General features: G+C 53.0%; 17 protein-coding genes and 5 long non-coding RNA genes across 47 annotated transcripts; 8 read left to right on the plus strand and 14 right to left on the minus strand.

The window, feature by feature from the left end:
* The first annotated feature begins 5,837 nt into the window (after positions 1–5,837).
* On the plus strand, positions 5,838–75,634 carry LOC105497656 (tenascin-X). Of its 3 annotated transcripts, XM_071097227.1 has the most exons (45): positions 5,838–6,051; positions 17,349–17,759; positions 18,108–19,946; positions 20,355–20,470; positions 26,201–26,357; positions 26,535–26,798; positions 27,588–28,328; positions 29,462–29,830; positions 30,864–31,160; positions 33,254–33,544; positions 33,909–34,214; positions 36,206–36,538; positions 42,164–42,469; positions 43,832–44,140; positions 45,734–46,021; positions 46,287–46,595; positions 47,011–47,325; positions 47,439–47,756; positions 48,170–48,493; positions 50,997–51,293; positions 54,267–54,593; positions 55,010–55,333; positions 58,456–58,788; positions 59,929–60,252; positions 60,670–60,993; positions 63,141–63,464; positions 63,858–64,181; positions 66,529–66,852; positions 67,257–67,580; positions 68,191–68,478; positions 68,830–69,108; positions 70,349–70,630; positions 71,477–71,797; positions 72,087–72,422; positions 72,672–72,794; positions 72,909–73,052; positions 73,245–73,364; positions 73,482–73,625; positions 73,720–73,850; positions 73,969–74,101; positions 74,193–74,344; positions 74,437–74,533; positions 74,625–74,786; positions 74,864–75,027; positions 75,348–75,634. In XM_071097227.1, the coding sequence occupies exons 2-45, from the start codon at positions 17,357–17,359 to the stop codon at positions 75,447–75,449; spliced, it is 13,488 nt and encodes a 4,495-aa protein (XP_070953328.1). In that variant the 5' UTR covers positions 5,838–6,051; positions 17,349–17,356; the 3' UTR covers positions 75,450–75,634. The 3 variants fall into 3 exon arrangements, with proteins under 3 accessions (XP_070953328.1, XP_070953329.1, XP_070953330.1); XM_071097228.1 differs by lacking the exon at positions 73,245–73,364; XM_071097229.1 differs by lacking the exon at positions 27,588–28,328 and having other exon boundaries at positions 5,840–6,051.
* Positions 22,547–25,323, minus strand: LOC139363442 (uncharacterized). The gene is made up of 3 exons (XR_011623834.1): positions 25,026–25,323; positions 22,798–23,015; positions 22,547–22,683 (listed from the first exon to the last, which is right to left on the minus strand). It is a non-coding gene; the product is annotated as an uncharacterized lncRNA (long non-coding RNA).
* On the minus strand, positions 25,395–28,174 carry LOC112429462 (uncharacterized). Of its 3 annotated transcripts, none has more exons than XR_003021718.2 (3): positions 28,032–28,174; positions 26,711–26,992; positions 25,395–26,118 (listed from the first exon to the last, which is right to left on the minus strand). It is a non-coding gene; the product is annotated as an uncharacterized lncRNA (long non-coding RNA). The 3 variants fall into 3 exon arrangements; XR_011623831.1 differs by having other exon boundaries at positions 28,010–28,152; XR_011623832.1 differs by having other exon boundaries at positions 27,983–28,121.
* Positions 75,537–78,416, minus strand: LOC105497657 (cytochrome P450 family 21 subfamily A member 2). The gene is given in 11 exon segments (XM_071097232.1): positions 75,537–75,925; positions 76,023–76,126; positions 76,209–76,387; positions 76,603–76,645; positions 76,647–76,801; positions 76,971–77,057; positions 77,158–77,259; positions 77,347–77,448; positions 77,556–77,710; positions 77,996–78,085; positions 78,183–78,416. Coding segments are annotated over 11 exon segments (1,485 nt in total). The 5' UTR covers positions 78,385–78,416; the 3' UTR covers positions 75,537–75,659.
* A 2,941-nt stretch (positions 78,417–81,357) lies between these two features.
* On the minus strand, positions 81,358–95,548 carry LOC105497592 (complement C4A (Chido/Rodgers blood group)). The gene is made up of 41 exons (XM_071097230.1): positions 95,428–95,548; positions 95,098–95,296; positions 94,690–94,891; positions 94,410–94,480; positions 94,243–94,331; positions 93,942–94,024; positions 93,675–93,771; positions 93,431–93,536; positions 93,207–93,339; positions 92,676–92,791; positions 92,397–92,576; positions 92,069–92,251; positions 91,752–91,937; positions 91,439–91,597; positions 91,059–91,185; positions 90,817–90,891; positions 90,358–90,555; positions 90,155–90,266; positions 89,992–90,062; positions 89,615–89,759; positions 89,297–89,501; positions 89,001–89,052; positions 88,810–88,899; positions 88,466–88,675; positions 88,212–88,287; positions 87,898–88,054; positions 87,684–87,800; positions 87,407–87,578; positions 86,946–87,178; positions 86,703–86,870; positions 86,250–86,309; positions 85,126–85,219; positions 84,842–85,028; positions 84,637–84,727; positions 84,467–84,541; positions 82,869–82,971; positions 82,613–82,702; positions 82,430–82,528; positions 82,164–82,247; positions 81,769–81,901; positions 81,358–81,625 (listed from the first exon to the last, which is right to left on the minus strand). Exons 1-41 carry the CDS (start codon positions 95,490–95,492, stop codon positions 81,484–81,486), a joined length of 5,235 nt encoding a protein of 1,744 aa, XP_070953331.1. The 5' UTR covers positions 95,493–95,548; the 3' UTR covers positions 81,358–81,483.
* Positions 95,549–96,139: 591 nt separating this feature from the next.
* On the minus strand, positions 96,140–97,789 carry LOC139363441 (inactive serine/threonine-protein kinase 19-like). 2 transcript variants are annotated; one of them, XM_071097233.1, is made up of 3 exons: positions 97,305–97,789; positions 96,787–96,934; positions 96,140–96,584 (listed from the first exon to the last, which is right to left on the minus strand). In XM_071097233.1, the coding sequence occupies exons 1-3, from the start codon at positions 97,450–97,452 to the stop codon at positions 96,539–96,541; spliced, it is 342 nt and encodes a 113-aa protein (XP_070953334.1). In that variant the 5' UTR covers positions 97,453–97,789; the 3' UTR covers positions 96,140–96,538. The 2 variants fall into 2 exon arrangements, 1 of the variants encoding a protein (XP_070953334.1); XR_011623830.1 differs by lacking the exon at positions 96,787–96,934.
* Positions 97,790–97,874: 85 nt separating this feature from the next.
* On the plus strand, positions 97,875–102,031 carry LOC139363440 (tenascin-X-like). The gene is made up of 13 exons (XM_071097231.1): positions 97,875–98,192; positions 98,482–98,817; positions 99,059–99,181; positions 99,296–99,439; positions 99,632–99,751; positions 99,869–100,012; positions 100,107–100,237; positions 100,356–100,488; positions 100,581–100,732; positions 100,825–100,921; positions 101,013–101,174; positions 101,252–101,415; positions 101,734–102,031. The coding sequence occupies exons 1-13, from the start codon at positions 97,979–97,981 to the stop codon at positions 101,833–101,835; spliced, it is 2,022 nt and encodes a 673-aa protein (XP_070953332.1). The 5' UTR covers positions 97,875–97,978; the 3' UTR covers positions 101,836–102,031.
* Positions 102,032–102,824: 793 nt separating this feature from the next.
* Positions 102,825–104,040, minus strand: LOC105481471 (steroid 21-hydroxylase-like). The gene is made up of 3 exons (XM_071096123.1): positions 103,559–104,040; positions 103,372–103,461; positions 102,825–103,093 (listed from the first exon to the last, which is right to left on the minus strand). Exons 1-3 carry the CDS (start codon positions 103,758–103,760, stop codon positions 102,825–102,827), a joined length of 561 nt encoding a protein of 186 aa, XP_070952224.1. The 5' UTR covers positions 103,761–104,040.
* A 2,493-nt stretch (positions 104,041–106,533) lies between these two features.
* Positions 106,534–129,376, minus strand: LOC139363443 (complement C4-A-like). Of its 2 annotated transcripts, XR_011623835.1 has the most exons (42): positions 129,243–129,376; positions 128,913–129,111; positions 128,505–128,706; positions 128,226–128,296; positions 128,059–128,147; positions 127,758–127,840; positions 127,491–127,587; positions 127,247–127,352; positions 127,023–127,155; positions 119,464–119,579; positions 119,185–119,364; positions 118,857–119,039; positions 118,540–118,725; positions 118,227–118,385; positions 117,848–117,974; positions 117,606–117,680; positions 117,147–117,344; positions 116,944–117,055; positions 116,781–116,851; positions 116,404–116,548; positions 116,086–116,290; positions 115,790–115,841; positions 115,599–115,688; positions 115,255–115,464; positions 115,001–115,076; positions 114,687–114,843; positions 114,473–114,589; positions 114,196–114,367; positions 113,734–113,966; positions 113,491–113,658; positions 113,038–113,097; positions 111,914–112,007; positions 111,630–111,816; positions 111,425–111,515; positions 111,255–111,329; positions 109,657–109,759; positions 109,401–109,490; positions 109,218–109,316; positions 108,953–109,036; positions 108,558–108,690; positions 107,524–108,414; positions 106,534–106,988 (listed from the first exon to the last, which is right to left on the minus strand). XR_011623835.1 is itself a non-coding variant. In XM_071097234.1 (41 exons), the coding sequence occupies exons 1-41, from the start codon at positions 129,305–129,307 to the stop codon at positions 108,273–108,275; spliced, it is 5,235 nt and encodes a 1,744-aa protein (XP_070953335.1). In that variant the 5' UTR covers positions 129,308–129,376; the 3' UTR covers positions 106,534–108,272. The 2 variants fall into 2 exon arrangements, 1 of the variants encoding a protein (XP_070953335.1); XM_071097234.1 differs by having other exon boundaries at positions 106,534–108,414.
* A 582-nt stretch (positions 129,377–129,958) lies between these two features.
* Positions 129,959–137,667, minus strand: WHR1 (winged helix repair factor 1). Of its 2 annotated transcripts, XM_011768806.3 has the most exons (8): positions 137,421–137,667; positions 137,126–137,335; positions 136,858–136,994; positions 132,367–132,462; positions 131,858–131,997; positions 130,866–130,963; positions 130,603–130,750; positions 129,959–130,400 (listed from the first exon to the last, which is right to left on the minus strand). In XM_011768806.3, the coding sequence occupies exons 1-8, from the start codon at positions 137,665–137,667 to the stop codon at positions 130,355–130,357; spliced, it is 1,122 nt and encodes a 373-aa protein (XP_011767108.1). In that variant the 3' UTR covers positions 129,959–130,354. The 2 variants fall into 2 exon arrangements, with proteins under 2 accessions (XP_011767108.1, XP_070953344.1); XM_071097243.1 differs by having other exon boundaries at positions 137,126–137,543.
* A 295-nt stretch (positions 137,668–137,962) lies between these two features.
* Positions 137,963–139,818, plus strand: LOC105497595 (decapping exoribonuclease). The gene is made up of 6 exons (XM_011768805.3): positions 137,963–138,318; positions 138,489–138,724; positions 138,811–139,030; positions 139,158–139,293; positions 139,431–139,525; positions 139,610–139,818. Exons 1-6 carry the CDS (start codon positions 137,963–137,965, stop codon positions 139,755–139,757), a joined length of 1,191 nt encoding a protein of 396 aa, XP_011767107.1. The 3' UTR covers positions 139,758–139,818.
* Positions 139,819–139,871: 53 nt separating this feature from the next.
* Positions 139,872–150,543, minus strand: SKIC2 (SKI2 subunit of superkiller complex). The gene is made up of 28 exons (XM_011768803.3): positions 150,391–150,543; positions 150,205–150,308; positions 149,503–149,612; positions 149,284–149,401; positions 149,073–149,187; positions 148,879–148,953; positions 148,560–148,613; positions 148,266–148,456; positions 147,977–148,105; positions 147,598–147,743; positions 147,068–147,214; positions 146,855–146,939; positions 146,562–146,668; positions 146,093–146,239; positions 145,919–146,015; positions 145,533–145,745; positions 145,316–145,426; positions 143,654–143,884; positions 142,818–142,955; positions 142,523–142,660; positions 142,275–142,379; positions 141,790–141,937; positions 141,570–141,696; positions 141,106–141,316; positions 140,848–140,958; positions 140,555–140,773; positions 140,225–140,365; positions 139,872–140,114 (listed from the first exon to the last, which is right to left on the minus strand). The coding sequence occupies exons 1-28, from the start codon at positions 150,410–150,412 to the stop codon at positions 139,914–139,916; spliced, it is 3,741 nt and encodes a 1,246-aa protein (XP_011767105.2). The 5' UTR covers positions 150,413–150,543; the 3' UTR covers positions 139,872–139,913.
* Positions 150,544–150,571: 28 nt separating this feature from the next.
* Positions 150,572–161,306, plus strand: LOC105497593 (negative elongation factor complex member E). Of its 7 annotated transcripts, none has more exons than XM_071097239.1 (11): positions 150,572–150,713; positions 151,115–151,233; positions 152,613–152,682; positions 152,785–152,930; positions 154,028–154,102; positions 154,225–154,262; positions 154,429–154,766; positions 154,879–155,023; positions 155,188–155,242; positions 155,487–155,589; positions 156,905–161,306. In XM_071097239.1, exons 2-11 carry the CDS (start codon positions 151,159–151,161, stop codon positions 157,000–157,002), a joined length of 1,143 nt encoding a protein of 380 aa, XP_070953340.1. In that variant the 5' UTR covers positions 150,572–150,713; positions 151,115–151,158; the 3' UTR covers positions 157,003–161,306. The 7 variants fall into 7 exon arrangements, with proteins under 7 accessions (XP_070953340.1, XP_070953341.1, XP_011767102.2 ...); XM_071097240.1 differs by having other exon boundaries at positions 151,124–151,233; XM_011768800.3 differs by having other exon boundaries at positions 151,151–151,233.
* Positions 157,219–163,217, minus strand: LOC105497598 (complement factor B). The gene is made up of 18 exons (XM_011768809.2): positions 163,008–163,217; positions 162,687–162,920; positions 162,100–162,285; positions 161,771–161,944; positions 161,449–161,550; positions 161,208–161,344; positions 160,797–160,935; positions 160,344–160,475; positions 159,964–160,065; positions 159,751–159,888; positions 159,157–159,254; positions 158,901–159,018; positions 158,535–158,685; positions 158,359–158,435; positions 158,060–158,160; positions 157,829–157,961; positions 157,698–157,747; positions 157,219–157,428 (listed from the first exon to the last, which is right to left on the minus strand). The coding sequence occupies exons 1-18, from the start codon at positions 163,069–163,071 to the stop codon at positions 157,273–157,275; spliced, it is 2,292 nt and encodes a 763-aa protein (XP_011767111.2). The 5' UTR covers positions 163,072–163,217; the 3' UTR covers positions 157,219–157,272.
* A 404-nt stretch (positions 163,218–163,621) lies between these two features.
* Positions 163,622–182,497, minus strand: LOC105497597 (complement C2). Its single transcript, XM_011768807.2, has 18 exons — positions 182,210–182,497; positions 181,842–182,051; positions 180,769–180,954; positions 176,903–177,076; positions 176,721–176,819; positions 176,387–176,520; positions 174,350–174,488; positions 172,968–173,108; positions 171,135–171,224; positions 166,193–166,333; positions 165,973–166,067; positions 165,764–165,875; positions 165,482–165,647; positions 165,298–165,374; positions 165,065–165,156; positions 164,440–164,566; positions 164,263–164,312; positions 163,622–164,114 (listed from the first exon to the last, which is right to left on the minus strand). Exons 1-18 carry the CDS (start codon positions 182,253–182,255, stop codon positions 163,935–163,937), a joined length of 2,259 nt encoding a protein of 752 aa, XP_011767109.1. The 5' UTR covers positions 182,256–182,497; the 3' UTR covers positions 163,622–163,934.
* A 27,696-nt stretch (positions 182,498–210,193) lies between these two features.
* On the plus strand, positions 210,194–212,463 carry LOC105497600 (zinc finger and BTB domain containing 12). Its single transcript, XM_011768810.3, has 2 exons — positions 210,194–210,457; positions 210,966–212,463. The coding sequence occupies exon 2, from the start codon at positions 210,986–210,988 to the stop codon at positions 212,363–212,365; it is 1,380 nt and encodes a 459-aa protein (XP_011767112.1). The 5' UTR covers positions 210,194–210,457; positions 210,966–210,985; the 3' UTR covers positions 212,366–212,463.
* An 11-nt stretch (positions 212,464–212,474) lies between these two features.
* LOC105497601 (uncharacterized) lies at positions 212,475–214,592 on the minus strand. 3 transcript variants are annotated; one of them, XR_011623843.1, is made up of 3 exons: positions 214,352–214,590; positions 213,982–214,060; positions 212,475–213,637 (listed from the first exon to the last, which is right to left on the minus strand). It is a non-coding gene; the product is annotated as an uncharacterized lncRNA (long non-coding RNA). The 3 variants fall into 3 exon arrangements; XR_011623842.1 differs by having other exon boundaries at positions 214,027–214,060; positions 214,352–214,586; XR_011623841.1 differs by having other exon boundaries at positions 213,982–214,592.
* A 2-nt stretch (positions 214,593–214,594) lies between these two features.
* Positions 214,595–233,257, plus strand: LOC105497604 (euchromatic histone lysine methyltransferase 2). Of its 10 annotated transcripts, none has more exons than XM_011768817.2 (28): positions 214,595–214,658; positions 215,305–215,371; positions 215,470–215,688; positions 215,777–216,030; positions 219,707–219,791; positions 219,883–219,923; positions 220,054–220,206; positions 223,318–223,452; positions 223,579–223,693; positions 223,853–223,954; positions 224,174–224,322; positions 224,415–224,558; positions 224,645–224,880; positions 224,960–225,142; positions 225,262–225,344; positions 225,819–225,925; positions 226,023–226,145; positions 226,236–226,337; positions 227,982–228,107; positions 228,199–228,353; positions 228,439–228,606; positions 229,045–229,189; positions 229,562–229,639; positions 230,016–230,131; positions 230,240–230,326; positions 231,919–231,997; positions 232,171–232,346; positions 232,754–233,257. In XM_011768817.2, exons 1-28 carry the CDS (start codon positions 214,617–214,619, stop codon positions 232,932–232,934), a joined length of 3,651 nt encoding a protein of 1,216 aa, XP_011767119.2. In that variant the 5' UTR covers positions 214,595–214,616; the 3' UTR covers positions 232,935–233,257. The 10 variants fall into 10 exon arrangements, with proteins under 10 accessions (XP_011767119.2, XP_011767120.2, XP_070953337.1 ...); XM_011768818.2 differs by having other exon boundaries at positions 227,982–228,086; XM_071097236.1 differs by lacking the exon at positions 223,853–223,954.
* LOC139363445 (uncharacterized) lies at positions 227,576–227,982 on the minus strand. The gene is made up of 2 exons (XR_011623845.1): positions 227,861–227,982; positions 227,576–227,738 (listed from the first exon to the last, which is right to left on the minus strand). It is a non-coding gene; the product is annotated as an uncharacterized lncRNA (long non-coding RNA).
* On the minus strand, positions 230,597–235,040 carry LOC105497603 (uncharacterized). The gene is made up of 3 exons (XR_011623844.1): positions 234,934–235,040; positions 231,890–232,543; positions 230,597–231,204 (listed from the first exon to the last, which is right to left on the minus strand). It is a non-coding gene; the product is annotated as an uncharacterized lncRNA (long non-coding RNA).
* On the plus strand, positions 233,990–250,807 carry LOC105497602 (solute carrier family 44 member 4). The gene is made up of 21 exons (XM_011768811.2): positions 233,990–234,078; positions 235,920–235,968; positions 236,897–236,970; positions 237,096–237,174; positions 238,309–238,408; positions 238,491–238,616; positions 238,818–238,878; positions 242,098–242,185; positions 242,262–242,345; positions 242,612–242,847; positions 242,956–243,055; positions 243,716–243,808; positions 244,096–244,198; positions 247,546–247,799; positions 247,888–247,982; positions 248,082–248,185; positions 248,295–248,368; positions 248,603–248,673; positions 248,773–248,867; positions 248,949–249,033; positions 250,252–250,807. The coding sequence occupies exons 1-21, from the start codon at positions 234,039–234,041 to the stop codon at positions 250,371–250,373; spliced, it is 2,133 nt and encodes a 710-aa protein (XP_011767113.1). The 5' UTR covers positions 233,990–234,038; the 3' UTR covers positions 250,374–250,807.
* A 308-nt stretch (positions 250,808–251,115) lies between these two features.
* On the plus strand, positions 251,116–254,758 carry LOC105497605 (neuraminidase 1). 2 transcript variants are annotated; one of them, XM_011768820.2, is made up of 6 exons: positions 251,116–251,351; positions 251,773–251,965; positions 252,514–252,776; positions 253,343–253,525; positions 253,700–253,922; positions 254,019–254,758. In XM_011768820.2, the coding sequence occupies exons 1-6, from the start codon at positions 251,190–251,192 to the stop codon at positions 254,243–254,245; spliced, it is 1,251 nt and encodes a 416-aa protein (XP_011767122.1). In that variant the 5' UTR covers positions 251,116–251,189; the 3' UTR covers positions 254,246–254,758. The 2 variants fall into 2 exon arrangements, with proteins under 2 accessions (XP_011767122.1, XP_011767124.1); XM_011768822.2 differs by lacking the exon at positions 252,514–252,776 and having other exon boundaries at positions 251,124–251,351; positions 251,773–251,898.
* Positions 254,759–271,098: the final 16,340 nt, after the last annotated feature.

The raw sequence follows: 271,098 nt of genomic DNA on the forward strand, positions 1-271,098 counted from the left end.
GTGGCGCGATCTCGGCTCACTGCAAGCTCCGCCTCCCGGGTTCACGCCATTCTCCTGCCTCAGCCTCCCGAGTAGCTGGGACTACAGGCGCCCACAACCGCGCCCGGCTAATTTTTTGTATTTTTAGTAGAGACGGGGTTTCACCGTGGTCTCGATCTCCTGACCTTGTGATCCGCCCGCCTCGGCCTCCCAAAGTGCTGGGATTACAGGCGTGAGCCACCGCGCCCGGCCTTGTTTTTGTTTTTTGAGATGGAGTCTCACTCTCTCGCCCAGGCTGGAGTGCAGTGGCATGATCTCGGCTCACTGCAACCTCCGCCTCCCGGGTTCAAGCAATTCTTCTGCCCCAGCCTCTCAAGTAGCTGGGATTACAGGCGCCCACCACCATGCCCAGCTAATTTTCGTATTTTTAGTAGAGATGGGGTTTCACCATATTGGCCAGGCTGACCTCATGATCTGCCTGCTTCGGCATCGCAAAGTGCCCGGCTAGGCTGTGCATTCTAATTAGGAAGAAGGGGAGCAGGACAAAGTGAGGGGTTGAGTCTGAGGCCAACCTGGGAGAATCCCCCTCCAGCTGCTCCTGTCCAGCAGTGCCTCAGGCCTGACCCTGCAGGAGTGTCCTGGGTCAGCTGGAGGGTGTGAGCTGGGACTGGGCTCAATGCCCAGATGACTGGACAGGGGCTGCCTGGCCCATAGCCCAGGCCTGAAGGAGGGAGGAAGAACCTCATGTGTCCAGCCAGGCAACCCTCACACCCCTCCCGCTGCCGTCACCCATTACTGTGTTTGGGGTGAAAACAGACCAAGTAACTATGGCAACCTGGAACCAGGGCTCCCAGGAACTAGACCTTTCCTCCCTCCAGAGGGCAGCCCAGCTTCTCAGCTGTGCTTTCTATCCCAGAGTCCTTGAGCCTTGTCCACCCTATCTCTGGAGGGCGTGCAGTGAGAACAAGGATTTTGGAAGCACATCACCTGAGCTGGATTCCCTGCCCTGTCTTTCATTAGTAGGTGTCCTTAGACATTCTGAGCCTTAGTTTCCTTTTCTGTAAGATGGGATGTTCCTACCTCCTAATCAGGGTTGATGACAGGATGAAAGATGGCATCCTCAGTGCCTGGTCCATAATAGAGACACCTTTTCCTCATCCCTTGCCCCTTTCTGTCTCCATCTCTGTTGTGCTTCTCTCTTCCACTTTTATCCAATCTGTGTTCCACTGTTTCATTGTCCAGTTGCTCTTCCTCCTTCTTGCCCCCAGTTCGGGAAAGTACTTGAAGTGCTGGCATCTCAGTGGGGGACCCTGGGGTAGGGCATTCTGCTTCTCTGCTAAGTGGCAAGGGACAGCTGGCACTTTGGTGTGGATGAGACATCAGACCTCTCTTGGCTGAGGGAGTGCGGTGGTGGGAGGGATTGAGAAGGATGGTGGGTGGGTACCTGATGTGGGGTGAAAGCTGGGCAGGCTTTGGGCTGCTGCCCTCTAGGCCCATGTGGATCTCTATTCCTCTGGCCACTCAGCATGCCAGGCTGCTGTCACTCCTGCACCTCTTTGGCCCCTCCTGCCCTATGCCTGCTTTGTCTTTCTGCTCTGCTTTCCTTATGCCACCATCTCCTGCTTTTCTTCCTCAGGATCCCGCCTTTTGTTCTCTCTCATCCCTGACCTCATCATCCCTCCCTTCCTCTTTCTAGACTTCTTTCCTGCCTTTCTTTGCTCTCTACCTCATTAGCAGTTATCACGACCTCTTTTTGACCCATTATTCATCGTTGTTTTTTTCTTCTTGTGTATCTTCCCCACCCCATCCACTGCTTCACTGTCTTAATTTTTTTTTTAAAAAATTTAAAAATAGAGGTGGGATCTCACTATGTTGCCCAGACTGGTCTTGAACTCCTGGCCTCAAGCAATCCTCCCATCTCGGCCTCCCAAAGTGCTAGGATTGCAGGCATGAGTCACCGTGCCAGCCTTATAAAAAAAAAATTTTTTTTTGGCCGGGCGCGGTGGCTCAAGCCTGTAATCCCAGCACTTTGGGAGGCCGAGGTGGGCGGATCACAAGGTCAGGAGATCGAGACCATAGTGAAACCCCGTCTCTACTAAAAATACAAAAAATTAGCCGGGCGCGGTGGCGGGCGCCTGTAGTCCCAGCTACTCAGGAGGCTGAGGCAGGAGAATGGCGTGAACCCAGGAGGCGGAGCTTGCAGTGAGCCGAGATCGCGCCACTGCACTCCAGCCTGGGCAACAGCGTGAGACTCCGTCTCAAAAAAAAAAAAAAAAAAAAAAAAAAAAAAATTTTTTTTTAATTCACTGTCTTTTTCCTTTGTTCTTCTTGGTCTTTTCATCTGCTGCTGCCACTGACCCTGTGCTTGTCACCTCCCTTTTTCATACCGCCCCCTTTCTATTTCCCATTCTGCTCCCTTGTCCACATTTCTTGCCCCTTTCCATTATTTCCTCTCTTTTCCCCCACTTTGGTCCTCTCCTCCTCCTTCCTTCCCCCACTCCCTTCACTTCCCACACCAGTTCTCCGTCCTCTTCCCAGCTGTGGGGGCCAGCACTGGGGAGCCTGATGTTTGTCTCATCGTTCTGCTATGGCTTCTGGATACAGCACATCTGGATTCCGGGGCCCAGATGTGTGGTTGCCACAGCGACCTGGGTCCCTGCGGTAAATACAGGCGCCCACCCGCCTCAGAGCAGAGAACAAAACAATTGTGTGACTTTCTTTTGTCACGAGATAGAAATGTCCTTCCTCCTCCCTTCTCCCCACACCCATGTCTCCAGGCAAAGGAAATTTTAAGGGTCCAAACCCTTCTTTCTGAGACTCCCTTGCCCCCTTTTCAGCTGTAGCCTCTTAGTTCTCTCCCATCTTTCATCCTGGGCTCTGTCTTTTCATTCTGTGTTCCCCATCCTCACCCCACCCCCAGTTCTCAATAATGGAGTGTTGACCACCCCCTTCCCCATCTGATGCCATTTCTTCTAACTGAATCTACACAATACCTGGATGCAGAAAGAAGTTTCAGAAATCTGGATTCTCCACCCTTCTTTGTACAAGTGCTTCAAAGAAGCCACTTTGTTTGTTTGTTCCCTAAGTCTTCAATCCTTTCCTTTCCTGGAGTTGTTTGGGGAGGAGAGGGAATACAGGCTTAGGAATCAGAACACCTGGGTGAGGCCCACCTTCACCACTACTAACTTAGTCCCTTGAACAAGACCCTTAATGTCTATGAGCCTCTGTTTCCTCAGCCACAAAGTGGGATTAATGCCCGCACTGTGTAGGAAACTGTTTTGTAAACGGAAGCCCGGCACAAGTGTTTTCTATCTTTCCCCTCTCTGGGACTGCTTTCTTGGACTACCGCCCCTGGCATCTCTTGTTCCCCTGTCTTCATCCTTCAGGTCCTTGCCCTCAATTGCCCTTACTCTTCTGTGTCTGCCTTCTCTCTATCTTTCCTTTCCTTTTCTCTGTCTTTCATCTCTTTTCCTCCTGAGGTCAGGACAGAAACTTGGAGGATCATTCAAGGAAGGAGGCTCAGAGCTGAAGACACAGGGACTGAGGATACAGAGAACAACCGGAGCTTGTGGACGGTTCTCAACAACACTGACCTTTCTACCCACCACCTAGAACACCTCAGTGAAGCCAACCCCAGCTCTGACCACTGGGCTTCCCTGCCTTCACGCCTGGGCTCATTACTCTTTCCCCCTCCTCTCTCCCAGTCCTTTCATATTTCAGTGTTGAGTTGCATTTATTGGTCACCTACACTATGCAAGGCTTGGTGCTTTTCTTACAAAATGTGAACATGTAAGACGTGAGCTTCTCCATGAGCCTGGAAACCAAAGGGTGAACCAAATGGTAAACAATGATAATTCCAGAACCTGAAGCTATATCTGCTAAGCGTCCAGGGGCTTCCCCAGATGCCTTATAAGCTTGTGTACATCTGGAATCCCACATTTCTCTCTGAGACCCCAACAGTGGGCTTCCAGAACATCCCAGCCCCATCCTTCTGGCTGTTGTCTCTGGGGTCCCTGGCCACCCTCTGTGCCAAATGTACTTATGTTGACCATTCTTCCTAAATAATAAAGCCAGGATATAGGGCATAGGCACCAAAAAAAAAAAAAAAAAAAAAAAAAGATACGACCATGAAGCAGAAATCTGAAGGGGTCAGAGGAAATTCATACTCTGTTCTGCCCTGTGTGTGCAATGCTGTCTCCAGACCCTTCCTCATCCTTTCACTGCTGTGCTCCCCACCTCCTGCCAGGAGATCCTTGGGAAGCTGCTACCTACTCCTGGCTCTGGGGGCTTCAGGCCAAGGCAGAGGAAGGAAGCTGAGCCTGGCTCTGTCCAAGATGCTGACTTCATCCTCCCCATCAAAGCCAGGAAAAAAACAGCCACACACACCCAGACACACGGACACACACGGGGACACCCACGCGAAAGCCCATGTGTGCCTTTGCCCTTGGCCACATGGAGCTTACCAGGCATCTGGCCACAGCCACATGCAATGCAGGCACGCCCTGACCCAGGAACACCACACACCTGCCACCGTGGGGATCTGACCTGGTGTGCAGACACCTGGGCTGCCACCCATGTGGCAGAATCAAGCACATATAGGTTCCTTCACGTCCCTTTCACTATCACCTGTGACTTGGCCAAGTTACACCTCAGTGGTGAGGTTTGCAGCGGGATGGAGAGACTCAGTCCTCACCGTGAAGCTGGGGGTAGTGGGTTCCCACTCAGCTGGGATATTTCTCCTCTGTAGCAAAAGTCTCTTTTTCAGCTCCTTGTCAGGGCAGCACATGGGGAGATGAAGCCAGGGAAACACCCAACAGACTTATATTGGGTATGTCTGTCTCCCTGTTCCCCATGTCCTCTGGCTGTCAGTTTTCTGCCTGGGACCGGAGACAGAGTGCCCGTTTCCTCCAGCCCCTACCTCTCCCCGCCTCTGCTGCTGCTCCCCTGCAACACCCAGGCACCAGCCCCCCACCCTGCTTTCCACCACTTCACCCTCTATTCAGGTGACCCAACCTAATATTTGCCTCCTGCCTCTAGCCCTTTCTTCAACCCTAAACCTTCTACCTAACCTTCAGGCTTTCCTTCCTTGTCTCCCCTCAACCCCAGCTTCCTCCCCAAGGCTTCTTTGTCCCAGTGTTCACCCAGGCCCTTGCCCTGCCAGTGCTTAAGCCTCACCTGCTCTTTCTCTAGGGACTTGCTGAGGTAGGAGAATGCAAAGGAGGCAGTGACAGGAGAGGGACTGAGCAGAGCAGACAGGGGTGGCTCAGGGACGGGATAAGCAGAGAAGATAGAAAGAAATGGGACTAGGTCAGGGCGGGGACTTGGGGTCCCAGAGACGGTCCCAGTTGGAGAAAGAGGTTGCCTCCTGCCTCCGGCCCCCTGCCCCTGCTCCCTGCTCCGGACTGCCAAGGGAGAACTGGTGAGAGGATGAGGGCGCCAGCACTGGCTGATAGACTTGGGGTGCGATCCAGAGATCTAAGCTAGAGCAGTAGCTGGGAAGAGATGGGAGGGGAGCATGGGGGAGGGAGGGGAAGGGGGCTGGCCACGAGGAAGGATATAGGCTGAGAGGAAACCACTGGGGTCAGAAGGGGGTGCAGCAGGTGGGGAAATGGTGGGGAAAAAAGAAATGGCAGGAAGGGTGGGGGATGTCAAGTTGGGCAAAAATTAGGGTGAGCGTTAAAAATGGGATAGGGAAAGGACATGGGAGGTAAGACCAGGGCTGGGGGTTGAGATGAGGGTATAGTGAGACAGTGATGCTAGACAGGGAGTGGGGGCTGGGGTGGGGCAGGACAAGAGGAGGGGTGGCATGTGGGAGGGCCTGGGAGGGGTGGGAGGACCTGCCCTATCTCCGCTCCCCTCCCTGACCTCATCCTGGTCCTCCCCTTCTCCTCCCCTGCTCGCTGCAGACTCTCTCCTTCTCACTGTCGCTGCCGAGATCCACAGGCGGTTGTGGCTCAGCCCCTGTTGCAGGGGGCAAGTGAGGGCGACTTCCCTGTCCTGCCCTGAGACGCCGCCCTCCCGGGGTTGGGGACAGAGCAGGTGCAGAGACACTGCAGCTGCCCGGTTGCCCAGGTAAGGAACAGAGTTCTGGGGAGACCCAGAAGGAGAGGCAAAGGATTTCTCGCCTATCCCCACACCCCAGGTGAAGGTGTGGCAGGTGAGCTCTCAGCGGTGCTTCCAGAGCAAGGACTTCTGTTCAGGACAGAGGACATAGGAGCATTCACTGGGAACCAGGCTCCCTGTGAAGGAGTGTCTGGGAGGAGAGGGTTGTATGTGTGTGTTGGGGTGGGCGGTGTATGTCAGGGCTTGGATGGGATGCAGACAACTGAGAGGGGCTGGGAACAAACCGAGGGACTCCGAGAGTCAGATGGTGGAAGCAGGGTAGAGGTGGTTATTGGTGAGGTGAGCCCCTGGGCCCTGGAGGTGCTGGGGCTAGCGGGAAGATAGGACTAGGCTGAACTGGTGACCAGCTGAACCTCGGAAGGAAAGTGTTTGCGGAATCCCAAGTGTCGGGCTGGAGCAACTGAGCCCAGGCTCTGGGCTCCAGGCTCCAGGAGGTGCCAGAGGGTGCTGCTTTGGGCATCCAAATAGGGACTCCCTAGGTGGCAGCATGAGAGTTGCAGGGAGGGAGGTCTGGGAGATCTCTTGAGGAAATACGGAAATGGGACAGTCAGGACTCTCGGGTCTGGGAAGTGCACAGAGCCTGCAGAGAGGATCCTAAAACTTGTTCTTGGCCAGAGCTCTGCACTCATGACTCACGGTTCAGCAGGGCTGGGATGACTGAGAGATGCCTCTGGGGGCACAGGGGCTCCGTCTTCACTCTGTGCCCCTTCCAGGCTCCCATTGCCTCTGTCTGTCTGAACCCGAGCTCTCCCTCACCCCGCCCTCCCCACCAGTACACGTGACACGCCCCGGGTGGGGCGGGCGGGCCCCTTATCTCGCCTGGAAAGAATTTAATGGCATAGAAACAACTGGAAGTGGAACTGAGAGGAACTACTGGGAAGGAACTCGGAAACACCACAGCTGCTGCCTGCCCCGCCCCTGCTTCCCGCATCTCCAGCCCCTCCTCTTTTCCCTGATCCTGCCTCCAAGTCCCTGGGGACCCAACACCTCAATTCTTCAAACTTCCTTCTGCTCACTCCAGACCTGGCCACTAGGTGCAGGACCAGAAACTGCCTTCCTGTCTCTCATTGCACCCCTAACCATTTTCAACTGGAGTCTGGAAATCCTCTCTCTTAATTTTTCCATTCCTAGGCCCATTAGCTCCCCAGAATAAGGGGCATCTGGGTTCCCCAACCCACCCCTCCCTGACACCTCCTTCCCACCTGGTTCCAGCCCAATGTCTGGGACCCCCACATTCCCTTTTAAGTCTCACTCCTGGAATCCTTCTGTCTTCACCTCTCATTGCCAGATTCAACTGGGGGTGTAGCAGGAGGGTCAGAGGGAGACATGGGGGTGGGACCATAACCCCCATCTCTGGAACATCTCTTATGGAAGCCAGCCCCTCTCGCCACCCCTTGGGACCTGTGCAGTCCCTAATGAGCAAAGTGTCAAAGTTGGCTACAACACTGAATACCCAGGAAGCTGAGTCACAGTTTGGGATGATGCCCCCATCCCTGCCAGCCCTCCAACTGTGGGGAGGGTGCCAAGAGGGTGAGGCCATATCTCCCCTCAAACACGCACTGCAGAGAACCACTCCAGACATAGTGGCAGGGGGAGTGGTGAAGGGGAGACACAAGAGACACCCAATTCTTTGCTTGCCCAGTACTGAGAGAAGAGCAGAATTCTTGCAGGAGCTGGAATGGGGAGCTGGAGGGGTGGGTGGTGGCAACAGGGCAGGGAGGGAGATCGGGAAGGAGCCTCTGGGTGTGTGGTCAATGGAGGCTGCTGTGCTCTTCTAGACCAATCTCACCAGCTTTCTGGAAAAGCTGCTGAGCTCTCTTCACTCCTTCCTGCTGCAAAGACCCTCTCTGCTTTCCCCACTGTGCAGGGAAAGGTGAGGAATCCAGTTATTTGGGGAGGGGCACTGGACATCTCACAGAGGCCTCCAGGGGTACAGGGAAGGATGGTGGAGGCCATGTGTCCACTGCTCCCCACTGGGGAAGGGCCTCCTATTCGGTTCTTCTCACACCATCCAGGTTCTTTCACTCACAGAGCTGCCCTCGGAGCCAACAAGAAATCAGCCTTCTTAGGCATCAGCCAATGACTAGGTGTGGAGGAAACCTGAAGGGGAGATTGGGTGTGTGTGCACGTGTGCCTGGGCACCCATATGTGTACCTGCAAGGATGCAGGTTTTGTGGGTGGATTTGTGTGTCTGTGCAGGTATGTTTGTATTTGTATTTGTGGATGAGCACACATTAACATATTTGTAAGTGTACATGTGTACACATATTTGTGCAAGCGCTCCCATGGTGTGGGAGTGATTTGCATGGCCTTAGACACAAAGTGACAGGATTTGAGGGTCAGCCAGAGCCCATCTCTTACCCAAGGGTACACTCCAGGCTGAGAGAAGGGCTGGGGGGACAGGAAAGGGCAGCTCTCTGTATGCCAGGCCTCTTGGCCTGGGCTTTCTTGGGTGGGGAACCTCTTGGTGTGGAAACACTCTGTCCCTGTTCAGCTCCCTTTCCGACTCTTGCTGGCTGGTAGTAGAATGTGATGGCTGGTAGCCCTGAAAACTCCTTTTTCTCTGATCCAGGAGAAAAGTCTAAGAGTTGAAAGCCAGAAGATGTGTGCGTGTTGGGCGGAGGTGTGTGTGTGTCACAGTCACCTCCGCCTACCAGTGACATATCCCCCACTCCTCACTGGTCAGCATTTCCACACCCACCCTACCCTCCTCCTTTCCCCAGCCGCTGGTCTGGAAGAACTGGGCACCTTTCAGCATCTCAACTCTTCACCTGAGCTGAATCCTGCCTGGCCCCTCACACTGCTGTTCGCCATAGCCCTCTCTCCTGTCTCATCCTGGGACCCCCCTACTACCTTTCCTCCCACCTCTTGTCTCTGTGTGCTCCCCAATCCCTGCCTCAGTAAACTCCACAAACACACACAACTGGGTAACCATCATGTAGATCAAGAAATAAGACACCTTTAGCCCCCCAGAAGCCCCCCACCATGCCGCTACTAGTCACTGCCCCCTCAAGAGTATCACACTTCTGACTTGGAGCACTACAGATTAATGTTGCCTCTCCTCAAACTTCACATAAATAGCACTATGCAGCATGCTCTTTCCTGTGTCTGGCTTTTGTTCAACCTCAGTAAGATCCATCACACTACTACATATAACTATAGTTCATTCCTGCTTTATTTTATTCCACGGTGTGAATAAACCACAATTTATTCAATGTATTCTACTAATGTGAAATGGTTTAATCTATTCTACTAATGTGAAATAGTCCCAGTTTGGGACTATTATGAGCGGTCCTGCTACGTTGGGTATATTCCTAGGAGTGGAATTGCCGGGTCATAGGGTTTGCATGTGTTCAGCTTTAGTACATTCAGTAGATTCTGTCAAAGAGTTTTCCAAAGTGCTTGTACCATCTGGTCCTGCCAGGATCTCCCCTGGCCTGGCCTCTGATTCTGCCTCTGCCCTGGTGACTGTGTCTAACCAACTTCCAGTCCCAGACACTGTCCGTGGTCCTAGCCCTGACCTTGGTCCTGCCCTTGGTTCCAGCCTTAATGCTAGTCCTGCGTTTATATTGAACTTTTCATTCATTCATATAGTTGGTAAACATTTATGGAGCACCACTTATGTGCCAGATGCAAGGATACGGCAGCCAAGAAAGAAAAATAGGTGCCATGCCTGCCCTCATGGACTTTATAGTCTAGTGGGCAAGAAAGTAATAAAATAATCTCACAGTATATTTATATATTATTTTGGACTTCAAAAATAAAAAATATTTATTTATATATGATTACAAATTGTTATACATGCTACAAGTGAGAATGGTGTGATGCTGTGATACCACATGGTAGGAGGACCTGACCTAGTCAGGAAAACTTCCCTGTGAAAAAAATGGCGGGCTGAGACCTGAAGGATGAGAAGGCCAAGAGAGAAGGGAACAGTGTTCCACACGGATGGAACAGCGTATACAAAGGTCTGGGGTTGGGGATGGGCACAGAGAATGTGAGGGACTTGAAGGTCAGTGGGGCTGGAATGGAGGGAGGGAGGGAAATGTTATGGGAGGTGAAGTGGGGGCAGGGGACACATGATGGTAGGGCTGTTTGTCAGTGTTCTAAGAGAATTTGGAAGGGAGGCACTGAAGCATTTTGAGGAGAGGGACATCCTGATTGCGTTTGTGAGACTGTAGAGGACAAGGGTGGAAGCAAAGGGAAGAGTCAGGGCTGGACACAGTGGCTCACACCTCTAATCCCAGCACATTGGGAGGCTGGGGTGGGAGGATTGCTTGAGCCCAAGAGTTCAAGGCCAGCCTGGGCAACATAGAAAGATCCTGTCTCTACCAAAAAAAAAAAAAAATTTAAAAATTAGCTGAGTGTGATGGCACACACCTGTAGTCCCAACTACTCAGGAGGCTGAGGTGGGAGGATTGCTTGAGCATAGGTCAATGCTGCAGTGAGCTATGATTGCGCCACTGCACTCCAGCCTAGGTGACAGAGTGAGACCCTGCCTCAAAAAAAAAAAAAAAAAAAAAAGATGCAGCCAGGAAGCAGTTGCAGTTGTCAGGCAAGAGGCGGGTGGAAGTTTGGATTAGAATGAAGGTAAGTGAGAGAGAAGGAAATGAATTAAAGAGATGTTTATGAGAAAATACAGGTAGATACAAGGAAATATGGAGGCACTGAATGGGCTGTTAGGTTTCTGGCTTGTAAAGCTGGATGAATGGCGGGGCCCTGAGTTTCAATGGGGAATTCTGGGAGGGAATGGGATACAGGAAAGTGACCATGAATTCAGTTACAGGCATGGTGAATTTGAGGTGCCCAAGTGGAGATGCCAAGTAGGCAGGTGGATATATTGCTGTGGAGTGAGAGGAAGATGACGGGAGTGTTTTACAAGTTGGTGTATAGTTTGGAAACTGAAGTCATGAATCTGGATGAAGGTACCACGTGGATGACTAGAGCAGCAGGTCTATTAATTTAGTAGAAATTTGTTGCACATTACAATCATCTGGGGAGCTTTTAAAAATACTGAATAAAATTCAGTTACTTGGTCATTCTAGTCACATCTCAAGTGTTGCAGAGCCTCATATCCCTCCTGGCTACCATATTGGTCAGCATGGATACAGAATGTTTTAAAAGAGAAGGCCCAGGCGCAGTGGCTCATGCCTGTAACCCCAGCACTTTGGGAGGCCGAGGCGGGCAGATCATCTGAAGTCAGGAGTTCAAGACCAGCCTGGCCAACATGGTGAAACCCCATCTCTACTAAAAATAAAAAATTAGCCAGGCATGGTGGCGGGCGCCTGTAGTCCCAGCTACTCGGGAGGCTGAGGCAGGAGAATCGCTTGAACTCGGAGGCAGAGGTGGCAGTGAGCAGAGATCGTGTAACTGTACTCTAGCCTGGGCGACAAAGTGAGACTCCATCTCAAAAAAAAAAAAAAAAGAAGAAGAAGAAGAAGAAGAAGAAGAAGATGCGGTGAACTGTGTCCAGTGATTTTGAGAGAAGTCAAAGGTCAAGCAAGATGAAGACAAATGTCTCTTAGATTTTGTAGCACCAAAGTCATTGGGAAGCCTTAGAGGGAGCTGTTTGGTGGGTTGGAGGGAGTAGAGTGGATTGAGGCATGCATGGGCTATAGGGAAATGGAAACACCAAATACAGATAAATCTTGACAACTGTGGCCATGAAGTAGAGGAGAGAAATATGTGGTGGCTGGAGGGGGTGTGAGATTGGGGAAAGGTTTTTTAAGGTTTAATTTTTTTTTGAAATGGAGTCTCGCTCTGTTGCCCAGGCTGGAGTGCAGTGGCACGATCTCAGTCCACTGCAACCTTTGCCTCCCAGGTTCAAGAGATTCTCCTGCCTCAGCCTCCCAAGTAGCTGGGATTACAGGCACCTGCCACCATGCCCAGCTAATTTTTTTTGTATTTTTAGTAGAGACGGGATTTCACCATGTTCGCCAGGCTGGTTTTGAACCCCTGACCTCAAGTGATCCGCCCACCTTGGCCTCCCAAAGTGCTGGGATTACAGGCATGAGCCACCACACCCAGCCATGGTTCAATTTTTATACAGCAAAATTCAAAAGTCTTAAGTGTGCAGCTCAATGAATTTCTGAATATGTATACATCTATGTAACCACCCAGATTAAGATACAAAATATTTCCAGAAATATGACTCCTTCCGGTCAATAATCCCTACAAGTAATGCTATCCTATCTTCTAAAAGTAAAGATTAACTCTGCCTGTTTTTGTTCGTTTGTTTGTTTGTTTTTTGAGATAGAGTCTCGCTTTGTTGCCAGGCTGGAGTGCAGTGGCATGATCTTGGTTCACTGCAACCTCCGCCTCTGGGATTCAAGCAATTCTTCTGCCTCAGCCTCCCAAGTAGCTGGGACTACAGGTGCATGCCACCATGCCCAGCTAATTTTTGTATTTTCAGTAGAGACACGGTTTCACCATGTTGGCCAGGATGGTCTCCATCTCTTGACTTTGTGATCCACCTGCCTCGGCCCAAAGTGCTGGGATTACAGGCTTGAGCCACCGCACCCAGCCTCTGCCTGTTTTTGAACCTCATATAAATGACGTCATTCAGAATGTTTTCTTTTTTCTTTTCTTTCTTTCTTTTTCTTTTCTTTGTTTTTGTTTTTTTTTGTTTTTTTTTTTTTTTTTTTTTTTTAGCTCAGGAATGGTATATAAGAGTATAAGAGTGTTCCGTTTCTGTTTGTGGTATTTTTTGCTCAGCACTATGTATGTGAAATTCACCCGTGTTGCATGTAGCAATAGGGTGTTTTTTTGTTTTTGTTTTTTTTCTGTATAGTATTCCATTGTATGACTCTGGCACAATTTATTTATCCACTTTATGAATGGACACTTGAGTTGCTTTCAGTTTTGGCTAATATAGGAATAAAACTCATGAACATTATTGTCTACATCTTTTGGAAGAACTATGCAGTCATTCCCATTGGATATTTAGTTATAGATATCTGGGTTATAGACTATATGTTTTAGCAGATACTACTAAACAACTTTCCAGTGTTTGCACTAATATATGCTCCCACTTGCAACAGATGAGAATTCCAGTTGCTTCACATTCTTGCCAATATTGAGCAACGACAGCCTCTTTGAAGAGGGACAAGCATTCTGGAGGATATTTAGTGGCATCTCATTGTGGTTTTAATGTACATTTACCCGATGACTACTGATTTTTGTGCATCTTTTAAAATGCTTCTTGGAGCTGGGTGCAGTGGTGCACACCTGTAAGCCCAGCTACTCTGGAGGGTGAGGCAGGAGGATTGCTTGAGGCCAAGAGTTCAAGGCCAGGCTTGGCAACATAGCAAGATCCCATCTCTACAAAAAATTTAAAAATGAGCCACGCATGGTGATGCCCATCTGTAGTTCCAGCTACTCTGGAGGCTGAGGCAGGAGGATCACTTGAGCCCAGGAGTTTGAGGCTGCAGTGAGCTGTGATTGTGCCACTGTGTGCCAGCCTGGGTGACTGAGGTAGAGTTTATCTTAAAATGAAATAGACTGGGTGTGGTGGCCCACTCCTGTAATCCCAGTAACTTTGGGAGGCCCAGGCGGGTGGATCACAAGGTCAGGAGATAGAGACCATCCTGGCCAACATGGTGAAACCTCATCTCTACTAAAAATACAAAAAAGTGAGCCAGGTGTGGTGGCGGGCGCCTGTAGTCCCAGCTACTCAGGAGGCTGAGGCAGGAGAATGGCTTGAACCTGGCAGGTGGAGCTTATAGTGAGCCGAGATTGCGCCACTGCACTGCAGCCTGGGTGAAAGAGCAAGACTCCATCTCCACAAAAATGAGCTGGGCATGTGGTGCATGCCTGTAATCCTAGCTACTCCAGTGGCTGAGACAGGAGACTCACTTGAGCCCAGGTAAAACAAATAAAATGTTTATTGACACTTTGGGTGTATTCTTTTCTGGAGTACCCATTGTCTTTTGCCAATTTAAAAAACTGGGTTTTTGGCCGGGCGTGGTGGCTCAAGCCTATAATCCCAGCACTTTGGGAGGCCGAGACGGGCGGATCACGAGGTCAGGAGATCGAGACCATCTGGCTAACACGGTGAAACCCCGTCTCTACTAAAAATACAAAAAACTAGCCGGGCGAGGTGGCAGGCGCCTGTAGTCCCAGCTACTCGGGAGGCTGAGGCAGGAGAATGGCGTAAACCCGGGAGGCGGAGCTTGCAGTGAGCTGAGATCCTGCTACTGCACTCCAGCCTGGGCGACAGAGCGAGACTCCGTCTCAAAGAACAAAAAAACAAAACAAAAAAAAAAACTGGGTTTCCTGATTTTGGCTTGTTGTTTTGTTTTTCAGAGTTTGTTTTTTGAGACGGAGTTTCACTCTTCTGCTCAGGCTGGAGTGCAGTGTGATGATCTCAGCTCACTGCAACCTCTGCCTCCGGTTTCAAGCGATTCTCCTCCTCAGCCTCCTGAGTAGCTGGGATTATAGGCGCCCACTACCACACCTGGCTAATTTTTGGATTTTTAGTGGAGATGGAGTTTCACCATGTTGGCCAGGCTGGTCTCGAACTCTTGACCTCGTGATCCACCTGCTTTGGCCTCCCAAAGTGCTGGGATTACAGGTGTGAACCACCGCACCCAGCCGCTTTCTTAGTCTCTTAATGATGTAATTTGATGACCTGAAATTTTGTTTTGTTTTGTTTTCTTCTTTTTGTTTTTTATTTTTTGAAACAGGGTGTCAGCTCTGTTGCCCAGACTGGAGTGCAGTGGCATGCTCACAGCTCACCATAGCCTCGACCTCCCAGACTCAAGTGATCCTCCCTCCTCAGCCCCTGAGTAGCTGGGACTACAGATGTACCACCACACCCAGCGAATTCTTTTTGTTTTTTGTAGAGACAGAGTCTCACTGTCTTGCCTAGCCTGGTCTCCAACTCCTGGGGTCATGCAATCCTCCCACTTAAGCCTCCCAAAGTGCTGGGATTACAGATATGAGCCACTGCACCTGGCCTATGGTTAGGTTTTGTGTGTGTTTTACTTAAGAAATCTTGCGGCTGGGTGCAGTGACTCAAGCCTGTAATCCTAGCACTTGGGAAGCCGAGGCAGGCAGATTGCCTGAGTTCAGGAGTTTGAGACCAGCTGGGCCAACATGGTGAAACCCCGTCTCTACTAAAAATACAAAAAATAGCCGGGTGTGGGGGCAGATGCCTGTAATCCCCGCTACTAAGGAGTCTGAGGTAGGAGAATCACTTAAACCTGGGAGACAGAGGTTGCAGCGAGCTGAGATAGCACCAGTGCACTCTACTCTGGGCAACAGAGCGAGACTCAGTCTTAAAAAAAAAAAAGAAAGAAATCTTGCTTACTCCAAGGTCAGAAATTCTTTCTTCTGTAAGATATTGCTATGAAAGATATTGCCTTACTTTTCATATTTAGGTCTTGGGTTCATCTCAAATTATTTCGGTATATCAGACATAAGGTAGAGAATGACTGTTTTTTTTTTTGGTTTTTTTTTTTTTTTTTTTTTTTTTTTTTTTACTTAGGGGTATTGGATTGATCCAGCACCAGTAACTAAAAAGACCATCCTTTCTCCTCTTAACTGCAGGGGCACTTTTGCCATTAATTAGGTGACCACATATGTGTGGGCCTGTTTCTGGGCCCTATTCTGTTTCATCTGTCTGTCCTTGCACCTTTAAAATAAGTCTTGATATTTGATCATGTAAGTCCTGAGGAAGAGGGTTTTTTTGGTTTGTTTGTTTTGTTTTCAATCAGAGATATTTGAGCAAGGATCCAGTTGAGAGTGAGGAGTTGAATAAAAAAGAGAGAGAAGTCAGGCGTGGTGGCTCATGCTTTTAATCCCAGCTACCTGGGAGGCTGAGGTGGGAGGATGCTTGAGCCCAGGAGTTCAAGTCCAGCCTTAACCAGGGGGGTTGAGCAAGATCCTGTCTCAATATTAAAAAGAGAACGAGGTCACGTGGTGGCTTATGCCTGTAATCCCAGCACTTTGGGATGTCGAGGCGGGCAGATCACTTGTGGTCGTGAGTTTGAGACCAGCCTGCCCACATAATGAAACCTCATTTCTACTAAAAATACAAAAATTAGTGGGGCATGGTGGCAGGCACCTATAATCCCAGCTACTTGGGAGGCCGAGGCAGGAAAATCACTTGAGCTAGGAGGCAGAGGTTGCAGTGAGCCAAGATCACACCACTGCATTCCAGCCTAGGCAACAGAGTAAGATTCTGTCTAAAAAAAAAAAAAAAAAAAAAAAAAGTGAGAGAGAGAGAAGATAATCTACATTTTAAGGTTTCTTAGAAGACAGTAGGAGCTGGGATCCAGGTGTTTGGGGAAGGATTGGCCCTAGGTACTCATCCGCTAATTCATTCAACATTAATGTGTCAGAACATTTATGTGCCAGACACAAGTATACAGCAGTTCTGGGATAGATGAGGTCCTTGTTCTCATGGAGCTCCCATTCTAGTATTGAGAGAAAGGTAATAAATAAGTAAACAGATAACTCAGGCAGCAGTAAATGCCATGAAGAGCAGGAACAGGATATTGTGATAGAGAGTAATGGAAGAATGTCCTAATTGGGAGTTAAGATTTGAAGATGGAGCCAGACTTTAAGAGCAGAGTGAAGAGCATCCCAGACATAGGGAACACACGATGCAAAGGCCCTTGGAGTGGTGAGAGCTTGTAGTGCTTGTGGGAAAAACAAAAGACCAGTATAGGGCCAGGCACGGTGGCTCATGCCTGTAATCCCAGCACTTTGGGAGGCTGAGGTGAGCAGATCACCTGAGGTTAGGAGTTCGAGACCAACCTGACCAACATGAAGAAACCCCCTCTCTACTAAAAGTACAAAATTAGCCGGACATGGTGGGGCATCTCTGTAATCCCAGCTACTCAGGAGGCTGAGGCAGGAGAATCACTCAGACCTGGGAGGCGGAGGTTGCGGTGAGCTGAGATTGCACCATTGCACTCCAGCCTGGGCACAAGAGTGAAACTCCATCTCAAAAACAAAACAAAACAAACAAAAAAACAACAAACAACAACAACAAAAAACCAGTGTAGGGGAACACAGTAGAAAAGGGGGTGAGGAGCAGGGTAACTAAATGATATCAGAGAGGTAGAGAACAGACTTGCCCAGGGAGGGTATCCTTTAGGGTTGGGCTGAATGTGAATTTTTACATGCATGTGAGTTGGGTAGATTACTTGTGGGTGGTGGGACTGTGGGTATGTGCTGGAGGATTCATTTTGTCTCCTTCTTTTTGAAGCTGCTCTCATACCTGCCCTTTCTCCCTGCAGCCTCCTGAATGATGCCAGCCCAGTATGCTCTAACCTCCAGCCTGGCTCTCCTGGTGCTACTGGGCACAGCCAGAGCAGGCCCCTTCTCTTCGCGGTCCAATGTGACACTGCCAGCCCCCCGGCCCCCTCCCCAGCCAGGGGGCCGCACGGTGGGGGCAGGAGGGGGAAGGCCCTCTTCTCAGCTTTATGAGCACACAGTGGAAGGAGGGGAGAAGCAGGTGGTATTCACCCACCGCATTAACCTGCCCCCTTCCACTGGCTGTGGTTGTCCCCCAGGCACTGAGCCCCCAGTCCCTGCTTCAGAGGTGCAGGCCCTGAGGGTCCGGCTAGAGATCCTGGAGGAGTTGGTGAAGGGGCTCAAGGAACAGTGCACTGGGGGATGTTGTCCTACTGCTGCCCAGGCTGGCACAGGTGAGCAGGTCATCACAGAAGAGGGTGGAGAGGTGTGTTAGGGTGGGGTGGGCATTGCTAGTCCATAAAGGTCCGTATGAATTAGAAGAAGGCACTCCTGCCGCACCCTTAGGGGTGTGGATGCAGCCCAGAACACAACTTGGAGAGCAGAGCTGGACTACATGTCAACTAAAGCATATGCGAGGGCCCTGAGAGGCTGCATACGTTACACGTATTAGCAACTGGAAGCAGACATGGCCTCATGAGATGAGGCTGGCCTGGCTAGGGGACCTGCACATAGGAGCACTATATAGGTTCAGCCTCTCTCCCAGGAGAGAGACTGAGACCTGCCTCTCCCTCATACTCCAGGTCAGACAGATGTGCGGACCCTCTGCAGTCTCCATGGTGTGTTTGATCTGAGCCGCTGCACCTGTTCCTGTGAGCCAGGCTGGGGTGGGCCCACCTGCTCAGACCCCACAGATGCTGAGATTCCTCCCACCTCCCCACCCTCAACCTCGGGGTCCTGCCCAGATGACTGCAATGATCAGGGTCGCTGTGTCCGCGGTCGTTGCGTGTGCTTTCCCGGCTACACTGGCCCCAGCTGTGGCTGGCCATCCTGTCCCGGGGACTGCCAAGGCCGTGGGCGCTGCGTGCAGGGCGTGTGCGTGTGCCGGGCAGGTTTCTCAGGCCCCGACTGCAGCCAGCGCTCCTGCCCTCGGGGTTGCAGCCAGAGGGGACGATGTGAGGATGGGCGCTGCGTGTGTGATCCAGGCTACACTGGTGAGGACTGTGGCATGAGGAGCTGCCCTCGCGGTTGCAGTCAGAGGGGGCGCTGTGAGAATGGGCGCTGCGTGTGCAACCCTGGCTACACTGGCGAGGACTGTGGGGTGAGGAGCTGCCCTCGGGGCTGCAGCCAGAGGGGACGCTGCGAGGACGGGCGCTGCGTGTGTGACCCCGGCTACACTGGCGAGGACTGTGGTACGCGGAGCTGCCGCTGGGACTGTGGTGAGGGCGGGCGCTGCGTGGACGGCCGCTGCGTGTGCTGGCCCGGGTACACAGGCGAGGACTGCAGCACGCGGACATGTCCGAGGGACTGCCGGGGCCGCGGGCGCTGCGAGGACGGCGAATGCATTTGCGACACGGGCTACAGCGGGGACGATTGCGGCGTGCGCAGCTGCCCTGGCGACTGCAACCAAAGGGGCCGCTGTGAGGACGGCCGCTGCGTGTGCTGGCCAGGGTACACTGGACTCGACTGCGGCTCGCGCGCCTGCCCACGCGACTGTAGAGGTCGCGGGCGCTGCGAGAACGGCGTATGTGTTTGCAACGTGGGCTACAGCGGCGAGGACTGCGGTGTGCGCAGCTGTCCTGGAGACTGTCGTGGCCGGGGCCGCTGTGAGAGTGGCCGCTGCGTGTGTTGGCCAGGCTACACAGGCCGGGACTGTGGCACGCGCGCCTGTCCTGGCGACTGTCGCGGGCGCGGGCGCTGCGTGGATGGCCGCTGCGTGTGTAACCCGGGCTTCACCGGTGAGGACTGTGGGAGCCGTCGCTGTCCCGGGGACTGCCGTGGGCACGGCAGTTGCGAGGATGGCGTGTGCGTGTGTGACGCAGGCTACTCAGGGGAAGACTGCAGCACGCGCAGCTGCCCCGGGGGCTGCCGAGGCCGCGGCCAGTGCATAGATGGGCGCTGTGTGTGCGAGGACGGCTACTCTGGTGAGGATTGCAGTGTGAGGCGGTGCCCGAATGACTGCAACCAGCACGGTGTGTGCCAGGACGGTGTGTGCATCTGTTGGGAAGCCTACGTGGGTGACGACTGCAGCATCCGCACCTGCCCCTCCAACTGCCATGGGCGGGGCCGCTGTGAGGAGGGGCGCTGCCTGTGCGACCCAGGCTACACTGGCCCCACCTGTGCCACCCGCATGTGCCCAGCTGACTGCCGGGGACGTGGGCGCTGTGTGCAGGGAGTGTGCATGTGCCACGTGGGCTATGGCGGTGAGGACTGCGGGCAGGAAGAGCCTCCAGCCAGCGCCTGCCCTGGAGGCTGCGGGCCCCGGGAACTGTGCCAGGCAGGCCAGTGTGTGTGTGTAGAGGGCTTCCGAGGCCCTGACTGTGCCATCCAGACATGCCCAGGGGACTGCCGTGGCCGAGGAGAGTGTCACGATGGCAGCTGTATCTGCAAAGATGGGTATGCTGGCGAAGACTGCGGGGAAGGTGAGCCTTCCCCAGTGTGCTCTGGGACTGTGATTCTGTGAACAGAAGCCATGGGGAAGATCTGAGCCTGAGGAAGAGTGGAGGGAGGGCATGTCATTCCGAGGAGCCAGTGTCCACCAGGGGCAGCAGAACCACAGGGGCGGGGCTCACCAGTGGGCAGGACTGGCCTTCAGATCTCTGAGGAGCAGGTTGGGGCCCATTTAGTTGGATTTAGGGAGATTCTGTGCTCCTGATGAAGAGAAGGTGAAGACGGCCAAGCCCCGTTCAGCCCTCTGTCAGCTATTCTCCACTAGCAGAGAGGAGTGGGAGTTGGGATGGGCCTCTTGGATGTCCCTGAGTAAAAGGGGCTGTGGGTGGGGGTGGTTGCCTTGTGCTAACCAGCTTTTCCTACCCCATTCTCTTGGGCAGAGGTGCCAGCCATTGAGGGCATGAGGATGCATCTCTTGGAGGAGACAACAGTTCGGACAGAGTGGACCCCGGCTCCTGGCCCTGTGGATGCCTATGAAATTCAATTCATCCCCACGGTGAGAAAGATGCCAAGCTCCAGGAGGGGACTGAGTGAGCAGGATGGGCGGGGTGGGGGGCGGGCAGGGCTCACCTCCTGGAGGAAGTTCCAGGTAATCGTTGGTTGAGTCCAGATGGCTGGGTTCCTGAAGCTGCTGTAAAGGCTTTCTCAGCCTGCTTGACACTGGGCACTGAGGCCTCTGCAGCATCTCCAGCAAGCATTGGTTCCACACAGTTGGAACACTTGGTAACAGAGAGCTCGATACTTCCTGAGGCTGCCCAGTCCATTGTTGGTCATCACTCTTAGTTGTTGTGGTTGTTGCGGAATCCGTCTGCCCCCATTCTAGCACCTGTCCGTTGGCCCTAGCTGGGTAGTCATCAGCAGCTGGAATGTTTTTTGCTTTCCCTGTGTCCTACACCACAGGCCTTCAGGTATTTGCAGACACCAGCCTGGTGTCTCCATTCCTCAGGCAAAACCTCCCAGTTTCTTCACCCCTTTTCCCTAAGTCTTTGTTCTCTGAATACTTGACCTTCCTGTGACTCTTGCTTTTTTCATGTGCCCCCAAAATGTGGGGGCAGAGAGGGGCCCACTGGCTTACTCTGGATTTACGGACACTTTTCTCAGAGTTGGCATATATTAACTTGTAGTCACACAAGCGGGTAGCTGTTTTGGTCATATTTGGTTTTTAAAGTAACTTTTAATTATAAAAGTAATACAGGCCCAGTGCAGAAAACTTAGAAAAAACTTAGAAAAAGCAGGGAAAAAAGATGGAAGGAAAGAAGACAACATTCAACTATATACACTTCTTTTTTTTCACCTAAATATAGGCCTTTGCATTTGGCCCTGTTCAATGTTATCTTTTTTGGTTTGGGCCAAGCTGTCTAGGCTGTTGCAACAATTTTGAGTCTGTGAACTTCATCTCCCACCTCCTTGTCATCAGCACATGCAAACCAGTTTTTTCTCTGTCTCCCTCCAACTTGCTCTTTTTTTTTTTTTTTTTTTCCTTGAGACAGAGTCTCGCTCTGTGGCCCAGGCTCGAGTGCAGTGGTGCCATCTCAGCTCACTGCAACCTCTGCATCCCAGGCTTAGGTCATCCTCTTACCTCAGCCTCCCAAGTAGCTGGGACTACATGTGTGCACCACCTTAGCTTACTAATGTTTGTATTTTTAGTAGAGACAGGGTTTCTCCATGTTGCATGCCCAGGCTGGTCCTGAACTCCCGGGCTCAAGTGATCTGCCCGCCTCAGCCTCCCAAAGTGCTGGGATTACAGGCATGAGCCACCACGCCCGGCCATCCAACTTGCTCTTAAAACATTAGAGGGAATACCCTAAGGACAAAGCCTTGTAGTCACTCATTTGGGACCTCTCTTTATGCAGATTGGGCTTTTAAGATATGGTCATTTCCCTAGCTCCAAATCTTCTGACATTTTTACCATCCAACTCATGTTTTCCTGCATCATCCCACAAATGCCATGGGGTGTGGGCCATGTCACCCTCATCTTCATCAGCTTAGCCCGGACTCTGTAAAAATAAACAACTCCCGGGGCCTAAGGCCTCAGAAGGCACTAGGACAGAAGGGGACAGCTCAGAGGAACTGTCATCCTCACTCCACTTTGCTTTGTCTTGTCATTATGCTCCTCGGGCCAGCCCCCTACCACGTTCTGCCTGTCCTCACTCTCCAGCCAAAGCGGAAGCAGAAATCTCAAGTTTGTGGCGCAACCAAGATAGCTTGAATTTTTTCTTCTGTTTAAACATCTTTTTTTTGTTGTTGTTATTATAAAAATACTTTAATCACGAGACAAGAATTTGGCAACTAGAGAAAAGAAAAACAATTCCTGGCTGCTCCTCACTAAAACAAGCACTGCTAACATGTTCAAGTGTTTCTCCCACTCTCTTCTCTGTGTATATTATTTACATAGCTCTAATCTTGAAAGGGTGGGACTTTGAAAAGGAAGTTTCCTAAGAAACTTCAGGGAAAGAAGAATTAAAATAAACACTTGAGATAAGAGGAGCTTTTAGGGCAGCAGTTGTCTCCTGCTCTGAGTAAATAAACACAAACCCATCCTTGATGTTGTCAAGGGTGCCGCTTTCCAGTTGAAGCCCTAGGCTTTCTCCCTCACTCAGAGCCAGGGTGGCGGTGCCAAGTTGGCCTGTGCCAGGCTCGGCCATGTTCTTAGTTCATCCATTCTGCTCTCGGTATGGGCGTCTGTCACATTCTGGGTCTTCTCTGAGCCTGGGTGTAGAAGGCACTCCTGTAAAATTGGTCCCCAGACACTCCTCTTGGGCCTGGGCTACCGGCCCTCAGACCATGCTTTCTGCTCTCTGTAGCTGGCCCCTGGTATCGTACCTTCTGCCTTGGCAAGTGCCATCTGTCTATTTCTTTTCTTTTCTTTTCTTTTTTTGAGATGGAGTTTCGCTCTTATTGCTCAGGCTGGAGTGCTGTGGAGCAATCTCGGCTCACTGCAGCCTCCGCTTCCCAGGTTCAAACGATTCTCCTGCCTCAGCCTCCTGAGTAGCTGGGATTACAGACACCTGCCACAACGCCCAGCTACCCTCTGTCCATTTCTGTGGGCACAGAGTATATTCAGTAGTTGTCTGTCCTCTGGCTGCTGCTGTCATCCTAGAAGCCTATCTCTACCTCTTCCCTTCCCTCTTCCCAGAAGTACTTCTCTCTCAAAGCCCAAACTCTGCTATTCCAGATCAAGGGACACACCTAGTTATTGAAATTATTTTTCAGAATGCAGAAGGAGGAGGTTTCTCCTCTCCCTGCATATGTGGCATTGTTACTGTGACTCAGTGGTTCTCAAAGTGGGTTCCCTGGACCTGCAGCATCAGCATCACCTGGGAGTATGTTAGGCAGGCAGATTGTCAGACTCCCCTCCCCAGATCTACTGAGTCAGAAAGTCTGGGCACAGAGCCCAGTAATCTGTATTGCAACAAGCCCTCCAGGTGATTCTGATGCCCCTCCAGCCTGAGGCCCACTAAGTGAAGGAATGTTGCTATTTCGCAAAGTGCTAGCCCCACTATGAATGTGAGAGAAAGCATGGGGAAACCGAGGGAGATGAGTTCCTGAATGAGAGAAAGGTTCAGATATTCCTTGTCTGGGTGTGTCCTGCAGCCTGGAAACCAAGGCTAGGCTGAGCGTTCACTGGGACTCAAAACCTTGCAGCCTCAGAGAAGTTTTTGCTTGGGTCTAGTCTAAAAACAGCGATGAGGGTGAGATAAGCTCCAAGGACCAGCCAAGGTAGAGTTCTTCATCTGGAGCCACGAGGTTAATATTGGGATAAGGTCTAAGACGTCCCAAGAACAAAATCAGTGAAGCAGGCCAGGTGCAGTGGCTCATGCCTGTAATCCCAGCACTTTGGGAGGCCAAGGTGGGTGGATCACCTGAGGTCAAGAGTTTGAGAACAGCCTGACCAACACAATGAAACCCCATCTCTACTAAAAATACAAAATTAGCCGGGCATGGTGGTACATGCCTGTAATCCAGCTACTTGGGAGGCTGAGGCAAGAGAATCCCTTGAATCTGGGAGGCAGAGGTTGCAGTGAGCTGAGCTCGCGCCATTGCACTCCAGTCTGGGCAACAAGAGCGAAACTCCATCTCAAAAAAAAAAAAAAAAAAAATCAGTGAGGCATCCAAGCTTCACCAAGGGGCAGAGCCAGCTGCCAGCATCTGTTTGATGCTGCTTCAGGGCCAGGTGTGGTGACTCATGCCTATAATCCCAGCACTTTGGGAGGCCAAGGTGGGTGGATTGCCTGAGGTCAGGAGTTCGAGACCAGCCTGACCAACATGGAGAAACCCCATCTCTACTAAAAATACAAAATTAGCTAGATGTGGTGGTGCATGCCTGTAATCCCACTACTCGGGAGGCTGAGGCAAGAGAATCGCTTGAACCCGGGAGGCAGAACTCGCAATGAGCTGAGATCACACCATTGCACCCCAGGCTGGCCAACAGGAGTGAAACTCCCTGTCAAAAAAAAAAAAAAAGAAAAGAAAAAAGAAAAAAGAAAAGAAAAAAGAAAGCCTGCTTCAGACCAGCAAGATGGTGCTAGGAGATGTGGGAGACATGGGTTAGGTTGATGGGCTTTTAGGGGACTGTTCCCAGATGGATCTCAGGAGGAACCAAGAAGTATCTAAAGGAGATATATATATATGTTGCTCTTGTGAGAGAAGAACTCTGGGGATAGGCTTGCCTCACTGAAAGAACCAGATATCATCAGGGAGCATCCAAGGTGTGTGTGTGTTGCAGCGGCAGGGATGGGGTGGGTGTGGATAAAGAGAAAGAGACACACACACAGAGAGAAAATGAACAAATAAATTCTGGGAACGGTAAGGATTTCATGGGTCTTGAGTTGAGGCCAACCCAAGGCTTCCTAGCTGGGGTATTCTAGGGCAGGATGAATAGGAGAGGGCTGGAGGTCCTGTGTGCCCAGGAAACCTTTTCAGCCCAGAAAACTGACAAAGCTTTACTTCATCCTCAACCCAGAAATCTCTACGTGGCCTTCTCATCTGGTTTTATACTTTGGTATTTACTATGTTGATTTCCCCACAGCTCTCTTGGTTTAGGAGAGTACCTTTTGAAATTTCCAATCCTACTTGGCTGAATGGAGGTGTCCCCATCACGGCCAACATAGCTAGGCAGAACAGAGCGTCCTTAGCGGCTGTCCTAGCTGGACAGCACGGCAAAATGTGGGGCTGTTAGAATGCTCACAGATGTCCAGTTCCTCCTGTTTCCCAGCGGTGGGCACTCCAGGAGACCCTGCCTGGAGCAGGGTCCAGTAGATTTCCTTTGGGGCCACCACACATAATCATAATTCCTTAAATGTACCCTTGTAGGAGTGTTGTTTTCTCACAAGCATTTCCTAAGCATAGAGATTGTTTTAGTATTTCATATAGTCAAGATGTGGCCATACGTTTAGCTACTAGAGTCTGAGCTACCTGAGGACAGGGACCATATATTTTATTTTTGTGTCTCCAATGCCCAGCATGATGCCAGGTACAAAATCAACAATCAGGAAACATATTTGTGGAACTTTGAGCGGGTGGGTCTTGTTTTGAGGAGCCTACAACCCGGGTGAAGAGACAAGAAAAGTCCCTCAAGGGAAAGGTGGTGATGTGAGTCCCACTCCTATTACATAGCCATGAGCAGGCATCTGCCGGCAGGTTCAGAGGGTGAGGCAGCCCCCTTAAGGAGAAAGTGCAGCTTGAAGGGCATCCTTGATCGACTGCATTTGTTCTGACAGGACTGAGCTTAGGAGAAGCCTCTCATGCCCAGGTAGTCAGAGTTGCCAGGGCAAAGCCGGAGGGAGAGTCCTAGTGCATGTTGGGTGGAATTCTGGCAGATGAACACGTGGTGCCCATGAGAGGGGACTCTGGCAGATGAGCAGGGGGTGCCCACGAGAGGGGTCTCTGGGATCACACTGCCAGGGCCTAAATCCTTGCCGTTTTCTTGGTGTTGGTGACCTTGGCAAGATACTTGTCCTTCTGTGTCTCAGTTTCCTTATCTGTAAAATGGGACTAATAGGACCTGTTTTGTAGGGTTGTAAGTGAGTTCATGTATGTACATCACCTAGAACAGTGGCTCACAAGGAGTTAGCGCACTCGGCATGTTTGCTCCCCAGCTTGTACAGGGTCAAGTTCCACACAGTCCCATGTTGACACTGAGAACTGGAGAAAGAAGAGATAAGGGGGATTGAGCAGCAGAGGCGAGAGTGCCAGCCCCTAAGCCACCTGGTGCTGTCTCTCACAGACAGAGGGGGCGAGCCCCCCATTCACAGCACGGGTTCCAAGCTCTGCCTCAGCCTATGACCAGAGAGGACTGGCCCCTGGACAGGAGTACCAGGTCACTGTCCGAGCCCTTCGAGGGACCAGCTGGGGCCCTCCTGCCTCCAAGACCATCACCACCAGTGAGCGCTGGGGCTGTGGGGAGGGGTGTCCTGAGTGGAGATCTTGACTGGAGAGGGAATCTGCCCCCTGGGAGGGCAGAGGGAAGGGACTGGATGGGGGCTAGGCTCTTGGAAGGAAAGATGATGACTGAAGAACCAGACACCCGCCTGAGCCCTCCTTCTCTTTAACCTGGCTAGTGATCGATGGGCCCCAGGACCTCCGAGTGGTGGCTGTGACGCCGACAACACTGGAGCTTGGCTGGCTGCGTCCCCAGGCCGAGGTAGACCGATTTGTGGTGTCCTACGTCAGTGCCGGCAACCAGAGGGTGCGGCTGGAAGTGCCCCCTGAAGCAGACGGGACGCTGCTGACTGACCTGATGCCAGGCGTGGAATATGTGGTGACTGTCACAGCGGAGCGGGGCCGGGCAGTCAGCTACCCAGCTTCCGTCAGGGCCAACACAGGTATGGCTGGCCAGAGATTAGGGAAGGGCCCTGGTTTCCCAGCCTTGGATCCTCCTCCTCAGGAGCCCAGGCTCAGGGCTCACAGGCTCCTCTGAATGCATCTGGCAGGTGTGTAGCAGTCTCGAGGCACCTGCTGGGGGCCTTGCTCTGTCCTGAGGCCACTGGAGAGACAGAGCCCTCAGATGCCTGGAGTCCTGTAAGAAGGTTGCAGGTTAGCCTGTGAAAGGAACCGCCCCAGGGAGAGAAGTGAATAGGAGATGCTGCCTGATCCAGTCAGTTAAGGGAGGTTCTTATTTAAATTTAGTTAGTTACAGGCCTTTTGCTGATAGATCTTGTGGGACTGGAATTAGGCAGATTAGAGATCATCAGTCCTGTTGACTTTAGGATTGGAATTGCTGGGAGGTGGGTCTCACAGCAGTGATTTTCCACTAAACCTCGAGGTTTCTTAACAGATACCTGGATATTTTTCTTTTCCTGTGACAGGGGGACACCCACCTCGCTGTAGCTCACGTTCTCTTCCCGGACTCCCCTTTCTCTCCTTCAGCTACCGGGCCCCACCCACGGGCTTCTCTCTTCTTTCTAGGGCACCAACAGTAGTGGGCTTGGAGGGGAATGGGGGGGGCTCCGGGACACTGACCGATTTCCCTCCGTTCTCTTTCCAGGTGGGGCTGGGGCACAGGGAAGAGGCCTCTGGCTCTGGTGGGAGGGATCGAGGGAGGGGCTGCCGGGGAGGAGTGCCGGAGGGAGCTGCCACTGACCTGTTCTCCTCCCCTTTTTCGCCCCTGGCAGCACCAGGCCACTACAGTTACCCGGAGGTGCGCCCCCCAGCCCCGCCCCCCAAGCCCCGGCCCCGGCCAGCCCCAGCCCCGCGGCCCCCACGGCCCCCTCGGCCCTCGAGGCCCGCAGAGGAAGGGGAGGAGGAGTCCTCGCCCAGGCCAAGCCTGTCCCAGCCCCCACGGCGGCCTTGGGGCAACCTGACGGCCGAGCTGAGCCGTTTCCGCGGCACGGTGCAGGACCTGGAGCGCCACCTGCGGGTTCACGGCTACCCACTGCGGGCCAACCAGACTTACACGTCGGTGGCGCGCCACATCCATGAATACTTGCAGCGGCGTCTGTTGGCCGCCGCCCCCGCCGGCTCCCCCGCACCCCTGACCCGCCACCCCCGCCCCACCGCCAGCCCTGACCCCGGCACCAGGAAACGGGACTCCAACCAGGGAATCTACGGCCTCTCGCCTGAAGGTGTCGACCGGGTGGCTGCGCCCCGCCACCCCAAGCCAGAGGTGCTGGGCAGTTCCGCCGACGGCGCGCTTCTCGTGTCTCTCGACGGGCTCCGAGGCCAGTTCGAGCGCGTGGTGCTGCGCTGGCGGCCTCAACCGCCTGCAGAGGGCCCCGGCGGTGAGCTGACCGTGCCGGGCACCACGCGCACCGTCAGCCTGCCCGATCTCAGGCCCGGCACCACCTACCACGTGGAGGTCCACGGGGTGCGGGCGGGGCAGACCTCCAAGTCCTACGCCTTCATCACCACCACAGGTAGCGTGGGCTGGGGCCACGGGACACCCCATGCCTTGTCCAGCCACACCTGCCGTTGGAGCCTGCATTCATGAGTTCCTCCTGCTGCCACTGGCACCCTTCTACCTTCGGGCGCTACCTGGCCGAGGCTCCAGGGGGCCCCAGGACAAAGCACGAGTCTAGTGTCCCTAGAAGACGTCCCCACCCCCAGGGTCCTGGCATCCATCCTGTGGATGCCTAAGGTCAAGGCAGCCCCTTCTTTGGGGTTCCTGGGACACTTCCAGGATTGCTATTTTAGGCAATAGAGGGGGATGTGGTTGGGGCGCCTGCAAAGGTTCACTGGAGCAGTTTGAGTGGGCTGGGAATTGAAAACAGTGATTCCCGTTCTGACTCACTGTGGTGAGAGTGGCTCAAGACTGTGGTCAGTGGTTACTGTTTTCCACAATTGGGCCTTGACCTTGAAGGGAAACATCAGAACTGCGTGGGGGTGGCCTGGGTGCCATCAGGCAGCAACTGTATGTCGGGGAGGTGAAACCACTGCTTCTTGATCTGGCTTTTCAGACCCTCTGGCTCACTTTATGCTGGTCTCTCCCACAGGAACGATGTCTGGGCTTGGGGAAAGGGCACCCTGTGGCTGCTGTGGGGTGGGTGGTGGACCTCTTCTTCCCCCATAGGGCCCAGATGCCACCTGACCTGGATGTCCACCCCCACGCCCTCTTTCTCTTCCCACTGCCCACTCTCCTCTTGCATCCTCCCTCTCTAACACCACTGTCTTTCTTCCAGGCTTCTCACTGCAGCACTAATGGAAGCCACCTGACCACCACCCAGTGGGGGGGATGTATGTGGGGAGGGACATGGAAGTCTCCAGGGGCTGGAGGTCATGGAAGCCTTGTGGGGTGAGGGACAGCAGGCTTTATTTTATTTATCACCTGCCTGAAGCGCAGGCCCAGCTGCTCAGGAATGTGGTAGATGGGGGTGTTTGGAGGACTGGCTGACCTTTGGGAGGAGGGAGTGGCCCAGGTGATGGAACCAGAAGTAGAAGAGGGTAGGGCCCCACGGCTCTTAAAGGCTAGAGGGCAGAACCTGGGGACTGGGGATTCCTTTCTAATTCTCATACTGGACTCTCCTCTTTTTCTCACCCTGCCCCTTCCCAGGGTCCTCACCCTCGGGCCTCTTGGGGACTACCGATGAGCCTCCTCCCTCAGGCCCCTCAACGACCCAAGGGGCCCAGGCTCCTCTCTTGCAGCAGCGCCCCCAGGAGCTGGGAGAGTTGAGGGTGCTGGGCAGAGATGAGACAGGGCGCCTCCGTGTGGTCTGGACCGCCCAGCCCGACACCTTTGCCCACTTCCAACTGCGCCTGCGGGTGCCCGAGGGGCCGGGGGCACATGAGGAAGTGCTGCCAGGGGACGTCCGCCAGGCTCTGGTGCCTCCACCCGCTCCTGGAGCCCCGTACGAGCTGTCACTTCGTGGGGTCCCTCCTGGGGGCAAGCCCTCTGACCCTGTCATCTACCAAGGCATTATGGGTACATATTTGACTCTGCTCAGATCAATATCCTGAGATTGGGGGAGGAACTGGGGCTATTGGGACTTCAGAGGTAGGATGGATATTGAGGGGCCAGTGAAGGGCAGAGCTGGTGTTTGGGGCTGGATAGAGGAGAAAAGGAGAGAAAAGGAATTGCAGGTTCAGCAGGAAGATGGATCGAGGAGGATCTCAGAACAATGATGAGGATAGGTGGGGAGAGGGGAAAGAGGCAGAGATAAAAAGGCCAAGAGTGGGACAGAGATTCCAGAAGAGAGGCTGAAGGTCCCTGGCCCTCCACCTGCAGCTTTCCTTGCCCTTTCCCCTGCCCCTACACTTCGGTTGCTCCTCTGCCCTGCCCTGCCCTGTAGATCTTTCAGGGTGGGCATGGTAAGGCCTCTGGACACTGACTCTTAGCTCCCAACACCTCATCCCTGAGAGCCTGGTTTGCAGTGGACAGCAGTCCGTGGTCCCATCAGCCAGTTTCTGCTGGGGGTGAAGGCTCCTTGGGGCAGAGGGCTCCACAGCCATCAGGACTTCAGACATGGATGAGGTTTGCAGGACCAGCGAAAGACAGGTCCTGGAGTACCTGGCTTTCACACCCCCTCTTTGTTCCTCTCTGTGGGACCAGGGTGGCTGACTCATCCCCCAGCTCCAGGTCAAGCTCAGAGAGGGTGGTAAGAGAGAAAGCAGCGCAGGTGGGCAGAGGAGCCTTCAGAATGCTCTGAAGCTGCAGTGGGGAGGCTTGAAACTCTCCTACAGAACCCAGAGGGGACCTGAAACCCCCCCAAAGATCTTGGGGTGCAGAGGGATCAAGACCCTGTGAGGAATGGATAAACTGTCACAAGGGAAGGAGCAGAGATTGAGAGGGAAATGCCTGTCTTCCAGGAGAGCTGGTCACTGAGGAGTGGGGAGATAGCGTCTTCCAGGGAGGGAGCTATCAAGGATGGAGTGAGGTGGGCAGGGGAGAGGGAAGGAGACACAGAAAAGAGAACAGTTGAGTCCACTATGCTTTGCTTTTGCCTCCCAAACTCCAGACAAGGATGAGGAGAAGCCTGGGAAGTCCTCAGGCCCACCACGCCTGGGTGAGCTGACGGTGACAGACAGGACCTCCGACTCCTTGCTCTTGCGCTGGACAGTCCCCGAGGGCGAGTTTGACTCCTTCGTGATCCAGTACAAAGACAGGGACGGGCAGCCCCAGGTGGTGCCCGTGGAGGGGCCCCAGCGCTCAGCCGTCATCACCTCCCTGGATCCTGGCCGCAAGTACAAATTTGTCCTGTATGGGTTCGTTGGCAAGAAGAGGCATGGTCCCCTGGTGACTGAAGCCAAGATCTGTGAGTGACAGCAGCAACACCCTGCCCTCTGTACTGCCCTGAAGGAGGTTTCCTCAGTGCTTTGGGAACCTGCTTTGGGAGGGAGCTCCAGGAAGGCTTCCTGGAGGCAGTGGTGCATGAGCTGAATTCTGAAGGGAAAGTAGTGGTGGGGCAGGCACAGTGTTTGAGAAGCTCAGTGCAGCCTGAGGGAGTCACGATGATCGAGGTGGGGAGAGCATGGCCAGTAAGAGAATCACTGTCACAGTTTCCTCTGGCTGGAGAACAGGGCATGTGGGGGTGCCAAAGGGCCTGGTCTCAGGGCTTCCTATGCTGTACTGAGGGGCTTGGGCCTCATTTGAAGGCCCCTAGAGGGCCTCTGAGGGTAAAGTGGGAGAGTGACGTAACTAGATATTTATCTTGCAAATAGCACGGTGGCTGCTGAGACTAGCTGGAGAAGTGAGTTAAGAGCTGGTAAGGGCTGGCAGGGTTGATCCTGCCTATAATCCCAGCACCTTGGGAGGTCAAGGCAGGAGGATAGCTTGAGGCTAGGAGTTTGAGACCAACCTGGCAACATAGTGAGACCCCCCATCTCTACTACGACAAAATATATTAGCCAGGTGTGGTGGTGCGTGCCTGTAGTCCCAGCTCCTTGAGAGACTGAGGTGGGAGGATCGCTTGAGCCCAGGAGACTGAGGCTGCAGTGAGCCATGATTGTGCTACTGTACTCCAGCCTGGGTGCTATCCACACTCTGCACAGAGCAACACCCTGTCTCAACAACAACAACAACAAAAAAGACGATGGGTCAGTTGGGATGGTGGCAGTGGGGCTGGATGTGGGAGGCGGAAAGCAAGGCGTACCAGGCAGCCCCCAGGGTTCTGGATGAGACAGTCCCATTCCCTGAGGCAGGGAGCAGCAGAGGTGGGGAATAATGCCTTAGATAAACTTAGATCAACATCTAAGGGACACTTACATAAATACCTTTTGTGCATTTATTGAGAGTTGATTGTGATCAAGATGTTCAAAGTGGATCATCGCACTCCATAAAGCACACCTGGGAGGCATACCTACTTTATAGGTCAGGAGAATTGAGGCGCCAGAGTAGCAGTGTGGGGTTGGGGAAGAGACAGGGCCACTGGAACCCCGGGGACAGTCTATACTCACAGCGGAGGCGGAGGAAGAAGGGCCCACAGGGTAGCTTGAGGAGTGACTTGCAGGGAGGCGCAGAACCAGGGAGGGTGCTGTCCTGGGCTCCAGGAAGGAGGGCGTGGTTGGACTTGTCAGATTCCAGAACAGTGAATCAAGGGCTACGGAGTGTCCACAGGATTTAGCATTGGCAAGGCCACCACTGGCCTCTGTGAGAGCTACTGCCTGGTGGAGGGGTGAAGCTGGATCGTGAGGGTGGTGGAGGTGAGGACGTGGCTACAATCAGTGTAGACATCACTTTCTGGAATCTGGGCTGGGAATGAGAGCAAAGAGGGAAGATGGAGGCTGGAGAGAGATGCACACAGAATGGGGGTGGGGAGGGGTGTGACAGTAGCTTGTTGAAATGCTGATGGCACAGCTGCTGGGGAGTGAAGGGTCAGTGCTGCAGGTGAGGGAGTCCATCCATGGATCAAAGTTCCAAAGGAGGAAGAGGAGAGGCCTGCAGCATAGATGAGGGAGGCTGTCCCACATTAAAATACTTCAAGGATTGTGCTCTCCTGTCTTGGAGAAGAAGCCAGCTAGTAGTTAGGCTTGGAAGCAGTGGAGGTTGTACTGGGAAGATTTCCCTGGCTATGGAGATGTGAAAGGGCCTGGCTGGGCTCCCCTCTTTCTGAAGGTCCCTGCTGCTCCAGTTTGTGGTTGGAGGCAGAGCCACACTAGTCCACGCAGTGCTTCCATGCCGTTTGGAAGAAGGCACCCGTTCCTTTAAGTGGACACCACTCCTCACCAGGGCACACAGCTCAGCAAGCAGAGTGCTGGCTGGATTTCAGTCCCTTTGTACTCCCTCAGCAAATGCACTTTTGTACAGTGAACAACCTGCACAGCCTCACACAGCATTCCCATGTGGGATTTGGCTTCCTCGTTCTCCTTGGACCTAAGCCCCTCCCTTCTCTCTACCCGCTGTTCCTAGTGCCTCAGAGTGACCCACGTCCAGGGACTCCACCCCGTCTGGGAAACCTGTGGGTGACAGACCCTACCCCAGACTCACTGCACCTCTCCTGGACTGTCCCTGAGGGCCAGTTCGACACCTTCATGGTCCAGTACAGGGACAAGGATGGACGGCCCCAGGTGGTACCTGTGGAAGGGCCTGAGCGTTCATTTGTTGTCTCCTCACTGGACCCTGACCACAAGTACAGATTCACTCTGTTTGGAATCGCGAATAAGAAGCGGTATGGCCCCCTCACGGCCGATGGCACCACTGGTGAGTAACAGCCACCTCAGCCCCCATGTGACCCCTTTTTAGCCCTCTGCACACTTGCCTTCAGCCCGAAACCAGCTGGGGTCCCCCAGGAAGACGGCTGACTCCAGCTTCCTGGCCCCACTCCTGGCCTGAGGGGCAGCCAGACTCCCCCGCACTGCTGGGCCCCTTCCATCCCAAGCAGCAGCTCCCCGAGGCCCAGAAGGTGTGTCATACCCTGGCTGTGTCAGGCTTCCCAGAAGTTTAGCACTCAAATTAATGGACTAGTGACCCTCCACCCCCCGTAGGTGTGACAGCCCGTCCAAACCCCAAGCCCCAGTCTCCCAGGCTGCCAGTTCAGCACCTGGCTGGATCTTCTTGTTTACAGCTCCAGAGAGGAAAGAGGAGCCCCCCCGCCCCGAGTCCCTGGAGCAGCCCCTCCTGGGGGAACTGACAGTGACCGGTGTGACCCCAGACTCTTTGCGCCTCTCATGGACGGTGGCCCAGGGCCCCTTCGACTCGTTCATGGTCCAGTACAAAGATGCACAGGGGCAGCCCCAGGCAGTGCCTGTTGCGGGGGATGAGAATGAGGTTACCGTCCCCGGCCTGGATCCCGACCGGAAGTATAAGATGAACCTCTACGGGCTTCGTGGCAGGCAGCGTGTGGGGCCCGAGTCTGTGGTGGCCAAGACTGGTGAGTCATGGCTGCCAGGCCTCCCTCCCCTGCTAGCCCCATCCTGTGAGCAGGACTTGGCTGGGGCTCCTTCCAGCCTCCCTCCACCTTCGCCTTCTCAGCTCATTTTGCCAAAGCCTCCACCCACTTCCTCCCCCACTGCTCTCCTGTCCTCTGCATGCCAGGTCCCTGTCATCCAGCCTCCAGATCCTCATCTCTTTCTCAGCCTCACTTCTTCATCTCCAAGGGCAGGTCCTATTTTCCCCCGTTCCAAGCACCTGGACTCATCCTTCCACCTGGGGCTGTCCTCCCCACAGATGTCCTCACCATTCGGTCACTGTGTTCTCACCCCTCAGTTTTTACTGGGCTCCTTCATGGTCTGGTTTGGGCCATGGTCACTTCTGGGCTTCTGTCACCTGCTGCCCACACCCTCCTGCCATTTCTGCTGTATTCAGAGGTGGCAGATCCAAGTGACAAGAGCACCACATTTCTCTAGCCTTTCTCAGCATGAAGAGGACTCCTCCCAGCTCCCGACTCCTTGACTCCCAACCCGCTTGGAACAGGGCAAAGGGATTGCATTCAGCCCAGCATCCCAGCCTGTTCCTCCATGTCCCAGTCTTTCCCTGTCTGGTGCCATTCCCCTAGCCTGTGAATTATTTGATGAGAGATAGTGTGGATAGTGGTTAGGAGCAAAGACTCCAGAGCCAACTGCCTGAGTCTCACTACCAGCCTTGCAACTTGCTTCCTGGAGGACCTTGTGCAAATTGCTTAACCTCTCTGTGCCTCAGCTTTCCCTTCTGTCAGGTGGGGATAATGGTTACCACTGCACAGAGCTGTTGGAATTACATGAGTTAATATACATATAACACTTAGGCTAGGCACGGGGCACGGTGGCTCATGCCTGTAATCCCAGCACTTTGGGAGGCCGAGGCAGGTGGATCACGAGATCAGGAGATCGAGACCATCCTGGCTAACATGGTGAAACCCTGTCTCCACTAAAAATATAAAAAATTAGCCAAGCATGGTGGCGGGCACCTGTAGTCCCAGCTACTCAGGAGGATGAGGCAGGAGAATGGCGTGAACCCGGGAGGCGGAGCTTGCAGTGAGCCGAGATGGCACCACTGCACTCCAGCCTGGGCAACAGAGCGACTTCATCTCAAAAAACAAAAACAAAAACAAACCACCCTCACACACTTAGAATAGTGCTTGGAGCAGCAAAGCATTTTCAGAGCGAGCTGCAATTTCTCCCTGACTCTCTCACTTCCCAGTCATCTTTTTTCCTCCCCACTTCCCTCCCTTCCTCTGGGTTGTCATTCTTGCCAATTCTTTCCTCAATCTGCTATCCCAAAGTAGTCCCCCATGTAGCGGGTCACAGAAGGGCTGGCTTCCCTTGTGCCACAGTCTCCCCACGCCATGGAGCCTCAGCAGAGACCTAACTGCAGGGGGCGGGTAGGTCCCCACAGGGCTGTGATTCCAGAGCCAGCCAGGGAAGGGCACGGCCCTCCCTGGATCCCACTCACCCAGAATTTTTCTCCCACTCATGCCTGGAGCCCTGCCTTAGCAATTCATTCCTTGGGGTTAAAGGGGAGGGAGGGGCAGGGCTGCCTGGGGAGGCCACAGCAGGAGCACATTCCATAGTCAGATCCTCATATGAGGGGTGGGGCAGCCACAGTGCCCTGGGGAGGGTGCAGGTAGGAAGAGGCCTCACTGCCCTCCTCACTGTCTGAGGTCAGCACTGTCAGTGAACGTGGTTTGGAAGAACCCTCAGTGGCTTCCTCTCTTCCCATCTCAGCTCCTTTCTCAGACACGAAGGGAGACCCCTCACCCCCACAGAACCCACCAGAGCAGGATGGGGCAAGGGCTGCCTCAGCCCTTTCCATCTGTGAGTGACCCAATGGCGAATACAAAGGCTACAGAGCCCCTGAGCCCACAGCGTGAGGGCGTTTCCATGGCTGTCCTCTGTGGGCAGCTGCAAAGCCAGCAGCTCTTCATGCCTCTGCCTCTTCTCTCAGCTCCTCAGGAGGATGTGGACGAGACCCCCAGCCCCACAGAACTGGGCACGGAGGCCCCAGAGTCCTCTGAGGAGCCGCTCCTGGGGGAGCTGACAGTGACAGGATCCTCCCCTGACTCGCTGAGCCTCTCCTGGACCGTCCCCCAGGGCCGCTTCGACTCCTTCACCGTGCAGTACAAAGACAGGGATGGGCGGCCCCAGGCGGTGCGTGTTGGGGGTGAGGAGAGTGAGGTCACCGTGGGGGGCCTGGAGCCCGGGCACAAGTACAAGATGCACCTGTACGGCCTCCACGAGGGACAGCGCGTGGGCCCGGTGTCTGCCGTGGGCGTGACAGGTGAGTAAGGGGCAGGGGCCTGCTTTGGTTCCCTCCCACTGCTGGCTTCCAGCTTCCCTATACCCAGTTGCTCTCCTTGCTCCAGTGGAACCTTGAGGCCACCTGCCAGGGGAAGACCTAGAAAGAGTATATCACTGGGGACTGGGGTACCACCAGCTTTCATGGCCCTGAGCAAGTTTTAAATTTTCTGCGGGCCAGGCGCGGTGGCTCAAGCCTGTAATCCCAGCACTTTGGGAGGCCGAGACGGGCGGATCACGAGGTCAAGAGATCAAGACCATCCTGGCTAACACGGTGAAACCCCGTCTCTACTAAAAAATACAAAAAACTAGCCGGGCGAGGTGGCAGGCGCCTGTAGTCCCAGCTACTCGGGAGGCTGAGGCAGGAGAATGGCGTAAACTCGGGCGGCGGAGCTTGCAGTGAGCTGAGATCTCGCCACTGCACTCCAGCCTGGGCGACAGAGCGAGACTCCGTCTCAAAAAAAAAAAATTTTTTCTGCGCCCCTGTTTTCTTGTCCGTAAAATGGAGACATCTACTTCACAGAGCTATTGTGAGGGTTAAGTGAGTTAACAGATGTAAAGCATCAAGAATGGACCTGGCAAAAGTAAATATGCTGCCAGTGTCTGCTGTGAGAATTGTTATAAATATTCTTACTCTGGGGTCTGCTTTGTCCCCTTTGGCTGGTTCAGTTACTCGGTCAGAATGCACATGACTGTAAGGCCATACCACCCTGAAGGTAGCCCGTCATCTCCTCTGATCTCAGAAGCTAAGCAGGATCAGGTCTGGTTAGTACTTAGATGGGAGAATGTGCATGAGACATTGGCCTCTTCATCAGTGCAGCTTGAAGCAAGCTTTCTCTTCTTTCTAGTCTTTTCCTTTTTTTTTTTTTTTTTTTTTTTGAGACAGAGTCTCACTCTGTTGCCCAGCCTGGAATGCAGTGGCATGATCTCAGCCCACTGCAACCTCTGCATCCCAGGTTCAAGCGTTTCTCCTGCCTCGGCCTCCCAAGTAGCTGGGACTACAGATGCGTGCCACCACACCCCGTTACTTTTTTGTATTTTTAGTAGAGACGGGGTTCACCATGTTGACCAGACTGGTCTCAAACTCCAGATCCTCAAGTGATCCACCCACCTCAGCCTCCTAAAGTTCTGGTATTACAGGGGTGAGCCACCACACCTGACCACAAAGCTTTCTCTTTCTTCTTTCTTTCTTTTTTTTTTTTTTTTTTTTTTTTGAGACTGAGTCTTGCTCTGTTGCCCAGGTTGGAATGCAGTGATGCAGTCTCGGCTCACTGCAACCTCTGCCTCCCAGGTTCAAGTGATTCTCCTGCCTCAGCCTCCCGAGTAGCTGGGATTACAGGCACGCACCACCATGCCTGGTTAATTTTTGTATTTTTAATAGAGATGGGGTTTTACCATGTCAGCCGGGCTCGTCTCAAACTCCTGACCTCAAGTGATCCACCCGCCTTGGCCTCCCGAAGTGTTGGGATTATAGGCGTGAGCCACCGCACCCGGCCACAAGTCTTTCTTTACTACTCATCCAGTGAGTGACTTTACAGCAAAGAAGAACATCCCTTCCACCCTCTCTCTCAGGCCTGGTTACAGGGCCACATCCACCGCCACACGGGACCAGCCTGGGCACCTCCTCTCCAGGGCCTCAGCCCAAGAGGCTGAGTGGGCAGCAGTGCCTCTGGGACCCTCGGGCTGACCTGCCCGGTTTGGTAACAGTGAGGGGAATCTCTTTTTTTTTCCCTTTGCTCACAGAAACAAAGACACACCTTTCTCAAAAATAACTTTTACTATAAGGGGAATGATTAAAAAATTAAAAGTAGAGAAATAGATAGTTTTCCAGAACATGGTTTCTGTAATTCCACCAAGCTCAGCCTCATCATGACTTGGTTGATTTCATTTCCAGAACCTTCCACCCTCAATTTATTTTCTTTACCTCAGTCAGCCCTGAGAAGAGGGAGAGGGCAAAACCACCCTGAGTGACTCTCCTTGGGGCCTGAGGTTGTAGGGTGGAGGCTGGTGCCAGACCCAGACATGCTGCCACGGCTGCTCCTGGAGTGATGCTCCCTCTGCCCCTCTGTCCCAGGGACCCACACTGGGCTCTGTGAGGCCCTGTACCTGGTCCCTGGAGTAAGGATGGGCTCCTCCAGGCACTGACTACTGAGGCAGTGCAGTAGAGATAAATGGAGTTTGGGAATCTGACAAACTGAGTCCTTCCTGTCTTCCTCTGTTCTCAGCTGAATGATTTTTTTTTTTTTTTTTTTTTTTTTTTTTTTTTTTTTGAGACGGAGTCTTGCTCTGTGCCCCAGGCTGGAGTGCAGTGGCGCGATCTCGGCTCACTGCAAGCTCCGCCTCCCGGGTTCACGCCATTCTCCTGCCTCAGCCTCCCAAGTAGCTGGGACTACAGGCGCCCGCCACCTCACCCGGCTAATTTTTTGTATTTTTTAGTAGAGACGGGGTTTCACCGTGTTAGCCAGGATGGTCTCGATCTCCTGACCTCGTGATCCGCCCGTCTCGGCCTCCCAAAGTGCTGGGATTACAGGCTTGAGCCACCGCGCCCGGCCATTTTTTTTTTTTTTTTTTTTTTTTAAAGACAGAGTCTTGCTTTATCACCCAGGCTGGAGTGCAGTGGTGTGATCTCGGCTCACTGCAACCTCTGGTTCCCAGATTCAAGCAGTCCTCCTGCCTCAGCACCCCGAGTAGCTGGGCTTACAGGCATGCGCCACCACACCCGGCTAATTTTTGTATTTTTAGTAGAGACAGGGTTTCACTGTGTTAGCCAGGCTGGTCTCGAACTTCTGACCTCAGGTGATCCACCCACCTCGGCCTCCCAAAGTGCTGGGATTACAGGTGTGAGGCACCGTGCCCGGCCAGCTGTGTGATCTTGAAAAACTTACCTCCTCTCCTGGAACCTCAGCTTACTCATGTTCAGGAGGGAGTAAGCACCGCCCAGCTTGTTGTCACGGTTAGAGGTGGTGATGTAACATGTCTGGCATCTTCTCAGCTCATTCGTCTTTTGCTCAGACCTTCCCGTGAGGGAATCCCTGTATATCCATGTTCTAATGCTGGATATTTTGAAACGTGTATTTTACACATCCTGGATAAAATAGATGAGGCCCTTTAGGAAAGAAATGGGCGTCAATGCACATTATCAGAGCAGCAAAGGGACGAAGCAGCTGGAGTCCGCCAAGCTGGAGGCTGTGCCTGGCAGCACACACAATGCAGTTGTCAGGGGGAGAGGTGCGTGGAGCTCATTAGACACACTTCTAAATTGGAAAAGGACTGTCCCACATGCAGCATGGGGACTGCCAGAGTCATGAATCGTTATAATTGCACCTTTCCAATTAGTCCAAACCACCAGCAATAAAACTTGATGGTGAAGGACATTTTCATTCCCTCATGGAAAGAAGTGCAAAAAGGGCAAAAAGGAGCAGGGAATGGGTGCTGCGGGAACAAGTAAGGTTAGAAGGCAAATGAAATGAGAGAAAATACCCAGCCTGGTACCTGTAAATAGCAGATGTTCAATACATGGTGGTCACTCTGCTCCCTCCCACCACCTCAGCTGCCTCCACACCGGCCCTCCCCTGCCTGACTCTTTTCTGTCTTCCTGAGGCCTGGTCACCAGCCTGTTTCAAGCAGGTGTCACTTGCCTGGAGCCTTGTCTTGTCCTCCCAAGGAAGCCAGAGAAACAAGTTCTTAGGAGCCCCACCCATCCAGTCACCTTCTCTGCCATTTTGCCTCTTGGGACTACCCTCTAGTTCACTGGCTAATGAGTGCTTCCTCATGCGGGAGTGGTGGGGATCTGCAGGTCCTGAGCCCAGACCTGCAGACCACTCATTATTTTACAGACATTTGTGGAGTACCTACTGTGTGCCAGGCACTGGGACACAGCAGTGAATTAAGCAAAGCTCTTGCCTGAGGGGCTCACATTCTAGTGGAGGGGGACAGGCAACAAATTGCACAAATATGTCGGTGGCACCGGATGTGACAGTGATCAGTAGTGGAGAAAAGCAGAGCCTAGTAGGGGGACAACGAGGGCCTCGCAGAGAGGGCAGTGTGTGAGGAAAGCCCTGAAGGAGGTGAGAGGACAGCCACCTAGGTATTTGGGGAAAGAGCGTCCCAGACAGAAGGAAGAGCAAATGCAGAGACTGGCAGGCGGAAAGCAGCCCCAAACGTCTGCAGACAGTGAGGAATGCAGTGTGTTTTGGGGTGGAGTTGGAGGAGGGCAGGCAATAAGAATGATCTAAGAGATGAATACGGGACCTTAGAGGCCACTGCAGGACTTGGATTTCACCCTGAGTGAGATAGAAGCCACTGCAGGAACCAGCTCTGGCTAATGTGTTAACAGGATTCTTCTGGCTGCAGACCCAACAGACCAAAGGGGGGTGAGGGCAGAAGGCGGTGACCTGGGAGAATGTTGTGATAATCCAGGAGGAGACAGTGGTGCTTGGAGGTGGCAAGGAGGGGTCAGACTCTGAAGGTAGTGACAACAGGACGTACCCACAGGGCGGATGTGGAGTGTAAGAGGATTCGGGGATGACTCCGGGGGTTTTGATCTGAACAGCTGGAAGAATGAAGTTGTAATCTTGGCTGGGTGTGGAGGCTCACGCCTGTAACCCCAGCACTTTGGGAGGCCGAGGCAGGCGGATCATCTGAGGTCGGGAGTTCGAGACCAACCTGACTAACATGGAGAAACCCCATCTCTACTGAAAATATAAAACTAGCTGGACATGGTGGCGCATGCCTGTAATCCCAGCTACTCGGGAGGCTGAGGCAGGAGAATCACTTGAGTCCGGGAGGCGGAGGTTATGGTGACCTACAAGCACGCCATTGCACTCCAGCCTGAGCAACAAGAGTGAAACTCCGTCTCAAAAAAAAAAAAAAAAAGGTTGTAATCTTACTGAGGTGGGGAGGCTGTGGCTGGAGCAGGTGTCGGGAAGCTTGGAGGCTCAGTTTTGCACTTGTTGAGTTTGACACACAAGTAGGCCTCCAAGGAAGACACTGCACAAACACTAGTCTGGGATTCAGGGGAGGTCTGGACAGAGAGTATAAATCTGGAGTCACTGGCATATAGATGGAATTTCAGCACTTTCCTAGGGTGTCAATGACAGCTGACACTCTTCTCCCCCAACAAGTGCAGCCTCAGACACCAGGCAGGGACCTAGTGAAGGATTGTTGACCAGACAGGTGTTCAGATCAATACACTTTTACATCAAAACCATCTTGCAGTTTCCACAAATGCAACAGACATCGCTGGGTGTGGTGACTCACACCTGTAATCCCGGCACTTTAGGGGCTGAGGCAGGTGGATCACCTGAGGTCAGGAGTTTGAGACCAGCCTGACCAACATGGCAAAACCCTGTCTCCACTAAAAATACACACACACACACAAAATTAACCAGGCAGGGTCGCGCACACCTGTAGTCCCAGCTACTTGGGAGGCTGAGGCAGGAGGATCGCTTGAACCGGGGAGGCAGAGGCTGCAGTGAGCTGAGGTTTCCCACTGCTCTGGGTGACAGTAAGACTCCATCTCAAAAAAAATAGCAAAAAATAACTAGACATCATTACTATAAGAAAAGGGGGGTTCTTTACTAACAGCCCCCTACCATTTCTGTCCCAGCCCCACAACAAGAAGAGACCCCTCCAGCCACCAAGCCCCCTCTGGAGCCACGCCTAGGAGAGCTGACAGTGACAGACGTGACCCCCAACTCTGTGGGCCTCTCCTGGACAGTCCCTGAGGGCCAGTTTGACTCCTTCATGGTCCAGTACAAAGACAAGGACGGGCAGCCTCAGGCGGTGCCGGTGGCTGCAGACCAGCAGGAGGTCACAATCTACAACCTGGAGCCTGAGAGAAAATACAAGATGAACATGTATGGACTACATGATGGGCAACGCGTGGGCCCCCTGTCTGTGGTCATCATGACGGGTGAGTAATGGGGGGACTCAGTCCCCATCTCTGGTTATCCAGAGCTCCCCACTCCATGGCCCTTCTCCCAGCCCTGCCTTGGTACCACCGCACCCTCACTGAGGGGCTGGATCCCCTCAGGCCCTGACTCGGTGACCCTGCCAGTCTTTCTGTTCCCTGACCCCTTTACTCCTCCCAGGGCTGGAACCTTCTCAGCCCTCCAGCTCCTTCCCCATCTCCACTCTGCCCCCCGCCTAGGGGAATGTCTTCTTCCCATTTGGCCTAAATCCAGCCACAGACTTTCTCTCCCCCTCTCCAACTGCCCATAGCTGTTTCCACCCCTTCTCTTTACAACCCTGCTGCGACTTGGACACAGCTGCCACCTCCCGCTTCTGGCCTTTTTTGTTGAGGCGAAGTGCTGCATATCCTGAGTCCCTTCTCAGGAGTCCTCTGCCACCTGCCTGCACTGCGTTCCATCCTGGCCCACGCGAGTTTTCGTCTCTCCAGGAGGCCGCCCTTGCTCTTGCTCCAGGCTCCTTCCTGCCCCTCATGGTTTCCTGGGCACAGGTTCTCCACAACTTTTGTGCTGTGGCATCTGGTGAAACCCCTACCCCGCCTCAAGGCAATGTTTTTAAATCTGTAAAATAAAATGTATAGGATTACAAAGGAAACAAATTATATTCATAGACAGTTATCAAAATATTTCTTTTTTATTTTTGAGACGGAGTTTCGCTCTTGTCACCCAGGCTGGAGTGCAATGGCGCAATCTCGACTCATTGCAACCTCCACTTCCCGGGTTCAAGCAATTCTCCTGCCTCAGCCTCCAGAGTAACTGGGATTACAGGCACGCACCACCACACCCAGCTAATTTTTTGTGTTTTTAGTAGAGACAGGATTTCACCATGTCGGCCAGGCTGGTCTCAAATTCCTGACCTCAGGTGATCCGCCCACCTCGGCATCCCAAAGTGCCAGGCGTGAGCCACTGCACCTGGCCCAAAATATTTCTTAAAAATCCAAATTTATGATTTAGTAATACTTGAACTTATTGACTAGCTCATTAAATAACAGGACTTGGTGATGTGTTTACTAAACTACAAAATTTAGAAGCAGTGATGGATATAAAAGGTATTTTAAAGTTTCTGCAATAACTCTAAGGTGACGTGAAAACATCCGTGGTTTCTATTGGTAACAAAGTCACAATAATTCTACTCTGGTTGGTTTTCTGTATTAGTTTTTGAAAGAAATGCTGCATTTCAGTTAGAGGTCTGGAAATAAACGTGTAACTATTCCCCATCTCAGTTCACAGCCCCCTTGAGGCCCTCAAAACCCATGGGTTCTCCCCTCAGAGATCTCAACCATGTTCTTTGTCTTCCCAAATCCCAGCTCCCCTCCCACCAGCCCCAGCCACGGAGGCCTCCGAACCTCCCCTGGAGCCACGCCTAGGGGAGCTGACAGTGACGGATGTAACCCCTGACTCTGTGGGCCTCTCGTGGACAGTCCCTGAGGGTGAATTCGACTCCTTTGTGGTTCAGTACAAGGACAGGGACGGGCAGCCGCAGGTGGTGCCTGTGGCTGCAGACCAGCGGGAGGTCACCATCCCTGGCTTGGAACCCTCCCGCAAGTACAAGTTCCTGCTCTTTGGGATCCAAGACGGGAAACGACGCAGCCCAGTCTCTGTGGAGGCAAAGACGGGTGAGAGGGGCCCCCACACAGCTGAGCCTGAGGCCACAGCCTTCCCACCCTTCTCTTCCCTCCCTCTACTGAGTCTTGCCTTTGTCCACCTGCTCTGTCTCATTTGAAAAGCCACATGGTGCTAGTATGGTGACTCACGCCTGTAATCCCAGCACTTTGGGAGGTCGAGGCAGGTGGATCACTTGAGGTCAGGAGTTCGAGACCAGCCTGGCCAACATGGCAAAACCCTGTCTCTACTAAAAAGACAAAAATTAGCTGGGTGTGGTGACGGGTGCTAGTAATTCCAGCTACTCGGGAGTCTGAGACACAAGAATCACTTGAACCCGGGAGATGGAGGCTACAGTGAACCAAGATCGTGCCACTGCACTCCAGCCTAGGTGATAGAGTGAGACTCTGTCTCCAAAAAGATCAAGAAAAAAAAAAAAAGAAAGAAAGAAAAGCCACAAAGCAGATGAGGACCAGGAGACTGGGTCCAGTTCCTGGGTCTGCTCTCCGCTGCTGACTCTGCCTCTCTTCTTGTAATTTCCACTGTTGTTGGATGAGGGAAGCCCCTGCAGGCCTCTTCCTGCAGGGTGGATGTGGGAGCCTGGGGGTGCTGGGAGAAGGGGCGAGGAGAGCCAGGAGCCCTTCCTGCCTTGCGAATCCATCACCTCCTGAGAGTCTTTGCTGTCTCCCCTACGACTCTCACCCAGGTTCTCAACCTCCTAGTTCAGGCCTGTCTGGGCCCATATGTGCCTCCTACAGAGGCTGTCCTTCCTTCTCTGCCCTCCTTCTGGAGCCTCAGAAATTGGGAACCAGAGGAGCCCAGCCCAGTTGTGCCCCTTTCCGAGGGTTCAGTCCAGGCCCTCCCCTGCCCCTGGGGGCTCCCTGTTGCCAGAAAACTTGCAATAACAATGTCGTCAGCATCCTCACCGTCCAGGAAGGCAGCAGGCCAGCTCCTTCTCAAGCCCTGGGATGGCTCCTCGGGCAGACACTAGATCCCTTCCCTGCCTGAGCTCCCCAGCTTCATCCCCCTCAACATTCTCACACGCAGCCCACGCTTCTTCACCAGGTCCCATGGGAGCCTTAGTTCTCCCGGGCCAGCCAGTGAGAATAAGAAAGGGAAAGGAGAAGGAGTGAGAGCTACCTGTGTCATATCATCCTGCCTCCCCCACCTGCTGTCTGCCCCCATCAGGGATCCTGTGCTCCTCGGGGCTGGCCAAATCACTCCTTTCCTCAGGGGCCAGCCAAGTCATGTGCTCCTGGGTAAGAGGAGATAGAGACCCAGTCTGCAAGCAGCTGCACCCTGCTGGGTGCTGGGGAAGCAGTCTGTGAGAGGTGGAAAGAGGCTGGACAGAAAGGGGAGTAAGACGAGGCAGGGAGCTAGGGAATCTCTTTTCCCGGAGGTGACTCAGGACAGGTGACCCTCCCAACTTGGGTCAAGGGGAAAGAGGCGTGGACCAGATGGAGATGGTGGTGAGGATGGGAGGTGATGGAAATATTTTGGGGAAGCACTGAGCATTTGGGCAGTTCTGGGTTTTTCCAGCCCCAGAGGGAGGCAGTCACGGAGTCGTTCTGGAAAAAATAAACACAAGAACCTTTCCTCTCCATCAGCTGCCCGAGGTGACGCCAGCCCAGGGGCCCCACCTCGCCTTGGGGAGCTGTGGGTGACAGACCCCACCCCAGACTCACTGCACCTCTCCTGGACGGTCCCTGAGGGCCAGTTCGACTCTTTTGTGGTCCAGTTCAAAGACAAAGACGGGCCCCAGGTGGTGCCCGTGGAGGGCCACGAGCGCTCTGTCACCATCGCCCCTCTGGACGCCGGCCGCAAGTACAGATTCCTCCTCTATGGCCTCCTGGGCAAGAAGCGCCATGGCCCCCTCACTGCCGACGGCACCACGGGTGAGGGACATTCCCTGCAGGTCCCTGCTCTGCTCCCCTCAGGCCAAGCAGCAGATGATCACTTGTGGTGGCTGCCATTACCATTATTTGGCCCCAGCCACTCGGCTCAGATCCAGCTCCCCACGTCCCTGCACAAGCCCCTAGCACAGCCCAGCAGGACTCAACCACGCAAAGCCCTGTCTCCAGACCTCTCGATCCTGCCCTTCGAGGTCACCCAGGCTTCCAGAAACAGCTCAGCCGTTTCCTCTCCGTGTCTCCATCTCAGAGGCCCGGAGTGCTATGGACGATACTGGAACAAAGCGTCCCCCAAAACCCCGTCTGGGGGAGGAGCTGCAGGTGACCAGCGTGACCCAGAACTCCGTGGGCCTCTCCTGGACAGTCCCTGAGGGCCAATTTGACTCCTTTGTGGTCCAGTACAAGGACAGGGACGGGCAGCCCCAGGTGGTGCCCGTGGAGGGCAGCCTCAGGGAGGTCAGCGTGCTGGGCCTGGACCCCGCCCACAGGTACAAGCTGCTGCTCTACGGCCTGCACAGCGGCAAGCGTGTGGGCCCCATCTCAGCCGTCGTCATAACTGGTGAGTGTGCGGCAGCTGGAACACCTGTGCCTCCTTCCCGCCTGGCTCTCCAAGTCTGACTGAGCCATAAGATCTCTGAACTTCCCATTTTATATCATTTCCATTGATCCAGAAAGTTTCCTTGTGCCGCTTTAGAGTCCACTGCCCCAGCCCCAGCCTCCAGCAACCACTGTCTGCTTTCAGTCATTCTGGAGACAGCATTTTGGCTTTCTGTGTAATGGAATCACAATACGCAGTCTCTTGTGTTTCGTTTATTGCACGTAGCACAATGCTTTTGAAATTCACCCACGTGCAGCAAAAGCTGGTCTTTCGATTGTTGATGCTTGCCCTCGCTCCCTCTCCTCCCTCACTTCTCTTGAGAGTCTGGGTGCAGCAACAGACCGGCCATCTGTCTCTACCTGTCTCTGTGAACCAGCCCGCAGGGAAGACACGGAAACTGAGACCACGGCCCCGACCCCTCCAGCGCCTGAGCCCCGCCTCGGGGAGCTGACAGTGGAGGAGGCCACGCCGCACACCCTGCATCTCTCCTGGATGGTGACTGAGGGAGAATTTGACTCCTTCGAAATCCAGCACACAGATAGAGAAGGGCAACTCCAAACGGTCCGTACAGGAGGTGACCGGAATGACATCACCCTCTCTGGCCTGGAATCCGACCACAGATACCTGGTGACCCTGTATGGTTTCCGCGATGGGAAGCATGTGGGTCCTGTCCATGTCGAGGCCCTGACAGGTGAGAACTCTGCCCACTGTGCCTCCTTTCAGATGGTGGGAGAGTCCAGAGGAGAGCAGAGTCCCGCAGATACCCTGCCCACCTCAGTCCTCTCTTTCCATGTCTCTGTCCAGTCCCGGAGGAGGAGGAGCCTTCGGAACCTCCCACCGCAACCCCCGAGCCCCCCATCACGCCTCACCTGGAGGAGCTGACCGTGACAGACGCCACCCCTGACTCCCTCAGCCTGTCCTGGACAGTTCCTGAGGGCCAGTTTGACCACTTCCTGGTCCAGTACAGGAACGGAGACGGGCGGCCCAAGGCTGTGCGGGTGCCAGGGCATGAGGACGGGGTCACCATCTCGGGCCTGGAGCCAGACCACAAATACAAGATGAACCTGTACGGTTTCCACGGTGGCCAGCGCGTGGGCCCTGTGTCTGCAATCGGGGTGACAGGTGAGTGAACAGTGGGAGCCACAGGGTGGGTGCTGTGGGAGGGCCACCCTCTTGTTCTTTGGTGATGACTGGTGGGGAATGTGACAGGGGTCTGGTCAGCACCACAGACCTGCTTGTGGCTGGGGCTGGGGCTCCCCTTGGACCTTCCTGTGAGGTTGACCCCTGGCTCCTCCTGAGCAGGGAGGGGCCATCGGGAGTTTTGCTGTGCTGGTGGCTGTCCCAGGTCCCCCACAGTTGACCCTGGAACTTGTCATGTGTTAGCTGATCAGGACCACCCAGCCCCAAGAATGGGCTTCTCTGAAATGACCTCAGGTCCCCCAGTCATAACCTTGGGTTCTCCCTCCTTTTCCCCAAGTCCCAAGGACATCCCCCAGGGACCCTGCCTCACTCTCTCTATGTCCTTTTTTTCTCAGCTGCAGAGGAAGAGACCCCCAGCCCCACAGAACCCAGCACGGAGGCCCCGGAGCCCCCCGAGGAGCCGCTCCTGGGGGAGCTGACAGTGACAGGATCCTCCCCTGACTCGCTGAGCCTCTCCTGGACCGTCCCCCAGGGCCGCTTCGACTCCTTCACCGTGCAGTACAAGGACAGGGACGGGCGGCCCCAGGTGGTGCGTGTCGGGGGCGAGGAGAGCGAGGTCACTGTAGGGGGCCTGGAGCCCGGGCACAAGTACAAGATGCACCTGTACGGCCTCCACGAGGGGCGGCGTGTGGGCCCGGTGTCCGCTGTGGGCGTCACGGGTGAGTGTGCGCTGCAGAGCCCTCTGGGTTGGGTCTTAGGAAAGTGCAGCCTCCAGCATCTCTTCCACTAGGGATCCAGGATCCCAAGACCTCAAACCTATAATGCGCCCTGTTCGCTAAAGCCTCAGGATGGGTGTGATCTGGGGACTAAGAGAGCAAATCCAGGAGAAGTGCCAGCCATGTGGGAGAGGCTCCCGGGGACTGAGGCCTCTCAGGAGGTGATTCACTGGCTGGTTTGTGGCTCTGCTTTTCCTTGGAGCTCTATAGAGAACCCTTTTTGTGGGATTGGAACACATTTTTGAAATACAAATTAATTAAATTAAAAGTATTTGTTAAATAAAATTTCAAATGTGTAAATAGAAAGAATAGTACAAAGACCTCAGGTACCCATCACCCTGCCACCCTCCTTCAATCAAATATCAACTTCTGGCCAATCTGACTCATCTCTGCCCCACTCATGTCCTCCACTAGAATCACTAGAATGTTTTTCTTTCTTTCTCTCTCTCTCTCTCTCTCTCTCTCTCTCTCTCTCTCCCCCTCTCCCTCTCCCTCTCTCTCCCTCTCTCCCTCTCCTTCTTTCTTTCTTTCTTCCTTTCTTTTGACAAGGTCTCACTCTGTCACCCAGGCTGGAGTCTACTGGCACAATGACAATTCACTGCACTGCAGCCTCAACCTCCTGGGCTTAAGGGATCCTCCCACTTCAGCCTCCCAAATAGCTGAGACTACAAGCGCACTCCATCATGCCCAGCTAATTTTTTGTGTTTTTTGTAGAGACAGGGTTTAGCCATGTTGCCCAGGCCAGTCTTGAACTCCTGGGCTCAAGTGATCCTCCCACCTCAGCCAAAGTGATGGGATTCCAGGCATGAGCCGCCACACCCGGCCTGAATGTTTTCTTTATTAACACCTTCATTGAGATATAATTCATGTGGCATAAAATACACTTGTTTTAAGTGTACGGCTTACTGATTTTAGTATCTTTACCTACTTGTGCAGCCATCACCACAATCTAATTTTAGAACTTTTCCATCACCCCCAAAAGAAATCTTGGGTCCAGACCCATTCCTATCTCAGCCCTAGTTTATAACCAATCTAATTTTTTCTCTGTAGATTGCTTTTTCAGGACATTTCGTATAAATGGAATCACACAATATGTATCCTTTTGTGTCTGGCTTCTTTCACTGAGCATAATGTTTTTGAGGTTCATCGATGTAGTATGTAGAAGTACTACATTTACTACATTGCTATTGATTGATTGATTGATTGATTTTTTTTTTTAGACAAATTCTCACTCTATTGCCAAGGCTACAGTGCAGTGGCATGATCATAGCTCACTGCAGCCCCAAAATCCTGGGCTCAAGCCATCTCAGCCCCCCAAGTAGCTGGGACCACAGGTGCTTGCCACCACACTCAGCTAATTTTTAAAAATTTTGTAGAGATGAGGTCTCACAGTGTTACCCAGGCTGATACCAAACTCCTGGCTTCAAGGAATCCTCCTGCCTGGGCCTTACAAAGTGCTGGGATAACAGGCATGAACCACCTGCTCTCAGTCACTACATTGCTTTTTATTGCCAAACAGTATTGCATTGTATGGTTATACTACTGCAATATTTTAAAACGAACTACAGACACCCTATCCTTTCATCACTAAATATTTAAAGGTATATCTCTTTTTTGAAAAATTATTTTTAAAAAACCCACAATACAGCCAGGTGAGGTGGTTCACACCTGATCCCAGCACTTTGGGCGGCCAAGGCAGGTGGATCACTTGAGGTAAAGAGTTTGAGACCAGCCTGACCAACATGGTGAAACCCCATCTCTACTAAAAAAGAAAAAAAAAAAAAAGGAGAGCGTGGTGGCATGTGCCTATAGTCCCAGCTACTTGGGGGGGTTGAGGCACAAGAAATTGCTTGAACCCAGGAGGTGGAGGTTGCAGTGAGCCAAGATCGTGCCACTGCACTCCGGCCTGGGTGACAGAGCGAGACTCTTTGTCAATAAATAAATAAATAATAAAATTCCACAATACAATTAGCATACCTTGATAAATGAACAATCATGCCTTGATATCATGTATCCAGGTAGTGCTACAGTCTCCCGAGTGTCTCATAACTATTGTTTTCCAATTCGTTGCTGAAATTAGGTCTATAGAAGGAGGATACATTGCAGTTGAGAAAACTGAAATGTTAAGTAGAGCAGTCAAGGAAGGCCCAGAAGAAGGTGGCTTTTGAACAAAGACTTAAAGGAAGGGTGGGGATGAGCCATGAAGATATCTGGGGAAAGAACATTTAGGTGGAGGGAACAGTCACTGCAAAAGTGCTGAGGTAGGAGGCCGCCTGGCATGTTTGAGGGACCATAAGGAAGCCACAAAAGACTGTAACGATTATAATCAGAAATCGATCTTCAGTTAGGCCCAGACTGGGCCCACCTTCTGACCTGAGTTCGAGCAGCTGGGGCCTCAACAGCTCCTTCCAGCAACAGAAAAGGTTCTGTTTCTATCTCTTCCCAGCCCCCAAAGAGGAGTCCCCTGATGCTCCTCTTGTGAAGCCGCGCCTAGGGGAGATGACGGTGAGAGACGCCACCCCCGACTCCCTCAGCCTGTCCTGGACAGTCCCCGAGGGCCAGTTTGACCATTTCTTGGTCCAGTACAAGAATGGGGACGGGCAGCCCAAGGCGGTGCGGGTGCCGGGACACGAGGACGGGGTCACCATCTCGGGCCTGGAGCCAGACCACAAGTATAAGATGAACCTGTACGGCTTCCATGGTGGCCAGCGCGTGGGCCCTGTGTCTGCTGTTGGTTTAACTGGTGAGTGTGCAGTAGGGCACTGGGCCCTGCCCTGAACTAGACTCAGTTTCCCCTTTATTGTCAGTATCTGGTGGCTTTATTTTACTTTCCCTGAGCCTCCCAAGCTCCTGGGAATGGTTCTGCTAGTGCCTTCACTCCGAGCCTTTGGTATTGCCCCAGGTCTTCTACCCTTTACACATGGGCTTTTTGGGTTCTCAAAGAGGTGGGGGACCAGGAAAATAACACAGACTGAGGTACGCCTGGGGTTGACCATAGCCTCAGCCCATTTGAGCTGTGTGACCTCAAGAGAATCACATAACCTGTCTGGGCACGGTGACTCACGCCTGTAATCCCAGCACTTTGGGAGGCTGAAGGGGGCAGATCACCTGAGGTCAGGAGTTTGAGAGACCAGCCTGGCCAACATCGTGAAACCCCCATCTCTACTAAAAATACAAAAATTAGCTGGGTGTGGTGACACATGCCTGTAGTCCCATCTACTTGGGAGGCTAAGGCAGGAGAATGGCTTGAACCCAGGAGGCAGAGGTTGCAGTGAGCTGAGATCGAGCCACTGCACTCCAGCCTGGGTGACAGAGCGAGACTCTATCTCAAAAACAACAAAACAAACAAACAAACAAAACACACACACACAACCTCTCTGTACCTCCTTTTCCTCATCTGTAAAGAAGGAATAACCATACCTGTCCTGAAGGATGGGTGGGAGTGTGGTTTGGCTCTCACACTCAACGAGAGATAACTGCAGTCTTTCCCTTCTGAGGAAAGTAGGAAGTTCCTGAAAATCCCTTAGGGCAAATTCTCATAATTATCACTGATTTCCGTGGGAAAAATTGTATGTGTTCTCTAAGCCCCCAGATTAATACCCATTTACTTTTAAAACAACACTGAATCCTGTTAACATGGATACTATTACTTTAATTACAAATATTGGCCGTGTGCACAACTTAACAAGGCATTTTCCCTTCATTACCCTATAACTCGGCTCTTTGATGCTTTTGGAAGCTCTTTTATAGCTGTTACCCCCTAGATGCTTAAGATTCAGTTCTTGGCCGGGCGCGGTGGCTCAAGCCTGTAATCCCAGCACTTTGGGAGGCCGAGGCGGGTGGATCACGAGGTCAGGAGATCGAGACTATCCTGGCTAACATGGTGAAACCCCGTCTCTACTAAAAATACAAAAAACTAGCCGGGCGTGGTGGCGGGCGCCTGTAGTCTCAGCTACTTGGGAGGCTGAGGCGGGAGAATGGCGTGAACCCGGGAGGCGGAGCTTGCAGTGAGCCGAGATCACGCCACTGCACTCCAGCCTGGGAGACACAGCGAGACTCCGTCTCAAAAAAAAAAAAAAAAGATTCAGTTCTCAAAAAGAACAGACCAATGAAATGTGATGATTTTGTAATTCCACTATGAAGGCAGAATAAAACCCTATGAAGAGCAGAAAAGATTAAAGAAATCAATGAAAACAAAGCAATTGATTTCATACGGGCCAAAAGAGCTGGCAAAACTGGAGGTGCACTCTCTGCCATAAGTTAGCAGAGCTACTGCCAGGTCCAGAGACAACTCAGCTGCAAAGATGCCCTCATGTGGTCTCATCTCTCTACCCTCAGCTATAAAATCTAAGTTGGTTTCTAAAAATGCTCAGAATTAGGTGGAATATCCAAGCCCAAGTGGATGAACCTCCTGATACAACTTGCCTGTTATGCTTGGTTGGTGTTCTTTGTTTTCTTTCTTTCTTTCTTTCTTTTTCTTTTTTTTTTGAGATGGAGTCTCACTCTCACCCAGGCTCTCAGGCTGGAGTGCAGTGGTGTGATCTCAGCTCATTGCAATCTCTGCCTCCCGGATCCAAGCAATTCTCCTGCCTCAGCCTTCCGAGTAGCTGGGATTACAGGCATGTGCCAGCACACCTGGCTAATTTTTGTATTTTTAGTAGAGACAGGATTTTGCCATGTTGGCCAGGCTGGTCTCTAGCTCCTGACCTCAGGTGATCCGCCCGCCTCGGCCTCCCAAAGTGCTGGGATTATGGGCCTGAGCCACCTCGTCCAGCCCTGGTTGCTGTTATGTTTTCTTTTTTTTTTTTTAATTATTATTTTTTATTTATTCATTTTTTTTTTTTTTGAGACGGAGTCTCGCTCTGTCACCCAGGCTGGAGTGCAGTGGCCGGATCTCAGCTCACTGCAAGCTCCGCCTCCCGGGTTTGCGCCATTCTCCTGCCTCAGCCTCCCGAGTAGCTGGGACTGCAGGCGCCCGCCACCTCGCCCAGCTAGTTTTTTGTATTTTTTAGTAGAGACGGGGTTTCACCGGGTTAGCCAGGATGGTCTCGATCTCCTGACCTCGTGATCCGCCCGTCTCGGCCTCCCAAAGTGCTGGGATTACAGGCTTGAGCCACCGCGCCCGGCCTTAATTATTATTTTTTGAGACGGAGTCTTGCTATCTCCAGGCTGGAGTGCAGTGGCGCGATCTCGGCTCACTGTAAGCTCCGCCTCCCAGGTTCACACCATTCTCCCGCCTCAGCCTCTCAAGTAGCTGAGACTACAGGTGCCCGCCACCACGCCTGGCTAATTTTTTGTATTTTTAGTAGAGACAGGGTTTCACCGTGTTAGCCAGAATGGTCTCGATCTCCTGACCTCGTGATCCGCCCGTCTTGGCCTCCCAAAATGCTGGGATTACAAGCCTGAGCTACCGCGCCCAGCCCTGGTTGGTATTCTTATAAAACATCAATTCTGTCCTGCAAAACAAATTTGCTTGGCAGCTCCTGAGGGTTCCAGGCATCCACACTGAGCGTCACGGGGATGCCACCTGAGCATCATGACTTCACCAGAGGTGTGGTGTTAACTGAGCATTCAAAGCAGAAGAATGATATCCTAAGCTGGGGGCACCAGCATCCAGGCTGTGGGCCCCTGGTGTGTCTAAGAGAATCCCAGAGTCTCTTGGCTAAAAGGAGGCCCACCAGGCATGTCCACCCATTCTCTCTATTTTCTGATGCAGCCCCAGGAAAGGATGAAGAAATGGCCCCAGCCCCGACAGAACTTCCCACCCCCGAACCCCCCATCAAGCCTCGCCTGGGGGAGCTGACCATGACAGATGCCACCCCTGACTCCCTCAGCCTCTCCTGGACGGTTCCTGAGGGACAGTTTGACCACTTCCTGGTCCAGTACAAGAATGGGGATGGGCAGCCCAAGACAACGCGGGTGCCAGGACATGAGGACAGGGTCACCATCTCCGGCCTGGAGCCATACCATAAATACAAAATGAACCTGTATGGGTTCCATGGTGGCCAGCGTGTGGGCCCCGTGTCTGCCATCGGGGTGACGGGTGAGTGAACAATGGGAGCCCCAGGGTGGGAGCCGTGGGAGGGTCACCCTCTTGCTCTTTGGTGATGACTGGTGGGGAATGGTGGCAGGGGTCTGGTCAGTACCACAGACCTGCTTGTCGCTGGGGCTGGGGCTCCCGTTGTACCTTTTTGTGAGGTTGACCCCTGGCTCCTGAGCAGGGAGGAGCCGTCGGGAGTTTTGCTGTGCTGGTGGCTGTGCCAGGTCCCTCACAACTGACCCTGGAATTTGTCATGTGTGTTAGCTGTCAGCTGAGCAGGACCACCAGCCCCAAGAATGGGCCTCCCGGAACTGACCTCATGCCCCCCAGTCATAGCCCTGGCTTCTCCCTCCTTTTCCCCACGATGTGAGCACATCCCCCAGAGACCTTGCCATCCTCTCTGTGTCCCTTTTTCTCAGCTGCAGAGGAAGAGACCCCCAGCCCCACAGAACTGGGCACGGAGGCCCCGGAGCCCTCTGAGGAGCCGCTCCTGGGGGAGCTGACAGTGACAGGATCCTCCCCTGACTCGCTGAGCCTCTCCTGGACCGTCCCCCAGGGCCGCTTCGACTCCTTCACCGTGCAGTACAAGGACAGGGACGGGCGGCCCCAGGTGGTGCGTGTTGGGGGCGAGGAGAGCGAGGTCACCGTGGGGAGCCTGGAGCCCGGGCACAAGTACAAGATGCACCTGTACGGCCTCCACGAGGGGCGGCGCGTGGGCCCAGTGTCCGCCGTCGGCGTGACTGGTGAGTAGTGCTTGGGGTCTCAGGGGAGAACTACCTTTCCCTGATAGGTACCTCATTTACTGCTGTGCCCTTTCACCAAGCCCTGGGGGTCCAGGACTTGTCTCCTGTGTCCTGCCCTCGCTCTGTGCCCCGTGGCTGTGTCCTGCCCTCGCTCTGTGCCCCGTGGCTGTGGCCCATGCTAGTGGTTTGCTTGTTCACTTTGGCGTGGCCTCCCTCTAATGGTCAAACACTGATAACCTCCAAAGGTGAAATATGTCAGGCGCACACCAAGCCTGACTTACAAGAATTTTCCTTTCTTTCCATCTTAATCACAGCATTCTTATAACCACATACACAAATGCACACAAGAGAAACAATCCAATGTCAAACCACGTTGGGATGACTAAATAATTTAGGCAACATCTATAAAAAGAGTTATTATGCCACCACTGAAATGTTTTAACATAAGACCCTTACTTTATAATGTTACATTGAAAAAAGAGAGCCTAGGCTGGGCACGGTGGCTCACGCCTGTTATCCCAGCACTTTGGGAGGCCGAGGCGGGCTGATCGCCTGCGGTCAGGAGTTCCAGACCAGCCTAGCCAACATGGTGAAACCCCATCTCTACTAAAACTACAAAAATCAGCCAAGCATGGTGGCACATGCCTGTAATCCCAGTTGCTTGGGAGTTGGAGGCACGAGAATCACTTGAACCTGGGAGGCAGAGGTTGTAGTGAGCCGAGATCACCACTGCACTCCAGCCTGGCTGATAGAGCCAAACTCAGTCTCAAAAAAGAAGAAAAAGGAGCCCAAATGTTTGTAAGATGCTGATCACAACCATTTGATAGTAACAGGTGTGGCAAGAAGACTGGAAAGAAATACATCCCACCGGTTGCATGATTTGTTAGATAGAATAGAATGTTCCAGCACATTTTTTTCCTGTATTATTCTATTCTGCATAGTCCAACTTTTCTTAAATGGCAAACATTTCTTGTATAATCAGGGGAAGGGAAAAGAGAAAGTATATAATGTCTTCTTCTTTACACTCCATCTGTCCTACTCCCCTATCACTCTCGCGGCTTATTTCATTTCTTTCCTTCGTTTTTTTTCTTTGAGATGAAGTTTCGCTCTTGTCACCCAGGCTGGAGTGCAATGGCTCGATTTCGGCTCACTGCAACCTCTGCCTCCTGGGTTCAAGCGATTCTCCTGTCTCAGCCTCCCGAGTAGCTGGGATTACAGGCATGTGCCCCCACGTCCGTCTAATTTTGGATTTTCAGTAGAGACGGCGTTTCTCCATGTTGTTCAGGCTGGTCTCAAACTCCTAACCTCAGGTGATCTGCCCGTCTTGGTGTCCCAAAGTGCTGGGATTACAGGCGTGAGCCACCACACCTGGCCAGACTTACTTCATTTCTAATTCTGAGAAAGTTCAAAATGTCTAGTCCATAAGAAATTGGAGGGGTGGGGATCATGAAGTGAATTGAATTCCAAAGGTGCAGTCAGGCTGCCTTGTCTAAGTCATCCTCAGCCAGGATGTTACGCCTGGTTTAGAATATTTTTCGAGAATTCCTACTGATGGGGAAGAATCAGCCCTGCTGAGAAGCGGCCTCTTGCAGGGCAGGTCGCCACCTCTGTGATACCAAGTGAGGAGCGAGCTCATCTCCCAAAGACCATCCAGACAAAGGAAGCAGCCTCACTCAGCATCCCCGATTCCCGGGGGAGAAGCCTCATTTCCATATGCGTGTTCAGAGGACCATCTGAGTTTTGGGAAACGGGGAATAGGGAAATTATTGGAAAATGAACGTTAGAAAAATTCACACTCTAGGGGTAAGCCGTTCTGGTCCACGTTCAGTTTTATGTTCCTACCCCCACCGTGGGGAACCACAGAACTGACCGAGGACAGGCTGAGGGACCCACCCCTGCCCCTCCTGCTCCATCTGTATTGCTACCCCACCCCCACCCCACACTCGATTATTAATTGTTGTAGCCCAGAATTTCTTTCTTTCTTTCTTTCTTTCTTTCTTTCTTCCTTCCTTCCTTCCTTCCTTCCTTCCTTCCTTCCTTCCTTCCTTCCTTCCTTCCTTCCTTCCTTCCTTCCTTCCTTTCTTACTTTCTTTTCTAAGACCAAGTCTCACTGTATTGCCCAGGCTGGAGTGCAGTGGTGTGATCTCAGCTCACTGCAACCTCTGCCTCCCGGGTTCAAGCGATTCTCCTGCCTCAGCCTCCTGAGTAGCTGGGACTACAGGTGCATGCCACCACGCCTGGCTAATTTTTGTATGTTTAGTAGAGACAGGGTTTCATGACGTTGGCCAGGCTGGGCTCGAATTCCCGACCTCAGGTGATCCACCCGCCTCGGCCTCCCAAAATGCTAGGATTACAAGCATGAACCACCGCTCCTGGCCCAGAATTTCTTTTTTGGCCCACATTTTTCTAGTGAAAATAATATAGCAACACTATGTGGAAAGCCTGAAAAACAGAAAAACAGAATCTCATAGTCCTGCTTTCTCCCCCAGCTGGCGGCATTAATAACAATGTGTGTAGTGCACATTTCCTTTCTGCATTTTGCATGCAGAGCGTGTTTTAAAGTTGCCATCAGTGTTCATAAAACTCTTGGCTCTTCCTTTTTTGTACACAAGTACATTGTAATCATTCACCTTGCGGCGACACAACCAGCATTAATCATCGTTTCAATGGTTGTTTGATGTGTGGTGGTGAAAACTCTAACAGAATTAATCCTCTTCTATGGGTCATTTGTGTTCCTGACACATTTGCGGTCATGAATAATCCCATCATGAATTCTTCCATGCTATAACTTTTTCCTGCTTTAATAATTTTCTTAGGATAGATGCCCAGAACTGGGATTATTGGGTCAAAGGAAATGAGAATTACTTTGGCTCCTGACACTATGTCTCAGTTGCCTTCTGGAGGTTTGTAACAGTGCAGCTCTGCCAGCAGTACAGGCCCAGGGCTCGGGGATACCTCACCGGCTCTTGTTCCAAGAGTCGCTAAATGACCAACACAAAGCTGCCCCAGCCCTCAGCCTGCTTTGGAGGGGTGCATTTGATGTATGACCTCTGTTGACAGCACTGGCAAAGCAAGTCACCCTTAAACCCTTAAACCCTGTATCCCCCTATATTATCTTTCAGCCCCACGAGAGGATGTGGATGAGACCTCCAGCCCCACAGAACCAGGCACAGAGGCCCCAGAGCCCCCCGAGGAGCCGCTTCTGGGGGAGCTGACAGTGACAGGATCCTCCCCTGACTCGCTGAGCCTCTCCTGGACCGTCCCCCAGGGCCACTTCGACTCCTTCACCGTGCAGTACAAGGACAGGGACGGGCGGCCCCAGGTGGTGCGTGTCGGGGGCAAGGAGAGTGAGGTCACCGTGGGGGGCCTGGAGCCCGGGCGCAAGTACAAGATGCACCTGTACGGCCTCCACGAGGGGCAGCGCCTGGGCCCGGTGTCTGCCGTGGGCGTCACAGGTGAGTGAGTGTGGGTGGGGCAGGGTCGGAAGACAGACCTAGAAAATGTGCCCTTCTCTACTATTTTCCTATACATATTTCTGTCTTGATGGGGCTCACATTGAAAGGAATATATCAACATTATGGAAAGGCATGCCATGGAGAGAGAGGCTGCGATCCAGCAAATGAGCAAAGGCCGGTGAGCATGTGATAGGGAGGTCCAGGGCTCAGGTCAGGACCAGAGAGGGACGCCTAAGCCACCCTGTCCATGGGTACCCAGGGGACAGCCATGACCTGAGGCCAGGCAGGCCTTAGCTTGGTGACAGCTTTAGAGAGGAGGTGAAGCGTGCCAGATCATCACAGCTGGTGCAAAGGCCGGGAGGCTAGAAAGAGCATGGTGTGTGAGAAGCACTGAGGATTGAGTGGGGTGTCCTTTGCGGTGAGTAGATCATCCTGAAGTGTGGGAGCAGAGGAGAGGGCAGCTCACCAGGCTTGGGGTCTCTCAGGGATGAGGTTGCTCAGGTCTGTGCTGAGATGGCCCCAGCAGCTGTGCCTGTGTGAAGCTCATCCATGGGGGCTGAAGACGGGGATGAGGTGACAGGGAGCCTGGAGGCAGGGAGGCCAGTAGGCAGTTGGTGGCCTTGGTGAGAGGTGACAGTGGCCCAAACCAGGACCGGGGACTGGAGGTGGGGGAGGAAGGTATCCAGGGGAATTCAGGGTAAAGATGCCCTGAGGCTGCTGGCAGCTGGTGAGGGGCCAGGTCCAGGAACATGCCCCGAGCTCTGGCCTCGGGAGGGATGTACTGAGTTTGTTGGGGAGCAAAGACAGAAGCCCAGTGAACAAAAGATGGCAAGGAGACCCCAGTGCAGGGAGGCCGAGGGTGCAGAGGCCGAGTGGGGCTGTGCTCAGAAGAGAGGCGGTGCTGGAGGGACAGGGAGAGGTGGCCTGGGTGTTGGGAGGTGGGGATGAGGTGGGGGCTGAGGGCAGGGGTTCAGGGTGAGGGATAGGAAAGGCCACAGGAGAGGAGAGCAAGAAGAGCTTTGCTAGAGGCACTGTGGGCAGCATCGTCCTGCTCTCGGGCACTTTGTGTTTTGTGACACATCCTTTCTATGCTGAACTGAGGACCCAGGGACCTCACTGTCCCCATACCTGTCTGTCCAGCTCCAGAGGATGAAGCCGAGGCCACCCAAGCAGCGCCCACCGTGACCCCTGAGCCCCCCATCAAGCCTCGCCTGGGGGAGCTGACCGTGACTGACGCCACCCCCGATTCCCTCAGCCTGTCCTGGACGGTCCCCGAGGGCCAGTTTGACCACTTCCTGGTCCAGTACAGGAATGGGGACGGGCAGCCCAAGGCGGTGAGGGTGCCGGGGCACGAGGACGGGGTCACCATCTCAGGCCTGGAGCCAGACCACAAGTACAAGATGAACCTGTACGGCTTCCACGGTGGCCAGCGCGTGGGTCCCATGTCTGTCATCGGGGTGACGGGTGAGTGAACAGTGGGAGCCACAGGGTGGGTGCTGTGGGAGGGCCACCCTCTTGCTCTTTGGTGATGACTGGTGGGGAATGTGACAGGGGTCTGGTCAGCACCACAGACCTGCTTGTGGCTGGGGCTGGGGCTCCCCTTGGGCCTTCCTGTGAGGTTGACCCCTGGCTCCTCCTGAGCAGGGAGGAGCCATCGGGAGTTTTGCTGTGCTGGTGGCTGTCCCAGGTCCCCCACAGCTGACCCTGGAACTTGTCATGTGTGTTAGCTGTCAGCTGAGCAGGACCCCCCAGCCCCAAGAATGGGCTGTTCTGAAATGACCTCACGTACCCAGTAGTGGCCGTGGTTTCTCCCTCCTTCCCCTGAAGACCTGAGCACATCACCCAAGGACCTGGCATCCTCTCTATATCTCCTTTTCTCAGCTGCAGAGGAAGAGACCCCCAGCCCCACAGAACCCAGCACAGAGGCCCCAGAGCCCCCTGAGGAGCCGCTCCTGGGGGAGCTGACAGTGACAGGATCCTCCCCTGACTCGCTGAGCCTCTCCTGGACCGTCCCCCAGGGCCACTTCGACTCCTTCACCGTGCAGTACAAGGACAGGGATGGGCGGCCCCAGGTGGTGCGTGTCGGGGGCGAGGAGAGCGAGGTCACCGTGGGGGGCCTGGAGCCGGGGCGCAAGTACAAGATGCACCTGTACGGCCTCCACGAGGGGCGGCGCGTGGGCCCAGTGTCTGCTGTGGGTGTGACAGGTGAGTGTTTGTGAGTGAGGCAGGGTGGGGAATATGGCCTTAGAAGATGTTGCTTTCTCTGCAACTTCATGAAAACAAAAATATTCTCACCAGTCGGGCTTCTTTTGCACGTTTCTATGCTTGGGGATCTTGCTAAGAGGCAGATTGGGATTCAACAGGTTTAGGCTAGGGCCAGAGATTCTGCATTTCCAACAAGAAATGATGCAGATGCTGCTGGCCCGTGATCACGCCCCTTGAGTAGCAAAGTTCCTCACGACCAAGGAATTGGACCCTCTTTTGAAATCTGTTGAAGAGAATTTTTCTGCGTCCCTGATTCCTGGTAGGGTGCTTTCTCTGTGGAGTTGACTGGGGGCCGTGAAGGAAGACAGAAGGCAGTGAGGGGCAGCGTGTTGACTGTGCACTCTGAAAGCCCACCATTGGAAGAGGAATAGGAACAGACCTTTCCCTCCAATGGGCCAATTTGTTCATTCAACAAAGAATTCCATGCCCTGATCCAGGCACTGTAATTTTAGGGTATCAATGTCCTCTGGCCAACGACCTCCAGAAACTCACCAAAAATTGAACGGATGGAGTTATGCTCCATGCAGTGCAGGACGACTGGGGGTGACTCAGGAAGAGGCTTTAGAAAGAGATTGTTAAGGAACTGGGCTTGTGGTGGTATTTTGGGAAAGCGTTTAAGGAAGCAAGGTTTTGCTCTGTATTAGACGCTGTCAGGAAGAAGGGATAGCCCTGTTACCAGGCGTCTCACTAAGTCTTATCTTTGCGGGGGTCAACCTAGAGCAAGGCCAAAGCTGCCATTGGTAAAGAAGCAACTATCACTCAGATTAGCTGGATGGGTGATGTTTGGTTATTTTTGTGCTTTGGAAAGTGTTAGAGTTTGTCTATACTGAGACATGATCACAGACTGGCCTTGTTCTTGCCTTGATCCATCCTACTGACTAATGGCCTAGTCTGATGTTGATGTTCCATGAAATTGTCTGTGTTCAACTGGACCACGCCAAGACCAGACTGTGCCAGGCCAGTCCCAAGCAATCGCGGCCTGGCTGAGGGAAAGGGCAGCTCACGGGTGTCAGGGCTGCTTTTTTCTTTCATAGGCAGAAGCTGGAAAGTGACACACACAAGTTCATGTTTTCATGGGCCTCACAGTTGTGGGCACAAGCGGAAAACCAGAAAGTAAGCAAAGAAGGATGAGCATGTGGAGCCCAGGGGCCAAGCCAGGATTGGGAAGGGACAATGAGGTCACCCTGACCACAAGTACCCGGGGGACAGCCATGACCTGAGGCCAGGCAGGCCTTAGCTTGGTGACAGCTTTAGAGAGGAGGTGAAGCGTGTCAGATCATCACAGCTGGTGCAAAGGCCGGGAGGCTAGAAAGCACGGCACGTGAGAGGCACTGAGGATTGAGTGGGGTGTCCTTTGCAGTGGGTGGATCGTCCTGAAGTGTGGGAGCAGAGGAGGGGACCGCTCACCACGCCTGGGGTCTCTCAGGGATGAGGAGGTGGTTGCTCAGGTCTGTGCTGAGATGGCCCCAGCAGCTGTGCCTGTGTGAAGCTCATCCATGGGGGCTGAAGATGGGGATGAGGTGACAGGGAGCCTGGAGGCAGGGAGGCCAGTAGGCAGTTGGTGGCCTTGGTGAGAGGTGACAGTGGCCCAAACCAGGACCGGGGACTGGAGGTGGGGGAAGAAGGTATCCAGGGGAATTCAGGGTAAAGATGCTCTGAGGCTGCTGGCAGCTGGTGAGGGGCCAGGTCCAGGAACACGCCCCAAGCTCTGGCCTCGGGAGGGATGTACTGAGTTTGTTGGGGAGCAAAGACAGAAGCCCAGTGAACAAAAGATGGCGAGGAGACCCCAGTGCAGGGAGGCCGAGGGTGCAGAGGCCGAGTGGGGCTGTGCTCAGAAGAGAGGCGGTGCTGGAGGGACAGGGAGAGGTGGCCTGGGTGTTGGGAGGTGGGGGTGAGGTGGGGGCTGAGGGCAGGGGTTCAGGGTGAGGGATAGGAAAGGCCACAGGAGAGGAGAGCAAGAAGAGCTTTGCTAGAGGCACTGTGGGCAGCATCGTCCTGCTCTCGGGCACTTTGTGTTTTGTGACACATCCTTTCTGTGCTGAACTGAGGACCCAGGGACCTCACTGTCCCCATACCTGTCTGTCCAGCTCCAGAGGATGAAGCCGAGACCACCCAAGCAGCACCCACCACGACCCCTGAGCCCCCCATCAAGCCTCGCCTGGGGGAGCTGACCGTGACTGACGCCACCCCCGATTCCCTCAGCCTGTCCTGGACGGTCCCTGAGGGCCAGTTTGACCACTTCCTGGTCCAGTACAGGAATGGGGACGGGCAACCCAAGGCGGTGAGGGTGCCGGGGCACGAGGACGGGGTCACCATCTCAGGCCTGGAGCCAGACCACAAGTACAAGATGAACCTGTATGGCTTTCACGGTGGCCAGCGCGTGGGTCCCATGTCTGTCATTGGGGTGACGGGTGAGTGGACGGTGGGAGCTCAGGGTGGGGCCTGTGGGAGGGTCCCCCTTTCTCTGGTGATGGGTGAACTAGCCCAGGAAGCCCCTCTGCTCTTGGCTGAGCCTTGGTACCTTTGTGCTTTTCCCCACTTCCCTGAGGACTGACAGGTCTTCCTGGGTGGAGAAGGGCCCTGTGAGCTCTGTTGGTGGCTGTCCCAAGTTCCCCAGCACTGACCTCAGAGCTTGTCATGTGTGTTGACTGCAAGCTGAGCAAGACCGCCCAGCTCCAAAGATGGGCCTCTCCAAGCTGACCTCCGGACCCCCATTCATGGCCACAACTTCGCTCTCCTTCCCTGCAAGCCTCAAGGACATCCCCCCGGGAAGCTGGCTCACTTTCTCTGTCCCCTCTTCTCAGCTGCAGAGGAAGAAACTCCCGCCCCCACAGAACCCAGCACGGAGGCCCCAGAGCCCCCTGAGGAGCCGCTCCTGGGGGAGCTGACAGTGACAGGATCCTCCCCTGACTCGCTGAGCCTCTCCTGGACCGTGCCCCAGGGCCGCTTCGACTCCTTCACCGTGCAGTACAAGGACAGGGACGGGCGGCCCCAGGTGGTGCGCGTTGGGGGCGAGGAGAGCGAGGTCACCGTGGGGGGTCTGGAGCCCGGACGCAAATACAAGATGCACCTGTACGGCCTCCACGAGGGGCGGCGCGTGGGCCCGGTGTCTGCCGTGGGTGTGACAGGTGAGTGAGTGTGAGTGAGGCAGGCGGGGGAAGATGGCCCTGGAAGACACTGCTGTCTCTCCAGTCTTCGTGAAAACATACTCTCAAGAGTATTCCTTCCTTTGAGTATCCAAATGCCTGCTGATTTTTGTTAAAAGGCAGATTTGGATTCAGCAGGTTTGGCGTAGGGTCAGAGACTCTCCTTTTCTCTTCTTTTCTTTCCCTTTTTTTTTTTTTTTTTGGAGTCTCACTTTGTCACCCAGGCTGGAGTACAGTGTCTCAATCTTTGTTCACTGCAACCTCTGCCTCCCAGGCTCAAGTGATTCTCCTGCCTCAGCCTCCTGAGTAACTGGGACTACCGGCGTGCGCCACCACGCCCAGCTAATTTTTTGTATTTTTAGTAGAGATGGGTTTCAGCAGGTTGGCCAGGATGGTCTCGATCTCCTGACCTCGTGATCTGTCCACCTCGGCCTCCCAAAGTGCTGGGATTACAGGCGTGAGCCACCGTGCCCGGCCGGCCATCCATTTTTAATAAGATTCGCCTTGATCTTGATGCCACTGGTCCAAGGAACACACTTTTTTTGTTGTTTTTTTATTGTAGTAAAGTACTCATGATATAATTCGCCATTCTAATCACTTTCCAGTATACAGTCCAGCATGAAGTCCACTCACATTGCTATGGACCACCACCCTCCACTTCCAGAGCTCCTCTTCCCACACTAGAACTTCCTGCCCACTAGACACGAACCCCATTCTCCCCTTGCCCCAGCCCCTGGCAACACCATTCTATTCCCTGTCTCTATCAATTTGACTTCAGATACCTCATATAAGTGCAATCATAAAATATTTGTCTTTTTCGAATGGTTCATTTTGTTAAATACAATGTCTTTAAGGTTCATCTATGTCGTAGCATCCGTCAGAATTTCTTTTATATTTTATTTTCATTTTTATTTTTTGTGGTGATGGGGTCCTGTTACGTTGCCCAGGCTAGTCTCAAACTCCTGGCCTCAAGCGATTCTCCCATCTCGACCTCCCAAAGTGCTGGGATTACAGGCAAGCGCCACTGCACCTGGCCAGAACTTCCTTCCTTTTCAGGTTGAATAATGTTTCATTTTATACATACTCATCCTTTCATCCCTTGATGGACATCTGGGTTGCCTCCACCTCTTAGCTATCATGAATAATGCTGCCATGAATATTTATGTGCAAATCACAGAACACCTTTGTAGTAAAGCTCCTCCCAATAAGAGATTTGGAAACTCTCCTAGAATTTGTTGAAGCAAATTTTTCTTGCATTCATGAATCCTCACAGAGGTTAGGCTCAGAATTAGGGTTCATATCCTAATGGGATAAGTTCCTGTCCTAATGGGACTGACGTCGTGGGGGACAGGCTGTGGACCAGTAAGAAAGCAAACGTGGGTGAGCATGTGACAGGAAACCCAGGGTCAGGCAGGAATATCTAAGCCGCCCTGCCTGTGGATACTCAGGGGACAGCCAGGACCTGAGGCCAGGCAGGCCTTAGCCTGGTGACAGCTTGAGAGAGGAGGTGAAGCGTGCCAGATCATCACAGCTGGTGCAAAGGCCGGGAGGCTAGAAAGAGCATGGTGTGTGAGAAGCACTGAGGATTGAGTGGGGTGTCCTTTGCGGTGAGTAGATCATCCTGAAGTGTGGGAGCAGAGGAGAGGGCAGCTCACCAGGCCTGGGGTCTCTCAGGGATGAGGTTGCTCAGGTCTGTGCTGAGATGGCCCCAGCAGCTGTGCCTGTGTGAAGCTCATCCATGGGGGCTGAAGATGGGGATGAGGTGACAGGGAGCCTGGAGGCAGGGAGGCCAGTAGGCAGTTGGTGGCCTTGGTGAGAGGTGACAGTGGCCCAAACCAGGACCGGGGACTGGAGGTGGGGGAGGAAGGTATCCAGGGGAATTCAGGGTAAAGATGCTCTGAGGCTGCTGGCAGCTGGTGAGGGGCCAGGTCCAGGAACACGCCCCAAGCTCTGGCCTCAGGAGGGGTGTACTGAGTTTGTTGGGGAGCAAAGACAGAAGCCCAGTGAACAAAAGATGGCGAGGAGACCCCAGTGCAGGGAGGCCGAGGGTGCAGAGGCCGAGTGGGGCTGTGCTCAGAAGAGAGGCGGTGCTGGAGGGACAGGGAGAGGTGGCCTGGGTGTTGGGAGGTGGGGGTGAGGTGGGGGCTGAGGGCAGGGGGTCAGGGTGAGGGATAGGAAAGGCCACAGGAGAGGAGAGCAAGAAGAGCTTTGCTAGAGGCACTGTGGGCAGCATCATCCTGCTCTCGGGCACTTTGTGTTTTGTGACACATCCTTTCTATGCTGAACTGAGGACCCAGGGACCTCACTGTCCCCATACCTGTCTGTCCAGCTCCAGAGGATGAAGCCGAGACCACCCAAGCAGCACCCACCACGACCCCTGAGCCCCCCATCAAGCCTCGCCTGGGGGAGCTGACCGTGACTGACGCCACCCCCGATTCCCTCAGCCTGTCCTGGACGGTCCCTGAGGGCCAGTTTGACCACTTCCTGGTCCAGTACAGGAATGGGGACGGGCAGCCCAAGGCGGTGAGGGTGCCGGGGCACGAGGACGGGGTCACCATCTCAGGCCTGGAGCCAGACCACAAGTACAAGATGAACCTGTACGGCTTCCACGGTGGCCAGCGCATGGGTCCCATGTCTGTCATCGGGGTGACGGGTGAGTGAACAGTGGGAGCCACAGGGTGGGTGCTGTGGGAGGGCCACCCTCTTGCTCTTTGGTGATGACTGGTGGGGAATGTGACAGGGGTCTGGTCAGCACCACAGACCTGCTTGTGGCTGGGGCTGGGGCTCCCCTTGGGCCTTCCTGTGAGGTTGACCCCTGGCTCCTCCTGAGCGGAGAGGCGCCGTCGGGAGCTTTGCTGTGCTGGTGGCTGTCCCAGGTCCCCCACAGCTGACCCTGGAACTTGTCATGGTGTTAGCTGTCAGCTGAGCAGGACCCCCCAGCCCCAAGAATGGGCCTCTCTGAACTGACCTCAGGTCCCCCAGTCATAGCCTTGGCGTCTCCCTCATTTTCCCCAGGACCCAAGGACATCCCCCTCACTCTCTCTCTCCGCTTTTCAGTTGCAGAGGAAGAGACCCCCAGCCCCACAGAACCCAGCACGGAGGCCCCGGAGCCCCCCGAGGAGCCGCTCCTGGGGGAGCTGACAGTGACAGGATCCTCCCCTGACTCGCTGAGCCTCTCTTGGACCGTCCCCCAGGGGCGCTTCGACTCCTTCACCGTGCAGTACAAGGACAGGGACGGGCAACCCCAGGCGGTGCGTGTCGGGGGCGAGGAAAGCGAGGTCACTGTGAGGGGCCTGGAGCCTGGGCGCAAGTACAAGATGCACCTGTACGGCCTCTATGAGGGGAGGCGCGTGGGCCCGGTGTCCGCTGTGGGCGTCACGGGTGAGTTGGGGGACAGGCCCTCGTCCCCAGGTTTACCTCTGTAGCCCCCTTGTGTTTCTCCTTTGGATCTTGGCACCTCTTATGACTGGGCCTCTAGGTTTCTGTCTTTTCTCCCATGTTGCTAATGATCCTGCCTCATCCTTGGATTCATGGAGACTGTGTGGAGTCAGATGGGCAGGTAGTCCATGCCCTCTTTGTTGTAGCTTCCTTCCTCCCATCGTGATCTGGAACCTCCAGGTTGCTCGTGCTCATTTGTTAGTCTTCAGGCTCCCTTAAGGAGTATTTTAGTGGCTCAGAAAGTGCTTCAGATTCAGTTGCCCAGATCTGCATGTGCCTTCGAATGTAGTGATTGTGCGACTTTGCAGGCGTTTCCTGACCTTCAGATCCCTGCAGAGTTGGGGTGATGATAATAATGGCATCTACTTCATATGTTTTGCAAAGGGTTAAGTGCACCGCTGTTTGTGAGCTGCTTACAGCAATGCAGGGCACAGATTCTAAAGCAAGCGCGCTTTAGAGAAGGCCGCTGTGCTCACTCCAGTCCCGGGAGAGCACTGCCTCCCTCGGGCAGGGTCCTGCCTTCTCACCCATGGGCCTGCTCTGCTCTTTTCAGTGCCCCTGCCCACACCGCCGCCCGTGGAGCCCCGCCTGGGGGAGTTGACGGTGGCAGCCGTGACCTCGGACTCAGTGGGCCTCTCGTGGACCGTAGCCCAGGGGCCCTTTGACTCCTTCCTGGTGCAGTACAGGGACACGCAGGGGCAGCCCCAGGCAGTGCCTGTGAGCGGAGACCTCCGAGCAGTCACCGTCTCAGGGCTGGACCCGGCCCGCAAGTACAAGTTCCTGCTCTTTGGACTCCAGAATGGGAAACGCCACGGCCCAGTCCCTGTGGAGGCCAGGACCGGTGAGTGAGGGCTGGAGGCCTCCTGCGGCCAGAGCGTTCGCCCCCTTGTGGCACCAGTTGGAATTTCACGTTTCTGTGCCCCACACTCCAGTCCTCAGCACCCAATGATTTGTTGGGTCGGGGAAAACCCAGGCCCTGAGCTCTCCTCTCCCTCTGACCCTCATCCTTCTCCCTACTTTCCCTGCACCCCAGGGGACACTTGCTTTCTTGTCTGGCTCCTCTTTTATCGCTACTCCTGGCCCAGTCACCCTCCCGTTCCTGGGACCGGCTCACAGAGCCATAGCAGCCCAGGAAGCTCCGTGGCCCCTTTGCCTCCATCCCGCTCTCCATGCACCTCACTGTCTTTTCCAGCCCCAGACACGAAACTGTCTCCCCGCCTGGGGGAGCTGACTGTGACAGATGCGACCCCTGACTCCGTGGGCCTCTCGTGGACGGTCCCTGAGGGGGAATTCGACTCCTTCGTGGTCCAGTACAAAGATAAGGATAGTCGGCTCCAGGTTGTGCCAGTGGCAGCCGACCAGCGGGAGGTCACAGTCCCAGGCCTGGAGCCCAGTAGGAAATACAAGTTCCTGCTGTATGGTCTGGCAGGCAGGAAGCGAATGGGCCCCATCTCTGCTGACGGCACCACAGGTGAGTCCCAGTCCAGCCTCCAGCTTTTCCAGAGCTGCCTCTCCTTCAGGCCCTCAGAGCTGGCCCTACGGCCTTCCCGTGAGATCCCCTCTATCAGCCCTGACACAACCATCTTAACTCCGAAAGTGAGTCTCTGCGTGTGTCAGGCACAGTTCTGAAGAAGATGCATTACTTCCTTCATTCGCTGACTGCCGAGGAAATAAAAGGGACACGGGCTTTGGGGCCAGCAGATCTGTGTTCCAGTTCCAGTCCCAGCCCTTGCCAGGGTGACCATGGACAATCCGCTTCATCCCCGGAACCTCGGTGTCCTCACCTGCATAATGGCCAGGAATGGCGCTGGACTCAGTAGTGGTTCCCATCCTCCTCCCTCCTCCCTAACTCGGAGGCGAGCGGTGGAAAAAAGGGAGAGCTTGGCTACGGAAAGACAATGGAAAAACCTGGTGTCACTGTGCCCGTGACTCAGCCCCCCGAGGAAGGGGTGTGGTGGGTCATTGACCCTCGCCCTACTCCCAGGACCATGAGTCACTATGCCCAGAGGAGGACAGAGCAGCCGGCCAGTCGGGGCCTGGTCCCTGGGACTCCAGAATTCTCTTCCCAAACTCTCACTGTGGGGACGGGGTACAGACTCTCTCCACCCCCACCCATCGGCGCCAGCCCCGCCCCGGGCAAGCCTCTGCTCCACCCTCTGTTCGGCCCCATGGGGGGGTCAGTGTGGGGCTGGGGAAGCAGGAGGCACGGATGTTCAGGCTGATGACCACAAGGGGACAAGGGAGAGGTCACAGCCTGACACTGATGGGAGCCATGCGTTGGCCAGCTGCCCAGACCAGCTCTCGATGTTTGGGATGTTTCCCTGACAACCCAAGACCTCCCGGGAGTCTCTCTCAGCTCTGGCCTCATTCCTGCTCAGGGGCGGGGGTCACGGTAAACACAGGCCCTCTCTGCACCCCCAGCCACCCCTCCCTCGGGAGATGATCTTTAATGTATTTACCGCACCCTCGATCACAGTAGGGAAGGAGCAGGGCAGGATGGAGTTTGGGCAGCGGCCTCCAGAGGAGGAGGGGGCTGTTCTCCCTCATTGCTGTGGGGCATGGCGGGAGCAAGCCTGTGTGTCTCCTCAAGGAGCTGTCCCTGGGGCTACACTGGAGGGACGCTGTCCCAGAACCTCACACATGCAGGAAGTTGCCAGGGCTTAGGCACAGGCAGCATGTGACTAAGAGCTTTCCCTCCTCCCTCTGCACAGCTTCCCTGGAGAAGGAGCCACCTCCCCGCCTGGGGGAACTGACCGTGACCGAGGAGACCTCCAGCTCCCTGCACCTGTCCTGGACGGTAGCCCAGGGCCCCTTTGAATCCTTCGTGGTCCAGTACAGGGACACGGACGGGCAGCCCAGGGCAGTGCCTGTGGCCGCAGACCAGCACACGGTCACCATAGAGGACCTGGAGGCTGGCAAGAAGTACAAGTTTCTGCTCTACGGGCTCGTTGGGGGAAAGCGCCTGGGCCCGGTCTCCGCCCTGGGAATGACAGGTGAGGCTGCTGTGCTTGGCTATAGCAAGCCACCTTGTGTGGGTTTCCTTGTGCATTTGGTCCGAAGACAAAGATGACTGCAGGAGTGGGCAGGTGGGAGTGGGGCACCCTGGCCTGTCCCCAGGAAGGAGGAGGAGTCTGCAGGCTTGTGGGCTTCAATATCCATCAAGGAGTCCAGAGCAGGAGCCAGGCCAGGTGGGAGGGAAAGGCCCTGGCAGGGGCTCCCTCATCTCCCAGCTCCAACTCTGCCCCATCACTGCCACTGGTCCTCGTTACTCACTGGGGCAGCTGTCGCCTCCCCGAAGGTGGCCTTGTCCAGAGAGCGGCAAACCTCCCTGCCATGGATGAGCCAGGAGCATTTTCTTAAGAGGAAAATCACTGGAAAACAAAATGAGCGGGGACACAGAAACCAACAGAAGTGGCTGCATTTGTGCTACAGGCTCCACTTCCAGTGCTCACTGATGCCCACCTCAGACAGGCCTGACAAGGCACGGCTGGCGGGATTTGCCAGTCACTTTTACCAGCCAGTTCCACCCTCAGCTTCTCTCAGAAGGGAGCACCACACTCCCCAAGCTTAGTGAATGTGTCCCGGCGTGGGTGGGGGCGGAGCCTGTGATAGCTCAGGGTGGGCTCGGGAGGACACTGGGGTGTGGAAGGGGGAAGCGAGCACCTGACTCCGACAGCCGGGGAGCTCGCGGGAGTCACGAGGCCACAGCGACTTCATGGTCTGACTGGGCCTGGACCTCTAAACTTCCCACCGCAGCCTTGGGCCAAGCCTGAAAGATAAAAACAGAGGGCCCCACGGCACCCCTCACTCAGATTCTGCCCTGGGCTTTTCCCACGCAGCCCCAGAAGAGGACACGCCAGCCCCAGAGTTAGCCCCAGAGGCCCCTGAGCCTCCTGAAGAGCCCCGCCTAGGGGTGCTGGCCGTGACCGACACAGCCCCAGACTCCATGCGCCTCTCGTGGAGCGTGGCCCAGGGCCCCTTTGATTCCTTCGTGGTCCAGTATGAGGACACGAACGGGCAGCCCCAGGCCTTGCTCGTGGACGGTGACCAGAGCAAGATCCTCATCTCAGGCCTGGAGCCCAGCACCCCCTACAGGTTCCTCCTCTATGGCCTCCATGAAGGGAAGCGCCTGGGGCCCCTCTCAGCTGAGGGCACCACAGGTACCACCAGGCATCTCTGACCTCTAGTCTGGGACTCGGAAGGGGGAAAGAGGGGCTCAGAAGTGGTGGTCGCAGGGAAAGAGCGTGAAGCGGGTACCAGGGAGAGAGGACGGGTGGGCTGGACGCGAGTGGCCTTTAGCTCTGCCCCATAGGGCCCCCCTGTGGCTGCAAGTCCCTGGTTACAGATAGAGAAACAGGAGCAGGGAGGGGGGTGGAAGGGATGTGCTCTGGGTCACCAAGCTGGTGTGCTTCTGTCTCCAATCCCTTCTCTCCCACCCACTCCATGCAGGGCCGGCCCCTGCTGGTCAGACCTCAGGGGAGCCAGGACCCCGCCTGTCCCAGCTGTCTGTGACTGATGTGACCACCAGTTCACTGAGGCTCAACTGGGAGGCCCCACCTGGGGCCTTCGACTCCTTCCTGCTCCGCTTTGGGGTTCCATCACCAAGCACTCTGGAGCCGCATCCCCGTCCTCTGCTGCAGCGCGAGCTGATGGTGCCGGGGACGCGGCACTCAGCCGTGCTTCGGGACCTGCGTCCGGGGACGCTGTACAGCCTGACACTGTATGGGCTGCGAGGACCCCACAAGGCCGATAGCATCCAGGGCACTGCTCGCACCCTCAGCCCAGGTAAGGATCCACACGCACTCTGCCCCAAAGTGGGGGTCTTTGTACTAACGGGGGGGACCTGGTGCCTCAGTCAGCAGTGGGGTGGGCGAGTTGGTGGTGGGCCTGGAGGAATCTGCAGAGCGACTTCCATTCCGGGGACTAGAGGAAAAGGGGTGCTGAGCCTGTGCTGGAACAGAGGCGAGGGGTGGGACTCGTAGGGAGGAGCGTCCCTGCCCCTGCCCGCATCATTGTTCCTTGCCCCCTCTGCAGTTCTGGAGAGCCCCCGTGACCTCCAATTCAGTGAAATCAGGGAGACCTCAGCCAAGGTCAACTGGATGCCCCCGCCGTCCCGGGCGGACAGCTTCAAAGTCTCCTACCAGCTGGCGGACGGAGGTGGTGCCTTTGCCATGGGCTCATTGCCTCGCGTTTCCCCTCCCCCCTGCACTCTGCCCACCCTCCAGCCCTCCTGGGGTTCGCTGGGTAACCCTCGATCCCCAATGTTTTCAGGGGAGCCACAGAGCGTGCAGGTGGACGGCCGGGCCCGGACCCAGAAACTCCAGGGGCTGATCCCAGGCGCTCGCTACGAGGTGACCGTGGTCTCCGTCCGAGGCTTTGAGGAGAGTGAGCCTCTCACAGGCTTCCTCAACACGGGTGAGATGGACTGGGACCTGGGGCAAGAGGCGGGAGCCAAGAAAATGGCGTGGGTGGGAGTTGAGAGAGAAGGAGGTGGGTGAAAGGGAGGTGGTGGAGGCTCTGATTGCGGACAGGAGGCCGGTGGAGTCTGGGGAGGCAGGGACTAGAGAGACCAGCGGGGACCCCTCTGAGCCCCTCCCCTTCCCCCAGTTCCTGACGGCCCCACCCAGTTGCGTGCACTGAACTTGACCGAGGGGTTCGCCGTGCTGCACTGGAAGCCCCCCCAGAATCCCGTGGACACCTATGACGTCCAGGTCACAGCCCCTGGGGGTGAGCAGGGCTGAGGCCTCTGGAGGGGACTTGTTCCGGGTGGGGATTGCAGGGGGGAGACTGGACTCTGGCCGGGGATGGAGGGGGAGGCGTTGACGCCCCTCTTCGCACTCCCAGCCCCGCCTCTGCAGGCCGAGGCCCCGGGCAGCGCGGTGGACTACCCCCTGCATGACCTCGTCCTGCACACCAACTACACCGCCACCGTGCGCGGCCTGCGGGGCCCCAACCTCACTTCCCCAGCCAGCATCACCTTCACCACAGGTAGGGTCTGTGGGGTGTATGGGATGGGGGAGAGGAGGTAGAGGGAGCCAGGATGGGCCTCATCCCCATCTCCTCTTCCTGCTTTCCCTCCTAGGGCTAGAGGCCCCTCGGGACTTGGAGGCCAAGGAAGTGACCCCCCGCACCGCCCTGCTCACTTGGACTGAGCCCCAAGTCCAGCCCACAGGCTACCTGCTCAGCTTCGACACCCCTGGTGGCCGGACCCAGGTGCCCCGGCCCCACTGACCAACTCCCCTCCCTGGGTGATTCCAGGAGGTGCTGCCTCTGTCCCTCCCTGAGGGACTCCACCTCCCTCTCCCCTGACCTCCCCTTGTCTGTTCCACAGGAGATCCTGCTCCCGGGAGGGGTCACATCTCACCAGCTCCTCGGCCTCTTTCCCTCCACCCACTACAATGCACGGCTCCAGGCCATGTGGGGCGAGAGCCTCCTGCCGCCCGTGTCCACCTCTTTCACCACCGGTACCTGGACGCACCGGCCGGGGCCGGGGATGGGTGGGCAGCCACGGTCCAAGGCTTGGAAAAGGACTGGCCCCTGCTCTCCTCTCCCCAGGTGGGCTGCGGATCCCCTTCCCCAGGGACTGCGGGGAGGAGATGCAGAACGGAGCCGGTGCCTCCAGGACCACCACCATCTTCCTCAACGGCAACCGCGAGCGGCCCCTGAACGTGTTTTGTGACATGGAGACTGACGGGGGCGGCTGGCTGGTGGGTGGCATTGGGAAACCCAGGGGTCCGTGCAGGGCAGGGGCTGTTGCCCCGGGAGCCAGAGGCTGATGGTGCCCACACTTGCTTCCCAGGTGTTCCAGCGCCGCATGGATGGACAGACAGACTTCTGGAGGGACTGGGAGGACTATGCCCATGGTTTTGGGAACATCTCTGGGGAGTTCTGGCTGGGTCAGTGCCTCACAGGGGTTGGGGAACTACGGATGGGATGGGGGCCCTGTGGACACCAGGACCCTGATGAGGTCATGTCTCCCACCCCCAGGCAACGAGGCCCTGCACAGCCTGACGCAGGCAGGTGACTACTCCATGCGCGTGGACCTGCGGGCTGGGGACGAGGCTGTGTTCGCCCAGTACGACTCCTTCCGCGTAGACTCGGCTGCGGAGTACTACCGCCTCCACCTGGAGGGCTACCACGGCACCGCAGGTAAGCACAGGCTGCGAGGCTGGGAGGGTGAGGCTGGGAGGGGAGGCCCTCATGGCTCCTTCCTCCACCCTGCCCAGGGGACTCCATGAGCTACCACAGCGGCAGTGTCTTCTCTGCCCGTGATCGGGACCCCAACAACTTGCTCATCTCCTGCGCCGTCTCCTACCGAGGGGCCTGGTGGTACAGGAACTGCCACTACGCCAACCTCAACGGGCTCTACGGGAGCACAGTGGACCATCAGGTGAGGGGTGTGGAGGGGGCACAGAGCCGGGGTGGCTGGGGCTCGGCCTGCCTAGGTTTCAGCCCCACAGTGTAACAGGCAAGGGACTGAGCGGCTGGGTGAAACGGAACAATCGTGCCAGCCTCACAGAGGGAGCTGGAGGTGATTTATTGGGTGGAAAGGGCCAGCTCAGGATTAAGCCTCAGTCCTCTGTGGCGGAGGGTCAGGAGGGGAGCTGTGTGGGGAGGTTGGTTGAGTGCTCGGAGCCACCTCCTTAAGGGAAATGGGAGGAGCAGATGGGACATCCGGCTTTGACTCTATCTTGACAACCGCTTTCCCAGGGAGTGAGCTGGTACTACTGGAAGGGCTTCGAGTTCTCGGTGCCCTTCACGGAAATGAAGCTGAGACCAAGAAACTTTCGCTCCCCAGCCGGGGGAGGCTGAGCTGCTGCCCACCTCTCTTGCACCCCAGTATGACTGCCGAGCACTGAGGGGTCGCCCCGAGAGAAGAGCCAGGGCCTTCACCACCCGGCTGCTGGAGGAAGCCTTCTCCGCCAGCGATCTCGCAGCACTATGTTTACAGTGGGGGGAGGGGTTCGTACGGGAGCAATAAAGGAGAAACTGAGGCACCCGGCTGGCATCCGTCCTGCCCCGTCACTGGCTTTGGCTCGGGCTGTGGACCCCCAACCCCCGGGGCTGCAGCCGCACTTGGAAAGGCTGCATCTTGAGGATGACACTGCAGTGGGGCAGGGGCTGCAGGGAGGGCAGGGCGTCCCCCGGGGGCAGCAGCGTGAAGGCCTGCAGCAGTCGGGTCAGCACCACGAAGAGCTCCAGGCGCGCCAAGGGCTCTCCCAGGCACACACGCGCCCCGCAGCCGAAGGCCAGCGCTCTGGAGTTCTCGCCTGGCTCCAGGAAGCGATCTGCGGGCGGGTGGACAGGTGGGTGGGGAGGCGCCCAGCGGCTGCGGGGACCAGCCTCCGCCACCTTTTCACAGCAGGCCCCTGGCCCCCCACATACCAGGCCAGAACTCATGTGGCCTCTCCCAGACCATCTCATCCAGGTGGGCGCCTTGGAGGTTCGGGATGATGACTGTGCCCTCAGGGATGTCATAGCCGGAGATGCTGAAGGGGGCTGGAGTTAGCGGCTGGCCAGGACCTCGCTGGGATCGGGCTTTCCTCACTTATCCCAACCCTTGGGAGTCACCTGCTGGGCCGTGTGGTGCGGTGGGGCAGGGCCAGGGGCACAACGGGCCGCAGGCGCAGCACCTCGGCGATGGTGGCATTGAACAAGGGCAGCCGTGCACGGTCCTTGTAGGGGACCCGGGAGCTGGAGGCACCGGGGCCCAGTTCGTGGTCTAGCTCCTCCTGCAGTCGCTGCTGAATCTGGGGAATGATCGGGTGGAGTCCTGTCACAGCAGCCCACAGCTGCCCAGCCTCCAGCCATTCCCTCAGCGACCCAGTGAGCCTGAGTGAGGAGACCACGGCCCCTCTGGGCAAGCACAGCCCCAGCCGCACAGTTCTCAGCGGAGCTGAGTGAGGGTGCCCACCACCCTGGCCAGGCTGCTGGGAAGGAGCCTTTTCTTGTCACCAGGGCGCACCTCAGGGTGGTGAAGTAAAAAAACCACGGCCCAGGAGAGAGTGTGCGGTGGTCTCAGTGCCACCGATGAGGAGGTCCACTGCAGCCATGTGCACGTGCCCTTCCAGGAGCTGTCCAGAGCCCTCTTCCATGCTCGGCTGTGCCACCACCTGGAGCATGTAATCCATCATGTCCCTCCACTGGCCTGCCACCAAGCTCTCCTGCAGAGGGTGAAAGGAGCAGGCTGAGCGGCTGGCCTGGGGAGAGGAGTACAGAGTGGCAACAGGCCCATAACTGGGGCATGCAAAAGAACCCTCCTAGTAGCAATGCTGAGTCCAGTAGCATCACTGGCTGTGGGCCGAGGGGAGGCCGTCCACGCACAGTCCCCACCTTGTGCTGCCTCAGCTGCTTCTCCACGATGTGGTCCCTCTTCTCAATGGCCTGCTTCAGTCTCCGGAGACCTGGATTGGGGAAGAACTGTGGCAGGAAGCATGAGAATGCAGCTATGGGAAGAAGCTTCTCCCTCCACCCCAGCCTCTCCCAATGACCCAGGGGTGTCTAGGCTCCAGGTCCTTACCCTGAGAAAGGGAATCACGTCCACAATTTGGATGGACCAGTGGCTCCAGGTTTTTAACACCTCCTGGATACATTTGTAATAGGCAGGCACTAAGTTGTCCTCCTGCCAGAAAAGGAGGGCGTGCTTTCAGTTCAGGACAAGGAGAGGCTCAGGGAGGGGCTGGGGGTGGCCGGAGGGGCTGTGAGCCACCTTGATCTTGTCTCCGAAGGTGAGGTGACAGATGATGCTGCAGGTGAGGAGAGAGAATTCCTCCTCAATGGCCACAGGGGTGCCGGCCTGGGCTCTCATGCGCTGTGGAGAAGGAATGGGAGTTCAGCAGGCCGGTGTGCAGCGGGCAGGGCGGGAGCTACTTCGAGAGGCGAGGTTGACCTGAGGTGGCCTCGGGAGCCAAGCCTTACCTCGCAGAACTCCTGGGTCAGCTGCTCCACCACGGGCTCCATGGAGTCACGCATGCCCAGCAGCAGGGCTGAGCGGGTGAGCTTCTTGTGGGCTTTCCAGAGCAGAGAGTAGTCTCCCAAGGACAGATCCGGGTAGTTCTTAGACACCAGCTTGTCTGCAGGAGGAGTTGGGGGCTGGAGGGTGGGAACAGGCCAAGGAGGCCAAGGGCCTGACCTTCTTCTGCCTCCCCAACCCCTGCTTCCTCCCCCCAAGATATGCCCCCCAACAGCCTCCAGGGACCTGGATTGGGGGAGCCCCCAAAGGTGGCTCCCACTTGAGGCTGAGGTAGGAGGATCACTTGAGACCAGGAATTCAAGACCAGCCTGGGCAACATAGCAAGACCCCATTTCTAAAAAAAAAAAAAAAATTTTTAAGAAAGAAAAATTCCCCCAGCCCTTACAGGTAAGTGGCTCAGGTCTGCCAGCAAAGTCTGCCCACTTTTTGACCATGGCTTCCTCAATGGTCCTCTTGGAGTTCAGCACCACCACATCTGGGGGACAGCCAAAGCAGCGTCAGCGGAGGGAGAGGACCCTCCCCGCCCCCTCCGCCCTCCTATGGTGAGGGCCAGAGCGAGAACAGGCTCTCACCTTGCAGCCCAAGGTGGAGCCTATAGATGGGCCCGAATTTCTGAGTCAGGCCAAGCAGATAGATGGGGAGGTCGGGCTGCAGCAGGTGCAGGAAGCCCGGGACAAGAGGCGGGAGGTGGAGGCTCCTGAGCTTCCAGCGGTTCCACAGCAGGCGGGCGCCAGCCAGCAGGGGCAGCAGCAGCAGCAGCCCCAGGAACAGCATGGCGAGACACCCGTCAGGGCCCCGAGGGGCCACTTATAGCTCTAGAGCCCGGGCCATCCCTCCTGCTGTGTAGGCTGTTTTGGGGCCTCCCTTGACCCCACCTTCGGGTCCCTTCCCACTGTCCCGCCCACAGAGTGGCCCTTTACTGGAATGGCACCAGTCTCACTGGCCTTGGGACATCCGTATTTCAAAAAATGGATCATCCATCAAGAAGCAAGGAAGGGAAATGCAACCCTGACCTTTTTCCTGCAGCCAGAGTCAGCTTTCAGGCTCCACATCAACTGTGCAGGCAACGGTGTCCGCCCCCACCTGGGCCCTCTCCCTCTGCCGCCCCACCGTGGGCCAGTTTACTGGCATGATGTTTGTCTCAGCGAGGAAATGGCAATCCCTGCCTAATATGCCTTCCTGAAGAACGAAATGTGATTTGTGTGGGTTTTTTGTTAGTTTAACCTACAGACAGAGGAATACCGCTAAAGCCTGGTTTGCCTGGGGCATTCCAGTGTATACAGTGTGATCGCTATTAGTGCCTCCTTTCACTCTCAAAAGTGCCCAGAAGACCAAGAAGGAGGTGGTTTCCCGCTGCAGGGTACTCGCATGTACCAAACACTGTTCTAAGCACTTTGCGGGCACTAACTCAATTCTTCACAGACACGCTCTATATGCAACACGGGTGTCGTTCGCATGTTGTGGAGGGCAGGATTCTGGCCTGGAAATCTAGCTGTAGAATATGTACCTTTAGCCACCAGGAGCACCTTTCTTTGGTTGAAAGGAAAACAGACCACCTTGAGCTGGTTTGAGATCAAAAGTAAGGATTGGGGAATTTCACAGAACTTGGGAATAAGAAAGCAGGGGAGGGGACTCCACTGGCCTTAGAAAGCCAAGGAACAGAAAAAGCCCCGGAGACGGGCAGTTTCCTCGCACTGTTTCTCTCTCCTCTTTCTTCTCTCTGCAGTCAAGTTTCTTGTGTTTCCAGGCACAGGCAGAACACGACTGCCCTCGGGACTAGAGTCCACAGGTTCTAGGTCCAGCCAGGGAGAGTGTGGATTCCCAGCACACCTGGGCATGCCCCCCTCAAAGTCCAAAGTCCCCAGGAAGGGGCTGGATAGCCACAGCTGGATCAGGATCAGGGGTCCAGCCCTATTTGGGGAACTGAAGCCATAAGGGGTGGGGGTCACACTGAACTGTGACACTCAGAGACCACTTTTGTGGGCAAGGAGGCAGTTTGGGGGTTTGGGAAGAGGCCATGCCAAAGAGGAGTGGCAGGGTTCAGTGAGAGGCCAGGGCCTCCTGGATGGTACGTGAGCGGTCAGAGGCGACCCAGGCCCATGCCTTCCCCCCCATTTCTGGCTCTGTAGCCAGACCCAGGGAACAGTGGGGATCTCTCTCCCCTCAGAGCTTTTCCAGACTGTGCTGCTGCAGAGCCGGAGTCAAGATCCTGGCTGTGCCACCCACTACATTGGTGAGCTCACTGCTGCTAAATCCACGATCAAGACGGAGACAGGAAACAGGATTGGGATTTCTGGGGTTGGACAATGACAGCCACTGCCTTCTTCATGTTGGCCTCCCGGACAGGGCCATGTCGTGCTGCAACTGAATCCCTGGCTCTGGAAAATGCGCTTATGCCACCACCATGCTGACCAGCTATTGGGAGAAAGATTCAATGGGCAACCATAGGGCCACGTATGCGAGAGCCTCAGGAAACCTCTGCCACAGTGGGAAAGGTCCAAACTTCTCAACGTTCTATGGGATAAGAGAGCGCTCATCGGAAAGGAGCTCACTTGGAAGGCTGGCGTGCTTACTACTTGTCTCACCATCTCCATCTCTTCCACCACTTTCAAATCCAAACTCCAAATGTGGTCAATTACATGCAATGTCCCCAAAGGTACCCTGTCCTGCCCCCGGCCTCCGGGCCTTTGTATATTCTCCTTCTGTGCCACATGCCCTCACCTACCCCTGCTCTTTGCCTGGCTCCTTCTCAGTCTTCAGAGCCCCACTTGGAGGCCACCTGCTCCAGGAAGCCTTCCCTGTCCCTGCCCGGCAATGCCCCTGACTTGGTTAGATGCCGCACAGGCCCGCACTGCTCTCTGACATCACATCTTTCACAGAGGTTGGGGACTGCCCGTCCTCTTATCTGTCTCCCCAGCGACGAGCCCTGCAGTGAGTAAGTAGCTGTCTCTGTGGCACCTGGCACAGGGCGTGAAGTGAAAGTTTCCCAAATTTCTGTTGAATGACTGGATGGCAGGCTGCTGAACTGTTGTGACCTCTACGGAAACTGACTCAGCAATCTTCTTTGGACAGATTTCAGAGTCATCTCTGAAGACCCCAGTGTGCCACTAAATGGGGGAAAGCTAGGCAGGCAGCATGGGGAAGGGAGACCCCAGGAGAACAGCAGCTTCCTCAGAGGATTCACAAACAGCACAGTCAGACTTTTGGCTTGTTTGAAACCAGTAACTGGAAGAAGACACTACCGGACCTGAGGATTGCACAACTCCGGGAACGTCACCTCACGCCACTGATAATAGAACAAAGCATCACGAGGCTTTCAACAGCCCAGAACTCAGCCAAAATCCACAGACCTCTGAACCACCAGCAGCATGAGGACAGAGTCGGGGAGGTGTGGCTGGACAACAGCTCATGAGGCAGAAGAGCTGTGTCAGAGGTGTCAGCTGAGCACAAGCCCTGTCTGAGGCCGTGGTGACTGGCGACAGCCAGGCAGTGGAGGGCCTTGGAAGCTGAAGGGTGGCCTTGGCATGGACTCTGGTCCTTGGGGGGTAGGCTCTTGGGTCCCAGATCTGCTCGGGATGGTCCTGTGAAGCACTAGACTCCTAGCGGGTCATCAGGGAGGGTCTGACAGAGCTGGACAGCCCAAGGGTCATCAGGGCTCAGAGGGTCTGAGGTTATGTCAACCTGGCCTGCCCCAGAACTGCAATGCGGAGGGGCACTGCTCTCAGCCCCAGCGACACACACTGACGCTTTGCTGCCAAAAACCTTTAATATGCCCTGGTCCCAGGCTGTGTTCAGGAAAGCGGAGACAGCAGTGCTTCCAGCTTCATGGTTCCCAGGCTCAGGTTCCTCCCGGGGGAGGCGGGAGGGCAGCCCTCACACCTGGCACCCCTGAGTGCCATACTCCTGGAGGAAGTCGTGGAGCTGTGTGCAGGCGGCCCGCTGGCGGGTGCTCCGGCACAGGCGTTCAGAAGGCATCTCCTCGATCCAGCTATTCGAGTCCAGCAGGTACTGGGGGCTGCAGGGGGCAAAGGGGCATTCAGCAGGGCTCGGGAGGATGGCAGTTGGGAACAGAGAGCACAGGCATCTGGTTTCTGAAGGGCAAGGCCTAGGTGGCGAGGCATGGGGAGCACAAGAGACTGAGGGGATCAGACGACTCACTGTCCCTCGAGGTCATAGGTGGCCCCATCCAGACCCATGATCAAATATTCTCTCCCAGGTTCCAAGCGAAGGCGGCAAGACGCTCGAACCAGGAAGTTGCGCGTCTGATTAACAGTGGCCTTGACATCCTTGGCTGCGGGGATGATGTGCACAAAAGTGGTCAGAGGGGAAGAGAAGGTGCAGGGTGAGCCCAGGCCAGCAGCTCTGTGTAGCTCCTCTCATTCCACCTTCGCCGCCCCCACGGAGAGGTGCCACTGCCTCCCTATTCATGGCCAAGCCCAGGGCTTCTGACACGCTGAGGGGATTTTCACACTTCCAGATGGTCAGGTCCTCAGCCAGACCTCAGCCTCCCTGTCTCCCCCCAGCCCTCCCCGCCTCTCCGGTTCGCTTCATACTGAAGTGCAGGACTTGGGTGATCTTGGTCTCAAAGAGGCGGAAAGCCGCTCTGCTGTCTTCTCGGAGAACCTTAACCTGGAAGCCTAAGAGGGGGTTAGGAGAAGGGAGAAAGGTGAGTGACTTTGAGGCTAAGAGGGCAGGAAGTTGGTGTCAGAGCAAAGAGGCTGCATGCATGACCTGTAAGAGGGGCAGGCTACACCCACAGAGGCCAAAACAGCCAGTCCCCGAGGGAGGGTCAGGCCAGGGCCTTGGTGGGAAGACTGACCGTACTCCACACGGGGGTAGTAGCAGGCAAACTTCATCCTGTAGCCATCCTCGTCCTGCAGACCCCGCTCCAGGGCGCGACGCTGGCGAGGGCACTTCCCTGAAGTCGGGGGCCCCATCAGACAGTGTGGGGGGTCCCCGGCCATCTCGCATCCACCGCCCCGCCCCAGGCCCTCAGTCTCACCCTCAGCACACTGGCAGACTTCAGCAGAACACAAGGTGGCCAGGAGTCTGCTCTTACTTGGTGCCCCGTAAAACACAGAACATCTGCGCTCTGGAGAACACAGAGGAGTCAGGGCACGGGTCCCTCTGTTCTGCCTCCTCAGTCCCAGGGAGCCCCAGCGCTTTCTGCCCCCCACACTACCCCAGTGTCCACTGTCCCACAAGAGGGCACCTATGCCACAGCTCTCCCGAACTCCAGGGTGCCCCGCAGTGCTCACCCGGGTTGTAGTAGTCGTACAGGGCTGCGCTGGCCGGCTGCACCAGCCCCACGGGAACTTCCTGCACAGCCTCAAAGCCCACGCACTCCCGGGAGGTGGGGACCTGGCCCAGCGTGGGGAGGAGAGATGAGGTACCCACTCCCTGGACACTGCAGCCCCCTATACTGGATTTCCTTGGCCTGGTTTTGTTTGGTTCCTGTTGGCCTTCTCTCCAGTGTCCTTCACATTCTGTTACCCTCCTACTCAGAGAACTCTCCAAGCTGCTCCGCAAGGTCTCTGGTGACTTCACTTCCCAGAGGGTGACCTTGCGCCAGTCTTCACTGCCCCAGGCCCTCAGCAGAGTCTTGCATCATGGACATGTTCTCTGTGACACTGTCCCTAAGCTAAGGGTTAGCTTCTGGAACACCCTTGGTTCTGAGCTGGTCATTTCTTACGTTCCCTCCTTCGGAACTTGCTTCCTCAGTGCTCCCCTGTGGTGCCTCAACCACTCCCTGCCTTCCACTAAACCGCTCCAGGCTGATGATTCTCAAACTGCACTTGCAGCTCCATCTCTGCATTAGGGTTTTGGCAGGACCTGTGAGTTCTCCAAGGCACTCTGCCTGCCCCCAAACCCACTCACCCTCCTGACAGCCTCAACTTTGTCATGGATACAACTGGGTCCTCCTTTATTGGCCATAACCTAACTGCAGGTTCTGTCATCCTGCCTGACCCCCCGACTCAGGTCCCAGGCCTGACCCCTCCTCACGCCCACGCGCGCCCAGTCCACACGGTGCCGTGCCAGTGTCTCTCCTGAGCTGGGCTGCCGCGCCGTCAGCTCCCTCTCCGGGAATCTTGCTGGCTGTGTTTTCCATTGTGTTCAGCCCAGATGTGTCAGCCAGGCTTCCCCAGCTGATGGGGGCTGGCCCCTCTGCACACACTGGGTAGGGGTCTCCCTGACCGACAAACAGCTGGCTAATGAAAGCCACCACACCTTTCTCACATGTTCTCCCAGAGGTTACAGTAAATGTTCAAAAAACATTTTGAAGGTCGGGCTCAAAATGTTTGGTGGCTCTGGCCTGTAAACCTGGTACTTTGAAAGGCCTAGGCCAGAGAAACGCTTGTGGCCAGGAGTTCAAGTCTAGCCTGGGCGACAGAGTGAGACCCTGTCTTTAATAACTAAATAAATAAAAATGTTTTGAAGGCTATAAGAGGGCTGATAACTATTTTAGTCAAATAAGGCCGTGAAAAGACAAATACAGCTGTCATCTATGGCCACCATCACTTTATAAAAGAAAAAACGCTTTAATACTAAAAAAAAAAAAAAAAGGAAGTTCAACAAAAAAACAAAGGCAGCCCCTCAAGCTGAATAAAAGCGGCTTTACAAGCATCCTCTCAAGCCCCGAGGGTCCCCGCTGACTGGCACCGGCCCCTGCCACCTGCAGGTCTGCCCCTTACTCTGCTGTGTCTCACAGGCTTACATCCTCCTCCTTCTCACTGATGACATCAAGTCCCCAAGAGCACCGGCGGCTGACACAGCTGTCTCCTGAGAAACCTCCTAACGCACACTCAGTACACCCAGTGCCATCGAGTCCCTTCCTGCGTCACCTCTCCCCACTCACCGAGTCAAAATACAGCAGGACGTGGGGCCCCTCGGTCTCAAAGTGACTCACGTAACGGTCAGAGAGGGAGGTCAGCTGTGGAAAAGGGGAGGTGGTCACAGGTCACAGGCCCTGCACATGACAGGGCTCAGCACCGGGGCAGAGGGGGTTGCCCTGGGGTCTGACCACACCTTCTCTAGGTCAGCACGCAGGGCATGGAATCCACTCAGGAGGGTGATGTCCGCGATGGCCATGCCAGACAGCCCCACCTTGCCGTTCCGCCTGTGGAGAGATGTGACCTGTCGTCCAGGTTCTGCCTGCGCGGGCTCCAGAAGCCCAGCCCCAGCCTGGGTCCTGCCCTCCCTCCCCTGGCCCAGGGCAGCTCCCGGCGCCCACCAGATGCACACGGTGTAGTGCACCCTGGACTCCTGCTCCTCCACCACCTTGGGCGCCTCCCTCCTGCGGCGGTTCCTCCGACCCTCAAACAGCTGCAGGGGTGTCACGGGCTGCAGAGGGACACCTGGGTCGTCCCTGGCTGGAAGCTCATCGTACTCATAGTCCTCATAGTCCTCGTTTGCTTCCACTGCACAGGGAAGCATTGTGAGGAGGGCTGGGATGGCCACCTGGCTCCCTGCACCAGACCCTGCCAGGCCCCGAGGCCTCCCAACCCCCACACTCACTCGTGTACTCGACGTGGCCTTTGACTGTCACTTCTATCTGCAGGTCCTGGCAGGTCGTGTTCTTCATGTCCAGGACATTATAGATACGAAGGACCTGGCTCAGCAAGGGGCAGGGAGAGGACGCAGGACATTTGAGGCCACAGACCTCTCTGGTGCCATACCTAAGGGCGTCTCCCCGGGCTACGGGATTTGAGGCCTTCAGCCCCTTTTGATCCTCGTCACTGCACAGGCCACACTCACGAGTGGCACCAGATTTGCCACAGGCGCCGGGTGAGACAGAAAGGTAAAGAAGCAGGCCCGTGCCCCCAGAGGCCAACACTCCAGACTGTGCTGGGAAGAGGCTGGACTGAAAAGCTCAGGAAAGGCTTCTGGCCAAGGCTTGAAGGAGGAGAAAGAGTTTGTCCTGTGGGCCAAGAAGCAGGGAAGGACGGGAAAGCCACGGGGATCTGTGTAGGCAAGATCTGTCTGGCCGGAGAGGTGGGCAGAGGCCCAGCCATGTGAGCCATGGGCAGGGGGTGTGACTTTTCCCCAAGGCTGATCTGGCTGGGGCTTGTGGAAGGTCAGTGTCACTGCCGTGTGGACAGTGGATCAGACAGGGGAGTTAAAGAGAAGTTCCAGGTAGGGAGAAGGTCGTCTTAGCACAGAATCTCGGATGCAAGCAGCAAGGGCCACAGGCAGCAGGGGAGCAGAGGAGGAGTCACTAGGGACATAAGGACAGGCTTGGGAGAGGGGCCACTAACACGGCCTCTGGAGTAGGAGCTGGGCTCCTGGCTGGCAGGGGTTCCCATCAGCCAGACAAGAGACACACAGTGAAGAAGGGCTTTGGGACACGCCTCGTCTGAGGTGCTGTGGGAGTGGGACGAGTGGGGCCCGTGGTCGAGGGAAGAGGCCTGGGCTGAGGAGTGGGATCCGGGGCCATCAGCACTGAGGCAGGTAAAGGAAACAACAGGTACCCAGAGATGGGGAGAGCAAGCAGGGGGAAAAACACCCAGGACGGAAGCACGGGACGCCAACCCTGAGGTGTCTGCCTCCTTCCCCGGACCATGCGCCTCTGCCCACAGGCCTCTCACTTCACACCCGTCTCCTCTGCCAGTGCCCGGCCCTGCCCCTTCCCGGGCCCTCACCTTCAGGGTTCCTTTGCTGTTTCCTCCCACCTTCACATTGATCTTGCTGCCCAAGGAAAACTTTCAGCAACAGGAAAGGGAAGGCGATGTTAGAAGGGCATAAGCAAACCTATTTTTGCGGCTCCAATAACTTGTCTCCTTCCTCAAAACAGCCCCACCTCCTCTCCCCACCTCACATTTCCACAAAGTCTACACCAGCACGTGAATTATCTCACTTCAGCCTTCTAACAACCCTGTAGGGTAAACTCTGCATATGTTACTCTCCAAGTGAGAAAACTGAAGCTCAGAGCTCCAGGTCACACAGGCAGGAAGTCAGTCTTCCCCCAGGGACCCCAGGAAGAAGTGCTGCGGGGATTCCACGAATGGGAGGGTGGGGACGGCTTCTGACCTGGCCACGAGGCCCAGGTGTCCTGGCTACCCCGCGAGGGAGAGGTTCACCGGGGAGTGGTTCACCTGCAGCTCCTCCTCCAGGCCGCGAATCTGGCGGTTGTTCAGCTGTAGCGCGTGGGACCTGAACCCACTGCGGCCTGTGGAGCTGAGAGTCACATTGAGTCTCCTCTCCTCGGTGGTGTGGGAGGCAATCCAGTAGGCAGACAGGGCATCCAGGGCAATCACCGTGTCCTAGGGAGGTTGGGTCAGGACTCAAGCGCTTGTTCTCAGGACTACCCACCCCCAGAGCCCGGGGGCGGCCCCTACTTGGGTACTGCGGAATCCCCCTTGGAAGCTGCCCTGACGGGTGAGCCAGGCTGCAGTCTGGTCTGCCATCTCCGCTTTGCCCTCGTGAAGCAGGAGGTGCAGCAGGGCGTAGGCTGTGGTTTCAATCCACAGGGCTGGGGCCTGGGGCATGGGGTCGGCTGGGTTGCGAGGAGCTGGCGTGGGCGACACGGCATTGCTCTGAGAACTAGTGACTGAGCCCCAGTACAGGTTATCTGGAAGTGAAGGGAAACCACAAGTAAACAGGAGGGCAGGGAGAAGAGCCTGGTCCCTTGGCCCTTAGTCACTCCCTGCTGGGTTCTCCTGATTCTCCCCCAACACACCCCTGCTTACACCTTCATTCGTCCTCTGAGTCTTCATCCAGCCTCTCCCTCTGGGCACACTCAGGGATCCTATGGTCCCCTGGGTCTCAGGTTCTTTGCCAGGAGCCCCTCATCCCTCACCTCCAGTCTCCTGGGCCATTGCCATGAGGTTGTTGTGGGCCACACCCCGCAGGTCCCCGGAAGCCTTGGTCAGTGTCAGGGCATAGGCCGTGATGGCAGCTGCGTGGGCACCCAGGAGCCCAGCACTCGCTTTCTCCCCCAAAAATGAGTTTGCCTTTGAGATGGAGGCTTCCTGGAAGAAAACAGGATGAAGGTCTGGGGCCTGGACTCCTGGGTTCCTGCGGAAAAAGGGGGAGAACTGGGGGCCAGCGGAGGGCAGAAACGCCACTGTCCTTACCACTCTCTGCTTCAATTCCTCTGCACCCTCGTCCTGGAAGACGGCCAGCCCATGATGAAGGGCGATGGTCACAAAGGCTGTGAGTGCCACAGTCTCATCACTGCCCACCAAACCCCCCTAGTGAGGGGAGAAAAGAAGATGTCAAACAGGAGGGGGAAGAGGCAAAGAGACTCCTCCCACACATGCCCCTCGGGCCACCCCAGCATGCCCGCACCTGCATGTTCCTGTGTATCACTGGACAGGGGTCTTGGAACGAGCCATCAGCCTGTTGCTGGGACAGAAGCCACTTAGACGTCTCCTGCAGTTTCTCAGGCGAGCCTCCTACCTGCTCCTGGGCCAAACTCAGGACCTTCAGCACAAAGGCTGTGAGCCTGGAGGGGAGGAAGGAGGGTTGGGGATAAGGACTTGCTATGGCTACGGCCACGCCCCAGGTGCCTGGTTATTCCCCCTCCCATTGTACCAGATCTGTCCCGCCCCTGCCCAGGACCTGACCCCCTCAGAGCCCGGGAACCCCTCCCCCAACCTCACCAGGTGCTGCTGTCCCGTGACAACCAAGCCGCATAGGAACCATCCGCCTTCCGAAACTGCTGGATCCGCATGTAGCCTGGGAGAGGAGAGGCGGCCGCTCAGGTGACACTCACCCTTCTGCTGTTTGAACCCAAGGCCATGCTCCCCATCCCCATAAGGGTTCCCTTTCTTTCCCTCTGTAGCCTCCTGGGCTGTCCATCTTCCAGTAACTGTCCTTTCCTGCCCCCCCTCCTGCTTGCCCCCACACCCAGAACCTTTCTGGATCAGATCCACAGCGTGGTCCTTGGTCTCGGGGGGCAGTGCGCTCCACTGCTCTGTCTTGTCCAGGTAGCGGGAAGCAGCCAGTGTCGGAGCCAAGTAGATCATGGTTTGCTCCCCACAGCCTCGAGGAAGCTTCAAGAGGGAGGCCACGCCTCCTGGGGACAAGGCCCCCTCAGAGCCCAAAGTGTCCAATGGATCTGAGGCTACATGGGAGGGAGAGGGTGGACGTCTGAGGCTCTGCATCAGAGGCTCACGGGGAGTGGGACCAAGCAGGGATCCACAGGTCTCACATGAATCTGAAGGTGGCCACTGGGAAGGGTCTAAAGGGCACTCCCACCTGTAACCCTCACGTAGCTGTTAAAGTCCCCATCAGGGATCATATTGGGATCAGAGTTGCCAGGAATTTCCAAGGTCCGGCCTCGGTGGTCTGGGGAAATGGGGGAAGTTGGCAGCCTGTCCTGCTGTCCACATCCCCCACCACCTGTACCCACTTAGGAAACCGATGGCTGGAGGTAGAGGGCCACTCACCCAGGGGGTTGAGTTCATAGACCAGCTCCTCTGTATGGATGGCCCCTTCCTTCTGTCTCAGGGAAAACATGGTTGTGGGGTCACACAGGACTACAGCCTGCCCTGCCAGTGCAGACTCCCCCAGGACTTTGAGTTTCAACTCCAGGGACAGAGTTGGATCAGAATTGTAGAAGATGTGACTATATCAAGGCATTGATTTGGGTGTTGGGCCCCTGGCCTGGCCAGCAGAGACAGTGCTGAGGGTGGAGGACAAAGCTGGGGGGCCGGGGACTTGTATTCAGGGGTGCTCCATTCACCTCAATCTGCAGAACCTTAGACACGGCATCTCCCACAGGGAAGTCGAAGGACCCTCGAGCCACCACCTTCAGGGACACAGCGGCGGCTGCTGTGGGCACCACAGAGAAGGCGACAGGCCGGGCAGAGCCCGCAGGCACCAGCACCTGCTGGGCCAGCCCTCCGCCCCCAGCCAGGCACAGCCCCTCCACTGGGGACACGTGGACGCTCACCTGAGGGCAGGAAAACGAGGACGGCCAGAGTCCCGGCCCGGTTAGGCTCCCCACCCCTCACTGGACCCTGGCTCCCCCAACCCCTGTATGCTCAGGCTCCCTCGGGACCTCACAGTCAGGTTTCTAGCCAGGTAGTTATAGAGGACAGGCCGCAGCTCCAGCTGCTCAAAGCGGCGGACAGACATGGGCAGGCGGAGGTGCAGGTGGAAGTCGCGGAACACCCGCAGCTGGACTGGGGCGGCCACACATAGGCCTGAGGGAAGGGAAGTGTGGGTGGAAGGGCAGAGATCAGAGGGGCCATCAAAGCTTCAGGGCCACAGAAGGGAGGGGCGGGGTGACCCAGCTCTGTCTCAGTCTGCCTCTGCCCTCTGGCCCACGCCGGCTGCACCAGACCCTCTTCCTACACTAAGAGCAAAGGGAACAGGGAGCTGGGGTAGAGGGAAATGGAAGCGGGGTCACCTGAGGCCCAGACAGGGTCACCTCACCTTTGGTTTTGGACAGGCTCAGGCCGTGGATCTCCCACGTGGTCAGAGAGTCGGGGAGCCACAGTGTCAATCTGTGTAGGGAAAGGCAGAGAAGCTCCGTCACACCCTGGGCTGGCCCCCACACACAGCGCAGAGACAAGGCTGGGCCGGCAAACACTCTCACATTTGAAAGCGGTCCACTGTTTCCACTCTCCAGAGCCAGTTCTCTGGGAAGAAGCTGCGCACGGGAATGTCATCCTCATCAATCAGGTCCTCCTCCTGCAGGATCTCCAGGGCTGGGGGACCACGGTGGATGGGAGTGAGGAGGGGGCCGTTCTGCCTTTCCAAGCAGCGCCACCTGTGCCCTAGCCCCACCCAGCCCCTCACCTCGTTGGAGGCCCACCTGGCCCCTGGTCCTGTTCTTCTTGCGCAGACTCTCAGCAAATTGGCAGCAGGACAGGAAGGGCTCCCGGCAGTCCGGCTGCTGCACTCGGGCTGCCCGCTGCTCGCAGGAACGCCTCATGGGCAGACGTGTCACCCCATCCTGGCAGCAGCGCTTGGCTGTTGGGGAAGCATACTGACCCACTGCAGGGCCAGGTGGGGGTGAGCCCAAGGGGACAAAAGGGACATACACCTCAGCCCCCGCCCAGACCCCTTGAGACCAGCAACATAAGAGAGGCTGGTGGAGAGAGCTGCCCACCTTTCCACTTGTAATCCCGGAATTCGGATCTCTGGCCCCAAATACCACACATTGGTTCAGCAAGGAGGCGAGGGGCAGAGAGGCAGACCCCCAACCTTGATCCCACGTGGAGAGCCCAAGCTGCTGCCTAGGCACCCACAACTCACATTTCTCATTAATCGCCTTTTGGAAGTTTACGTTTCTCTTTCTCCGGGTTGTCTTCTCCTTGGGACAGCCCAGTCCTGGTAGAGAGCAAGGCTGCAGTCCAGCCGTCAGGCACTCGGCCTCCTCCCCTCCCCGCCTTCCCCTGCCCAGCCCTTCCCGCCCGACTCTTCCTACCTGGCTCCCTCAGGCCCTTCCTCCTTCCTTATCTTCCTGCCACCCACTCCCCTTCCTTCTCTGTTCTCACTCTTTCTGGAGAAGGTCCATTGTTCTCCATCAGAAAAGGCCAGGCCCGCTGCCTGGAACACCTGAAGGGCACTGTCCCCACCCCCAGGACCACAGCCGAGATCATAGCTGTTCATAACTTCAAAGACCTGCAAGAAGAGGCAGGAGTGCTAGCAGCCAAGCATGGCTGATGGGGCAGGACCGAGCACTTGGCACAGGTGAGAGGGCAGCGCATGGAGGGATAGGAAAGGATACAGAGTGAGGAGATGGAGACCACAGGGCCAAGTGGAGAAGAGTCTGTGGGGAGCCCCAGTGGGATCCAGGGGCTGTGCCCAGGGCTCAGGACAGCAGGGGGATGAGCCGTGGAGGGGTGGGAGGGCTGGGGAGAGGGTCTGGACAAACCTTGCCCATGTTGAGGGGCTTGTGGGACTTGCTGCCTACAGCATACAGAGCTGTGTCCAAGGCTCCCAGCGCCACCAGGGCTGGGGAGTCAGTTTCTAAGTGGAGCTTCACGGACTCCCCGTTCCGGTATTCCTTGGCACCATCCACGCTGAGCTCCAGCTGGCAGGGGCCGAAGGTGGGCGTGGTCAGAGAGAGAGAGCTTCCTTCAGTCCCAGTATCGTCACTGCCCCCCAAGCTAAATCCATGCCCTGTTGGCAATCACCCTGTCCTCAACCCCCTCAGCACAAGTGCCATCTCGCCTGATCCCAGTCACCTTGCCCTCGCAGGCCCCAGCCTGGACATCCACTCGCAGGGAGTTGGCCACTGGGTGGTCTCCATGGTAGTAGAAGGCCACAAAGTAGAAGGAGGGTGCCAGGTGATGGTCCACAAACACGGAGACCGAGGTCACGGTCCTCTTGGGCTCTCGATTCATGAACACGATCTGCCCTCGGGATAGGATCTGGGGCAGGAAGGGGAGGGACAAGAGTGGTTGCCTCTTCATGGGACAGCCCCAGCCTTGAACCCCCCAGCCCCACACAGAGGGCTCTTCCCTGCACCCCAGTCCTCCTCAACTCCCCAGCTCATGCACACCATGTAGTAGTAATGAGAAAAGGTGGCCCCACTGCCCACGGCTCGCAAGTTCAGGTTCAGAGTGTCCCCAACACGAGGAGGTCGAGAATCCGGCCGCTCAATAGACAGAAACCCGGGGCCTCCTGAAGGTGGGGCTGCCACAGTGAGCCTGGCTATGGCTGGATAGGGGGAGCCTGCAGATACCTGGAGAGAGGGGCAGGTGCAAATAGGGTAGTAGCTCAGAGCCAGGCACCCCACTTTCCCCCCAGATCAAGCCATGGATCCTCGGGACCCCAGCTCACCCTCCTCCCCTTCCCCCACCATCTCCCAGGGGTCCGAGGAGTCCTACCGAGAGCTGCAGCTCTGAGATGGTCTGAGGGATAATGATTGGAATGCTGACTTGGCCGCTCCCATCTGTGTTCTGTTGAATGTCACGGACTTCAGGAACAGACCCAGGAGAAGACACTGTGGCAGAAACTTTGACAGGAATGCCAGAAGCTGGGGAGCCTGACATCTCACGGACCAAGGCCTAGGCAGGTAAAGGAGGGCAGGCAAAAGAGAGTTGTCAGACCCTGAGCCCTCCTAACTACCACCCCCTCCCTACTCATCCTTCCCCTCTGGAAGAAACCTGCAGCAGGAAGGGGGCCCCAGGCACAAGGTGTCGCTTGGTCTTGCTAAGATCCAAGGAGAAGGGAGATGACACAAAAGACCAGGATGTGAGCTCTGCCTCCTCCATCTCCCCACCTGCAAAACAAAGGACAGAGAGAGGTGCGGGACAGAATCCAAGAAGAGAGGGACAGGAGGATAAATGGTGAGTGGCTTGAGTGGTTCCCTCCCACAAAACAGTGAGCTCCCAGGGCACAGGCCGCCGTATTCCTGTCTGTGCATGCTGAGGCCCAGCACAGGACATTGAACAACACATGTCCACTGGAGGAGTGAATGAATGAGCAGAACAAGCAAATAAATAAATAAACTGAGCCAGAGAAAAGGGCCGAGTCACAGAGACAGGGTTGGAGAGAGACCAGGTCTCCTGGGTGTTTCCTGGTTTTGAGTCTGAGACGAGGTGGGAGAAGTGGCGTGCTGTTGGTGCTGGAGGACAGAGGGTTAGCTCAGAGGTCAGAGGCAAGGTCTGGGGTTACAATAAGGGAAAGTCACCCACCTGGAGACTCAATGATGGCTGCAGCAACGTAGAGGCGCAGCCCCAGGAGGTCAGTCATGCCCATATTCAGCTTCCCCAGGGCATCCTGGAACTCTGCCTTTGAGAGGGAAATGTGGCTCTGTCCATTCACCAGCTGGGGCATAGAAAGAAACAGGACATATGATGGTGACTGAATCTCACCTCCCTTGCCCCTTCCCCTCCCCAGCCCCTATCCTCCTTCCTACCTTGGTCTGACTCTCCAGCCCCCGAAGGAAAGTCTTCTTACCATCCTCATCTAGAAGCCCAAAGCGCACATATGCCACCCCCTGCACTGGCTTCCCATAGATGTACCTGTCGTGACAGAGAGAAGAGGGTGGGCCAAGGGCTGGGGGGAATAATGGCCTGAGGGCGGGGAAGCAGGAGCCCATTCATATTGAGTAGGGAGCAGGACCCAGTGCTGGCGGGCAGAGGTGGGGAGGGAGGTATTACCTGGCCTGGATGTCTAACTGGATTTCATCAAGATGGCCTGGCACCGTCAGGATGTAGGGCTTTCCAGGGGTGATCTTCACCTCAAAGTTGGGAAGGACTGACCCAGGGTGAAGGGATAGGCAGGTCAGACTCTAACTCAAAGAATCCCCTCCACCCAGGGCTGTGGCACCCATCTCTCCCTGCCCTGAGCTGCACCCACTATGTTTCCTCCCACCCTTATTTCCTTCAGGAAAGCAGTTGCCTGTCCCTCCAGTTTCCAGCTCTCACCATATTTCTTCACCTCAAACTGGGTGCTGCGGTTGGATTCCAGGCCATCTGAGAATCGGGCTGAGATCTTCCAGGTCCCTGGCCTGAGAATGGACAAGGAAGGGATTCAGCCCATCTGTGCAGTGGGGCACGGAGAGCCAGAGGCCTGCTTCCCTGGGCAGAGGACTGTGGGGGTTAACCAGAGGCTCAGGAGGCTGAGGGCCAGGGCATCCCGGGACGTGCCTCTGTGTGGGAGGTGGAGAGCCTAACAGGAATTGGGATGGTGTAGCTTGGGGACAGCCCCCACATTGGGAGAGCTCACTCTGAGATGTCTGGGATCACAAAGTCATCCTGGAAGATGGACGAGGGCAGGTACACGTCCTTCTTCCGCACGCGGAGGCCGTGAGAGTTCTGCAAGGGGAGAAGTGGTCACAGGCAGGAGGTCACATCAGTGGCCAGGATCAGGAAGGCCAGAGGTCGGGGACTCACCTCCACCGTGACTGTGATGGCGTCAGTGCTCGGGCGCATCTTTTGATCCAGAGCAAAGACCCGGTACCGAACTGGGAGAGGAGGGGGAGAGAGGTGAGCAGGGATCCATGTGCAAGGGGAGAGTGGGTCCAACTCCACAGAGGGAGTGGGGGACAAATATTTCCTAAGCAGCCCTCCCATGTGGCACTTTCTTTCAGGTTATCTCACTTAGGGGGCACCAAACTCATCCTGACAGGGCTTGGAGGGGGTTCAATGTTGAGGCCCTGGGGCTGAGACTCACCCCGCTGGCCAGGGTTGTAAATAGGCTGGTCCGTCTGCAAAAAGAGGTGCCCCCGGCGAGAGGAGAAGAGCAGGTTGACGCCCTGGATGTTTGTCTTTCTGGACAGAGAGTCCTTTAGCCATGGCGACTGGGCCACCAGCTGGACCTCAGGGCCTCTGAGGAGTTGATGGAGGCCACAGCTCTTCACATCTTTTAAGGGCACCTGTCAGGAGAGGGAGACGGAGCGGGTCACAGAGCAAGAGAGAGCTGGCCAAAAAGGAAAGAGACCAAGGGAGAAACACAGAAGGAGAATGCGAGGCTGGGAAGACAGGAGGGGAGGAGGCCGGTGGGAAGATGAAGACACTTACAGGACAGAGGGGAACAGGGCGGGAGCCCCACAAGCAGCAGGAGGGCGTGGGGTCTAGTTACCTGGAGACTGAGGAGTGCGAAGTCTCTGTCTGAGCTAAGGGTGAAGTCCACCTTTGGGGAGCAGGGGACATTATTATGAGATGGGTTTCGCAGGAACACTGATCCCTTCACTACCTGTCCTCGGGGCACATCCTGGAGCTGCACCCCCACCGATAGGGGGACCCCCAGATGAACCACAGAAGGAGAGAACAAGAGCAACCTGGGGAGAACAGACAGGATCAGCAGTCAGACTTCGCTCTGACCCTCCAACCCTGCTCTCCCTCACTCCTGAATCGGGTCCTGTTGCCAGCCCTGCCCCAATCCAAGCACCCAGCATCCCGCCTCCAGGACCTGGGCTTCTGCAGAGACAAGGTGAAGAAGCTGGATGCCCAGATCAGCCCCCAGAGGAGCCTCATGGCTGGAGGATGCAAGAAGGGTTAGATCCGTCTGTCTGTCTGCTACCTTCTGGCCAAGCTAGGGCTTGGGGCAGAGTTGACTCTGGACCTTGTCCTCCCCCAGCCCAGCTAAGCTGGGAAACCACGTGACAGCCAAGAAATGCAACTGGCCTCAGGCCCAGTGTTGTGGGGGTGCCCCGGACACCTGGGTCTCCAGGGGAATCTCTGAATCTTGGCCCAGAAATAACCTTGTCTTTCCCTGTTAACCCCTCATTCCAGTGCCTGAGCACCTCCCCCTACCAGGTATATCTGTATCAGGGTATAGGTGCACACAAGCTCCTGTGTACATGGGCGTCCAAAGGCCCAACATGGCCCACGAGTGCAGGATATTTAAAGGCCCTCACAAAACAGCGACAGGTTTCTAAGACACTTGTCTCTTACTTTCCTTCCAACACAAATTGAACAATACTAGGCTTTTGCTTTTTCAGGCCCTAACAGAAATTCCATGGTTTAGGAGATGAGGTACACCCGTAACACTCCACAGGGAGAGTGGTCTGGTGAACCCCTAACCCCTTTCCTCTCTGAACGAGGCAAAGCTCAGACTTCACCTCTACCCCTAAACAAGGCACCCAAGCGCACGTCTCAGTAAATAAAGGACGTCCAGAAAATACCACAGGCAGAAGTACTTTATTTGGCAATTTTAACATGACATGTAGGGAAAAGAACCCTGCCCTCCTTCACCAGCCTCCCCAGAAATCCCACCTTCCTATTTCAAGACAGAGTAATAACAGCACCATTTTACAGGAAAGGGAACAGCCACAGCCTTGGCACCATTTCTGGTTCCATTTTCCGTGGAAGGGCTGAGAAGCACTGCTCAAACCCCACCACTGGGTCAGAGCCCAGGCAAACAGCAGCAGCCACATCTGACCCTTTGCATACACGAGAGCCCAACACTCTTCCTGGCTCCCAAGCCTTCCCAAGGTGACCCTGTTTCAGCCACCATCACGCAGCAATTCCAGTCCCCTCCAGGCCCACTCTGGGGAGCTGAGCAATGATGAGCAGAATCTTCATGTCTCTGGCAGGCGGAGGAGGGTTCCAGAAGTGGTAGAGATGCTGTGCAGGAGAAAGACAAGGCTGGAGCCAGACGCCTAGGCTCAAGTTGTGAGGAGAGCTTAGAACTTGGGAAGGGGTGTTCCCGGGTTCCAGAGAAGAATGAGATCCACTGGCCTTCACTAGGGAACTAAGCATGAGCTGGGAGGAAATCCGACCTTGGGTCATTGCTCCGTCATCTGCCAGAGGCCCGGGCAAGACTCACCAGTCCATTAGCTGGGCCCCAATGAGGTCGTGCACATGGTAGGTGAGACCAAGCCGTACAATGGCAGGAGCCCGCCGGCCCAGGAGCTCTGAAAGGAGCAGCTCCTGGTATTTGGCCTTCTGGACCATACCAAGGACAGCCTCCCGCCCTGGAGGAGAAGTGGCATAGGAGAGGGGAAAGGTGAATAAGGCGTAGACGCCTGAGGAGCCACCAAAAGGTGAGGGGCTGCAGGCCTGAGCTGCAGATGGGATACTTTTAACAAAGTACTTGTGCATTTGGTCCGAAGACAAAGATGACTGCAGGAGTGGGCAGGTGGGAGTGGGGCACCCTGGCCTGTCCCCAGGAAGGAGGAGGAGTCTGCAGGCTTGTGGGCTTCAACATCCATCAAGGAGTCCAGAGCAGGAGCCAGGCCAGGTGAGAGGGAAAGGCCCTGGCAGGGGCTCCCTCATCTCCCAGCCCCATCTCTGCCCATCACTGCCCATCTCTGTCCATCACTGCCACTGGTCCTCATTACTCACTGGGGCAGCTGTCGCCTCCCCGAAGGTGGCCTTGTCCAGAGAGTGGCAAACCTCCCTGCCATGGATGAGTCAGGAGCATTTTCTTAAGAGGAAAATCACTGGAAAACAAAATGAGCGGGGACACAGAAACCAACAGAAGTGGCTGCATTTGTGCTACAGGCTCCGCTTCCAGTGCTCACTGATGCCCACCTCAGACAGGCCTGACCAAGGCACGGCTGGCGGGATTTGCCAGTCACCTTTACCAGCCAGTTCCACCCTCAGCTTCTCTCAGAAGGGAGCACCACACTCCCCAAGCTCAGTGAATGTGTCCCGGCGTGGGTGGGGGCGGAGCCTGTGATAGCTCAGGGTGGGCTCGGGAGGACACTGGGGTGTGGAAGGGGGAAGCGAGCACCTGACTCCGACAGCCGGGGAGCTCGCGGGAGTCACGAGGCCACAGCGACTTCATGGTCTGACTGGGCCTGGACCTCTAAACTTCCCACCACAGCCTTGGGCCAAGCCTGAAAGATAAAAACAGAGGGCCCCACGGCACCCCTCACTCAGATTCTGCCCTGGGTTTTTCCCACGCAGCCCCAGAAGAGGACACGCCAGCCCCAGAGTTAGCCCCAGAGGCCCCTGAGCCTCCTGAAGAGCCCCGCCTAGGGGTGCTGGCCGTGACCGACACAGCCCCAGACTCCATGAGCCTCTCGTGGAGCGTGGCCCAGGGCCCCTTTGATTCCTTCGTGGTCCAGTATGAGGACACGAACGGGCAGCCCCAGGCCTTGCTCGTGGACGGTGACCAGAGCAAGATCCTCATCTCAGGCCTGGAGCCCAGCACCCCCTACAGGTTCCTCCTCTATGGCCTCCATGAAGGGAAGCGCCTGGGGCCCCTCTCAGCTGAGGGCACCACAGGTACCACCAGGCATCTCTGACCTCTAGTCTGGGACTCGGAAGGGGGAAAGGGGGGCTCAGAAGTGGTGGTCGCAGGGAAAGAGCGTGAAGCGGGTACCAGGGAGAGAGGATGGGTGGGCTGGACGTGAGTGGCCTTTAGCTCTGCCCCATAGGGCCCCCCTGTGGCTGCAAGTCCCTGGTTACAGATAGAGAAACAGGAGCAGGGAGGGGGGTGGAAGGGATGTGCTCTGGGTCACCAAGCTGGTGTGCTTCTGTCTCCAATCCCTTCTCTCCCACCCACTCCATGCAGGGCCGGCCCCTGCTGGTCAGACCTCAGGGGAGCCAGGACCCCGCCTGTCCCAGCTGTCTGTGACTGATGTGACCACCAGTTCACTGAGGCTCAACTGGGAGGCCCCACCTGGGGCCTTCGACTCCTTCCTGCTCCGCTTTGGGGTTCCATCACCAAGCACTCTGGAGCCGCATCCCCGTCCTCTGCTGCAGCGCGAGCTGATGGTGCCGGGGACGCGGCACTCAGCCGTGCTTCGGGACCTGCGTCCGGGGACGCTGTACAGCCTGACACTGTATGGGCTGCGAGGACCCCACAAGGCCGATAGCATCCAGGGCACTGCTCGCACCCTCAGCTCAGGTAAGGATCCACATCTGCCCCAAAGTGGGGGTCTTTGTACTAACGGGGGGGACCCGGTGCCTCAGCCAGCAGTGGAGTGGGCCAGTTGGTGGTGGGCCTGGAGGAATCTGCAGAGCGACTTCCATTCCTGGAGACTAGTGGAAAAGGGGTGCTGAGCCTGTGCTGGAGCAGAGGCGAGGGGTGGGACTCGTAGGGAGGAGCGTCCCTGCCCCTGCATCATTGTTCCTTGCCCCCTCTGCAGTTCTGGAGAGCCCCCGTGACCTCCAATTCAGTGAAATCAGGGAGACCTCAGCCAAGGTCAACTGGATGACCCCGCCGTCCCGGGCGGACAGCTTCAAAGTCTCCTACCAGCTGGCGGACGGAGGTGGTGCCTTTGCCATGGGCTCATTGCCTCGCGTTTCCCCTCCCCCCTGCACTCTGCTCACCCTCCAGCCGTCCTGGGGTTCGCTGGGTAACCCTCGATCCCCAATGTTTTCAGGGGAGCCACAGAGCGTGCAGGTGGACGGCCGGGCCCGGACCCAGAAACTCCAGGGGCTGATCCCAGGCGCTCGCTACGAGGTGACCGTGGTCTCCGTCCGAGGCTTTGAGGAGAGTGAGCCTCTCACAGGCTTCCTCAACACGGGTGAGATGGACTGGGACCTGGGCCAAGAGGCGGGAGCCAAGAAAATGGCGTGGGTGGGAGTTGAGAGAGAAGGAGGAGGGTGAAAGGGAGGTGGTGGAGGCTCCGATTGCGGACAGGAGGCCGGTGGAGTCTGGGGAGGCAGGGACTAGAGAGACCAGCGGGGACCCCTCTGAGCCCCTCCCCTTCCCCCAGTTCCTGACGGCCCCACCCAGTTGCGTGCACTGAACTTGACCGAGGGGTTCGCCGTGCTGCACTGGAAGCCCCCCCAGAATCCCGTGGACACCTATGACGTCCAGGTCACAGCCCCTGGGGGTGAGCAGGGCTGAGGCCTCTGGAGGGGACTTGTTCCGGGTGGGGATTGCAGGGGGGAGACTGGACTCTGGCCGGGGATGGAGGGGGAGGCGTTGACGCCCCTCTTCGCACTCCCAGCCCCGCCTCTGCAGGCCGAGGCCCCGGGCAGCGCGGTGGACTACCCCCTGCATGACCTCGTCCTGCACACCAACTACACCGCCACTGTGCGCGGCCTGCGGGGCCCCAACCTCACTTCCCCAGCCAGCATCACCTTCACCACAGGTAGGGTCTGTGGGGTGTATGGGACGGGGGAGAGGAGGTAGAGGGAGCCAGGATGGGCCTCATCCCCATCTCCTCTTCCTGCTTTCCCTCCTAGGGCTAGAGGCCCCTCGGGACTTGGAGGCCAAGGAAGTGACCCCCCGCACGGCCCTGCTCACTTGGACTGAGCCCCAAGTCCGGCCCACAGGCTACCTGCTCAGCTTCGACACCCCTGGTGGCCGGACCCAGGTGCCCCGGCCCCACTGACCAACTCCCCTCCCTGGGTGATTCCAGGAGGTGCTGCCTCTGGCCCTCCCTGAGGGACTCCACCTCCCTCTCCCCTGACCTCCCCTTGTCTGTTCCACAGGAGATCCTGCTCCCGGGAGGGGTCACATCTCACCAGCTCCTCGGCCTCTTTCCCTCCACCCACTACAATGCACGGCTCCAGGCCATGTGGGGCGAGAGCCTCCTGCCGCCCGTGTCCACCTCTTTCACCACCGGTACCTGGACGCACCGGCCGGGGCCGGGGACTGGGTGGGCAGCCACGGTCCAAGGCTTGGAAAAGGACTGGCCCCTGCTCTCCTCTCCCCAGGTGGGCTGCGGATCCCCTTCCCCAGGGACTGCGGGGAGGAGATGCAGAACGGAGCCGGTGCCTCCAGGACCACCACCATCTTCCTCAACGGCAACCGCGAGCGGCCCCTGAACGTGTTTTGTGACATGGAGACTGACGGGGGCGGCTGGCTGGTGGGTGGCATTGGGAAACCCAGGGGTCCGTGCAGGGCAGGGGCTGTTGCCCCGGGAGCCAGAGGCTGATGGTGCCCACACTTGCTTCCCAGGTGTTCCAGCGCCGCATGGATGGACAGACAGACTTCTGGAGGGACTGGGAGGACTATGCCCATGGTTTTGGGAACATCTCTGGGGAGTTCTGGCTGGGTCAGTGCCTCACAGGGGTTGGGGAACTACGGATGGGATGGGGGCCCTGTGGACACCAGGACCCTGATGAGGTCATGTCTCCCACCCCCAGGCAACGAGGCCCTGCACAGCCTGACGCAGGCAGGTGACTACTCCATGCGCGTGGACCTGCGGGCTGGGGACGAGGCTGTGTTCGCCCAGTACGACTCCTTCCGCGTAGACTCGGCTGCGGAGTACTACCGCCTCCACCTGGAGGGCTACCACGGCACCGCAGGTAAGCACAGGCTGCGAGGCTGGGAGGGTGAGGCTGGGAGGGGAGGCCCTCATGGCTCCTTCCTCCACCCTGCCCAGGGGACTCCATGAGCTACCACAGCGGCAGTGTCTTCTCTGCCCGTGATCGGGACCCCAACAACTTGCTCATCTCCTGCGCCGTCTCCTACCGAGGGGCCTGGTGGTACAGGAACTGCCACTACGCCAACCTCAACGGGCTCTACGGGAGCACAGTGGACCATCAGGTGAGGGGTGTGGAGGGGGCACAGAGCCGGGGTGGCTGGGGCTCGGCCTGCCTAGGTTTCAGCCCCACAGTGTAACAGGCAAGGGACTGAGCGGCTGGGTGAAACGGAACAATCGTGCCAGCCTCACAGAGGGAGCTGGAGGTGATTTATTGGGTGGAAAGGGCCAGCTCAGGATTAAGCCTCAATCCTCTGTGGCGGAGGGTCAGGAGGGGAGCTGTGTGGGGAGGCTGGTTGAGTGCTCGGAGCCGCCTCCTTAAGGGAAATGGGAGGAGCAGATGGGACATCCGGCTTTGACTCTCTTGACAACCCCTTTCCCAGGGAGTGAGCTGGTACTACTGGAAGGGCTTCGAGTTCTCGGTGCCCTTCACGGAAATGAAGCTGAGACCAAGAAACTTTCGCTCCCCAGCCGGGGGAGGCTGAGCTGCTGCCCACCTCTCTTGCACCCCAGTATGACTGCCGAGCACTGAGGGGTCGCCCCGAGAGAAGAGCCAGGGCCTTCACCACCCAGCCACTGGAGGAAGCCTTCTCCGCCAGCGATCTCGCAGCACTATGTTTACAGTGGGGGGAGGGGTTCGTACGGGAGCAATAAAGGAGAAACTGAGGCATGCGGCTGGCATCCGTCCTGCTCCGTCACTGGCTCTGGCCCAGGCTGTGGACCCCCAACCCCCGGGGCTGCAGCCACACTTGGAAAGGCTGCATCTTGAGGATGACACTGCAGTGGGGCAGGGGCTGCAGGGAGGGCAGGGCGTCCCCCGGGGGCAGCAGCGTGAAGGCCTGCAGCAGTCGGGTCAGCACCACGAAGAGCTCCAGGCGTGCCAAGGGCTCTCCCAGGCACACACGCGCCCCACAGCCGAAGGCCAGCGCTCTGGAGTTCTCGCCTGGCTCCAGGAAGCCATCTGCGGGCAGGTGGACAGGTGGGTGGGGAGGCGCTCAGCGGCTGCGGGGACCAGCCTCCACCACCTTTTCACAGCAGGCCCCTGGCCCCCCACATACCAGGCCAGAACTCATGTGGCCTCTCCCAGACCATCTCATTCAGGTGGGCGCCCTGGAGGTTCGGGATGATGACTGTGCCCTCAGGGATGTCATAGCCGGAGATGCTGAAGGGGGCTGGAGTTAGCGGCTGGCCAGGACCTCACTGGGATCGGGCTTTCCTCACTCATCCCAACCCTCGGGAGTCACCTGCTGGGCCTGGATACATTTGTAATAGGCAGGCACTAAGTTGTCCTCCTGCCAGAAAAGGAGGGCGTGCTTTCAGTTCAGGACAAGGAGAGGCTCAGGGAGGGGCTGGGGGTGGCCGGAGGGGCTGTGAGCCACCTTGATCTTGTCTCCGAAGGTGAGGTGACAGATGATGCTGCAGGTGAGGAGAGAGAATTCCTCCTCAATGGCCACAGGGGTGCGGGCCTGGGCTCTCATGCGCTGTGGAGAAGGAACGGGAGCTCAGCAGGCCGGTGTGCAGCGGGCAGGGCGGGAGCTACTTTGAGAGGTGAGGTTGACCTGAGGTGGCCTCGGGAGCCCAGCCTTACCTCACAGAACTCCTGGGTCAGCTGCTCCACCACGGGCTCCATGGAGTCACGCATGCCCAGCAGCAGGGCTGAGCGGGTGAGCTTCTTGTGGGCTTTCCAGAGCAGAGAGTAGTCTCCCAAGGACAGACCCGGGTAGTTCTTAGACACCAGCTTGTCTGCAGGAGGAGTTGGGGGCTGGAGGGTGGGAACTGGCCAAGGAGGCCAAGGGCCTGACCTTCTTCTGCCTCCCCAACCCCTGCTTCCTCCCCCCAAGATATGCCCCCCAACAGCCTCCAGGGACCTGGATTGGGGGAGCCCCCAAAGGTAGCTCCCACTTGAGGCTGAGGTAGGAGGATCACTTGAGACCAGGAATTCAAGACCAGCCTGGGCAACATAGCAAGACCCCATTTCTAAAAAAAAAAAATTAAGAAAGAAAAATTCCCCCAGCCCTTACAGGTAAGTGGCTCAGGTCTGCCAGCAAAGTCTGCCCACTTTTTGACCATGGCTTCCTCAATGGTCCTCTTGGAGTTCAGCACCACCACATCTGGGGGACAGCCAAAGCAGCGTCAGCGGAGGGAGAGGACCCTCCCCGCCCCCTCTGCCCTCCTATGGTGAGGGCCAGAGCGAGAACAGGCTCTCACCTTGCAGCCCAAGGTGGAGCCTATAGATGGGCCCGAATTTCTGAGTCAGGCCAAGCAGATAGATGGGGAGGTCGGGCTGCAGCAGGTGCAGGAAGCCCGGGACAAGAGGCGGGAGGTGAAGGCTCCTGAGCTTCCAGCAGTTCCACAGCAGGCGGGCGCCAGCCAGCAGGGGCAGCAGCAGCAGCAGCCCCAGGAACAGCATGGCGAGACACCCGTCAGGGCCCCGAGGGGCCACTTATAGCTCTAGAGCCCCGGCCATCCCTCCTGCTGTGTAGACTGTTTTGGGGCCTCCCTTGACCCCACCTTCGGGTCCCTTCCCACCGTCCCGCCCACAGAGTGGCCCTTTACTGGAATGGCACCAGTCTCACTGGCCTTGGGACATCCGTATTTCAAAAAATGGATCATCTATCAAGAAGCAAGGAAGGGAAATGCAACCCTGAGCTTTCTCCTGCAGCCAGAGTCAGCTTTCAGGCTCCACATCAACTGTGCAGGCAACGGTGTCCGCCCCCACCTGGGCCCTCTCCCTCTGCCGCCCCACCGTGGGCCAGTTTACTGGCATGATGTTTATCTCAGCGAGAAAATGGCAGTCCCTGCCTAATATGCCTTCCTGAAGAACGAAATGTGATTTGTGTGGGTTTTTTGTTAGTTTAACCTACAGATAGAGGAATACTGCTAAAGCCTGGTTTGCCTGCGGCATTCCAGTGTACACAGTATGTTCGCTATTAGTGCCTCCTTTCACTCTCAAAAGTGCCCAGAAGACCAAGAAGGAGGTGGTTTCCCGCTGCGGGGTACTCGCATGTACCAGACACTGCTCTAAGCACTTTGCAGGCACTAACTCAATTCTTCACAGACATGCTCTATATGCAACACGGGTGTCGTTCGCATGTTGTGGAGGGCAGGATTCTGGCCTGGAAATCTAGCTGTAGAATATGTACCTTTAGCCACCAGGAGCACCTTTCTTTGGTTGAAAGGAAAACAGACCACCTTGAGCTGGTTTGAGATAAAAAGTAAGGATTGGGGAATTTCTTTTTCTTTTTTTTTTTTTTTTTGAGACGGAGTCTCGCTCTGTCGCCCAGGCTGGAGTGCAGTGGCGCGATCTCGGCTCACTGCAACCTCCACCTCCCGGGTTCACGCCATTCTCCTGCCTCAGCCTCCCGAGTAGCTGGGACTACAGGAGCCCGCCGCCACACCCGGCTAATTTTTTGCATTTTTTAGTAGAGACGGGGTTTCACCGTGTTAGCCAGGATGGTCTCGATCTCCTGACCTCGTGATCCGCCCGCCTCGGCCTCCCAAAGTGCTGGGATTACAGGCGTGAGCCACCACGCCCGGCCGGATTGGGGAATTTCACAGAACTCGGGAATAAGAAAGCAGGGGAGGGGACCCCACTGGCCTTAGAAAGCCAAGGAACAGAAAAAGCCCTGGAGACGGGCAGTTTCCTCACACTGTTTCTCTCTCCTCTTTCTTCTCTCTGCAGTCAAGTTTCTTGTGTTTCCAGGCACAGGCAGAACACGACTGCCCTCGGGACTAGAGTCCACAGGTTCTAGGTCCAGCCAGGGAGAGTGTGGATTCCCAGCACACCTGGGCATGCCCCCCTCAAAGTCCAAAGTCCCCAGGAAGGGGCTGGATAGCCACAGCTGGATCAGGATCAGGGGTCCCGCCCTATTTGGGGAACTGAAGCCATAAGGGGTGGGGGTCACACTGAACTGTGATACTCAGAGACCACTTTTGTGGGCAAGGAGGCAGTTTGGGGGTTTGGGAAGAGGCCATGCCAAAGAGGAGTGGCAGGGTTCAGCGAGAGGCCAGGGCCTCCTGGATGGTACGTGAGCAGTCAGAGGCGACCCAGGCCCATGCCTTCCCCCCAATTTCTGGCTCTGTAGCCAGACCCAGGGAACAGTGGGGATCTCTCTCCCCTCAGAGTTTTCCAGACTGTGCTGCTGCAGAGCCGGAGTCAAGATCCTGGCTGTGTCACCCACTACACTGGTGAGCTCACTGCTGCTGAATCCACAATCAGGACGGAGACGGAGGAAACAGGATTGGGATTTCTGGGGTTGGACAATGACAGCCACTGCCTTCTTCATGTTGGCCTCCCAGACAGGGCCATGTCTTGCTGCAACTGAATCCCTGGCTCTGGAAAATGCGCTTATGCCACCACCATGCTGACCAGCTATTGGCAGAAAGATTCAATGGGCAACCATAGGGCCACGTATGCGAGAGCCTCAGGAAACCTCTGCCACAGTGGGAAAGGTCCAAACTTCTCAACGTTCTATGGGATAAGAGAGCGCTCATCGGAAAGGAGCTCACCTGGAAGGTTGGCGTGCTTACTACTTGTCTCACCATCTCCATCTCTTCTACCACTTTCAAATCCAAACTCCAAATGTGGTCAATTACATGCAATGTCCCCAAAGGTACCCTGTTCTGCCCCCGGCCTCCGGGCCTTTGTACATTCTCCTTCTGTGCCACATGCCCTCACCTACCCCTGCTCTTTGCCTGGCTCCTTCTCAGTCTTCAGAGCCCCACTTGGAGGCCACCTGCTCCAGGAAGCCTTCCCTGTCCCTGCCCGGCAATGCCCCTGACTTGGTTAGATGCCACACAGGCCCGCACTGCTCCCTGACATCACATCTTTCACAGAGGTTGGGGACTGCCCGTCTTCTTATCTGTCTCCCCAGCGATGAGCCCTGCAGTGAGTAAGTAGCTGTCTCTGTGGCACCTGGCACAGGGCGTGAAGTGAAAGTTTCCCAAATTTCTGTTGAATGACTGGATGTCAGGCTGCTGAACTGTTGTGACCTCCACGGAAACTGACTCAGCAATCTTCTTTGGACACATTTCGGAGCCATCTCTGAAGACCCCAAGTGTGCCACTAAATGGGGGAAAGCTAGGCAGGCAGCATGGGGAAGGCAGACCCCAGGAGAACTGTTAGAGGAAGTCAGGGACCCCGAACAGAGGGACCAGCTGAAGCCACGGCAGAAGAACATAAATTGTGAAGATTTCATGGACATTTATTGGTTCCCCAAATTAATACTTTTATAATTTCTTACACCTGTCTTTACTGCAGTCTCTAAACATAAATTGTGAAGATTTCATGGACACTTACCACTTCCCCAATCAATACTCTTGTGATTTCCTATGCCTGTATTTACTTTAATCTCTTAATGCCGTCATCTTCTTCATAAGCTGAGGAGGATATATGCCGCCTCAGGACCCTGTGATGATTGTGTTAACTGCACAAACTGTTTGTAGAGCATGTGTGTTTGAACAATATGAAATCTGGGCACCTTGAAAAAAGAACAGGATGACACTGACGTTCAGGGAACAAGGGAGGTAACCTTAAACTGACTGCCGGTGAGCAGGACGGAACAGAGCCATATTTCTCTTCTTTCAAATGCACATAGGAGATATATCGCTGAATTCTTTTTCTCAGCAAGGAACATCCCTGAGAAAGAGAATGCACCCTGAGAGTAGGTCTATAGATGGCCCCCCTAAGGCGACCACCTTTTATGGTCGAAGCTGAAGGGATGAAATAAGCCTCAGTCTCCTGTAGCAATCCCAGACTTATTTAGGACAAGGAAATTCCCGCCTAATAAATTTTGGTCAGACAGGTTGTCTGCTCTCAAACCCTGCCTCCTGATAAGATGTTATCAATGACAATGCCTGTGGAAACTTAATTAGCAATTTTAATTTTGCCACATCCTGTGGTCCTGTGATCTCGCCCTGACTCTACTTGCTTTGTGATATTTTACTACCTTGTGAAGCATGTGATCTCTGTGACCCACACGCTGTTCGTGCACTCCCGCCCCTTTTGAAATTGCTAATAAAAACTTGCTGGTTTTACGGCTCAGGGAACATCATGGATCCTGCCGACATGTGATGTCTTCCCTGGACACCCAGCTTTAAATTTCTCTCTCTTGTACTCTTTCCCTTTATTTCTCAAACCAGCTGAGACACCTAGGAAATAGAAAAGAACCTACATTAACCATCGGGAGCGGGTTGTCCCGAGAGAGAACAGCAGCTTCCTCAGAGGATTCACAAACAGCACAGTCAGACTTTTGGCTTGTTTGAAACCAGTAACTGGAAGAAGACACTACTGGACCTGAAGATCGCACAACTCCGGGAAAGTCACCTCACGCCACTGATAACAACCAAGCGTCACGAGGCTTTCAATGGCCCGGAACTCAGCCAAAATTCACAGACCTCTGAACCACCAGCAGCATGAGGACAGAGTCGGGGAGGTGTGGCTGGACAACAGCTCATGAGGCAGAAGAGCTGTGTCAGAGGTGTCAGCTGAGCACAAGCCCTGTCTGAGGCCGTGGTGACTGGTGACAGCCAGGCAGTGGAGGGCCTTGGAAGCTGAAGGGTGGCCTTGGCATGGACTCTGGTCCTTGGGGGGCAGGCTCTTGGGTCCCAGTTCTGCTCGGGGTGGTCCTGTGAAGCACTAGACTCCTAGCGGGTGATCATCAGGGAGGGTCTGACAGAGCTGGACAGCCCAAGGGTCATCAGGGCTCAGAGGATCTGAGGTTATGTCAAGCTGGCCTGCCCCAGAACTGCAATGCGGAGGGGCACTGCTCTCGGCCCTAGCGACACACACTGACGCTTTGCTGCCAAAAACCTTTAATATGCCCTGGTCCCAGGCTGTGTTCAGGAAAGCGGAGACAGCAGTGCTTCCAGCTTCATGGTTCCCAGGCTCAGGTTCCTCCCGGGGGAGGCGGGAGGGCAGCCCTCACACCTGGCACCCCTGAGTGCCATACTCCTGGAGGAAGTCATGGAGCTGTGCGCAGGCTGCCCGCTGGCGGGTGCTCCGGCACTGGCGTTCAGAAGGCATCTCCTCGATCCAGCTATTCGAGTCCAGCAGGTACTGGGGGCTGCAGAGGGGAAAGGGACAATCAGCAGGGCTCGGGAGGATGGCAGTTGGGAACAGAGAGCACAGGCATCTGGCTTCTGAAGGGCAAGGCCTAGGTGGCGAGGCATGGGGAGCATAAGAGACTGAGGGGATCAGACGACTCACTGTCCCTCGAGGTCATAGGTGGCCCCATCCAGACCCATGATCAAATATTCTCTCCCAGGTTCCAAGCGAAGGCGGCAAGAGGCTCGAACCATGAAGTTGCGTGTCTGATTAACAGTGGCCTTGACATCCTTGGCTGCGGGGATGACGTGCACAAAAGTGGTCAGAGGGGAAGAGAAGGTGCAGGGTGAGCCCAGGCCAGCAGCTCTGTGTAGCTCCTCTCATTCCACCTTCACCACCCCGCCGGAGAGGTGCCACTGCCTCCCTATTTATGGCCAAGCCCAGGGCTTCTGACAGGCTGAGGGGATTTTCACACTTCCAGATGGTCAGGTCCTCAGCCAGACCTCAGCCTCCCTGTCTCCCCCCAGCCCTCCCCGCCTCTCCGGTTCGCTTCATACTGAAGTGCAGGACTTGGGTGATCTTGGTCTCAAAGAGGCGGAAAGCCGCTCTGCTGTCTTCTCGGAGAACCTTAACCTGGAAGCCTAAGAGGGGGTTAGGAGAAGGAATAAAGGTGAGTTACTTTCAGCTAAGAGGGCAGGAAGTTGGTGTCAGAGCAAAGAGGCTGCATGCATGACCTGTAAGAGGGGCAGGCTACACCCACAGAGGCCAAAACAGCCAGTCTTCGAGGGAGGGTCAGGCCAGGGCCTTGGTGGGAAGACTGACCGTACTCCACACGGGGGTAGTAGCAGGCAAACTTCATCCTGTAGCCATCCTCGTCCTGCAGACCCCGCTCCAGGGCGCGACGCTGGCGAGGGCACTTCCCTGAAGTCGGGGGCCCCATCAGACAGTGTGGGGGGTCCCCGGCCATCTCGCATCCACCGCCCCGCCCCAGGCCCTCAGTCTCACCCTCAGCACACTGGCAGACTTCAGCAGAACACAAGGTGGCCAGGAGTCTGCTCTTACTTGGTGCCCCGTAAAACACAGAACATCTGCGCTCTGGAGAACACAGAGGAGTCAGGGCACGGGTCCCTCTGTTCTGCCTCCTCAGTCCCAGGGAGCCCCAGCGCTTTCTGCCCCCCACACTACCCCAGTGTCCACTGTCCCACAAGAGGGCACCTATGCCACAGCTCTCCCGAACTCCAGGGTGCCCCGCAGTGCTCACCCGGGTTGTAGTAGTCGTACAGGGCTGCGCTGGCCGGCTGCACCAGCCCCACGGGAACTTCCTGCACAGCCTCAAAGCCCACGCACTCCCGGGAGGTGGGGACCTGGCCCAGCGTGGGGAGGAGAGATGAGGGACCCACTCCCTGGACCCTGCAGCCCCCTATACTGGATTTCCTTGGCCTGGTTTTGTTTGGTTCCTGTTGGCCTTCTCTCCAGTGTCCTTCACATTCTGTTACCCTCCTACTCAGAGAACTCTCCAAGCTGCTCCGCAAGGTCTCTGGTGACTTCACTTCCCAGAGGGTGACCTTGCGCCAGTCTTCACTGCCTTCACTGCCCCAGGCCCTCAGCAGAGTCTTGCATCATGGACATGTTCTCTGTGACACTGTCCCTAAGCTAAGGGTTAGCTTCTGGAACACCCTTGGTTCTGAGCTGGTCATTTCTTACGTTCCCTCCTTCGGAACTTGCTTCCTCAGTGCTCCCCTGTGGTGCCTCAACCACTCCCTGCCTTCCACTAAACCGCTCCAGGCTGATGATTCTCAAACTGCACTTGCAGCTCCATCTCTGCATTAGGGTTTTGGCAGGACCTGTGAGTTCTCCAAGGCACTCTGCCTGCCCCCAAACCCACTCACCCTCCTGACAGCCTCAACTTTGTCATGGATACAACTGGGTCCTCCTTTATTGGCCATAACCTAACTGCAGGTTCTGTCATCCTGCCTGACCCCCCGACTCAGGTCCCAGGCCTGACCCCTCCTCACGCCCACGCGCGCCCAGTCCACACGGTGCCGTGCCAGTGTCTCTCCTGAGCTGGGCTGCCGCGCCGTCAGCTCCCTCTCCGGGAATCTTGCTGGCTGTGTTTTCCATTGTGTTCAACCCAGATGTGTCAGCCAGGCTTCCCCAGCTGATGGGGGCTGGCCCCTCTGCACACACTGGGTAGGGGTCTCCCTGACCGACAAACAGCTGGCTAATGAAAGCCACCACACCTTTCTCACATTTTCTCCCAGAGGTTACAGTAAATGTTCAAAAAACATTTTGAAGGTCAGGCATGGTGGCTCTGGCCTGTAAACCCGGTACTTTGAAAGGCCTACGCCAGAGGATCGCTTGTGGCCAGGAGTTCAAGTCCAGCCTGGGCAACAGAGCGAGACCCTGTCTTTAATAACTAACTAAATAAAAATGTTTTGAAGGCTATAAGAGGGCTGATAACTATTTTAGCCAAATGAGGCCGTGAAAAGACAAATACAACTGTCATCTATGGCCACCATCACTTTGTAAAAGAAAATATACTTTAATATTAAAAAAAAAAAAATAGGAAGTTCAACAAAAAAACAAAGGCAGCCCCTCAAGCTGAATAAAACCGGCTTTACGAAGCATCCTCTCAAGCCCCGAGGGTCCCCGCTGACTGGCACCGGCCCCTGCCACCTGCAGGTCTGCCCCTTACTCTGCTGTGTCTCACAGGCTCACATCTTCGTCCTTCTCGCTGATGACATCAAGTCCCCAAGAGCACCGGCGGCTGACACAGTTGTCTCCTGAGAAACCTCCTAACGCACACTCAGTACACCCAGTGCCATCGAGTCCCTTCCTGCGTCACCTCTCCCCACTCACCGAGTCAAAATACAGCAGGACGTGGGGCCCCTCGGTCTCAAAGTGACTCACGTAACGGTCAGAGAGGGAGGTCAGCTGTGGAAAAGGGGAGGTGGTCACAGGTCACAGGCCCTGCACATGACAGGGCTCAGCACCGGGGCAGAGGGGGTTGCCCTGGGGTCTGACCACACCTTCTCTAGGTCAGCACGCAGGGCGTGGAATCCACTCAGGAGGGTGATGTCCGCGATGGCCATGCCAGACAGCCCCACCTTGCCGTTCCGCCTGTGGAGAGATGTGACCTGTCGTCCAGGTTCTGCCTGCGCGGGCTCCAGAAGCCCAGCCCCAGCCTGGGTCCTGCCCTCCCTCCCCTGGCCCAGGGCAGCTCCCGGCGCCCACCAGATGCACACGGTGTAGTGCACCCTGGACTCCTGCTCCTCCACCACCTTGGGCGCCTCCCTCCTGCGGCGGTTCCTCCGACCCTCAAACAGCTGCAGGGGTGTCACGGGCTGCAGAGGGACACCTGGGTCGTCCCTGGCTGGAAGCTCATCGTACTCATAGTCCTCATAGTCCTCATTTGCTTCCACTGCACAGGGAAGCATTGTGAGGAGGGCTGGGATGGCCACCTGGCTCCCTGCACCAGCCCCTGCCAGGCCCCGAGGCCTCCCAACCCCCACACTCACTCGTGTACTCGACGTGGCCTTTGACTGTCACTTCTATCTGCAGGTCCTGGCAGGTCATGTTCTTCATGTCCAGGACATTGTAGATACGAAGGACCTGGCTCAGCAAGGGGCAGGGAGAGGACGCAGGACATTTGAGGCCACAGACCTCTCTGGTGCCATACCTAAGGGCGTCTCCCCGGGCTACGGGATTTGAGGCCTTCAGCCCGTTTTCATCCCCATCACTGCACAGGCCACACACACGAGTGGCACCAGATTTGCCACAGGCGCCTGGTGAGAGAGAAAGGCAAAGAAGCAGGCCCGTGCCCCCAGAGGCCAACACTCCAGACTGTGCTGGGAAGAGGCTGGACTGAAAAGCTCAGGAAAGGCTTCTGGCCAAGGCTTGAAGGAGGAGAAAGAGTTTGTCCTGTGGGCCAAGAAGCAGGGAAGGACGGGAAAGGCACGGGGATCTGTGTAGGCAGGATCTGTCTGGCCGGAGAGGTGGGCAGAGGCCCAGCCATGTGAGCCATGGGCAGGGGGTGTGACTTTTCCCCAAGGCTGATCTGGCTGGGGCTTGTGGAAGGTCAGTGTCACTGCCGTGTGGACAGTGGATCAGACAGGGGAGTTAAAGAGAAGTTCCAGGTAGGGAGAAGGTCATCTTAGCACAGAATCTCGGATGCAAGCAGCAAGGGCCACAGGCAGCAGGGGAGCAGAGGAGGAGTCACTAGGGACATAAGGACAGGCTTGGGAGAGGGGCCACTAACACAGCCTCTGGAGTAGGAGCCGGGCTTCTGGCTGGCAGGGGTTCCCATCAGCCAGACAAGAGACACACAGTGAAGAAGGGCTTTGGGACACGCCTCGTCTGAGGTGCTGCGGGAGTGGGATGAGTGGGGCCCGTGGTTGAGGGAAGAGGTCTGGGCTGAGGAGTGGGATCCGGGGCCATCAGCACTGAGGCAGGTAAAGGAAACAACAGGTACCCAGAGATGGGGAGAGCAAGCAGGGGGAAAAACACCCAGGACGGAAGCACGGGACGCCAACCCTGAGGTGTCTGCCTCCTTCCCCGGACCATGCGCCTCTGCCCACAGGCCTCTCACTTCACACCCGTCTCCTCTGCCAGTGCCCGGCCCTGCCCCTTCCCGGGCCCTCACCTTCAGGGTTCCTTTGCTGTTTCCTCCCACCTTCACATTGATCTTGCTGCCCAAGGAAAACTTTCAGCAACAGGAAAGGGAAGGCGATGTTAGAAGGGCATAAGCAAACCTATTTTTGCGGCTCCAATAACTTGTCTCCTTCCTCAAAACAGCCCCACCTCCTCTCCCCACCTCACATTTCCACAAAGTCTACACCAGCACGTGAATTATCTCACTTCAGCCTTCTAACAACCCTGTAGGGTAAACTCTGCATATGTTACTCTCCAAGTGAGAAAACTGAAGCTCAGAGCTCCAGGTCACACAGGCAGGAAGTCAGTCTTCCCCCAGGGACCCCAGGAAGAAGTGCTGCGGGGATTCCACGGATGGGAGGGTGGGGACGGCTTCTGACCTGGCCACGAGGCCCAGGTGTCCTGGCTACCCCGCGAGGGAGAGGTTCACCGGGGAGTGGTTCACCTGCAGCTCCTCCTCCAGGCCGCGAATCTGGCGGTTGTTCAGCTGTAGCGCGTGGGACCTGAACCCACTGCGGCCTGTGGAGCTGAGAGTCACATTGAGTCCCCTCTCCTCGGTGGTGTGGGAGGCAATCCAATAGGCAGACAGGGCATCCAGGGCAATCACCGTGTCCTAGGGAGGTTGGGTCAGGACTCAAGCGCTTGTTCTCAGGACTACCCACCCCCAGAGCCCGGGGGCGGCCCCTACTTGGGTACTGCGGAATCCCCCTTGGAAGCTGCCCTGACGGGTGAGCCAGGCTGCAGTCTGGTCTGCCATCTCCGCTTTGCCCTCGTGAAGCAGGAGGTGCAGCAGGGCGTAGGCTGTGGTTTCAATCCACAGGGCTGGGGCCTGGGGCATGGGGTCAGCTGGGTTGCGAGGAGCCGGCGTGGGCGACACGGCATTGTTCTGAGAACTAGTGACTGAGCCCCAGTACAGGTTATCTGGAAGTGAAGGGAAACCATAAGTAAACAGGAGGGCAGGGAGAAGAGCCTGGTCCCTTGGCCCTTAGTCACTCCCTGCTGGGTTCTCCTGATTCTCCCCCAACACACCCCTGCTTACACCTTCATTCGTCCTCTGAGTCTTCATCCAGCCTCTCCCTCTGGACACACTCAGGGATCCTATGGTCCCCCTGGGCCTCAGATTCACTGCCAGGAGCCCCTCATCCCTCACCTCCAGTCTCCTGGGCCATTGCCATGAGGTTGTTGTGGGCAACACCCCGCAGGTCCCCGGAAGCCTTGGTCAGTGTCAGGGCATAGGCCGTGATGGCAGCTGCGTGGGCACCCAGGAGCCCGGCACTCGCTTTCTCCCCCAAAAATGAGTTTGCCTTTGAGATGGAGGCTTCCTGGAAGAAAACAGGATGAAGGTCTGGGGCCTGGACTCCTGGGTTCCTGTGGAAAAAGGGGGAGAACTGGGGGCCAGCGGAGGGCAGAAACGCCACTGTCCTTACCACTCTCTGCTTCAATTCCTCTGCACCCTCGTCCTGGAAGACGGCCAGCCCATGATGAAGGGCGATGGTCACAAAGGCTGTGAGTGCCACAGTCTCATCACTGCCCACCAAACCCCCCTAGTGAGGGGAGAAAAGAAGATGTCAAACAGGAGGGGGAAGAGGCAAAGAGACTCCTCCTACAGGTGCCCCTCGGGCCACCCCAGCATGCCCGCACCTGCATGTTCCTGTCTAACACTGGACAGGGGTCTTGGAACGAGCCATCAGCCTGTTGCTGGGACAGAAGCCACTTAGACGTCTCCTGCAGTTTCTCAGGCGAGCCTCCTACCTGCTCCTGGGCCAAACTCAGGACCTTCAGCACAAAGGCTGTGAGCCTGGAGGGGAGGAAGGAGGGTTGGGGATAAGGACTTGCTATGGCTACGGCCACGCCCCAGGTGCCTGGTTATTCCCCCTCCCATTGTACCAGCTCTGTCCCGCCCCTGCCCAGGACCTGACCCCCTCAGAGCCCGGGAACCCCTCCCCCAACCTCACCAGGTGCTGCTGTCCCGTGACAACCAAGCCGCATAGGAACCATCCGCCTTCCGAAACTGCTGGATCCGCATGTAGCCTGGGAGAGGAGAGGCGGCCGCTCAGGTGACACTCACCCTTCTGCTGTTTGAACCCAAGGCCATGCTCCCCATCCCCATAAGGGTTCCCTTTCTTTCCCTCTGTAGCCTCCTGGGCTGTCCATCTTCCAGTAACTGTCCTTTCCTGGCCCCCCTCCTGCTTGCCCCCACACCCAGAACCTTTCTGGATCAGATCCACAGCGTGGTCCTTGGTCTCGGGGGGCAGTGCGCTCCACTGCTCTGTCTTGTCCAGGTAGCGGGAAGCAGCCAGTGTCGGAGCCAAGTAGATCATGGTTTGCTCCCCACAGCCTCGAGGAAGCTTCAAGAGGGAGGCCACGCCTCCTGGGGACAAGGCCCCCTCAGAGCCCAAAGTGTCCAATGGATCTGAGGCTACATGGGAGGGAGAGGGTGGACGTCTGAGGCTCTGCGTCAGAGGCTCACGAGGAGTGGGACCAAGCAGGGATCCACAGGTCTCACATGAATCTGAAGGTGGCCACTGGGAAGGGTCTAAAGGGCACTCCCACCTGTAACCCTCACGTAGCTGTTAAAGTCCCCATCAGGGATCATATTGGGATCAGAGTTGCCAGGAATTTCCAAGGTCCGGCCTCGGTGGTCTGGGGAAATGGGGGAAGTTGGCAGCCTGTCCTGCTGTCCACATCCCCCACCACCTGTACCCACTTAGGAAACCGATGGCTGGAGGTAGAGGGCCACTCACCCAGGGGGTTGAGTTCATAGACCAGCTCCTCTGTATGGATGGCCCCTTCCTTCTGTCTCAGGGAAAACATGGTTGTGGGGTCACACAGGACTACAGCCTGCCCTGCCAGTGCAGACTCCCCCAGGACTTTGAGTTTCAACTCCAGGGACAGAGTTGGATCAGAATTGTAGAAGACATGAGTAGACCAAGGCATTGATTTGGGTGTTGGGCCCCTGGCCTGGCCAGCAGAGACAGTGCTGAGGGTGGAGGACAAAGCTGGGGGGCCGGGGACTTGTATTCAGGGGTGCTCCATTCACCTCAATCTGCAGAACCTTAGACACGGCATCTCCCACAGGGAAGTCGAAGGACCCTCGAGCCACCACCTTCAGGGACACAGCGGCGGCTGCTGTGGGCACCACAGAGAAGGCGACAGGCCGGGCAGAGCCCGCAGGCACCAACACCTGCTGGGCCAGCCCTCCGCCCCCAGCCAGGCACAGTCCCTCCACTGGGGACACGTGGACGCTCACCTGAGGGCAGGAAAACGAGGACGGCCAGAGTCCCGGCCCAGTTAGGCTCCCCACCCCTCACTGGACCCTGGCTCCCCCAACCCCTGTATGCTCAGGCTCCCTCGGGACCTCACAGTCAGGTTTCTAGCCAGGTAGTTATAGAGGACAGGCCGCAGCTCCAGCTGCTCAAAGCGGCGGACAGACATGGGCAGGCGGAGGTGCAGGTGGAAGTCGCGGAACACCCGCAGCTGGACTGGGGCGGCCACACATAGGCCTGAGGGAAGGGAAGTGTGGGTGGAAGGGCAGAGATCAGAGGGGCCATCAAAGCTTCAGGGCCACAGAAGGGAGGGGCAGGGTGACCCAGCTCTGTCTCAGTCTGCCTCTGCCCTCTGGCCCACGCCAGCTGCACCGGACCCTCTTCCTACACTAAGAGCAAAGGGAACAGGGAGCTGGGGTAGAGGGAAATGGAAGCGGGGTCACCTGAGGCCCAGACAGGGTCACCTCACCTTTGGTTTTGGACAGGCTCAGGCCGTGGATCTCCCACGTGGTCAGAGAGTCGGGGAGCCACAATGTCAATCTGTGTAGGGAAAGGCAGAGAAGCTCCGTCACACCCTGGGCTGGCCCCCACACACAGCGCAGAGACAAGGCTGGGCCGGCAAATACTCTCACATTTGAAAGCGGTCCACTGTTTCCACTCTCCAGAGCCAGTTCTCTGGGAAGAAGCTGCGCACGGGAATGTCATCCTCATCAATCAGGTCCTCCTCCTGCAGGATCTCCAGGGCTGGGGGACCACGGTGGATGGGAGTGAGGAGGGGGCCGTTCTGCCTTTCCAAGCAGCGCCACCTGTGCCCTAGCCCCACCCAGCCCCTCACCTCGTTGGAGGCCCACCTGGCCCCTGGTCCTGTTCTTCTTGCGCAGACTCTCAGCAAATTGGCAGCAGGACAGGAAGGGCTCCCGGCAGTCCGGCTGCTGCACTCGGGCTGCCCGCTGCTCGCAGGAACGCCTCATGGGCAGACGTGTCACCCCATCCTGGCAGCAGCGCTTGGCTGTTGGGGAAGCATACTGACCCACTGCAGGGCCAGGTGGGGGTGAGCACGAGGGGACAAAAGGGACATACACCTCAGCCCCCGCCCAGACCCCTTGAGACCAGCAACATAAGAGAGGCTGGTGGAGAGAGCTGCCCACCTTTCCACTTGTAATCCCGGAATTCGGATCTCTGGCCCCAAATACCACACATTGGTTCAGCAAGGAGGCAAGGGGCAGAGAGGCAGACCCCCAACCTTGATCCCACGTGGAGAGCCCAAGCTGCTGCCTAGGCACCCACAACTCACATTTCTCATTAATCGCCTTTTGGAAGTTTACGTTTCTCTTTCTCCGGGTTGTCTTCTCCTTGGGACAGCCCAGTCCTGGTAGAGAGCAAGGCTGCAGTCCAGCCGTCAGGCACTCGGCCTCCTCCCCTCCCCGCCTTCCCCTGTCTAGCCCTTCCCGCCCGACTCTTCCTACCTGGCTCCCTCGGGCCCTTCCTCCTTCCTTATCCTCCTGCCACCCACTCCCCTTCCTTCTCTGTTCTCACTCTTTCTGGAGAAGGTCCATTGTTCTCCATCAGAAAAGGCCAGGCCCGCTGCCTGGAACACCTGAAGGGCACTGTCCCCACCCCCAGGACCACAGCCGAGATCATAGCTGTTCATAACTTCAAAGACCTGCAAGAAGAGGCAGGAGTGCTAGCAGCCAAGCATGGCTGATGGGGCAGGACCGAGCACTTGGCACAGGTGAGAGGGCAGCGCATGGAGGGATAGGAAAGGATACAGAGCGAGAAGATGGAGACCACAGGGACAAGTGGGGAAGAGCCTGGGGGAGCCCCAGTGGGATCCAGGGGCTGTGCCCAGGGCTCAGGGCAGCAGGGGGATGAGCCACGGAGGGGTGGGAGGGCTGGGGAGAGGATCTGGACAAACCTTGCCCATGTTGAGGGGCTTGTGGGACTTGCTGCCTACAGCATACAGAGCTGTGTCCAAGGCTCCCAGCGCCACCAGGGCTGGGGAGTCAGTTTCTAAGTGAAGCTTCACGGACTCCCCGTTCCGGTATTCCTTGGCACCGTCCACACTGAGCTCCAGCTGGCAGGGGCCGAAGGTGGGCGTGGTCAGAGAGAGAGAGCTTCCTTCAGTCCCAGTATCGTCACTGCCCCCCAAGCTAAATCCATGCCCTGTTGGCAATCACCCTGTCCTCAATCCCCTCAGCACAAGTGCCATCTCGCCTGATCCCAGTCACCTTGCCCTCGCAGGCCCCAGCCTGGACATCCACTCGCAGGGAGTTGGCCACTGGGTGGTCTCCATGGTAGTAGAAGGCCACAAAGTAGAAGGAGGGTGCCAGGTGATGGTCCACAAACACGGAGACCGAGGTCACGGTCCTCTTGGGCTCTCGATTCATGAACACGATCTGCCCTCGGGATAGGATCTGGGCCAAGAAGGGGAGGGACAAGAGTGGTTGCCTCTTCATGGGACAGCCCCAGCCTTGAACCCCCCAGCCCCACACAGAGGGCTCTTCCCTGCACCCCAGTCCTCCTCAACTCCCCAGCTCATGCACACCATGTAGTAGTAATGAGAAAAGGTGGCCCCACTGCCCACGGCTCGCAAGTTCAGGTTCAGAGTGTCCCCAACACGAGGAGGTCGAGAATCCGGCCGCTCAATAGACAGAAACCCGGGGCCTCCTGAAGGTGGGGCTGCCACAGTGAGCCTGGCTATGGCTGGATAGGGGGAGCCTGCAGATACCTGGAGAGAGGGGCAGGTGCAAATAGGGTAGTAGCTCAGAGCCAGGCACCCCACTTTCCCCCCAAATCAAGCCATGGATCCTCGGGACCCCAGCTCACCCTCCTCCCCTTCCCCCACCATCTCCCAGGGGTCCGAGGAGTCCTACCGAGAGCTGCAGCTCTGAGATGGTCTGAGGGATAATGATTGGAATGCTGACTTGGCCGCTGCCATCTGTGTTTTGTTGAATGTTCTGGACTTCAGGAACAGACCCTGGAGAAGACACTGTGGCAGAAACTTTGACAGGAATGCCAGAAGCTGGGGAGCCTGACATCTCACGGACCAAGGCCTAGGCAGGTAAAAGAGGGCAGGCAAAAGAGAGTTGTCAGACCCTGAGCCCTCCTAAGTACCACCCCCTCCCTACTCATCCTTCCCCTCTAGAAGAAACCTGCAGCAGGAAGGGGGCCCCAGGCACAAGGTGTCGCTTGGTCTTGCTAAGATCCAAGGAGAAGGGAGATGACACAAAAGACCAGGATGTGAGCTCTGCCTCCTCCATCTCCCCACCTGCAAAACAAAGGACAGAGAGAGGTGGGGGACAGAGCCCAAGAAGAGAGGGACAGGAGGATAAATGGTGAGTGGCTTGAGTGGTTCCCTCCCACAAAACAATGAGCTCCCAGGGCGCAAGCCGCCATATTCCTGTCTGTGTTGGGAAAAGGACTTGTCGGGTATCTGTATAAACTGGCCATAAGAATATGGGAGAATAAGTTGTGGAAAGCCACAAGAGGCCTCTGAGGAGAAAAGTTTCCTAATTGCCATGCTCAGAGCAAGACCCTCTCTCTTATCTGTAAATACTGTGTTCAAGGAGAAAGACCCTCCTTTGAAGCATTGGAATATGGACAGATGTGCAGGCTCCTAGTTAGGCCTGCTGCCACTAGCTACTCTCTGATGAGTTAAAGATATGCTGTTTGAGCACAAAGGAGATTCATTTAAACTGCTATTGCCATAGATTATGCCTGTGAGGCACTGCTATCTTTTCACTGTTGTGCCCTGAACATCTTCTTCTTAGATCTAAATGATTGTACTCAATAAATAGTGTGGAGACCAGAGCTCTGAGCCTTTTGCAGTCTCCATTTTGCAATTGGCCCCCTGGCCCCTACTCTTTATGAACTCTTAACCTGTCTCTTCTCATTCCTTTGTCACCACTGGACTTCCGGTACCCTATGGGTGGTGTTGAGGCTGGTCCCCAACATTGTGGCGCCCAACGTGGGGCCCAAAAGAATTCAGTGAAGAAACGCTCAAGCGTATAAAACAGAGGACCAACGAACAAAGGACTCCTAAGGACATAAAAGTTTTAACCTCTACAGGTAAGCAGGACAACCAGAGAAAGCTAGGGACACAATGCGAAAAACTGCAAGTAAGTACATCACGTATTTGAGCTTGCTATGGCAGCTCTTGAAGCGTGGTGGGGTAAAAGTTGATACAGAAAATCTTATGGATTTGTTTCATGCTATGGAACAATTTTGCCCTTGGTTCCCGAAACAGAAAATTTTGAAATTAAAAAAGTAAAAAAGAATTGGAAAGGACCTTAAAAGAGCATATAGTGAAGGAAAGGAAATTCCTTTGTCTGTTTAGTCAGTTTGGTCATTGGTGTGTGCAGCACTGTAGCCTTTTCAGAAAGAAAATTAGGCTGAGTCAGAGGAGGAGAGAGAGGAGTTTGATAATCAGAACTCTGAACCACCTCTACCTAGTACTAACAAAAAGGAGAGTCTGAAGGTGATTTATGCCAATTTCCCCAGTCTCCCTAAACCTGCTCAAAAAATTGTTCAGCCCATGGTTCCTCTAAAGGAATGTCCAGAATGGCCACCTCCTCCTCAGCCAAGTGAGTGCACGGGGAGGGAGCCCGAGACTCAGCTCACCAAGACTCAGCTCACCTCTCCCTTTATTGCCCGACCCCACAGTTCATTATGGAGACAGGGCAATTCAGGTTTGCCCTGCAGTTCATTACGGTGAAGGAGCAATTTCCCTTAAAATGGATGACCCAGCGCCCGTTTGGGTCGAACAGTGGCCTCTTCCTAAGGAAAAGTTGGGGGTGCTTTATAAAATAGTTAAACTACTTTTAAAAAGGATATATTTCACCCACTTTCTCTCCTTGGAATTCCCCAGTATTTGTAATTAAGAAAAAGTCCGGTAGATGGCCCATGCTGACCGACTTGCCAGCAGTCAACGCTGTAATTGAACCGATGGGAGCTTTACAACCCTGGCTCCCATCCCCCACTATGCTCCCTAAAGACTGGCCACTTGTTATTATAGATTTAAAAGACTGCTTTTTAACAATTCCTTTAGCAGAGGCAGATTTCAAAAAATTTGCCTTTACCATCCCTGCCATTAATAACAAAAAACCTGCATCCAAATATCGTTGGAAAGTTTTGCCCCAGGGTATGTTAAACAGTCCCAAAATTTGTCAAACTTTTGTAGGCAGAACTATCCAGCCTGTTAGAGATCAATTTCCAGATTTGTGCAGCAAAAAATAGAGACCAACTTATTCAATGTTATTCATCTTTGTAAAAAATTACAAATGCTGAATTACTTACAGCACCTGACAAAATTCAAATAACCACTCCTTTTCAGTATTTGAAAATACAAGTACAGGATAGAGCTATGAAGCCTCAAAAGGTTCAAATTAGAAGGGATCCTTTCAAAACCTTAAATAATTTTCAAAAATTATTAGAAGATATTAATTGGATTTGGCCCACTTTAACAATTCCTACTTATGCTATGTCTAATCTTTTCTCAATATTGAGGGGAGATTCCAACTTACACAGTAAAAGAGAACTAACACCCAAGGCCATGAAAGAGTTATGAGTAATTGAAAAAAAAATTCAGCAAGCCCAGGTCTGTAGGATTGTCTCAGACTTGCCTTTACAATTCATTGTGTTCCCTACTTCACACTCCCCAATGGGGGTTATTGTTCAAAATGATGATTTAGTTAAATGGTCCTTTTTGCCACATAATACCATAAAAGCACTTACAGTATACTTAAATCAGATGGCAATTCTAATTGGACAGGCTCATATACGAATTATTAAACTTTGTGGCACTGAGCCCAATAAAATTATAGTTCCAATAAATAAAAATCAGGTTAAACAGGCATTTATTAACTCAGTTACATGACAATTTAACAAAATTTGTTGGATGTATTAATAATCATTATCACAAAAATAACACTTTTCAGTTCTTAAAATTAACTACATGGATTCTTCCAAAAATTACTTGTGATGCCCCTTTGGAAGGAGCCATAGCTGTTTTTACTGGTGGGTCTGGTAGACATGAAAAAGCAACAGTCTGGTGGAGACCACATAATCCAATCACTTGATCTGAATTTACTAACATTCAGAGAACTAAGGTTATTCTGTTTATTTATTTAAAAACTTTTACAGCCTTAAGTTTGCTCTGGAGCCCACTGTGTGTGCTCTTTTTCTTCAACTTCAGCAATTACTAGACCAAGGTACACATCCTATTTTTATTACACACATTCGAGTCCACACTTCTCTGCCTGGCCCATTGGCTTATGGCAATAATCAAGCAGACCTTCAGGTTATGACATCACTGATTGACCAAGCCACCCAATCACATCAATTTTTCAGCAAAATTGGAGAAACTTATCTAAATAATTTCAACTTACACAGAGGCTGGCTAAACAAATTATCCTACAATGCCCAGATTACCAGCTCACAGTCACATCCCCTCCTCCAACAGGTATTAACACTAAAGAATTTGAACCTAATCAGTTGTGGCAAACAGATGTTAAACACATCCCTAAATTTTAAAAACTAAAATACGTACATATATCAATTGTTACCAACACTCATCTAATTATTACACATTTTAAAAAATAATAATAAAGTTAAAAAAAACTAAAAAAGACAAAAATCAAAAAATAAATAAATAAATAAATAAAAGTAAAAAATTTTTAAAAGTTATAAAAATGTATCTTTAGTAAAAAAATTATAAAACATGAAAAGACAAGCCGGGCGCAGTGGCTCACGCCTGTAATCCTAGCACTTTGGGAGGCCGAGGCAGGCAGATTACAAGGTCAGGAGACCGAGACCATCCTGGCTAACACGGTGAAACCCCGTCTCTACTAAAAACACCAAAAATTATCCAGGCGTGGTGGCAGGCACCTGTAGTCCTAGTTACTCGGGAGGCTGAGGCAGGAGAATTGCGTGAACTCAGGAGGCGGAGCTTGCAGTGAGCAAGATCGTGTCACTGCACTCCAGCCTGGGTGACAGAGCAAGACTCCGTCCCCCCTCCCCCCCAAAAAAAAAACCATAAAAAGACATGTTAAAAATTGTCTGTAAAAGTCATAAAAAATTTTATAAAAATTTATACAAAAACGGTTGTATAATTTATATTTTAAAGGTCTAAACAAGTTTTAAAATGATAATTGTAAAAAATTCTGGTGTTAACATGTTTACTAAAGTTAGAAAGGTATCTAGTTTTTCTATAAACTAAACATTAACAAAAACACAAGTTTTTCTTAAAATAGTAACCTGCTCTTTAAAAATTGTAAAGAGTCTCTTAACACAGACACCACCCCTAAAATTTCCAGTACCAGCCTAAAGACTACATCCTCATCAAAGGATAAAAAAGTTTAAAATTAAAAAAAATTCGAGCCAGCCTAAAAAAGACCCTACAGGAACTACAGCCTCAACAATACGACTTCCACAAACAACACAGGCCCCAGACATTATACTAAAATAAAGAAAGTCTAAGCCAAATAATTTATTCATTTTTAATTCTCTCACTTTGCCTACTACCTATACCTGCTACACTCTATTAAGTTCATACTTTAAATCCACCTTTCTTCTGCCCTGCTACTTTAACGAACACCCCCTTCTCAGTTTCTAAGAACTGCTTAGCTGAAATAAATTAACATACCCCACTGGCATTCCTCATTAATAACATATAGTAAACTAAGATGCCAAGTAACACTACAGGTCACTCTTTAACTAAAAAAAAATGTTACTAATTATACTCATGTTTGTCTTCTGTTATTTACTAATCCTAGAACACCAAGCCAAAATAAAAACAGTGACCTCCTCACCTAACAAACCTGTGGCTACAACTGCCCAAAATTATACCTATTGGGCATATGTCTCATTCCTCCCTTTAATTAGGCCTGTCACATGGTTAAAACCCCCAGTTGAGGTTTATGTTAATAATAGTGTTTGGATGCCTAAGCCTACAAATACTCATGGGCCCTCTCACCCAAAGAAAAAAAATGTTAATAAATGTGTCCATAGGTTATTAGTTTCCCCCTCTTTACATAAGGCCAACTATCGGTTGCCTAAAAGGCTACCGACAACATTGACTAGTTAAAATTCCAGGTCATAATCAAAGACCAGTATCCTATCATTTATTTTCTGGATGGAGCCCGGATCATTCACAGAGTTCAATTCAATTAAAACAGTTTAAGCCCCCAAAAAAGAGGTGCTGACAACCTCAACAATGGACAAGGAATTTTAAAATATTAATTTTTAAAAATTACATATCTGATCACACTATGGTACTACAAAATAATTCCTATGAAATTATCATTATTTGGTCCCCTAAGGGGACCTTTACAGTTAATTGTACCAATCAAAATAATAAATACAAGACAAAACTAAAACAGAAACTATACTATCAAAAAGATAACACTACTTACACTGAAAAATGTGCTCATTTTCCCATAATTTGGATCAATTTTAGTACGGCCAGCCCACATCCTAAAATAATTAATCCAATAATAGGCCCTAAACACTCCAAATTATGAAAGTTAATAATGGCCCAATTTCATATTTAAGTTTAGAAAAAACTATATTATCTTTAAAAAAAAGGTTAAAAACTTCAATTTGTGTATCAGTTTTCTTCCAACCAAACGGTGACCATTCGGAGTTGTATCAACCCTCCTTTTCTGTTAATGGTCAAAAATATTGATATTCGACCTAATTCGCAAACTATGACTTGTCAAAACTGTCACCTTTTCACCTGTATTAGTTCCACATTCAGTGTAAAAACATCTGTGTTACTGATAAAAACTAAAAAAGGAGTTTTGATACCGGTTTCCCTCAATAGACCTTAGAAAGCCTCTCCTTCCATTCATATCGTCACAAATATGTTTTTTTAAAAAAAAGTATTTACCAAAACAAAGAGATTTATTTTTACCCTTATAACAGTCATTATGGGCCTTCTTGCAGTCACAGCTACTGCTGTGGCTGCTGGAATTGCTTTACACTCCTCTGTTCAAACTACAAAATATGTAAATAGTTAACAAAAAAATTCCTCAAAATTGTGGAATTCTCAGACCCAAACAGACCAACAACTTACAAATCAAATAAATGATCTCAGACAGTTTTTTTGTTTTTGTTTTTGTTTTTTCAGATGGAGTCTGGCTCTGTTGCCCAGGCTGGAGTGCAGTGGCCGGATCTCAGCTCACTGCAAGCTCCGCCTCCCAGGTTTACGCCATTCTCCTGCCTCAGCCTCCCGAGTAGCTGGGACTACAGGCGCCCGCCACCTCGCCTGGCTTGTTTTTTGTATTTTTTTAGTAGATACGGGGTTTCACTGTGTTAGCCAGGATAGTCTCGATCTCCTGACCTCATGATCCGCCCGTCTCGGCCTCCCAAAGTGCTGGGATTACAGGCTTGAGCCACCGCGCCCGGCCCAGACTGTTATTTAAATGGAAGATTGTACGATAAACTTGAAACATCAATTACAAATACAATGTAATTGAAATACTTCTAATTTCTACATAACTCCTCATTTGTATACTACTACTAAACATCATTTAAAAATAGTTAGACATAATCTAAAAGAAAGAAATAAAACTTCAACATTAAATATAACCAAATTTTCAAAAAGCAGGTTTTTAAAGCATCTCAGGCTCATGTAACTCTCCTGCCTGAAACTGACATTCTCACTGGACCTACTGATAGACTTTCAAACGGAAATCCTCTTAAATGGATTAAGACCATTAAAGGATCAACTACTGCAAATTTTACTTCAACGTGTATCTGTTTATACTGTTTACTTTTAGTCTACAGATGCAAAAGATGCTTCTGAAAACAGACCAAATACCACAAATAAGCCATAATAGCAATAGCAGTTTAAAAAAAAAAAAGGGGGGGTGCATTTGGGAAAAGGACTTGTGAGGTGCCTGTATAAACTGGCCATAAAAATATAGGACAATAAGTTGTGGAAAGCCACAAGAGGCCTCTCAGGAGAAAAGTCTCCTAATTGCCATCATGTTCCCATGCTCTGAGTGAGACACGCTCTCTTATCTGTAAACACTGTGTTCAAGGAGAAAGACCCTCCTTTGAAGCATTGGAATGTGGACAGAAGTGCAGGCTCCTAGTTAAGCCCACGTCCACTAGCTACTCTCCAATAAGTTAAAGACATGCTGTTTGAGCACAAAAGAGATTCATTTAAACCTCTATTGCCATACATTACGCCTATGATGCACTGCCACCCTTTCACTGTTTCGCCCTGAACATCTGCTTCTTAGATCTAAGTGATTGTACTCAATAAATAGTGTGGAGACCACAGCTCTGGGCCTTTTGCAGCCTCCATTTTGCAACTGGCCCCCTGGCCCCCACTCTTTGTGAACTCTTAACCTGTATCTTCTCATTCCTTTGTCACCACCAGACTTCAGGTACCCTACAGGTGGTGTTGAGGCTCGTCCCCAACCTGTCTGTGCATGCTGAGGCCCAGCACAGGACATTGAACAACACATGTCCACTGGAGGAGTGAATGAATAGCAGAACAAGGAAATAAATACACAAACTGAGCCAGGGAAAAGGGCCGAGTCACAGAGACAGAGTGGGAGAGAGACCAGGTCTCCTGGGTGTTTCCTGGTTTTGAGTCTGAGACGAGGTGGGAGAAGTGGCATGGTGTTGGTGCTGGAGGACAGAGGGTTAGCTCAGAGGTCAGAGGCGAGGTCTGGGGTTACAATAAGGGAAAGTCACCCACCTGGAGACTCAATGATGGCTGCAGCAACGTAGAGGCGCAGCCCCAGGAGGTCAGTCATGCCCATATTCAGCTTCCCCAGGGCATCCTGGAACTCTGCCTTTGAGAGGGAAATGTGGCTCTGTCCATTCACCAGCTGGGGCATAGAAAGAAACAGGACATATGATGGTGACTGAGTCTCACCTCCCTTGCCCCTTCCCCTCCCCAGTCCCTATTCTCCTTCCTACCTTGGTCTGACTCTCCAGCCCCCGAAGGAAAGTCTTCTTACTATCCTCATCTAGGAGCCCAAAGCGCACATATGCCACCCCCTGCACTGGCTTCCCATAGATGTACCTGTCGTGACAGAGAGAAGAGGGTGGGCCAAGGGCTGGGGGGAATAATGGCCTGAGGGCAGGGAAGCAGGAGCCCATTCATATTGAGTAGGGAGCAGGACACAGTGCTGGCGGGCAGAGGTGGGGAGGGAGGTATTACCTGGCCTGGATGTCTAACTGGATTTCATCAAGATGGCCTGGCACCGTCAGGATGTAGGGCTTTCCAGGGGTGATCTTCACCTCAAAGTTGGGAAGGACTGACCCAGGGTGAAGGGATAGGCAGGTCAGACTCTAGTTCAAAGAATCCCCTCCACCCAGGGCTGTGGCACCCATCTCTCCCTGCCCTGAGCTGCACCCACTATGTTTCCTCCCACCCTTATTTCCTTCAGGAAAGCAGTTGCCTGTCCCTCCAGTTTCCAGCTCTCACCATATTTCTTCACCTCAAACTGGGTGCTGCTATTGGATTCCAGGCCATCTGAGAATCGGGCTGAGATCTTCCAGGTCCCTGGCCTGAGAATGGACAAGGAAGGGACTCAGCCCATCTGTGCAGTGGGGCACGGAGAGCCAGAGGCCTGCTTCCCTGGGCAGAGGACTGTGGGGGTTAACCAGAGGCTCAGGAGGCTGAGGGCCAGGGCATCCCGGGACGTGCCTCTGTGTGGGAGGTGGAGAGCCTAACAGGAATTAGGGTGGTATAGCTTGGGGACAGCCCCCACATTGGGAGAGCTCACTCTGAGATGTCTGGGATCACAAAGTCATCCTGGAAGATGGACGAGGGCAGGTACACGTCCTTCTTCCGCACGCGGAGGCCGTGAGAGTTCTGCAAGGGGAGAAGTGGTCACAGACAGGAGGTCACATCAGTGGCCAGGATCAGGAAGGCCAGAGGTCGGGGACTCACCTCCACCGTGACTGTGATGGCGTCAGTGCTCGGGCGCATCTTTTGATCCAGAGCAAAGACCCGGTACTGAACTGGGAGAGGAGGGGAAGAGAGGTGAGCAGGGATCCATGTGCAAGGGGAGAGTGGGTCCAACTCCACAGAGGGAGTGGGGGAAAATATTTCCTAAGCAGCCCTCCCATGTGGCACTTTCTTTCTGGTTATCTCACTTAGGGGGCACCAAACTCATCCTGACAGGGCTTGGAGGGGGTTCAATGTTGAGGACCTGGCGCTGAGACTCACCCCGCTGGCCAGGGTTGTAAATGGGCTGGTCCGTCTGCAAAAAGAGGTGCCCCCGGCGAGAGGAGAAGAGCAGGTTGACGCCCTGGATGTTCATCTTTCTGGACAGAGAGTCCTTTAGCCATGGCGACTGGGCCACCAGCTGGACCTCAGGGCCTCTGAGGAGTTGATGGAGGCCACAGCTCTTCACATCTTTTAAGGGCACCTGTCAGGAGAGGGAGACGGAGCGGGTCACAGAGCAAGAGAGAGCTGGCCAAAAAGGAAAGAGACCAAGGGAGAAACACAGAAGGAGAATGCGAGGCTGGGAAGACAGGAGGGGAGGAGGCCGGTGGGAAGATGAAGACACTTACAGGACAGAGGGGAACAGGGCGGGAGCCCCACAAGCAGCAGGAGGGCATGGGGTCTAGTTACCTGGAGACTGAGGAGTGCGAAGTCTCTGTCTGAGCTAAGGGTGAAGTCCACCTTTGGGGAGCAGGGGACATTATTATGAGATGGGTTTCGCAGGAACACTGATCCTTTCACTACCTGTCCTCGGGGCACATCCTGGAGCTGCACCCCCACCGATAGGGGGACCCCCAGATGAACCACAGAAGGAGAGAACAAGAGCAACCTGGGGAGAACAGACAGGATCAGCAGTCAGACTTCGCACTGACCCTCCAACCCTGCTCTCCCTCACTCCTGAATCGGGTCCTGTTGCCAGCCCTGCCCCAATCCAAGCACCCAGCATCCCGCCTCCAGGACCTGGGCTTCTGCAGAGACAAGGTGAAGAAGCTGGATGCCCAGATCAGCCCCCAGAGGAGCCTCATGGCTGGAGGATGCAAGAGGGGTTAGATCCGTCTGTCTGTCTGCTACCTTCTGGCCAAGCTAGGGCTTGGGGCAGAGTTGACTCTGGACCTTGCTCCTCCCCCAGCCCAGCTAAGCTGGGAAACCACGTGACAGCCAAGAACTGCAACTGGCCTCAGGCCCAGTGTTGTGGGGGCGCCCCGGACACCTGGGTCTCCAGGGGAATCTCTGAATCTTGGCCCAGAAATAACCTTGTCCTTCCCTGTTAACCCCTCATTCCAGTGCCTGAGCACCTCCCCCTACCAGGTATATCTGTATCAGGGTATAGGTGCACACAAGCTCCTGTGTACATGGGCGTCCAAAGGCCCAACATGGCCCACGAGTGCAGGATATTTAAAGGCCCTCACAAAACAGCGACAGGTTTCTAAGACACTTGTCTCTTACTTTCATTCCAACACAAATTGAACAATACTAGGCTTTTGCTTTTTCAGGCCCTAACAGAAATTCCATGGTTTAGGAGATGAGGTACACCCGTAACACTCCACAGGGAGAGTGGTCTGGTGAACCCCTAACCCCTTTCCTCTCTGAACGAGGCAAAGCTCAGACTTCACCTCTACCCCTAAACAAGGCACCCAAGCGCACGTCTCAGTAAATAAAGGACGTCCAGAAAATACCACAGGCAGAAGTACTTTATTTGGCAATTTTAACATGACATGTAGGGAAAAGAACCCTGCCCTCCTTCACCAGCCTCCCCAGAAATCCCACCTTCCTATTTCAAGACAGAGTAATAACAGCACCATTTTACACGAAAGGGAACAGCCACAGCCTTGGCACCATTTCTGGTTCCACTTTCCGTGGAAGGGCAGAGAAGCACTGCTCAAACCCCACCACCGGGTCAGAGCCCAGGCAAACAGCAGCAGCCACATCTGACCCTTTGCATACACGAGAGCCCAACACTCTTCCTGGCTCCCAAGCCTTCCCAAGGTGACCCTGTTTCAGCCACCATCACGCAGCAATTCCAGTCCCCTCCAGGCCCACTCTGGGGAGCTGAGCAATGATGAGCAGAATCTTCATGTCTCTGGCAGGCGGAGGAGGGTTCCAGAAGTGGTAGAGATGCTGTGCAGGAGAAAGACAAGGCTGGAGCCAGACGCCTAGGCTCAAGTTGTGAGGAGAGCTTAGAACTTGGGAAGGGGTGTTCCCGGGTTCCAGAGAAGAATGAGATCCACTGGCCTTCACTAGGGAACTAAGCATGAGCTGGGAGGAAATCCGACCTTGGGTCATTGCTCCGTCATCTGCCAGAGGCCCGGGCAAGACTCACCAGTCCACTAGCTGGGCCCCAATGAGGTCGTGCACATGGTAGGTGAGACCAAGCCGTACAACAGCAGGAGCCCGCCGGCCCAGGAGCTCTGATAGGAGCAGCTCCCGATACTTGGACTTCCGGACCATGCCAAGGACAGCCTGGCGCCCTGGAGAAGTGGCAAAGGAGAGGGGAAAGGTGAATAAGGCGTAGAGGCCTGAGGAGTCACCAAAAGGTGAGGGGCTGCAGGCCTGAGCTGCAGGCCTGAGCTGCAGATGGGATACCTTTAACAAAGTACTTGATGAATCTCCCAGCTCCAGGCACAGCTAGCCACCAGCTCCCAGCATCTCGGACGGTGAGGACTCCGGCGTTCACCAGATGCCTGAGGGCAGTGGGAAGCCAGCAGAGATGAGGTCTGGGCTCTGAGAACAACCTCTCCTCCTCATCCATTAATATTTACACAAGTCTCGAGAAACATGGGCAACCACGCAAGAGAAAGTGGTAACAACACCCCAACCTGGGGTGGTTGTGTGCTTGCACCAACTGCCTCTGTTGGTGCAGTTGCTTGTTCCAGGACCCCTACGTGGACTGCCCTCCCTCCACTCTCTTTTCCTGCTACTATTACTCATTCATTTAAATAGTTTCTCTTCCCTGACTACACGTCCTGACACACATTCAGTCTCAGGAGTGAGGAGAGGAATCAGGGTCTTCTGCGCTCCTGCCACCACCTAGGTAGACCACGCCAAGGCTCCCATCACATCTCTCTGAGAGTGTGTCTGCCCATGTGAGACCGGTGCTACAGCTCTTCAAATACTTTCACATATTCCATGCATTACAAAGTAGGAGGCCTGAGCCAGATAGAGCCTCTCAAAATTATATTTTTCTTTAGCGCCTGCCCAGTTGTTTTTTAGCTTTGGGGTTTTTTTGTTTTAATGTGAATGTTTAGGGGTATCCCAACTCCTATCATTCTCTATCCTCTTAGTCCTAGTATAATTAACATCAAGCTTTTACGGTTCCTGCCAGGCCCCTGCATACTTTTGATAAGCCACCAAGGACTGAATTCTATTCCAGGGCTCTTTCTAAGGCCGCAGGTAAGATAGGTCTCCTCTCTTGTGGGGAGGAATAAAAACTTGGGTCATTTTATTAAAAAGAAGAGTCAGCCTATTGGCAGCTTTTCTGGCAGGTTCACCAAAAAAGCAAAAGGACAGGCTGCATGGAACTGGAGGGAGCCAGGGAGGCGTCAGATGCCTGACTTTGTTGGTTCCACAAGTCTCACGTGATTTCTGAGTCCCTGAAGCCAAAGGTCTGTGTCATTTGTTCCTGCTGGAAACTAAGGTCCCCACAGGCTGGAAGTACTGAAGCTAGAAATTTCTGCACTGCCCCAGCATACGGTCGGCCATCACAGGCCTTGAGGACCTAAAAGCAGAGATGAGAAGCATGGTCCGTCCCCACCCTCACTCTCCACCAACCTCTCCACCCCTAGGACAGCATTTCTCTTCCTGTCTTACCTCTTGCTCAGATCCTTCCACCTCTCATACCCTTCCTCCTCCTCCTCCTCCTCCTCCTCCTCCTCTCCCTCCTCTCCCCACTCTTTACCCTCTCGCTCCTCCCTCTTTCCCTCCTGTCTCTCTCCCTCATATTACTACTTACCAGGGCCTGTGCCCTCTCCATGGGATGTGGGGGCAGAGAAATTCTTTCTTTTGTTTTTATTTCTGTTTCCCAACTTCCCTATCTCCCCCAACCTGTTCTCTGCCCCTGGCACCCCTGACACACACAGTCACATACTCTGGTCCTGTAGTCCTCAGTGAAGATAATTCCATGGGCATCCAAGTCGAAGCCCAGCTGGACGATTCTGATCTCCCCCTGCTCTTGAAGCTCCTTCTGTCTCCACAGAGAAGAGAGTGAAAAGAGGGGTATCAGGGTAAGATGCTCTGCTATACTCTGGGCACTCTCAGGCAGGGAGATTTTGCCAATATTGGGGCAAATTTCTCTTAGTAAAGAAAAAACTGTGTGAGAAGATAATCAGGTAAATGACCAAGCAGCCTTTTCCAACTAGCTACCCACTATCTCATCCACCTGCCTTATCTATGGTCTGTCAAACAGTCAATATAATTTTCTAAGACCAAGCACTAAGATAAAACAATGATTAAGATGCAGGCTCTGGCTTCAAAACATTAACAGGAAAATTCTGGGTGGGGTAAGGTGGGGAGGAGTATGGGATTCAATGTTTAAAACAAACAAAAATGAACCAGGACTTCTGTTTATGAGAATACAGCAAGAACTAATACACCTGTTGAAAATTAACTAAAATGCTGGATAAAATGTTATTTAAAAATTGTTTAAGACCAGGTACAGTGGCTCATGCCTGTAATCCAGCATTTTGGGAGGCTGAGGTAGCAGGATCAATTGAGGACAGGAGTTCAAGATCAGTCTGGGCAACACAGTGAGACCCCCATCTCTACAAAAAATGTAAAAACTTAGCCAGGCGTGGTGGCAGAGACCTGTAGTCCTAGCTACTGGGCAGATTGAGGCAAGAGGATCACCTAACCCAGGAGTTTGAGGCTGCAGTAAGCTAGGATTGCAACTGGGCAACACAGTGAGACTCCGTCTCTTAAAAAAAATTGTTTAGACACTAAAGACCTCACAAGATAACAGGAATTACCACTAATATAACATCTCAGTAGGCCGGGTGAGATGGCTCACACCTGTAATCCCAGCACTTTGGGAGGCTGAGGGGGGGTGGATCACCTGAGGTCAGGAGTTCAGTATCAGCCTGACCAATACGGTAAAACCCTACTAAAAATACAAAAATTAGCTGGGCGTGGTGGTGTGCACGTGTAGTCCCAGCTACTCGGGAGGCTGAGACAGGAGAATTGCTTGAACCCAGAAAGTTGCTGTGAGCCAAGATCATGCCACTGCACTCCAGCCTGGATGACAGAATGAGACTCCATCTCAAAAAATAAAAATAAAAATAACTGGGGCCGGGCACAGTAGCTCATGCCTGTAATCCCAGCACTTTCGGAGGCTAAGGGTGATCACTTGAGGTCAGAAGTTCAAGACCAGCCTGGCCAACATGACGAAACCCAGTCTCCATGAAAAATACAAAACTTAGCTGGGTGTGGTGTCAGGTGCCTGTAACGCCAGCTACTTGGGAGGCTGAGGCAGGAGAATCACTTGCACTCAGGAGGCAGAGGTTGCAGTGAGCCAAGATCGTGCCACTGCACTCCAACTTGGGTGCCAGGGTGAGACACTGTCTCAAAAAAAAAAAGTAATTGGAACATGGAGTGCATTTATTAATCTAGGCAAATCTGCCCAGAACATTTTCAAAAGTAACTGGGTGCATAAGGAAACAAAACGCAAAGAGACAATAAAAACAAACCCCAAAAGACAAATAATAGTGGATTTATCGAAAAGACAAAAAAAACAAAACAAACAAACAAAAAAAAAAATGGCATTTTGGGAGGCCGAGGCAGGCAGATCATTTGAGGTCAGGAGTTTGAGACCAGCCTGGCCAACATGGTGAAATCCCATACCTATTAAAAATACAAAATGTGGCCGGGCACAGTGGCTTATGCCTGTAATCCCAGCACTTTGGGAGGCCAAGGGGGGCAGATCAAGAGGTCAGGAGATCGAGACCATCATGGCCATCATGATGAAACCCTGTCTCTACTAAAAATACCAAAATTAGCTGGGCGTGGTGACATGTGCCTGTAGTCCCAGCTACTCGGGAGGGTGAGGCAGGAGAATTGCTTGAACCTGGAAGGCAGAGGTTGCAGTGAGTTGAGATCGTGCCACTGCACTTCAGCCTGGGCAACAGAATGAGACTCCACCTCAAAAAAAAAAAAGGAAAACCAAGGGAACAATGACCATAGCAGTCACCTCCCAGGGACACTCTGATCAGAGACATTTTGATCAGAGAGGAATATATGTGGGATACTGGCCATGTTCTATAGTTTGACCTAGGGAGTAGCTAGATGGGTATCTGCTTTATAAACATCATTTAAATTATATATGTTTATATTTTCATTCGGCAACTTTTAAAGGTTTTTAAAATAAAAGCTAACACTAATATATTAAAGACAACAAATACTTCTTAAGGAGTGGTTCCATCTGGCATGCTTCCTCACAGGAGACGTAGTGAGGGAGACTAGCTCACCTCAAGGGACAGCCAGACTGCCTTCCTTTTCTTCCCTCTTTTCTTGAAAGATCACTATTAACCTTCTACCTGCTAAATCCAATGAACAGATTTCAGTTCTGGGTTTTTTTTGTTGTGTTTTCATTTTTTTTTAGAGACAGGGTCTCACTCTGTCACCCAGGCTAAAGTGCAGTCGTGCAATCATAGCTCACTGCAGCCTCAAATTCTTGGGCTCAAGCAATCCTTCTGCCTCAACTTTCTAAACAGCTAGAACAACAGGTGCATACCACCATGCCCAGCTAAGAATTTTTGTGTTTCAATTTATTTTATTTATTTAGTAGAGATGGGGTCTCAGTTATTTAGTAAAGACGGGGTCTCACTTTGTTGCCCAGACTGGTCTCAAACTTTTGGTTTCAAGCTATACTCCTGCCTCAGTCTCCCAAAGTGGTGGGATTACAGGCATGAGCCACCACACTCAGCCTAGATTTCAGTTTATATTTTACTTTACCTCCTCCCTCTTCTTAGACCACTGTCTTGAATCACAGGTTCTAATACTGCCAACTACTTCACTTTCTCAAAAATCTCTTTACTTTTACAATAGGCCTCTTCCTGGGTTACCTTTTTTTTTTTTTTTTTTTTTTTTTTTTTGAGACAAGGTCTAGCTCTATCACCCAGGCTGGGGTGCAGTGGTGCTATCTCAGCTCACCTCCCCAGCTGAAGCAATCCTCCCACCTCAGCCTCCCCAGGTGCGTACCACCATGCCTGGCTAATTTTTGTATTTTTTTTGTAGAGATGGGGTTTTGTCATGTTGCCTATGCTGGTCTCAAACTCATGAGCTCAAGAGATCCACTCACCTCGGCCTCCCAAAGTGCTGGGATTACAGGCGTGAGCCACCACCCCGGCCTCTGGGTTCCTCTTAACTCAGGCAATTCCTTCTCTGCCTCTGCCACAGATTCCTCTTCTTCTGCTTTCCCTTTATGTCAGTGGATCTCAAATTTTAAGGCACACTTAAAAAGGACTTGAGGCAGTTCAAAAGTGTAGAGTCCCAAATCCCACCCCAAGAGATTGTAACTCATTAACTTTGGATGAGTCCCAGGAACCTGTATTTTTTAAATAAACAGCCCATGTAATTTTGACACAGGCATAACTCAGCTCATACATTCAGTAACACTGCCTTAAATGACAGTGTTTCCCAGCATTGTGGATTTGACCCTATCAACTTCCACTCTAAACTTGGAGTCCTTAACCATGGACCTCAGAAGATTAGTGAAGTATTTCCCCCCAACTGTACATACATCCTATGTATATGTGGCATACGTGCATTTTTCTGGAGAGAAATAGCCATAACTTTTATCACCTTCTAAAGATTATAAAAAGGTTAGAAATCACTCCTCTACCCACTCTTCCTACTGGATCTCACCACATCCACAGAATTAACCACTTGCTATTCACACCTCCATGACTTGTAATTCTATTATCACTGGCCAGAATTCTCTCCAACTCTAATATCCACTTGTCTAATACGTTTGTCTTTGGATGCTCCACATGCACCATCAACTCAACTTGTACAAAATTAAACACATTATCCGTAGTCCAACAACTAAATGTGCTCCTAATACCACCAGCCACGCAGTCATCCGGAAAGTCTGAGTTTTCCTGGACTCCTCCCTTTCTCACTCTCCTCTCCCTCCGTACTGCACTGACCTAATTTAGGCCTTCACCACTTCTCAGATGCAGTGTCTTCTTAGCTGACCTCCCTGCCTCATCCACTACCTCCAATACACCATTCCCTCTCTCTATGACATTCTCTACCAGCCCATCGCCTCAGTGTAAGATGGAAACAACACTGATGTACAAGGCCTGTCATGATCTGACGTCTGTCTGCACTCCCAGTGCTCTATGTTCGAACCATGCCCCATGACTCGGTTTCCCCAAAAGCCTCGTTCTTCTCCCTCCATGGTTGAAATGCCCTGTACTGCCTGCGACCCATTTAACAGGGTCTCTGTGGCACCCCAGTGCCCGGAACAGTGCCCTCCCCTGAAAGGCCTAATGCTTGCTGAACAGCTGGCGGAGTGACTGAGGAACAGGAAATTTTAGGAGTCAGGAAAGGGGCCTCCGGCGGTCGCACCGACGCCCCTCACCAGCTGCCGGTCGGCCACGGTCCTGTCAGGCACGAGGCTGTACACCTGGCTCCTCAGCACGATGGGCGGCAGAGCGTCCTCAAACAGACCTCGCGGGAACAGCTGCATGAGCTCTGAGACAGCCGCGCGCGCCGACCCTGGACCGAGAAACCGGGTCAGAGACAGGGAACTGGGGCGGGGACGCGGTTCCAACAAAACTCTCGGCTACCGGAAGCGAGGCCCCACCCAGCTGGGGTCTTTAGCCCCGCCCCGGGGTTGCCATGGTTACCTGGCTCGCCACGAAGAGGATCCGACTCCACAAGCCCTCGCTTCCGCCGCCTCTTAACTCCAAAGGTCTCCGGGACCAGGTGATGCCTTTTTCGGCTCATATCCCGGGATTTTATGGTACCGGGGAAGAGGTAGGAATGGAGGGAAGAGAACCTGAAAATAGGGTCTTCCGGCGCAGAACAGTGACGTACGGTCTCCCCGGGCGTCCCTCCTAGACCAGGTGATGACGAAAAGGGCGTCAACTTGTCATCCCTCAGGCCAGTCAGTGTTGGGAGGGGCGGTGGCGACGCAGATACCCGCACCACGTCCGCCGGGCCGGGCCTCACGCCGACCGCGGATTGGCTCCCTCCAAGGGCACGCACGCCTGGGGACTCGTGGGCGGCGTGGAGGGGCGCCGGTGGCCACGTTGGGATCAGCATCCTTCGTAAAGCTCACACCTCCCCGGCCCCGGGAGGGGTTTGCCCGCCACTGTCGCTGAATGATTGCATCATCGAAAGCAGAAAAACCACTTTTGCATCCTTCGGCCTCTGGTGTGCCTGCCATGACGTCATAGCCCTGCGGAGGTGCAAGTTGGGGAGCTTTGAGGTAACTGGATTCTTGATCTGAGCGCAGGCGTCCTTCCTAACCTCACTGCATTTGGAGGACCTGGAGGGAGGGTGGGTGAAGGGCAAGGAAAGAGGCAGGATGAGAGGTTGGCCGCGGTGGCGTCTGAGGGGCCTGAATGTTTCAAGGCCAGAACCTGGCGATCAGGTGGCTCGCTTAGTCCTAAACCAGTCATCCTTCTCCAGGCCTCCTCTGTAAAATGGAAACTCTGTCCCCCTGCTTCCCTTAGGACCTCATGGATCCCAGGGGGACCAAGAGAGGAGCTGAGAAGACAGAGGTAGCTGAGCCTCGGAACAAACTACCCCGTCCAGCAGCTTCTCTGCCCACAAACCCTGCCCTCTACTCTGGGCCCTTTCCTTTCTACCGGCGCCCTTCGGAACTGGGCTGCTTCTCCCTGGATGCTCAACGCCAGTACCATGGAGATGCCCGAGCCCTGCGCTACTATAGCCCACCCCCCACTAACGGTCCAGGCCCCAACTTTGACCTCAGAGACGGATACCCGGATCGATACCAGCCCCGGGACGAGGAGGTCCAAGAAAGGCTGAACCACCTGCTGTGCTGGCTCCTGGAACACCGAGGCCGGTTGGAGGGGTGAGCAAAGCGTGGCAGGCAGTATATCTGGAGACCCGTACTACCCTCTAAAATTAGGAGAGCCACAGCTGGGGTGAGAATCAGTCCTTAAAAGAAACAGACTATTCTTCGAGGGGAGCATCTCACTAATGCTTGTGTCAGACCTTCAGCCTGTAACTCCTGCCTCTCAGGGGTCCAGGCTGGCTGGCAGAGGCCATAGTGACATGGCGGGGGCACCTGACAAAATTGCTGACGACACCGTATGAGCGGCAGGAGGGTTGGCAGCTGGCAGCCTCTCGGTTCCAGGGAACACTATACCTGAGTGAGGTGGAGACGCCGAAAGCCCGGGCCCAGAGGCTTGCTCGGCCACCGCTCCTCCGGGAGCTTATGTACATGGGATACAAATTTGAGCAGTATATGTGTGCAGGTGAGTTGCCCCTGCTTCATAGCCCCCTTCCCCTTCCCAGAGATTGAGAGTCCCCCACCCCTGCTGCTGCTTCTCTCCTTGTGCAGACAAACCTGGAAGCTCCCCAGACCCCTCTGGGGAGGTTAACACCAACGTGGCCTTCTGCTCTGTGCTACGCAGCCGCCTGGGAAGCCACCCTCTGCTCTTCTCAGGGGAGGTAGACTGCACAGACCCCCAGACCCCATCCACACAGCCCCCCACCTGCTATGTGGAGCTCAAGACCTCCAAGGAGATGCACAGCCCTGGCCAATGGAGGAGCTTCTACAGGTTCAGGACAGGGGTGGGCAGGGCGAGAGCTTAGACTTGAAGGCTGGGAAAGGGACTTGGGGAGGAGGGTGAAGGCAGAATGGAGGGTGGACGAGGGGTCCCACTGACCCCTTGCTTTTCCTGACAGACACAAGCTCTTGAAATGGTGGGCTCAGTCATTCCTCCCAGGTGTCCCGAATGTTGTTGCTGGCTTCCGTAACCCAGAGGGTTTTGTCTCTTCCCTCAAGACCTTTCCTACCATGAAGATGTTTGACTATGTCAGGGTAAGGGAATGATGCTGCAGCTCCCACCCGCATCCCCAAACACCAAGACCACAGGTCTAGCGTCCAGGGCAGCAGCCTGCCTTCCCCTCGTCCCACCACCCCCACTGCCAATCTTCTGCCTCCTCTGCCTGCTCCAGAATGACCGTGACGGCTGGAATCCCTCTGTGTGCATGAACTTCTGTGCCGCCTTCCTTAGCTTTGCCCAGAGCACGGTTGTCCAGGATGATCCCAGGTGAGGCATTCGGCTCTGTCCATCCTCTCTGGATCCCAGGATCCAGCCTCTGGTCCTCAGCTGATTCCTCCATCTGCCCCCCAGGCTTGTTCACCTCTTCTCTTGGGAGCCTGGTGGCCCAGTCACCGTGTCTGTACACCGAGATGCACCCTATGCCTTCCTGCCTATATGGTACGTGGAAGCCATGACTCAGGACTTCCCATCACCCCCCAAGACTCCCTCCCCCAAATAGTGATGTTTAGAGGGGGGCAGTCATATCTCTGTGTGCAGATAATAAAAGCGTATTTCTAAGAGGTTCTGCTATCTTCTTAGCTGAGTCATCCCTGCCCAACAACTCAAGCACACACAGTGGTTTGCTGTTTTATCATCACATTTTTCCATGGGGCATTCACTGGGTGTAGAGGCTGGCCGCAAATACGATGTCCCGCCGTAGCAAGGTAGCCGCTGTCTCCATCTTCGCGCCCAGCACAGGCTCTCCTACTAGGCGGGCTGCCCCCCGCAGTGAGCGACACATCTCAGCCAGGCGCTGAATGCAGCGGACCACCAGGCCCTCAGGGGTCCCTGAGAGCCCTGCCAACTCAGAGAAGGGCTGTGGGGAAAGTAGGGTGAGAACTGGATGTGCTCACCCTGGGCATGCTCACCCTGGGCAGGCTCACCCTCAGCCAGCCGTCTGCAAAATCCCAAACCTCAGGTACTCACCATGCCCCGGGCCCACTCATACACAACCTCGACCAGCCCAAAATTCAGCTCGCCCACAAATTCCTCCACCGTCTGGTTCAGGCCACAAGCCACCTGGACCTCACCAATCCGCTTGGCCACAGCCCGAACACGTTCTATTCCCTGCAGGGAAGAAGGAGAGATTAAGGCCTGCCTTCCTGCTCCAGGAGAGGGAAGGACTAGATCAAGAAGGCAGCCATTCCCATCCTCGGGGCACTTACAGGGCAGCAGGGGGTCACCTGGGGGACTACCTGAGGGTGGAGGTCAGGAATGCCACAGCCCTGGCAGGGAGAAAGGAGTGATATCCCCTACCTGCTTGAGGGTGTTTGGGAGCTGATCTCCAGCGTCCCCAGGGCTCTGGCAGACCAGGCCAGAGAGCAAGGCAGCAATCTCCTCAGGCCGCAGGGTGCTTAGTGCATTGTCAAACATGAGCTCAGTGAGGAGCAACTCATGGCTGCTCATGGCACAAGCCACCCGCCCTGCCAGCTTCACAGTGCCTGCCTCGTCCACGTAACCCAGGGTTCGGAGCACCTGTAAGAAAAAGAGTGGGCATTGGACACCCTGCTATCCCCTAGCCCCCCCGCCCCAACCACTGCCCCGCCCACCTCTACTCGCTGGTGGTACTCAGGAAGCAGCAGCAGTGACTGATCTGACAGTAGGAAGCGCAGCCGCTCCATCTCCTTCTGTATCTGCATTCGCTCCCGCAGCTTCAGGTACTGCAGAGAGCCACCCGTCAGCCTTCTCCTTGCCCCTTAGCAGGGGTGGACTGAAGACAAGGGCTGAGATGGGGGTGGTCGGTCTACAGGGAACCACAGAGGAAAAGCCCCTACTCCCAGCTCGGGAGTTAGCACCCAGGGTCCTACCTGGGCAGGAAAACGGGGGCTGTGTACACACTGAGCCCCCCGGATCAGCTCCTCCAGCTTCCGGGCCCGGAGCCCACCCTCTACAACCGACACGTCTTTGAGCTGCAGGTCATTGACAGGGTCGAGGGTGGGGGGTCCGGCTGGGTGAGCCTGAGCCAGACGCAGTAGTTCCTGAACAGCAGTGGTCACGGCTGCAAGGGGAGGATCCTTCCTGAAGAGGGAGGAGATCTTAAGATCTGGGGTGAGATCTTCTCTCCCACAGAAGCCCCCCTCAGGCTGTGGGAGCCCTCTTACTACAACCCCCACTTCACAGTCTCCCTTAGGCTGGAGGAGCCCCCTCACTACAACCCCACCACTTCATAGTCTCCCTCAGGCTGGGGAAAACTCCCAGACCACTGCCCCTCCCCGCTTCTACATGCCCCTCTGGAGGAAAAGGGGAAAAGGGCCTCCCTAGCATCTCTGACTTGAATTTTGGCTGCTGCCTCTTGCTGAAGTCCTCCAAGATCTTCTCCCCATTCACCCGGAGCACTTTGGTGGTGATGGCAGCCATATCTGCTGGCTGGAGCTTGACTACGGTGTGCTCACAAGGCCCTGTGAAAAAGGGAGAGCAGGGCAGACCTTGCCGTGGACCCAGGCATCCTGCTCATACTGCTGGCAGAAAACAGGCATCTGCCGCACTCTCACCTTCAGGCAGGAACAGCTTGAATCCCACGAGGTCATCTGGATAGGGCACCTCTGGAGTGGCCGGCCCCCTGTCCTGTGGGTCCTGGGACAAGGGCTTATCACACAAGACCAGGGTTGTGAATACTCTGCTGGTGGAGTTCGAGGAGACCTGGGGGTGGTCAGAGAGGCCAGGAGAGCGGGGTGTGAGGAGTAGACATCAAAGGTAGGAACCAGATACCTACCCTTGGGCAGGAATCAGGAAGCAACCATGCAGAGCTCACCAGTAGAGAGGGGCGACCAAGTCAAGCGATCAGAGCAGACTTCTTGGGGTGGTGGGAGGAAGGAGTGAGCATGATGTGGTGATGGGAAGGGAGAGGGTGAAAAGGAGGGCAAGAGGGGAAAATGAGGACCCTGTGGTAATGCAACCTGCCCTGGCCAAGTGGGGAAAATGGAGAGAGGGCTTGCTCCCTCCCACCCTCTGGAGTCCAAATTCCCATCGCCCTCACCTGTAGGATCACTCCCAGTGCGTTGTGATGCTCCTGATTCTTCACAACCACCACCCTTCCTGCTGAGAGAGACTTCAACCCGTTCACAGACTCCATGATGCGTCGCTGAAGAGCAGGGACGCACACAAAGCACAGATGGGAGGAGGCATCACAGGGACAGACACTTGGACTAAGTTTAATAGCACCTAGAGTGACACGATCTCCTCCTCCCTTCTCCTGTCACCCCCTCAGCACTCACACTTGCTCACCTGAATCATGTGCTGGGTCTCTGTCAGTTCCTCCCCCCAGCCGTAATATTCAGGCAGGTCGACCAGTTGGCCAGTCACGTCAGGCTTCTCCAAAGCCCCCAGCCTCTTGGTCAGTTCGGCCAGGGCTTGTTCATGGGCCTTGGGTGGAAGCAGGGGGAAGCTGTGAAAGGGGAGTCTCCAGGCCCAGTCTGCCACACCCCCGACCCTCAACACACTGGCCTCTGGATGCCTACCTATTCCCAGCCTGGCTTTGTACAACCTCCTGCTCCACATACTGGTTACCCAGGCTCCTCACCTTGCTGTCCTTGCGGGAGGGAAACTCAGAGAAGCTCCTCTTCATCATGTCCTCCACCCTGAGGGCATCCACCCGCAGCAAGTTGAGGATCATAGTGTACGTGAGGCGGAACTGGGACTGCAGCTGGGATGGCTTCCCCTGGAATCAGGTCAGAGAAGTCAGTGAGATCAGGGTGGGACCTACTGCACCCCAGCCAGTCTTCTGGACTGGGCCTACTCCCATCAGACCTGGTCCCAGCTCTGCAACCATGGGGCCTTTGACAAACCACTTGCTCACCTCTTCTGTAACATAAGGGAGCAAACTGAAATAAATAGACTCAAAGGCCCCATCTAGCTCCGTATTCATGGGAGAGAAAACTGGAAGAGATAGGCTTCAATCTCATCCTTGGATTCGCTCACTCCTACCTCGGCTTCTCCCAGACAAAACAAAAAAGTCAGAGGAAGCTGGGCGCTGTGGCTCACAACTACAGTCCCAGCACTTTGGGAAGCTGAGGCAGACAGATTGCTTGAGCCCAGGAGTTCAAGACCAACCTGGGCAACATAGCAAAACCTCATCTCTACAAAAAATAGAAAAAAAAAAAGTTAGCCAGGCATGGTGCATATGCCTGGAATCCCAGCTACTTGGGAGGCTGAGATGGGAGGATCACTTGAGCCTGGGAGGCAGAGGTTGCAGTGATCCAAGATTGTGCCACTGCACTACAGCCTAGGTGACTCTGCCTCCAAAAAAAAAAAAAAAAAAAAAAGAAGAAGAAAAAGAACAAGTCAGAAGAGAGGAGAATGGAAGAATCCAGCAAGGTCCTAGAGCTGGGGCCCTGCCCAGGATGCTGGGTCACTCACCATCATCATGCGGTGCAGGTCTGCCATCTCGGGCACTCGGCCCTTGCAGAGCAGGATAACGGTGCCTGTGGGGTCCAGGCCCCTCCGCCCTGCCCGGCCTGCCATCTGCACATACTCCCCAGGGAGCAGGTCCCGGAAGGTGGAGCCATCGTGCTTGCGCATGGAGTCAAACACTACTGTACGAGCCGGCATGTTTACTCCCATGGCAAAGGTCTCTGTGGCAAACAAGACCTGGGACAGAGGAGAACGGAAAGGATCAGCAAAGGCTCTACATATACACGCCCCCAGCCCTGGCCAAGCCCACCTTACTTTGTAGGCACAAGGCACCATCCCAGTTGTTACTTATGGGATCTCATCGAACTCTCCAGGCAAATCTATGGGATTGGTACTATTGTTTTCCTCATTTTACTTATGTAGCTACTTATTTCTATTTCTTTCCTTTTACCCCCATATCCCATTCCCATCCCTGACTGCAATCATTCCAATATATCCAACAAATATTTTTATATAAATATCTTATAGAACATGTCTTCTTTTGTGAGCTTGTAGTTTATAATTCATATAAAAAGTGGTTATATATCTGATTTTTTGTTTCTTCTTTTTTTCCACCCTAGTGTTTCAACATCTGTCCATGTTCCTGTGGTCACTGCTTCCAACTGCTGCAGAACACTCTGAGTGCACCCCCCACACTAACTTTCCCTCTCTCCCAGGGAAGGGCACCCTGGTACTACCAACACCCTGCCACCACAAACAAAGGAAGGGTGGAAATGTTCTCTCTCAGACCACGGTGAGAATTTCTTGGTGATACATACCCAGGAATGAAATATAGACTCAGAGTACGATATACCTTTTGTTTGTTTCTTTGTTTGTTTTTGTTTTAAGATGGAGTCTCACTCTGTCACCAGGCTGGAGTGCAACGGCATGATCTTGGCTCACTGCAACCTCCACCTCCTGGGTTCAAGCAATTCTCCCGCCTCAGCCTCCCGAGTAGCTGGGACTACAGGCACGCGTCACCGTGCCCAGCTAATTTTTGTATTTTTAGTAGAGACAGGGTTTCACCACGGTGGCCAGGATGGTCTCAATCTCTTGACCTCGTGATCCACCCACCTCAGCCTCCCAAAGTGCTGGGATTACAGGTGTGAGCCACCATGCCTGGCCAATATAGTTATTTTGTCTAAATAGTGCCAGGGTGCATTCCAAACTGGCTAGGCATCCTGTACAAGGATTCCCAGAACCCTGCAACTTCCTACAACTCTGGCAACACTCGGCATTAACTAGTTTCCTAAATTTTACCAGTCTAACAGCTATAAAGTCGTATCTTGTGAGTACTTCCATTTGTATATTTCTGATTACTAATAACTTTTCAAATTATTAGCTAGCTTGCTAGCTTCCTGGGTTTCTTTTCTGAGACCTATGTGTTCATATCTTATGCATCCCCATTTTAAGATGAGAAACCTGAAATTCAGGAAGGTTAAGTAATTTGTCCAGGATGATACTATAAATACACGGTGGACCTGGGATTCAAACCCAGGTAGTCTGGATCCAGAGCCCAGGTTCTTAACCACAGCACTGGCCTGCCTAAACCTCTGCCCCTCTGCCCTCTGGGCAGCCCCTAAGCAGGTAACAAACACCGAGGAGTCCCTTTCCCACCACCACATGCACCTTGACCAGGCCACGGCTGAAGAGCATCTCCACGATCTCCTTGAGGATGGGCAGGATGCCGCTATGGTGCACACCCAGGCCACGATTCAGGAGCTCTGACATGTGCAGGACCTTTGGTGGGAGGAGGCCCATGGTCAGGGATGGAGTCTCAGAACACCCTATCCTTACCAGTCTGCTAAATGGGTACATGCATACACACATACACACATAGATGCACCTGGGGCAGCTGGCGGTCAGAGCCACGGAGGCGAGCAAGGCAGCGCTGCAGGAAGAGGTGGATCTCACTCTTCTCTGAACTGGTGGTGAGGTCAAGGGAGGTGAGGCCTGAGGCCTGCTCATCACAGCGGCCCCGGGAGAAGGTGAACACCACCACAGGCAACTGGGCCCGTGTGCGGAGGGAGGCCAGGAGGGACAGGTACACTCCGCGGTCCTGGAGAAGGAAGGGGAAGGGGCAGAGGTTGAGTTCCTGAACCAACGAGAGGTGAGCTAGTGTTAACTGGGGCAGTGCTCAAAGTTCAAGTCAAAACCCCTGGGGAACAACGAAAAAAAAAAGATGGGAGGAAAAATGGGTGCTGGCAGGTACAAAACCCTCCCAGTTCTCACCTGTGCAGGGCCCCCCTGATGTGTGGGCTGCTTGGCCCCAAAGGTCTGGGCATGTTTGCTCATTCTCTCCTTCTTGGCCTCCACAGCTGCATAGTACCTGGGGCACAGGGAGGGGTAGCCGTCATGTCCAGCTAGGGGCCCAGCCCTAACTCTTTCCCCCATCTCGGGGCTCACCCTTTTGTATGGAAGGCTCCTCGAGAGTCCAGCAACAAAAAGAGCTCCCCCTGGGTCTTGGAGCTGTTCCCTGTGAAAAGATAGTGCTCCAGGGGCACGGGGCGGGTTACAGTGCTAATCACATAGATCTGACGACGCTTCAGTCGCCTGAAGGAAGGAGAGGGTAGCAAGTCAGGGATGGGAGTGTGGGAAGGAACCCACATCCCCACCCCCTTCCCTACCCCTCCAACTTTACCCAGTCTTTCCTGAGACCCAAAATGGAAGGCTATCCCCCAACATCCCATTCCATTTCAACATGCAAAGTAATCTGGACCCAAAGGGGATCCCACAGCCACCAGGTGGGACATGTTCCCCAGCATCACCCCTAAGGCCTGACCACTCTCCTTGCTGTGGTAGACTTAGTCCCCCCACTCCAATCAAGGAGTACTGTAGCCCCCATCAACCAGGCAACCCAGGACACACGTCTCACCCAATCCAGTCAGCAAACTCAAGGGCGTTGGGGACGGTGGCACTCAGAAGGATGATAGAAACGTGGTCAGGGAGCATGATGAGCACCTCCTCCCACACGACCCCACGCTGGGCACAGAGAGGGAAGAGAGGTCACAGGAGGGCAGGGGCTGCCCTTCTGCCCCTAAAGAGGCACGGGATTCCGTATGGGGGTAAAGAAAGCAGGAAGGTGCCCTGAGTGTGTAGAATAAGGGAGCCGTTCAACTGGTCCCAAAGGAAAGGACTGCCGGCATCTGCGGAGCCCAAGGCCCTTACCTCGGCATCGTTGATATAGTGAACCTCATCAAAGATGACCCACTCCAGGTCCCGAATAACATCTGAGCCACTGTACAGCATGGAGCTAGGGAGAAGAGGCCAAGGATTGACTCCCCAGTGGCTCGTCTCCATCGCCTCTTCAGACAGCACACTCTCCACAACAGCCACATCTTCCCAGCCAAAACTCCCCTGTATTGAGTGTCCATCTCTCACCGAAGGATCTCTGTGGTCATGATGAGGCAGGAGGCCTCCGGGTGCAGCTGCACATCCCCAGTGAGCAACCCCACATCCCCAAACGTGTTTCGGAAGTCCCGGAACTTCTGGTTGCTCAGGGCCTTGATGGGCGAAGTGTAGATGGTGCTGGGGAAAGAACATGAAGTTAGCCAGTCCCTCTGCAGACTCATGGCCCACGCCTCCTCTCCCACATGGAGCTCTCGCAGAAGCATGCCCCAGAAGCTTAGTTGCTCTACTTCTTCACCCAAACTGCCCTACATTCTCCTTCATGATATAACCTCAGAAAAATTCTGTCCCCAACCCCTTCCTAAACTAACCCAGGTCATTCTTCTAACCTTTCTCCCCACCATGCCTTTTTGTTTCTCTCTGAGCTCTTGTCTCAGTCTCACCCCTGAACCTCTCACTTAAAGGATGAGCTAGAGAGGTGGGGGAAGAGATGGGATTTTCAAAGGCTGCAGGAGAAAATGGGGCTGGCTGGTGAAGGGGGAGGTTGGCGAAGCAACTCGTACCGTGTCATGTGTTTCTGGGCCAGGGCAATGGCATATTCAGCCACAACTGTTTTTCCTGCAGATGTGTGAGCTGCAACAAAGACAGAGTCATGCCGCTCCAAGTGCAGGATGGCCTGTTTCTGAAACACATCTGGCTCAAATGCCCACTATGGGAGAGAGAAATAGATAGGAGCTGAAGAAAGGAGCAGGGCCTTCCTGCCTCCTGCTCATGGAGCACACAGGGCAGGGGGATGAAGGCCAGAGCCAGCCGAGGCTAGGACTAAGGACCAAGACTGGCCTGGGATGGATATGACCTCTGGCGGACAGAGGAGACAAGGGGTCAGCTGGGAGTGTGACCCAGCAAGAGGTAGAGGAGCATGTGAAGATGGGGCCAAAGTACCTGGAAGGCTGGCTGGGGAATGAGGCGATAGAAATCACCAACGGGGGAGGTGGCATCCACAGGTATGGCCCACTGCTCCTGAGGTGGAGGCTCTGGGGCTTCTGGGGCGGATACAGCTGTGGACGCTTCCTGGAAGAGTCAGGGGTAGGGGTGACAAAGATACAACCAGAGGGCTCTCGATTACCACTCCTCCCAAAAGATGTCCCTTTCTTCCCCTCAGACCCATCCTAGCCAGCCCACATCCTGGTGGCAAGGCTCTTTCTTGCCTCCACTATGCAGAACCACCAACCTTCAACACTAGGTCCTCCAAACTGCTTGCTCGGGCCAGGGGAGTACTGCAGGGAGAGGCTGAAACAGCGTCCCTTCTGGAACCTCCTGGCTGTCCCACTGCCTCATTCTCATCCTCGTCACCCCCACCCAAATCCACAGGCTCCAACAGATAGCTAAGGCTTAGTAGTCCAGGAGCTGGAGTTGGACGATCTGAGAAGCAACGCAACAAGGTCAACCTCGTCATGCTGACATCTCTGTTCCTTAGGAGAAAGACATGATTTCTCCTACACCCCACTCAAAAACCAAAACGAACCTTTTGGTGCAAAGTCCATGCCTTTCTTGAAACCAGGTGGAACAGTAAGAAGATCTGTAGGACAGGGACATGGAATCAGGGTCACTGCACGCTGGTGAACAAATTGTGTACATTATATAAACCTAAAAGATATCATTTACAGGACAGATGCTGTAGATGGGGATGTTTGCTATGACACTTTCCCAACAGATGACAGTAAAGGTTGTTATGGACAGGATATCTTTTTCTAATTTTCTCAGAGGCATGGGAGGGCTAGTAGTAGCCCAGTGATAGCGTGGGCTCTTCCTCCTCAGGGCTCAGACTCAGAGCCCTACCTTACCTTTCTCAAAGTCTATCTCCTCCTCAGCCTCCTCCCATGTGTTCAGATCTGTTATGGTGGGTTCATCCATCCCCCCTGGGAAGAGACAGGACAGACAGGGATTCATGGGATGAGGATAATACGAGATAGGTGGGGAACCCTTCCCTGGAGATTAAGGACACCCTCTTCTACCATCCCATCTCCACAAGAGTCACCTGGCCAGAAGGGATACTGAGTTGGATTTCCCCATAAGGACTGGGAGGCTGGCCCTGGAGGCCGGCGAAGAGACAAGGAGGTTGTGGCCGAGAGATTTGTGTTCTCCAGCAAGACCTAAAGCAAGAGATCAGAGCCCCAATGAGGCTGAGCTTGTCTCTGATCACCTCCCCTTCTCCCCAACTCTGTTTCTTATGACCCCTGACCTCCTACCTCTTTGTAACCCAGTATCTGGCCTGTGGTTGGGTGTCTTTGGGCCTGTAGGTCAGATGGGACTGGAGCTCCCAGGACAGCCAAAAGAGACCAGGGATCCATCTTCCTTTGCCATTTTCTGGAGAGAAAAAAAAGTAACTTTTGGGTCTTTTTTCTTCCTCTGCCCCAGCTTCCTTCAGGAACCCATCACCCTAGTCTAAGCCCCTCCAGACTCCTCACCGGGCTGAGTGCTCCACACCATGCAGAGGCAGCCAGGCTGGGGATGACAGAAACAACTGTTCTGCTTCTTGCTGCAGATCTGGGGCACAGGGAGGGAGGCCATGGGGAAGCTGAAACAAGGGCAAGATGAGAGGCATTAGGTAAGGAAAAAGAGTAAAATGCAGACAAAAGAGGTGATGGGATTTGTGTTCAGATCAGAAATGGCAGATGTGTCAAACAGACTAGGACAATCAGGCTTGGCCAAAAACTACCCGCTACTGAATTACCTGGGGCAGATTTTGGATTTCAGAAACATGGAGGCTGGACCTAGGAATCTGCATTTTTAAAAAGCTCCCTTGCTAGTCATGAAGCACATGAAATTTGAGACTCACTGATTTTAGAAAAAGGGGTCCCAGACCTAAGGATGAAGAGTTGGAGGCTCAAAGCCTAGCATCTCAGTCACCAAGTGCCCTGGTGCTTGGAGACAGAAGGGAGCTCCATGGAGAAAGTGCAGCTCTGAAAGCAAAAATATCCCCAGGACTCTCTGCTGTCTTCACATGGACTGCAGGTACACTGGGCTGGAAGCTGTCCAACACCCGTTCAGGCTGGGATGGACAGCAGTACAAGCACAGATGAACAAGGTTAAGCTAGATCCTACTGTGAGGAGGGTGAAGGAGGTTTGGACTCAATGAGGGTCAAAGGTTAGGGTCAAAAGTCACTCACGCTGCTCTCCGGAGCTCCAGGCAAGTTCAGCAGCTCCCAGCGACCTGTGCATCCGAGCTCCACGGCCCGAAGGGGTAGGTCCAGGGGATCTGGAGGAGGTAGCACTACGGGGAAAAGTCAAAAGTAAGGGGTCAAAGGTCATTCCATGTCTGCTACTCCGTGCCATTTCACTCCCCTCCCCCTCACCGAGTCGCTCTGTCTCCATCATTCTGGAGCCACAGCGGCTGCCGAGCAGCCCGGAAATGCTGCAAGCAGTCCCTGCGAGGTAAGCCCCGCCCCGGAACGGGCGGAAGTAGAGACAACTTCCGGCACGGCCCCGCCGAGAGCGTGAACTATCGCTGCGGAGGGGCAGACCTGGACCGGTGGAAGGCCGGGCGGAAGTGCGTGCCTGGGGCCGCCTTGGTTACCGCGTTTTCCGCCCTTCGCTACGTCATCGTTGTGAGCCCGCTATCAGCGGCCAGCGCGGGCGCGGCCGGAGACCGTGGGGCCCGCGGTTGCCGCCCCCTCAGGTAAGGCCCTCTGCTTCTCACTCTTCGGCCCCTTTTTTCATAGCCCTTTCTCTCTTCTTCCTCTTTGAGTTGCTCTGAGGGTGCTACGCTGGCTCCACCGCCTTCTCTGCCGTTCGAACCCCGCGGCTGTCCTTACCCCAGCGAGGGTAGGGGGGTCGGGTGCCATCGTCTTGCCGACGGAGTGGGTGTTTGTCCCTCCCTGAGCCACATGGTTCCTCGAGGTGCTGGTGTCTGTGATCCCTGGAGACAGGAGGGAATGCTGGATGATCCCGACCAGCGGGAGCTTGGACAGCATCCTGGTTTAAGCAAGGAGTAGGGAAAGCCAAAGGCAAGAGTAGGCAGACCTGAAGGGGTGGAGTTGGGTACAGTGTGGACGGCGTGTGAACCCCGGGTGGTAACAGGGGAGAAAGATGTCTTGGGCCCTGCCCCTGAACCAGGAACCACCATGTTGGTGATACCCCCCGGACTGAGCGAGGAAGAGGAGGCTCTGCAGAAGAAATTCAACAAACTCAAGAAAAAGGTGAGGGACTGTGTGTGGACATGGCCTAACCTTTCACAGACTGTGCACTCTGAGAAGATCTGGGGTGAGTGTGAGCGAATGGGAAAGTTTTTCTGGCCCGTATCTAGAGATATATCACCCACCTCACAGTGTAGCTTCGAGAGGTGGGCTTTCCCAAGCCCTGGTGTGGACCTTCTGTCTTTTCTATGCAATCGGCCATGGGATTGTCTTCCTTTCCAATGGCTTTTAGTACCACCTAAGGGCTGATGATCCCCAAGTTTGTTTTTCCAGTTCTATCCAGTGTCATACTGATAAACTTCAGATACCCAAAGTTGGAGCTATCATCTTTCTATTCTTGATCTTCCAAGTAAGATTGACTACACCAATTCTGCCACGCGTTTGGACTCAAAATCTCATCTCTGACTTCTCCGCTATTTGCATAGTCAAGCGTTTGCCAAGTCTTCTTGTTTTTTCTTTTGAAGCAATTTTTCCTGTTTATTCTTCATTGTGTATTCCCCCGAGCAGGGCTTTATTGACATTTACATGAGCGATTGTAATGGTCTCTCAACAAATTTCTCAGTCTTTTTTTTTTTTTTAACAGACTTCTTCACTCTTGGTCAAACGATCCATTGAAAACACAAAATTCTGCTCCCTCTGTTTCTCAAAAACCGTAAATGGCTTCACATTGTCTATATAACAAAGCCCCAAAACCTTAGTTTGGCAGCCTTGTCTAGTAAAGTAGAACTATTCACTACTCCCAAAACATGCATTCCCAAAGCGTTCTTACCTCTGCATGTTTGCCATCCTGTCTTCTTTTTCTAAAATACCCTTCTTCTCTCTGTGTCGTGCAGAGATACGGGGGAGGGCCTAGTTTAATAGCCATTAAACATCAGAAAATCTTACTAGCTTTCAGCTATGAATAATCTGCACCTCTTACCGCATTGCTAACTCACTCAGTTTATTTTTATTTCTCAGACTATAAGCTTCTTGAGGGTAGAAACAATGCTTTATCCTCCTGGATATCCCTGTTACAAAGTCATGTCTGGGCCTTATTCAATATGCAGGAAATAGATGGATGAAGCCTCCAGGAAAGGCACATAGACTTATACTTACTTGCAGCTTATATCCTAGGATTCTAGTCCATGATCAAATTCTTTGTCTTCAACCTCAAAAATGTAACACTCTGGAAAACCTCTGGGTTCCGTGGTTTGGTTAGATTAGGAATTTCCGGCATCATTCATGATCTAGGGGACCAGAGGCAAGAGGCAGAGCACATCAATGCACCACTCTAAGGACATCAAGAAAGATGGTCCCTGGAGTGATGTGCCCAGGGGTCTTGGGAGAGGAACCAGCTAGGGGCTGGCCCTCACTGACCTCTCTCCTCTCACCCTTGTTCCCAGAAAAAGGCATTGCTGGCTCTGAAGAAGCAAAGTAGCAGCAGCACAACCAGCCAAGGCGGTGTCAAACGCTGTGAGTGACAGGGGAAATGGGGATGGACTGGAAGTGGGCAGCATGGGGCTGACCTTCATCATGGCCTGGTCAACATAATGTCTCTTCCCCTTATCACTCCAGCACTATCAGAGCAGCCTGTCGTGGACACAGCCACAGCAACAGAGCAGGCAAAGCAGCTGGTGAAATCAGGAGCCATCAGTGCCATCAAGGCTGAGACCAAGAACTCAGGCTTCAAGCGTTCTCGAACCCTTGAGGGGAAGTTAAAGGTGAGCACAAACAGAAGGATTGTTTAGAGGGCATCCCTCCAAGTTGGAATGTAGATGGGTTTGGGGAAAAATATGCATACTCAAGCACTGGCAAATTGCTGTACCATTCTGAGTTTTGCCTCTCAAATATTAAATGAAAAAACTAGATGACTCCTGAATTCTCCATTTTACAAATTTTGTAGTTCTAATCCACTTTGGATTGGAGCTCTTGGAATATGTCGCTCTAAGGGATGGAAAGGGCAGAAAATGTTATCAGATTCAAGAGAGGTTGAAATAAACTGAATATATAACATATCAAGTCACTTATAAAAAGTATCAGCCAGGCGTGGTGGCTCATGCCTATAATCCCAGCACTTTGGGAGGCCAAGGTGGGCAGATCACTTGAGTTTAGGAGTTTGAGACCAACCTGGCCAACATGGTGAAACCCGTCTCTACTAAACATAACAAAAATTCGCAGGGCATGGTGATGCACGCCTATAGTCCCAGTTACTGAGGAGTCTGAGGCCAGAGAATTACTTGAACCCAGGAGGCACAGGTTGCAGTGAGTGGAGATCGCACCACTATACTCCACCCTGGGCGACAGAGCAAGACTCTATCTCAAAACAAAACCAAAAAGCTGCAATGGCAGGTGTGGCAGTGGCTCATTCCTATAATTAGAGCACTTTAGGAGGCCAAGGTAGGAGGATTGCTTGAGCCCAGGAATTTGAGACCAGCCCTGGCAACATAGTGAAACCCTATCTCTACAAAAAAAAAAAAAAAAAAAAAAAACAGAAATTAGCCAAGCATGGTAGAGCGCATCTCTAGTCTCAGCTACTAGGGAGGCTAAGGTAGGAGGATTGCTTGAGCCTGGGAGGTCAAGGCTGCAGCAAGCTATGATTGCACCATTGCACTCCAACCTGGACAACAGAGCAAGACCCTGTCTCAAAAAATAAAAACAAATAAATAAAACCACATAGTCAAATAAGAAATGTATATAGTGTTAAAAGGAAAGAAGAGATCAGAGGAAATCTAGAAGAGGGTGAGGGAAGAGGAACATCTCTGTTCCATGGTTGGGCAGCCTCCTGCTCCACACTGAGGTAGGTCTCTCCCCTCTCCAGGACCCCGAGAAGGGACCAGTCCCCACTTTCCAGCCGTTCCAGAGGAGCATATCTGCTGATGATGACCTGCAAGAGGTAAAGGCTTCTAATTTCTGTCCCTGAGGGGTTGGGGATGGAGGAACATGAGAAACTAACTTATTTTGGACTACATGTTAGCAACTGGGAATCATCTTAACTGTTCTTGGTCTCTTTTACAGTCATCTAGACGTCCCCAGAGGAAATCTCTGTATGAGAGGTTAGAGAGTAGAGATAAGACTGGGCCCACTTGGCGGGGTTGATTGCCTGAGTCCTTGGGAGGTTTGGGCTGTAGAAGCTGTGCTATTGAGGGAATATTAAGTCTCCACAGGGTCCAAGGGGAGAAGGTAAAACCCCCCTTTGATCTTCAGTCTGCATCTCCCCAGCTTTGTGTCTTCTAGCGATCGACTTCGAGAACTAGGGCCAGATGGAGAAGAGGCAGAGGGCCCAGGGGCTGGTGATGGTCCCCCTCGAAGCTTTGACTGGGGCTATGAAGAACGCAGTGGTGCCCACTCCTCAGCCTCCCCTCCCCGAAGCCGCAGCCGGGACCGCAGCCATGAGAGGAACCGGGACAGAGACCGAGATCGGGAGCGAGATCGAGACAGAGACCGAGAGCGGGACAGGGATCGGGATCGGGATCGAGATCGAGATCGAGACCGGGAACGGGACAGGGATCGGGAGCGGGAGCGGGATCGAGACCGAGACCGAGAGGGTCCTTTCCGCAGTGAGTGATCTTGGCTGGAGGTCAAGGTGACCTTAACTGAGGTTTATGTGGGTCCTACTAAGTGAAGTGTGGGATGGACCATGTCTTGTGACTGTGATTCCTGCTCCCAAAGGGTCAGACTCCTTCCCTGAACGGCGAGCCCCTAGGAAAGGGAATACTCTCTATGTATACGGAGAAGACATGACGCCTACCCTTCTCCGTGGGGCCTTCTCTCCTTTTGGAAACATCATTGACCTCTCCATGGACCCACCCAGAAAGTAAGGATGACGACAGGGCATGATGAGAAGTCCTGGGCGAATCCTGGGGTGTGAGACTTGAGGGAGGAAGCTGCCCTCCCGGCAGCCGCCTGTGATCGCTGGGTTTGGTTGGGTCCAGAAGAGCCCCTTGGCTCTCCACTGACCCTGTTTTTTCTTTATCCCAGCTGTGCCTTCGTCACCTATGAAAAGATGGAGTCAGCAGATCAGGCCGTTGCTGAGGTTGGAACTTCGCAAATCTGTTCTTCCCATCGCTTCTGCTGTTCTCATGTGTTCTCATCAAAATACTAGATGCCAGGAAGAAGTTGGTTCCTCTTGATAAAGTCTCTCCCTATTCACACAGAAAAACTTACATTCTCAGATTCCTTATTCAGTCTACTCCTAGGATAGCAACTCCTGGAATAGCTTCTTTGGTGTATCTGTAATGTTTTCCTCCCCATCCTCTGCCTCCCCTCTTCTGCTTTAGCTCAACGGGACCCAGGTGGAGTCTGTACAGCTCAAAGTCAACATAGCCCGGAAACAGCCCATGCTGGATGCCGCTACTGGCAAGTCTGTCTGGGGCTCCCTCGGTAAGAATGGGATTTTCTTTCCCGTCCTCTCCCCTACAGCACACTCCTTTTGGTTCCCCCACCCATCCTTGGGTTTCCTAGAGATTATCGAGGTCAGAGTGTGTGCAGAGGCTGTGGGAATGGGAGGGAAAATTTCAGATCATCTGTTAGTTAGAGGTAAAGAAAGGAGAGAAAAGGATTGAGAACAGCTTCCAAAGCAGCGACTGGAACAGGGAAGAAAATGGGAGCTGGAGTGAGATTGGTGAGAAAGATGAGTGTCTCATGGGGCTTGTTCATTTTGAGATGGAGTAGAGTGAATTTCGTAAGTATTTGAAATTAGGGGTCTGGAACTCAGGTGTGAGGTAAGGAATGAAAACATAGATTAAGTCATCTGCATCACAGGGTGGCTCCCCGATCATGAGGGAGACTTATTTCGGAGAAAAAAAACGACCCAGGACTAGACTTGAGGAATACTCAGGGACTATGTTAGGAAACAGGACTGTCCACCTTACGCCCCACGTGTCTCCAGCTCTCCTGACACGTTAGGCTAACGTTGAGCCTAACGTTAGCAAAGGAGACAGGAGGAGGGGTCAGAGGGCTGGGAGCAGCACCAGAGGGGCCTGGGCCACTGAAGCGAAAGGACACATGCTTTGAGAAAGAGGGAGTAGCCAGCAGTGTCAAGGTACAGAGATCACAGGATGAGAAGTGGGTGGGAGAGATTCTCTCTAGGTCAAGGGTGGTGGGGATGGAATCTTTGGATGGGGTGAAGAGAGTAACATGTCTGGTGGAGGGAGGAAAAGAGGAAGGGGAAGAAACAGCTAGAGGCTTGAGAGAGAATGGTGAGGGCCAAAGCTACATGCTGAATGAGTTCTGGTGGAGCTAGTAGCATTCCTTAGTATGAGTAACCCATTACCTGAAAGTAGATTTTCCTGGGAAAGGAGTGAGCAGAAAGAAGGACTCAGAGCAACAGTGGCCTTTCAGGCAAAAGAAAGGAACTAGAGTTGATCAGCATGTCAATAAAGGGCTACAGAGGTTTTCTAGTTTTTAGCTTCTGACATACTATAAGTAGTGGGTTAATATCATTCATATATCTCAACAATGACATTTGGGATTTTTCTAAGAACAAAACATTCATCAAAATGTCCACTTACACTCTCCTTGGCCATGGGTTGGCACAAAGGAGCTAAGGAAGACAGGCCATCCTGGCCACCAGAGGGCAGCGTGGAAACTGGTTTTCCAGGGGCCAGCAGCCAGGACTGAGGTGGTCAGGAGTCAGCCTCAGGGTCTGATCTATGATCTCCTTTAGACCTTAACTGTTCCTCTCCTCCCTCCCTAGCTGTCCAGAACAGCCCTAAGGGTTGCCACCGGGACAAGAGGACCCAGATTGTCTACAGTGATGACGTCTACAAGGAAAACCTTGTGGATGGCTTCTAGGGAACAGAGCTGGATTCCTTGTGCCTCATATGCCCCAATGCTGGTCTCAGTAAAACACTGAGGTGGAAGCTTACACATCTCCCTCAGCCTCTGGTTTTTCAGCACTTGGGATTGGGGTTAAGCCTTTAAAAATGGGTGTCAGGTTTGATCTCAGTGTAACAACATGGCCAGTGCCCGTTCCCCACTCCCTTGCCCCAAAAGGATCTGGAACACAAGTGTTGTCGCAGCTGTTTTAATTCAATCCCGCGCCCCTGTCCAGCAGGAAACCCCTTAGAGAAAACCCAAATCCTCATCTTGGAGTTTCTCCTTCAGCCAGGGCAGCACTTGGAAGAGGTTGACGTGAAAGTCTCGGGCGTGAGCAGGTACCTGCTTTTGCCGCTTCTGGTTTTTGCAGACATCCACTACTCCCCAGCTGATGACACCAACCTGCAGAGGCAGTGGGGTGCCATGGATCATTCATAGAATTCCTAATCCTGGAAGCATGACTGTTCCTGATTGTGTCTTAGCTGACCTAAAGGAATCAGGCTAGGGACCCAGCTCAGCCTCATTCTTGACACACACAGGCCAGACATGCAGTCCTAAAGTGAGGCAGGCTCTGCCCACCTCGAATTACTAGCCACATGCATTGTGCTTTCCTGCTTTGGGGCCCATGCTGACCACTTGGCATCTCCCCAGATAGGAAAGGGAGGACTCACTTGAATGAAACGACTTCTCTTGTGAACTATCAAGGGGCCGCCAGAATCACCTGCAAGGAGAGGAGAAGCTGTAGGGAAAAGGACTCTTGGCCCTCGGGCACTTGGAGCACAACCAGAGAGCGTTCTCTCACCTCTGCAAGTATTGGGGTCAGCATAGGGACTCACTCCTCCAGTACAAAGGAACCGAGGGGTGACCACCTCCGAGATGTCCTTGACTTTGTCATAGCCTGGGGCATATTGAGCATCTCTCTCACAGCTGCCTTTCTGTAGGGGAGGTGGGAAGCATGGAGAAAGGTAATGAACAGAGGTGGCTTAGGAAGGATTAGGGCCTAGAGTGCCTCCTTAGGATGCCCATTTCTCACCTTATCCCCATTCTTGATGTAGACCTCCTTCCGAGTCAGCTTCTTCTCCTCCTCAGACACAAACAGAGCTTTGATATCCTGTGCAGGGAGCAGCTCTTCCTCTGGACAAATAGACTGCATCACTTCAGCTGCTCCCACCACTGTCATCTCCCTATTGACTTTGTCACTCAGCAGATGTCCCCTAAGCCCTTCCTAGTGCTAGGTTCTGGGACAGGCATCGTCTCTTCCTATTGCATCTCCCTCTCATGCCTCACTTGTCTCGGGATCTCATCCTTATCCTCCCCCCTAGTATGTCTTACTCTGTTGCTGGCAACTGGTAGTTGGAGGAAGCCTCAAAGCTCGAGTTGTTCCCTCGGTACAGGGGAGACAAATGGGCCTATAAAGGACAGGGAGAAAGAACAGCAAACTAGGCCTGCTCCTCACCCCAGTCCTCCAGCCTTTCCCAGCCTTTCCTCAGGGATCTGGATGCTCTCACCTGATAGTCGGGTCATAATTCAACTTATTCTTGAGCTTGATCAGGGCAACGTCATAGTCATAAAATTCAGGAATTCCTGCTTCTTTTTTCCCGCTAATGTTGTAGTCGGGGTGAAATAGGACTTTTTCTATCTCCAGGTCCCGCTTCTTCCCTTGAAGTAGGAGAATAGGTACCACCTCTTTGTGGGCAGCTTCTTGCCTCTGGCCCCATGTCATTCCTAACTTCAAGTCTTCCCCATCCCTGACTGGTCTGGGGTGCAAGGGATGGGGCTGCATTGCAGATGAGTGGAGTGTGGGATCTGTAGAAAGTGGGAGGTGTTGCCTGGAGGGCATAGGTGCAGCCCGGGACCTTCAGTTGCATCCTTACCCACGCTGACCTTGATCGAGTGTTCCTTGTCGTCCACAGTAAAACAATGTGCTGCTGTCAGCACAAAGTACTCAGACACCACAGCCCCCATACAGCTCTCATGTCCCTTCGAAGGGCGCTGGGAACAGAACAGTAGAAAGGGAAAACTCAACTTTCACAAACCACCATCTCTTACAGCCATTTTGCCCTTCCCCTACTCCCATTTCACCTTGACCTCACCTCCCCCAAGTCCTCACTACTGGGATTCTGTGCTTACAGTGACTGAGATCTTGGCCTGCCATGGTTGCTTGTGGTAATCGGTACCCTTCCTGTGTTCCCAAACCATGCCACAGAGACTCAGAGACTGGCTTTCATCTGGCAGAGAAGGAGAATGTGCTGAAAACTCGGAACACTTCATTCCCAAACGGCAGCAGCCTTTGGGTAGGAGTCTGTGGGGGGCAGAGGCCCAAAAGGAGAAAGGGAAAGGCCACAGGTATTTGTTTCCTTGTGTTAGGAGAAAACTGCTGTGGTGGAGTGAAAAGGGAAAGAACTTGGGATCAAGCTATCAGAGGCCTGGCTGTTTTCAAGCCCAGCCCTGTTGCTAGCTTGCTGCCCCTTGACCTCCTTTGGCCTTTGTTTCCACATGTGTCAAATGTAGGACAATAGAAAGATCTCTGAAGTGCCTAGAGCTCTGTGATTCTAAGGTTAAGAAGCAAACAGTGCCAGGAAACAAGAATAGTGATACTGAGGTAGAGAAGGAGGAATGAAGAAGGCTTTCCAGGCAACTAGAGCTTCAGGGGTAGAGGAAGAATGAATTATTTCAGGGGAAGCTGAGGAGAGTTGCGTTCTTTATTCCCTTGTATCTGCCTACCAATCATTTGGAAGAAAACGTCTTCCAGGTTTTCCATATCCTTGACTTTGAACACATGTTGCTCATTGTCTTTCTTGGAAGCCAAAGCATTGATGTTCACTTGGTCCACCAAAGGTCCAACCCCAAACACATAGACATCTGAGGGAGAAAAAGGAAGGATGACGGTCTAAGCCCTGAGAAAGTAGGGTGCTGGGTCCTAGGCAGGTTACTCACCCAGATAATCCTCCCTCGGGTTTTTGCGATCCTTGCCGATGTATAACAAGTCCCGGATCTCATCAATGACAGTAATTGGGTCCCCGCCCATGTTGTGCAATCCTGCAGAAGAGACGGGACCATGAGGGTAGGAGATAAGATAAATTGGCTAGAGGCAGTGATACACGTGGCAGGGTGAGTAAGTTGAGGAAGGGTTAGAGGTAGTTGATCACAGGGCTTTAGGAATAATTCTTTATGAAGGGTCACAGGAGAGATGAACAGCCAGTTATGAGTCACATTCAGGGCCCCAACCATGGGTATAGTGTTACAAGTGGACTTAAGGGCCACATGCTGGTCTGAGAAGGTGGGGAGGCTGGGACAGGAGAGAGGTCCCTTCTGACCATCGGTCATGAGGATGATGACATGGCGGGTGCGGTTCCAGCCTTCAGGAGGGATGTCCTCTGGCCAACTCATCATGCTGTACACTGCCTGGAGGGCCCTCTTGGTGTTAGTCCCTGACTTCAACTTGTGGTCTGTGGAGAGGGAAGAGAGCATCACCTCACCTGGTCTTCCAAGCCATCTTTTAACCCCAGAGACCAATCTGCAACTGAAATCTCACATCTTTCAACTTTTTAAGTTAATCATCATATGGACTTCCCTTTGACCACAAAGTGGCCCTTCCAGCCCTCAGCAGGTTCCCACTAACCTCCATTGCCCAATGACCCTGCTGTTCAACCTTTGACTACAAAGTGGTCCCCCTGTTGCCCTCAAGGTAGTCTCATGACCCCCTCTACACAACACTCCTGAACCTCCTGACCCCAAAGTGAACCTCCCACCATTCCCTAACCTCTGACCTTCATAATTGATTTCACTGAGCTTCTTCGTGACCCAGTCTGCATTGCTGCTCTCTTGGTCAGACACTTTGACCCAAATTCTGGGGTATGTGGCATATGTCACTAGAGCATATCTTGGCTTCACACCATAACTTGCCACCTGTGGGTGAGGAGAACAAGGCGCCATGGCATTGAAAGTAGAATACTGTGATTGGGAGACTTCAGCAACGTTGCTGGGACAGGGAGGCTCTTAGGAAGAGGCTCAAGCACTGAGGTTCATGGAGGAATCAAGTACAAGGGAAGGAAGACAGAATAGGACCTGGAGACTTTCCTGGGGCCCTGCGGTTCAGAGGGGCTGGAATGATCAGGGAGCTAGTCCTGGAAGATCAGCAAGATTCCATTCCCCCAAGTTCAGGGATAGGAGGACTCCACCTTCTCAATTAAGTTGACTAGACACTTTTTGGCTCCTGTGAAGTTGCCGGCCCCAATGCTGTCTGATCCATCTAGCACCAGGTAGATGTTCATGGAGCCTGAAGGGTCTAGGATGATCCTCCGCTTCTGTTGTTCCCCTGGGTGCCAGGAGAGTGACTCAGGCTCCAGCATGAATGATTATCTTGTCCCTTCTCCATTTTCCCCCAGTTCCCTGCCTTGCCTCCCCTCTCTGCCTTCAAACCTGGGCTGTGCCCATCCTCGGCATCGACTCCTTCTATGGTCTCCGTCAGGGAAGACAGGAAAGCTTCGGCCACCTCTTGAGGGGTGTCGTACATGAAGGAGTCTGGGAGAGTCAGAAATGAGGTCAAATGTCTGGGAGTGTCAGGGACACAGTGACCAAAGAGACAGGGGATTGTGGGTTTCCAGGGTAGAAAAGGCTCAGAAGTGAGACAGTTCTAGAGGAAGGTTTAAAAGAAGTGAGGAAAGAGCAGGGTTGAGGTGGGGAGAGAAGACAGTAGGATGCAAGATCAGGATCTGACCTGGGGGTACAGGTCAAGGGTCACCTTGGCAGGAAGGCTCCGTCCCGCTCCAAGAGCCACCTTCCTGACACGTTCGCCGCTGGGAGCCACGCAGGGTAAGCCCCCGGCTGCAGTGGTAGGTGACGCTGTCTTCAAGGCGGTACCGGCTGCCCACCTTCCTTGTGCCAATGGGGATGCCTGGGTTGGAGCAGTACCCCGCTGCAGAGGCATGAGACATGGAGGTAAGCGCTGAAGCCTGAGGCCCCGAGGGCAAGGTAGAGAGCAAGAGTTACAGTGTCCAGGGGCAAATGCCCACTCCTCAGACTAGGCGCTGTCAGGGAGACAGCAATGTAGGGGGAGAGGATGCTTCTCACCTCCGTTGTCACAGATCGCTGTCTGCCCACTCCACCGGCCATTCACTTGGCAGGTGCGATTGGCAGAGCCCCGGAGAGTGTAACCATCATAGCAGTGGAAAGAGATCTCATCACTCACATTGTAGTAGGGAGACCGGGGCCGGTATTCCCCGTTCTCGAAGTCCTGTGGTCGTGGACAGCGGATTGCTTTGAGAAGAGGGGAGAAGTAGAAGTCATCAAGAGGGAAAGGCTGCCTTAGGTGTTTCCCTCCTGGTCTCAGAGACCAGGTCACTGAGAAACAGAGCATTCCCAGTCCTGCAGAAGCTGCATCTTACCTACCCTTCAACCCATAGGGGTTTCCGCTGCTCCTCCCTCCCCATTGCTGAGTGTTCTCTTGACTTCCAGGGCTGCGTGGAAGCCCAGGGTAAATGCTTACTAAAGGTTAACTCCCCTTTTTTTTCCCTTCCTTTCCCTCTACAACCCTAAAACTGCTCCTACTCCTGGTCAGCCCACCTTGTCACCCTGCCTAGTCTCATCCTAGTCCTGACCTTGCTGCCACCTGCCCTGTTTCTCCCTTAGGCCACTGCCCACACTCATTGCCCTCAAACCTCTGCACTCTGCCTTCTTGACAGTTTTTCGATCTTGAGTCTGCAGGGTGCTCCAGGACCCCGTGGATCTGCAGGTACGTGTCTGCACAGGGTACGGGTAGAAGCCAGAAGGACACACGTATTCCAGTGCCTGGCCCTCTTGGAGAAGTCGGAAGGAGCCACCTTTGATCTCTACCCCCTCCAGAGAGCAGGATCCTTGAGGCTGGGCCGAAGACAATGGAGTGGTGGTCACACCTGAAGAGAAAGGCTGATGAAGCCTGGCCCCAAAAGGCCAAGGAGGGATGCTGGGGACAGCAGGAAGGGAAGGTTACCCTCACTTACCTCCAGATAAGAGGCCCAAGATGAAGGGCATCAGGTAGAGCTGGGGGCTGAGACTGCTCCCCATGGCGTTAGAAGGCAGGAGAGAAGCTGGGCCTGGGGCAGGATGGCGTGTCCTGGCTTGTTTTGCTTATCTACTTAGCTCAGTGTCCAAGCTGAAACTCCAGACCTAGACCTGGTCACATTCCCTTCCCCTGCCCCCCACCAGCTCCCGGCCTTTTATGCAATCTGTGTTCTGGCACCTGCAGCTTGCCCCGCCTGTCCTACCCTCATCACTTTCCCGGAACATCCAAGCGGGAGGGCCCCGCTGAGCTGCCAGTCAAGGAAGCAGAAACTGCAGAAGTCCCACCCTTTGCTGCCCAAGGTCCAGGACTCTCCCCTTCAGTACCTCCTTCTGGCCTCAGCTCCTCCCCAGCAAGCCCAGACCACCCACTTAGGGACCAGAAATAAGGATCCAGCTCACTCCCCTGTTGCTTGTGTGTTATGGTACAGAGTCCAGCCACTGTTTGTCCAGTGGGGTCTCTGACCTGCCTTCCTGTGGCTCTTGGAGTCATTCTGGCCTCCCCTTCCCCCCAGGCCAGCCCTACCTGGCCTCCAGATAGAGTCACAGACAGATGTGGAAACCACTGATTTTTATTAATTTCATAACTGGGAAATTCCATATGAAAGTGAAATGAGCATGAGTCAAGTCAACCAGGGGAGGAATTTGGGGACAGGCCAAGGAGCGGGAGGTGGGGCAGCAAGGCAGTCCCGCTGGTAGGAGCCCTGAGGATTTCCCAGCTTGTGTGCGCTGCCCCTGGCATCCTAGAGACCCGGATTTACTCAACTAGGAGACGGCATGGGTCACAGGGTCTAAGGGTGGGCATTCAGAGGTAGAAGATGGAGGGGGGGCGGATTCTAACAGGACAGCAGAGGGCTCAGTGGCCATGACTAAAGGGGTAAAAAATTCAGGACATCCCCCAGGTGCTGCCTCAGCCAGGGCTGCACGCGGAAGAGATTGATGTGAAAGTCTCGTGGCGGCGGGACCTTGCTACGAGGGGCCCTTTTGCGGGAGTTTTTGTCAGCAGAGCCAAGGCAGGGGTTGTAAAGACCCCAGCTCACCAGACCCACCTGGAGAAAAGGAGAGAACTGGCTGGGAGGCTGCCACAGCTCCAGCTGTAAGCCCCAACCTCCCTAGATCCCTCAAAGGCCTCCCTCATGCCCCCAACAAGGCTGACATCCTGTAACCCCTGGGTCCTGCAAGCTTCCACCTTCTCACCTGAAAAAACCTGAATCTCCGCTCAAGGAAAACTGCTCCCCCAGATTCTCCTGCCAGCAAAGGGTGACAGGAGACAGCGTCATACAGGGCAGTGGACTGGTGTTCTGGCATGCACGCCGGCCACAGGGACACAGGTGGCCTTCCCCTTCGGGAATCCAGGCATGGTGAGGGACTCACCCTTGCAGGGACTCTCATCCTCCTGGGTCCCACTGCATAGAAACTGGTCTGTCACCACCTCCCTGACATCTGTCAAGTTGGGGAACATGGTTTTTTCTTGGGAGACGACCTCGGCACAGCTTGTCCACTGCCGTAGGGGTGGAACCAGAGAGAAGGGAAGAATAAGCAGACCTGACTGGGTGCAATGGCTCACGCCTGTAATCCCAGCACTTTGGGAGGCTGAGGTGGGCAAATCACTTGAGGTCAGGAGTTCAAGACCATCCTGGCCAACATGGCGGAATCCTGTCTCTACTAAAAATACAAAAATTAGCTGCATGTGGTGGCAAGCACCTATAATCCCAGCTACTTGGGAGGCCGAGGTAGGAGAATCACTTAAATCTGGGAGGCAGAAGTCGCAGTGAGCCAAGATCGTGCCACTGCACTCCAGTGTGGGAGACAGAGCAAGATTCCATCTCAACAACATCAAAAGAATAAGCAGACTCAGGGACACCTAGCAGGTTTGTGAGACTTGGGAGGAGGGGTGACCCACGTCAGAGAGAGAAAGCAGCCAGAGCTGGAGAAGGAAGAGAGAGATTCTGCGAGCTGTCACAGGGGGATCCCAGCATCCCCAACCTGAGACCCTCACCTCCACTCCCATCTTAAGGTTAATGTTCAGTTTGCTCCCATTCAAGGCGACAAAATGAGCAGGAACACTCTGTTTGTTCAGCAGTTCATTCTCTATAGTCAAGAGAAGAGGATATTGGTGCTGGTCCTTTTACCCAGAATCCAGATTCCTGGCTTGGGAACTGCAGCCTAGTCCTTGTTATCACCCCTAAACCCCGGCCCCAGCTCTCAAGCACCATAAGTCCCAGCGCTCACCATGGTCCCTACAGGTGCTGCCTTGAGGTCTCCGCAGAGCCAGATTGGCCTCCATGGTGCAGGGAAGGCAGATGGGCCTGGGGAGAAGAGCAAGAGTCACACCAGCCTGTCCCCAGTATCTCTTCCAGGGCTCTCCAGAGCACTCTCCCCTGGAGGGCACCCTCCCATCCCAGACTCCAGGCACCTGGCATGGGTGGACATCTTTACTTTCTGGGCCAGCTTCAGCAGGGCGATGTCATCACCATAGAACTCCAGGATTCCCTGGTTCTTTTTGGCAAAGACATCAAATCCTGGGGAAATCACTGCCTTCTCAATAAGGAATTCTTTGCCCCACTGGGATTTGGGGTCTCCTGGAAATGATATGCCAGATTAGGCTAGACCAGGGCTCCTGCAGGGGCCAGAGGCTGGGTCAGGTGGTGGGATCTGTGGCTTCAGGATCGGGAGCCTGGTGCATCCCCTGCCTTACCCACATTGACCCTCCATAGGGAGTGGTCGTTGCCATCACGGAAGCAGTGAGCCGCTGTCAGGACCCATTGGTCGGAGATGAGGGCTCCCCGGCAGGTCTCTTGGCTCTTGGGCTACAGGGGGAACAGGTGATCTTCAGGGATTGCAGTATCTCTGGCCCATGGCCACTTTCACCTCTGGAATCCAAGCCCCGCCCCTCCTTCCTGGTACCTTAATAGTGACATGCCAGGGTGTCCTCTCTTGGTCAGAGGCGTTTGCTGACATGTTCCCCACCCCGCAGATGGTGTCTGTGAGCTTGGAGACATCTGTGGGTGTGAGGATCAGATGGGGAAGGAAGCAAATGAAGGGCACTGTGTCTAGCTTCCCAACGTGGGCTTCTGACGGGCTCCTCACCATCCTCCCTACACCAGGGAGGGCAACGCTCACTCACCCAGCATATGTTCAAAGACCTGGTGCAGAGCCTTTGTGTCCTGCAGAATGAAGGCATGCCTCTCGCCATCCTTCTTGGACCCCAGCTCATTCAGTTCTCTCCAGTCCACATCCAGCTTGCCCACCCCGATGGCATAGATGTCTGTTGGGGAAGAAGGAAATCACCAGACTCCTGTGGCTTTGGGGCTACCCCATGAGACAGGAGGCTGTCATCTGAAACTCACTGTGTCCAACCAAGACCTACATAAGCTGGACCCCTGCGTCCTCCCCACTGCTACCTGTCTGCCCTCATTTCCTGCCACTGCCTGCCCTTCACTCTCCTGTAGCACACAGCCTCTCTGAAGTTTATCAAATCCTTAGGCGTAGTCACACCTCAGGCCCTTGGCCCCAGCTATGCCTCTGCCTAGTTCACTCCTCCCCCAGACTTCCACATAGCTCACTTTTGTACCTTTTTAAGTCTTGGCTCAAATGTCACCTTCTCAGTGAGGCCTTCCCTGGTCTTCCTGTCTAAAACTGCAATGCCCCAGACACTTTCATCCCCACTTTGGGAGGTAAAGTGGGAGGATCCCTTGAAGCCAGAAGTTTCAGACCAGCCTGGGCAACATGACAAGACCTCTTAGCTTGTGTCACCTACCACCTGCTGGGTTCTATGGTTTTCTTATCCTGTTTATTGCCTATAATGGTAGAATTGTGTCCCCCAGAAAGATGTGTTCAAATCCTAACCCTTAGTATCTGTGACCTTATTTGGAAAAAGGGTATTTGCAGATGTAATCAAGTTAAGATTGAGTCATACTGGATTAGGGTGAGCTCTAGTCCAATGACTGGGGTCCTTATAAGAAGAGGTAAGCCAGGCCAGGCGCAGTGGCTCATGCCTGTAATCCCAGCACTTTAGGAGGCTGAGGTGGGCAGATCATGAGGTCAGGAGATCGAGACCATCCTGGATAACTGGGTGAAACCCTATCTCCACTAAAAATAATAATAATAAAAACAAGAAGAAGTAAGCCGGGGCCAGGCATGGTGGCTCACACCTGCAATCACCAGGAGGCGGTGGTTGCTGTGAGCCGAGATCAATCGTGCCATTGCACTTCAGCCTGGGCAACAAGAGCGAAACTTCATTTCAAAAAAAGAAGAAGAAGAAGAAGTGAGCCAGGCGCGGTGGCTCACGCCTGTAATCCCAGCACTTTGGGAGGCTGAGGCAGGCAGATCACGAGGTCAGGAGTTCGAGACCAGCCTGATCAACATAGTGAAATCCCACCTCTACTAAAAATACAAAGATTAGCTGGGCATGCTGGCACATGCCTGTAATCCCAGCTACTCAGGAGGCTGAGGCAGGAGAATCGCTTGAACCTGGGAGGCAGAGGTTGCAGTGAGCCGAGATTGCACCACTGCACTCCAGGCTGGGCAACAGAGCAAGACACCATCTCAAAAAAAAAAAAAAAAAAAGTGAATTGGCTGGCCATGGTGGTGACTCATGCCTGTAATCCCAGCAGCTTTTGAGGCTAAGGCAGGCAGATCGCTTTGAGGCCAGGAGTTCAAGACCAGTCTAGCCAACATGGCGAGACCATGTCTCTACTAAAAATACAAAAATTAGCTGGGCATGGTGGCACATGCCTGTAATCCCAGCTTCTTGGGAGACTGAGGCATAAGAATCTCTTGAACCGGCCGGGCGCGGTGGCTCAAGCCTGTAATCCCAGCACTTTGGGAGGCCGAGACGGGCGGATCACGAGGTCAGGAGATCGAGACCATCCTGGCGAACACGGTGAAACCCCGTCTCTACTAAAAAATACAAAAAAACTAGCCGGGCGAGGTGGCGGGCGCCTGTAGTCCCAGCTACTCGGGAGGCTGAGGCAGGAGAATGGCGTAAACCCGGGAGGCGGAGCTTGCAGTGAGCTGAGATCCGGCCACTGCACTCCAGCCTGGGTGACAGAGCCAGACTCCATCTCAAAAAAAAAAAAAAAAAAAAAAAAGAATCTCTTGAACCCAGGATGCAGAGGTTACAGTGAGCTGGGATCTCGCCACTGCACTGCAGCCTGGGCTCCTGGGTGACAGAGCGAGACTCTGTCTCAAACAAATGAACAAAAGAAGAAGAAGGGAATTTGGACACAAAGACACAGGCAGTGGGTCTCCTATCTATATAAGAGAACAGCATGTAACGACACAGAGGTGCACACAGAAAAGAAGGCGAGTTGAAGACAGAGGCAGAGAATGGGTTTATGCTGCCACAAGCCAAGGCACGGTTGGAGCCAACGGCAGCCAGAAAAGACAGGAAAGAATTCTTCCCAAGAGCCTTCCAAGGAAGCACGGCCCTGCAACACCTCGATCTCAGACTTCTAACCTCCAGAACTGTAAGAAAAAGAAATTCTGTGTTCTAAGCCACCCAGGTTTGTAGTACTTTGGTAAGTATTTTTAAATGACTGAATGAATAGAAAGAACTCAGAACATAACATGGAAACAAAACCTCAGATGTGGTCTTCCTCTGTAAAAGGTAGCATCTGGGAGAAGGGCCTAAAGCCACGTCCTCCCACTGGAGGCCCTGGACCCACGCAGCAGGCCGCGCCTGTTCTCTGACTGTGGTGCCAGTCGGAACTGCCCTCAGGCAGATCACGGAGTCTGCTCCTCTCTCAGCCTTTGCAACCCTTGTGGCGCATTTTTGCTCTCAGAGAGCCCTGCGTTGTGTGTAAAAGCAAGGTGCTTAGGTAGACCAAGAGAGCTTCATCCAGGAGGCAATCTGGCAATGGCCCAGAGAGAAACAGTTACAGTTGGAGCTAGACAATGATCATGCCTTGTGCGTTTTCTTTGACTATTTTCATTTGGTTTCCTACTTATTTTCAATAAAATGTTTTTGTAGCATTTGGCCCAGTGACGTAACCTTGGCCCAGTGATGCTAAGGAGGAAGGGAGTGGGCTTTAAATTTTGTCTTCCTTGGGCCAGAGTTTTAAAGAGGAATCAGCTTACCCCCAGGGCCAGGTGAGCTGGGAGGGAGCAGTGTGAATGGAAAGGAGAGGAGCTAAGCGGAAGACGAAATGTTGGGGCTCAAAACCGGTTGCCCTCCCTGTCTGAGCATCTCTCTCTGAAATTACTTTCTGATCAAAGGTCAGTGCAATTTGTGTTTAGTCTGAACCTGAAGAATTGTTCCTTTAGAGGCTGCAACTGCCAAAGCCTTAGTTAGCCAGCTGTGCTGCTGAAAGAGAAACCACCAGGGACATTCCCTAGAGGGAATCGAGGTCTCTTCTTCCTGGAAAGTTTCCTGAAACATGAGATACTGATGATGATGATGATGATGATGATGATAACGATGACAGTCGTAGTCATGGCTAACATATGCTGGGCATTTTTCTGTGCCAGGCAGGCAGTGTTTCTCTGAGCATCTTCCCCTGTCAGCTTGTGAGCTGGGTCCTAGTACTATTCCCCTTTTGCAGATGAAGAAACTGCCCATGGCCACAGCCCACTGAAGATGAAACCAAGATTCTCTGTCTAAAGCTGTTAATTAAAAATAATAGGCCGGGCACGGTGGCTCAAGCCTGTAATCCCAGCACTTTGGGAGGCCGAGACGGGCGGATCACGAGGTCAGGAGATCGAGACCATCCTGGCTAACACGGTGAAACCCCGTCTCTAGTAAAAAAAAAAAATACAAAAAAATAGCCGGGCGAGGTGGCGAGCGTCTGTAGTCCCAGCTACTCGGGAGGCTGAGGCAGGAGAATGGCGTAAACCCGGGAGGCGGAGCTTGCAGTGAGCCGAGATCTGGCCACTGCACTCCAGGCTGGGTGACAGAGCGAGACTCCGTCTCAAAAAACAAAAACAAAAACAAAAACAAAACAAAACAAAACAAAAAAATAATAATAATAATAATAAAGGCCGGGCGCAGTGGCTCACACCTATAATCCTAGCACTTTGGGAGGCCGAAGCGGGTGGATCACGAGGTCAGGAGATCCAGACCATCCTGGCTGACACGGTGAAACCCCATCTCTACTAAAAATACAAAAAAAAAATTAGCCGGGCACGGTGGCAGGCGCCTGTAGTCCCAGCTACTCGGGAGGCTGAGGCAGGAGAATGGCGTGAACCCGGGAGGCAGAGCTTGCAGTGAGCCAAGATTGCGCCACTGCACTCCAGCCTGGGCCACAGAGCGAGACTCCGTCTCAAAATAAATAAATAAAAAAAATAATAATTTAAAAATTAAAAATTGGCTGGGCACAGTGGCTCACGTCTGTCTATAATCCCAGCATCTTGGGAGGCCAAGGCAGGCAGATCACTTGAGGCCAGGGGTTTGAGACCAGACTGGCCAATATGGTGAAACTCCACCTCTACTAAAAATACAAAAATGAGCCGGGCATGGTGGCACACACCTGTAATCCCAGCTACTCTAGAGGCTGAGGCAGTAGAATCACTTGAAGCCAGGAGGTGGAGGTTGCAGTGAGTTGAGATCCAGTTACTGCACTCCAGCCTGGGCAACACAGCAAGATTCTGTCTCAAAACAAAAAATTAAAAATTAATTTTAAACAATTCGTAAAGATGGGCTGAGCATAGTGGCTCATACCTGTAATCCTAGCACTTTGGGAGGCTGAGTTGAGAGGATCGCTTGAGCCCAGGAGTTTGAGGTTGCAGTGAGCTATGATTGCACCACTGCACTCCATGGGTGGACATCTTTACTTTCTGGACCAGCTTCTGGGCCAGCATGGGTGGACATCTTTCCAGGGATATACCCTGAGTGACAGTGAGACACTGTCTAAAAAAAAAAGAAGAAGAAGAAGAAGAAAAGGTTGAGACCATGGGCAGTAGTTTGACTCCAGACTCTTCAACATGATACTCAGTTGCCTTTGTACAGAACGACGCAGAAATAAAACCGTGTGGCTCTGGACCAGAGCTAAGATGCTGGGATCCCTGGCTGAAGATATCGTGACCTCTGCAGGAGCAGCACAAATGTGGTGGCAGTGGCAGGGGCTCACCCAGATAGTCATTCCTCTTCTGGTTGATATTCAGGATCTCTCTGATTTGGTCAACAGCTGTTTTGGGAGAGCCACCCATATTGGACTTTCCTAGAACAAAGAGAATAAAGACTTCTTCTAGGTAATATCAGGATTTCCCAGGGCCCTGGAAGAGTAGGAAAACATTTAGCCTGGGAACCTCAACACTTACACTGCCTATAAGAGATTTAAAGTATACTTTTAGACTGGGCATGGTGACTCACGCCTGTAATCCTAGCACTTTGGGAGACCGAAACAGGTGGATTGCCTGAGCTCAGGAGTTCGAGAGCAGCCTGGGCAACATGGCAACACCCTGTCTCTACTAAAACTGCAAAAAATTAGCGAGGTGTGGCCGGGCACGGTGACTCATTCGTGTAATCCCATCGCTTTGGGAGGCCGAGGCAGGCGGTCACCTGAGGTCGGGAGTTTGAGACCAGCTTGACCAACATGGAGAAACCGTGCTTATACTAAAAATACAAAATTAGCCGGGTGTGGTGGCACATGCCTGTAACCCCAGCTACTCCAGAGACTGAGGCAGGAGAATCGCTTGAAACCGGGAGGTGGAGGTTGCAGTGAGCCAAGATCACGCCATTGCACTCCAGCCTGGGCAACAAGAGTGAAACTCTGTCTCAAAAAAAAAAAAAAAATTAGCCAGGTGCGTGACAAACACCTGTAGTCCCAGCTACTCTGGAGGCTCAGGCATGATAATTGCTTGAGCCCGGGAGGCAGAGGTTGCAGTGAGCCAAGATCACACCACTGTAGTCCAGCCTGGGTAACAGAGTGAAACCCTGTCTCAACAAAAAAAAAAAAAAAAAAAAAAAAAAAAAAAAAAAGTATATATATATATATATTTTTTTTTACTGAAATTTTCTACATTCCAGGCACTGGACCAGGTGCTTCCTATACTTTATCTCATTTAATTCTCATGAAACCCCAGGAAGAATCGGTATCCTCATCTTATAAACTAAGTCCTGGAGGAACTGTGTAATTTGGATAATATCAAGAGGCAAATGACAAGGCCAGATCCACTACAGACTGTTCCTTGCATCTGTGCCCCTCGACATTCCTGCTCGAGAGCCACGTTTCCTCACTTATCTCCAAGTTATCTCCCAGAGGGTAACAAGAGCTAACACAAAGCACTTTCACACAGGCAACTTAAATAACTTTCCATAAAAATTGTGTAAGGAAAGGAGGACAGCTATCATGATCATCGTTGCTGTCGTTGTGGTTACAGTCATCATCATCAACACTAATTCTATTTTTTTAATTTAATTTTATTTTATTTTGAGACAATGGAGGGTCTCGGTCTGTTGTCCAGGCTGGAGTGCAGTGGCATGATCTTGGCTCACTGCAACCTCTGCCTCCTGGGTTCAAGCGATTCTCCTGCCTCAGCCTCCCAAGTAACTGGGATTACAGGCATGTGCCACCACACCCAGCTAATGGTTTTGTATTGTTAGTACAGACGGGGTTTCACCATGTTGACCCCTCTGATCTCAAACTCCTGACCTCAAGTGATCCACCCACTTTGGCCTCCCAAAGTGCTGACCACACTCGACCCTATTTTATAAATAAGAAACTAGGCCAGGTGTGGTGGCTTATACCTGTAATCTCAGCACTTTGGGAGGCTGAGGCAGGAGAATTGCTTGAAGCCAGGAGTTTGAGACCAGCTGGGCAACAGAGCAAGGCCCCATCTCTAAAAACAAAAAACCAGGGCCCAAAGTGTCAGGCAGAGGGAGAATCAGAACTCAGGGCTTCTGACCCCATATTGTTGCCCCTTCCACTATTCCAGACACACTCAGAGACCATGATACCCACCATCTGTCAGAAGGATGATGGCATGTCGGATTTCCTGCCAGGCCATCGTTTTCATGCCAAGGAGTTGCATTTGATTGTTCATCATGAGATAGACACTGTTTAGGGCTGCATAGGTGTTAGTCCCAGTTCCATTTTCATGATCTGGAATATGCCAAAAGGAAGGACTCTCTTAGAAACTTCCTGCCTACCACTAAGGGATAGGGGATCATTCTATTCCCCCAATTACTGGAAATGCAATTTTTTTCTTTTGTTTTTTTTTGAGACAGAGTCTCACTCTGCCACCCAGGCTGGAGTGTAGTGGCGTGATCTTGGCTCACTGCAACCTCCGCCTCCCCAGTTCAAGCGATTCGTGCCTCAGCCTCCCAAGTAGCTGGGATTATAGGCACTGGCCACCATGCCCAGCTAATTGTTTGTATTTTTAGTAGAGATGGGGTTTCACCATGTTGGCCAAGCTGGTTTCCTGACCTCAAGTGATCTGCCCATCTCAGCCTCCCAAAGTGCTGGGATTACGGGCATGAGCCACCACACCCAGCCTGGAAATGCAATTTATCAATTGCTTTGATAAACTCAGACATTTGCCATTCAGATAGAGATTTGGCATCTTTGCTTGTTCAAACATTAAAAGCCTTTCCACCTTAGAGATGTTCATTGCATAGGGCCGGGCAAGGTGGCTCACACCTGTAATCTCAGCACTTTGGAAGGCTGAGGCGGGCGGATCACGAAGTCAGGATCACGAGACCAGCCTGACCAACACAGTGAAACCCCGTCTCTACTAAAAATACAAAAAATTAGCCAGGCGTGGTGGCAGGTGCCTGAAATCTCAGCTGCTTGGGAGGCTGAGGCAGGAGAATCACTTGAACCCGGGAGGCGGAGGTTGCAGTGAGCCGAGATCGTGCCACTGCACTCAAGCCTGGGTGACAGTGTGAGACTCCATCTCAAAAAAAAAAAAGAAATGTTCATTGCATAACCCCAATTCAAGACCACACTAAAGTCCCAAGATTCAAAGATGAGGTTTCCAAAATCTTGAGAGGCTTCAGCCATTTGCTAAGTGCCAGCAGGCAGCTTTACATGGCGTATGGGTGGCTAATGACATGGGGAGATGGCAATGTGCAGCCATGCAAACCAGACAGTGTGGTTTTGGCAACTGGAAGGAACTGAAGACCTGCACAGTGTCTTTGGACCTGCAGCACCTTAGAATGAGCTATGAGCGGGGAACAGCTGGGCTCCCCCATCATAACCCTGGACGTTGAAACTACCCCAGACTTGTGGGACTCAGGTGCCACCAAGAGGCCTCACACTCTAACTCATGCAGAATTTGTTTGCAGGCCCTGAGAGGGTCCATCTTCTCCTCTCCCATTGCTATCATGTGATGACACCAGTACCTTTGTATTTGGCATTTTCCAGGCTGCTGATCACCTCAGTTATATCCCGGGAGTTGACGTTCAGGACAGACATGAGGACTTTGGGCTCTGAGGCAAAGGTGATAATGGCAACACTCACATTGATCTCAAAGCTGAAGATCTGTGTGGGGCAAGTGAGAGGCAGTGTAAAGGGCCCTGAAGTCAAAGGGGAGATGGTAAGAGAGCAAGCAAAGAGCTCTGGAGGAAGCAGAGAAACTGGAATGAGACCGACAGAGGCTAGGACCAGTGGAGACACTAGGAAATGGCTGTTAGGAAGAAGCTGTGGGCCAGGCGCGGTAGCTCATGCCTGAATCCCAACACTTTAGGCAGGTGGATCACCTGAGGTCAGGAGTTCGAGACCAGCCTGACCAACATGGCAAAACCCCATCTCTACTAAAAATACAAAAATTAGCCTGGTATGGTGGCAGGCACCTATAGTCCCAGCTACTCAGGACGCTGAGGCAGGAGAATCACTTGAACTCGGAGGCAGAGGTTGCAGTGAGCCAAGATCACGCCACTGTACTCCAACCTGGGTGACAGAGAAAAACTATCTCAGGGAAAAAAAAAAACAAAAAGTAACCTCAGTTGAGCATCTTTCTCTTTGACAGACTCTCTCCTCATTTAATCTTCACTCAACCCTGTGAGGGGGCATGATGGCCCCTGTTTTATGGATAAGGAAATTGAAGCATGGTGCCTCGTCCCCCTCCCCCCATCACATCATGAGGAGGAGGTGGAAGTGGGATCTGAACCTGTCACATGACTCTCAGTCACTGCTGGAACTTGTGTGTGTTGCTGCCTCACAGTGCAACAAGTTACTTAATTTTGAGTCCCAAGAGAGCACAGAAACTGCCCTCTTTAAAATGTAGGTGGGAGGGAAAACCATTTATAATATTACATGAAGTATTGTGAAAAGCATAATTACAAAACAAAGTTCTGGTGAGGAACTTAAACCAGTGGCTTCCAAACTTCTATCACACATATTTTATTTTATTTATTTTTTTTGAGACGGAGTTTCGCTCTAGTTGCCCAGGCTGGAGTGCAATGGCACAATTTCAGTTCACTGCAACTCCACCTCCCAGATCCAAGCGATTCTCCTGCCTCAGCCTCCCAAGTAGCTGGATTACAGGCGTGCACCATCACATGTGGCTAATTTTGTATTTTTAGTATAGACGGGGTTTCACCATGTTGGTCAGGCTGATCTCAAACTCCTGACCTCAAGTGATCCACCTGCCTCGGCCTCCCAAAGTGTTGGGATTACAGGCACTAGCCACCACACCTGGTCTATCACACACATTTTAAAGCCTGCACAAAATGTTGAAGTTTTTTTTTTTTTTTTTTTGAGACAGAGTCTCGCTCTGTCGCCCAGGCTGGAGTGCAGTGGCCGGATCTCAGCTCACTGCAAGCTCCTCCTCCCGGGTTTACGCCATTCTCCTGCCTCAGCCTCCCGAGTAGCTGGGACTGCAGGCGCCCGCCACCTCGCCCGGCTAGTTTTTTGTATTTTTTAGTAGAGATGGGGTTTCACCGTGTTAGCCAGGATGGTCTCGATCTCCTGACCTCGTGATCTGCCCGTCTCGGCCTCCCACAGTGCTGGGATTACAGGCTTGAGCCACCGCGCCCGGCCATAATGCTGAAGTTTTAAGAGGAAATTATTAAATGTTAAATTATTAATCTGATTTAAATTATTCCACAGGGGCATCAGTATTTTTCTCTTCACTCCTGTGTGTTATCTCGCTACCTTTCTGTGGAGACCACTGTTCTAGATGATGAATTCCTGGAAAGCAAGACCTCAGGCTTTCCATCTTTGCTGTTCCCCAGCCCCCAGCACAGGGTCCTAACAGTGCTTGTGGAATAAAAATTATGGTTGTATAAATTGAATTCATGATTCCTACATGGCATGAGTAGAATCTGAGAAGATTTCTAGGAGGAGGTGGGCTGTGAGTGGGGCTCTGAGGAGGAGAAAGAGACAGAGAGAGTGAGCGCAGGAAGGCCTCTGCTGCAGGCGGGCTCCTGATTCCTGACCCGGTCCACCATGAGGGAGGCGCTCTCCTTGAAGATGAGAAAGTCATTTTCCGACACACTCTGCGAAGAGTCCAGGAGCAGGTAGAGGTTCAGGTGCCCAGAGCGCTGGATTTGGATTTTACGGCCCAGGCTTTCTGGAGAAATGTGGAAGGGGAGCATTGAGATCCCCACCTCCTTCCTGCGCTCTTGCCAAGCAGGTCCAGCTTCTCTGCCTCCCTCCCTTCCAGTGGCTGAGCCCACCAAGGCTCCTGGCCTCCAGGAAGCTCGCACTCTCCCTTGCTCCAACCCAGATCCAGCACCCTGCTCAACCAGAAACCCCACCTCAAACACTCACCCTTTGTCCTCTGGGTGGGATTGGTGGCCCCAAGCATGTGGGAGAAGGAGGTGCCCAGGGCAGGGGCCACGTCCTCAGGGAAGTCATAAGAGTAGGGCTCTGTGGGGGGAGCCACACAGGGGTCAGCCGGGGCAGCGGCCGGGTGTGCTGGGGAGTCTCAGGAGGGTAGGGCAGCTACTCACGGCGGCAGATGGGCTCCGTTCCACTCCAGACCCCGTTGCCCTGGCACTCCCGCTCCGCAGACCCCGTGAGCACAAGATTCGAGGAGCAGCGATAGCGGACCTTGTCCCCATGACCAAAGCGGGAGCCTGTCCGCACCGCGCCCAGTGAAATGCCGGGGTTGGGGCAGTGGCCAGCTGTGAGTGAACAAAGGAAGGCAGAGTTGAGCAGCCCCTCCCATCAGGCTCTGCCTCCTCAGCCGTCTCAGTTGCCAGCAGAAGCTTCCCAGTTCCAACCCAGGGATGCACCCGTGTCTGTCCCAGAGCCCCCAGAGACCCAGGGAAGACGTCAGCTGATGGTCCCTCCACTCCCTCAGAGAACATTTGTATTTCATAAACCATAGTGAGGCATCCCTACACACCCATCAAAACGGCTAACACTGAAACGACCCGTAATTCCAAGTGTTGGCGAGGATGCGGAGCGACTGGAACTCTGTTACCTTGCTGGCATGTACGTGGGAGAAACTTTCTCAGCCTCTACTACAACTAAACATATGCCAGCCTCTGATGTGACAATTCCACATTTCGATCATTTACTCAAGAGAAGCAAGTGCATACATGTACCAAAATCACATGCAAGAATGGTCCTAGAGCTTTACTTCTAACAGCCCCAAACTGAAAATAACCCAAATGTCCACCAAGAGGGGAATGGATAAATTGTAATATATCCATATAATGGAATACTACACAGCAATAAAAAAGAACAAAGTACTGATACACACAACAGCATGGATAAATCTCACAGGCAGAATGTAGAACAAGGGATGCCAGAAGCAACAGACCACATCCTGCATGATTCCATTTACAGGAAATGTGAGCACAAGGTAACTAGTCCATGGAGACAGAGGTCGGAAGAACCATTACCTTGTGGGAGGGGACAAGAGGGAACCTCATTCTCTGTCTTGGGTGATGATTAGATGAGTGGGTGCTTGTGTAACAAATCGTTGAGCCTAATATTTAAGATTTGTACATTTTGGCCAGGCGCGGTGGCTCAAGCCTGTAATCCCAGCACTTTGGGAGGCCGAGACGGGCGGATCATGAGGTCAGGAGATCGAGACCATCCTGGCTAACACGGTGAAACCCCGTCTCTACTAAAAAATACAAAAAATTAGCCGGGCGAGGTGGCGGGCGCCTGCAGTCCCAGCTACTCGGGAGGCTGAGGCAGGAGAATGGCGCAAATCCGGGAGGCGGAGCTTGCAGTGAGCTGAGATCCGACCACTGCACTCCAGCCTGGGCGACAGCGCGAGACTCCGTCTCAAAAAAAAAAAAAAAAAAAAAGATTTGTACATTTTACAATAAGTAAATTATGCCTCCATTTTAAAATAAGTTAGAGTCACGTCTGAATAAATGGCCATTTGGCAAAGAGCCAAGGGCATGAGCGGGGAGCCATGGTCTGGACCACTAGGTGAAGGTGGTCCTGCCATCTTGTGGACTCCATGTCTTCTGTATGATGTGCTGAGAACCATGATCCAAGAAGCTCCCAAACCCACAGGCAAATGCGGCTCCAGGAAATCCTAGGAGCCCTACTTCTGCCAAGCAGAGCCCCTCACCATTCACAGTGGCAGCAATAACCATGATAAAAGTGCTTATGGGCCAGGCGAAGTGGCTCATGCCTATAATTCTAGCACTTTGGGAGGTTGAGGTGGGAGGATCACCTGAGGTCGGGAGTTCAAGACTAGCCTGACCAACATGGAGAAACCTCATCTCTACTAAAAATACAAAATTAGCTGGGCGTGGTGGCGCATGCCTGCAGTCCCAGCTACTGGAGAGGCTGAGGCAGGAGAATTGCTTGAACCCAGAGGCAGAGTTTGCAGTGAGCCGAGATTGCGCCTTTGCACTCCAGTCTGAGCAATAGGAGCAAAACTCTGTCTAAAAGAAAAAAATGATTATGGCCAGGTGTGGTGCCACATGCCTGCATTCCCAGCTACTCAGGAGGCTGAGGTAGGAAGATCACTTGAGCTCAAGAGTTTGAAGCCAGCCTGGGCAACACAGCAAGATCCAATCTCTTTTTTTTTTTTTTTTTTTTTTGAGACAAAGTCTCACTCTATCGCCCAGGCTGGAGTGCAGTGACGCGATCTCTGCTCACTGCAAGCTCCGCCTCCCGGGTTCACGCCATTCTCCTGCCTCAGCCTCCCAAGAAGCTGGGAGTACAGGCGCCCACCACCACGCCCGGCCAATTTTTTTGTATTTTTAGTAGAGACGGGGTTTCACCGTGTCAGCCAGGATGATCCCGATCTCCTGACCTCGTGATCCGCCCGCCTCAGCCTCCCAAAGTGCTGGGATTACAGGTGTGAGCCACCGCGCCCAGCCAAGATCCTGTCTCTTAAAGAAATAAAATATATCCATATAAGGCCGGGTGCCATGGCTCACGCCTGTAATCCCAGCACTTTGGGAGGCCAAGGTGGGTGGAATCCCCTGAGGTCAAGAGTTTGAGACCAGCCTGGCCAACATGGAGAAACCCTGTCTCTACTAAAAATACACAATTACTGAGGCGTGTTGACACATGCCTATAATCCCAGCTACTTGGGAGGCTGAGGCAGGAGAATCACTTGAACCTGGGAGGCAGATGTTGCAGTGAGCTGAGATTGCACCACTGCACTCCAGCCTGGGCAACAAGAGCGAGACTCCATCTCAAAAAAAAAAAAGAAAAAAAAATGTGTACATGGCGTGTATCAGATTCCAGGGCTGTTTTTCTTGGTTTTGTTTGTTTGCTTGCTTGTTTGTTTGTTTTGAGACAGAATCTCACTCTGTCACCCAGGCTGGAGTGCAGTGGCACGATCTAGGCTCACTGCAACCTCCGCCTCCCAAGTTCAAGTGACTCTCCTGCCTCAGCTTCCCGAGTAGCTGGGATTAACCACGCCCAGCTAATTTTTTGTATTTTTAGTATAGATGTGGTTTCACCATGTTGACCAGGCTGGTCTCAAACTCCTGACCTCAGGTGATCCACTCACCTCAGCCTCCCAAAGTGCTGGGATTACAGACATACAGACATGAGGCTCCGCACCCAGCACTTTTTTTTTTTTTTTGGAAACAGAGTCTTACTCTGACACCCAGGCTGGAGTGCAATGATGTGATCTCGGCTCACTGCAACCTCCACCTCCCGGTTCAAATGATTCTCCTGCCTCAGCCTCCTGAGTAGCTAGCATTACAGGCGTGCGCCACCACACCTGGCTAATTTTTGTATTTTCAGTAGAGATGGGGTTTCACAATGTTGGCCAGGCTGGTCTCGAACTCCTGACCTTGTGATCCACCCACCTTGGCCTCCCAAAGTGCTGGGATTACAGGCGTGAGCCACTGCACTCCAGGGGCTGTTGTATATGCTTACTAATGTTAACTCATTTAATCCAGATGGCAACCCCATGAGGTCAGCACTCACTATCCTTATTTTACAGATGGGAAAACTGAGGCTTAGAAAAGTTAAATAACCTTCTCAAAGTCTGTCAAAGTCAGAGCAGGGCTTGGAACCCAAACCTGGCTTTAAAGGCAAGGCATTAAAGCACAGTACTTGACTCTCTCCCAGCATATCTTTCCTACAATAATTTGTGGGGCCTGAATATGAAGTGTTGCTTTGAGGCATTTAGAAAAGCCGGGCAGAGTGTGTGGAGGTTTTATGCTACATCTGAAGCTTAGCACCAGCTGCCTGGGGCCTGGCCCTTGCAGACTTCTGATGTGTGACCTGTAGACCTCAATTTACCAAAATCCAGGAATATTATTATGGCACACTGAACAACAGACCCCTATCCCCATAGAGGCTTCCTGGATGCACATTGGGCCCCAGGGTTCCCCAGGAGACCCCAGCCCCCGTGTAGCCCATCAGCCAGAGCACTCACCCCCATTATCACACACAGCTGTTTCTCCATCCCACATGCCGTTGGGGCGACACTGACGCACAGGCGAGCCCCGCAATATGAAGCCATCCTCACACTCGAAGCTCACATTGCCACCCACGGGGTAGGACCCCAGCCGTGGGGTATAAATGCCATTCTCAAAGGAGACAGGGGCTGGACAGCGCACAGCTGGAGAGAGAGGAAGTGGGTGGGGAAAATAGGGCTGGATGGATAACACCTGGGCTGGGGATTAAGCAGGTGATTTTATACCAGAATGCATGGGAATGGCCAACTGGCTGTCAAAACACTGATATATTAGGTTGCAGCATGTGAAATTACTGTTTTTGGCAACTCATTGAATATTGCCAATTTCACAGAGTCTAAGTGAATTGATTGATAAATAACCACTTCCCTCAGCCCCCTGAGGGCCATGGCCTCCCCAGACACTCCCCTTGGGATCCTCAGATGTCTAGAGGACTCCAGGACCATTCAGCCTCCATTCAGAATGGTCACTACTAGACAGTCAGTTGTACATAAAAAGTCATCCCTGGCTTTAGCACCCCACAGTCTCCATCAAAACCTGTTCCCAATTCCTTGCTACTGGCCATTGACGTTTTCTGGATATTTTGTTTGTTTTTTTTTGTTTTTTTTGAGGCGGAGTCTCGCTCTGTCGCCCAGGCTGGAGTGCAGTGGCGCGATCTCGGCTCACTGCAAGCTCCGCCTCCCGGGTTCCCGCCATTCTCCTGCCTCAGCCTCCCGAGTAGCTGGGACTACAGGCGCCGCCACCACGCCCGGCTAATTTTTTTGTATTTTTAGTGGAGACGGGGTTTCATTGTGTTAGCCAGGATGGTCTCGATCTCCTGACCTCGTGATCCGCCCGTCTCGGCCTCCCAAAGTGCTGGGATTACAGGCTTGAGCCACCGCGCCCGGCCGTTTTCTGGATATTTTGAAAAGCCCTCTGCAAAAGCAACTTTGCCATCTAGTCAGGTTAAGTCCCACCCTGAGCAACTCCGAAACAAAAGTTCTGGGGTGGCGCCTGGTGTAGCACCCTGAGCAAAGCCCACAGGGAGCCTCACGTTTGCAGACCGCCTTAGTCAGAGACCGGGTGGCTCTTGGGGTCTGCCACTGTCCGCTGCTCTTGCACAGCCGTGATGCTGGGGATGGGTACAGGCCCTGGGGACAGGAGTAGATGAGAAGGCTCCCAGGGGCCCAGCCATGGCTGAGGGTGAAGGTGCCACCAGAGATATTCACGTTCTGAGGGCAGGAGGTAGCCGAGTCTGCCGGACCTGGAGGCGTGGGAACAAGGAGACAGCAATGGAGAAAGAAGGAAGACACAGATGAGAAAAGGAAAGCAAAAGAGACTCTGTTTCACACGTGGGAACTCAAGCTGGGAGCACCAGCCTCACACACAGGACCCTGAGGTTCCCCCTTCCCTGCCTCCTACCTGGGTACAGGAACAGCAGGCAAAAAAGAACCATCAGTGGGTCCATGGTGTCCTCCCTAGGGACAGCGAGAGGCAGAGAGCCGCGGGAGGGAAAAGGTCATCTGACTTCCCGAAAACCAGAGCTGGCTCAGCAGCTGCTTCATTGCTGCCAGAGAAGAAAACCCAGGGAGTGGCAAGGGGGATGGTCTTCTGTTAGGGAAATAATAAGCAGGGACTGGGGACTGAGCTGAAGGGTGGAACCTTTGCCCTGTCTCCCTGATGCTAATATATCTATAGAGTCAATAGATCTCCCCCACAGGTTTTGTGTACTGCCCCCATGCTCCACCCACCCATGTGTGCACATGTGCACCAGACACGCATGCTCACAAACACGCAGGCAAACACATATTTGCGCTCGTGTGTGCACACATGCACCTTGCTCTTGTGTGAATAGTCTAAAGCACACAATCCCACAAACCATCCAAAATATTGCAAAATACTTTATTTAAGTAAAATTTTAGTGTTATTTTGGGTTTTACCAAGTGGGTTTTACTTTCTGAGAGCCTAGAACAGTTCTGTCTTCTTGAACACAAATGTCCAAGGGGGGGGTGAAACTAATTTTTTTAGAACTTCTTGATAAATAGGAAGATTGACAATACTTTTATTCCCTACAATCCTTCCCCAGAGAGAACCTGGGGTGGGGGGGGGAAGATGAAATCAACACTTAGTTTTGGAGACAGGAAAAATGTTTACAACATTTTTACGGAAAGTCTAGTAGATGAAATTCTCAACTGGCAAAGTAAATACATTTGGGGTTGGTTACTCAAAGGAATGAAAGTTTTAGGGGTGCTGGGATGTGCCTTTACATCATAACCTACACTTGTATGAAATGCAGGAAGCAAAGAAACTTGAGGCTAGTGTGTTAGTCTCCCTGACCCACAGAAGTCTTTTCAGTACCTTTTGAACAATGTAGGGTAAAAATAAATAAGATCAATTTAAAAACTGAAGATGAAACCTCTCTGAAGTGATCATTAAGTTCGTAAAAACCCTTTTGATTTACAAGTGAGTCCTTAGAGAACTGATTGAACCCAGAAGGTGGAGGTTGCAGTGAGCCAAGATTGTGCCACTGCACTCCAGCCTGGGCAACAGAGCAAGACTACATCTCAAAAAGAAAAATAAATAAATAAATAAGACCAGGCACGGTGACTCACGCCTGTAATCCCAGCACTTTGGGAGGCTGAGGTGGGTGGATCACGAGGTCAGGAGTTTGAGACCAGCATGGCCAACATGGCAAAACCCTGTCTCTACTAAAAATACAAAAAAATTAGCCGGGTGTGGTGGCAGGCACCTGTAATCCCAGCTACTTGGGAGGCTGAGGCAGGAGAATCACTTGAACCCGGGAGGCAGAGGTTGCAGTGAGCTGAGATCATGCCACTGCACTCCAGTCTGGGTGACAAGAGCAAGACTCTGTATCAAAAAACAAAAACAGCCGGGCGCGGTGGCTCAAGCCTGTAATCCCAGCACTTTGGGAGGCTGAGACGGGCAGATCACGAGGTCAGGAGATCGAGACCATCCTGGCTAACACAGTGAAACCCCGTCTCTACTAAAAAATACAAAAAAAGAAACTAGCTGGGCGAGGTGGCGGGCGTCTGTGTTCCCAGCTACTCGGGAGGCTGAGGCAGGAGAATGGCGTAAACCCGGAAGGCAGAGCTTGCAGTGAGCTGAGATCTGGCCACTGCACTCCAGCCCGGGCGACAGAGCCAGACTCCTTCTCAAAAAAAAAAAAAAAAAAAAAAAAAACAAAGAGTCCTCAGAAACACATGTATACAAAGTGGGACTCCCCTTGGACAGGGCTGAGTGCATGAAGATCAGGACCCCCTGGTGTTAGGGACTCCAAAGTGGCTGCTGTGGCAGGGCTGCTGTGGCAGAGCTGCTGGTGCCTCCCCTGCCTCTTAAATATCTTTTCTCCCTCCTTCCACAGGAAGAGATGGTTAGGGGGGACACACAGTCACCCTGCTAAAGACCATATTTCCTAGCTTCCCTTGCAGCTAGGTAACCAGGTGACTTGGCTCCAGCCAATGGAATGTTAGTAGAACTTATGTATATAATTTCCAAGTTATGTCCCTAAAATAAAAAGGCAGTGTGCCTTTTCTTTTCATGGAATATAACCTAGTGGAGATCCGTCTTCCACCAGGCAGATGAGGGCAACATGCTGGAGATGACAGAGCAAACAGACAGAGGAGCCTGGGTATCTGACACAGCGTTGATGTCATACCAGCCCTGCACAGCCACTTAGATTGTTACAAGAGAGAAATAAACTATCTTAAAGGTGGGGGGTACTTAAGGATGTTCACAAATATTGTGGCCTTGTCTTCTTTCAGTCACATGGTAGGATAGAATTTCCCCCAGCCACTTGTTTTAGCCAATAAGATGTGAGTACAAGTAATATGTATCACTTCCTGATGGAAGCTCAATGCAGTCTTCACCCTGCTCTTCCCCTCTGTATAGTAATGTTTGAGATGGTGGCTGCTCCACCAGCCAAGATCCCTGGGTGATATCAAAAGCACAGTACCAGCCGGGCGCAGTGGCTCACACCTGTAATCCCAGCACTTTGGGAGGCCAAGGCAGGCAGATCACCTGAGTTCAGGAGTTGGGGACCAGCCTGACCAACATGGTAAAACCCCATCTCTACTAAAAATACAAAAATTAGCTGGGTGTGGTGGTATACACCTGTAATCCCAGCTGCTCAGGAGGCTGAGGCAGGAGAATCGCTTGAACCCAGGAGGCAGAGGTTGCAATGAACTGAGATCATGCCACTGCACTTCAGCCTGGGCGACACACGGAGACTCTGTCTCAAAAAAAAAAAAAAAGAAAGGCAATACCCAGCTGACTCTCAGTGGATAAGTAATATGACCAAAAAGTAAACCTTTGTTATTTTAATTAATTGCATTTCTACTAATGCAGGAAAAAAAGTACCACACAATGTGTAGGAAATTTAAAAATGATTTATTCTTTCTCATCTTGGCCAGACGGTTCTTCTGCTGGTCTTCCATGCAGCGGCAGTCAGCTAGGGGCTGAGTTCAGTGGAGAGCAGGACAGCCGGCACTTCCTCCTCAGGGTCTTTTATCCCTAGCCATCATAGCATGGCAGTCTCAGGGCAATTTCTGAGGAATCCAAAACATAAACTGCAAGGTCTCTTGAGGCCTAGCCCCAAAAGTCACATAACATCACTTCTGCCACATTCTATTTGTCAAAGCAAATCACAAAGTCAGCCCAGATTTAAGGCTAGGAGCCTAGAATTTACCTCTTGATAGGAGGAATGGCAAAGTCACACTGCAAAGGGGCAGGCACATCAGAATAGGAAAGATTGATGGCTATATTTCGTAAGCCCTCCTAGGGCAACAAATATTTCTAGGTTGTTGGTTACCAGAACGTAATGAAGCCTAACCTGACTGAACATTCAAATCACTAAACTTTGGGTGCCTTTTGGAGCCATCAAACTAATATGTAACAGCTGCCTTCAAAAGAAAAGTCCTTTCTTTCAAGAGTTTCTCCCAGTATTTGTTGAGTTAAATCAATTTGGCACAGTGTAGCAGAATTCATTTTCTCTTCCTGCTTAAGTAATAAAACTCCCAAGTTTTCTGGGCCCACGGAGTATGTTCTTAAGGAGAAGTGTTTACTCCTCAATCTGTGTTCTCCCTTCCCACCAGCTGGAATGTGGACGGAATGGTGGACTTTGGAACAGCCACCTAGATCACAAAATGGAAGTCACATGTGGATGATGATAAAGAAACAAATTAAAGAGGCCCTGCTCTCCAATCCTCTAGAGCTAATAGGATTGACCTGGACCACTTATGCTCAGACCATTTAAGCTGCTGTTATTCTAGCTTGGTTATAACAAAGCCAGACCATGTCTTACTGATACACCTAGTGAGAAATAAATGTGAGAGCCACAGGCAACACTCAGAGAAGTGTGTTTATTAGGATACAAGTTAAACTTCTGTAATAAAGAGACCCTAAAATACAGTAACTCAAATAAGATAGAATTTTGCAGCACTTTCAAATAAGAGCCTCAGGGTAAGCAGACAAGGCTGAGATGGCGTGTGTGACCCTGGCTGGCAGAGCTGCTCATCAGCCTCCTTCAGACCTCCAGGTTCCTTCCATCTGTGGTTCATGCCTTTGGAAACTGTCCTTGGCTGCATGGTTGAAACAGGGTCTCCATCAAGTCTGCCTCCCACCCCACTCTTCCACTCATATTCCACTGGCAAAAACTCAGTTACCGTCCCCTGTCAGCTCTCCAGGAGGCCCAGTCGAATGTGGAAGGATCATGACCTGACCTGCAGGGCTAAAGACACAGGCCTTTATTCCCCTCGGCGCTCCCGATTAGCTTTTCAGTAGACCCCACCAGATGAGGGCGATCTTGGCTTCTCTATTTCTTGTACCATTCAAAAGCCCAGCAAATGTAACCGTGTTTTCACTCCAGGTAGAGGGAAGGAGACGAATAATATCTGAAAAAACAGACGTGCCTCTCCTGCCAGCTTCTTCCATCTTGTCCAAATTTCTTCTTATCAATTCTAGGTTCTAATATCTGCTTCCTGGGGTACAATTCCAAAGAGAAAAAACCAATACCCCAATTCTGTACTTCATCCCCTAGTCAGAGTTGGGTTTTTTGTTTTTTTTTTTTTTTTGAGACGGAGTCTTGCTCTGTCGCCCAGGCTGGGGTGCAGTGGCCGGATCTCAGCTCACTGCAAGCTCCGCCTCCCAGGTTTACGCCATTCTCCTACCTCAGCCTCCCGAGTAGCTGGGACTACAGGCGCCCGCCAACCCGCCCGGCTAGTTTTTTTGCATTTTTTAGTAGAGACGGGGTTTCACCATATTAGCCAGGATGGTCTCGATCTCCTGACCTTGTGATCCGCCCGTCTCGGCCTCCCAAAGTGCTGGGATTACAGGCTTGAGCCACCGCGCCGGCCAGAGTTGGATTTTTATGTTTGTTTGTTTTGAGACGGAGTCTTGCTTTGTTGCCCAGGCTGGAGTGAAGCAGTACGATCTCGGCTCACTGCAACCTCCACCTCCTGGGTTCAAGGGATTCTCCTGCCTCAGCCTCCCGAGTAGCTGGGATTACAGGCATGTGCTACCATGCCCAGCTAATTTTTGCATTTTTAGTAGAGATGGGGTTTCACCATGTTGGCCAGGCTGGTCTCAAACTCCTGACCTCAGGTGATCCACCTGCCTCGGCCTCCCAAAGTGCTGGAATTACAGGTGTGAGCCACTGTGCCAGGCCCCCTAATCAGAGTTTAAAAATCAGAAATGATGTTGTGATGGCCTCTCAGGATGCCTTCTTCTCCCCTGGAGAACTCAGCACCTTGCAGCTGAAAATTTCTGAGGAAACGTGGCAGATAGCACAGGCCGATCCCACTCTAGTGGCCAGTCTACTCCTTATCCAGTCTGGCCACTTGGACATGGACTTCACTGTCATCCTAGGATCTGCCACCCCCTCAACCTTCTATGGCAACTGCAGGTCAACACCCAGATTGGAAAACTAGGCTGACTTGACCTGGTTCACAGCCTGAACGTGTGACTTTAGCTGAGGATTCAATAGTGCTCTGCAAGCCTCTTGGTGGTTGTAGTGGATCTGTCCTTACCCCCCATATCCCTTGGGCCTTATCACTGGGGTGCTTCACTGACTTGCAGCTGCAGCATCTCTGTCTCTGCCCAAGGACTGTTTTTGGTGTCCTGCACCATCTGTGCACAGAAAGCTGGAAATGACAGAGAATTAAAGTCTTCAACCAATGACTGACTGGTACAAATACCAGGCTCCCTCACCCTGGACCATGGGATAACTCTGCACCACTCCAGGGTTCCTGAGTGGGATTGGCCTCCACTCACCCACAATGGTAAATTTGCCCGATAACACACCCTCATGGACTGCCTTCCTTCTCTATCACACTCCACTACTCATGTTTCCTGCGATCACCTCCAGAATGCACTCTGTGCACTGGAACCCTCATTTCCAGGTCTGCTTCTGGGGGAGGAAGACTTCGTATTAACAGGACATAGTGCCAGACACTATTTTTAAGTCTTAAATGTAGGTGCTCACTTAATCCTCACAACAAGCTTATGACACAGGTTCTGTTGTTACTCCCACTTTACAGATGAGGGAACTGAGGCACAGAAAGGTTGAGTGAGCTGTCCCAGGTTCATACAGGTACGAAGCAGCAGAGCCAGGATTCAAACCCAGGCAGCATGGCTCCTGGGTCCACACTCGTAGCCAAGTGGCAGTGCCTCTTCCTCACATCTTCTCTTTAGTGACTGCTGGGAGCTCCTTGAGCATCCCTGAAGCCCTCTCTCCCCTAGGCTCTTTTCCTCTTGGCACCCCCTCTCCCACAACACCTTCTTCTCCATCCTTCTCAAATCCCTCATCTTCCAGACTTCTACAAGACCTGTCCACGCCACTTCCCACCTTCTAGTTACTTGTGCTTTTGTCTCAAGCTCCCCAGAGGAAGGATCCAGGAGGTTTTTTTTGAAACAATGAGCTATACAAGTAAGGTCAAAGCCAACGCCCTCCCCCATCCTATTTCCACTCCAAGTAAATGGCATCTTTCAGGTCAGCAACAGAATTGGCTTTGGTTTCTCATCCATTTCTTTTTTAATAAAAATATTTACATTGGGTCAGACCCCACCCACTTCCACACAAAGACCTCTGCTAGGTTCCTCGGTACACACACCATCCCCCATCCTAGCAGGCACTGCCTACTAACTTTGAAGTGGTTGCCCAATTGTGATCTTGAGGAATCTCCACATATATCACCCTTAGAGCTTCAGAAAGGGTTATGCCCTGCCCCATGGGGCTCCTCCTTATGCCCAGGCTCTTGCAGGGCCCTGGGCCTCAGAGGCCATCGTGCAGGCCCAGACACTGGGTGAGACACTGAACCTCCTGTCCTTGTCCATCCATTGCACAAACAATTCATGAGAATGGAACGAGGAACTAAGGGGTGGGGTAGGGCCTCCCAAGAAACAGAAGACCTGTCCCTGACCTTCGGTAGGTGCCGTATCTCTTTCAGACAAAAACTCAGCCTCTAAAGACTCACAGGCCTGGGGTGTACCAGGGTGTCTGTCTGCCCACACCACAGCTCTTACCTCATCCCTCTGAGGTCTCCACTATCCTTGGGCTGATGCGGGGTGTGGTGCATGTTATCACCCATTTCTTGCTACCCATTGGGGAGGCTGCCCTGGGTAACCCAGGTGAGAGGGTGGTAAACACAACTCGGGTGCTCAAGGTTCAGCTGGGGATGGGCCGGGGGGAGGGGTGGCCTATGGCTGAACTGCCCTGGCTTCTGTCCTCACCACCCCAACCCCAGCTCTGAGCTTAGCATTGGTGGAAGTAGGGACCTCACTAGCCTCCTCTGCCCTTTCATTGAAAATTCCTCTGTAATGTTTTCCTATATACTGGGGAGTGGGGAGATATTCATCCCCTTCCCAGTTCTGGGTACCAGTCCCCTCTTGCCAAAAGGATAGCCCGGGGCTCACGTGGGAGAAGCCTCCTGCCCTCACTCCTCCAGTGCTGCCAAGGGGTGAAGAGGGAACTTGCCAAGTAGAAAGACATACGTTCATGCCTTGCTTTCCTGCCCAACACAAATGAAAGGTTATACCCAAGAAGAGCTCCTCCTGCCTCATCTCTGGCCCCAGCCCCAGTGTGGTATGAGGAATTCAACCTTTCACTTAAGACAGCCTGGAACCTCAGGTTTGGCTTGGCAAATTCACTAGCTATTTCACAGCCTTACTCACCCTGTTTTGTCACCTGTCATCCACAGAACCAACAGCAAAATACACTCCCCTTAAGGTTACCTCCAAGAATTAGGACCATCGAAAGGAGAAGATCAGCTACCCTACAGGTGTAAAAGGTGCCAGGATATTTGCTTTAGCATTCACTGTTACCAAGAGCAAATGTTTGGAAACAACCCACGTCCATTAATAGGGGACAGACACAGCACATTGTGGTATGGGGACAACTGAATACTATGCAGGCTCTGCAAGCTTAAAGGTTTATCTGTGTGTACAGAGCTGAATGTCTCCAGATATATATGTAATATAATATACACTTTTAAACTAGATAGACATTCAGAACTGTATGGATGGGATGCCACCATTTATGCAAAAAAAGGGGGAAAAGAGGATAGTAGCCACATATGCTCTCTCTGTGTATATAATTTCTCTGGAAAAGTTTACAGAAAACTGGATAGGAAAGTTGCCTCTAGGGAGAAATGGGGGATGGAAAATGGGGTGGGAGGTAAAGAAGGCAACTTAATTTTCACCAAATCCCCTTTATTACTGCTTGTACTTTTCATTGGGTATATATGATACCTATTCAAGGCCAGGCCAGGCTCAGTGGCTCACACCTGTAATCCCAGCACTTTGGGAGGCCGAGGCAGGTGGATCACCTGAGGTCAGGAGTTCGAGACCAGCCTGACCAACATGGTGAAACCCCCGTTTCTACTAAAAATACAAAAATTAGCCAGGCGTGTTGGTAGGTGCCTGTAATCCCAGCTACTCAGGAGGCTGAGGCAGAAGAATTGCTTGAACCAGGGAGGCAGAGGTTGTGGTGAGCCAAGATTGCGCCACTGCACTCCAACCTCAGCAACAAGAGCAAAACTCCGTCTCCAAAAAAAAAAAAAAGAAAGAAAGAAATACCCTACTGGACTATTAATAAGAGACCCTAATACAATCTCTCTGCAGATTAGGTTTTATTTTGTAAAATTTCTTTTTTTTTTTTTTTTTTTTGAGACGGAGTCTCACTCTGTCGCCCAGGCTGGAGTGCAGTGGCCGGATCTCAGCTCACTGCAAGCTCCGCCTCCCGGGTTCACGCCATTCTCCTGCCTCAGCCTCCCGAGTAGCTGGGACTACAGGCGCCCGCCACCTCGCCCGGCTAGTTTTTTGTATTTTTTAGTAGAGACGGGGTTTCACCGGGTTGGCCAGGATGGTCTCGATCTCCTGACCTCATGATCCGCCCGTCTCGGCCTCCCAAAGTGCTGGGATTACAGGCTTGAGCCACCGCGCCCGGCTATTTTGTAAAATTTCAAACATATTGTAAAGTAGAGAGAATAGTAAAATGAACCTTCATGTATGTATCCATCGTCTGGCTTCAGTTCATAGACGGTCTAGGTTAATGTCTATATACCACCCATTCCTTTAAGGATTTTTTTTTTTTTTTTTTTTTGAGATGAAATCTTGCTCTGTCGCCCAGGCTGGAGGGCAGTGGCGTGATCTCGGCCCACTGCAACCTCTGCCTCCCGGGTTCAAGTCTCCAGAGTAGCTGGCATTACAGGCGCCTGCCACCATGCCCAGCTAATTTTTTTTGTATTTTTAGTAGACACAGGGTTTCAACATCTTGGCCAGGCTGGTCTTGAACTCTTGACCTCGTGATCCACCCGCCTCGGACTCCCAAAGTGCTGGAATTACAAGCATGAGCCACTGCTCCCGGCCAGGAATTTTTTTTTTAAGTTAAAGACAGGGTCTGACTCTGTCATCCAGGCTGGAGTTTAGTGGTGCAATCACTGCTCACTGTAACCACAAACTCCCGGGCTCACATGATCCTCCCACCTCAGCCTTCCAAGAAGCTGGGACAACAGGCATGCATCACCATGCCCAGCTAATTTATTCATTCATTTATTTTTGTAAAGACAGGGTCTCAGTGTGTTGCCCAGGCTGGCCTCAAAGTCCTAGCTTCAAGTGCTCCTCCTACCTCAGTCTCCCAAAGTGTTAGGATTACAAGTATGAGCCACTGTGCCCGGCCTCCAGGAATTTTTTTTTTCTGAGATGGGGTCTTGTTTTGTTGCCCAGGCTGGAGTGCAGTGACCTGATCATAGCTCACGGCAGCCTCAAACTCCTGGGCTTTCACAGTCCTCCCACCTCAGCCTCCTGAGTAGCTGAGATTACAGGCATGTGCCACCATGCCAGGCTAAGTTTTTTTTAATTGTTTAGCTTAATTAGAGATGAGGTCTTGCTATGTTGTCCAGGCTGGTCTTGAACTCCTAGCCTCAAGCAACCCCCCAATCTAGGCCTCCCAAAGTGCTGGGAATTCATTAAAAATTTTTTTACGGAAAAGCCCAAATTTTTAATTTAAAATATTTCTCTTTTTTTCTTTTTTCAGAACATTTCTCACTTGCATAAGAGTGCATTTTCTTTCCCTTTTTTTTAGATGGAGTCTTTCTGTGTCACGCAGGCTGAAGTGCAATGGCACCATCTCGGCTCACTGCAACCTCTGCCTCCCGGGCTCAAGCAATTCTCCTGCCTCAGCCTCCCAAGTACCTGGGATTACAGACGGCTGACATCACACCCGGCTAATTTTTGCAATTTTAGTAGAGATGGGGTTTCACCACGTTGGACAGGCTGGTCTCCAACTCCTGGCCTCAGGGGATCCGCCTACCTCAGCCTCCCAAAGTACTGGGATTAGAAGCATGAACCACCGCACCAGGCCTTTTTTTCTTTTTTAAAAATTTCAACTTTTAGTTTAGATACGGGGGTACAGGTGCAGGTTTGTTACACGGGTATATTGCACCTAGGTAGTCATAGAACCCATTAGGTAATTTTTTAACCCACACTCCCTCCCTCTCTCCCCCTTCTAGTAGTCTTCAGTGTCTATTGTTCCTATATTTATGTCCATATGTGCTCAATATTTAGCTCGCACCTAAAAGTGAGAACATTAGGCATTTGGTTTTCTGTTCCTATGTTAATTCATTTAGGATTTGGTCCTCCTGCTCCATCCATGCTGCTGCAAAGGACATGATTTAATTTTTTATGGCTGCAAAACTATTTATCTTTCACTTCTTGGCTTTTACCAAAATAAAATGTTTCTTTTGAACTACACATTTATAAAACATCTCATTGTTCTCTGTATCATAATTTTTTTCTTTTCTTTTCTTTTTTTTTCTGAGACAGTCTCACTCTGTCACCCAGGCTGGAGTGCAGTGGTGCGATCTTGGCTCACCGCAACCTCCGCCTCCTGGGTTCAAGCAATTCTCCTGCCTTAGCCTCCCAAGTAGCTGGGATTACAGGCACCCACCAGTGCACTGGCTGATTTTTGTATTTTTAGTAGAGACGAGGTTTCGAGGTTTCACCATGTTTGCCAGGCTAGTCTTGAACTCATGACCTTAGGTAATCCACCTGCCTTGGCCTCCCAAAGTGCTGGGATTACAGACGTGAGCCACCGCACCGAGACTTTCTTTTTTTTTCTTTTTGAGATGGAGTATCGCCCTGTCACCCAGGCTGGAGTACAGCGGCGCCATCTCTGCTCACTACAACCTCCACCGCCCGGGTCCAAGCGATTCTCATGCCTCAGCCCCCTGAGTAGCTGGGATTACAGGCACCCGCCACCACGCCCGGCTAATTTTTGTATTTTTAGTAGAGACAGGGTTTCACCATGTTAGCCAGGGTGGTCTCAAACTCCTGACCTCAAGTGATCTGCCCACCTCGGCTTCCCAAAGTGCTGGGATTACAGGCACAAGCCACCGCACCCAGCCTGTTTCCATTTTTAAAGTATGTGGAATAACAAAAGATCTGACTTCTACCACAAATAATTGTCACGCAAAAATGGAAGAGGAATTGTAATGGATTGAACAACTCTGGAGTCATGTTAACCAAATGCAATGTGTGACCCTTGCTTACCTGAGTCTAACAAACAAAAAAAGGTATTTCTGAGACAATCAGGGAAATATGAACATAAACAGCATTGCAGATATCATGGAATGTGGTTAATTTTGTTAGATGTGATCATGGTATTATGGTGATATTGTTTTAAAATTCTTCTTTTGGCTGGGTGCAGTGGCTCATGGCCTGTAAACCCAGCACTTTGGGAGGCCAAGGTGGGTGGATTACCTGAGGTCAGGAGTTCAAGACTAGCCTGGCCAACATGTTGAAACCCTGTCTCTACTAAAAATACAAAAATTAGCTGGGCATGGTGGCAGGCACCTGTAATCCCTGCTACTCAGGAGGCTGAGGCACCAGAATCGCTTGAACCTGGGAGGTGGAGGTTGCAGTGAGCCGAGATCGTGCCATTGCACTCCAGCCTGGGCAAAAAGAGCAGAACTCCATCTCAGGAAAAAAAAAAAAAAAAAAGGCAGGGAACTAATGCCCCAGCGTCAACCTGCAACATTACAGAGTGGGAAGCAGTAGACAGATGCTCCTGCCTTCTGTCCTTCGAGTGGAAAACGTCTGGAGACATTCAGCTCTCTCCTCAGGAGGGCTGGTGGAATCGAACCACACTGCACACAACAGTGACATCACTCTTTTTTGTTTTGTTTTGTTTTGTTTTGTTTGAGACGGAGTCTCGCTCTGTCGCCCAGGCTGGAGTGCAGTGGCGCGATCTCGGCTCACTGCAAGCTCCGCCTCCTGGGTTTACGCCATTCTCCTGCCTCAGCCTCCTGAGTAGCTGGGACTACAGGCACCCGCCACCGCGCCCGGCTAATTTTTTGTATTTTTAGTAGAGACGGGGTTTCACCGTGGTCTCGATCTCCTGACCTTGGACATCACTCCTTTTTTTGAGATGGAGTCTCGCTCTGTTTCCCAGGCTGGAGTGCAATGATGCAATCTCTGCTCACTACAACCTCCGCCTCCCAGGTTCAAGCAATTCTCCTGCCTCAGCCTCCCAAATAGCTGGGATTACAGGCACACGCCACCATGCCAGGTTAATTTTTGTATTTTTAGTAGAGACGGGGTTTCATCATGTTCGCCAGGCTCGTCTCGAACTCCTGACCACAGGTGATCCGCCCACTCAGCCTCCCAAAGTGCTAGGATTACAGGCATGAGCCACCGCACCTGGCCAACATCATTCTCTTAAACTGGCCTTTCCTTCTTCAGGATCTCACACTCCCTATAGCCTGGCTTCTGCTTTCTGGGATCACCTAAATTAACTACTTATGCCCAAGTCCTGTCTCCAGCTCTGCTCTCAAGGTCACCAAAATTAAGATCATCCCTTTCCATCCTCCTCTCCCTATAAACTACTGCCCTTCTTCCACAAACTCCTTCCATGCCAGCAAACCCAGACTGTAACATTAACACAGAGTTATAATCCATCGATATACTGGTCTCTCCATATCCCTGGATCACAAACTGCCGAAGGGCAGGGACCCTGTGACATGTTTGGTTCCCCCACTGTCCAGTGGGAGAGAGATATGTGAGCCAGTCAGCGCTACACCGAGTTGAGGCAGGCGTTGAGGCTCTTCACGAATTTTCCCATTTTCTGCCTTCCAGGCACATGATAGGATGGAATTTCTCAGCCCTCTTGAAGTTAGGCCACTGCAAGAGGCCTAACTGGCTTGCTTTGGCCAGTGAAATAAGAGCAGAAGTCACATGTGTTGTTACTGTCAGGCACAAGTATTTAACTGCCAATGTAACACAAGACACTCCAGCAGCCTCTTTTGATGGAGCTTCCTGTGATCTGGATGCCTGAGTGACTATGATGATCAGAGACTCCACCACCACTCCTACTGACCCACCAGACAGCAATAGTGAGAAATAAAACTGTTGTGTTAAGCTACTGAGATTCCAGGGTTGTTACTGCAGCATGACGTAGCCATCCTGACTGATACAAGCTGAGATAGGAGTCCATATAAAGTTCACAGGGACACAAACAGGGGAATATTAGGTCTCTCTAGAGGCTCAGAAAAGTTTCATCAAGGAACTTGAGATAGCCTTAAAAGATGAGTGTTTACCTGACAAGGAAGAGAGGCAAGCATCCGGGTGAGCAATGAAAGCCCAGAGCACATTAAAGGAACTGCGAGGAGTTCAGGACCTTTCAGGGCTTGGGGAGGGAAGGGAGGCCACAATGACACTAGACCAGGGAGGAAGGAGAGAATGCCCTATGGAGGAAACAGCATTTACAGTGTATATGGCGATTTGCTATATGGAATTTTGGACAAGGAAGTGATATGATTTGATTTGCATTTCAGAAATATTATTCTGGAATCAGTACGTAGGGGCTGGAAGACCAGTTAAGAGACATTTAGAGTCCTGGCAAGACACTAGGGGCTAAAAGCAAGCACAGAAATGGGGAAGGGAAAGCCAGCACCAATGTTGAGGCATAGACCGCGGGGCCCCTGAGCCCTCCTCTGGACTCTCAGAACACCCGGGTGTCTTATCACATTGCACCATGATTGCTTGTTAATTTTTTTTTTTTTTTGAGACAGAGTCTCGCTCAGTTGCCCAGGCTGGAGTGCAGTGGCATGATCTCGGCTCATTGCAAGCTCTACCTCCTGGGTTCACACCATTCTCCTGCCTCAGCCTCTCAAGTAACTGGGACTACAGGTGCCCGCCACCATGCCCGGCTAATTTTTTTGTATTTTTAGTAGAGACGGGGTTGCACCATGTTAGCCAGGATGGTCTCAATCTCCTGAACTCGTGATCCGCCCGTCTCAGCCTCCCATAGTGCTGGGATTACAGGCATGAGCCACTGCGCCTGGCCGATTGCTTATTCATTAACTGTAGTGTTCTTCTTCTTCTTTTTTTTTTTTTTTTTTTTTTGAGATAGAGTCTTGCTTTGTTGCCCAGGCTGGAGTGCAGTGGCACGATCTCAGCTCACTGCAACCTCTGCCTCCTAGGTTCAAGCAATTCTTCTGCCTCAGCCTCCCAAGTAGCCGGGACTACAGGAATATGCCACCACACCCAGCTAATTTTTGTATTTTTAGTAGAGACGGGGTTTCACCATATTGGCCAGGCTGGTCTCGAACTCCTGACCTCATGATCCACCCGCCTCGGCCTCCCAAAGTGCTGGGATTACAGGCATGAGCCACCGTGACCAGCAAACTATAGTCTTCTTGAGGGGAGGAAATGTGTCTTACTCTCCTTTTGCCATCAGCACTAGCTCGCTGTTGGAACATAATAGGTACTCATATGTTTATTAAATTGATGGGTAAAGGATTTGCTGGCCAAGTATATAGGAGGGATGAAGGGGGAAGGGAGTCTATGTTGAATCTCAAGTGTTAGCTTAGGTGATAGGATTGATGGTGGCACCACTACTTGTGACTGTAGGAAGAGAAACAAGTTTGGGGAGAAAAAGAACAAATTCTGTCCAGGACATACTGCGTCTTAAGTACCTTTAGCACACCTGGAGAAGATGGAAATTCCAGACTGGAAACAGGGGCACAGCTCTGGCTGGGCATAGAATATGGGAGTCTGCATCAGTCAGGATTGTCCAGAGAAACAGAACCAACAGGATATACACACACAACGAGATGCATTTTAAGGAATTGGCTCATGCCGTGGCAGGAGCCAACCTAGTCCAAAATTCAAACAGCAGGCCAGCAGGCTGGAAACTCAGCAGGATTTCTATGTGACAGCCTTGAGGCAGAATTCCTTCTCTGGGAAACCTTAGTCTTTGCTCTTTAGGCCACATTATTAAGAGTAATATCCTGGGCCGGGCGCGGTGGCTCAAGCCTGTAATCCCAGCACTTTGGGAGGCCGAGACGGGCGGATCACGAGGTCAGGAGATCGAGACCATCCTGGCTAACACGGTGAAACCCCGTCTCTACTAAAAAATACAAAAAATCTAGCCAGGCGAGGTGGCGGGCGCCTGTAGTCCCGGCTGCTCGGGAGGCTGAGGCAGGAGAATGGCGTAAACCCGGGAGGTGGAGCTTGCAGTAAGCTGAGATCCGGCCACTGCAGTCCAGCCTGGGCAACACAGCAAGACTCCGTCTCAAAAAAAAAAAAAAAAAAAAGAGTAATATCCTGGCTGGGCACAGTGGCTCATGTCTGTAATCCCAGCACTTTGAGAGGCTGAGGTGGGCAGATCACAAGGTCAGGAGATCAAGACCTTCCTGGCCAACATGGTGAAACACAGTGAATACAAAACTTAGCTGGGCATGGTGGCACATGCCTGTAATTGCAGCTACTTGGGAGGCTGAGGCAGGAGAATCACTTGAACCAGGGAGTTGGATCGGAGGTTGCAGTGAGCCGAGATCGTGCCACTGCACTCCAGCCTGGGTGACAGAGCGAGATTCCATCAAAAAAAAAAAAAAAAAAAAAAGGGGGCCAGGCACAGTGGCTCATGCCTGTAATTCCAGCACTTTGGGAGGCCAAGGTGGGTGGATTATCTGAGGTCACGAGTTCAAGACCAGCCTGGCCAACATAGTGAAACCCTGTCTCTACTAAAAATACAAAAATGAGCTGGGTGCGGTGACACGTGCCTGTAGTCCCAGCTACACGGGAGCCTGAGGCAAGAGAATCACTTACACCCAGGAGGCGGAGGTTGCAGTGAGCCAAGATCACACCACTACACTCCAGCGTGGGTGATAGAATGAGACTCTGTCTCAAAAAAAAAAAAAAAAAAGTAACCTCCTTTACTTAACGTCAAGTGAGTATAGATGTCAATGCCTTTGTTTCATTTTGTTTTATTTTTTTGAGACGGAGTTTTGCTCTTGTTGCCCTGACTTGCCCAGACGGGAGTGCAATGGTGCAATCTCGGCTCACTGTAACCTCTGCCTTTCAGGTTCAAATGATTCTTGTGCCTCAGCCTCCCAAGCAGCTGGGATTACAGGCGCCCGCCACCATGCCCGGCTAATTTTTGTATTTTTAGTAGAGATAGCGGTTCACCATGTTGGCCAGGCTGGTCGCAAACTCCTGACATCAGATGATCCGCCCACCTTGGCCTCTCAAGTGCTGCAATTACAGGCGTGAGCCACTGTGCCCAGCCAAGATGTTAATGTTACCTACAAAATGCCTTCATCGAAGTAGCCAGACTTCAGTCAGGCATGGTGGCATGCTCGTAGTCCCAGATACCCAGGAGGCTGAGGCAGTAGGATCACTTGAGCCTGAGAGTTCGAGCCCAGCCTGGAGAACATAGTGAGCGTCTATCTCATTAAGATAATATATATAGTGCCCAAGGGCACCATAGCCTTGAAAAATGACACCTTTTTTTTTTGTAGAAATAGGGTTTCACCATCTTACCCAGAGTGGTCTTGAAGTCCTGGGCTCAAGTAATCCTCCCACCTTGCCCTCCTAAACTGCTGGGATTACAGGTGTGAGCCACCGCCCTTGGCCTCACACATAAAATTAACCATCAGGCCGGGCGCGGTGGCTCATGCCTGTAATCCCAGCACTTTGGGAGGCCGAGACGGGTGGATCACGAGGTCAGGAGATCGAGACCATCCTGGCTAACACAGTGAAACCCCGTCTCTACTAAAAATACAAAAAATTAGCCGGGCGTGGTGGTGAGCACCTGCAGTCCCAGCTACTCGGCAGGCTGAGGCAGGAGAACGGAATGAACCCGGCAGGCGGAGCTAGCAGTGAGCCCAGATTGCGCCACTGCACTCCAGCCTGGGCGACAGAGTGAGACTCCGTCTCAAAAAAAAAAAAAAAAAATTAACCATCACAGAGTCATCAATGTGGTAACCAATCTCTCTTTTTTTTTTTTTTTTTCTTTTTGAAATGGAGTCTCACTCCATCACTCAGGTTGGAGTGTAGTGACACTATCTCGGCTCACTGCAGCCTCTGCCTCCCAGGTTCAGGCGATTCTCCTGCCTCAGCCTCCTGAGTAGCTGGGATTACAGGCACACACCATCACACCTGGTTAAGTTTTTGTATTTTTAGTAGAGACAGGATTTCACCATGTTGGCCACACTGGTCTCGAACCCTCCCAAAGGCGATCCACCTGCCTCAGCCTCCCAAAGTGCTGGAATTACAGGCATGAGCCACTGCGCCCGGCCTGGTAACCAATCTCTAAAGAACACATGGTACCACCCAGAGAGAATGAGATAAAGGCCAAGAAGGCCAAAGGCATCAACAGAGGAAAAGGTCAAGACAGGAAAGGACTGAGGGTTTATAGAACAGACTGAAATTATAGAAGGAAGGGAGCCTGGATACAGGAGTGTCATGGAAACCAGGGAAAAGTAGTGGATCAAACAGTGTGGTCAAGTATGTCACAGACTGCAGAAAGCTCAAGTGAGATGAGCACTGAATAATATCCATTAGATTTGAAGTCGTTAAATCTTTTTTCCCAAGAAGCAACAGTCTCATGGCTGGTGTACAACTGCTTCAGAAAATAGTTTGGCATTATCAGGGAAGCTGAACAGGTGCAGACCTCAACATCCAGCAACTCCACTCTTAGGAATATGTGGATACTTGCTACTCAGACTGTGGTCCACAGACCGACAGCATCAGCATCAGCAGGAGCTTGTAGAAATGCAGAATCTGGCCAGGCACAGTGGCTCACGCCTGTAATCCCAGCACTTTGAGAGACTGCAGCGGGTGGATCGCTTGAGCCCAGGAGTTCAAGACCAGTCTCGGCAACGTAGCGAGACCTGGTCTCAAATTGAAAAAATAAAAAGGGGCCGGGCATGGTGGCTCATGCCTGTAATCTCAGCACGTTGGGAGGCTGAGGTGGGCAGATCACCTGAGGTCAGGAGTTCGAGACCAGCCTGGGTAACATGGTGAAACCTCATCTCTACTAAAAATACAAAAATTAGCCAGGCGTGGTGGCACGTGCCTGTAGTCCCAGCTACTTGGGAGACTGTGGCAAGAGAATTGCTTGAACCGGGGAGGCGGAGGCTGCAGTGTGCCACTGCACTCCAGCCTGGGCAACAGAGCGAGACTATCTCAAAAAAAGAAGAAAGAAAGAAAGAAACGTAGAATCTCAGGCCCCACCCAGACCTACTGACTCAGACTCCAAATTAAAACTCCAGATGACTCATGTTCATGCTGATTTCGAGAAGCATTTAATCTTCAAACCCTCTTGCTCACATTAAAAGAATTTTGCAAATTATGTACCCTTTGCATGTTTTTATGCTGCTATCTAAAACCTTCCCCAAATGTTTAGTTGCAAAAGAATGCCATTTCCAGTGCGTTGTAAACATGGATCTTTTTTAAAAAGTGTTATTTCACTTTTTAACCATTCCCTTCATGATTCATTTTATTTTATTTTATTCATTTGTTTATTTTTTGAGACACCAGTCTCACTCCGTCTCCCAGGCTGGAATGCAGTTACGCCATCTTAGCTCACTGCAAGCTCTGCCTCCCAGGTTCAAGCGATTCTCCTGCCTCAGCCTCCCAAGTAGCTGGCATTACAGGCGCCCGCCACCACATCTGGCTAATTTTTGTATTTTTAGTAGAGACAGGGTTTCACCTTGTTGCTCAGGCTGGTCTTGAACTCCTGACTTCAGGTGATCCACCCTCTTCAGCCTCCCAAAGTGCTGGGATTGCAGGCATGAGCCACCACACCCAGCCCAATTCATTTTATTTATTTATTTTTTATTTTATTTTTAAGACAGAGTCTTGCTCTGTCGCCCAGGCTGGAGTGCAGTGGCACGATTTCGGCTCACTGCAACTTCTGCCTCCCAGGTTCAAGAGATTCTCTTCCCTCAGCCTCCCGAGTAGCTGGGATTACAGGCACAAGCCACCACGCCCCGCTAATTTTTGTATTTTTAGTAGAGACGGGGTTGCCCCATGTTGGCCAGGCTGGTCTTGAATTCCTGACCTCAAATGATTCACCTGCCTCGGCCTCCCAAAGTGCTGGGATTATAGATGTGAGCCACCATGCTGGGCCCATGATTCACTTTTAAAGTATGTTATTGTAATCTTCTTTAACAGTCAGAAATTTCACATTGTTCTATTTCTTCTAAATTCTTATTTTCACACTTCTATTTCTACCCCCAAGATATTATCCTAATGTAATTAATTTTGTGCTTTAAAGCCTTCTAAGCCTGAGCAACATGGCAAAACCCTGTCTCTACAAAAAGTAACAAAAATTAGCTGGGCGTGATGGCATGTGCCTGTAGTCCTAGCTACTCTAGAGGCAGAGGTGGGAGGATTGCCTGTGCCCGGGGAGGTCAAGGCTGCAGTGAGTCATGATTGTGCATTCCAGCCTGGGCAACAGAGTGAGACCCTGTCAAAAAAAAAAAAAAAATGAGCAAAGAACTTGAATAGATATTTCTCCAGAGAAGACACACAAATGGTCAACAAGGACATGAAAAAATGCTCAACATCATTAGTCATTAAGTCAATGAAAATAAAACTATAATGAGTACGACTTCATATCAACTAGAATGTCTATTTAAAAAAAAAAACAGAAAATAACAACTGTTGCCAAGGATATGGAGAAATTGAAGCTTATGTACAATGTCCTGGTGGGAACATAAAATGGTGCAGCTGCTGTGGAAAACAGTTTGGCAGTGCCTCGAAAGGTTTAACATATAGGGTGGACACAGTGGCTCATGTCTGTGATCCCAGGCTGAGAGGAATTTGGGAAGCTAAGGGTGGAGGATTGCTTGAGCCTAGGAGTTCGAGACCAGCCTGGGAAACACAGCAAGACTTCATCTCTACGAAAAAAAAAAAAGGTCGGGGGCAGGTGCCGTTGCTAACGCCTATAATCTCAACACTTTGGGAAGCCAAGGGAGGCGGATCCCTTGAGCTCAGGAGTTTCAAAGCAACCTGGGCAACATGGTGAAACCCTGTTTCTACAAAAATACAAAAATTAGCCAGGCGTGGCGGTGCACACTTGTAGTCCTAGCTACTCAGGAGGCTAAGGCTGAAGGATTGCTTGAGCCTGGGAGACGGAGGTTGCAGTGAGCCAAGATCACACTACCGCATTCCAGTCTGGTCAACAGAGACCCTGTCTAAAAAATAATAATAAAAAAAATTTAAAATTTAACATATAATTGCCACATAATCCAGCAGTTCCACTCCTAGGTATATACCCAAAAGAACTGAAAATAGGTATACAAACAAATTCTAGTATTATAAGCATCAATTAAAAAACAATGAATGAATTACAGCTACACAAGTCAATAAAACCATAATGTTGAGTGAAAAGGCCAGCCCCAGAACATGTACAGTATGATGCATCTGTGTGATGGTCAAACAGACAAAACTAAACTGTCTGGGAACACCTACAACTGCACAGATACTGAAACTATTACAATAAGCAAGTGAAGTATACACGGTCATACCTCAGAGATATTTTGGGCTTGGTTCCAGATCACCTCAATAAAGTCAGTCATATCAACGACTTTTTGCACACAAGTTATGTTTATACTGTACTGTAGTCTATTCAGTGTGCAATAGCATATGTTTAAAAACAATGTATGTAATCTTAATTTTAAAATACTTTATTGGTAAAAAATGCTAACAGTCATCTGAGTCTTCAGTGAGTTGTAATATTTTTGCTCGTGGAGGATTTTATTTTGATATCGATAGCTGCTGACTGATTAGGGTAGTGGTTGCTGAAGGTTGGGATGTCTGTGACAATTTTTTTTTTTTTTTTTTTTGAGATGAAATCTCACTCTGTCGCCCAGGCTGGAATGCAGTGGTGCAATCTCGGCTCATTACAACCTCCATCTCCCGGGTTCAAGCGATTCTTCTGCCTCAGCCTCCCGAGTAGCTGGGATTACAGGCATCCCTACCACATCCAGCTAATTTTTGTGTTTTTGTGGAGATCAGGTTTCACCATGTTGGCCCAGGCTAGCCTCGAACTCCTGACCTCAGGTGATCTGCCCACCTCAGCCTCCCAAAGTGCTGGGATTACAGGAGTGAGTCACTGCGCCCGGCCAACAAATAAGACAACAATGAAATTTGCTGTATCCATTGACTCTAACTTTTATAAAAGATTTATCTGGGCCAAGCACGGTGGCTCATACCTGTAGTCTCAACACTTTTGGAGGCCAAGGCGGGAGTATCACTTAAACCCAAGAATTCAAGATCAACCTGGGCAACATAGAAAGACCCAGTCTTGCCACTTTTAATTAAAAAAAAAAAAGTCTGGTTGCGCTGGCTCACGCCTGTAATCCCAGCACTTTGGGAGGCCGAGGTGGGCGGATCACGAGGTCAGGAGTTCGAGACCAGCCTGGCCAACATGATGAAACCCCATCTCTACTAAAAATACAAAAAATTAGCTGGGCGTGGGGGCAGACGCCTATAATCCTAGCTACTCAGGAGGCTGAGGCAGGAGAATTGCTTGAACCCGGAAGGCAAAGGTTGCAGTGAGCTGAGATCACACCACTGCACTCCAGCCTGGGCAACAGGAGCAAAAAAAAAATTAGCCAGGAGTGGTAGCGTGCGCCTGTAGTCCCAGCTACTCCGGAGGCTGAGGCAGGAGAATCGGTTGAACCTCGGAGATGGAGGTTGCAGTGAGCCGAGATTGTGCCACTGTATCCCAGCCTGGCAACAGAGCAAGACTCCGTCTAAAAAAAAAAAAAAAAAAAATAGCCCAGGGAAGTCGAGGCTGCAGTGAGCCTGGCTTGCACCACTGTACTCCAGCCTGAGCAATAGAAACCACATTTTTTTTTAACAGGGTCTTGCACTGTCACCCAAGCTGGAGTGCAGCAGTACAAACAAGGCTCAATGCAGCCTTCTCCTCCCCGGGCTGAAGCAGTCCTCCCACCTCAGCCTCGTGAATAGCTGTGACCACAGGCTGCACCACTTCCCGCAGCTTTTTTTTTTTTTTTTTTTTTTGCTGAGACTGGGTTTTGCCTTGTTGCCCAGGCTGGTTTCAAGTGATCCTCTTCCCTTGGCTTCCCAAAAGTGCTGAGTTTACAGGCATGAGCCACCATACCCACCCTTGTACCCTCTTATACATTTTAAATTTTGAACAAAACTTTATAATTTGAATTTCGAATTGTACTTATACTTTTTGAATTTTGAACAAAACTACATTTTGAATTTTGAACTTTGAATTTTGAGTTTGTAAACAAAATTTTACAAACTCTATTTCTTTCCTTTCTTTTTTTTTTTTTTTTTAAGACGGAGTTTCACTCTTGTTGCCCAGGCTGGAGTGCAGTGGCGTGATCTCAACTCACTACAACCTCCGCCTCCCAGGTTCAAGCGATTCTCCTGAGTAGCTGGGATTACAAGTATGCACCACCACGCCCAGGTAATTTTTGTTTTGTTTTGTTTTGTTTTGTATTTTTAGTAGAGACCGGGTTTCACCATGTTGGCCAGGCTGCTCTCGAACTTCTGACCTCAAATGATCCGGCCACCTCAGCCTCCCAAAGTGCTGCGATTACAGGTGTGAGCCACTGCACCCGGTCCTACAAACTCTAATTCCTAACTTGACAGCTTTTTGTATTTCTGCTCTCACGAATGACTCTATGAAAAAAATAAAATAAAATGGGCCGGGCGCGGTGGCTCAAGCCTGTAATCCCAGCACTTTGGGAGGCCGAGATGGGCGGATCACGAGGTCAGGAGATCGAGAGACGATCCCGGCTAACACGGTGAAACCCCGTCTCTACTAAAAAAATACAAAAAAATAGCCGGGCGAGGTGGCGGGCGCCTGTAGTCCCAGCTACTCGGGAGGCTGAGGCAGGAGAATGGCGTAAACCCGGGAGGCGGAGCTTGCAGTGAGCTGAGATCCGGCCACTGCACTCCAGCCTGGGTGACAGAGCAAGACTCCGTCTCAAAAAAAAAAAAAATTAAAATAAATAAATAAATAAATAAAATGAACAATTTTTTTAGAAACTTGGGATACGGATTAGGTCATTTGCAGGGACACAGGCAGGCCTGGGGAGGACAACCTGATCCAGGTATCACAGGCCCGAAAATCAGTTGCTCAAGCAGCAAGGATGACAGAGGGTAGCAGAGCAGACTTGGTGAGGCTCAGAGGATACAATGTTTGGCGAGAAGTGGAAGAGTCTTTTTCTGTCTGGAATTCACAAGGTGCTGGGAGAATCTGCCTCCATTTCCCCAGAGAGACCTGGAGCTGGGCAGAGTCAGCAAGGGTGTGTGGAGGACTTGGACGATGGCAAAGGTGGTGGGCTGCAGGGAGTAAATTCCCTCTGAGGTAGGAGAGGGAGGGAAGAGCTTGTCTGGAGGCAGGTTGAGGCTGGGAGAGGGCTCCGAAGAGCTAGGGATAATGAGCTCCGAGGAAGGAGGAGCCAGCATTGAGGAGCAGTCAAGGGGATGGATGGGAGTTCAGAAAAAGTGGTTTTGCAGATGGATGGGAGTGGTGCAGGCACTTTGTTTTCATATGGCTTCTTTCCCCAAGCAGTGAGCCCCTTCCAACATTGCCAAAACTTCCTGCAGTTTTCACCAGGGTTCCTGCACTGAGGGCAGAGCTGAGTGCAGATCAAAGGAGAAAGAGAAAGAAGTTGGAGGTTTTGTTGTAATGCAAGACGGTTTCATCAGCCTATGGATTTAAAAGTCCAGACTGACTTACCTCTTCCTTTTCTATAGGTTGCTCAGGGAATATGGTTATTCTAGTGTGTGTAAGCATCGTTGTAAAAACTAAGCCCACAGCCTAAAATACTTTGAATGTCTCAGAGAAATGTCTGATGTTTGCTACAGTTTTGGATTACCAAGGCCACTCCTTACCTCTATGAGTAGCCAAGGGCAGTGCTCTAAGCTGTGAGCTAGTTTCTCTCAGACACGCCGACAAACATACACACCCCTTTTCAAAGTAAGCTGTTATGGACTCATAGGACTGGCAAATACTTCAGAGAGTAATCCCTCCATTTTGTTAAAGAGAATACTGAAACCTGGGGAGCCTTGATGACTTGAAGATGGACTGCAACCTGGACCTTCTGTCTCCTAGTTGTTCCTTGCATCCCTAGTTAAATTTTGTTTCCTTTTAAAAATATATTTACTTTTATTTGTTATTTTATTATTTTCGAGACAGGTGTCTTGCTTTGTTGCCCAGGCCGGTCTCAAACTCCTGGCCTCAAGTGATCCTCCCACCTCAGCCTCCCAAAGTGCTGGGATTACAGGCATGAGCCACAGTGCCCAGCCCAGATTTTATTTCTAAAGCTCACTAAGAATCCTAATTTTTTTTTTTTTTTAAAGACAGGGTCTTACTCTGTTGCCCAGGCTGGAGTACAGTGGCACTATCATGGGTCACTGCAGCCTCAACTGCCTGGGCTTAAGCAGTCCTCCCACCTCAGCCTCTCGTGTAGCTGGGATCACAAGCACATGCACACCATCATGCCCTCCTAATTTTCTTATTATTTGTAGAGATGAGGTCTTGCTATGTTGCCCAGACTGGTCTCAAACTCCTGGGCTCAAGGGATCCTCCTGCCTTGGCCTCCCAAAGTGCTGGGATTATAGGAATGAGCCTGACCCAAGAATCCTACATGTATCTCCTAAATGTATCTGTTCTTGACACCACACCAAGGCATTTGTACTGCAAGCTAAGGACAGGAGAGCCCCTGGTTTTATACTGGCAGACGTTGGTGAAGAAGGGACAAGGATCTAAATGACAGCTTGTGCACCTCTGCTTGTCTTTATGCAGAGCTGTAACTGGGTGGGCTGGACACCTGAAGGATTCATTGGCTCTCAACTCCACCTGCCACCAAGGACTACCTGTCTTAAGCCATGGACTGAGATTAGGCCCCCTGTCCCATCCACATTCCCAGAAAGGAAAAGTAGCAAGAAAGGGATAGGAAACAAAATTTTACCAACTCTAATTCTTAACTTGACAGCTTTATGTATTTCTGCTCTCAATGAAATGTGAACTGTTCTTCTGAGAAGTTTGGCAATGAGGAAAAGAAGAGATGAGAGAGAAAAACAGAAGTTTTAAAGTTATTTTGGGTCAGGCACAGTGGCTCATGCCTATAATCCCAACACTTTGGGAGGCTGAGCCAGGCAGATCACCTGAGGTCAGGAGTTTGAGACCAGTCTGGCCAACATGGTGAAACCCCATCTCTACTAAAAATACAAAAATTAGCTGGGTATGGTGGTGGGCGCCTGTAATCCCAGCTACTTGGGAGGCTGAGGCAGGAGAATCGCTTGAACCTGGGAGGCAGAGGTTGCAGTGAGCCAAGATCATGCCATTGCACTCCAGCCTAGGTGACAAGAGCAAAACTTCAGCTAAATAAATACTTAATTAAAATTCTTTTGAAAATTTCACAGTACATCTCCCAAATTAGGAAAAGGGAAACAGAGCCATTGTTTACTCAGCATCTACTGCATGCCAGGCTTATTTAAACCTCACACTAGCCCTGTGAGGCATCAGGGCCTTCAAGATAAAAATGCTTTCAGATGAACTAAGGATGGGCGGGGGAGACAGAGATAAGGACACTGTGATTCAGAGAATTAAGTAACTTGCCCAAAGGGCCTCAGTTAGTACAGGAATATGGCTTTTATTTTTTAAAAATGATTTGTGAATCTGGCAGCCTTCTGAGCCAGAGTAGGCTCAGAAACTCCTAGGAATGTGGCTTTAAGCCTAGGTGCGTCTGACACAAAATCATGTGTTCTTCCTCAAATCTACATGGCCTAACTACAAAGAGAGCAGTTTAGAACAGACTTTTAGATTCCACAGAAGGAACTGGGTGCAAGCATAAAAATCAGATAATTTAAAAGAAAAAGGCAAAGAGTCAAGGTACCACCTAAACGCTGTCTACGCTGCCTCCGCCCTCCTGCCAAACAGCATCCCTTGAGTTCAAGAATTCAGTTTCAGCTCAAGCACAAACTTTTTATGGGTGGATGCTGGCTGAGCCAAAGAGGAATTACTTCAACAATCATTTGTTGCATGACCTTTTTTGGTTTTTTGTTTTGTTTTGTTTCAAGGAGTCTTGCTCTGTCTCCCAGGCTGGAGTGTAATGGCGCAATCTAGGCTCACTGAAATCTCCACCTCCCAGGTTCAAGCGATTCTCCTGCCTCAGCCTCCCCAGTAGCTGGGATTACAGGCACCTGCCACCGCGTCCGGCTAATTTTTGTATATTTAGTAGAGACAGGGTTTCACCATGTTGGCCAGGCTGGTCTCGAACTCCCGACCTCAAATGATCCACCTGCCTTGGCCTCCCACAGTGCTGGGATTACAGGCGTGAGCCACCACACCCGCCCTATTGCATGATTTTTTTGTTGTTGTAGTTGTTTTGCAAAACATGACCCACAACATAATTCCTGCAACCAAGAAGTTTATAGTCTCATGGGGAAACCAGATATTGAACACATTATAAGAAACTTCATCAGAATTGAAACGTAAGGAAAACGCACTATTCTCCTGAAGGACGTAAAAAAGAAATCCAATTGGCAGGAAACAGTGGCATCTTCACACAGACTTGGATAGGTGGGGAAGTGAGTGAAAGTATCAGGTGAGAAGAAGGGAAAGAGAAGGGAGCAGCCTTCAAGATGCTCCTAAATGCTGTCGCTGAAGCTGTGGAGACCGTAACTTAGTCTGAAAGAGACAAGAGAAAGAGAAGGCCCGGGCGCAGTGTTGAAGGGAAGTTTTGTTTAGAGCTGGACATTTTCAGTCTGGAGGAGAGGTGAGGAATAAGGGGGATGGTGCAGTGGAAGATTAGAGTAGAATCATACTAACATAAATCACATCATTAAAATTAGTCCTAGGGTTAATTATATACTAAAGGTGAAATGGGCAAGGTCACAGATAGCACAAGTGGAGGGCGACTGTCTTGGCAAGAAGTTAGGATTAATCCTGAGAATGGAGGGGAGTGCGGGTGTGATTTTAAAGGACTGACATGGAGTGGAGGAGAGCTGAGGGCACTGGATCGTCTGGTTTTGTGGCAAGTGAAATCATATTTCAGGCCTGAAGGGCTGAGGCGGTTACTAGCTTTACAAGAGTTGAAAAGCCTGGAAATGTGGCTGGAGCCACTGTGAACACACTCAGCAGCGGAGGCAGGCGTGGGCAATACCTACCAACAGGGGCCACAGGTCGGTTGGGCCCCTGAGAGGTGCCGCTGATGCACCCAGGGCAGCGCTCTGCACAGCTGGACCGGAGAGGCACCACCCCTGGGAGCAGGTGACAGCGCCGGCAGCCTAGAGAACGGGTGCGCGCGCGCGCGCTGCGGGATGCGGCGCAGGCGGGGCGCGCGGGGACGCGGAGCGGGTAGCGCCACGGGCAGCCGGGATTGGGGGGCGGGCCCGAGTGAGCGGGCCTCCGCGCGGCACTTGGCACGCACGCGCAGACTGGCCGCGGGGCCTGGAGGCACAGAGGAGGGGGAGCGAGAAAGAGGGGGGTGTGGAACGTATTTCCGCTCTGGCGGACAAATAATCCCGGCCAAAGAGGAGGCAAGGCCGTCCGGCCCTTTAACCGCGTGGGGGTGCTGGTGAAGAAAGGGGGGTCGGGAAGGGGGGATCCTGCTCCTTTAATTCCCTCCCCTCTTCCTCCTCCCCGAGTCCTAGCCGACGCCGCCGCCGCGCGCGCGGGGCCTGGAACACACGGCGCGAGCCGCCCCCGCCCCTCCCCCCTTACGCCCACGCGGAGCCGGCCCCGCGCGCGCGCCCCGTGCACCCCCGCGCCTGCGCGCTGCCCAGGCCCTGCCCGTGTGTGGGGGGCGCTGCAGGCCCCGGGGGGGTGGGGAAAATAGGGGATAAAAAAAACAGCGCGCGGAACCGGGCCAGGTGAGAGGAGCGTGCACTCAGGGTCGTGGGGCTGGGGGGGCGTGCCACGGAGCTCTGAGCGTGGGGGCAGGGCGTGCACGGTGCGTGCAGGCGGCGGGGGGAGGACGTGAAAAGCGCGTGCAAACGTGTAAGGGGGGGCGGAGGAATGAGGCAGCCGGTAAAGGGGGCGGGGTGAGAAGAGTCTGCAACCGGGGCCACCTCGGCGTCCAGAGCCCCAGGCCTCTGCCCCCCCTTTTCTCCGTCCTTCCACCGTGGGCGCGCGGGCTCGCCCCATCCTAGCGGGCTGCTGGGCTGGGGGGTGTGGACGCCGCTGCCCCGCCCCCGAGAACCACGCCTCCCTCCTCTCAGAGGGACAGCGCCTCCCCAGGGTTGGGGAAACTGAGGAAGAGATCTGAAGACCGGGAGATCGGATGCCGGGGGGCTGGGCAAGAATGGGGGCGAGGGTCCTGGAGCCTTGGCTTCGGAGAGCCAGAGACCTTTGTCTCTGACCGGTTTCCTTCCCAACCAGGGTTGCCCACCCCCGCCACAATGGCCTCTGGGGTGGAAGTCCTGCGCTTCCAGCTGCCTGGCCACGAGGCCGCTACGCTACGGAACATGAACCAGCTCCGAGCAGAGGAGCGGTTCTGCGACGTGACCATTGTGGCTGACAGCCTCAAGTTTCGAGGCCACAAGGTCATCTTGGCCGCCTGCTCACCGTTCCTGCGGGACCAGTTCCTGCTGAACCCCAGCTCAGAGCTGCAGGTCTCCCTGATGCACAGTGCACGCATCGTGGCCGACCTGCTCCTCTCCTGCTACACGGGCGCCCTGGAATTCGCTGTTAGGGACATCGTCAACTACCTGACAGCCGCCTCCTACCTGCAGATGGAGCACGTGGTGGAGAAATGCCGGAATGCTCTCAGCCAGTTCATTGAGCCCAAAATAGGCCTCAAAGAGGATGGGGTCAGTGAGGCTAGCCTTGTGAGCAGCGTAAGCGCCACCAAGTCCCTCCTTCCTCCAGCCAGGACCCCAAAGCCAGCCCCGAAGCCCCCACCCCCACCTCCTCTACCCCCTCCACTCCTGCGGCCAGTGAAGCTGGAGTTCCCACTGGATGAGGACTTGGAGCTGAAAGCGGAGGAAGAGGATGAGGATGAGGATGAGGACGTGTCTGACATCTGCATCGTCAAGGTGGAGTCGGCCCTGGAGGTGGCACACCGGCTCAAACCCCCTGGAGGCCTGGGAGGGGGTCTGGGCATTGGAGGCTCCGTGGGTGGCCACCTTGGGGAGCTGGCCCAGAGCAGCGTGCCCCCCAGCACTGTAGCCCCACCACAGGGTGTGGTGAAGGCCTGCTATAGCCTGTCCGAGGACGCAGAAGGGGAGGGCCTGCTGTTGATTCCTGGAGGCCGGGCCAGCGTGGGGGCCACCTCGGGCCTGGTGGAAGCAGCAGCGGTGGCCATGGCTGCCCGGGGGGCGGGGGGCAGCCTGGGGGCGGGGGGCAGCCGGGGACCCCTGCCTGGGGGATTCTCGGGTGGAAACCCCTTAAAGAACATCAAATGCACCAAGTGCCCGGAAGTGTTCCAGGGCGTGGAGAAGCTGGTCTTCCACATGCGGGCGCAGCACTTCATCTTCATGTGCCCTCGCTGTGGCAAGCAGTTCAACCACAGCAGCAACCTCAACCGCCACATGAACGTGCATCGTGGTGTCAAGTCACACTCGTGCGGCATCTGCGGCAAGTGCTTCACACAGAAGTCCACCCTGCACGACCACCTCAACCTGCACTCGGGAGCGCGGCCCTACCGCTGCTCCTACTGCGACGTGCGCTTCGCCCACAAGCCTGCCATTAGGCGGCACCTCAAGGAGCAACACGGCAAGACCACGGCCGAGAACGTGCTGGAGGCCAGTGTGGCCGAGATCAACGTCCTCATCCGCTAGCCGCGCAGGCGTGGAGGCCAGGAGGCTGGGGTCCCTGGGCTGGGTGGGAAAAGGGCTCTTTGGCCCAGGAGAATTGGGGGGTGGGGGGGTCTGGGGCAGAAAGGTAAGAGTAGGAGGCTGAGCAGATGCACACATCCTGAAAGAGGGAAGATGATTCCTTGGAGAGAAGACTGTTGCTCTTCAGAGTGCAAGAAGCTGGAGCTGGGGACAGGGTTCTTGGAGTAGGCCAGGGAAATACGGGGTCCCAGAGAAAGATTTCCTTCTCTTAGAGGTGCATGTGTATGTGGAGGGAGGGAAAAGGGTCCTATAGAACAAGGGAAGACAAAAATGTTTTATTCCTGGCTAAGGCTGCCCAGGGAAAGGTTCTGACATTTCTCCAGATAAGAAGGGTGGGTGGGTGGGTGGGTACAGGGAGGGAATTTGGCAGGAGGACATGCTCCTGCTTAGAATAGACCTGGGGTGAGGGAGTGGTAGGGGAAAAGATTATTGAGTCCCAGAAAAGGAAGGGGGAGACAGTTCTTGCATGCTGGGGAAATGGGACTGCGAGTATGAGGCTTGCTGAAATTTGAGGGAGAACAAAGTAAGACGCCAGGTAAGAGAACATGGGGTGCGCATCCTGGGTAGATATTGGGAAGTGGGGGTACAATAGCAAGAACAATGGATAGTCATGGGGGTGGGGGGGTAGGGCACTTAGAAAAGAAAGAACACAAGAAGGGCTCTTGGGAGGGAGGGAGAGGAGTAGAGACATACAGTATTTTTTAAGAAAAAACATATTTTTTAGGATTTTTTCTGGAGTTTGGGGTTTTAGTTTTTCTGCTTTTGTTTTCCACAAAATAAAAAAACAAAAAAAAAAAACAAACTTTTTTTTTCTTTACACTCTGGCAACTGCCTGTACCTGACTATCCTGCCCTAGACAGCCTCTCCCTGTGATGCTGCATTAATACCTGGAGGTCACAACTCATGCATGTCCCTTGCCTGAAGGAGCCCAGCCCTAAACATAGGAGAGGAGTGTGACAAGTGAGCTCCTCTGGTCAGGGACTCCCCCAAGTCCCCGCCCCCAGCCTTCCATCAGTTCTGCTATCTCAACACTTAGCCAGGTACTTCACGGTACAAGTGATGGCAGTCGTGGGGATGCACATGAACTCTATTTGAGGGACTTAGATCAGTGCTAGGGATGAGCTACAGGTGGCCAACCTGCCCACGGAAATTGTAAGCAGGAATCTGTGTTGGTCATATTTTGTCTGGGGTAAATGGTTCATGTCTTCAGGAAAGCTAAAAAAAAAAAAAAAAAAAGCTAAGTTTGGATTAAGGTGCAGGGAAAAACTACAATTCCCAGAAAGCTCTGGAATAGTTAACCAAAGAGAACTACAGTTCCCAGAAGGCCTTGAATTGGCCTCAGGTGCCCCACCTGCCTGTGTCAAATACTGCGTGTGAAATCATACAGATATTTTCTAACTCGACCAAAACGTAATACCTAAAAGGATGGTACCCTAAATACAGCTATCGAGGTTGTCTATCTTGGTGTACATCATTTATACTTAAAGTGTCCGCTGGGCTATGACCCACGGAGTACCTGACTGTGCTTATGAAGTGTTCGGCAAAAAAGGTTTACTTACTGCAGTGTCACCAGTCAGTAATGACGTTCGGGCCGCTGGGCTTACCTGGATCCCTAATGCGTGTGGAGGTGTAACACGCCTGATATAAACAGAAGAGACATTTTGCCACAGGTTTTCAAAAGGGCACGCTGCTCCAGGGGACATGAAGCAATATGCTAGAAGCAGCCAAGAACAAAGGTGTCCTCCGCGTCCCTATCGCCCTCTTCTTGCTGGTTAGAAAGGCGAGGCCAAAACTGAGGCCGAGCCTTCTATCTGGTAACCCAAAAACTAGAAAGGCAGAAAAGCAACCAGAGGCGGGAAAAGCCCAAGCAGGCCAGAGGAAATACAGCCGCTGCCGAGAGCCGGGAGGTTCAGAAGCTCCGCTTGTTACCTAAAACCAGATGGGGACAGAGACGCCACACCTAGGCCCAGGCGTGCCTCGCCCTCGGTCCCTGCAGAGCTGAGGCCAGGAATGACAGGAATTCTCCCTTGCAGCTCCCAGCTTAGGACAGTCACAGCCATCTCCGAAGCCGCTGTCAGGGGAAAATGGCCAGAAAGCGTGTAGCGGCTCCTTTAAGGCTCCTCCTCGCCCTCCCTCCCTCGCCCACGTGACCCGGGGCGGCCGCGCGCCGGCTCGGCCCCCCGCGCAAGCGGCGATGGCGGCGGCGGCGGGAGCTGCAGCGGCGGCGGCCGCCGAGGTGCGGAAGGGGAGGGGGAGAGGCGGGTGCATGCCCGCGCGCGCGCCCGGGGGAAGCGCGCGCCCGTGCAATGCTCCGGGGGTGCAACGGGGCCGGGGGGCCCGGGCGGGACTTCCAGCAATCCGGGGGGCCAGCACCGGGGGCGGATGAGGGGACCAGGGGGTGGGAGGTGGGGGGAGTGGGCACGGAGGCGCGCGTGCAGCCGCCGGCTGCCCCTGAGTGGGCGGCGGGCGCCGGGGCCCCAGGAGCACGCGTGAGGGGCACGAGGGGCCGTCCACCGGGCTGGGGGGCAGCGGGTGCTGGAGGGGTTGGTGCCCGGGGTCCCCGCGGCCTGGGGGACAAAGGGGGAGCGGCGCGTGCAGCCGGGAGGAGGGGGCGGGGCCGGGGCACGGAGGCCCCGCCCCCTCCCCCTCCTCTTCTCTCGGCCCCAGAGATGCGGGGTCTACCGAGAGGGAGGGGGTTGATGCGGGCCCGGGGGAGGGGTCGTGCGGCCCCTCCGGGCAGCCGAGGCCGCGGAAGAGGGGGGCCCCATAGAGGAAGAGGTAGGCCCCGGAGCCTACTCTCTCTTCCCAGGGCCCAGGCATCCTGGACCCCCCAACTCTCTACTGGGCTGACCAGCCCTCCTGTCCCTTGTCTCCCCTCCCAGGGGGAGGCCCCCGCTGAGATGGGGGCGCTGCTGCTGGAGAAGGAAACCAGAGGAGCCACCGAGAGAGGTGAGTGCAGCTAAAACGGGCCCCAATTGGACCGTCACCTTCCCTAGACACAGGATCTCCGGAGCCCTTAGCTCTGAACTTTTTCTCTTCCTCTACAGTTCATGGCTCTTTGGGGGACACCCCTGGTAGTGAAGAGACCCTGCCCAAGGCCACCCCCGACTCCCTGGAGCCTGCTGGCCCCTCATCTCCAGCCTCTGTCACTGTCACTGTTGGCGATGAGGGGGCTGACACCCCTGTAGGGGCTACACCACTCATTGGGGATGAATCCGAGAATCTTGAGGGAGATGGGGACCTCCATGGGGGCCGGATCCTGCTGGGTGAGAGGCTGGGTAGCCTGGGGGGTGGGTGGGAAATTTCTGACTCTGCTTTCCTTCTTATCTTGCCTTCTACTTGCCTGTTTTTTAGGCCATGCCACAAAGTCATTCCCCTCTTCCCCCAGCAAGGGGGGTTCGTGTCCTAGCCGGGCCAAGATGTCAATGACAGGGGCGGGAAAATCACCTCCATCTGTCCAGAGTTTGGCTATGAGGCTGCTGAGTATGCCGGGAGCCCAGGGAGCTGCAGCAGCAGGGCCTGAACCCCCTCCAGCCACCACTAGCCCAGAGGGACAGCCCAAGGTCCACCGAGCCCGCAAAACCATGTCCAAACCAGGAAATGGACAGGTGAGTGGGATGGGAGAGATAGGATAATCAACCATAAACCTTTGGTGAGAGCTCTTTTACAGTTTCATTTAAGGCTTCTACTCCATTTACTCATTCACATGTTTAAACGAGGGGCTACTGTGTATCAAATATTAGGCTGTGCTTAATTTGTGAACCAACAGACAGGTTCTTATCTTTCTGCAGTTTACATTCTTGGGTGGTGAGAGTTTGATGTTAAAGAGTCAATTATATAGTTAATGTCTTAATTACTCTTATGATAATGACAAGGTAAGGGAATTTCAAACCACTCTTCCTTTCTACCTCAAAGCAAGCCCTTGGGGAACTCAACTGTCACTGCTCTATTTGTAAAGTTTTTCATGGGAATCCCAGTGGGAAAGGAGATGAGGGCCACAGAAATAATAGAGGAGGGAAGTGGCAAGGGCCCCAGAGGCCCAGAAGCTTTATGACCAAGTTCTAGGGTTACTGGGTCATACCAATTGTTGACCTAAAGAAAAAAACTGAGGAAACTTAACATTAAGTAGAATATATTTGGGCAGGTTTTGAGGACAGCCTTCAGGAGCAAAGATTCAAGTTGCCCTGAAAATACACTCTGATTAGCAGCGGTTACAAATAGGGTTGTTTGTTTGTTTGTTTGTTTGTTGTGTTTTGGTTTTGAAGACAGTTTCACTATGTTGCCTGGGCTGGTCTCAAACTGCTGGGCTTCCGCAGTCTTCCTGCTTTGGCCTCGCAAAGTGCTGGGATTACAGGTGCAAGCCACCACAACCAGCCCACAAGTAGGTTTTTAAAGGAAAAGAAGATTGGATGACATGAAGATATTGAAAAAAAACAGGCTGACTCTGGGCACACTGCCTAGGAGTTAGCCCTGCTCTGGAAGGAGCCACAAAAAGAAAAAAAAGAAAAAAGATAAAAATTTTTTAAAATATTGAAAAAATAAAACATAAAGGAAAAGAAGAGGCAGTTCCTAAATTGTTTACCAGAAGTTTACATTAGAATAACAAGCTATTGATCTGCTATACATTGTTCTTTGTCTCACAGATACTATGCACATGAAGATAATGGGTAAAGCAGCACCCTAGTCAGATACAAAATGCCTTTAAGCAGTTGCCTCCAGGCATAGGCCCTAATTAGGTTCCATACTCACTTCTCTCTGAGCCTGATAAATTTTGCCTGCTTCGCATAGCACAGATTGCTATGAGCTACTTTTCCTTTCTCACTATGATAAACGTTAATTTTTATAGTTGCAGTTCATTTTGTAAAAAATAGGGAAGAAAAGAAAAATTGAATTTATAAATTAGGTACAGTGAGAGATTAACAACAATAACATAATAGCATGATTATAACAATAGGCTGGGCGTGACTTGCCTATAATCTCAACACTTTCAGAGGCCAAGGCCAGCAATCACTTGAGGTCAGGAGTTCGAGACCAGCCTGGTCAACATGGCCAAACCCTGTCTCTAACTAAAATAATAATGATAATAATAAATTGGCCAGGCATGGTGGCGTGTGCCTGTAATCCCAGCTACTCGAGAGGCTGAAGCAGGAGAATCACTTGCAGTGAGCCAAGATTGTGCCACTGCAGTTCAACCTGGGCAACAGAGCGAGACTCAAAATAAAATAGCAGAATTCTAACAATATGCCACCATCACTGCTGATAAACTGGATAAGAGGGGACTGGTGTCACATAAAATTTACCATCTAAAAAACATTTTTAGGCCGTGCGCAGTGGCTCACGCCTGTAATCCCAGCACTTTGGAGGCCGAGGTGGGAGGATTACCTGAAGTCAGGAGTTCGAGATCAGCCTGGCCAACATAGTGAAGCCCTGTCTCTACTAAAAATACAAAAATTAGGCCAGGCCGGGTGGCTCACGCCTGTAATTCCAGCACTTTGGGAGGCCGAGGCAGGTGTATCACCTGAGGGCAGGAGTTTGAGACCAGCCTGACAAACATGGTGAAACCCCATCTCTATTAAAAATACAAAATTATGGCCGGGTGGGGTGGCTCACGCCTGTAATCCCAGCACTTTGGGAGGCCGAGACGGGTGGATCACGAGGTCAGAAGATCGAGACCATCCTGGCTAACATGGTGAAACCCCATCTCTACTAAAAAATACAAAAAAAAACTAGCCAAGCGAGGTGGCAGGCGCCTGTAGTCCCAGCTGCTCGGGAGGCTGAGGCAGGAGAATGGCATGAACCCGGGAGGCGGAGCTTGCAGTGAGCTGAGATCCGGCCACTGCACTCCAGCCTGGGCGACAGAGCGAGACTCCATCTCAAAAAAAAAACAAAATGAACCGAGCATGGTGGTACATGACTATAACCCCCCGCTACTTGGGAGGCTGAGGCAGGAGAATGGGTTGAACCCAGGAGGCGGAGGTTGTAGTTAGCCGAGATCCTGCCATTGCACTCCAGCCTGGACAACAAGAGCAAAACTCCGTCTAAAAAAAAATACAAAAATTAGCAGGGCATGGTGGCGTGTTCCTGTAGTTCCAGCTACTCGGGAGGCAGAGGTGAGAGAAATGCTTAAACCTGGGAGGTGGAGGCTGCAGTGAGCTGAGATCGCGCCACTGCACTCCAGCATAGGCGACAGAGTAAGACTCCATCTAAAAATTAAAAAATAAAATAAAAAACATTTTTAAGTGTATAATTTAATGGTATTAAATACTTCCATCATGTGCAGTCATCAGTCACCATAACTCATCTTGTAAAACTGAAACTTTGTATCCATTAAAAAGTAGTTCTCCATTCCCTCCACCCCCTAGCCCTTGGCAAGGACCATTGTCCTTTCTTTCTCTATAAATTTGACTAAGTACCTCATCTAAGTATAATCATACAGTATTTATCCTTTTGTGACTGGCTTATTTCACTTAGCATAATGTCCTTAAGGTTCATCTATGTTGTAGCATGTCAGAATTTCTTTCCTTTCACCTGGGCAGCGTACCAAGACGCCATCTCTAAAAGCAGTTTAAAAGAATTTTTCAAAGGCCAGGCCCAGTGACTCACACCTGTAATCCTGTACTTTCTGGGGAGGATCGCTTGACACCAGGAGTTCAAGACCAGCCTGGGCAAAATGGCAAGACCTCTTTTCTACCAAAAAAAAATTAAGAAAACATTAGTTGGGCATTGTGACATGTGCCTGTAATCCCAGCTTCCCAGGAAGCAGAGGCAGGAGGATGGCTCGAGCCCAGTTCGAGGCCGAAGTGAGCCATGGTCATGCCACTGCACTCCAGCCTGGGTAACATAATGAGACCTTATCTCTTAAAAAAAGTATATCTTTCCTTTTAATGGCTGAATGTCATTCCATTGCGTATAAATGCCACATTTTGCTTATCCATTCATCTGTCAGTGGCACTTGCGTTGCTTCGCACTCAGCTGTTGTGAATGGTCCTGCTGTGTACATGGCCACATATAAAAGGACTTTTAACTTTGTTCAGCTTTGTTTTCTCATCTGTAAAATGGAAAAGGGCCTGCTCTGCATAGTTGCAGAGATAAGTGAGTGTTAGTGTGCTTGACACTCTTCCTCTGAGGAAATAGCACCCATGGTTGCCACTTTGTGGCTACTGGAGCCTCACATGGCATTTGGAGGTGTGGCTCACTATCCCACCCCCGCCTGGGGCTCCAGGCTAACCCAGGCAAAACTGTAGGTGCTCTCTGACCCTCAGTGTGCTCCCTCTCGGCCCGCAGCCCCCGGTCCCTGAGAAGCGGCCCCCTGAAGTACAGCATTTCCGCATGAGTGACGATGTCCACTCACTGGGAAAGGTGACCTCAGGTCAGTCCTATACCCCACCCCCGGTGGCTTGATGTGGCCTGTTCTGAAGGTTTCAGTGATAGACCCCACACCATTCTCTCTCTTCTTCCAGATGTGGCCAAAAGGAGGAAGCTGAACTCAGGAGGTGGCCTGGTGAGCAGCAGAGGCAGAGCCTCTACCCCGGGGGGCTGCTCTGAGGGAGGCTCAGAAGTGGGTCTGCATCCCATCCTCAATAGAAATGGGCAGGGTGTCAGTGGCCTCAATTTTTCTGATCTTTTTCTAGTCGGAGGAGTTAGGTTCTGCCCGGCGTTCAGAAGTGACCCTGGCGAAAGGGGACTCCGGGTCCCTGGAGGAGTGGGAGACGGTGGTGGGTGATGACTTCAGTCTCTACTATGATTCCTACTCTGTGGATGAGCGCGTGGACTCCGACAGCAAGGTGAGGCAGAGCTGGTCCGCCCTCCCCACCAGTGCTCCCCCAGGGCTGGGGTTTACTGTCCAGTCTTCCTTGTTCCCTGTTTTTCTCCTTTCTGTCCTTTTTACCTCTGAACATCCACTAAGTCATTGCCCCATGCTGTCTGTAACTCCTTTTTTTGGGAGGGGGAGACAGAGTCTTGCTCTGTCTCCCAGGCTGGAGTGCAATATCACAATCTGGGCTCACTGCAACCTCTGCCTCCAGGGTTAAAGCAATTCTCCTGCCTCAGCCTCCCAAGTCGCTGGGATTACAGGCGCCCACCACCACGCCCGGATAATTTTTGTATTTTTAGTAGAGACGGGGTTTCCCCTTGTGGGCCAGGCTGGTCTCTAACTCCTGACTTTAGTTGATCCACCCATGTCGGCCTCCCAAAGGGTTGGGATTACAGGCGTGAGCCACCGCACCCAACTGCAACTCATTTTCAATGTACGCTCTGCCCATTTCATCCACAAAGGTGGCCACCACCCTGCACATTGGATTTACGATTTTTTTTTTTATCAGCTAATGAAATGATCATTAAACAAACATGTACTGTTTAAAAAAAGAAAACAAAAAAGGAAATGACCAGAGAGCACTTTTTTTAAACATACATTATACTGTTTATATAAAATTCAAAAGCATTCCATTGTCATTTATTTGCTTATTCGTTGCTCTTTGTCTGGTTTTATCTTATGTTTGCCTACACAGTAGAATGTTTAGTCTGTCTAGTTTTGCCTTTTATTTAACGTTTTATCATGAAAACTTGCAAGCATTATCAAAAGAGTAGAATAGGAAATCCCCGTGTACCCATCACACAGCTCCAGCCATTATCAGTACACAGCCCATCTTGACCCATCTGTACTTCTCCCAACACACACACGTACTAGGTTATTTTAAAGCAAGTCCCAGACCTTGTATCATTTTACCTAAATGTATTTCCATATATATATATATAAATATAAGGCCTCTTTTTGTCGTTCAACATCACTACACTACTGTTTTCACACCTAAAAAAAATTACTGATTTCTTTTTTTTTTTTTTTTTTTTTTGAGACGGAGTCTTGCTCTGTTGCCCAGGCTGGAGTGCAGTGGCCGGATCTCAGCTCACTGCAAGCTCCGCCTCCCGGGTTCACGCCATTCTCCTGCCTCAGCCTCCCGAGTAGCTGGGACTACAGGCGCCTGCCACCTCGCCCGGCTAGTTTTTTGTATTTTTTAGTAGAGACGGGGTTTCACCGTTTTAGCCAGGATGGTCTCGATCTCCTGACCTCGTGATCCGCCCGTCTCGGCCTCCCAAAGTGCTGGGATTACAGGCTTGAGCCACCGCGCCCGGCCTACTGATTTCTTAATACCATCAAATATCCTGTCAGTCTTCACATTTCCTCAGCTCTCATAAATGGGTTTTTGTCAAGATCCAAATGAGGCCCGCACCTTGATTTGATTAACATTTGTCTTAGGTCGGCCGGGCGTGGTGACTCACGCCTGTAATCCCAGCACTTTGGGAGGCCGAGGCGGGCGGATCACATGAGGTCAGGAGTTCGAGACCAGCCTGACCAACATGGAGAAACCCTGTCTCTACTGAAAAAAATACAAAATTAGCTGGGCGTGGTGGTGCATGCCTGTAATCCCAGCTACTCAGGAGGCTAAGGCAGGAGAATCACTTGAACCTGGAAGGCGGAGGTTGCAGTGAGCCAAGATCGTGCCATTGCACTCCAGCCTGGGCAACAAGAGCAAAATACCATCTCAAAAAAAAAAAAAATTTGTCTTAGGTCTCTCTTGGTATTTAGGTTTCCCCATCTTCTTTTTGTTTGTTTGTTTGTTTGTTTGTTTTTGTGTTTTGAGATGGAGTCTCACACTGTGGCCCAGGCTGGAGTGCAGTGGCACGATCTTGGCTCACTGCAAGCTCCGCCTCCTGAGTTCAAGCAATTCTCCTGTCTCAGTCTCCCAAGTAGCTGGAATTACAGGCACCCGCCACCACACCCAGCTCATTTTTCATATTTTTAGTAGAGACAGGATTTCACTATGTTGGCCAGGCTGGTCTCAAACTCCTGATCTTGTGATCTGCCCACCTCAGCCTCCCAAAGCACTGGAATTACAAGCATGAGCCACCACACCTGCCTGGTTTCCCCATCTTCTAAAAAAAAAATTTCTGGCCAGGCGTGGTGGTTCACGCTTGTAATCCCAGCACTTTGGGAGGCAGGTGGGTCACCTGAGGTCAGGAGACCAGCCTGGCCAACATGGTGAAAACCCATCCCTAATAAAAATACAAAACTTAGCTGGGTGTGGTCGCAGGCACCTGTAATCCCAGCTACTTGGGAGGCTGAGGCAGGGGAATTGCTTGAACCCAGAGGTGGAGGTTGCAGTGAGCTGAGATCACACTATTGCACTGCAGCCTGGGCAACAAGAGCGAAACTCAATAAATAAATAAGAAAGACATTTTTTTCTTGCCATTTATTTGTCAAACCAGGTCAGTTGTATAGAATTTTTCACATTCTGTATGACGTTGGCTGTTTGGGTAGAGATTGACACATCCTCTCTGCCCATATTTCTTGTAAACTGGTAGATCTAGAGGCGTAATCGACTTCAGGTGCCAAGAAGACTTGACAGTGGGTGCAAGTGCTTCTGGCCACATCACATCAGGATGCATGGAACATCTCATCTGGTCATTTTTCTTAGTGATAAGATTGACCAGTGGGTTCAGGTGATGGCAGCCTGAACCTTTCATATAAAATTTCTCATGAGCTTCATGTCTAGTGTTTTTAGCAACCATTGGTGGTCTTGCCTGTTTATGAACATCATAAAAGGGGGATCAAACTATGTTTATCTTCTGGTACTTGTTTTTTGTTTTTTAATTTAATGTCACATTACCAAGATCTGTGTACATTGCTGTCTATAACTGTGGCACCTTTTTCACTACTGTGTAATAGTCCATGCACCCTCTCTTTATGTGGCCCTTTTTCTCCTCTCCTACCCACACTCATCTTCCCCAGCAGCCATCCGTGGGTAGTGGCGGGGGGCAATGGTGGTGGTGGTTTTTTTAATCTATCTCATTGTCTGAGTCCTGGGGATTGGATATGTCCTGTTCTGCCTCTCTCCCAGTCTGAAGTTGAAGCTCTAACTGAACAACTAAGTGAAGAGGAGGAGGAAGAAGAGGAGGAAGAAGAAGAGGAGGAAGAGGAGGAGGAAGAGGAAGAAGAAGAGGAAGATGAGGAGTCAGGGAATCAGTCAGATAGGGTAAGAGACGGAGGCTGATATCTCCAGAGGAGTGGGAGACTGTGGGGCTGGTGGTCTGGTCCTGAAGGTGTTGGGGGGGCCCCCTTGGGGTGAGGGTTCGTAACTCCTCCTCCTCCCCCTTCCCAGAGTGGTTCCAGTGGCCGGCGCAAGGCCAAGAAGAAGTGGCGAAAAGACAGCCCATGGGTGAAGCCATCTCGGAAACGGCGCAAGCGGGAGCCTCCGCGGGCCAAGGAGCCACGAGGTAAGGAGGCTCTGCTGCTTTTGGGTGCCCTCCTCCAGCCCCCGCCCAGCCCCCAGAGTGTGTGCACGCACACACACGCTCTCGCATGTCCACCTGCATGTACCCACGCGTCCAGGCACCTGTGAGCTCGCACTCTCACTCTCTCTGTCTCTGTGTCAGGAGTGAATGGTGTGGGCTCCTCAGGCCCCAGTGAGTACATGGAGGTCCCTCTGGGGTCCCTGGAGCTGCCCAGCGAGGGGACCCTCTCCCCCAACCACGCTGGTAATTGCCAATTGCCGGGACAGGGAGCCACTAGGGGGCAACCTCAGGGCAGGAGGGAAAGGGAAGGAGGGGAACCACGCCAGAGCCGGGGTGTCCATGGCCAGGCTTTAGGGGTTCTGGGGCATGGGGGTGAGGTAGGGAGGGAGTGACAGGACCCACCAGGGGTCCCAATGGGTGAAGTTCAGGGCCTCCCTCAGCTCCTCTTTTTCTCCGTCCAAGGGGTGTCCAATGACACATCTTCGCTGGAGACAGAGCGAGGGTTTGAGGAGTTGCCCCTGTGCAGCTGCCGCATGGAGGCACCCAAAATCGACCGTATCAGCGAGAGGGCGGGGCACAAGTGCATGGCCACCGAGAGTGTGGACGGAGAGGTGGGGCCATGGGCTGGTGGGAGAGGTGCCAGGGCGTCCAGTCCCGGGCCCCAGCCTCACCCTTTCTTCTCACCCATCCTCACCACGCACAGCTGTCAGGCTGCAATGCCGCCATCCTCAAGCGGGAGACCATGAGGCCATCCAGCCGTGTGGCCCTGATGGTGCTCTGTGAGACCCACCGCGCCCGCATGGTCAAACACCACTGCTGCCCGGGCTGCGGCTACTTCTGCACGGCGGTGAGTGACCAGTGGGGCAGACAGGTAGAATGCCCCATGGCAGAGGGGGCCCCGGCAACCTGACCATGTCGTTTCCCTGCTCCCAGGGCACCTTCCTGGAATGCCACCCTGACTTCCGTGTGGCCCACCGCTTCCACAAGGCCTGTGTGTCTCAGCTGAATGGGATGGTCTTCTGTCCCCACTGTGGGGAGGATGCTTCTGAAGCTCAAGAAGTGACCATCCCCCGGGGTGATGGGGTGACCCCACCGGCTGGTGCTGCAGCTCCTGCACCCCCACCCCTGTCCCAGGATGCCCCCGGGAGAGCAGACACTTCTCAGCCCAGGTACTGGCCTCCCCCTTCTCTACTGTCTGTTCCCTGCCCCATCACTATTGTTCCTGGACATGAGCTCCTTCTTCCACAGCGCCCGGATGCGAGGGCATGGGGAGCCCCGGCGCCCACCCTGCGATCCCCTGGCTGACACCATCGACAGCTCAGGGCCCTCCCTGACCCTGCCCAATGGGGGCTGCCTTTCAGCCGTGGGGCTGCCACTGGGGCCAGGCCGGGAGGCCTTGGAAAAGGCCCTGGTCATCCAGGAGTCAGAGAGGTGAGTGGGGAGTTGTTCAGGCACAGTAACTGGGGCTGAGGCCAGAGGAGCAGTGTCAAGGCTGATGCTGGAATCTGAGGAGCTCCCCTTCTCTCCCCACTCCCGTGCTCCCTTGGCAGGCGGAAGAAGCTCCGTTTCCACCCTCGGCAGTTGTACCTGTCCGTGAAGCAGGGCGAGCTGCAGAAGGTGATCCTGATGCTGTGTGAGTGCCACCTATTCCTTCAGCAGACCTTGACCAAGTTCCATGTATATACCAGGCACTGGGCACAGGGCCAGGAGTAGTCATGAAGGATATAGTCCTTGCCCTGAAGGACTTAGTGTGGTGGGGAAAAGACACACATAACCTGTGACGATGGGAACGGTGGTGACTCATAGGTGCTGGGTCCTGTTCTGAGTGCTTATACTTGTTAGCCTTGGCTTGCACAGGGAGGTTAGGGACCTTGCACAGTGCACAGCAGTACTGAGAAGCAAGGCAGGGTTTGAATTCAGGCAGAGCTGATGCCTTTGACTCCTTATTCTGATAAATGCCGTGGTGGAGGCAAGCCCAGAGAATGCCAGGAGGGGCCCTGACCCAACTTGGGGCTCTGAGAAGCCTTCCTGAAAGAAGTGCCACCTGCCCCCTAGCTTGCTTACCACTTGTCCCTCCCTCTCCCGGTGTGGCGGGCTCTCCCCGCAGTGGACAACCTGGACCCCAACTTCCAGAGCGACCAGCAGAGCAAGCGCACGCCCCTGCATGCAGCCGCCCAGAAGGGCTCCGTGGAGATCTGCCATGTGCTGCTGCAGGTCAGCACGGGCCCGGCCCCATGCCTCATTCACCAGGCCCTTAGGCCCCTCCCCTGCCCCATGCCTCCCTGGTGCCAGCCCTCCTGCCCCCTCACAGGCTGGAGCCAACATAAACGCAGTGGACAAACAGCAGCGGACGCCACTGATGGAGGCCGTGGTGAACAACCACCTGGAGGTGGCCCGTTACATGGTGCAGCGTGGTGGCTGTGTCTATAGCAAGGTGTGCATGCAGGCAGCAGGGCGTGGCCCCGGAGTCAGGGACCAGGTTTGGGGTGCCAGCCGGAGACTCATTTGCCCATGTCTCCCTCAGGAGGAGGACGGCTCCACCTGCCTCCACCACGCAGCCAAAATCGGGAACTTGGAGATGGTCAGTCTGCTGCTGAGCACAGGACAGGTGGACGTCAACGCCCAGGTCAGTGGCCCACCCAGCGCAGCTCCTCCGGCTCCCTGGTGCCTGGGTTCCTTGGCTCGGCCTCAGACTTTGGGCCCCCTTTCTACATCTGACCTCTGGCCCTTTCACTCTGCCTCAGGCCGCTTGTGTCTGTCCCCCTTGCTTTCTTCCTCCTTTGTATTTCTCTTCATTCTTTTCTTTTTCTTGTTTCTTTCTCTTGATCAAGCTTCAGAATAATCAGTTCCTGCCTTCATCTCTGAAAGTGTCCAGTGAGGCTTTTTTAACTCTCAGGTTGTCATACATTGGATGTGTTTTCGTCATTTATTGGGATTCTTCTCAGTCTTTGAATTATTCCATCATTATCTACGAGAAGCCCCTTCAAGAGGCCTCTGTGGCCGTGACATGACCCAGTGGCCCAGTGGCCTTTGAGAGCGTCCTGACCTTTCAGCACATTTCCTGCCCCTGACTCAGCATCCACCATTTCTCTAAGAAACTCTGCTTCCTTTATGGGAAACTTTTTTTTTCTTTTTTTTTTTTTTTTTTTTGAGATGGAGTCTCGCTCTGTTGCCCAGGCTGGAGTGCAATTGCGTGATCTTGGCTCACTGCAACCTCCACCTCCTGGGTTCAAGTGATTCTCTTGCCTCAGCCTCCTGAGTAGCTGGGATTATAGGCACCAGCCACCGTGCCCAGCTAATTTTTGTATTTTTAGTAGAGATGGGTTTTCACCATATTGGCCAGGCTGATCTTGAACTCCTGACCTCATGATCCACCCACCTCGGCCTCCCAGCGTGCTGGGATTACAGGCGTGATCTGGCCACTGCGCCGGCCAGAAACATGTTTTAGAGAATAGTCTATGGACCTCGGAGTGTTTATTATTACTGGGTGGTCACTGCTTCTAGGACTTGTGAGTGGGCAGACTGAGGAAATTTTTGTTTGTTTTTTGTTTTAAGAGACAGAGTTGGCCGGGCGCGGTGGCTCAAGCCTGTAATCCCAGCACTTTGGGAGGCCGAGACGGGCGGATCACGAGGTCAGGAGATCGAGACCATCCTGGCTAACACGGTGAAACCCTGTCTCTACTAAAAAATACAAAAAAACTAGCCGGGCGAGGTGGCGGGCGCCTGTAGTCCCAGCTACTCGGGAGGCTGAGGCAGGAGAATGGCGTAAACCCGGGAGGCGGAGCTTGCAGTGAGCCGAGATCGCGCCACTGCACTCCAGCCTGGGTGACAGAGCCAGACTCCGTCTCAAAAAAAAAAAAAAAAAAGAGACAGAGTCTTGCTGTGTCACCCAGGCTGAAGTACAGTAGCAATTCACAGACAGTCATAGTTCACTGCATTCTCGAAATCCTGGGCTCAAGCGACACTCCCATCTCAGTCACATGAGTAGCTGGGACTACAGGCATGCGCCTCCATGACCAGCTCCTGGCTGTATTTTTTGGAAAGAGAACAATTACTCACTTTACTTTCTCTCCGGCATCAGGCAGTAGGCACTACTAGTCCCATTTTTTAGATGAAGAAACTATGACCCAGAGACGTTAAGTGACTTACCCCGGGTCCCACAGCTCGTGAATGGTGGAGCTGGGATTCACACACACAGCCAATCTTGACCATTTGCAGCTTTGGTGAGCAGGCCCAGCCACCCCCACCCTCACTCCCTTCCCACCCACAGGACAGTGGGGGGTGGACGCCCATCATCTGGGCTGCAGAGCACAAGCACATCGAGGTGATCCGCATGCTACTGACGCGGGGCGCCGACGTCACCCTCACTGACAACGTGAGTGAGAGTTTGGTTGAGGTAGGGCAGCCCCAGGCCCCTGAGCAAGGTGGAGGCTGGATTCAAGGGCCCAGCTGCCTGCACCTCATCTGTTCCCCTCCTATCTCCACAGGAGGAGAACATCTGCCTGCACTGGGCCTCCTTCACGGGCAGCGCCGCCATCGCCGAAGTCCTTCTGAATGCGCGCTGCGACCTCCATGCTGTCAACTACCATGGGGACACCCCCCTGCACATCGCAGCCCGGGAGAGCTACCATGACTGCGTGCTGTGAGCCCCTGCCCCGCCCTTGATGCCCCTGCCCCCACTTCTTGCAGCCTCAGACCCCACATTGGGCATCTTGTCCCCTCTTCAGGTTATTCCTGTCACGTGGGGCCAACCCTGAGCTGCGGAACAAGGAGGGGGACACAGCATGGGACCTGACTCCCGAGCGCTCCGACGTGTGGTTTGCGCTTCAGCTCAACCGCAAGCTCCGACTCGGGGTGGGAAATCGGGCCATCCGCACGGAGAAGATCATCTGCCGGTGAGCCCTGGGCCCCTCTCTGCACCCAAGGCCACCTCCCCACCCACCCTCCCCAGGCTCCATTGCATCATCACAACATTCCCCAACCCCTCCCCATGTACCACCGAATCCCCAGAACCACCCACAGGCCCCCTCCCCACTGGGGTTGCCAGATACAGCAAGTAAAAATAGAAGATATCCCGTTAAACTGGAATTTCAGATGCACAGATGCATACTTTTTTAGTGCGAGAATGTCCTGTGTAATTTTTGGGACATAGTGTACTAAAAAGCTATTTCTTGTTTATCAAAAATTCCGCGTTAACTGGCTGTCCTGCATCTTACCTGCCAACCTTACTCCCCTTCCCCCAGCCCCAGGAACCTCCCCAACTGTCTCCCTGTACCTGGAGTAGCTCCTCACCCCGTTCCAGCCTGCCATCACCTTCTCCCCGTCTTCTGCAGGGACGTGGCTCGGGGCTATGAGAACGTGCCCATTCCCTGTGTCAATGGCGTGGACGGGGAGTCCTGCCCCGAGGATTACAAGTATATCTCGGAGAACTGTGAGACGTCCACCATGAACATTGACCGCAACATCACCCACCTGCAGGTGAGTACGGGGCCGGGGCCTCCCCAAAAGGACACCAAGAGCTGCCAAGTACAGTTAGACAAGCTTCAAACCAACAAAGGCACCTGGCCTAGGAAGGGTTGGCTGAAAGGGAGCCCTGGTGTGGGGTCGCATCCACCCCAGGGGAGGGAACCTTTTCCTGGGTCACAGAAAGGTGTCATATGAACTCCCAGTAGCCGTGGGGACATCACCATGAGCAACATACTGATTCCCCATCACCCTCGGACCATCGCCACCCACTGTTGTAACACATGGACCCCAAAGAGAGGACAGTGGTTAGGGGGTCGGGGCACCGAGAGTAGAGGAACCCAGACCTATCGTGGGGTTGAGCTGACCCCTGCCTCCTCGCCCCAGCACTGCACGTGTGTGGACGACTGCTCCAGCTCCAACTGCCTGTGCGGCCAGCTCAGCATCCGGTGCTGGTATGACAAGGTGCGTGCCCCTTGCCTTGGCCACAGACACCCGGCCCCTCCTTCAGAGGAGCCAGCCTCCAACAGGCCAGCTCCCTGGGACCTTGTCCTTCACCTACCCTGTGGGGGAAGTGACTGAGAGGACGGGGCAAGGCCTGGGAATCCTGGGACATGGCTGGGATGGCGATGGGCGTGTGCCCAGGTCTATGCAAATCAGGGATGATGCTCCTGCATTTCCTGCTCTTGGATCTCAGAGCCTGTGTGACCTCCCCAACCCCATCTTCTCTGTCTCTGGGTTGGGTTCAGCAGTGGATTTTTCTGTAGAGTCTTGGGGTTCCTGGGCGGGCAGCTGAGGTGGCCCCCAAGGTGAAACCACTGTGTTCCCCTCCGCACCCTAGGATGGGCGATTGCTCCAGGAATTTAACAAGATTGAGCCCCCGCTGATTTTCGAGTGTAACCAGGCGTGCTCCTGCTGGAGAAACTGCAAGAACCGGGTCGTACAGAGTGGTATCAAGTGAGGCCCTGCTCCACAGCCCACCCTCTCCCCACCTCACCCTTTCCTCCCTGCCCCTGGGGCTTTTCCAGGGCCTCCACCCAACAGCGCCCTCTCTCCTACTCCCAGGGTGCGACTACAGCTCTACCGAACAGCCAAAATGGGCTGGGGGGTCCGCGCCCTGCAGACCATCCCACAGGGGACCTTCATCTGCGAGTAAGTCACCAGGAGCACCTTGACACCTGGTGGGAAGAAGATACATGGCCACTGCTGACTGCTAGGCCTCCCTCTCATCCCCCTGCCCTGAGGAGTCACATGTCTCCATCTGGCCACTCTCTAGCCAGCCTCCTCTGACCCCTATTCCTGCAGTTGAGCAGCCAGCCTCCTCTGACCCCCATCCCCGCAGCTGAGAATGGCACCTGCCTCCACTCTGCCCAGACCACAGGTCTTCCCTCCCTACACCTCCACCCTCTACCTTCCCCTCTACCCCCTCCTCGCCCTTCCTAGCTGGAGAAAGTGCCAGTTTGGGAGACAAACAGACTTGGGTTTGAGCCCCTTTCTGCTTCTGGATGTCCTTGGCCAAGTTACTTAACTTCTGTGAGCCTTATTTTTCTTGTCTGTAGAGTGGAGGTGGTAACAGCTACCTTTCTGTCCACCTCCTCAGGGGCCTGTCCCTCTCCATCAGTTCTCTGCCCAGCATCTGTAATCCCCCCCTTTCTCTTGGCTCCCATCTCATGACCCTCAGTCTTACCTTGGTCTCCTTTGGCCTTTATTTTTTATTTTATTTTATTTATTTTTTGAGACGGAGTTTCACTCTTGTTGCCCAAGCTGGAGTGCAGTGGCACAATCTTGACTCACTGCAGTCTCCACCTCCCCAGGTTCCAGCGATTCTTCTGCCTCAGCCTCCCAAGTAGCTGGGATTACAGGCACGTGCCACCACACCTGGCTAATTTTTTGTATTTTTAGTAGAAACGGGGTTTCACCATGTTAGTCAGGCTGGTCTCGAACTCCTGACCTCAGATGGTCCGCCTGCCTCAGCCTCCCAAAATGCTGGAATTACAGGCTTGAGCCACCGCGCCCAACTGTCCTCTGGCCTTTAAAAAAGATAGTCCTCTAAGCATACTTGCCTGTTCAAGAGACCATCCAGTTTCTCTCCATCATGTCATCTCTCAACTTCTCTAGCAAGCAGCCCTTTCCTGCTGGGCCTCAGTTTCCCCACCATCCACTCACTGCCTGTCCCTGGCAAAACCGGCCTTTGCCCTCCTGCTCTGCTGAAGCTGTCTCTTGACAGTGACTCCCCGCCCCACGTCCTCTCCATGTGTCTTAATCTCCCAGTGTCTGCTCGCCCCTCCTTAGATAGCCGGCTCCTCTCCTCCCTCTGGTGTCCAGATATGGGTGCTCTTGCCCTGACTCATGCCTTGAGTTCCTTGCCGCTCCTGTACCTCTGGCTCTTCCTGCAGTCCTGGCCCCTCTTCTGTCCCATATCGCCCATTCCTGCCGGGTGGCTCCTAGTACACAAACCTCTCTGTATCCAAACCTGAACATCCCCACCCAGGCCAACTGCCCCTACACACTAATCCCCTTAACCACAGAGCCTGTGATCTCTCTGTGCTGACTGAAGGATTCCTCTGTTGAGGCTGGAATGCTGCCCTTTCACTTGCCCACCACTGCTACTCCAGGCCTTCCCTTCCCCACACCTGCCAGCCCTGCCTATTCCAGATTCCACAGGCTTGTGAGGAGAGATGGGGCCTAAGCTGCCTCCTAGTAGCCCACACTCACCTTCAGAACCATGGATTCCTGTCCCACAGGTATGTCGGGGAGCTGATCTCTGATGCTGAGGCTGATGTGAGAGAGGATGATTCTTACCTCTTCGACTTGGACAACAAGGTGAGCAGGAGACCCCCCTTATCCTGCTGCTCCCCAGGGCTGGCTTTCAGGAGCTCCTGGGAAGTCAGTAAATGGAAACCTGGGGATGAGGGACTGGGGAGTCAGTGGGTGGGGAGGGCGATCAGGGAAGCAGGGCGGGGGGAGATGTGAAGAGTGCCGTCTCCCCACCCCAGGATGGAGAGGTGTATTGCATTGATGCCCGTTACTATGGCAACATCAGCCGCTTCATCAACCACCTATGTGACCCCAACATCATTCCCGTCCGGGTCTTCATGCTGCACCAAGACCTGCGATTTCCACGCATCGCCTTCTTCAGTTCCCGAGACATCCGGACTGGGGAGGAGCTAGGGTGAGACTCTAGGGGTCTCTAGGGGCTCTGCCAGAGGGTGGGAGATGCAGCAAACCTGGGACCTGAAGGCTGGCGTGTACCTGGTGTCCAGGCTTGGAGCAGTGCAGAGCTTCTCAGACTTCAGTGTACATAAGTATCTCTGGTGAGACTTGGTGAAACAGTCCTGCGCCTCCCAGCGAGATTCTGAATCAGGAGGCCTGGAATGGGACCCAGGATTCTGCATTTCTAACAAGTCCCCAGGCAGCACTTATGCTGCACGTCCATAGAACAGACAAGGGCTCAGATCCCATCTGGGGAAGATAGGTTGGATGCGGGGTCCCTCTTAGGGAGTAGGATCCACAGGGTCTTCCGGGTGGGCTCTTGGTGGCTGGGTCCAGCTCCCACAAGCTCCTGTTTTCCTCTGACAGGTTTGACTATGGCGACCGCTTCTGGGACATCAAAAGCAAATATTTCACCTGCCAGTGTGGCTCTGAGAAGTGCAAGCACTCAGCCGAAGCCATTGCCCTGGAGCAGAGCCGTCTGGCCCGCCTGGACCCACACCCTGAGCTGCTGCCCGAGCTCGGCTCCTTGCCCCCTGTCAACACATGAGAATGGACCACACCCTCCCTCCCCAGCATGGACGGCCACAGCTCAGCCGCCTCCTCTGCCACCAGCTGCTCGCAGCCCTTGCCTGGGGGTGCTGCCATCTTTTCTCCCTACCACCCCTTCACACATTCCTGACCAGAGATCCCAGCCAGGCCCTGGAGGTCTGACAGCCCCTCCCTCCCAGAGCTGGTTCCTCCCTGGGAGGGCAACTTCAGGGCTGGCCACCCCCCTGTTCCCATCCTCAGTTGAAGTTTGATGAATTGAAGTCGGGCCTCTATGCCAACTGGTTCCTTTTGTTCTCAATAAATGTTGGGTTTGGTAATAAACTATTTTTGTGTTGGGGTGGGGAGAAAGCACACTCTGCTGGAGGGAATGTGGGTCCAAGGCCAGAAGAGGATGGGAAGCAGGCTGGATGGGTGTGGCTGCTGTGACGGCTGCCCAGTGTGGGGCGGGGAGGTGGGGGGTTGTGGGGGCCCGCTATGAAGATCCCATTTCCCAGGCGCAGTGGCACACGCCTATAATCCCAGCACTTTGGGAGGCTGAGGCAGGAGAAACCTGAGGTCAGGAGTTCAAGACCAGCCTGGCCAACATGGTGAAACCCCATCTATACTCAAAATACAAAAAAACTTGCTGGGCGTGGTGACGGGCACCTGTAATCCCAGCTACTCGAGAGGCTGAGGCAGAAACACTGAACGCACGAGGCAGAGGTTGCGGTGAGCCAAGATCAAGCCACTGCACTCCAGCCTGGGCAACAAGAGTGAAACTCCATCTCAAAAAAAAAAATACAGGTCCAATTTCCACACTTTAATCTTTGGCGGGAGCGTGTTGTGAGCGTACGGCAGTTAAGGTAGCTTGTGAGATTATAAAGTGTTTTCTTATCAGAGCATGCCAGGTCGTTCACTGTGGTCCGTAGTGCCCCCGGGAAATAGCCCTGAGCCCCAGTCCCAGGCTCCAGCTCCCCAACCCACTGGGCAAAAGTTGAGAAGAAGGAACTAGAGTGTGTCGGGGACCACAGGCGGGGGTGGGGCTGTGACGTGTAGGAGGGCGGGACAGGCAGCAGGTGAGTCGCCAGGTCTCCAGGGCTCCAATCACTCTGGAGACTGAACCATGGGGGGAAAACAGCAGGACAAGGATGATGAAGCCTATGGTGAGACCCGGGCAAGGCCCAGGACCCTGTGGAGGGAGGGGAGGACGGGTGCTACGGGAATGGTGGCTAGGGCTGGCTCCAGGTAGAGGAACTAAGGAGAGTCCTGTGTCCCTGAGGGGAGGGCCCGGGAACCGGGAGCCATGGAGGGAGGGAGTCAGGATCCTGGGAGGAGGATGGGGCTTGGGGGCTGGGGCTGTTGCTGGAGAGCCCGTGGGGAGTGAAGCTAGGTGCTTCTGAGGAGTTGGGGCTGAGGTCCTTGGGAGAAGGGAGAGATTTCAGGCTTGGACTCTGGGTCCCTAAGGGCAGGGCTGTAGGAAACAAAGCCGAGATGAAAGGTGGCAGGTTGGGGCCCTGAGCAGAATGGGGCTGGAGGCTGGGAGTGTACTGTGCTGCAGAGCCTGGGTGAGGCTAGAGTCCCTGTAAGGAGGAGGAGGTTCAGCCTGGAGTCTGGGTCCCTGATGGGGAAAGCTGCTTGTAGCCTGCCGGCTCCCTTAAGGAGTCAGGGGACCCTGAGTGGGCTGGCCTCCACCTGCCAGGCTCTCCGGGAGAAGTGGCAGAGGGAGTGGGTTCTGCTGGGCGTCCCTGTGAGGAGTTGGGGTGAAGGTCTTTGTGGAAAGGGGGCTGGGGTCCTGCCTAGGGGTCTCTGTGAGGAGCTAGGAGCAGGAGCTGGTCTTGGAGTACTTTGAGGAATAGGGACAGGGCCCCTGGGGTTCCTGTGAAGGGTGAGGCCTGAGGGGAGAAACGGCAGGGAGCCTGTTTCCAGAATCTGCGAGGAAAAGGGACTGGGGTTCTGAGGAGAGAAGGAGCTAGGGGCCGGCGTCCAGATCCCCATGGGCAGCGAGGCTGGGGACTCACCTGCAGAGTTTCTGCTCTGAAGGGGAAGGAACCCACATGAGGGACCTTCTCAAGGAGAGGCTCGAATCCCTTAGGGCCACAGGGAAGTGGGCAGTGAGGACTCCCGAGTAGACTTCCTGGAACGGCTTCAGGTCAATCATTGTCCATAAGTCATGGAGGGACAGAGTCCAGGGCACCTGGGGAGAGCAGACCCCACCCGCCCCTTCCCAGACTCCTGCCCAAGCCTCGGCCCTCCCTCCTCAGTGCCCATAAGGAACCCTGACTGCCCGGCCCTCCTCCTCCGTGTGTGTGTACTCAGGGAGGACCAGGAACTCAACGTGCCTGTAATCTCTGTAGCCGGGCTCAGGTGTCACTCTGACTGCTGGCCCAGAGCCCGGAGCATACTGTGGCCAGAGGACTGAGGTCCCACTGGAGTGAGGATGTACAAGGCTGCTTCTCTCCCCAGGCCCTGCTGGGGTTGACACCTTTGTCTCCAGTTTCTTTCCCCATAGCCTTGAGCCAGAGTGTAAGGCAGGGCCTGGGACAGATGTGGGAAGAAACTATGACCTCCCTGAGGGGACTGTGGGTCTGTGTGGTCCCCGGGGAGGGATTAGGGAGGAGAGAGGGATGAGAATGAGGGTGTGAGAGCCACTGGGAGTCCCACATCCCAGCTAAAGGGAGACTCAGGAGAACCATGCGAGGGTAGGGCAGGGGACCAAGGCCATTTCCCAGACTGACTGCCTTGAGATGTGAGCCGGAAACTATAAAGGCCTTCCTTCCCCTCCCCGTGGCTGCCTGGGTGGAGTTCCCAGGGAGCTGCTGAGCTGCTGACCAGGCCTGGATCCTACCTTTCCTACTCCCCAGTTTTCCCCTCCTGCAAATCCTGCTCTAGCCCATCTCCCTCCAAACACCTGAGGCCTGGGTAGGATCCTGGGGCTAGGAGGACTCAGCAGGACAAGATATGCAGAGAGAGACTCACTCTCCACACCTCTTCCCATGTCCCTCAGGGAAGCCAGTCAAATACGACCCCTCCTTTCGAGGCCCCATCAAGAACAGGTGAGCTCGGGGTACTGCTCTGGGGGCTGGCAGGGGTGGTGGGTGCGGTGTGGAATCCAATATCTGCTTTGTATTTGCTAAAATATTAGTAAGAAACTTGTGAAAAAGACGAACTCCTGCCCCAGGCGGGTGGTGCCCTGGGGGGATCGTTGTGTCTGGAGCAGGCCCTGGGGGGATCGTTGTGTCTGGAGCAGGCATCCAGGGCTTCCCAGTCCCGGGGGATGTTCTGTTTCTTAAGTGCGGGCTTCACAGGTGGGAGGACTCACCCCGCTGAGCCCTTGAGAGCTGTGTACTTTCCTGTCTTTTGCTTCAGAAGAAAGTTTACCCACCCAGAAAAAAGTTTTATTTCTTTTTGTGTTTTGGAGATGGGGGTTCACTGCAGCCTCAAACTCCTGTGCTCAAGTGATCCTCCCGCCCTAGCCTTCTGAGTAGCTGGGACTACAGGCACGCACCATCACACCAGGCTAATTTCTCTGAGATGGGAATCTCATTATGTTGCCCAGGCTGGTCTCAAACTCCTGGCCTCAAGTGATTCCCCTGCCTTAGCCTCCTAAGTAGCTGGGATTACAGTCATGAGCCAATGTGCCTGGCTAGGTTTTCTAAATAAAATAATATATTTTTTAAAACTTAGCTGGGCAGTAGTGGCACATACCTGTAATCCCAGCTACTTGGGAGGCTAAGGCAGGAGAATCGCTTGAACCCAGGAGGCAGAGGTTGCAGTGAGTCAAGATCGTGCCACTGCACTCCAGTCTGTGTAACAGAGTGAGACCCTGTCTCAAAATAAAAAAATAAAAGCAATAAAAAATAAAAATAAAGTCTACTGATGCCCACGCTGCAGCATCCCCCAACTCTCTAACCCTTGACCCCTCCAGACCATAAGCCCTACCTCCCCAAGTCTCCTTAGCTCAGCCTCCCATTTCTCTCTCAGAAGCTGTACAGATGTCATCTGCTGCGTCCTCTTCCTGCTCTTCATTCTAGGTTACATCGTGGTGGGGATTGTGGGTGAGTTTCCAGCTGCTCAGAGCCGGGGCAGTGGGCAAGGGACAGTAACCCAGGGAGGGACCACTCTTATAATTGCCCCACCAAGTCCCTGCCCTCCAATGACTCATCTGTGCCTCTGTCTGCAGCCTGGTTGTATGGAGACCCGCGGCAAGTCCTCTACCCCAGGAACTCTACCGGGGCCTACTGTGGCATGGGGGAAAACAAGTGAGTACAAAGGCGAGAAGAGGAGGGCAGGAGCGAGGTCAGGTGGAGTGGGCAGGAGACACCCCCCCCAACTCAGGCTCCAGACCTGTCCGTGCTCTTCCACAGCCATTCCCTGCTGTCCCCACCCCACCTCGGTCTCCCTGAATCTGACCACTCCAGGTCACGTTGAGAACCACTGCTGGACAGTTAGCTTCTTGAGTCCCCCCGGAATGAGAGGCAGTGGAGAGTCGTGTTAAGTGTATGAGTTTTACCGTTCAGAGACTGGTGTCTGGATCTCCAACTGGACCAACTTTTGGTTGCGTGGCCTTGGGCAAGTTACTCAAGCTTTGATTTCCTTATCTGAAATTCAAGGAGAATTCCATAAACAATGCCAAGAGTCCTCACCTGCAGATGTCCAATAAGTAATAAAACCTCTAATATGTGTATAGCATTTACTATGTTCCAGGAAGGCAGTAAACTTTACACACACACGCTCATTGAAATCTCATGAGGTAGGCACTATTCTTTTCTTTCTTTTTTTTTTTTTTTTTTGAGACGTAGTCTCACTCTGTCGCTCAGGCTGGAGTGCAGTGGCATGATCTCAGCTCACTGCAAGCTCTGCCTCACGGGTTCACACCCTTCTCCTGCCTCAGCCTCCCAAGTAGCTGGGACTACCAGCGCCCACCACCATGCCTGGCTAATTTTTTTGTATTTTTAGTAGAGACGGGGTTTCACCGTGTCAGCCAGGACAGGATGGTCTCGATCTCCTGACCTCGTGATCTGCCCACCTCGGCCTCCCAAAGTGCTGGGATTACAAGCGTGAGCCACTGTGCCTGGCCCACTATTCTTTTAGATGGAGTAGAACCAAGACTGAGAACAAGTGACTTGCTCAAGATCATAAAGATGATATGAAGTCATGGAGCTCCAAGTTCATGCTCTGAGCCATTGTCAGCTGCTGCAATGCTGACTTACCCTGAGAGATCTTCTAGGCGTCTCCCTACCTCCCCAGCTGAGCTAGGGCCAGGAGCTGGGGGGTGACTGGTCTGGGCCACGCTGGACTGGGCCCACTGTATTCTTTAGAAATCACCCTAGTGGTCCTCCCCTCCTCCAACACCTGACCAGGCCCTGATGCACACGGTCCCTCCCCTCCCACAGAGATAAGCCGTATCTCCTGTACTTCAACATCTTCAGCTGCATCCTGTCCACCAACATCATCTCAGTGGCTGAGAATGGCTTACAGTGCCCCACGCCCCAGGTCAGAGCCTGGGACCTGCCTCTGCCCCAGATCTCACCCAGGGTCTCAGGTTCCAGCCCCTTAGCATTCTCTCTGTGCCCAGGTGTGTGTGTCCTCCTGCCCAGAGGCCCCATGGACTGTGGGAAAAAACCAGTTCTCGCAGACTGTTGGGGAAGTCTTCTATACAAAAAACAGGAACTTTTGTCTGCCAGGGGTACCCTGGAATATGGTGAATATTGCCCCTAACCTCATCACTGTTGCCCAGGAGGGCTCAGGGTGGGTGCAAGTGGGAGGGGGAGTTGGGTAGATGATCACCAGGTTGGCTCTCCTGGGGTGTGTGGGACAAGCTGAGCCCCATGGTGGTGGTGAGGGGACCCGCTTCTTCATCCTGCTCTGTGTCTGTGTGTCTGTCTTTTCACTCCTGACACAGATGGTGATCACAAGCCTGCAACAGGAACTCTGCCCCAGTTTCCTCCTCCCCTCTGCTCCAGGTGAGAAGCACAAATTCCTTCCTCAGACATCATCTAGTCCAATGTTTTCTTTTTTTTTTTTTTTTTTTTTTGAGACGGAGTCTTGGTCTGTCGCCCAGGCTGGAGTGCAGTGGCATGATCTCAGCTCACTGCAACCTCTGGCTCACTGCAAGCTCTTCCTCCCGGGTTCACACCATTCTCCTGCCTCAGCCTCCTGAGTAGCTGGAACTACAGGCGCCCGCCACCACGCCCGGCTAATTTTTTTGTATTTTTAGTAGAGACAGGGTTTCACCATGTTAGCCAGGATGGTCTCAATCTCCTGACCTCATGATCCACCTGCATCGGCCTCCCAAAGTGCTGGGATTACAGGTGTGAGCCACCATGCCCAGCCTAGCCCAATGTTTTCATTGCTTGAATAAAGAAACCAGGCCCAGAGAGAATGAAGTCACATAGCTTGTTGGTGGTAAAATTGGAATTAGCATCAGGTCTTCATTTTTATCTGTTATGTGGCCTTGCAGTCAGACCATCAGTGTTTTGGGGAACTACTATGTGCCAGGTGCTGGGGACAGAGGCAGGGATAACAACTGGTCCCTGCTTCAGCTACATTCTAGGTGAAGAGATCAGAGTTATTCACAAAGAGACTGTATGAAAATCTCATGAAAACATACATAGGTGAATCTACACACTTATTTTTTTTTTTAGACAGAGTCTTCCTCTGTCACCCAGGCTGGAGTGCAGTGGTGTGATCTCGGCTCACTGCAACCCCCGCCTCCCAGGTTCAAGCAATTTTCCTGCCTCGGCCTCCCGACTAGCTGGGATTACAGCACAAGGTGCCTGCCACCACGGCCGGCTAATTTTTATTTTTATTTTTATTTTATTTATTAAATTTATTTATTAAATTTGTATTTTTAGTGGAGACAAGGTTTCACTATCTTGGCTAAGCTGGTCTTGAACTCCTGACCTGGTGATCCACCCACCTTGGCCTCCCAAAGTGCTAAGATTACAGGCACAAGCCACCATGCCCGGCCTGCACGATTATTATTTTTATATATGCACAGGGAAAAGGCTAGAAGGATATTTGTTCAAATGTTATAAGTGAACGTGGCTGGGTGGTAGGATCACAGTTGAACTTTTTTTCTTTTACAGTATGCTCTTCCTTCCAATAGCAAATGTCTTTTTTTCTTTTTTTAAGAGATGAGGTCTTGCTATGTTGCTCAGGCTGGTCTTGAACTCCTGGACTCAAGCAATCCTCCCACCTCAGCCTCCCAAAGTGCTGGGATTACAGACATGAGCCCTGACACACAGTTGCAAATGTCATTTTTAATATAAAACATTTTTTTAGGCCAGGCATGGTGGCTCACGCCTGTAATCCTAACACTTTGGGAGGCTGAGGCAGGCAGATCACCTGAGGTCAGGAGTTTGAGACCAGCCTGGCCAACATGGCAAAACCCCATCTCTACCAAAAATACAAAAATTGGCTAGGCATGGTGGCATGCACCTATTATCCCAGCTACTTGGGAGGCTGAGGCAGGAGAATTGCTTGAAACCAGGAAGCAGAGGTTGCAGTGAGCCGAGATTACACCACTGCACTCTAGCCTTGGTGACAGAGTGAGACTCCGTTTCAAAAAAAAAAAAAATTTTTAGGCCGGGAGTGGCGGCTCACACCTGTAATCCCAGCACTTTGGGAGGCCAAGGCAGGCAGATCACAAGGTCAGGAGTTCGAGACTAGCCTGGCCAACATGATGAAACCCTGTCTCTACTAAAAATACAAAAATTAGCCAGGCATGATGGTGGGCACCTGAAATCCCAGCTACTCGGGAGGTTGAGGCAGGAGAATCGTTTGAACCCAGAGGTGGAGGTTACAGTGAGCCAAGATGGTACAACTGAACTCCAGCCTGGGCAACAGTGAGACTCCATCTCAAAAAAAAAAACATTTTTTAAAACAATTTATAGCATAAGATAAGATATCCAGTTATCAATTTAAGTACAATAAGGAGTATCTCAAGTGAATGCTTCAAAGTCACGTAGATCTGAATATAAATTCTAGCACTTTCCAGCACTATGGTCTTGACCCAACTAGGCAACCTCTCTGAACCTTGTTTCCTCATCTTTAGAATGTAAATGATAGTGAGGTGCGGTGGCTCACGCCTGTAGTCCCAACTGTTTAGGAGGCTAAGGCAGGAGGATCACTTGAGTCCTGGAGTTTGAGGTCACAGTGAGCTATGATTATGCCACTGCACTCCAGCCTGGGCAATAGAGTGAGAGACCCTGTCTCTAAAAAAATAAATAGGCTAAATGAGGTGACTCACACCTGTAATCCCAACACTTTGGGGGGCTGAGGTGGGAGGATTGCTTGAGCCCAGGAGTTCAAGGCCAGCCTGGGCAACATGGCAAAACCCCATCTGTAGAAAAAACTTTAAAAGTAGCCAAGTGTGGTGGTGTGCATCTGCAGTCCCAGTTGCTTGGGAGGCTACGTGGGGAGGATCGCTTGAGCCCAGGAGTTTGATGTTGCAGTAAACTATGATCGTGCACCTGCACTCTAGCCTGGGTGACAGAGCCAGACCCTGACAAATAAATAAATAAATAACAAAGCAAGCCTGCCTGGCAAAGTTGTTGCAAGGATGGCAGTAAGTGGCTCCATAGGCACATAACAGGTGCCAAAGGAGGTAGGGATAAGGTCAGAAGGCTTCCTGGAGGAGGTGAGATGCAGCTGGATTTGAACAGGGAGTCATGGATGGGATTTCTGGTGGAAAGAGAGCCCTGAGAGAGAGGCACAGTAAGAGCAAAGGTATAGAGTAGGAGGGAACATGGGCTGGATTTGGACAGCAGAGCCTGGAAGGCTGGCCAGGGAGTGCGGACTCTGTCTCTGGGGCAGAGCCTCTGGAGATGTCTGAGTCACAAAGGGACCCAGAGCCCTGGAGTGACGAAGTCCAGGCTGTGCCACGGTCTCCCCGGCACTCCACTCGGGTGGAGGGCGGATGGAAGGCTGACAGGGTGTTCTAAGAGCTGAGGCCAGCGGAGAGGAGGGTCCAAACCAAGGCAGCGACAGGGAGGGGAGGCAGGGGATGGACTGGGCTCCACAGGGCAGAAGCCCATTTGTGAAGTCAAAAGCAGCCCACTGAGGGACGAAAAGCCCATCACCCTTCCCTCCCCTAAGGGCACTGTGGACTGGGAGGGGGCCAGAGACCTTCCAGGCAGAGCTCCTGGCCCCCCACCCAGCAGCCCGGCTCTCCCTTCTAGCTCTGGGGCGCTGCTTCCCATGGACCAATGTCACTCTACCGGAGCTCCCAGGGATCACCAATGACACCACCATAGCGCAGGGGATCAGGTAGGCACCTCCCTCCCCCACATCCTGGCCACACCCCTTCCACCCACAGCCCCGTCTGACTCTGTCTCCCCAACAGTGGTCTTATTGACAGCCTCAATGCCCGAGACATCAGTGTTAAGATCTTTGAAGATTTTGCCCATTCCTGGTATTGGATTCTTGTGTGAGTCACCAGATTCCCCTTCTCTTGTGTCCTTGCCTTCTCCCTCCCTGATCCTCTATCCCCTCGCCCAATGTCTGAAACACAGGCTTTGGACAGAGGAGGAGGAGCCAGAGCTCAGAATGGATTCCAAAACCAACAGGATTTATAAGGGAAAGAGGCCTAATCTGGGGATGTTGGGTGGTGTGTGGAAAGGCAGGGGGAGTCTCTGAAAGGGGAAAGATTTGAGGGACTAGGGCTGAACCTCACTGTCCTCACCCTGCCTACAGAGCCCTGGGAGTGGCTCTGGTCTTGAGCCTACTGTTTATCTTGCTTCTGCGCCTGGTGGCTGGGCCCCTGGTGCTGGTGCTGATCCTGGGGGTCCTGGGCGTGCTGGCATACGGCATCTACTACTGCTGGGAGGAGTACCGAGTGCTGCGGGACAAGGGCGCCTCCATCTCCCAGCTGGGTTTCACCACCAACCTCAGTGCCTACCAGAGCGTGCAGGAGACCTGGCTGGCCGCCCGTGAGTGTCCTGCCCACCCCCAAGCCACCAGCTGCCCAAGGACTGGCCTGGGCCATGCCCGGCCCCAGCCCTGGCCCTGACCTAGGTCTGTCTGCCCGTCCCCTGCAGTGATCGTGCTGGCGGTGCTTGAAGCCATCCTGCTGCTGGTGCTCATCTTCCTGCGGCAGCGGATTCGTATTGCCATCGCCCTCCTGAAGGAGGCCAGCAAGTTAGGGCCTGCCTGGGAGGGACATGGGGCTGAGGACAGCATGGACCCAGGACGGGGGGTGCTAGAGAGGTGGCAGGGAGCCTCAGAGGAGAAGGGAGGAATAGCACAGTGGTGAACACTGCTGTGGCTTTGCCTCTCTAAGCCTCTGCTTCCCCATCTGTAAAATGGGGGTAACAATAGTTCCTGCCTTCCAGGGTTGTCGTGAGGATTAAATGAGTGCCTGGAACATGACATAGGCCTTCTAGAGGGGTTGGTGGGAGTGGTGGTGGCTGAGTGGAATGGCAGGAATCCAGGCCAGGAGGGGCAGCAGCTTGCTCCTGAGCAGGAACTGCCACACATACCTGCCAAGGGATCACACTTGGGGGTGATCTTCCCTTACTCCACCTGAAGCTGCCCCAGATGGTTTCTCTGTGACTCTAGTTTCCTCTAAGGGTCCTGTGAGCCTGATTTATTCCGTTCTGTTTATCCAGTGAGCACCTACAGTGTGCCTAGCCCTGCACCAGGCCCTGAGGACACAGATATGAAAGACAATGTCACCGCCCCTGTTGGTCCCACCCTGGGGGAGTGGGGCAGGCCCCAGCGAGGGCAGAGATGGGGTCAGCCCCTTGAGAAGATGGACAGCTGGGGCAGTGACAGTGAACAGCTCTTGTTTCCCTGCAGGGCTGTGGGACAGATGATGTCTACCATGTTCTACCCGCTGGTCACCTTTGTCCTCCTCCTCATCTGCATTGCCTACTGGGCCATGACTGCTCTGTATCCTCTGCCCACGCAGCCAGCCACTCTTGGAGTCCTGGGGGGTGATGGAAAACAAAGCAATACTTGCCCCTTCCAGTGCCTTGGTGTCACTGGAAGAGGTGCCCCTTTCTCTGGGCGGACACAGCAGCACTGTGCCTGAACAGAGTTGAAAGGGTACACACAGGCTGAATTTCAGTCCTCTCTGTGCAGCAAAAGATCTGCACAAGCACCTAGGAACAGGTCCCTAAGGAGTGAGTGGTCTGTGGAGACCTCGTGTGACCAGGCTTTCCTTGACTCCCCTCTGGGTACCTGGCTACATCAGGGCAACCCCAGTATGTGCTCTGGGCATCCAACATCAGCTCCCCCGGCTGTGAGAAAGTGTCAATAAATACATCATGCAACCCCATGGTAAGAGAAAGCGGGGGACATGGAGGCAGGACTGGTAGGGCTGAGGGGCCGTAGGGACCACATTCCTCATTGTACAGAGAAGACTGAGACCACAGAGGGCAATAAACTCATTCAAGGTCACACACCCAACTCCCAGCAGCACTAGAAGAAACCAGTTCCCAGAATACCTGGTATTCCTGTTGAGCCGTCCATCATGTGGGGAGGGAAACTGAGGCTGGGAGAGACAGCCCTGGATACCAGGACTTACTCCACCCCTCCCCAGGACATTCCTCTGACTTAAGGACCATCAACCCACTTCACCCTCTGAGTCTCAGCCTACTCCTGTCTGTTTGTTTGTTTGTTTTAAGACAGGGTCTCGCTCTGTTGCCCAGGCTGGAGTACAGCAGTGCAATCTCAGCTCACTGCAACCTCCATCCCCCAGGCTCAAGCAATCCTCCCACCTCAGTCTCCTGAGTAGCTGGGACTACTAGCGTGTGACACCACGCCAGGCTAATTTTTTTTTTTTTTTTTTTGAGATGGAGTCTCGCTCTGTCGCCCAGGCTGGAGTGCAGTGGCGCAATCTCAGCTCACTGCAAGCTCCGCCTCCCGGGTTCCCGCCATTCTCCTGCCTCAGCCTCCCGAGTAGCTGGGACTGCAGGTACCCGCCACCACGCCTGGCTAATTTTTGAATTTTTTAGTAGAGACAGGGTTTCACCGTATTAGCCAGGATGGTCTCGATCTCCTGACCTCATGATCCACCCACCTCGGCCTCCCAAAGTGCTGGGATTACAGGCGTGACCACTGTGCCCAGCCACACCAGGCTAATTTTAAGCTTTTTGTAGAGGCAAGGTCTTGCTGTGTTGCCCAGGCTGGTCTTGATCTCCTGGGGCTGCCCCGATGTAGTCAGGTACCCAAGCGATATTCTGGCTTAACCTCCCAAAGTACTGGGATTATAAGAGTGAGCCGCCACATGCCCCACTTCTCTGTAAGATAGGGACAATTATAATAGCCATACCTGGGGTGGCTGAGAAGATGAAATTACTTTGGGCACATAAAGTGCTTAGTACTATGCCTGGCACCTGATAAGAGCTCAATAACAGGTTGGAGTGTATTGTATTGTTAAGTCTTCCTCCCTTGGAACACAGAGCCCTAGGTAGTAGCTAGGTGGGACTCCCTGCGGGGGAACCCGGGAGAGAAGCTGCTTCCAAAACTCTCTCCGAGGTTTCCCGGGAGTGGCGCTGGGTTGCTGGGAATTTACTCTTCTCAAACCTGCCATGTCTTCACCTCGTCTGAGCTGGAAACATGAGCTGTGCTGCAGGCATTAGCCTCACTCCTATTAAAAAGGGGAGGTTTGGCCGGGCGCAATGGCTCACGCCTGTATTCCCAGCACTTTGGGAGGCCGAGGCAGGCGGATCGCCTGAGATCAGGAGCTTGAGACCAGTCTGGCCAACATGGCGAAACACTGCCTCTACTAAAAGTACAAAAATTAGAAGGGCGTGGTAGCAGGCACCTGTAACCCCAGCTACTTAGGAGGCTGAGGCAGAAGAATTGCTTGAACCCGGGAAGCGGAGGTTGCAGTGAGCTGAGATCACGCCATTGCACTCCAGACTGGGCAGTGAGACTCTCCATCTCAAAAAAAAAAAAAAAAAAAAAAGGGGGGGAGGTTTATTTACATGTACAGAGGACCCACTATGTGCCAGGCCACTGGGTAGACAAAGCCCAAAATGATGTGGTTCTTTTTCTTTTTTAACGAAAAAAAAGGCTGTTACCCAGGCTGAAGTGCAGTTATGCAATCATGGCTCACTGCAGCCTTGTCTCCCAGGCTCAAGTGATCTTCTCACCTCAGTCTCCCAAGTAGCCGGGACTACAAACGAGTGCCACCGTGCCCGGCTAATTTTTTTTTTTTTAAGAGATGGGGTTTCACTATGTTGCCCAGGCTGGTCTCGAACAACTGGGCTCAAGCAATTTGCCTGCTTCAGCCTCCAGAAGTGTTGGGATTACAGGCGTGCGCAACTGTGCTGGGTGTGACATGAGTGTTGTTTTCAACTTGCTTGTGATCTAGCAGTAAAGACTGACAGAAGGCCGGGCACGGTGGCTCATGCTTGTAATCCCAGCACTTTGGGAGGCTGAGGCAGGTGGATCATGAGGTCCGGAGTTCGAGACCAGCCTGGCCAATATGGTGATAGAGTGAGACTCCATCTCAAAAAAGAAAAAAAAAAGATTTTTTGATTAGCCAGGCATGGTGGCGCACACCTGCAGTCCCAGCTACTCGGGAGGTTGAGGCAGGAGCATTGCTTGAACGGGGGAGGCAGAGGTTGCAGTGAGCTGAGATTGAGCCACTGCACTCCATTCTGGGCAACAGACTGAGACCCTGTCTCAAAAAAATTTTTTCTTGGTTATATTTGCTATAAAAGGTTGTTTTTTAATTTGTGACTTTTTACTTTTTATTACGGGAATTTTGAAATATATGCAAAAGTAGAGATGATAGCAGAGTCAGTCCCTGTACCCAGATTCCACAACCCTCAACTTTCTACTATTCTTATTTCATCTATATCCTCACCCATATATATATATATTATAGATATATATATATTTTTTTGAGACGGAGTTTTTCTTGTCTCCCAGGCTGGAATGCAGTGGCGTGATCTCGGCTCACTGCAACCTTTGCCACCTAGGTTCAAGCGATTCTCCTGCCTCAGCCTCCTGAATAGGTGGGATTATAGGCGTCTGCCACCATGCCCGGCTAATTTTTTGTATTTTCAGTAGAGATGCGGTTTCACCATGTTGGCGAAGCTAGTCTTGAACTCCTGACCTCAGGTGATACGCCCGCTTTGGCCTCCCAAAGTGCTGAGATTACAGTCTTGAGCCACCATGCCCACCTTGTTAATTTTTTTTTCTGGAGACTTTTAAGGCAAATTCTGGACATCATGCCATTTCACCTGTACATACATCGGGATGGATCTCAACAGATAAGAACTGTTTAAAAGCAGAGCCACTATATCATTATCACATCTCACAAAATTAACAATAATTCCTTAATATCATCAAATACCCAGCCTGCTCTATCTGCTGGAAAGGGTTTTGGTAGACGTTGCAGAGGCTGCTCTGGAAGAGGAATGCTGAGTGAGTGCCTTCCCCTGTGATTGAGACTGAGGGAGCTGATTATGCTTATGCTATAGGCAGACCAAACTGAGTTTGAGCCTAGAGATGGAACTCTCAGACAGAACTTGACTCCCGCAGTTCAGAAAAGCTGCTACTTCCCACCTGTCAACTTTGGGAGGGACAGAAGCTACTGGGAATGGGACGCCCAGGCTCCATACTGAGGTGCCCGAAGCCTGAGCCTACTCTATCTCCGTCTACCCTCCCAGGACCAGCCTGTGAACTCCTCGTGCCCAGGGCTGATGTGCGTCTTCCAGGGCTACTCATCCAAAGGCCTAGTCCAACGTTCTCTCTTCAACCTGCAAATCTATGGGGTCCTGGGGCTCTTCTGGACCCTTAACTGGGTACTGGCCCTGGGCCAGTGCGTCCTGGCCGGAGCCTTTGCCTCTTTCTACTGGGCCTTCCACAAGCCCCAGGATATCCCTACCTTCCCCCTAATCTCTGCCTTCATCCGCACACTCCGGTAAGGATGGGGCAGGGGCCTGGTCATTGTAAGCACGGGGGCCCCAGGGGTCCTGGAGCCGTCTCTGACTGCATGACACCCTCTGCAGTTACCACACCGGGTCGTTGGCATTTGGAGCCCTCATCCTGACCCTTGTGCAGATAGCCCGGGTCATCTTGGAGTATATTGACCACAAGCTGAGAGGTGAGCCTGGAGTCAGAGTAGGAGTCAGGAGCTGGGGAAGGCCATTAGGGAGGGGCTATAAGAGGCCAGTTACCAAACATGAGCTTTCCTCGCTCCCAGGAGTGCAGAACCCTGTAGCCCGCTGCATCATGTGCTGTTTCAAGTGCTGCCTCTGGTGTCTGGAAAAATTTATCAAGTTCCTAAACCGCAATGCATACATCATGGTGAGCCACACTGCAAGCAACCCTTTGTCCTGGTGCCCTTTGGTCTAGACACCCCCATCCTGGTCCAGGCAGCTCACCTTGGTAACTCTGACCTTTCCACCTCGCTCAGATCGCCATCTACGGGAAGAATTTCTGTGTCTCAGCCAAAAATGCCTTCACACTACTCATGCGAAACATTGTCAGGTTAGGCTGTTCCCCACTCCCTTTGTGGCTCCCTCGTCTGATCTCCCACGCAAGGCTGGCTTCATGGGCATGCTGTGCTCATCCGGGCCCTAGACTTGGTTTAGTGCTCTGCTCTTGCCATCTTGAAATGTGAACAAATTTCGTTTTGCACCAGTCCCCACAAATTAAGAAGCCAGTTTTACTCTCAGCATTGCCAGGCTTCTCACCCTCAACCTCCCCTAACTTCTGGCACAGGGTGGTCGTCCTGGATAAAGTCACAGACCTGCTGCTGTTCTTTGGGAAGCTGCTGGTGGTCGGAGGCGTTGGTAAGGGACCAGGAGCTGTGGGGACAGAGGGTAGGTGTGCTGGGCAGCTGAAGAGGTGGCCTCAGAGGAGCAGCACTAACCCCCAGAATTATTCCACAGGGGTCCTGTCCTTCTTTTTTTTCTCCGGTCGCATCCAGGGACTGGGTAGAGACTTTAAGAGCCCCCATCTCAACTATTACTGGCTGCCCATCATGGTGAGTGACTCCCCTCTCTGCCGCTCCACCCCCAACTCCCCAAAGGAACCCTATAACCCCAACGGGTCGTGTGTCTTCCAGACCTCCATCATGGGGGCCTACGTCATCGCCAGCGGCTTCTTCAGCGTTTTCGGCATGTGTGTGGATACGCTCTTCCTCTGCTTCCGTGAGTGACACCCCCAGCCACCTGTCCCCAACCTCAAAGTACTGAGCCATTCAAGCATTTTTTTGGAGATGTGGTGCTTCTAGAAACAGTTCCTTCGTGAGCTAAACGAACCAGAGCGAGCTTCTTGTGACATCCTGAGGCCAGGAGTTTAGGGAAGAAGGGAGAGAGTGAGCCCCCAGGCCAGTAGGCTCTCCAAAGAAGGAGTATTCTGATGGAGAGGTCTCTGCTGTCTTCCCTAGGAAATCTCGGGTAGAAGTTAGCCATTAGGCCGGGCGCGGTGGCTCAAGCCTGTAATCCCAGCACTTTGGGAGGCCGAGGCGGGCGGATCACAAGGTCAGGAGATCGAGACCACAGTGAAACCCCGTCTCTACTAAAAATACAAAAAAAAAAAAAATTAGCCGGGCGCGGTGGCGGGCGCCTGTAGTCCCAGCTACTCAGGAGGCTGAGGCGGGAGAATGGCGGGAACCCGGGAGGCGGAGCTTGCAGTGAGCCGAGATTGCGCCACTGCACTCCAGCCTGGGCAACAGCTGAGACTCCGTCTCAAAAAAAAAAAAAAAAAAAAGAAGTTAGCCATTAGAGGCTGGGCGCGGTGGCTCACTCCTGTAATCCCAGCACTTTGGGAGGCCGAGGTGGGCAGATCACTCTGAGGTCAGGAGTTCGAGACCAGCCTGGCCAACATGGTGAAACCCCTCTCTACTAAAAATACAAAAAATTAGCTGGGCGTGGTGGCGGGCGCCTGTAATCCCAGCCACCTGGGAGGCTGAAGCAGGAGAATCGCTTGAACTCAGGAGGCGGCGGTTGCAGCGAGCTGAGATTGTGCCACTGCACTCCAGCCCGGGCGACAGGGCAAGGCTCCATCTCAAAAAAAAAAAAAAAAAAAAAAAGGTTAAAAAAAAGAAAAAAAAAGCCATTAGAGAGACTTCCCAGCAGGTGGCTGTAGCGGCAGGGGATTTTCTTAATCTACAGCATGCATCCATTCAGGGTTTGCCAGGCTCCTCCTTAGCGACTGACACGCATTTTCCTGCTAATTCTTATCATCACTCTACGCAATATAATATTCCCGACCCCAGTTCACATGAGGAAACTGAGATTATATAACCTGCCCGGGGGTAGGGGTGGTAGTGCAGCTTGGATTCCAAACCCGGCAGGCCGCTTGCCTCCCAGTCCCCGATTTCCCGGCCCCAGGGTCCGCTCTAACCCGTCTCTGTTGCGGCTTAGTTGAAGACCTGGAGCGGAACGACGGCTCCCTGGACCGGCCCTACTACATGTCCAAGAGCCTTCTAAAGATTCTGGGCAAGAAGAACGAGGCTCCCCCGGACAACAAGAAGAGGAAGAAGTGAGAGTTCCGGCCCAGATCCAAGACTGCACCCCATCCCCACCGTCCAGCAGTGCAGCCTCACTTTGCCTTACAGGTCTCCATTTTGTAGTAAAAAAAGGTTTTACGCCAGGCGCGGTGGCTCACGCCTGTAATCCAACACTTTGGGATGCCGAGGCGGGCGGATCACCTGAGTCAGGAGTTCGAGACCAGCCTGGCCAACATGTTGAAACCCCCGTCTCTACTAAAAATGCAAAAATTAGCCGAGCGTGGCGGCATGCACCTGTCATCCCAGCTACTCAGGAGGTTGAGGCAGGAGAATCGCTTGAACCCGGGAGGCAGAGGTTGCAGTGAGCCGAGATTGCGCCACTGCACTCCAACCTGGGTGACAGACTCCGTCTCCAAAACAAAACAAACAAACAAAAAATTTTATTAAAGATATTTTGTTTTCTCTGTAAATCTGTACTGGCGGCCTTTTTTTTTCCGCGCCCGGCTCTTTAAAATCGGCCCGCCCCTGTGACGCGTCCTGGTGCCGCGGCCAATGAAAAAGCCCAATACGGATGGTGCAGGTCCCTTCTTCGCCCCAGCCAGTCCGCTTCCCGTTCGAGTCACGCGCTCCGGGCCTCCAAGAGGGCCAATCGGAAGGGCAAGCTTCGAGGCGCTGCGTGATCACGTGGGAGAAGATGTGCTGCTTGAAGGCCAATTAGAGTCCTGGAAGCGCGGTGGGGCCTCCAGACGGGGGCGGGCTTAAGGGTGACATCTGCGCTTTAAAGGGTCCGGGTCAGCTGACTCTCGACCCTGTGGAGTCTAGCTGCTGGAGTCACGGCAGTTGCGGGGAGAGATGACTGGGGAGCGACCCGGCACGGCGCTCCGGGGCAGACGCTGGGGGCCGCGGATTCTGGGCTTCTGGGGAAGCTGTAGGGTTCGGGTGTTTGCCACGATCTTCCTGCTGCTGTTGTCTCTGGCAGACTCCTGGTCCAGGGCTGAGAACGACTTCGGTCTGGTGAGTCACCCGTCACATAGCCGTATCCCCGACCCGATCACCACGCAGGTGATCGACACCTAGTGTCCCCCGGGACGCGGGCGGCTGAACCGCCTTTCCGCGACAGGACCCTTTTCTTTCTCCCAGACCCCGTTTCCTCCGACCGCTCCCTCTCCGGGTCCCCGTCTTCCTCCTCATTCGAGCCCCTTCCTCTTTTGGGGTCCCCATCCCTCCCTGAAGGCTCCTTCTCCTCTCGTATACCCTCCCCTGCTCCGAACCGCTAGCTTCGCTCCAAATTCTCCTTCGTGTTCCTCTTTCTTATTCTGGGACCCCAGCCCCTACTCGGGATCCCCATTAGATCCTCCCTCTCCCATCGGAACCTGAGTTCCTAAAACCCCCAAGACAAGGTTGTATTTGTTGACCCTTCCTTCTCCCATGACAGGTGCAGCCGCTGGTGACCATGGAGCAACTGCTGTGGGTGAGCGGGAGACAGATCGGCTCAGTGGACACTTTCCGCATCCCACTTATCACAGCCACTCCGCGGGGCACTCTCCTCGCCTTTGCTGAGGCAAGGAAAATGTCCTCATCCGATGAGGGGGCCAAGTTCATCGCCCTGAGGAGGTCCATGGACCAGGGTATAAAGATGCCTGGGTGAAAGAGCTGGTGCTAGGTCGGATGAGTAGGCAGCCCAATGGGCCCAAGGGCCCTGAGGATAGGGGAACTTAGAGGGTTGGTTGCCTGGGTCCCTGAGGGGTAGGGAGAAACTAACAAGGGCAAGTGTCTAGGACAGTGATCTGGAAATTGGGATCACCAAGGAGTTGGACATTCACTCAGCAAACATTTATTGGGTACCTACTATATACCTATACCAGGCACTATTTTAGGTTTAATGAATATAGCCACGAACAAAACAAAAACCTCTGCCCTCACAGGACTTAAATTCTGTTGGAAGGAGGCAGACGAGCATAATAAACGAGTAAACTTTTTTGTGTGTTGCAAGGTGATAAATGCAATGGAGAAAAATAAAACAGGATAAGAGTTATAGATAGTGCAAGTGTTGGATTGCACCCTGGGGCTGTCAGAAGGCCTGGGGTCCCTAGCAGGAGGTGGGAAATTAATGGGAAGTGGTAGAAAGGGTACCTGTGGAGTGCTCACTCTGGGTTTCTTCCTCCACTTTTTTCAGGCAGCACATGGTCTCCTACAGCGTTCATTGTCAATGACGGGGATGTCCCCGATGGGCTGAACCTTGGGGCGGTGGTGAGCGATGTTGAGACAGGAGTGGTATTTCTTTTCTACTCCCTTTGTGCTCACAAGGCCGGCTGCCAGGTGGCCTCTACCATGTTGGTTTGGAGCAAGGATGATGGTGTTTCCTGGAGCACACCCCGGAATCTCTCCCTGGATATTGGCACTGAAGTGTTTGCCCCTGGACCGGGCTCTGGTATTCAGGTCTCTGTCCTAGGAGATAGGTGGAGGGGGCTGCCTTGTGGAGAGTCTGAGGGATACCCCCAAGTGGACTCCTTTCCAAGGGGAAGATTCTCTGAAGTCAGATTTTCTGGCTTGGGTGGGATTCCTTGAAAGACAGGGCAGCCTGAAAGGAACACACCATCAGGAGTAGAGGGAACTTTGCCATTGGCTTCCCATTTGGCATTGTCAACAGGACTGTGCTAGTCCATGCAATACCCTCATGCAAAGTGGAAAAAGGCACAGCCTCTTTGGACAGACACAAGCCTGTGCCAGGGTGCACAGCTTGGCAGGTGAGCACAGGTTGGGCTTAAGCTCTCGTGCACCCTGTGGCCGGGCCCCCGGTGCACATGTCCAGCTGTACACCCTGGGAGAGCTTCTTAATTCAAACAGGGTGTGTGTTTATGGGATCCAACTGGAACCCTCAGTGAACAAGGGCCAAACTGAAGGGGACCATACATGTGATTGCATTTGGGAAGTGGGGGGTTTCCTGTCCCTGCCTCTGAGCCTCTAGAGTCTCCTTCTGTGACACCCAGATCCCTTTCCCACAGAAACAGCGGGAGCCACGGAAGGGACGCCTCATTGTGTGTGGCCATGGGACGCTGGAGCGGGACGGAGTCTTCTGTCTCCTCAGCGATGATCATGGTGCCTCCTGGCGCTATGGGAGTGGGGTCAGCGGCATCCCCTACGGTCAGCCCAAGCGGGAAAATGATTTCAATCCTGATGAATGCCAGGTCAGGAGTCCATGAGATGTTCCCTACCCATTTGACCCTCCCTGCCCTCCAGAGCATCATTTCGCACACAGACCCAGGGTCTGACTGCTCAGCTCAGTGCCACACACCCTTGCTCCCCTCAGGGACAGGGCATTTTGCCTGTTCCCTCCCTGAGGTCCTGTCCTCTCCCCTCAGCCCTATGAGCTCCCAGATGGCTCAGTCGTCATCAATGCCCGAAACCAGAACAACTACCACTGCCACTGCCGGATTGTCCTCCGTAGCTATGATGCGTGTGATACACTGAGGCCCCGTGATGTGACCTTCGACCCTGAGCTCGTGGACCCCGTGGTAGCTGCAGGAGCTGTAGTCACCAGCTCCGGCATTGTCTTCTTCTCCAACCCAGCACATCCAGAGTTCCGTGAGTGCCTCATGGGTGGGGTCAGCAGGGAGAGCCCTGTGTCTAGATAAGGCCTGGGTGGAGACCCTCCCTCCCTGACTCTCCTGCTCTCCCCAGGAGTGAACCTGACCCTGCGCTGGAGCTTCAGCAATGGTACCTCATGGCGGAAAGAGACAGTCCAGCTATGGCCAGGCCCCAGCGGCTACTCATCCCTGGCAACCCTGGAGGGCACCATGGATGGAGAAGAGCAGGCCCCTCAGCTCTATGTCCTGTATGAGAAAGGCCGGAACCACTACACAGAGAGCATCTCCATGGCCAAAATCAGTGTCTATGGGACGCTCTGAGCTGTGCCACTGCCACAGGGGTATTAGGCCCAGGACTCTGCCTTCAGGACCACGGGTCTGTAGAAGGTCTGCTGGAGATGTCTGAAAGACAGTTCCATCTTCATTTAGACTCCAGTCTTGGCAAAATCACCTTCCCTTTACCAGGGAAATCACTTCCTTTAGGACTAAAAGCCAGGCGTCCTCTCCCACAAAAAAGTCCTGCCCACATCCTTCCCATGTGGCCAAGTGTGGCCCCACCACCCTCTCTGCCCTCCCTCCCAGGACATAGATTGGTCCTGTCTTGGACAGGGCTAGTGAGCTGTAGAATTGAATCAATGTGAACTCAGGGAACTGGGGAAGGTTGAGCCTCCTCTTTGGTGTTGGGGTAGGATAACCGCTTTCAAGAGGGCTGGTGAAAGTCCCCAGATGGCAGGATATTTGGTTTCAGAGTAAGGACTAGGTGCACCACCCCCATTGATTATTTATCAATCAAAATGTTTGTAACTTAAAATTTTTAATGAAGGATAATGAATATTTGTAGAGTCTCTGGTTCTGTCAATGTACATCTTCATGTCTGTTTTCCTCATGTATCCTTGTGAGCCTGGGTGAGTTCTGGGGAGAGAGCTGACGTGCATATTGCCTGTGAAAATCTGACTTTGGCAAATCAAATCCTCTTTTCCTTTTGACATTCCCTCTTTTTTTGTTGTTGCTTTTTTTGAGACAGGGCTCGTCGTCACCCAGGCTGGAGTGCAGTTGCACAATCACGGCTCACTGAAGCCTCGACCTCCTGGGCTCAAGTGATCCTCACATCTCAGCCTCTGGATTAGTTGGGACTACAGGTGGGTGACATCATTCCTGGTTAATTTTTTTTATGTTTACTTTTAGTAGAGACAAGGTTGTGCTATGTTGCCCAGGCTGGTATGGAACTCCTGTGCTTAAGCAATCCTCATGCCTCAGCTTCCCAAAGTGCTGAGGTTACAGCTATGAGCCACCACACCCAGCCTACATTTCTTCTTATCACTGAGAAACAGGTTGATCTTCACAGGTGTAATGAGTATGAAGGGAGCGCCATAAGATATTATTATTTATTTTTTTTTTTTGAGATGGAGTCTCACTCTGTCACCCAGGCTGGAGTGCAGTGGCGCGATCTTGGCTCACTGCAACCTCCACCTCCCGGGTTAAAGCGATTCTCCTGCCTCAGCCTCCTGAGTAGATGAGATTACAGGCACCTACCACCATGCCCAGCTAATTTTTGTATTTTTAGTAGAGACAGGGTTTCACCATGTTGGTCAGGCTGGTCTCGAACTCCTGACCTTGTGATCCACCCGCCTCAGCCTCCCAAAGTGTTGGGATTATAGGCGTGAGCCACCGCGCCTGGCAATATTTTTTATTTTTGAGATAAGATCTCTCTGTCACCCCGGCTGGAGTGCAGTGGCACTATCAGAGCTCACTGTAGCTTCGATCTCCTGGGCTCAAGTGATCCTCCCACCTCAGCCCACCAAGTAGGAAGTAGGGACTACAGGTATGTGCCACCATGCCCAGCTGATTTTTTTTTTTTTTTTTTTTTTTTTGAGACGGAGTCTCGCTCTGTCGCCCAGGCTGGAGTGCAGTGGCCAGATCTCAGCTCACTGCAAACTCTGCCTCCCAGGTTTACGCCATTGTCCTGCCTCAGCCTCCTGAGTAGCTGGGACTACAGACGCCCGCCACCTCGCCTGGCTAGTTTTTTGTATTTTTTAGTAGAGACGGAGTTTCACCGTGTTAGCCAGGATGGTCTCGATCTCCTGACCTCGTGATCTGCCCGTCTCGGCCTCCCAAAGTGCTGGGATTACAGGCTTGAGCCACCGCGCCCGGCCCCAGCTGATTTTTTTTTTGAGACAAGACTCATTCTTGTCCCCCAGGCTGGAGTACAATGGCGCAATCTCAGCTCACTGCACCCTCTGCCCCCCAGGTTCAAACGATTCTCCTGCCTCAGCCACCCAAGTAGCTGGGATTACAGGTGCCCGCCACCATGGCCGGCTAATTTTTGTATTTTTAGTAGAGACGGGGTTTCACCATGATGGCCAGGCTGGTCTTGAACTCCTGGCCTCAGGTGATCTGCCCGCCTCAACCTCCCAAAGTGTTGGGATTACAAGTGTGAGCCATGGTGCCGGCCGGCTGATGTTTTTAATTTTTAGTAGAGACAAAGTCTCACTATGTTGCCTAGGTTGGTCTCAAACTGCTGAGCTCAAGCAATCCGCCGGCCATGTTCTCTCAAAGTGCTGGGATTACAGGCTTGAGCCACCGCATTCAGCCTATAAGATGTCTTAAAATCCACACTCGGCCAAGCGCGGTGGCTCACACCCATAATCCCAGCACTTTGGGAGGCCGAGGTGGGCGGATCACAAGGACAGGAGTTCAAGACCAGCCTGGCCAATATGGTGAAATCCCATCTCTACTAAAAATACAAAAATTGCTGGGCGTGTTGGCATGCACCTATCATCCCAGCTACTCAGGTGACTGAGGCAGGAGAATCGCTTGAACCAGGAGGCAGAGGTTGCAGTGAGCTGAGATGACACCACTGCACACCAGCCTCGGTGACAGAGTGAGACTCCGTCTGAAAAAAAAAAAAAAAATCCATGTTGTTTTATATTTCTAACATGGGGTAGGATACTATCCTCCATGAAATAGGGTGCAAGTGTGTGAAATACAGATGGGAATCCAGTCCCGGCTAGCCTGACAGGGAAGTGAGCACTTCCTATGGCAAATTATGTAAGAAAATGTTCCCCAGGCAGATGCTTATGAAAAGAATCTGGGCAGCCTGCAGGTGAGTGGGAGAGCCCTTGCTTTCCTCCATGTGGAAGGAAAATGCAGTGCCTAGATGAGATGTTAAGAAAGTTAAAAGGCTGGGCGTGGTGGCTCACACCTGTAATCCCATCAGTTTGGGAGGCCAAGGCGGGCGGATCATGAAGTCAGGAGTTCCAGACCAGCCTGGCCATCATCGTGAAACCCCGTATCTACTAAAAATACAAAAACTAGCCAGGCATGGTGGCAGGTGCCTGTAATCCCAGCTACTTGGGAGGCTGAGGCAGGAGAATCGCTTGAACCCAAGAGATGGAGGTTGCAGTGAGTTGAGACCACACCACTGCACTCCAGCCAGCACTGCACTCCAGCCTGGGTGCAAAGCAAGACTCCGTCTCAAAAAAAAAAAAAAAAAAGACAGTTAAAGACTGGGCTGAGGGCCACATTCATTTGCAGTTAGAGGTTTGTTTTACTTTTAACTGTTTCTCTAAGAAATGTTGGGATAATTTATTCTATCTGATGGAAGCAGTAGAGTAATCCCAGTATCTGTCAAGGCATGGTATAATTTTGTAATATTTTATCCAGAATTTGTGATCAGTAACATAATATTTATTTTTTTTGTTGAGACATTTGTAAAAACACACAAAAGTAGAGAAAATAGTTCAATGAACCCCATGTACCCAACGTCTAGTTCCAACAGTTACCAAGATGTTGCCACATTGGCTTCTGTTCCTTTTTTCTTTTCCTTTTTTTTGCTGAAGTATTTTAAAGCAAATCCCAGACCTCATGACATTCTCCCTTACATTATTAAGTATGCATCTCATTCTTTAAAATGAAGTTTTGACCGGGCGCCTGACTCATGCCTGTAATCCCAGTACTTTGGGAGGCCGAGGCAGGTGGATCACCTGAGGTCAGGAGTTCAAGACCAGCCTAGCCAACATGGCAAAACCCTGTCTCTACTAAAAAATAAAAATTAAAAAAAATTGCAGAAACCCCGTCTCTACTAAAAATATAAAAATTAGTTGGGCATGGTGGCGGGTACCTGTATTCCCAGCTACTCAGGAGGATGAGGCAGGAGAATTGCATGAATCCAGGAGGCAGAGGTTGCAGTGAGCCGAGATGGTGCCCCTGCACTCTAGCCTGGACGCAGAGTGAGACTCCATCTCAAAATAAATAAATAAATAAATAAAAATAATAAAATGAATGTTTGGTTATATAACCATAATGCCAATGCAGACCCAAAAAACTCCGTGTCATCATCTAATACCGTCATTATCCAAATTACATCAAATGTCTCAAAAGTATTTATAGATGATTTGTTTGAATCAGGATCCAAAAAGAATCTACACATTGGCTTTACTTTTTCTTTTTGTGCAGACAGGGTCTCAGTGTTGTCCAGGCTGGTCTCTAACTCCTGGACTCATGCATTCTCTCCTGCCTTAGCCAAGTAGCTAGGATTACAGGCATGTGCCACCACATTTGACTCACATTGCATTTCGATGTCTCTTAAATCGCTTAATCTACAATAGTCCACCTCCTCTTCCCTTTTTTGTTCTTTTTTTAAATGCCATCTATGCAGAAACAGGGTTGTTTGTCCTGTAGAATGTCCCACTTTCTGGATTTGTCACTCTGCTTTGTCAGTGTCATTTAATTTCTTCCTCCATCCCTTGTATTTTAGTTATCAAACCTCTGAAGGTTTGATTGGATTCACATTCCATTTTGGAGGAGCAAGAGTCCTTCCTAAGTGCTTCCTATTGTACCTGCACTGTCTGCTTGTCCCTCTCTGACTCAAGCTGTGATTGAGCAGTGGGTTCAGATAGCCATAGCCTGACCTCTCTCTTGTAAGTTTCCCCATCAACCTTTCAACTGACAGTTTGATCCACAGATATTTTGTCTGATTCAGTTATTCTATGAGGGGTTGCAAAAAGGTGATTTTAAAATTCTCTTATTTCTTCTTCGTTTATTAGTTGGAATTCCTCAGTAAAAAGTTCATTGGCTGGGCGCGGTGGCTCGTACCTGTAATCCTAGCACTTTCGGAGGCCGAGGTGGGCAGATCATCTGAGCTCAGGAGTTCGAGACCAGCCTGGCCAACGTAGCAAAACCTCATCTCTACTAAAAAATACAAAAATTAGGCCGGGTGTAGTGGCTCATGCCTGTAATCCCGGCACTTTGGGAGGCTGAAATGGGTGGATCACCTGAGGTCAGGGGTTTGACACCAGCCTGGCCAACATGGTGAAACCCTGTCTCTACTAAAAATACAAAAAATTAGCCAGGCGTGGTGGCGGACACCTGTAATCCCAGCTACTAGGAAGGCTGTGGCAGAAGAACCGCTTGAACCCAGGAGGCGGAAGGTTGCAGTGAGCCAAGATGGCGCCATTACACTCCAGCCTGGGAGACAGAGCAAGACTCAGTCTCAAAAAACAGACAAACACAAAAATTAGCCAGGCATGGTGGCACATGCCTGTAGTTCTTCCAGCTACTCGGGAGGCTGAGGCACAAGAATCACTTGAGCCAGGAAGGTAGAGGTTTGCAGGGAGCTGAGATCACACCACTGCACTCCAGCTGTGACAGAGCAAGACTTTGTCTCAAAAAAAAAAAAAGGCTCATCAAGATTATTTGGTTACCCTGATTACCCTGAAACATGGTTTATATAGGAAAGGTAAGATAAATGCTTAATTTTCCCCTTTAATTAGTGGTTTTGAGAGTAAACTGATGTAATACTTTGGTCAGTAAACCACATTGTTACTTCATGGGACACACACACAGAGGGCCTGTCGGAAGCAGGGGTAGAGCAAGATAGGTAATGTGGTTGTGGGGTTCGCCTTTGTAATGCAGATCACTAAACAGAGGTGAAGCAAGGAAGAATGGAGTGCAGCATCTGCAGCAATTGGGATGTCAGCTGCATGTCTAATACCACTACAAACCGACCAGGCACAGTGGCTCATGCCTGTAATCTCAGTACTTTGGGAGGCTGAGGTGGGAGGACCGCCTGAGGCCAGGAGTTTGAGATCAGCCTGGGCAACATAGTGAGACCCCATCTCCGCAAAAAATAAAACTAAATGGGCATGGTGGTGCATGCCTGTAGTCCAAACTACTCAGGAGGCTGAGGCAGGAGGACCACTTGAGCCCAGGAGTTCAAGGCTGCATAAACAATGACTGTGCCCCAGTCTGGGTAACAGAGTGGGACTCTGTCTCTAAATAAATAAAGCAAGCACATTTTACAAAGTTTTGCTGACAATTTTATTTATCGGAAATAGTGGAAGACAGAGAGGAAAGGACACTATGAGTGTCTGATCCATGAACTACTGCCTGATAGAAACAGAAGTGCTGGGAGGCTTGAGAGAGAGACACGACCTTCCTGGCTAGGTGTGGTGGCTCAGATCTGTAATGCTAGCACTTCGGGAGACCAAGGCAGGATGACCAAATTCAAGGGCAGCCTGGGCGACGTGGTGATGCCCCATGTCTAAAGAACTTAAAAATTAGCCAGGCATGGTAACACACACCTATAGTCCTACCTTCGTGGGAGGATGGCTTGATCTCTTTGACCCCAGGAGTTCGAGGCAGTAGTGAGCTATGATTGCACCACTGCACACCAACCTAGGTGACGGAGTGAGACCTCATCTCCAAAAAACCAAACCAAAACAAAAAACCTTCAAAAAAGAAAAAAAGCTTGACCTTCCCTCCCTCACCCTTCACAGACCCATGGAATCTGAAACTCTGGCGTTGGGGCCACCTGGCATTAACAAGCCTTCTGGGTGATTTCTAATATGTTCAAGTTTGAAAACCAGGGTCAGAACTTTTAAACAAGTACAAGTTTCCAGCTAAAATGAATTATATGTACGTCAAGGTAGCAGAAATAGTTGAAGAAATTTTTTTTCTCCAGCTTATTTTTTTCTTTTAAAACACAGGGAAGGGCCAGGCACAGTGGCTCACGCCTGTAATCGCAGCACTCTGGGAGGCCGAGGCGGGCGGATCATGAGGTCAGGGGTTCTAGACCAGCCTGGCCAACATGGTAAAACCCCAACTCTACTAAAAATACAAATATTAGCCGGGTGTGGTGGCACGTGCCTGTAATCCCAGCTACTCAGGAACCTGAGGCAGGAGAATCACTTGAACGTGGGAGGCGGAGGTTGCAGTGAGCCGAGATTGTGCCACTGCACTCCAGCCTGGGCGACAGAGCAAGACATTTCAAAAACAAACACACACACACACACATACACAGGAAAGACTGGGAGAAGTGGCAGAAGACTGAAAGGGGAAAGAGCTTGTTTGTACCAATGGGACAAAGTGGGTCGACTGTGGGCACACTGCTTATGAGTTAGCTCTACTCTGTGAGGAAACTTTTTTATTTTTTATTTATTTATTTATTTATTTTTTGAGATGGAGTCTCCCTCTGTTGCCCAGGCTGGAGTGCAGTGGTGCAATCTTGGCTCACTGCAACCTCCACCTCTCTGGTTCAAGCAATTCCCCTACCTCAGCCTCCTAAGTAGCTGGGATTACAGTTGCCTACCACCATGCCCAGCTAATTTTTTGGTATTTTTAGTAGAGATGGAGTTTCACCATGTTGGCCAGACTGGTCTTGAACTCCTGACCTCAGGCAATCCGCCCGCCTTGCCCTCCCAAAGTGCTGGGATTACAGGAGTGAGCCATCCCACCCAGCCAAGGAAATTTTTTTTTTTTAATAATAAGTTATTTTAAAATTGGGGCAAGTCGACTGGGCATGGTGGCTCACGCCTGTAATCCTAGCACTTTGGGAGGCTGAGGCAGGGGATCACTTGAGGTCAGGAGTTCGAGACCTGTCTGGCCAACATGGTGAAACAGTGTCTCTACTAAAAATACAAAAAATTAGCCAGGTGTGGTGGCAGGCACCTATAATCCCAGCTACTCAGGAGGCTGAGGCAGGAGAATCGCTTGAACCTGGGAGGCAGAGGTTGCAGTGAGCTGAGATCGTGCCACTGCACTCTAGCCTGGGCTACAGAGTGTGACTCTGCCTCAAAAAAAAAAAAAAATCGGGGTAAGTGGTATCAATCTAAAATGTAATAATTTAAAAGGTCAGAATCTAGGCCAGGCACTGTGGCTTACGGCGTCTCACACCTGTAATTCCAGCACTTTGGGAGGCCAAGGCAGGCGGATCACCTGAGGTCAGGAGTTCAGGACTATCCTGGCCAACATGATGAAACCCCGTCTCTACTAAAAATACAAAAATTAGCTGGGCGTGGTGGGTCATACCTGTAGTCCCAGCTATTCAGGAGACTGAGGAAGGAGAATCGCTTGAACCCGGGAGGCAGAGGTTGCAGTGAGCCGAGATCATACCACTGCACTCCAACCTGGGAGATAGAGCAAGACTCTGTCTTAAACAAACAAACAAACAAAAAAGGTGAGAATCTAGTGTTGTTGTCTTTGTTTTAGAGATGGAGTCTTGCTATGTTGCACCAGGTTAGATTCAGACTCCGAGGTTCAAGGAATCCTCCTGCCTCAGCCTCCTAGAGTAGCTGGGGCTGCAGGCATGTACCACTGTGCCAGGCTTAGAATCTAGTTTAAAGAGTTTATCCAAGTGCAAATGTTGAGGAAGTGGTCCACTTAGAGGCGCAGATTCCAAAGAATAGAAGTCCGTGTTCGAAAGTGTAGAAGTTTGAGATCATTTATATAGACATAAAGTTTATGGAAGCTTAGCAGAATTTCAACATCATTTTATAGTAAGGTTTATTGCATAGTTACAATGATCTGATTAGTCAAATTTTTTTTTCTTTTTTTGGTGGGGGAGGGAAAGGTGTTTTTTGCATTCCACACTGAAGATGCAATAGTCATGGGATCTTGGGTGCCATCTGGTCTGAGTCAGTTATGGGACAATAAAGGAGGTAGTTAATCTACAACAAAGCTCAGTGATTGGAAAGGAGGTTTCATTAAAGAACAAGAGCAATGAGGAAGAGAGTTTATTTATTTATTTATTTTTTTTTTTTTTTTGAGACAGAGTCTCGCTCTGCCGCCCAGGCTGGAGTGCAGTGGCGTGATCTTGGCTCACTGCAAGCTCCGCCTCCCGGGTTCACGCCATTCTCCTGCCTCAGCCTCCCGAGTAGCTGGGACTACAGGCGCCCGCCACCTCGCCCGGCTAGTTTTTTTGTATTTTTTAGTAGAGACGGGGTTTCACTGTGTCAGCCAGGATGGTCTCGATCTCCTGACCTCGTGATCCGCCCGTCTCGGCCTCCCAAAGTGCTGGGATTACAGGCTTGAGCCACCACGCCCGGCCGAGGAAGAGAGTTTATAAGAAGCAGAATTGCAAACATGCTACATGACTCAGGCTCCAAGGCTTAACTTCCCCCTTGGCATAAACTTAGAGACCTGAAGTTTTGTTTTCTTTTTACAGTGGACTTTGCAAATCATAGCCTGGTGAGTACCCACTGGATCAGCAGCCAAAATCTAGCATGAAACCCCTTCCCCAACATCCCCTTACATCTTGCACGGCCCTCCTTCCCTTCACACATCCATCCCCACTCCTAGCCCCTTTCCTTAAGATCAAACTAGCTCAGGCTGTTTCTGTCTTCTCAGCTGTCCCTTAAGTAAGGGAAAGAGACAGTAACAATGAACACTGACCTGAACAGCAAATACCAGCGACCAGGGACCATGGATACTTTTTGCTAATGTAATCCTTCCAACCAAAAGTCATGACAAGGAAGGAATAGGAAAAAATCAATGACTTTTTTTTATTATTTTTTTGAGACAGGGTCTTACTCTGGCACCCAGGCTGGAGTGCAGTAGCATGATCACAGCTCACTGCAACCTTGACCATCTGGGTTCAAGCAATCCTCCCACCTCAGCCTCCTGAGTAGCTGGGACTACAGGCACGTGCCACCAAGCCCAGCTAATATTTTTATTTTTGTAGAGACAGGGTCCCACTATGTTGCCCAGGCTGGTCTTAAACTCCTGGGCTCAAGTGATCCTCAACCACCCCACCCACTCGGCCTCCCAAAGTGCTAGAGTTAGAGGCCTGCCCACCCATAGCCATCTAATAATTTTTGCCCAAGAAAGGATTGGGAAGGAAGATCAAAGCAAAGGCTTGGACATCTTTTCAACAACAACAAAAAAAACACAAGAGACTCAAATTATCACAGTAGAAGAAGTATAGGTCTTCCTTTTCCTAATATTTTAGGATTTTTTTTTTTTTTTTTTTTTTTTTTTTTTTGAGACAGAATCTTGCTCTGTTGCCCAGGCAGGCTGGAGTGCAGTGGCATGATCTCGACTCACTGCAGCCTCCACATCACAGGTTCAAGTGGTTCTCCTGCCTCAGCCTCCTGAGTCTTTGGAATTATAGGTGCCCATCACCACACCTGGCTAATTTTTTGTGTATTTAGTAGAGATGGGTTTTCCCCATGTTGACCAGGCTGGTCTCTACTAAAAATACAAAAATTAGCTGGGTATGGTGGCATGCACCTGTAGTCTCAACTACTCGGGAGGCTGAGGCAGGAGAATCGCTTGAACCCAGGAGACAGAGGTTGCTGTAAGCCAAGATCGCGCCACTGCACTCCAGCCTGGTGACACAGCAAGACTCTGTCTCAAAAAGAAAAAAAAGAGGCCAGCCACGGTGGCTCATGCCTGTAATCCCAGCATTTTGGGAGGCCGAGGCGGGTGGATCACCTGAGGTCAGGAGTTCAAGACCAGCCTGGCCAACACAGTGAAACCCCTGTCTCTACGAAAAATACAAAAATTAGCCAGGCATGGTGGTACGTGCCTGTAATCCCAGCTACTCAGGAGGCTGAGGTAGGAGAATCACTTGAACCCAAGAGGGGAAGGCTGAAGTGAGCTGAGATCATGCCACTGCACCCCAGCCTGGACAACGGAGAGAAACTCTGTCTCAAAAAAAAAAAAAAATTCTGTTTAAAAATACAAAATTAGCTGGGCATGGTGGCACATACCTGTAATCCCATCTACTTGGGAGGCTGAGGCAGGAGAATCACTTGAATCCAGGAGGTGGAGGTTGCAGAGAGCCGAGATCGCACCATTGCATTCCAGCCTGGGCGACAAGAGCAAAACTCCATCTCAAAAAAAAGGTGGCTAGAGGCAGTGGCTCATGCCTGTAATCCCAGTATCAGTACTTTGGAAGGCCGAGATGGGCAGATCACTTGAGCCCAGGAGTTTGAGACCAGCCTGGAAACAACATGGCAAGACCTCAGCTCTACAAAAAATTTAAAAATTAGCTGGGGCAGTGGCCCACACCTGTCGTTTCAGCTACATGGGAGACTGAGGTGGGAGGATCACTTGAGCTCCGGAGGTAGAGGCTGTAGTGAACCAAGACCACACCACCGCCCTCAAACCTGGGCGACAGAGCAAGACCTTGTCTCAAAAACAAACAAACAAGAAACCCACAGCACATTAGGTCAGATACTTTTATAAAAAATTTTTTTAGGCCTGGCACAGTGGCTCACACCTGTAATCCCAGCACTTTGGGAGGCCAAGGCGGGTGGATCACAAGGTCAGGAGATCCAGACCATCCTGGCTAACACAGTGAAACCCTGTCTCTACTAAAAATACAAAAAATTAGCTGGATGTGGTGGCAGGTGCCTGTAGTACCAGCTACTCGGGAAGCTGAGGCAGGAGAATGGAGCGAACCCAGGAGGCGGACCTTGCAGTGAGCCGAGATGGTACCACTGTACTCCAGCCTGGGCAAGAGAGCAAGACTCTGTCTAAAAAAAAATTAGAGTGAAAAAATAAAAAGACTGATGAGTCTGTGTTTCAAAAAAACTCTTCAAACCCCCAAACTGTTTTAAACTTTTTCCTCTACTCTCTCACTCTCTCCCCTCAGCCCCATTCACACACATACTTTTTTTTTTTTTAAGACGGAGTCTTGCTCTGTCGCCCAGGCTGGAGTGCAGTGGCGCAATCTCGGCTCACTGCAAGCTCTGCCTCCCAGGTTCACGCCATTCTCCTGCCTCAGCCTCCCGAGTAGCTGGGACTACAGGTGCATGCCACCACACCTGGCTAATTTTTGTATTATTAGTAGAGATGGGGTTTCACCATGTTGGTCAGGCTGGTCTCAAACTCCTGACCTCGTGATCTGCCTACCTCGGCCTCCCAAAGTGCTGGGATTACAGGTGTGAGCCACTGTACCCGGCCTAAACTTTTTTTTTTTTTTTTTTTTGAGACAGAGCCTCGCTCTGTCACCCAGGCTAGAGTACAGTGGCACGATCTCAGCTCACTGCAACCTCCGACTCCCGGGTTCAAGTAATTGTCCCACCTCAGACTCTCAAGAGTAGCTGGGATTACAGGTGTTCACCACCACACCCGCCTAATTTTTGTATTTTTAGTAGAGATGGAGTTTCTCCATGTTGGCCAGACAGGTCTCGAACTCCTGACCTCACGTGATTCACCTGCCTTGGCCTCCCAAAGTGCTGGGATTACAGGCGTGAGCCACTGTGCTAAACAACACACTTCTTTTAAAGACAGGGTCTCACTCTGTCACCCAGCCTGGAGTGCAGTGGTGCAATCATGGCTCACTTCAGCCTTGACCTCCCAGGCTCAAGCAAACCTCCCACCTCAGCCTCGCGAGTATTTGGAACCACAGGCGCGTGCCACCACACCTGCTAATTTTTGTATTTTTTTGAAGACATGAGGTCTCGCCATGTTGCCCAGGCTGGTCTTGAACTCCTGGGCTCAAGCAGTCCACCAACCTCGGCCTTCCAAAGTGCTGGGACTACAGGTGTGAGCCATGGTATCTGGTCTGAATATTAAGTGATATTAGGGAATTAAATTTACTTTTCTCAGGTATAATGGTATTGTGAATATGCAGATAAACATCCTATTTTTTGGAGATGCATGCTCACATACAAAGGGATAAAATGTCATAATCTCTTTAACATACTTCGAAATGATCCTACCAAATATAAGTACATACACATGCTAATATCATTGTTTGCCAATTTTCTTTTTTCTTCCTTTTAGAGACAGGGTCTTGGTCTGTCGCATAGGCTGGAGAGCAGTGAGTGGCACAATCATGGCTCTCTGTAGCCTCAACCTTCTGGGCTCAAGCCATCCTTCCATCTCAGCCTCCCAAGTAGCTGGGACTACAGGTGCTTGGGACTACAGCTAATTTTTTAACTTTGTAGAGAAGCAGTCTCCACCCAGGCTGGCCTCAAACTCCTGCACTCAAGCACTCCTTCTGCCTTGGCCTCCCAAAGTGCTGGGATTACAGACATTAGCCACCACGCCTGACCAAAACTTTTTAAAGTTTTTTTTGTTTTGTGACAGTTCCTCTGCCTCTTTTAGAGGAAATCAACCCAGTGTGGAGCACAGGTATTCCCTGTGTGGCACCAGGAGATGGGACTTGCTCCCTGTTTCAAGGTGGTACCAGCTAATGCTGCAAGGCCCTTTGAAGAAGGCTCCCCCTTCCAGTTTATTATCTGCCATCAGTAAATAACTGGGGATTATCAGCTGACATCTTTATCTTCACTACATTCTTTAGAGTTTAAGACAGGCAACAGCCAGCCTAGAATGTGACCCACTTCCACCTGAGGTTCACCTGACTGGGGGCAATAAAGTTTAACATTTCAAGAGTCAGCAGGTACTTTAACCCTTAGGATAATTTGTTTCTTTATATAGTCTTTGGAAAATGACACAACAATTAAAAAAAAAGAAAAAAGGAAAAAGAAAAAAGAAAAAAAAAAAACCGCCAGGCATGGTGGCTCAGAAGGCAAAGGCTGCAGTGAGCCAAGATGATGCCAGTGCACTCCAGCCTGGGCAACACAGCGAGACCCCGTCCCCCACAAAAACAAAATCATGGGAAAGTAGAATGCTAATGAAAAGAAAGTACTACAATAAACAAACTAACAGATGGACCTGAGATGCCAAAAGCCAGGTACCCCTGTATGCCATTGGGCAGCAGAGCTCATGATGGCTCTGTGGCTGTTCTAACAAATCCACGTAACAAAGTAGGACGGGCACAGTGGCTCACGCCTGTAACCCCAGCACTTTGGGAGGCTGAGGCAGGCAAATCACAAGCTCAAGACCAACCTAATCAACATGGTGAAACCTCATCTCTACTAAAAATACAAAAATTAGCCAGACATGGTGACGCATGCACACCTGTAATCCCAGCCACTCAGGAGGCTGAGTCAGGAGCATCGCTTGAACCTGGGAGGCGTAGGTTGCAGTGAGCTGGTATCATGCTACTGCACTCCAGCCTGGGCAACAGAGCAAGACTCCGTCTCAAAAACAAAACAAACAAACAAACAAAAAAAGCAACTCTGGAGTTGGAGCATCTCATTCCATCCTTCATGTTTCAAAACTTCCTTTTCATGTCACCTCTGATTTCTCTGCTCCACATTATGGATTATTTCTCCCTCCAACTCACTAATTCTGTAGTTGGTCTGCTGTTTATCTTGTTTATTGTGTATCTTTTTTTTTTTTAAGAGATGGGGTCTTGCAATATTTCTTTTTAGAGATGGGGGTCTCGAACTTCTGGGTTCAGGTGATCCTCCCACCTTGGCCTCCCAAAGTGCTGGGATTACAGGCATGAGTCACCACACCCAGCCCCCAAGCTACGTTCTTAAGATACTAAGAATCATTTCAGGCCGGGCGCGGTGGCTCAAGCCTGTAATCCCAGCACTTTGGGAGGCCGAGACGGGCGGATCACGAGGTCAGGAGATCGAGACCATCCTGGCTAACACGGTGAAACCCCGTCTCTATTAAGAAATACAAAAAACTAGCCGGGCGAGGTGGCGGGCGCCTGTAGTCCCAGCTACTCGGGAGGCTGAGGCCGGAGAATGGCGTAAACCCGGGAGGCGGAGCTTGCAGTGAGCTGAGATCCGGCCACTGCACTCCAGCCTGGGTGACAGAGCGAGACTCCGTCTCAAAAAAAAAAAAAAAAGAAATATTTCAGATGTCCAAAAATAAGAAATGAGAGGCCAGGCACATTACATATGTATACATACTAGTATGTAATGTTTACATACTACCAGTATGTAAACATATGTTAATTTTACATACTACTAATATGTAAACATTACGTATTACTAGTTGTTGGTTTGTTTTTTTTTGAGACAGTCTCACGCTGTTGCTCAGGCTGGAGTGCAATCTCAGCTCCCTGCAACCTCCACCTCCTGGGTTCAAGCAATTTTCATGCCTCAGCCATCAGAGTAGCTGAGATTACAGGCGTGCACCACCACACTTGGATAATTTTTGTATTTTTAGTAGAGACGGGGTTTCGCCATATTGGCCAGGTTGGTGTCAAACTCCTGGCCTCAAGTGATCCACCTGCTTCGGCCTCCCAAAGTGTTGTAATTACAGCCATGAGACACCGCACCCGGCCCCAAAAGCTTTTAAGGTTATTTCTGGGCTCTAGAATTTCCTCACAACCCAAATGATGCAAATTCCATCCATAAGTTGCTGGTGCAGGTTTGGGTGTACCCCACAAAGCCCGCAGCTCTGACTCTGGCCAATGCATAGAAATTTTACTCCTTGAACACTGACAAAAGAGCTCCAAGCAGCTCCTGGGTTTCTGTAGTGTGGCCGAAGCAGAGTAGAGATGGGGTTTCACCACGTTGGCCAGGCTGGTCCCAAACCGGACTTCGGGTGTAGAAGATGAGGTCAGAAAGTTGATGGAGCTAGACTGGGAGGGCCTTGTTGGGTGGCCCTTGTAAGATGGAGTCTTTTACTCTGAGTGAAATGGCAGCTATTACAGGATCTTCAGAAGAGGGGAGACATGACATGACTCCTGATTTGGAAGGAACCTTCCGGCTGCTGTGCGGAGAGAGCCTGTAACAGGGCAAAAGTGGAAGCCAGGAGACCAGGTAGGAGACGGCTGCGGTTGTCTAGGTAAAAGCCAATGGTGGCTCCCACCAGGATGGAGCAGCAGTAAAGGTGGGAGACACAGATCCTGCTATCATTTCTAAGGTAGAGACAGTATGATTTACTGACAAATTAGATGTAGCATGTGAGAACAGGACAGGAGTCAGGCAGATTCCCAGGGTCTAGCCTAAGCAGCTGGCAGGTAGAGGTGTCACCTCGAGGGCCAGCACACTGGCCAGTGGGTAAGGATTCCAAGGATTCCTGTCTCCCATTTCTGTGGGGAGACAGGCTGAGGCCAAGCCTTAGGAGGCTCACTGCCTACAGCAGCTGAAGTAGCAGGCCACTCTCTATTAGAGTAACTGCAAGCTGCGGAGTTCAGCCTGGGGGGCTGGGAAGGAGGACTGCTTATTACTGAAGTTGCCCCACTCCTGGTATGGAAATGGGGCCTAAAGAAATGAGGAAAATAGCATTTTGGGGTTGAGGTCTTTCAGCATCACCACTGCGAGGGAAAAGAAGTTCACATGACCATCTTCACCATGGCTGTAGCTCAGTCTTACACCCTAAACCTGGAATGGCACCCACCACACAGGGGAGGACTTGGACCATACAAAGGGCAGGGGAATGCAGAAGAGACCCTTGGGGACAAGAAATGAAACCAACGGCCGGGCGCGGTGGCTCAAGCCTGTAATCCCAGCACTTTGGGAGGCCGAGACGGGCGGATCACGAGGTCAGGAGATCGAGACCATCCTGGCTAATATGGTGAAACCCCGTCTCTACTAAAAAAAATACAAAAAACTAGCCGGGCGAGGTGGCGGGCGCCTGTAGTTCCAGCTACTCAGGAGGCTGAGGCAGGAGAATGGCGTAAACCCGGGAGGCGGAGCTTGCAGTGAGCTGAGATCCAGCCACTGCACTCCAGCCTGGGCGACAGAGCGAGACTCCGTCTCAAAAAAAAAAAAAAAAAAAAAAGAAATGAAACCAACAAAGCTGAGTGTGGTGGCATATGCCTGTTGCCCCAGCTGCTGAGGAAGCTGAGGTGGGAGGATCACTTGAGCCCAGGAATGCTATCTCTTCATTTATTTAGAGACAAGGCTCACTCTGTTGCCCAGATGGCAGTGCAGTGGCACAATCATGGCTCACTGCAGCCTCAACTTCCAGGGCTCAAGCAATTCTCCCACCTCAGTCTCCCAAGTAGTGGAACCACAGGCATGCCAGCACACCTGGCTAATTTTTTAATTTTTTTGTAGGAACTAGATTTCACCGTGTTGCCCAGGCAGACTGGTCTCAAGCTCCTGGGTTCAAGAGATCTGCCCACCGCTGCC

Source organism: Macaca nemestrina, chromosome 5 (genome assembly GCF_043159975.1).
Source record: "Macaca nemestrina isolate mMacNem1 chromosome 5, mMacNem.hap1, whole genome shotgun sequence".
Taxonomy (NCBI): Eukaryota; Metazoa; Chordata; class Mammalia; order Primates; family Cercopithecidae; genus Macaca; species Macaca nemestrina.

Bases quoted from the DNA above. Each gene is read 5' to 3' on its own strand.
- LOC105497656 (XM_071097227.1), top strand. From the start codon at position 17,357: ATGATGCCAGCCCAGTATGCTCTAACCTCCAGCCTGGCTCTCCTGGTG. The intron at 26,799-27,587 runs GTATGGCTGGCC...CGCCCCTGGCAG, and splicing joins TTCCGTCAGGGCCAACACAG to CACCAGGCCACTACAGTTAC. The intron at 68,479-68,829 runs GTGAGTGAGGGC...TGTCTTTTCCAG, and splicing joins CCCTGTGGAGGCCAGGACCG to CCCCAGACACGAAACTGTCT.
- LOC105497593 (XM_071097239.1), top strand. From the start codon at position 151,159: ATGTTGGTGATACCCCCCGGACTGAGCGAGGAAGAGGAGGCTCTGCAG. The intron at 152,683-152,784 runs GTGAGTGACAGG...TTATCACTCCAG, and splicing joins CCAAGGCGGTGTCAAACGCT to CACTATCAGAGCAGCCTGTC. The intron at 155,024-155,187 runs GTAAGGATGACG...TCTTTATCCCAG, and splicing joins TCCATGGACCCACCCAGAAA to CTGTGCCTTCGTCACCTATG.
- LOC105497600 (XM_011768810.3), top strand. From the start codon at position 210,986: ATGGCCTCTGGGGTGGAAGTCCTGCGCTTCCAGCTGCCTGGCCACGAG.
- WHR1 (XM_011768806.3), bottom strand. From the start codon at position 137,667: ATGGCAGGCACACCAGAGGCCGAAGGATGCAAAAGTGGTTTTTCTGCT. The intron at 137,336-137,420 runs GTATCTGCGTCG...CACCTGGTCTAG, and splicing joins GCCCGGCGGACGTGGTGCGG to GAGGGACGCCCGGGGAGACC. The intron at 130,751-130,865 runs GTATCCCATCTG...CCACTTCTCCAG, and splicing joins CATCAAGTACTTTGTTAAAG to GGCGCCAGGCTGTCCTTGGC.
- LOC139363443 (XM_071097234.1), bottom strand. From the start codon at position 129,307: ATGAGGCTCCTCTGGGGGCTGATCTGGGCATCCAGCTTCTTCACCTTG. The intron at 108,691-108,952 runs GTATGAAGCGAA...TCATCCCCGCAG, and splicing joins CACCCAAGTCCTGCACTTCA to CCAAGGATGTCAAGGCCACT. The intron at 108,415-108,557 runs GTGAGTCGTCTG...TCCCCTCTGCAG, and splicing joins ACCTATGACCTCGAGGGACA to CCCCCAGTACCTGCTGGACT.
- LOC105497604 (XM_011768814.3), top strand. From the start codon at position 214,729: ATGCTCCGGGGGTGCAACGGGGCCGGGGGGCCCGGGCGGGACTTCCAG. The intron at 219,924-220,053 runs GTGAGCAGCAGA...ATCTTTTTCTAG, and splicing joins TGAACTCAGGAGGTGGCCTG to TCGGAGGAGTTAGGTTCTGC. The intron at 229,640-230,015 runs GTGCGTGCCCCT...TCCGCACCCTAG, and splicing joins TCCGGTGCTGGTATGACAAG to GATGGGCGATTGCTCCAGGA.
- LOC105497602 (XM_011768811.2), top strand. From the start codon at position 234,039: ATGGGGGGAAAACAGCAGGACAAGGATGATGAAGCCTATG. The intron at 238,879-242,097 runs GTGAGAAGCACA...TCTCCCTTCTAG, and splicing joins CCTCCTCCCCTCTGCTCCAG to CTCTGGGGCGCTGCTTCCCA. The intron at 248,674-248,772 runs GTAAGGGACCAG...ATTATTCCACAG, and splicing joins GCTGGTGGTCGGAGGCGTTG to GGGTCCTGTCCTTCTTTTTT.
- LOC105497597 (XM_011768807.2), bottom strand. From the start codon at position 182,255: ATGGACCCACTGATGGTTCTTTTTTGCCTGCTGTTCCTGTACCCAG. The intron at 165,375-165,481 runs GTGCCTGGAGTC...TCTTCTCCCCAG, and splicing joins AAGATGTCCACCCATGCCAG to GCCCATCTGCCTTCCCTGCA. The intron at 164,567-165,064 runs GTGAGGGTCTCA...CCCCTACGGCAG, and splicing joins ACCTTAAGATGGGAGTGGAG to TGGACAAGCTGTGCCGAGGT.
- LOC105497598 (XM_011768809.2), bottom strand. From the start codon at position 163,071: ATGGGGAGCAGTCTCAGCCCCCAGCTCTACCTGATGCCCTTCATCTTG. The intron at 161,945-162,099 runs GTGAGAAGCATC...ATGCCTCTGCAG, and splicing joins AGCGATCTGTGACAACGGAG to CGGGGTACTGCTCCAACCCA. The intron at 160,476-160,796 runs GTCAGAGGTTAG...CCCTCTCCACAG, and splicing joins CAGTGAAATCAATTATGAAG to ACCACAAGTTGAAGTCAGGG.
- LOC105497595 (XM_011768805.3), top strand. From the start codon at position 137,963: ATGGATCCCAGGGGGACCAAGAGAGGAGCTGAGAAGACAGAGGTAGCT. The intron at 138,319-138,488 runs GTGAGCAAAGCG...CCTGCCTCTCAG, and splicing joins CACCGAGGCCGGTTGGAGGG to GGGTCCAGGCTGGCTGGCAG. The intron at 139,526-139,609 runs GTGAGGCATTCG...TCTGCCCCCCAG, and splicing joins GTTGTCCAGGATGATCCCAG to GCTTGTTCACCTCTTCTCTT.
- LOC105497605 (XM_011768820.2), top strand. From the start codon at position 251,190: ATGACTGGGGAGCGACCCGGCACGGCGCTCCGGGGCAGACGCTGGGGG. The intron at 251,966-252,513 runs GTATAAAGATGC...CACTTTTTTCAG, and splicing joins GAGGAGGTCCATGGACCAGG to GCAGCACATGGTCTCCTACA. The intron at 253,923-254,018 runs GTGAGTGCCTCA...TGCTCTCCCCAG, and splicing joins CCCAGCACATCCAGAGTTCC to GAGTGAACCTGACCCTGCGC.
- LOC105481471 (XM_071096123.1), bottom strand. From the start codon at position 103,760: ATGCTGTTCCTGGGGCTGCTGCTGCTGCTGCCCCTGCTGGCTGGCGCC. The intron at 103,462-103,558 runs GTGAGAGCCTGT...GCTGTCCCCCAG, and splicing joins GCTCCACCTTGGGCTGCAAG to ATGTGGTGGTGCTGAACTCC. The intron at 103,094-103,371 runs GTAAGGGCTGGG...CTCCTCCTGCAG, and splicing joins CAGACCTGAGCCACTTACCT to ACAAGCTGGTGTCTAAGAAC.
- LOC139363441 (XM_071097233.1), bottom strand. From the start codon at position 97,452: ATGCAGCCACTTCTGTTGGTTTCTGTGTCCCCGCTCATTTTGTTTTCC. The intron at 96,935-97,304 runs GTGAGTAATGAG...CTTCTCCTCCAG, and splicing joins GGGAGGCGACAGCTGCCCCA to GGCGGGAGGCTGTCCTTGGT. The intron at 96,585-96,786 runs GTGAGTCTTGCC...TCTCCTGCACAG, and splicing joins GGGGCCCAGCTAATGGACTG to CATCTCTACCACTTCTGGAA.
- LOC105497592 (XM_071097230.1), bottom strand. From the start codon at position 95,492: ATGAGGCTCCTCTGGGGGCTGATCTGGGCATCCAGCTTCTTCACCTTG. The intron at 94,481-94,689 runs GTGAGTCTCAGC...CTCCTCTCCCAG, and splicing joins TTACAACCCTGGCCAGCGGG to TTCGGTACCGGGTCTTTGCT. The intron at 85,220-86,249 runs GTGAGGGCCCGG...TTGCTGAGCCAG, and splicing joins ACAGCAAAGGAACCCTGAAG to GTCCTTCGTATCTATAATGT.
- SKIC2 (XM_011768803.3), bottom strand. From the start codon at position 150,412: ATGATGGAGACAGAGCGACTCG. The intron at 147,744-147,976 runs GTACTTTGGCCC...TCTCTCCCATAG, and splicing joins TTCCCCAGCCAGCCTTCCAG to TGGGCATTTGAGCCAGATGT. The intron at 146,669-146,854 runs GTAAGGGCCTTG...CTCTGTGCCCAG, and splicing joins ACTATATCAACGATGCCGAG to CGTGGGGTCGTGTGGGAGGA.
- LOC139363440 (XM_071097231.1), top strand. From the start codon at position 97,979: ATGAGCCTCTCGTGGAGCGTGGCCCAGGGCCCCTTTGATTCCTTCGTG. The intron at 98,818-99,058 runs GTAAGGATCCAC...CCCCCTCTGCAG, and splicing joins TGCTCGCACCCTCAGCTCAG to TTCTGGAGAGCCCCCGTGAC. The intron at 100,733-100,824 runs GTGGGTGGCATT...CTTGCTTCCCAG, and splicing joins CTGACGGGGGCGGCTGGCTG to GTGTTCCAGCGCCGCATGGA.